The sequence below is a fragment of the Hakea prostrata genome, chromosome 11 (assembly GCF_041222555.1).
Source record: "Hakea prostrata isolate BN-2017 chromosome 11, UWA_Hpros_2, whole genome shotgun sequence".
NCBI lineage: Eukaryota > Viridiplantae > Streptophyta > Magnoliopsida > Proteales > Proteaceae > Hakea > Hakea prostrata.
The window spans coordinates 24,884,332-25,137,986 of NC_142610.1; the positions used below are offsets into that span (position 1 = coordinate 24,884,332).

Consider the following 253,655-nt stretch of genomic DNA (forward strand, 5'->3'; position numbering starts at 1 on the left):
CCCAATACTTTGTTTCATAAATATAATGGGAATTTGATACATTAGACCGTTTGTTGTCTAATTGGAAATTAGGAAATAAGATGAGAGATTGTTTTCATGCTTTTCTGACTAAACAGAACTGGTTAATTTACGAATCGAATTTAGATGTTGCAGGCTTAGTTCGTTGTATCGATCTCCTCTATTCTATCTGCTTTTTTTTTTTTTTTTTCCGTCTCAATTTCCAAACATTTTATAACGTTTGAAAGTGCTTTGAAGAAAGCTCTGATGATGAGATTTTCATTAATCAAAGTGAAAAGCTGATAATCATCGACTAGTAGTCCTTCTTGTTAAGGCATTGGCTGTAGTAGCTCAATCAACGGCATTGAAAGCGGGGATCCCCTCCATGGTGAGCCAAGGGGAAGGAGGGAGAACCCAAACACACATTCCGATGAGGCAAAAAGACAAACAAATGATGGGTGTGAAAACAGAGAGGGTTGGAACCGGTCGTTCTTGTGAAGGGACGTGGGCAATATAACCTGTTAACGACGGAAAGCAAATCTAACCCTTTTTTTCTTTTTGGGATCACCCAAGCTCGCTCAGAGTCACAGGAACAGGTTGCAGATGGGATCTGACTATTGTGAACTTGCTATAAACGACATGAAACAATAAGACCTTGATTCAACTGTTGCCGGAGTTGAAGAGGAAAAAAAGGTAGAGATGGGGCGAAGCGGGGCTGTAGATGGAGACGATGAGGAGATGAGAGAGAATTGGGGACTTAGTGTATTTTTTCATATGGATTTATGTTCATCCGATTGAAATGATCCACGTGTCTAAAATCTAATGGAGGTAAATCTAGTAAACACCCCACTCTTTTGATTTTTACCGTTGGATTTAATTGTGAAGAAAATATGCAAATCTTATGGTAAAATAGATGTGAGGGTATTTTGATCATAAAAACTATAAATTGTCTTTAATTGATCTTATTGAATACCTCAGGGGAGGCAGATGCAAAGTGTCCATTTATTTGGACTAAAAATGACATGAAGCAAACCTCAGGGGGTCCAGATGAAAATTACCCTAAAAATAAATGAAAGGAAAGACAATGACCATAATACCCTCGACTAAAATAAAAATAGGGTAATTTTCATATGGAATTGAGAGTTGATTTTATAAATTAAGAAACTTTAAATATAAAAATAAAAATTAGTTTTTACAAGTGAGGGTATTTTCATCATAAAAATCACACTTTGTCCTTAAATAATATTATTGGATACCTCAGGGGAGGTAGATGCAAAGTGTCCATTTATTTGGACTAAAACTGACATGAACAAAACTTCAAGGGGTCCAGATGAAAATTACCCATAAAAATAAATGAAAAAGTTTTTTCATGTTGTCCACTTAAAAGTTAAAACTCATGTGTATCAACTTAAGTGACAAAGTTACATGTTTTCTTCACTGACCATTTTGAAAATTTACACGCTACCCAATGTTTCTTTAATTTTCACTTTGAAATTAATTATTTTACCCTTTAGGTGAAGAACTGAAGGGGATGAAATCCTCTGCATCGGAAATTTGGGGCCCCTACGCAGGATGGGCTTAACGTGTGCCACCAAAAATCATGACCGTCAGTCAATTATACACATGTTTCCCTATAAATCGGTTATGGTGAACCCAATTTTAACCTAAACCAGTATGGTTTTCCAATCAAAATACAATACCGTGGGGGTGGGAGGGGGAAGAACAAAACCAAAAATGTAGTTTCGGTCGGAGTGATGTGGGGCTCATCTCTACCCGCCAGAGTAGAACTGTAGAACAAGGCATACATACTTTACAAGAGGTGGTTGGGGGGATTGGTGGGGGTCGTGGGGCTAAATTTATCAATAAAAAGCCATAACTGACTAAACATAAGAATGGTATAAGGAAGCAATAATAGAAGGGAAAATGTAGAAGAAACTTATAGTACAGTTTGAGGAAGAAAAAAGCAAGCTTACCCCTTCATAGGAGCTACAGCATATATCACAAAAACTCTTTAGAAGTACCCGCTAGAAACGATAAAGAACAAATAACTTTTAGAAATACTAGTAAGGACACACGTGCATATGCACGTGTGGTTTGTTCACGTGAACACCATGATAATAGCTGGCATGAATATTACAGATGAAAAGACAATCTAAGCACAGCATTCTCGCAATCCTGTAAAACACAGTCTCATTTTAAGTTCTATAAAGCCAGGGCGGACCTACTAAGGGGCCGAGGGGGGCCATGGCCCCCCCGGATTTTTCAAAATTTTGATTAATTCCCTTCAATTTTGAATTTTTTATATTAATCTTCTTCATTTTTCCACTTTTTTCTCTTGTCACATGTGAAATGTCACTATTTGGCCCCCCCAAATATTGAGAACAACTTTAAATGTAAAATAATGGGTATAAAAGTCAATATCTAGTTAAAAACTAATTCCTCAATTCCTATTTATTCTCCCCATTTCTCTCACACATCTTTTCTTCCTATTTATTCTCATCTCTTTCTATAAACGTGGACTAAAGGAAATTTTTGAAAAAAAAAATCTTATTAGATATTTAAAATGTCATTTATAATTAGAAACTAACTCCTCAATTCCTATATTTTCTCATATCTCCTCTCTCCTCTCTCCTCTTTTTTTCCTAATTATTCTCTTATGTTTCTTTCTTCCTATTTATTTTTCCCTTTTTATAAGCGTGGGTCAAAGAAAATTTGGGGAAAAAATCTTCCCCACAATTAGGTACTCTTTTTATTTATCAATTTATTTATTGTTTTTTTTATTTGATTTTATATTCTTTGTTTCTTTATTTTGTCTAAATTTTTGCTATTTGATTTTATATTATAAATAAAATGTCTATAGTTAGTAAGGTAACTAAATACCATTGGTTGCATTTCTTATCTTAAAAAAAATTTGTAGTTTGCATCTGACATTTTAGGGTTGAAGATGTGTATTTTATTTTTTTTGTTTGTACTGATGCTTTAATTTATCTACATCTGGTTGAAAAAAACCATCATTATCACTAATTTATTTATTTTTATCAAATATGTGTGGGCCCCACAAAATATATGTGAATTTATTCCTTAATATAATAAAATAATTCATACGTTGGACCCTCAATGGGTCTTAAGGACCCATACAATATGTGTAGCGAAAAACCATTGGTGCTTTCCCAATCTGGACTTCCATTCTTCGGCCCCCCCCAATATAGAATCCTGGTTCCGCCCCTGTATAAAGCAACGAAGTTGAAGATCGAAGAAACCAAAAGATAAAGAAGAGAGAGGAGGAGAAGAATCAGAGGGATCACATTCAACACAACTACAGAGAAATGTAGACTGCTGCAGTTCGAGGCAAATAGGATTGGCTGAAGTTGAATTACTAATGAGGCTATAAAAGTAGAAGTGTAACATACCAAGTCATAGGCTTGTATCGCCAAGCCAACCTTTTCATCAGCGATCCTGATGTAGTGTTTTTGCTCATCAAGGGCATCATCTGATTAGAATCTTATAAGTGAAGTATCTGGTGTGATATCACCAGACTGAACTCCTCTTTTTATATCTTCTATTTCTTGTTCACAACGTAACTCATTTTGCCGCTGGCTTTCTGTTCATGTTAACAGGAAAACACGTTTGGCCTGGAGAATGAAATACTGTTCCAAAAGAGGGGGGGAAAATAGCAAGCTATAAAAATAGATATCAGGATGGGTATTTCATATATGAAGTATCCGAACTTCAAAAGAATTTATTGGCTTTAACATCTAATGGCAACATGCTTCAACAATTTCTGATTCCCTAGATTGTTTGTGCATCTGAGAGCTTTAAAAATCCTAGAAAAATGACATGAATCCCTTCCAAACTAAATGGGAATAACAAAAAAAAAAAAAAAAAAAAAAAAAAACTCATTTTATACAATAATACCTTGCAAACTTTTATCTAAACCACACATCAACGAATACTTTCTCTGCAATATAGTTGGCAATGATTCCAGACCTGAACAAAGAACAGTTATCAGTCAAAAAGGCCCGTCAGTGCATAGGAATCATAATCTTCAGAAATTCACTGCTAAACAACCATAAGATAAACGAACAAACTCATTTAAAGCTCCAAACCATTTGAAAAAAACGAATTATAGCATAAGAGAATAATCGGCCTGGAAAAAAAAGAAGCAAAAAAGAGGAGGAAGAATTCAAGCGGACAATGGGGGAAGCAGGAGGAAGAAGAGGAAAATTGTCGGATGGATGCCAGTGAAGAGGAGAGAAGGTTTTGTGAGCACACGATTAGTCATTTGGCAAATTTGATTTTTGAATATTTAGCACACGATTTACTGTTTGAAAATTGTTGGCACACGATTAGTTATTTGGCAAATTTGATTTTTGAATATTTAGCACACGATTTAATTAACTGTTTGAAAATGGTCATCACACGATTAGTTATTTGGCAAATTTGATTTTTGAATATTTAATAAAGAATAAATTGTTAATGTTTTATCATTATTACATTTATTAAGCGGTATTCAAATGATGCTTGGTTGATTTTAATTAGTTTCTTCTTCTTCAATTAATATTTCCTAGTTTTTAGGAGAAACTCTTCCTATTCCTTACGCTAGTTGTTGCTAATTATTATTATTTTTTTTAAATGAGCGGTATTCTAACGTTTAGATGCTTGATTTTGACTAATTTTTTCTTCTTCAATTAATATTTCCTAGTTTTTAGGAGAAACTCTTCATATTTCTTAGGCTTCTTGTTGTTAATGATTCAGGAAAAACTATAATTAATATAATAATTAATATTTCCTAGTTTTTAGGAGAAACTCTTCATATTTCTTAGGCTTCTTGTTGTTAATGATTCAGGTAAAACTATAATTAATATAATATTATTGAAAGTATGAAATATGAATACACGATTAGTTATTTGGCAAATTAGATTTTTTAATATTTAGCTCACGATTTAATTAACTGTTTGAAAATTGTCCGCACACGATTAGTTATTTGGCAAATATGATTTTTGAATATTTAGCACACGATTTAATTAACGGTTTGAAAATTGTCCGCACGATTAGTTATTTGGCAAACTTGATTTTTGAATATTTAGCACACGATTTAATTAACGGTTTGAAAATTGTCTGCACGATTAGTTATTTGGCAAATTTGATTTTTGAATATTTAGCACACAATTTAATTAGCTGTTTGAAAATTGTCAGCACACGATTAGTTAATTGGCAAATTTGATTTTTGAATATTTAATAAAGAATAAATTGTTAATGTTTTATCATTATTACATTTATCAAGCGGTATTCAAATGATACTTGGTTGATTTTGATTAGTTTCTTCTTCTTCAATTAATATTTCCTAGTTTTTAAGAGAAATTATTTCTATTCCTTAGGCTTGTTGTTGTTAATGATTCAGGTAAAACTATAATTAATGTAATATTATTGAAAGTATAAAATATGAATTTACAATTTTAGACGTAATTAATTATATCAATGTAGTTAGGGAAGAAGGCTATTTTGGGAAATAAAAATGTAGCCATGAGTTTTGAGTTATTAAATCTCATTTAGTTATTTGAGAAATTACATTTTTGGAATTTTTTTTAATGACTTAAATGTTTAGTAGTTTTAGAAAATAAGGGTATTTTGGGAAGTGAAATGTAGCCATCCTCCCCTCAGTTCGTGCTTTTATAATAGTAGTATGATAGTATGATATGTTGGAAATAGCGATCAATCTAACCAATTCACAAAGAAGTATATCGAACACCTTCGAAAGCACTGTAACCATAAGCGAAATTGCTTCACTCATGTGCATGACAGTCAAGTGATATTTCGATAAGTTGGATCCGAAGTCTCGGTTGAGATTTCGATCTGGACAGACTGAAGTATTTTGCTAGATAGTCCTATGCATTAAATGCACAGGACTGAAGCAAGGTCCGTAATTGAGGTGGTCAGAGAACAATCATCGGAAATTATTTTTTGTCTCTATATTAGGCCATTAGTTGCTAAACCAATGATAAATCTAGTCGGTCAAAATGCTTGAAGTGACTTGATCAACAACTGAATCAAAGCACTGTGTTATTGAGCTTTGAAAGTAGGGAAGTTTTCTCAATGAAATAGATAGCATTGAGAGCTGATGAGCTTAAGAGGAGTGGTGAGAAACCCAATGCAGAAGAGTGAAAAATCATCTTCGTAATCAGTGATGGATGATTTCAATCTTGCCGTTGTTTTGCCATATGGTTTTCTTGTTCAGACAAAACAGAGGACTGGTGGTGAAACCTTGGGCGCCAATGGTGGAAGTATCGAGTCGAGGGTATAGTGATTTTGATGGGTAAACTGTATCAATTTGGTTTTAGAAGCAGTTTATAGAGAAGCATGCGTATAATTAACCAATGGTCATGATTTTTTAAGGCATAAATGGGGCCCATCCAGCATGGCCATTGGATAGCCACCCCAATTTGCGTTGCATAAGATTTTCATTTCAGGTGATAGGAAATATAAGTTTGTATTTTACAAAACCTCACTTAAATAAAAAACTTAAGAAAAGCCCTTAAGAACAAACAGGCGAATGCGAGAGGAGATTGAATTTCGATTAATGTCTCCATGAGATATCTCTCCCATTTTCTCTCTCTGTATTTGATTTCTCTATCTACCCCTTTGTTTGATTCACAAGTTGTTCTCTCTTCACCACCGTTTTTGTCCAGACGAGATTAAAATTCATGTTAAATTCAAATTATGATCAAATTTATCACAACTGAAACACTATTTTCAAAAGACATTAAACTTTATCAGGTGAAGGGAATCCCCTTCACCCATCTTCTTCGTTTATTAAGTCGAGCCACCACTAGAAAACCACCCATCACCACTTCCTATCGATACTAGAGTTCAATGAATAGAAACCCCCATTCTTCAGTGAGGTTCAGCTGGCTTGAAGTGATTTCACTTAATCCATCACCAATGATTGGATTCCCAAACTTATTAATTGTTCAACTCATAATTTCCAAGAAAATCATCTAGAATTTTGTAGGGTTTTAGGTTAACAAACTCGTGAAGGGACAATGCAATTGCAGACCCTACAATTTCAGCACCCACAGTGACTATGTCTTCCTTTTGAAGATTTTGACAAGCCTCAACAAGAGAGGAATAAATATGTCTTATTTTGATTCATGATCGAAACAGATAATTTCTCTACAACTTGGAAGCGAAAAGTTGGAGAAGGAGAAGGAGTGACAGGTCAATGCATAACCATAAGAGTTGAAATGATGACCGCCATGGAAATGCTCTGCTTTGTCGGCTATTTAGTGATCAAATGGGATAAGTGAGGGTGAAACCGTGAGGAATAAATAGAGCAAAAACAACAACAAATTGAACGAAGTGAAATATTAGTTTCACTAACAACAACAAATTGGTGGCCCGTTGACATCGCAGTCAATATCCTCAGTATGTCAATCCCCCTCTTCCCACAAGCTAATTGCTTCATGTGGAAACCCACTTCCTCAGGCAAGTTCATTGTCAGTTTGGCGTACAGGTTAGCCACTTCATCACTCTCTTCCCCCACCCCATTACCACACCTTAATTGGCTTCAGTTTGGCATGTCCCCCTACCTCCTATGATTATCTTTTTCCTATGGAAAGCCATTATAGGCAAATTACCTACGGTTGATCTGTTCCATGCGCGAGGTTGTAATATCTCACTCCACTACAGACTCTGTGGGTACCACACCTTTTCGGCACATCATCTCTTTATATTGTGCCCATTCACATCCCACATTTGGCACACTCTTAACCTTCACCAGTGGGACCTCACATGTCCTTTCAACCTTCAACTTCAAGCCCTTGCCACCCACTATGTTTGCTCTTCCCCTCATAAAAGCAGCTCCTTCACACCCTTATTGCCCTTTGGGCTCTTTGGGGATATTACATCATGGTTACCCACTATTCCAAGCCACCCAAGCTTCAGGATGTCCTGTTGAGTTTACAACATGCGATCCATGAGTTCACCCCTCCCCCCCCCCTTCACCCCCTAGTAACACTACCCCACTTATCAGGTGGGAACCTCCACCTCAGGGCATAATCGAACTAAATGTGGATGGCTCATCTTTTATTAATCCAAAACGTTCGGCCATTGGTCGTCTCGCATGTGACTCTTCTCACCAGGTAGTTTTGCTTTTGGTCAAGGCACGGGCTGTCAGAATTCTCTCACTGTCGAGGTGTCACACCCCACCCGCCGGTCTCGGTTACCAGCTCGACAACCCGTGGGAGCGATTCGTCAAAGGATCCATGGTTCTAGTCTATCAATAATAATAAATGCAAGTAAAGACAATCACGAGCAAGAAAAGGTTCAATAATTAAATGAAATAAATTACAGGAGTCCAAATACTCCAATAAAATAATCAAGGAAATAATAAATAATCAATATGTAAATGAGTTCAGCGGAAGCAATTCAAAAGGTTTAAATAAGTTTATTTCCGGTTTCTTTTTCTAAAGCAAAAACTTAGACTCAATTTTATCAAGATGAGGAGTTCTCCAATTCTCCTCCATACGGTGAGCAAACTGCCTGGCAACTTGTCTTCTTCGCCATCAATGGGTGCGATAAGCGCATTCCATGCATTCACAGGAGCTCCCGCACATGCTATCTCCATTTCCCATTGTCGGTGCCACATCTTCTTCATAAATGAATGAGTTATGGAGAACTCAGTAAGAACAATAACAAATTCCATCCATATGTCCAAGCAAAACATAAATGTATATATGATATGTATGGGTGCAAAGTATTAATGCTGCTAGATCTAACTATGCAAGTCTCTAACAGTTGACATGTTTTAAGATATACAAATAAAATACCTATTCCATCAGAACCACATACTATCAATCAACATACAACAAAGTGCATGTATAAACAATACAAACAGCAGTAATATAACAAGATCAGTAGATGAAACAAGGTTACAGCAATATATAAAATGAAAGATTAATACTAACAGACACTGGACTAGCATGTTCAAGTCAATTCATAAAGACAGGATTGTATGCCCTTACCTGCATATAAGTAATTCGTCCGTAAAAAGTAATCAGTAAACAATTATAAAACTTTATCTTCAAACAGAGGACACCTATACACATGGTTACAATAAGGTATAAGTCGAATGAATCAAATCGGATCAAAACCAAAAGCCAATTGGTCACTAGAAACCAGCCGGTCGCTTAGGTTGAGCGACTGCCACTAGTGACTGCCCCAAAAACAAAGAGTTTCAATTCGAAACTCAGGCTTCTGATCATCCTTTTTCAATCCGAATTTTGAATGATCATAGTCCGAATCTCAAATCTATTACTCCCATAACCAATGGGTGATATGAAACCTAACAATCATCACAAAGGGATTACCCATAAACCTTCCCTTTATCAGATCAGCCCTTTTCACGAAAGCAGGGTTTCGTTTTCGGATCTGATCTAACCAAGATCATCTAAAGGATAGACAATGCAATGGAAGGATCAAGAACAACCAAGATGAACACTGAACTACCTTAATCATAGCAAGTGGTGAAGCATAAGTGAACAGAGAATCACTTACTATTGCTTGTATCTCAAGATATTACGCAAGTATACGTATCACAATCAAGTAATAAATGATAAGTACAAAATCGATCCCACGGAGAATTATATCCTTAACTTTCAATGTAAAAGTAAAATTGATTTAAATGAAATTAACAAGGTTGATTGGTATTTGTCTAACTAATTAACCAAATGACAGGTAAAGAAAACTAAGGAACTAAAATGTAGATTTGAGCAATGGAAGAAACTTAATGAGTGACAAGCGTGTTAGGAATCAAGTTTCCCTTCCCCTGAATTTTAAAACACAAATACTAAAGCAATACTACAACCCCAAGATAAATCAAGAACTTGGAATGAATGGCAATATGGTATTTTCCAATACACATAAGCTAGCATCCTAAATCAACATTAGCATATTCCTATGAAGAATTGAATTAAGAATGCAATTTAAACCCAATCCAATCAATGGTAATGTGAGGTAATTGGGTATTCCTACCCAACCTACTAATTAACACAACCTAATTAAAGACGATGCTAACTCACACAATTCAACAAACACCTAGACTTCATTAATTTTCCAATTAATGAACTCATAACATTCATTCAAGAAAGATCATTCAAGAACTGAAATTAGTCAATATAACATGCTGAATTCATTAACACTAAAGTGGATTGCAATAAAACTAAAGAACACATGATTAGTTACATATCAAAATTCAGGTTTAGGTACTACTCTCATCCCAACACAGTTAAGATTTAGCCCATAACAGAATTCAAATGCATAAAACCAAGTATAGTTGACATGAGACTAGAAAATAAGAAGATAGAGTTATAAAAACAAGAATAAACTAAGGCTTCAATGCTTCCACATGAGCTCCAAGCTTTCTTCTTCAAACAAATCAAGCAACTCCAGCAGCTCCTTGCTTCCACAAGAGCTCCAGCATTCGTTCTCTACCTCCTTCCTCTCAGCCAAGTCTCTCCTCCACCCTTGGTCGAATATTTCCTTCTCTCCTCCTTGCCTCTCTTCTCTTTCTTCCATAAATGTCTTCAATCATTAGGTTAGATTCTGGCCATAGGATTAGAACCTTCCTCCTGAGATCAAAGGCTGAAAACCATCATGTATTTACAAGAATTTAGTCCACTTAAGTTAGCCCTTTTTGGTCAATTCCATTTGAATTGGGTCTGAGAATATTCTGCTCCGTTGTTGTAGCAATGCAGCAACAACTCTATAACAAAGTTAGTGGACATGTTCTTCTATTATGAATCTTCACCTACATGTTCAAGAGAAAGGGAAACAGTCAAATTCATCCATAAAAAGAAGGGAAATTCATGCAATGTGACAAAAAATGAACTAAACAAAATGCAACATGTTGAGACTAAATAAAACAACACCTAATGAATACTATCACTAAAACAAAGACAAAATACTCCTAAATCAAGCCATCTCAAGTATAAAATTTATAAATCTTAACTCTATTTCATAGAACCTTCCGGGACTCCAACAGCACTTCAGATATGCTTTCAACACTTCTCCACAACAGTCTAACCTCCAAAAACGGTAACCACGAATAAAATATTTGTAAAATAGGCGAGGGTTACTATTTATAGAAGTCAGGGGGCAAAATCCCGCAACCAGAACCAGGCGGTCGCTTGGTTCAATCGACCGCCACTAGCAACTGCCCCCATGTATTTTGCTATACAAGGGTGCTTTTGCTAAGGGGTTGATGTCCAAGTACAACCTAGCCCTAAATAATACATAGGGGAGATCTTACCTTCATTCCGGACATCTCCAGACATCACTTGCTTTCTAGAAGTCCAACTACCAAGCAAGGTAGGCTCTTCAATCAGAGAATCCAGATCCATGGGTTTAAGGTATGGATCATGGACTTCTATCCGAACACTCCACAAATTTACCCGACTAGACCTTCGAGTTCTCGAACCTGAAATAAAGATCCTGGGTTATAAATATGGGGGTTGTTACACGAGGCACAAGTGATTCGACGCGGTCTCTGCCTCGCCTTCAACCTCCAGATCTCCCATATCCAAGTGGAGAGTGGCAACTAATCGCTTGTTCTCTCTCTTATGCAACCCTCATCCTATGGAAGCTGTAAAATCTCCCACCTAATTTCCAATATCTTCAGGCTAGTAGAATCCTTTACATAATGTTCCTTCTCCTATATCCCTCGAGAAGCCAATTTTGCTGCCGATGAACTTGCTAAAACCGCGGCCATCTCACAGGATTGGTTAATGTACCACTTTTCCCCTCCCCCTTCTTATCTTGGATTTTAATTTTTGACTATTTAATGTGTAAAATTCCGTGGGGATTTTAGTTACATAAATAAAGTCTTTATTTCTTACCCGAAAAAAAAAAAAAAGATTCCCCATATTGAAAATTTAGATCAACTGGAAACCTTTAATGTCAAAGACCAAAGAATCATAAAAGGAAAACGTAAATGTGAGAAAGAAGAAGAGAGATCAAATCAATAAGGATTTCAAGTTAAAAAAAAAAAAAAAAAGAAGAAGAAGAAGAAGAAAGAAAGAAAGAAAAAGAAATTAACATTTGAAACTTGGATGGAGAGGAAGAGGAGAAAATGATTAAGGATTCCTTAAATAATAAATCATCTACCCTTGACTCTGCAACTTCATTCTTATTCTTCTTCTCTCAACTAGAAAAAGGAAGATGTGTGTTTTTTTTAGTAAGCCTTTTTCCTAAACCCCATTATGGAAGGGTTTGCACAGGGCCGGTGTCAAAGGGCACTTGGCATTTTGTGTGCGTGTATATGGTAAGATGATGATGAGTGATTTCTATCAATGTAAAGGAAGAAAATGGGTGAAAGAGGAATGCTTGACACACCTATACGTCGAGAATAAGCCAGGGAGGTATAATTCATCGGTCTAGACTCTAGATAAAGGTATACTTGTATTTTCATTTGTCAATTTTTACCTTTATTTTTTGTTGTTGTTGTTATTTTACTCAAAGGTATCGTAGTCATTTTGCCTCAGACATTAATACCATTGGAATGTTATTAATTTCGAAGATACAAACGTAATATATGGAACACTAGAGGGGTCATTAACTTGATTTATAGTGAAAAATGAAATAAAGCTCGTGCCCCCATTGCCTCAGAATGGTGTAACGATAACCTGGCTAGGCAACACTCTCTCGAACCTGGCCAACGAGTAGCCAGGTAAGGGTCATAATCAACATAGCTTATTGATATCCTTAGCCGGTTCTAGTTCATTAATTGGGATTTGGGAATTATACCAAGCGAGGGGGGAAAATAAGGGTAATTTTCATCTGACCCCTGAGGTATCCAATAAGATTAATTAAGGACAAATTATATTTTTTATGGCCAAAATACCCTCGTACATATTCTTCCTGTACCACGTTCTTCTACTCTTCATTTCCACTTCTCTGCTATAATACCGTCTGCTTCAGAGGAAATGAAGAAGGGTTTTCACTTCTTTGCTAAAACCCGCAGTTGATAATTACCTAAAATCTTTGCCCACTTACCTAAAATCACGGGAGATATAGACCTGATCGGTGATTTTGAGGTTGATGATCCTCTTTTTATCCAAGATTTTAAGGGCGAAAGCTTGGCTGGAGTCAAGGTGCCTGGCCTATTTGACGTTTCCGAATTCCCCTCCCCTAGAATTCTACTTTCCTAGTGGCATTCACCTTTTCTCCGTCTCTTTCACCATGAAAGTTTCACAACTGATCACCACCACGAGTACCGACCGAGCCACCACCGAGCGAGTAAGGCTGAGGCAACCAATCTGCAAAACTCCCAAACTCAGCCGATCCTCCTCAAATTTCAGGTTTGAGCTTCTATCAGGGCGATCAAACGAAATAGAATCTACGAAATAAACGAGAGAGGAATAATGGAGGAAAACGGAAATGATGGATTCGCACACAACTGTCAAGATTTCTCAAGCGGCCAGAGACAACTCTAAGAGCGAAAGTGCCAACGAGCTGCTCCGTTCACAAATCTGAGTCTGTGTGTGTGTGTGGCAATGGTGATAATGTAAACCTATGATTAAAGTTTAGTAAAACAGCGGTAACTAGATAAATTTGGAAAGAATTTCACCAATTATTCAAATTTTAAAAATGGGTTAGCCACCGCCTAATTGCCCTACCACCAAACTTCTTCTCCAACATCGCTTTCTTTCAGTCTCATCTATCTGAGTCTCTTTACTCCATCTCAATAGCTAAAGCCCCATTAACTTTCTCTTCTTCACACCAGGTTGTAGCGTTCATTTGTTCCAACCCAACCCTTCTTCATTCTTTCACTGATTTTGTGAGAGATGAAGCATAACTGCAACACTCGCCGGAATAACAGCTCCAGAGGAAATGAAGAAGGGTTGGGCTGTCTAGTAAAAATGTTATGCTCCTTAGTATTGAATCTAGGTTTGGATTAGGGTTTGGACTGAAGGGTCTCAAAGGAATTTTTCTAATTGATCACCGGAATAGAAGAACGTGGTAAAGGAAGAATATGTATGAGGGTATTTTGGTCATAAAAATTATAATTTGTCCTTAATTAATTTTAGGGTAATTTTCATCCTGGACCCCCGAGGTTTGGTCCAGGTCACTTTTAGTCCAGTTTAAGTTTCCTTTTGCATATGGCTCCCCTGTAGTTTTAATAAATGATTAAATAAGGACAAGTTAACAGAAACTGTTAATTTAATAAATTTGGTGACAAAAATACCCTCGTTTGGAATTTTTTTATTTTTATTTTTTATTTTTGTTTCGTCCCACAAAGGCTTCGTCTTCAACATCGAATTTGCAAGCGAGAAGGGAAACCCTAGCAGCAATAACTTGCTCTTATCGTTTTGAATTAAGTTCAAATCACAACCTCTCAAACCCTAAAAAACATCAAAATGGAAGTCATGAGGAACAAATTTCAAACTTCAATTCGATTATGATCTGAGATGAAAGATTATTCGTCAGATACCATACCTGTTCTCACCACTGGTTCTTTGAGAAAAAAAATTCAAAACGATGGATCTACAATCCAAAAAAAGCAAAACAAAAGCACAAAAACGAATAAAGAAAGTCAAAAGCCAAAAAGAAAAAACTGATTTTTTCTATCAGAATGTAGAGGAACGTCAACTACGAATCCATTCTAAAATAGAAGAAGAAAAAAATCGGAAAAAAAAAGCCCGTACAGAAGAAAAAAGACTGTCAAACAAAGTTAGAAACCTGAAAAAATTTGAAAATTAGAAATGGGTATATTCATGTATTCAATAATCCCACAGCAAAATAACCCATTGTCATTCTTACCTCTGCGATTCTAAAGAATGAAGCAAAAGATCCACTTCCAAGAAAAATAGCAACTGATCCAAGCTTGAAACATGAGAAAGGTAACACTTTTGAAGAGCTGTTACCCCTGTTGCAGACGCAGACCAGCAGTAGTAGCAGAATAAGAGTAAGTCGTCCTCATTTTCTTTTTTGTGCAGTAGCATGAGGATCACAGGTATGGTTTTGATCTCCAAATGTGGCTCACTCAATCTTCTTCGTCGACGGCGAATGTATTCCGACTCCGACAGATAACTGTTCAAAGGGAATGATGACCTGTTTATTATTTATTTATTTTATAGTATTTATTTTAGTAGATTAAAATAAAAAATTCCAAACGAGGGTATTTTTGTCATCAATTTATTAAATTAACAGTTTTTGTTAAACTTGTCCTTATTTAATCATTTATTAAAACTACAGGGGAGCCATATGCAAAAGGAAACTTAAACTGGACTAAAAGTGACCTGGACCAAACCTCAGGGGTCCAGATGAAAATTACCCTTAATTTTATTGAATACTTCAGGGGGTGGCAGATGCAAAGTGTGATTTATTTAGACTAAAAATGACATAAATCAAACTTCAGGAGTCTAGATGAAAATTACCAAAAAAAAAATGAAAACAGGAGACTTGCAGTAGGGACCCGGAGGTCTCCATCAACCCAAATCATGATTCATGAACCGCTCCATTTTGACCCGACAAACGAGAACTTATTGCCACCTCAACCACGCTTCTTTCCTTCTTTCTCAAAGACTCAATTCCGCCATTAACGTAGTCCCCGAAACTTCGGCCATCCCCTTTCGTAATTAGGCTTGGAAATTTCCGTTAGGGGAGATGAAGTCTTCCTCAGAGGCAGTTGGGTTCAGCATCAATGTCAGAACCCAGAAACTCGAAGTCGATAATCGCATATCTCTGCGTTATTACTATCGGATCGCTGATAATCTCCTCAAACAGGTTTTTTTTTTCCTTCCCTTTTTTCCCACCTAGTAATCTCAACTGACCATGCTTCCCAGTCTGTTTTGGTTCATTTTCACCGTTGCGGTTTGTTATGGCGACTGTTTTTTTTTGGGGGGCTTTTCCTCTCATTTGTTAAATAGTTTGTGACAATTTTGAATCTGGATTGGTTGTAATGCGTATTTCGGTCTGTTGTGGATGTTTAGAACTGCAGTGCTTTACCCTGTTGCGTTCTGTAGGGGTGGACTCGATGTTTGTCTTTAGAGGAGTCGGTTGATCAGTGGAAACCCCCAGGAAACTTGAATCGGACTCCAGGATGTATTTCAGCTGATATCCACCGACCCTTTGAACATGCTAGCTAGTGCGATAGGTTTACCGAGGATATGATTTTGGGGGATCTTTTATATACTGAGCTCTTTGCTTGCTGTATTATTTATATATTTATTTTGGGTACATAATCAGGGCTAACGCCCAAAGGAAAGAGACAAAACTATCCTATAAAATTAGCCAAATCTGCCTGAAGGATCTCCATCAAGTGCTTGCTGTATTATTTACTTCAGATGTTTATCGGTCCGTGTCTATATATTGTGTCCTATATTACTTTATTAACGGTTATAGACATTGGTGCTGCCTCTGTGACGCCTTGACATGCTTTAGAAAACTAGGTTCCTTGGATTGCTCCTGTTCTATTATGGGTATGCTTCTTGTGTCTGTGTTTGGTAACGTGTGTATGCCGGGAGCATAGTTCCTTGCGAACAACAATTTTTGGTGTTTATATGCTTAGAAAATTTAGAACTATTTTGAGCATTTGATAAACACGTTCCAAAAAACTTCTCTTGAACATTTTCAAAACAAGAACAAGCTTGATACACATATTTGAAAATATCTGTTTTCGTGGAATTTCACTTCAAAAGCACTATTATTGAAAATTATAAAAATGATATTATCATCCAAATAATTTACAAGGAATTCAGATTGATCCGTGTATTGGTGCCCTCTATCCTTGTCCTTTGTTTGGTGATTCTTTTGCGTATGTAAACTCTGCGTGATAGTAACTACTGGTAAATAATTTACAAGGTATGACTTGTCATTTCTATCAAAAAATAAAAAATTCTGCATTTCACAGATGCTTAACCCAAAAGTAATCATAATATAATTTAAATTGTAACATAGTAGCAACCAACATTTTATAAGTAGTTTTTCATCATTAAAAACAGATCATAGTTAAAGTCTGTCTCCATCTTTCTTCAATCCTAACTCGATAAGGCCATTAGGATTTCCTTCGATATTTGCAAGTTTCTACTTGTATTTATCCGCCTTCACAATCTAGAGTTCAACCTGTAAAAAGGCACTGAGAGCAACCCCCCCCCCCCCCCCCAAAAAAAAAGAAAAAAAAAGAAGAGAAAAAACATTAATATTGGTTGGAACCAATGGTTTTAGAAATTGCTTCATCTTCTAAGGGCCTGTTTGGTTACTTGAGTTTGGAGATTTAAAAAATCTATAGATTTCAAATCCATGGAGTCATGGTTCATAAAAGAGCAAATTGCACTGGCACCCCAAAATGGAGGCTTTAAAGCATTGACACCCCACTTTATGTTTAAAAAGCACAGAGACTCCAAAATTGGATTTTCACTGGATATATTTGTCAAATTTATCATTGAAAACCTTTCAGACATTGTTTATTATAGGGATATTTTTGAAAATAAGCAGTGATAAATTTGACAAATATATCCATTGAAAACCCAATTTTGGGGTCTCTATGCTTTTTAAACATAAAGTGGGGTGTCAGTGCTTTAAGGCCTCCATTTTGGGGTGCCAGTGCAATTTGCTCTTCATAAAATTAACTGTTTGGTTAGCCTGAATCTTTGGAATGAAATTTGTAAATTTATCCTGAAAAAACATTTATTGAGTCATGATTCAAATGTTTAATGCTTTTATAGTAGGGGTGAAGAGATTTCACCTCATACCCATAAATCTACAAATTCATGTTTTTAGTGTAAAAAGGTGAATCTCTAGATTTCATGAATCCAGGGATTCACACAACCAAACGGGTATAAATCTCCCATTTGTGAATCCAGAGATTTGATTCATGTAACCAAACAGGCCCTAAAGGATTCTAAAAGAAATAGGGAAGCCAACCTATTTTTACATCTCTTGTTAATACTTGTACTTCTTCTGATAAAAGGAGTGGAAAGAAATATCATCAGACTTGCTGAAGGGATTGAGTAAGATTGTTGGCCTATATTTCATTACCTGCCTGTTCTACTTTTGGGCATTGAACCAGCATTGTGAGGCTCCTTTCCTCTGTAAGCCCAACAGGACAGCAAAAAATTAAATACTTGCATGGACTTGGTCACATCCTTTGCAATACTAAACGCACGATATGATCTTTAATGTCATGAAGAGAGTAACATGCTCATATCTGACATATTGAAAGAGAATAATGTCCAGCAAGAACATACAAAGGTACAGCATCTAACAACTGTTACTAGACCCCACCATCTCTACCTCCCCAGGGTAACAAAAGAAGGAATAAGGCTCTCTAAGGGCAACCTATAGCCTACAACCGAAGTCTCTGAATCTTTGTTTTACCCTACAAGAATAGTTCTGGAGCCAGATGGTGTTCAGTTTCACCTCGCATCCCTTGGAGATTCTAATATACCATCTTAAAAGAAGAAAATAAAACATTATGCAATCGCTTATTAAGGTTCATTATGTAGATCCACTCAGATGTGGTCCAAACCAGACCCATATAATGAAAAACCATCCAATTAAGCCCAGACATGGATTAAGGCAGGGTTAGTCCTTGCAATATTACTAGTTGGAGATCAGTGGATGGTTGGTCAGGAGAAAGGTAAAGCTTCCAAGAAATCAGAGATGCAGGAAAAGAGAAGAATGCATAAGAAGAAGGAGAAAAAATAAAGAAGAGGGGGGGGGTTGAAGAGTGCACACATGCACACAACCATACAGGCTACAATACCATAGTTCATGATCTCAAACCCGAAATTTCATCTTAATATTAGCTATTTAAAAGAAAAATAATCCGACTAAGAAAGGAAACCTAATAAATTTAGGCACAAACAACTCTAACACCAGCAATTGTATCCCACTTTCTAATATAAATTATTACTCAAAAATAAATAAATTCCTAATAGCCTACGAAACCTTAAACTCAAGTTGCACCCTTTCATCACTTCTTTTTTCCACTTTTGATATGCCTTCTAACAATTGTATCATGCTCGAACTGTATTATAGAAGTTGATAATATTTCCTCATCTCCTTTAACTCTCAACCTATCATCTTCTTCTTGTCTTGGACATATACCATTATGGCATTAGCCAATAAACCTGCAACTTCATTGACACCTACCTCCTTTTATTTAGTATGGATCAGTTGTCTTTCTGAAGGACTACCCATCTCATTATGACCCAAATCTTCTAGGCAGCAACAGAAGAAAATAGGGATGAAGAATATGGAGTATGCATATATGCTTAAAAAGTAATCTGCTTTCAAGTTTTCTAATAGGATCCAACATTTATTTCTGAATAGGCATTGACTTAGGACAACATGATTCAAAATGTGGCCATCATGATTATGAAACCAAAAATCTAGTCTTAAATAGCATTGCAATGAAAAAAATCCCGAAGGAGTCACAATCTATACGGCAACCTAATCAAATGGATGATCTGCGACAAGAAGCATAGGCTCAGCAGCTAAGACAACATGATTTTGAAGGGGGAAAAATCCAAAACAAGGGATCAATGCAAGAGAAACTTGATTTAGAAATGAAAGTCTCAGATTCAACGATTAAAAACTATCAATACTAGCAAAGGTGACAACTAGGGACCAAAAAGAAATTATATATATCAGAAGCAATTGATACAATCAAACATGCTGAAGGCATTAACAGCGTAGGGTCTAATAAAAACCAGAGTAATAGCATAGTATTGAGATTTTACAAGTACCCAACAGCAGCAGATTAACTGTAGCCACGATTGTGGAAAATCTTAGAATCATATCATAATATTTTGTTAGTATCTTTAATCTAAGTAGATCAGATTGTAATATTCTATTACAAGTATGTATTTTTCTTATGATTGTAATCTTCTATTCTAGGTAGATTTCTCATTGATTGTAATCTTCTATTCTAGGTAGATTTCTTATTTATTCTAATCTTCTAGGTAGGATATTCTTTCCTATTTCATAGATAGCAGTTGTGTATATATTGATTGTAAAGTTCTGAATAAGACACTGAAGAATCAAACATTTCAATTCCTATTTCGTCATGGCATCAGAGCCAACCAATCTTGGGATTGCTGTCCAGCTTTCAGGCCTTCATTGCCTTTAATCTCTGGTGTTTCCGCCACACAGAGATTATTCTTCCTTTGGCCTTTATCGCCATTCTTTATTCAGCTCTGTTCTGTTTATTTTTCCTTACCTGAAAAACAGATTTATTATTTCTCCGCCTTATCTGTCATTCTATTGCATCTTTGGTTACTGTTTCACATACTATTTTTAAGCACCTACAAAGAGTATGTCAGAACCAAGAGAGGTTACTTTCGGGACTGCATTTGATCAGAAAATAAAAAATCTGCAGAATGGAGAATTGCAAAATAGGGACAATCTATGGTGTACCTACTGCAAGAAAGCTCGTCACACACGGGAAAGATGCTGGAAACTTCATGGTAAACCTCCTAGCCGAGAGTGGCGGCACAAATGAGAGCAATCTGGAAATAATGGTCAGGCGCATGTTACATTTGCACAGCAACCTAAAGTCACTAATAAAGAGGTTGCTAGCCTTAATCAGGAGGACATAGAATGTGTAAAAACTCTTTTGAGCAACCTTAACAAAAAACAAGGTACATGTTCTTTGGCATATTCAGGTGAGTTTCCACTTTCTATTGGATTAAATGTCTCTAGTAATTCTCTTCCAAGCCCTTGGATCATAGATTCAGGTGCAACTGACCACATGACACACTCACCAAATCTTTTCACCACATATTCTCCCAGTCCAAGTAGTAGGAAGATAGCTACTGCTGATGGCTCGTTAACTACTGTGGCTGGAATTGGAAATATTGAGCTCAACTCATCCCTCACCTTGAAAAATGTTCTACATGTTCCTAGACTATCTATAAATCTCGTTTCTGTGAAGAAACTCACGCAAGATTTACATTGTAATGTAGTCTTTCACCATAGTCATTGTATATTTCAGGACAAGGATTTGGGGAGGACGATTGGACATACTAGAGAAAGGGATGGACTCTACTACCTTGAGGCACCAAGCCAATCACATGCTACTAATGGTAGTCCTTCTCAAACCAATAAAGAAAAAATCTGGCTTTACCATCACAGACTTGGACATCCTTCCTTTAGGGTAATCAGTCTTTTGTTTCCTTCTTTGTTTCAAGGCATACATGTCGATGAGTTTCATTGTGATGTGTGTGAGCTTGCTAAACACAAGCGTGTACCACTTCCTTTAAGCAAGAAAAGAAGTTCCATCCCCTTTTATCTCGTTCATAGTGATATTTGGGGTCCTTCTAGAATTCCTAATGTGTCTGGGGCTAGGTGGTTCGTGTCATTCATTGATGATTGCACTCGTGTCTCATGGATTTTTCTACTCAAAAACAAATCCGATGTTAGTTGTGTTCTTCCCAACTTCCATTCCATGGTTAAAAACCAATTTGGAGTTAGTATAAAAAGATTTAGATTTGATAATGCCAGAGACTATTTCAATCAAATTCTAACTCCATTCTTTCAAAGGGAGGGAATTATACATGAGTCATCGTGCGTTGATATCCACAACAAAACGGAGTAGCTGAACGGAAAAATGGCCACCTTCTTGATGTAACTAGAGCCTCCCTATTCCAATACAATGTGCCTAAGTCATTTTGGGGGGAAGCAGTCCTCACAGCAACTCATCTTATAAATCGGCTGCCTTCGAGAGTCTTAGGATTCAAGAGTCCCAATGGATGTTCTTTCCCAGTTCTACCCAAACCTAAAAACAACAAATACCCTTGTTCCTCGAATTTTTGGGTGTGTCTCATTTGTTCATATTCATGGACCACATCGGGGTAAATTAGATCCTAGAGCACTCAAATGTTTATTTATAGGATATTCCTCCACTCAAAAGGGCTATAAGTGCTATCACCCTCCTTAAAAAAGGTTCTATGTTTCCATTGATGTCACTTTTCATGAACATAAGTCTTATTTTTCCACACCTCATCTTCAGGGGGAGCATTCAATAATGGAAGATAAGAATGGGAATTCCTTACTTGACTTAGAGTTCACTCCCAAATACTTCACTATGTCACTTGAGTCAAACTGTGAACAACCTAAACTTGTGTCAGACTCACCTGTGTCAAACTGTGAACAACATGAACATATGTCAAACTTTGAAATGAATGAGCCTATTTCTGATATTGAGCGTGTGAGATTTGGCAAAGGAAAGGTGTACTCAAGGAAGAAGAATCTTGTTCCAGAATCAGTGCAAGTTCAAGACTCCAATCCAAATTCTGGAAATGAGGTACAAATGACTAATCCTTCACTACAAACCGAATTCGATGTGCCCACATATAGTAATGAACTAGACCTTCCTATTGCCATTAGGAAAGGCACTAGAGAATGCACAACGAAACCCATGTACCCTCTTGCCCAATTCTTGTCCTTTAAACATTTTTCCCCATCTCATAGAGCCTTTCTGGTAAGTTTAAACACCATTGCCATTCCTAACACCTTATCTGAGGCTTTATCCAATAAGGAGTGGAAGCAAGCTATGAATGTGGAGATGGAAGCATTAGAAAGCAATGGAACATGGGAACTTGTAAGATTACCAGAAGGGAAGAAACCTGTGGGGTGCAAATGGGTATATACATTGAAGTATCGAGCAGATGGATCTTTAGAAAGGTACAAAGCAAGGTTGGTAGCCAAGGGCTACACCCAGACGTACGGGATTGACTACCTTGAAACATTTGCTCCAGTTGCAAAAATGAATACTGTCAGAATCTTACTATCCTTGGCGGCAAATTATGGTTGGGACTTGCAACAGTTTGATGTTAAAAATGCATTCTTGCATGGTGAACTAAAGGAAGAAATTTACATGGAGGTTCCACCGGGTTATGAGAAGGATTTAGCTGCTAATATTGTATGCAAGTTAAAAAAGGCCTTATATGGACTCAAACAGTCACCGCGGGCATGGTTTGGCAGATTTACTAAAGTCATGATTAGTATGGGTTACAAGCAAAGTCAAGGAGACCATACATTGTTCATTAAGCACTCATCATCTGGGGGAGTCACGGCACTACTTGTGTATGTTGATGACATAATAGTGACAGGAAATGAAGAAATAGAGAAACAAAATTTGACTCAATGTTTGGCTAAGGAATTTGAGATCAAGGCTTTAGGAAGATTAAAATACTTCCTTGGCATTGAAGTTGCTCACTCTCAACAAGGCATTTTCATCTCTCAACAAAAGTATATCATTGATCTCCTTGAAGAAACGGGAATGGCTGCGTGTAAACCAGCAAGCACTCCAATAGATCCCAACAGTAAACTTGGGAATGCAGAAGAAGATGTTGTTGTGGACCGAGAGATGTATCAAAGACTAGTAGGAAGACTAATCTACTTGTCTCAGACAAGGCTAGACATAGCATATGCAGTTAGTGTAATCAGCCAATTCATGCACAGTCCAAAGGAAATTCACTTGCATGCAGCTCACCGTGTGCTACAATATTTAAAAGGGACGCCAGGGAGAGACCTTTTATTTAGAAGGAATAAAGGAATGATACTAGAAGCATACACTGATGCTGATTATGCAGGGTCAGTAGTAGATAGAAGGTCGACCACAGGATATTGCACATTTCTTGGTGGCAATCTTGTGACATGGAGGAGCAAGAAGCAGAATGTTGTGGCTTGGTCAAGTGCAGAAGCCGAATTTCGTGCAATGGCTCAAGGAATATGTGAATTACTTTGGTTGAAGATTATCTTAGAAGACCTAAAGGTTGAATGGGGTGGACCAATGAGACTCTACTGTGGCAATAAATCAGCAATCAGTAGAGCACATAACCCTGTTCAACATGACCGAACCAAGCACATTGAGATTGACAGACACTTCATCAAAGAGAAGATGGATAGCGGACTGATTTGTACGCCGTATGTATCTACACATAGTCAACTTGCTGATGTACTTACTAAAGGATTGAGCAGCTCAGCCTTTCAAAAATGCATATCCAAGCTGGGAATGGAGAATGCCTATTCACCAGCTTGAGGGGGAGTGTGGAAAATCTTAGAATCATATCATAATATTTTATTAGTATCTTTAATCTAAGTAGATCAGATTGTAATATTCTATTATAGGTATTTTTCTTATGATTGTAATCTTCTATTCTAGGTAGATTTCTCATTGATTGTAATCTTCTATTCTAGGTAGATTTCTCATTGATTGTAATCTTCTATTATAGGTAGATTTCTCATTGATTGTAATCTTCTATTCTAGGTAGATTTCTCATTGATTGTAATCTTCTATTCTAGGTAGATTTCTTATTTATTCTAATCTTCTAGGTAGGATATTCTTTCCTATTTCATAGATAGCAGTTGTGTATGTATTGATTGTAAAGTTCTGAATAAGACACTGAAGAATCAAACATTTCAATTCCTATTTCGTCAACGATTATTAGGATACAAATTCTAGTATAGAATAGCATTGCAGTGAGAATCATCCCAAATGAGTCACTAGCATCTAATGCTTTACGGTAACCTAATCAAATGGATGATTGGCAAGACCAGATATGGAAGCATAGGCTCCAGTAGCTACAAGCCTACAACAACATGGTTTTGAAGGGGGAAAAAACCAAAACAAGGGATTAAAACCAACAGAAAATTAATTTAAAAGAACAGAAGAAGAATCTTGAATTCAACAATTAAAAGCTCTAAATGCTAGCAAAGATAACCAGGGGCCAAAAAATAATTATATACATATCTGAAACAATTTACACAATCAAACATGCTCAAGGCATTAACAGCCTACAATCTAAGAGGGAGGTCCTAGCTGGAATTGCCAATCATAAATTCACTCAAGCCATTGGATATTCTACTAAATGCCATTCCTCCAAAGGACCATTATCAAGCTTATGAGAGGACGGTTAGGTTCGTGAAATAGAGATAGTGCGAAGGAGAAGAAGAGCCAGAGATGATTGATGAAAGAGATTAGAGAGGACGGTGAGGTATGTAGTCGTAGAGATGTCGACAAGAAAGAACCCTGCTGATGTAAACTCCAAACATCCCCCCCCCCCCCCCCAAAAAAAAAAAAAAAAAAAAGAAAAGAAAAGAAAAGAAAAGCCGCAAGAAGCCATAGCTGCTGCCAAGTTCTTGCGCAAACCTTAGGGGTATTTTGGTCCTTTTCTTAAATTTTATTCCTTCTATTTGATCTATTTGGATTCTCTCTAATTAAAAGAGTCCTAAATGAGTTTTTTTTTCTTCTTTTCTTCAAATTGTAAGTTATGATTAGGGGTTTGAGTCTTAGATCTTTCTAGAAGTAGAATTCCCTAGTTTTGAGTTTTACTTGGAGTCTTATTTGATTGGCTATGAACTCAAGGCCTACTGCTCTAACAGATCAGTTTTTGATGAATAATATTGTTGAGAATTTCTAGCCAAGGAGGCATTGAGTAGGGTTTCATTGAGGGGAACCCTGTGGCATCTAAAGAGCTCTCTTCTCATTGATTCTTGAACACAAACAGTAGCAGCAGCTCATGTTCCCCTTCTCCTTCAAGAAACAGCAAGTCAGTACCAATCCCCAACCCCAAACCCAAATCCTGAGGCCCCCACAGCTCTCATGTCTTCTTCCTTACCGCAGAATTCTGGAAAGTTCTAAACCAGAAAATGCTAAGACCTTGGTGTCCCTTTATTCTAAACTCTGAATTACAGGAGTAACACCTAGACCACCCCTACAACCTTCAGTTACCCCTTCAGCCCTCTTCTACTCTTCTAAACCCTACAATTGACCATACACCTTCCACGAACCCCAAACCCTGAAGTGAAAAAAAGAAAGGTCAAGATTGAAAGAATAGAAAGAAAAGAAAGCAAGATTCAATCAAGAAACTCTAGGACAGCAGTTTGCCTTCAATCCTAGACCCATTTGAAACAGCCTAAACCCTAGCCACAAGCCTCAACCCTAACTCTCACATTGCTGCAAGCCATAAAACCTAATTTTCCCTTTCCGCAAGCCATAGAAACCCTTGAAATTGCTGCTAGTCATTCACAACATTAAAAATAAACTTTCCTCCTTGGATCACATCACCTCCTATAGTTGTAGAGAAGTTGTTTGAGAGACTGTGGAGTCCCTCACGTAGGAAGACTGGTTTGGGTTAGGGGTTTGTATTGGACGCAATTTTGTTAAAACTTGTTTTTGGAACTGAAAAACAAGTCTTGAGTTGTTTCACAAAGCTTTTTTTTTGAGTTAGATTTATAACTGGTTCGTTTTTTCTAGCATAGAAAAACAAACCGGTTTGCCAAACACAAGTTGGCTGTTTTTTGTCCTCACAGCACATGAAAACAAGACAAATGTTTTGTAGGAGTGTTATCTAACGCGTCCTGCTTGTCCGGATGCATGATTAAGTAATTTTGTAAAAGTATCCTTAAGTCTTGCTTTGAAAGATTATTTGCTCTGCTTATTGTAAGCATAGAAGAAAATTTGATCGAAATTGTTGAAATTTCGGTCGAAATGTCTTTGTTTTTCAAAAACGAAACGAAATTCCAATTATTTCAGAAAATTGTCAAATTTCGATCATTTCGAAGGTTTCGACCGAAATTTCGAACATTTCAACATTGCAACTTGTTTTTCCTTAGTTTTTGTTGATTTTTATCCCATTTTCACCTAATTTCCACAACTCCTTTGCCTTCAAACATCTCTTTTGCTCATTTTTTGTCTCCAAACACCTCCTAAGCCACAAAAGCTACAAAGGAAACTCTGGCAGTAGTAGAATGTGAAGCAGAAGCCATACCCAACAGTTCCAAACTTCCCCCTTTTTTATTTTTGTTTTGTTCATGCCTTAAATGATCTTGTATTGCCTTGAAATTAATATATGTTTAGCCTAGGACTGTGATCTATGATTGTGCTTTGTTACTAATCTTTTTATTATTTGTTACAATTTTTTCATTTTCTGATTTTAATAATTATTTTCTAAAATTATGTATTTTTATTTTATATATATATATGATATATAGGCTTCAACTTAATGTATGTGAGACACCGTCACTTGATCTAGTCGGTCATTTTATTTTGTTGATTTGTTGTATATGTAATCATTCTACCAAAGAATTCATGTATGCTGATGATTCTATGCATGTATGCTGATGATTCTATGCATGTATGCAATACAGTTTGCACTTGTCGGAACCAGTCATTTGTTAGTATACTTGAATGCTAAATTTTCAATGGTTTTTTTTTTTGGCAAAATACTAGTTCCATTGTGTTTATTATGGTTGAAATAAGTAGTATGCAAGAATCCAAATCATTTTGAGTCCATATGAGGCCCAAAATTGAAGTTTCAATTTCCAAAAAAAAGTGTCCAGTTTCGACCGAAATTTCGACCGAAACATCGAAATTTTGGCCTTTTGCAAGGTCAAAATTCCTGTTTCGGTCGAATTTTCTTCCTTGCTTGTAAGTCCTGTTTTGAAAGATTATTTCCTCTTCTTATTGTAAGTTCTCTTGTAAGATAGAGATAAGAGCAATGAATGCCCTTGCACCTATCCTTTTTATCCTTACTTCGTGAAGACAAACCCTTTGCATGCCTTTATAGTTGGGTCTTTGCTTCAAGCAAATGAGGCATATCCTTCCCTCAATGGTTGCAGCTTTGAAGGTTTTCTCTGGAGAACAAATCCATCTTTCCCTGGGATAGCCAGGCTGTGATTCCATAATTTTGGAAATTCATTAACCAATAGAATCAAGCCTTGTCACCTTCTTCATCAGTTACATGCAATTTCATTCTTTTATTGTTGAGATGTAGCATACAAATAGAAAGGAATGATAAAAGGCATTACCTGTGTACAATGAAGGACTTTAAGAGAAACATTCTGGTAATGAAAAGTCACTTCTTTATCCATGTCCCAAAATTATAGTTGCATTTCTTTTTGAGTTCTGTTCACCTCTTTCTCTTTCTTTTTATGTTTAAATGAATTGACTGGCATTGTGGTTTCACTACGCTGAATTTGTTTCTTGGCGTGGGTTCCAGGAACTAAAACGATTTACTGATTTGGTGCAGGCTGACATATTTCGAGAAGAAAAGAACATCATAGATCTGTATGTTATGCTTATGAGATTTTCAAGGTTAGAGATGGAAACTAAAGATGGCATAATGTTCTTCTCTTTTGTAGTGACATTTATAGGTTGTAAATGCTTTAATTTTATTTTTTTATTGATTAAGTTTGGAGGATGGGAAAAAAAAATTAATTTTTTGCAATGCTATTTAAACTTTCTCACCATATCCAAACTACGCTTAATGGATTTCTCTCTGCTCCAGTTTGATAACTGAAACTATACCCCTTCATCGGGATTTCAAGGCCGCTCTACAAAGAGATAAACTTTCTTTCAAGAAGGTATGAGAAAAACTTTTTTCCAAGGAGGAGGTAGTCTTATCATGTTCACTGTTAACTGAGGTTAAAGGATTTCTTCTATGCATGTTGCTCTAATGCTTTTTAACCCCTGAAATTTTATTGCAGAAACTATTGAATGCATTGAGTGAGCTGGAGAAATTGAAGCCATTAGTTAATCAGAAGATTGAGGAACTAAACAGAAAACAAACAAATCAAGTAGACATTTGGGGCCACAACCACCAAAATGGTTCTTTTGATTCTTCGCTGGAGTGGCCTGCTATTAGAAAGAAGACTGAAGTTAATTATGAGACCGGAAAGGTACAACTGAAGGATAATTGTATCATTGGAAACTTATTATCCCATAACATCATATTGCTTTTGCTTCTTCTTCTTTTTTTTTTTTGGGGTGGGGGTTGGGGTTTAGTTGAAGACAGATGGTTATTATCTTAGCTGAATAAGTATTTGTTTTTCATTGTAACATGTATTCTTCATTCAGGGATTTTACATTTCTTTCTTGCATGCTCTATTTTTCTCTTGGCCAAGAGGTCCATTTTCCATGGAGGGGAGATTTGGAAATTCATCCCTTTTGCTTTGTGGTGGTGATTGGAAGGAAAAATCATATGAAAATCTATGAGAATTATGTGCTCCCTTTGCAATGGTTGACTTGCTTGTGGGATTGTATGATTAAAGAGAGGGGGGAGGGTGTTCTTTCGTGATCTTTTAGTTCAAGATGCTCTGAGAATGTTATCTGGGGATGGTGTTTCTTTTTAATGTTTGTTACGCCTGTCTTTATAAGGGACTTTCTAGGTTACCTAACAAATAGGATTCAGGAATACCCTAGTGAACCAGCATCACTGGAATATGAGCAGGGAATCAGCAAGCATAAAAATATCAAAAGCCTGATAGCACAATCTGATTATCTGGGAATTGCGGTTGACAGTCTCTTTAGTTTGTAGGAACAAGCTTAGCAAAGTATGATTTAAACCTGATTGTCTATGGTCAAATGCAAAGATATGGAAGAAATAGCAAAGCATTAGGAGATGTGGAAACTCAAACAAATTCCAGAAATCGAATGCAGTTTTTGGCTTTTGACAAGCTCAAACAACAATTAGTTATCAGAATTAATGAATAATGACAATATGAGATCACCGGCAGTAAGTATAATCCCTAGAGAGCTAATTCTAGAAATGAGAATTTTGACAAGACTTGTCTAAGGATTCTTGGAAATCGTTCAGAATCTGAATAATCTGAAGTTCAAAGCAGAATTAACAAAGATATTCAATAATAAAACGGACAGGTATTCTGAACCCAGATGTGATAACAGAGTCTGGAAGAAATCATACTTGCCATTAGACTCTAGAACTTGGTTGAAAAATTGAGTGTAAATCAGGATCTGAATCCAGCAAATTTGCAAGCAATTCAATGGTAAGCTGTAGCAGAGTCTTCATTAATGACAGAAACCAATAAATGTTGTGATGTAACCCCCAAATTGAGGGACACTCTTCAGGATCAGTTCAATTGAACCAACAGTAAAATTAGGGTTCTTCAAACCCTGTGGTTTGGTGTAGGGCTGTTTTGAATGGTTCTAGGGTTTAGAAATGGGATAAAGTGAGTTCGGTTATGGCTTAGAATCTATGATTTGTTGAATTTCATATCTGAACCTTGCTGTGATTTTAAATTTAGAATTGAAATCCAAGTCTAGGGTTTAGGAAAATTAGGGTTTCCTTATTCTAGGGTTTCTAGGGGATGGCTAGGTTCAGGGTTATGGTCGAAGGTAGAGGAGGGGTAGGGGATGATGAATCCAAAAGGAAATTGAATTCAGGTGAAGGGTTTGAGAGATTTAGGTAGACGGCTAGGGTTTCTATGGCTTGGCGAAGAAGATAAAGTGCGGAAGTTTTATGGGTTTTGAGAAGAAACTAGGGATGGGAATGGGGGTTGAAGTTAAGGAAAGGGGAGGGGTGATTGTGCTAAAAGGTATTGGATGGTAGAATGGGAAACCTAGGGGGGCTGATGAGGATGAGTTACTTCGAGCTCCTGAGGGTGAGGAATCCGTTGTTTCGGGATAAACTGGATATGTTAGTTCGGCCTCGGCTTCAGGGCTTGACAGTGCCTCTTTAGCCTTCCTAAAGCATCTAGCATTGGCCTAGTCCCACAGCGACCACCCTTTCGTAGACGAGTAGACAACACACGTTTTGTGCTGAAGCGAAGCGCTCAACCAAGAGGGCACGCGCGACCTAGGATTCTATTTTATCATCAATCCAATCACTGTTCACGTTTTTTCTTTTTCTTATCAATGAATTGATCTCTTTACTTGTACGACTTAGATGTCTCGTATTTCTCGAAAAAGTGATTTGGCTGATGGGATTTGGTTTGATACTTGTGAGATCGATGATATTGATGAGATTGATATTCAAATATTTCTTCTTGGAACGTATTAGGATTTGGGAAGAACTAAGGGCCAGAAATGATATAATACAAACTGAAGGAACTAGAAGAGCTAGGGGCAGACCTAAGATAACCTTGAGAGAAGTTGTGAGACAGGATATGCGTGGCTTAGGCCTTGTATCTAGCATGGTCTCAAACAGAATTGATTGGAGGGCAAGAATCCATGTAGCGGACCCGATTTAGGTGGGACAAGGCTTATTGTTGTTGTTGTTGTTGTTTTATGGCTGCCGCAAGGGAGAAGAAAGAGGGGAGGTGAAGAAAGGGGGCTGTGATGGGGCTGGGGTTTAGGGAATGGAGAAATTTGGGTTAGGGGGAAAGAAGTCTGCGATGATGGTGGGGGTTTTTTTTTTTTTTTTTTTTTGGGGGGGGGGGGGGAGTTGGGGAGTACTTATTAAGGGGGAAGAGAGGTCGAAGAACTTTAGCAAAATCAGACAACACAAGCAGGCACAGGCTTCCTGGTTGGAAACCCTGCGATTCCAACAATTCTCCTTCAAAGACAAGTTTATTCAATCATTCATCAAGCCGTCTTCTTTACAAGCAAAGGGCTATATTTATAGCCTTATGTGAAAGATTCATACTAGGACTCAATTTTAGAAAGGGATCATTTAAATTACATAACATGAGTAGGACTAGTTTGCCAATAGAACTTGGATTACAACGAAAGGAATCCCTCTCTAAGTAGGACTCCTAACTTGACCAAAACAGAAGTAGAGTTGGACTCCTAACATGCTGATTCCAACTAACCCTAATTGGACTGGTTGAGGGCAGCCCGAATTACCAAAATACCCCTTTATGCGATTTACCAACAGGGCTGTAGGGTACAGGGCAGCAACTCTAGGCCCTGTTTCGGTCCTTGGGCAAACAGGGCCTTGGGCTGGCACTAGGTCTGGTTCACATCACATTGTTTAACAGGTTATCAGATTTGAAAAAGGAAAAGAGAAAAACTGACATGTGCTGCTTAAAAGAGAAGTATAGGAACTGACTTATTTTGATGTCTATGATAGAGAGAGAGAAGAACAATCAGGAATCCCCTAGATCCACTTTTGAATCATCATAAGTGCTAGTGTACTGCTACCTGAACTGGTGTATGCCAGAAGATGAGCTTGTGATGGGATTGCAGATGTAGGAATAGAACCAAACTGAACGAGACCTGAGAACTTGATGCGGTAAAACTGATCTCTTCCTTGACGGATCGTTCTTACCAAAACCATCTTGTTACAAATGCGAAGAACCATTAGTTTCCCATCAAATTGTAGCCACAGCATCCCTACACAAATCCCTCCCCTGGTCCATCCTGTACACCAAATCCCCTCTCAAACCCTATGCTTGACTCCCTAAGATCAATTTCACTAGAACTCCAAAAAGTTGATCTCTATTATAGCTCCATAGCCATCAGTTTTCATAATTTGACTACAGCCAGCCTCCACACTGCTTGTCACTCGACGACCATTACAGCCATACGTTCTAATATTCCATCTGATGTTACCAGCCAAGGACAGCCCAAGAAGGGCCGAAAGAGGGCCCAGACCCACCCTCGTTTTGAAGCAAGCCTTGTGGGGGGGGGGGGGGACCAACAAAAGGGTATTTTTGTCATTCTTCCACCCCCGAATCGAGTCTTAAGTTGCTGGAATAAATCCAGTTATTCTTCTAGGGTGCTTTTCTATGTTTTCTTTGTTATTTGGAGTCCCAGTTTGAAAGTTATTTGAGAGTTTTAGTTTGAGTGGAAGTTAGTTGGTGGTGATAAGATTTTTTATCTGAAAGGGTTCTTATCTTTTAGAGTTTGTTTTTATTTGAAAGTTGGTTATTTGAGTCCTTGTTTAGCAAGTAATTGAAGTTAGTTGATTTCTTAGAAGAGTTAAGTAGGAGTCTAGTCCTTTCAATAAATACCAATCGGCAATCCAGCTTGTTTTGATGAATAAAGTTTGAGTTTGAAGAATTGGCTTTGACAGAAAGACGCGGGATCCCGAGTTGGTGACCTGCGGCTGGGTAACAGTGTTTCATTGATTTAATTCATCTTCTTCTTCTTCAAGCATTCAAGCAGCAGTTCTGGCAAGCCTCCTCAGTTTACAAGTAAGTACAGAAGCTCCCCACCCCTTCCTCCCATCCCCTGGGCCATCGCGTCCCTATCCTGGCCCCTTTCCCCCTCTGCCTCACACTTGCAAGCCCCCCAAACCCTCCTGCTACCCCACCGCACCTTTCCAAATTCTGCACGTTGTCTTCTTTAAGAAATTCTGAAGAATTTTTACTTCCATAACCCTAAGTTCTGAAATTCAGTTCTGAACCACCCTCTACAGCAGAGTTTTAGAGCTTCAAGAGTCCCCTAAAACTCTAGGTTAGCCTCCTTACTTTGCTGGAAATCCTGGGCAACCCTAAGCATATAGGGAAATTACCTGACTACCCTAGCCCTGTATCCAGGGTTACATCACCATCGAAGTCCAGATACCCCAAAATTTTAATTTCATTCCAATCCCTAATTCTGAAGAAACCTACTTCCCACTATCGGAACTTGAGCAAATTTGGGTAAAAAACCCTTCCCCTGTCCCTACACTCGATCCATATCCTGACCCTAACAGCCTGCTATAAAACCTAAATTCCCAATTGTCAATGTTTTCTTAAATTCCACCTAATTGTTTTTTCCGGAGCTGGTTCTTTTGGGATCCTGTTTCTTTGGTCTTCCCACCAAAGACCACATCAGAGTGGTTTTAGGGCATGGAAGAATCTTCCTTGGAAGAGTTGATGGAGGCACTCCAAATGATGTCAATAATCACAATGCTGCCATGACTGTACTATAGCTTCATTCAGCTAAGCTAAAGCTGTGGTAAAGGCTATTAGTAATCGAATGCAAGCAGTAGAAAAATCCCATCCATCTAAAGGTAGGAACCTTCCATAGATAGTGATCAATACCAAATACAGTCCCACTTTTCCTTATTTTTAAAACCTGAAAGCCAAGCCCTAATTTGCTGGAAATTCAAATTCAGCATTCATACCATAATCCAACCTTCATTGCTAGATTCCCTGTCACTCACTTGACTAAACCCAACAATCAAACCATAACCCAATCGAACTTGGCTGGTTTATGTCTGGTCCTGGTTTATTGGCCCAAGGTTGATCCCTTTCAATTTATGGCTACATCATATAATAGCACTAAGTTGTAGATGAACTTGCTCCTCAGCTTTGTATTCTTGACACAACTCACGAGGTAGAAACTTTCCTAAATTTCTAAATTGAGAATCAAGAAATCTGATAGAAACATTCTAGGGTATTTCCCCCCTCCTTTTGTGGGTGAATTATAAACTTTCTAGAGTTTCTAAAACCATAGTAAAAAATTCATTTACCAAATGGGAACAATCCAAGTTAGTGACTCAATATGGAGTCATGGACTCAATTTAACCTAAATGTTTTAGAAAACTGAGAATCAAACTTAAATCTTCTAGAAGTCTTAAAATCAAATTTAGAAATTGACACACTTGGACTTAAATTTATGATCTTTGGGCTTATTTTGTTTGCCCGTTATAATAGAATACTCAAGAAGTAGGAACCAAGGTTTTTCAAAGCGACAAAGCGATCAAGGCAATGGTGGGCTTCTAAGGAGCAAAGGCGCCAACAAGGCGATGACTGAGTGGTCAAAGCGTTCTGTTGTTAATTTTTAGGCGGTCAAGGCATTCTAGTGTTAATTTTTTTGATATTTGATCAAAATATCAAAAGTTACATAAAATTCGTAGCGTTTAAGTATGAAACATTTTGTAAACTTAATGAAAAGTTCATTCATATGATTATTATTTAACATTGAAGATGAACATAGTCATTAACTACATCAAAGTCATCAATCAAACTTCAAAGTTTATCAATCAGACATAGACGACATAACCCTAACACTCTTGTTTGATGATTAGCATTGAGATTGAAGAAATTAGTAGTAACCGTACAAGAACCATTCCTATATTTGAGTCTTAACAACTACCGTAAGTTGCAGTTGTTGGAGAAAAAATAAATAAAAATAAACCTCGCTTGAGAAGCTGTGGCTACTGGAGGTGGTTGGCGATGGTAGGGGTGTTCACTGGCTCGCTGTAGAGCAAGGAAGAAATATCGGTTGTAACCTGGATTTTGACCTAAGGAAAGTGCGAGATTTTCAGGTTTCAACCGAAATTTTGGCCGAAACCAGTTATTTTTTCCCTGAAGTTTTGACCTTCTGTTTTGAGCCTTACATGGACTTAAAATGATCTGGATTCTTGAATCCTACCTATTTCAAGCATAATAAACACAATGAATTTACTAGTTTACCGAAAAAACCGTTGAAAATGTATTATTCAAGTATATAGTATATATAAAAAGAACTGAGAATATTACCAAGTACAAGTCTGCCTAATACATGTCTCCATCTTCCATCTACACCCCATATAAATGACAATACACGTCCCATGATGTTTGCTCCATATAGTTGCCAACGTAGTCGACAACTATAGCTCTGCATGTGGCCTCATCCACATGCCTAAGATGTTATGATGGTGGGAAGTTGGGAATCTTTGGATAAGGAACTGGTTCAACCGCAGATGGAAGGGCTGGTGGTGGCTATGGTATAGAGTGGAAGTTCTACTCAACAAATGAAGAAACACCCTGGTTGTTGGCAGGGGCAGGGACACCATAAGCTCCCTAATGATAATAAGGTTCCAGTGGCTGACTTCGATAGGTGATAGTGGGAGGGACACCATAAGGTCCATAACCATAAGCTCCATAAGTGGACCAAGTATAATCAATATTCTTTACAACAGTATTATATAAGGACTTTGCGGGCCTATGCCATCCGGATCCTCTGGAGGTGGAGTCTCTAGAATCATCTATGCTCATTGATCTTATAGAGCCCACTAAGGTGTCGGCATCAACCGGATAGTAAAACCCATATGATGGCGTGTCCTCTAAGCCATATCTGTGCTGTCTTCCCTTCCCCTTCCTTGAATATGTCGACGAAACATTATTGCTTCGAGATGCAACTCCATTATGGTCTGAATCCTATGTCGCTTGAGTGAATTGACTCTCACTTATGAATCTCGATGGTCGTCCTACCCTTCCTTGACTCTCATGTACTGGTGGTGGTGGTTTGTCCCTAGAATCAGTTGATTCCTGATCATGAGGTCCAACACCCTTCTCATCCCCTCCATCATCATCATCATCGTTGTCATCATCCTAGTCGTCATCGGGGGATGCCTGAGTCGCATCATCCTCAGTGTCGGACCAAATAATGAAATCCTCACTTTGGCTAGATGCACTAGGGTGTGTCATGAAGGGACGGGCGGGCGCTGCATGTGCACTCCCCTCCTGGGCAATGAAGTTCGCCACATCAACCCTATCTCCTTTGCAATTTGTTTACTAGGACGACCTCCCTCCTCATCCAGCGAGGGCTCTCCAATATCCTTGATCCAGTCAACTATTGGGTTATCATCATCATCCATCTCAAATATGTTGGCCAACTCAATTCCATTACTCTCTCTGTCCATCCCCTGTCTATTATGAATCCTCCCTCTGTCTCATATTATAGTGTAAGTAGACTAGGTTCTTTAGACGCTTGACACCCAATTGGTTGCGCCTCTTTGAGTGGATGAGGCCGAAGATGCTCCAATTTCACTCACAACCAGTAACAAAACGTCTGGGAGAGCACTTTGCATGCAATCGTATTCAAGTGGGGTGAGTCATGTCCAAATTGTAACCATCATTCAGCTTAAACAAACATAAATTCCAAGTCATTTCAATACTTAAGTAACTAACTTAAAGATAGAATATAATTAATTAAATATATAATGAATTAACTTACCCTCAGGGGTAGATTCCCATCCTGGTATGGCCACAGAACGACCGAAGCTCCAAGTGGCATCCCTAAATTCCTTCATCTAAAATATAAAGAAAAAAAAATAATGACTAGGTTAATACTTAATAACTGATTATAAAACTATGAATTATGAATATCAAATCACAATCTCACCTTCATAAGGATGATTGCTTATTTAGATGGATCCGGTTCTAACCTCTCCACTACAGTTTGGATGGCATCTATCAAATCTTGCCTCATCCCAAGCATGTCTTTGTAATGGTTCTTGGGATTTAGATAGTATGCTTTGTAAGAAAAAACAAAAATAAAAGGGAATAGTCAATGCTTAATAGTGTGATAATATAATGAAAATTAAATTGATTCCTAGACTTAACAACTCACTAGCCTTATGTAGTGGATGCTGCAACATAGACTCTCATCTAATTTGGATAATGTTGAGGATTTTCTTGTTGCCCTGTGGTTAGACATGAACAACTTGTTGCTTCATCTTATTTACCATAGTCCATATATGTGGTAGAGTAGGTCTTCTTTGCTGATCTACCATCTTCACATATGCACCACAGGCTCAAGCATCTTCACCACTGTCCTCAAATTATTCTAGAAACTGTCGTCGAGTATGATCAACTATGCTCTCCTTCCTCTTATGGATGAAGAACCCTCCTGTTAAACCACCTGCTTTGATGCAAACATGCTCCTAAAGCCTGTCTTCCTACTCTTAAAGCTCTGCAGTGCTATCCAATTGGTAGCAAATCTGGTTATGCCTGGCCTCACTAAGTCACCTTAACACTTGTCCCTCATCATCTTTAATGCATAGGTGTGGTTATAGATGAAGGTGCTAACTTGTTGGGCTTGCTCCACAGTCTTCTTCACAAGCTTGTCCTTTCTTTTGTCCTTTAGCATTAGGTCAATGCAGTGAACAACACATGAAGTCCAAAAGAGCCTATATCTGTCCATTAAGGCATCAATATAAAGTCATAAGATGTATATGTAATGTAAGATGTATTTAAAAATTAAATTAGTACTAAAAGTAGAAGCAAGTTTTGATACCGGAGTTCTTGCATCATCTTCATCCTAGCTCTCTTGTAGTTGGAGCCATTATAAGTCACGAATTGGATCACATTCTCCACTGCAACCTCCTTCACCCCTTGCTTCAATAATTTGTAAATGTATTTTTCATCTTTCTTCTCACTGGATGCATCTATTGACTTGAGGAACACTGTCCTCCCATCACAATTCAACATGAAATTGATGATCGATTGTCTAGTGGTACCAGTCCAACCATCACAATCACTACATAATGAGTCCACATGGGCTTTAACCCATTAATGTACTCATTCAAGTGCTCTTTATGCTTAGGCAAATAGAAATTATATATCTCATTTGGGGTGTGCCCCTGTACACCACTCCTAGCTCGGCCTATCTCCTCAATCATATTGCTATGGTAAAGCCCTTGGGTTGTATGTGCTGGAATTCTATGATAGATAACCCATTTGGAGAAAGCTATCCCCCCTTTCTCCTTCACACTTCCCCACAAGTGCTTAAACTTTATTTGCTTTTGCTCAGGTCTCCTAAATAGGGCTAGATCATTACGATGAATCTCAAGTTCCAAATTTGTAGCATGTGCTAATGAAGCTCGACTCCTTGTTGGGGCCCATGGGATAGGAACCTCCTCCCTCGCACTTTGACTCCTCCTCATAGGGACCTGGGAGTTGCGTGTGTCTCCCATACCTGTTGGCTCTCTAGAGGACCCATAACCCATAGCCCTCTGCTGTCTCCTCATGTCGTCAACCCTCGCCTGCTCCCTACTCATCATCATCGCCCTCCTGATATGTGCGGACTCTGGGTCAGGGTCACATCCATACTCTTTTTGCTCCTCTGGATTATAATTCTGCTCTCTTGGCTCTGGAGGGTCATCTAGGCATTCATCCTTGAGGGGCCTCTTATCTGTTTCTTGTAATAATTGTACTCACTCTTCTTCCTATCGGCTGTCAGTGGCTTCCTGTGTTGTCAAGCTATGTTTGACGTCTTTCAAAGAGAGTGCCTAATACAAAAAATACACTAAGTATCTTAAAAAACATTAAAATAAGCTAAAAAATTGACATACATGTTACTATAAATAATCTCCTATTTTTAAATATATAACAGAATTTAATTAGTATTTTTTTAATATTTAAATATTTTTCAAACAATTGAAATTAATAATTAGCAACAAAAAATCTGATTCAGCACCATCACAGCATAGATGAAGTGATGATGTCACACATTCATCAATTTGAAGCTCATACATGAGTGTATACATGTGTATTTTAGGAATATACATATTTTAGAAGATAATTTTTAAATACAGAAAAATAAAAAAGTAGTAGCAATATGCAAAAATTGATTTTTACTTCACATAATCATAGGTCAACACTCTAGACTAAACATATGTTAATTTGAAAGCTATCTAAGTTGATTTGAGTCATAAACAAAACAAAAATAAAGGAGAACTTTGTTAGCTCACCTTATTTGATTCTCAAAACCCAACAATGGAAGAACAACAATTGAGAAGGAATGCAAAGGAGTTGCTAAAATGATGTGAACTAGGGGTAGAATCCAAGAGAAAGGAGATTTTTTTCTCAAATAGTGTCGAAATCTACAATGGCAAAAGGGCTCGAAAATTTCCCAGGTTCCACTAAAAAAAGTTGATTTTTGTAACAGGGAATGTATTGTTTCAGTTGGTACCAAAATTTCGTGTCGTTTCGTACCATTTCGGTCGAAATGATACATTCCAACGATTTTTTTTGCATTTTGTCTCGATTTCAAAATATTCTATAATTTTGCTTGAAATCTCAACAATTTCAAGCGAAAAATTTTCCATGCTATAGAGTTGGTGACCACGTATCTTGAGTCTCATAGCGTGAGAGTTAAAAAAAAAAAAGAGCATCACAACTCACCTTTGGTTGCTGGAGAAGAAGAATGGCACGTGAGAATTGAGAAGAAGAAGCTGCGGCTGTCGGAGGTGGTTGGTATAGGTAGTCGTTGGCTTGCTGTAGAGTCGGGGACCAAGTATTCTGAGTCTTGGAGAGTTAGAGTTTCAAGAGGGAAAAAAGAAAAGAAAAAAAAAAAAAAAAGAGAAAGAAAAAGAAAAGGCATCACAACTCACCTTCGGTTGCCGGAGATGAAGAATGGTGTCGGAGATGAAGGAAACCTGCCGGCGATGAGGGAAAACGATGAAGAAATTCTGTGGACTCCTTTGGTTGAATGTTGTCTTTGTGAGGATGAAAACGATTTGCGAAATAGGAGTTTAGGTTTCTTAAAGTTATTATTTCTTTTTTAAATTTGTGATTCTATGTAGCAATTATAAAGAATTGTAGTATACTTTTGACCAATTGAATCTTACAGATTGGAATCAAATGGACTGAGAAACATCAGCCTTTCGATTGGACTCTTTATATGAAAAAAAAAATAACATTAAAGCTGACGCTTGGCTGCCAAAGGCGTCCGCTTTATTGTATTCTCTTAAAGCGACTAACGCCCAACACTACTGGCACCATCCGGACGCTTAAGCGACACTTTGACAACTATGGTATGAGCTGCGAAGTCCATGATCCTCTATCCTATTGAGAACTTAAATTAAGTCTAACTTGAATTAATCCTGAATAGCTGGTGCTGGTGAACCCAAAAAACTTAACTGAACCCAATACAACTGGTCTCTGTTATTAATTTTTTTGTTTGGGTGAATAGAAAAAATTCCTTAAAGATAAGAAGGGTGGGGGGGGGGGAAGAGAACAACAAGAAACAGAAGGACATTGTCCTAACAAAACTAACAAGGGCAAGTGAACAAACAAGAACAAGGAACTTGGCACTAAGGCCGAGAATGAAGAGCGAAGACAGACTCGAAACTATTTTTCCTTTTCTTCTTCTTCTTTTTCTTGGAAGACTGGAGATCAACAGTGTAGTCTTTGGCTAGGTGATGGCGTCCTTTAGTGGAGTGAATACTTTTCCTGCAACCTGAAGAGGAGCAGAAGGGGTTTCGGATTCCGAAGTACCCCCAAGCTCACTAACACGCGTCAAATGGGGTCAAGGGTAGAGGGGAAGGGTTAAGCTCAGAAGAGGGGAAGCAAAGGATTGGTCTGAGGTCGGGTGGAGGGATGGATCAGGAAGGATAGGGGACATGCTACTATGCTAGAGGTGGGCCCAAAAAGGGCCCCAACAGAAGGGAAAAGAGGGTAGGAAATAGGCTTAGCAGGGTTGCCCAAAAGAAGAGGGTGTGCAGGGAGATAGGTTTTGCCCGGAAGAATCTAAGGGTGGGGGGAGATATGGGTTGAGCCCTGCCCAAGAGAGAGGAGGTCAAGAGAGAGACAAGTTTGAGGATGGTGGTCCACTCAGTTAGAAAGAGAAAAGGAGAGAGAGATTTTGTTGGCTCCGGGTGGTCCACACCAACGGAAGACTGAGGTCAAGGGTGGGCTGAAGATGGAAAGATTGGGAATGGGTGAAAAGATATTGTAGGTTGCAAAAGGGTTAGCATAGCACGTAAGGGGAATGCCTGGGGGTGAGGCGATATCTCACAAAAGTGGTATGAGGAATCTAATAGTCCACAATGCTTCTTCAGTTAGTAAAAAGTCATGGGGGAGTGGCCAAAACCTTTACTTGTGTGAACTTAAAATAAAAAAGACTCAACAAGGAACAAAGCATACCAGCTAATACTCTTCAGCCACTGGCTGCTTTTGGGAAGTCCCTAGGTGAAACTTTAAAAACAAAGACCAAACTGATGAGGGAAACTGCACTGATCGACTAGCCTATTTTGGCGTCCCAAATTATGAAACCGAACTCTAAATCCAAACTGATGGAACTTATGAGTAGTAATCCAGTCTTAAGCGACTAAGCAATCATAAAATAAAGGAATTAATCTTTCTTCTAAAACTAACCCATTATTTGTAGATATCATGGTTGAACTAGAACTGAAACCATAGGTTCAGTTGAAACAGCAGACTGGTTCAGAGTATGAACCAGAGGACCAGAGTACACTGTTGTATGCAAGCTATTGCATGTGCTTCTCTCTCTTCTTTTATAACTTTTGAATACTTTTTCACTTTCAAATATTTTGTTGCTTCCATTTTTGGTGTCTCCTTTTCTTTTTTCTGGAAGCCAAAGCATTACATGTCTGTACCTTTTGTAACAGAAGAAATTTAACTAGAGAATTGTTACATGTTGTTCTTTTTACGTCTGACAGGTGCCACAATCTATTGCACCAGAAGTTGCCCATCAAAGTTCAAGGTGTTATCAATTCTCCCATTCAAGACCATTGGAAGGCCAATTTAGCAAACTGTGAGTGATCAAACTTACATGCTGAACAGGTTCACACTGAGAATTTCCCTCTTATAAACAGTCTTGTAATATCTATTCAACTAATTCATCCATATTGAACTCTGTCCCTCAAATAATGTAATACATGAGGTGGATTTTCACCCCCCACACCAACCCCCTTCCCTTCCCTCCCAACACCCCCTCCCCAAAAAAAAAATAAAAAAAAGGAAAGAAAGAAAGAAAGAAAGAAAAGGACCTAAAATTTACTGTGTTGGCAATAAGAAAAGTTACTCTGCCGTCATCACATCTGTGAAGTCATTGCTGCAAGTGAAAAAACTCAAAAAGTGTGCAAGTGTGTATGACTTCGTGTGTTGACATTAATGCTTATTCTATTTTACATGAGGGCCTTCTTTATGTGGTATGAACAGACTTTGTTTTGCATTCTTCACTCACTCTTGTAGTATAATTTGAACATGGGAAGACTTCATCTTGTCTTTAGTGAGCTAATTTCAGAGTTAGGCCGCTGATCCATGTTAGTTATGTCTTGGCTGCACGTGAATACTTGTGCTATTTAAATCCAAAAGGTAATTCAATCATAGTTGTCAAGGCGTCGCCTTGGCGTCCTGGCGGGTTTCTAAGGCCTGAGGTGATGGTCGCCTCAGGCAAAGTTCATAAGGCGGGTGCCTCAGAGATGAGGCGTCTCTGAGTTGTCACCTCAGACGACTCGGACGCCGTATTGCACTGGGCGATCGCCTTATTGGGGGTTTAGAATTGTAAATTATTTGATTCCAAATCAAAGGTGAAATTTAATTTGAAATGTAGATTCTAATCGGAAAGAATCTAATGGGTGAGTTGTTATATAGGTGTTACGTATTATTACATATTATCATTTGTAACATTAAATTAATTTAAAAAAAAAGAAAAGGAAAAACGAGATTATTGAAATCGATCAAAACTCAATCTCAACCCTAACCTCTCTCTCTCTCTCTCTCTCTCTCTCTCTCTCTCTCTCTCTCAGTCTCTCTCTCGCTCTCTGCTACTCTCCCTCTGCAACTCTCTTCATCTCCGACTCCGACAGCAACCACCGGCGACACCAGTGACATCGGCAACAACTAGCGTCATCACCGGCGATAGCCAGTGTCACCGACGACAGCCTTTGAAGGATTTGGAGTCTTGGACTCGTGCGGCTCTGTTTCTTCTTCTTTCTTCTGCAACTCCACCGTATCTCAGCCTTCTTCTTTCTTCTGCAACTCCTCCGGCGGTTGCAGGCTTGCAGCGAGTCACTTCCGGTCACTCTGGTCTCCATCTCAGGCGACGGTAAGTCGCTGAATACTTTTTTTTTTCTTTCTTACTTCTGGTCACTCTACTCTTACTTCTGCTTCTTTTTTTTCTTCTTTTTCTTCTTTTTCCCTCCCTCATAGGCTCATACGAAGGCCACTGTAGTTGCAGCGATCAAATTGCAGCGGCGTCGGTCACCATCTCAGGCGACGGTATGTCACCGGATTTTTTTTTCTTCCTGCGATAGTAAGATAGTTACAACTTGCTTTTTTTCTTCTTTTTTTTTGGTTTGGTTGTTGCATACTGCTTGGTGTATGACTGTATTAACACTGACTCACTGTATGTTGCTTTTTTTTCCTTTCTTCCTGCGATTTGCTCCCAAGCATGAATTTTTCAGAAGCTTGGTTGATGCACCATGTGCAAACCATTTGTTTTCAGCATCAAACAGTTGAGATTGATGCTTTGTTTCCATCAGCTTTGCTTCGATCAGTAAACCTTCTTCTTTACAGGCTCCCCTGGTTCACCCTTGCATGATTGCTTCTGCTTTACCTGAAACCCAAAACAAAAACACAAATTAACTTCCAGATTAATTCATACCAACATTTCTAAACATATATAATTTGATGATCACATTAGAAACTAACCTCTGCAACAGGCTCCCCTGGTCACTCAATATCCTGTATTCTGAATTTCTGATTTGCTTGTGATGGATCCTTCTATTAACAATTGCATCGGCTGATCAGCTTCATCACCATGTACAGTAATTTTTTTAGTCATCATCTTCATCTTATATTTTCTGATTTTTCAGAATAGAAGCTTGGTATCATTATCAATTTCATTATTTAGGACCTATTATGTGTGGTTTGTAGTATGTTGGATGACTTGAGGTAGGCTAAATGGCTAATATTAGTTTTTTTTTTTTATATATAAGATATGTTTATAATGAATTAGTGTATGAGATGTACACTAAAACGCCTCGACCGCCTCAAAAGCGCCTCGGAGGGCGCCTCATTGACTCATCGCCCCAACTAGCTAAAACCGCCTCGCATCGCCTCGTCGCCGTGACAACTATGAATTTCAATATTTGATTGGAGTTTGATGATCGGGTAAATCATTAGATCCAAAACTGCATTGCTGGTAGGCTACTCTCAATTTCTGGTTGGATAGTCTCGATCAGATTATTTCTCCAGTCTTCCTACATCTGCTGGTGTGGCATCTTTGCCTTTCCTAGTTGCAACATCAAGAGCTTTAGCTGAAAAGGCCATGACTTCCTTAAATTCCTCCACCCTATCAGCTGGGCAACTGAAGAGGGCTTATGTATTTACCAAATTCGTGACTACAATATTGCAGGTCTCCTAAAGCTTATCTAGGAGAGCTCTTCCAAGTACGACTCTTTCAGGGTCAATTGCGTTTATTCCTGCCTTCTCAAACCTGACTCCTTTTAGACTACCCTCCTTCCCTGCAACCCTTCTAGGGTCTGGTGCAAGCTTATTAGCTTTTGCCTCTCACCCTGTCCGCAACATCTGTCATCGCTGATGAATCTGCCACCTCTTGCTGGCTTGGTTCGTCGCAGCCCCTTGGCCTCTTTTATAACCATGGTTCAAGTTTTGGTGAGATTTTTCTGAAACCTGAAACCTTGGTTTCTGAAAATGTGCTTGGAAATTGAATAGTCTTGTGTTTTTGTCTAGATTTCGACATAAACCAACCTGTTTCAAGTGTTTCGACCATTTCTGTCCATTCCATGTGTTATATTCACCAGTTTTGGTCAAGCTTCCAAAGTGGTTTTTTGAATTTAAACCTTCATTTTTCACCCAAACCCCTCCCTAATTTGTGATTCTTCCTCCCATTTGCTGGATTAAGGTGGATTACAGCTCATTTGAAGAAAGGTATGTATGTTCTTCACTTCTTCCCCAAATCTTAAATTTTTGATAGTTTTTTTGGATGAATAAATAATCATATTAAAAGAAAAGGAAGCAAGAGAACAAGGTCTTTAAGGAGAAGACCTGAAAGAGGAACAAAGACCCCAAGAGACAACAATAAGCCTGTTCCTTGGGGTATCATCAACAGGGGGTGGGGAATAGCTACCAGTACATGTTAATTCTTGTTCAAATCAATATATGTTTATTTTAGGGGCCTAATCAATGAAGCCATGTAGTTCAAATTTGATTTTAGAATAGTCCTAGTGTTTGTTTAATTTTCTGGTTTAAAAAGTTGATGCCCATGTAGTTAAAAATAAATAAATACTATTTATGCATGACAGATGACATTGAATCTAATACATGTGAGATACCATCACTCAACATTGAATCCAATATATGTGAGACGCCATCCACCAAGGAACTCATCATGGAACTAAGCGGAGATCTTGGCAAAAGTTTATTTTTCCTTATTTAGTTTGTGGTTATCATGTTGTTGTCATGAAATGTTGATTTTATCACACATTTAAAGTGTGTTGATTAAAATTTACAACTCCTTGTATTTGTCGGAACAGATTGTGTCTGCCAATTAGTAGGATATGACTGCGTACTCTTTGTTGATCTTTTATGCAAGATAGTTCATTCATTGTGTTTAAATAAGGTGTATGCAAAAACCAAGGTCAAAACACAGGCAAATTAAGGCAAGAACCAGGCAAGAATTTTCCCGGGAAAGTTACCTGCTTTCCGCCCATCTCCCCAAGATTTCGGTCGTATCACTGAGATTTTGGACCTTGTCTATAACCACCTTGGGCCTCGTGTGGTGCACACCTCGGGCATTCCCAAGCATACCCGGGTGGCCTCCATCTATGAAGGACAATGGGTTCCTCCTTCCCCACCTCCTTTCTATTACCTTGAGCTTGATAAAAATAAATGACCATTAGGTGGGGATGTTTGGTCAGCTTTCTTTAGGATGTATTTGATAAAATTTAGTTTGGGTTAATCTTTGTTTTCGATTGAAGTGGAGGAAAAAAACCTTTTAGTATAGAACAAAGAACCACCACTGAGACATTCAGTGATTGTGCATGTTGTTCAATGTTTGTTTTTTGACTGGACCTGATTCAAAAGACAGAAGGGGAATCAAAGAAGAAAGCACATGCAAAAGCAAGTTTCCATTGTGCTGTCTGTTGAACAATGTGACAACGCTTTAATGAATTCATTTGTGTTATTTTATTTGCACCGTCTCCTTACACATGCTTTAAAACTGTTTCTTATAGATCTATAAATATGCCGCGCCCAAAGGAGGAAACACTATTAAGGCATTCAATTTTGGGCCCAAATGGGCTCCGTGGGCAGTGGCAACCACCTATTACTAAGCAATTGGTATGGCATATTTCAGATTACATTCCTTATTTTTGGTCAAGAAATGCCACTGATTTTCACATGTGATGTAGGTTCAATATCCAAGCAATTTAGACTTAACTCCGATCGAGATCCCAAGGTTTGATTTCTATCAATATGTTATATGTCTGAATGATTTCCTATGGTTCATGTATTTCTCCGTACATAGATGGCTTTCTATGATTAGTCTTTAGGTCCCTTAGATCTTTGGGTTGGGGTAAGGTTGCTCCAATGATTTGATCAACAGCTTTGTAAAACATTTTGTGATGCAATACTGTGATCAGAATGGATTTAAGCTCTTTGCAACTTCTTTGGACTCTTTACTATGGACTAATGGTACTAGATATTCAATCCCAATATAAAAGGGTAAGTTGGATTGTGGGCACTTTAAGTTCTATAGTTCACAATTCAAGTAGTTTCTGAAGCTATTCTAAAGAAAATCACAGGACATGGTCCTAGTTATCCTACAATTACAAATGTAAATTGCTTTAATAGGAATATAAACATAAACATCTCCAGACATTTGGCCCTCACCAGACTCCTGCTAAACGTTGGGAGCCTTGTGCACTGAGTATTGCCTTTTATAAACAAAAACATCTAACAGTTGAGTCACCATTGGTGATCTACACTGTATCCATTCTCTGGTATGACCTATTCTACACAATGTTTAGTGCCAGATCTCGTAATTGAAGTAAAAGTTTAAAAGCTTTACTCATGTTCATTATAGCATCAATAATAAGACCTCACCAGACATGCTTTCAGGGCCATCCTCCTGCTCTATAGTGGAGGATGCTGTGTGCCTGTACTGACAATTAGGACATGCTCTGGCTCCAGTTCTCTATCTCCTTTCTCTACTCCTAAGTTAAGATGAACTGATGAAATATGCTGAATTTTGTTTATAAAAGGACGGAAGTAATGGAACTTGGCTTGTTGGTCCATGCTTTTCTGGATCCTGCCTTATCACCTTTGATTTTGGAATAATAGTTTCGTTTTATACTAATATTTTAATGGAAAACAGCCTGGAGCATCCTGTGAAAGATGAAGTTATGATCCAAAAAGACAGTAATTCATTGATTAAAAAGTCTACTTTGGGAGCAGTCCTTTTTGATGACCACCAATCAGTTCAGGATGTGGAACCTCCTTCCTTGATTTCCTTGGACACAGTACAAACTCCTGGTCATACTGACATTGTCAGACAGCCTTCTCCTCCACCTGTTCTTGCAGATGTACAAGATCTGATTCCCATCTCATCTCCTCAAATCCCTGAGTTTGGTTGTGCGGTAGAGAACTCCTTACAAGATGAACTGGCTCGCTCCAAATCACCACTCGAGTTGCACATTGTGAGATTCTTGATAACCTTTGTGTTTGTGTGTTGCTGTTCTTATTATGATATTTTTGGCAAGTATGGTGTGGTTGTGAGGAGTATCTTTTGTAAGATGTTTTATTTTTGAGAAATTTCCTTTGCAGATGACTTCTTAATTGCCTATTACATGTTATAAGAAGTGAAATATTGCTCTGATTTCTAAGTTTATTTCTCTTTCCAGTCAACAACGATGATGGAAGACTTCATGAGGTTAGCAAAGTCCAACACTCAAAAGAACTTGGAAACCTGTGGTGTTCTTGCTGGCTCCCTTGTAAGTGTGAAACACTGTGCTGTTTTTGTATTTAGTGAATACTCAAACTGAATGCCTAGAATACCTAAATTACTTTTCTCTTTGCAGAAGAATAGAAAGTTTTATATCACCGCTCTCATAATCCCAAAGCAAGAGTCAACATCAGATTCGGTAACATTTCTGCAAAGCCATTTTTCCTATCCATTTGATAAATGAAATTCTCTAGGTTTTTGTCTTGATGAAAAAGTATTTATTCTTGTCAGTGTCAGACTACAAATGAAGAGGAAATATTTGATGTACAAGATAAGCAGTCCTTGTTCCCCCTGGGGTGGATTCACGTGAGTATCACAGACAAGTGTTGTCTATTTTACATTGGAAAAAATTAAATTAAATTTCTATCTGTACACTTTTCCCATATAACCTCACATTACTACTTGGTTTTGCATTTTTTTTCAAGATCTCCTCTTTGATCTGGTAATAGGATATAGCATTTGATGTTGTTCAGAAGCTTTACATGTGTTTGCCACTAGGTATTTTACGGACACGATAAATAGAACGAATGATGTTGTTATACTGAACAAATTTCCTTGAGCAATTCTTTTTGGTCTGTCCGTTCCACATTCTGCAATTGTAGCTTCCAATTTGGACTCGTTTCTATTGACATATTTTATCTTTTCTCAGATAATCATGTATTATTTCATCTTTTGTGGCTTTCTCACTCACTATATCCTTTTGTTCTCCTTCTTTTTATTCATTTTACCTATTACCAAAGATGTCCCTCTTTTATTTTCTCCTTGTCCTGAATTGGCCCTGCCTTTTGTTATATTCTTAAATTTTCTTTGCTTCCTACTTTACCCTCCCACCAATTCATTGTTTATTTCTAATTCTGCTTTTCCAGAATTACATTATTGCCATTGTATTAGATAGTTCAACTTAATTATAATTCTGCCATTTCCTTTTTAAATTTTCATGAATTTCAAGTTTGTCATTACTTTTATGAAATTTTGTTTTTACTGTTTTGCCATTCTTCCATTTTCACGTGAGTATTCCACTGTTTTCCCTTCACCAAGGTTTAAAGTGTTGCGTATGTAATGTATCGGTCAGGTGATTTTAAGAGACGTTTCATTTTGTATCGTAACATAAATACATATAGACAGGTGCATAATTGGATGGGATAATTAAAATAGGCATCAAAATGGTCTAATTTGAACAATAAACTATATATATAGCTAATAAATAGTCATTCCATCATGCATAGACTGTTGAAACAAACAATTTTATATATTTAACATAATCCCTTTTTTTTTTTTTTTTTTTCCAATTTCAATTTCAAATTCTCAATATTTTGTTTTGCTGGTATGTGTGGGTGTGGGTGTGAGTGTGAGTTTGTCTTTTCCTACCCTACTCCCCCGCTATGTGATAGAGCCTGAGGAAGTGAGGGTAAAGGTATAAGACTGAGGGGGTGAGGGATAGACAAAGGAATGGGATTGGTAATTAGGAGGTTAGTTTTGTCATACCCTGCATTCATTCATTCATGGCTTATATACGTCTATAGGGCTTACAATTTCATCATTCTCTGTAACCTGATTGAGCTCCCAATTTGAGCTTTGCATTTGTCATTCCCTAACAACCTTGTCTCCCAACTAACAATATTCCCCTTTCATAATGCGTAATCCCTTAAAATGGGTGGAGCCTGTATCTTCTTGGTGGTCCTGCGAGTACCCTCTGCTGCTCCCTCATTTCCAGGTGGCATACAAGCTTGAGCCACCTGCATCCTCTGTGGCATTCTCAAGGCCATTAAGTGTTGTATCATTGCCGGCGCCAAAAAGACAAACCTTGTCCTCAAGGTTCAAGTTAGGGAAGCAGTCCTGCATGGCGGCAACGTTGACCCAGGTGCATCCTTGAGGGGCTTATCTTGCCATTGCATGAACACCTGTTCCATCCGTTGCCCTGTTCGAATTAAGTGCCGTTGTTTGAGAATTGCAGCTGGCGGAGGCACGACTGGTAGAGATTCCTGGGGCATGGTTTTAGCACAAGTATTTGAAAAACATGGTGTATATGTGGGGGGTTGGTAGTTCCAGTTTGTATGCGACCTTGCTGATGCCCTGCACTATGTGAAAGGGCCTAAAATACCTCTTCCTCACATTATGGTTTAAGTGCTGTGCTGCGATGGTTTAATGCTAAGGCTGTAGCTTCACCCAGACCAAATTGCCAACAGCATACTCCCTATCCTTCTGATGCTTATGCACCTGGGCTTTTGTACCAGTTTGGGTGCAATGCGAAGTGAGTTTGAGGCTCATGCAGGACAACCAGCTAGGACCAATTCAAACCCACCATTGGATGCCAGTTCAAACCAGCCAACTAGTCAAAATAGAAGGTCCCCTTGCTCCACAATTTTGACTAGTCAACCGGGACTGCCACAATAGGAGAAAACATGAAGAAAGAAGGTCAAAACACTGTTCACATCACTATTCACATGAACAGTGTCACAATCCTTTATTTGGTATATTATGAATGTTCCATAAAAAATTGTGGGGCCCAAAATCAGATTGCATGTAGACTTTTGTTAGAAAACAAACTTTAAACAACCAAAACAGTAGCTGAACTTAAAAGAAAAGAGAGAAGAAGAAGAAAGGGAAGAGAGGTGAAGAACCAGCAGAGAAGACCTGCGATTCTAGCTAGAGTCTAGAATTGCAGGATGCCTATATTTATAGTTTTCAAGAGATCTAATACAGCTTGAGTGGCAAGAAAACTGTCCTCTAGAAAAGGAATTAAAAAATATAGCTTAAAGACAAAACTTACTAATTTTTTAACTCCTAAAATCTGTCCAAAATAGAAAGTTCTGAAAATAGACACTAGCACCAAAATAGAAAGTGATGAAAAAAGGCAGCTGCTGCCAAGGCTTGTGCACCAAGGCAGCAGCCTTGGAGTCTCTGCACAATTCTCAAAAACTTTATTCTTGGGAGATTTAGGACGTTAGTTTAGTTTCTATTTCGGTAGTTTCTATATTAGTTATTTATGCATGTGGCTGAAATGTAAAGCCTGGTAGTTTCTAATTTCAATTAGTTTTTGTTCCCATAAGATTCTATTGTCACTACTTACTAGGATATTAATTTCTATTTTTAGTATACTAAGTTTCTAGTTCTTGAAAAGCTTTAGCCAAGCTATAAATAGGCCTTATATTGCAATAAAAAAGAGGACTTTTGGAGAAAAGAAAAATATGAATTGAAGCTTTAGCACTGAGCGTTTGCAGCCCCCCTTTGGTTCTTATGACCTGTGAGTATTCTTCTCCTTCTTCCTCTTCTTCAAGACTGATTCTTCTAAGATTTCCTCTTCTTCCCCCTATCTTCTTTACCCTTGTTTCTTCTCTATGCTGTCCCCCAATAGAGGCGAGTCACCACCTAATCACGAGTTTGCAATTCGTGAGATGCGGCCTTTAGCATTTGCTCCCTGAAATGTATTTAACATTAGTGGGAGGTGGTCTTCCATATAGGGCCTCAAATGGTGTCATCCTTCTTGTTGAACGATAACTGGTATTATACCAAAGCTCAGCCCACCCAAGATATTTTGTGATTTCGTGTAATGCTGTGGTTTAGACACAACTGAGGACTGAAGGTACCTTTCAAGACTGCGGTTAAGTACCTCGGTTTGGCCATCCATTTGGCGGTGGTACGATGAACTGAGAGCAAGTATAATTTCCTAAACGCGGATCAATTCCTTCCAAAAGTTACTAACAAACAGAGGATCTCTGTCACTGATGATACAACGTGGGAGGCCATGCAAATGAACAATTTTAGCTTCGAAGATCTTGGACACTTTGGAATTGGTGAAGCAATGGAGAAAAACGGAGAAATGGCCATAGTTGGTCAGTCTGTCTACCATCACCCTGATTGCCAATTTGCCATTAAATGTGGGAAGACCTGTGATGGAGGCAATCTAGACTTCTTCAAATGTGGCTTCTGGAGAAGGCTGTCAAGCGTAGTGGTAGTATGCTTCACCTATTGGCAAACTGCACATTGACCTACATACTTCTTCACATCCTTCTTTGTTCCCCGCCAGATATACTAATAGTGACATGTTTATGGGTTTGCAAATAGCCAATGACCTCCAATGGGAGTGTCGTGAAACTCCTTCAGAAACTACTTCTTAAGCACAGAGTTAGAAGGCAACATCAGTCGGTGGTTGTAATAAATAAGTCCATCTCGGTATGAGTAGGTAGGATACTCGTGGAGTTTCTGTATTTTGGTGCACAATTGCTGCATCTCCATAGAAGCTACTCTCTCCTTCTACAACTCATCAAGGAATTCCTGTTGGGGACCTGGGGTGAAGAGACAATATATTAGTGGAGTGAAGTTTTAAGCATGCAAGATAACACATTTGCTGCATTATTGTGCTTCCCTGTTTGGTATTCAATATCAAAACTGTAGGCCAAGAACTTTGTAAGCCAATGATATTTTTTAGGGGTTTGAACCACTTGCTTGGAGAGGTCTCTAAGACTCTTCTGATCCGTTTTAATCATGAACTTCCTCTCAAACAAATATTGCCTCCATTTTGGGTATAGCTTGCGTGATAGCATACATTTCACGCCCATATGTTAAAGAAGCTTGGAGGTGAGGTGATAACTTGTGGCTTTAGTATCCAATGGGGTCTCCTCCTTGGGAGAGCACTACCCTTGTTCCTCTTCCTAAGGCATCTGCTTTAATAGTGAAGGGAAGGTCAAAGTCTGGTGATCCAAGAATAGGGGCTTGGGCTAGTTTTGGAATAGTTATGGAAGCCTATTGGGCTGGTTCGGCCCATTCAAATTCACCCTTGCGTAATAAGTTTGTCAACGATGCAACTATTTTGGCATAACCCTTGATGAAGCGTCTATAATACCTAGTGAGCTCTAGAAAACCCCGTACTTCCCTTTCTTTAGGGGCTTCGGTCATGCAAGCATTGAATTGATTTTACTGGGATCAACCGAAAGGCCATGGGCTAAAACTATATGGCCCTAGTATTCTATAGAGGTTCTGTTGAAGGAACACTTGGACTTCGTGGCATATAAATGATGGACCTGTAAAGTGCTGAAGACCTCCTTCAGATGCTGAATATGAATGGGCCAAGACGGGCTGTAGACTTGCACACAAGGAAAAAATATCGATTGAAATGGAGATTTCGACTTGAAACCAAATACTTTTTATCGACTCTTGAAAAGTCAATTTCGAGCATAAAAAATGCACTCAAATTGATTTGGATTTTTGCATACTACCTATTTCAAGCATAATAAACACTATAGAACTACTAGTTTACTAAAATAGAATAGAATAGATGTTATGACGGTGGGAATAGTCTATTCTATTCAAGCCTCATCCACATGCATAAGATTCCCTGACGGTGGGAAGTTGTGAATCCCCAAAAGAACTGGTGGTGGTGGGCCTTGTGGCTGTGGAATAGTGTGGAAGATCTGCTCAACAAATGAAAGAGCACCCTGGCTCTCAAGAGAAGGATAAGGATACTGATAAGGTCCCAGTGGCTGACTCCGATAATTTATAGTGGGAGGGACACCATAAGCTCTATAGGATGCTCCATAACCATAAGGCTCCACTAGTGGCTGACTGGCTTGACTCGGAATCTGATAGTCAGGAGGGACACCATATGGTCCATAACCATAAGTCGACTCGGTAGAACCAATACTCTCCACATCACTATCATATGAGGACTCTGCAGGCCTATGTCATCCGGATCTTCTGCAGGTGGAGGAGTCTCTAGCATCATCAATGCTCATCGATCTCATAGATCCCATCAAGCTCTCGGCATCGGGTGGACGGACGGTAGGACCCATATGATGGTGTGTCCTCTGTGCTATAGCTGCGTTGTCTCCCCTTCCCCTTCCTCGAATATGTAGAGGAAACATTTTGGCCTCGAGATGCAGTTCCAGTATGGTCTGAAACTTGTGTCGCGTGGGTGAATTGACTCTCGCCTGTGAATCTTGGTGGTCGTCCTCCCCACCCTTGACTCTCACTTGGTGGTGGTGATGGTCTGTTCCTAGGATCAGCTGAATCCTGATCACGAGGTCCCACACCCTTCTCATCCCCTCCATCATCACCGCCATCGCCATCATCACCGCCATCGTCATCATCACCACCATCGTCGTCGCCGGAGGCCTGAGTCACCTCATCCTCAGTATCGGACTAGAGAATCAAATCCTCACTCTGGGTGGATGCACTAGGGTTTGGCACGAAGGGACGGGCGGGCTTTGCATGTGCCCTCCCCTCCTGGGCCATGAAGTCCTCCACATCAGCCCCTATCTCCTTTGCAATCGTCTTACTGGGACAACCTCCCTCCTCATCTAGCAATGCCTCTCCACCGTCCCTGATTCAGTCAACTACTGGGTTATCATCATCATCCATCTCAAATATGTCGGCCAACTCGATATTGGTACTCTCTCTGTCCATCCCCTGTCTAATATGATCCTCTTTCAGTGTCATATTATAGTGTATGTAGACAAGGTCCTCTAGACGCCTCACACCCAATCGGTTGCGCCTCTTCGAGTGAATGAGACTGAAGGTGCTCCAGTTTCGCTCACAACCAGTGGCAGAACATGTTTGGGAGAGCACTTTGCTTGCAATCCTACTCAAGTGGTGTGAATCACGTCCAAATTGCAACCACCACTTAGCTGCAAAAAACATAGACTCCAAGTCATTTTAATACTTAAATAACTAAATTAAAGATAGAATATAATAATTAAATGTATAATGAAATAAATAAATGAATGAACTTAACCACATGGGCGGTTTCTTGTCCCGATACGGCCACAACATGATTGAAGCTCCCAGTGGCATCCCTAAAAGCCTTTATCTAATATATAAAGAGAAAAAACAATAACTAGTTACTAGGTTAATGACTTAGTATAAAACTATAAATTGTGAATATCAAATGATTCAAATCACTATCTCACCTCCATAAGGATGACTGCTTGTTTAGCTGAATTCGGTTCGAACTTCTCCACTACAGTTTTAACAACATCCATCAAATCTTGCTCATCCCAAGATTGTCCTTGTAATGGTACTTGGGATTTAAATAGTATGCTGTGTAAGAAAAAATATGTCATAAAAGGGAATAGTTAATGCTTAATAGTGTGATAACATAATGAAAATTAAATTAAATTAAATACTAGACTTAACAACTCACCAGCCTTATGCAGTGGATGTTGCAACATAGACTCCCATCTAATGTTGATGATTTGAAGGACTTTTTTGTTGCCGTGTGGGTGGACCTGAGCAACTTGCTGCTTCATCCTCTCTACTGCAGCAAATATGTGTGCCTAGAGTAGGTTTTTTCTGCTGATCTACCATCCTCAACACATTCACCACAGGCTCAAGCATCTTCACCACTGTCCTTACATTGTGCCAGAAAGTCTCATCGAATATGGTCAACTGTGCTCTCCTTCCTCCCACTGATGAAGAACCCTCCCAGTTAAACCACTCTTCTGATGCAAACATACTCCTAAGGCCAGTCTTCCTACTCTCAAAGCTCTGCAGTGCTATACTTAGTAGCAAATCTGGTTATGCCTTACCTCACTAACTCACCCTGACACTTGTCCCTTATCATCCTTAATGCATAGGTGTGGTTATATATGATGGTGCTAACATATCGAGCTTGCTCCACGGTCTTCTTCACAAGCTTGACCTTTCCAATGTCCTTCAACATTAAGTCAATGCAATGAGCAGCACAAGGAGTCCAAAAGAGCCTATATCTGTCCATCCATCAAGGCATTAAGCCATCAATACAAAGTTATAAAGTGTACATGTATTTGTGTAATGTAAATATATGTATTTACAAATGAAAATTAATACTATATGTTTAAATACCTGGAGTTCTCCTGCATCTTCAACCCAGCTTTCTTGTAGTTGGAGCCATTATCAGTCACAATTTGAATCACATTTTCCACTCCAACCTGCTTCACCACTTGCTTCAATAACTTATAAATGTATTTTGCATCATTCTTCTCACCGGATGCATCTACCGACTTGAGGAACACTGTCCTTCCATCACAATTCAACATGAAATTGATGATGGACTGTCTAGTGGGACCAGTCCAACCATCAGCCATCACAGCCACTCCATAATGATTCCACATGGGCTTTAATCCCTTAATGTACTCATTTAAGTCCTCTTATGCTTAGGCAAATACATATTATATATCTCATATGGAGTGAGGCCCTGTACACCACTCCTAGCCTTGCCTATCTCCTCAATCATATCTCTATAATAGGGCCTCTGGGCTGTATGTGCTGGAATACTATGGTAATAGGCCCATTTGGACTAAGCCATCCCCACTTTTTCCTTTACACTCCCCCACAAGTGCTTCAAGTTTCTTTGTTTATGCTCAGACCTCACAAATAGGGCCGGATTATTGCGAAGAATCTCAAGATCCGGATCTGTAGGATGTGCTGACGAAGCTCGACCCCTTGTAGGGGCCCATGGGATAGGAGCCTCCTGCCTCACACTCTGAGTCCTCATAGGGACTTGGGAGCCACCTGTGCCTCCCATACCTACCGGCTCTCTAGAGGACCCACAACCCAGACCCCTCTGTTGCCTTCTCATGTCATCAATCCTTTGTTGCTCCTTACTCATCATCATCGCCCTCCTCAACTGATCGGCCTTTGGATCAGGGTCACTCTCTCCTGGCTCATCCCTACCATAATCCTCAAGATTTTGAAGGTCATCTAAGCAGGCATCCTTGAACTCATCCCTCTGTGTTCTCTTCTCTTTCCTCTTTTGCTTTCCACCAATAATATGAGGCCATTGCCCGCTTGACCTCTACGGGCACCTTTGGGCACCCTGTTACATCCTTGTTGCCACCAGCTAGATGCAGCTTCAATCTAGTGGCCCCACCTCCTATTTGTTTCTTACAATAATTACACTCGCTCTTCCTCCTATTAGCTGTCAGTGGCCTCCCATGTTCCTAAGCTATGTCTGACATCTTTAAAAGAGAGTGCCTGATACAAGAAATACACACTAAGTATCTTGGAAAGCTCCACAATATGCTCCTAATAATAACCTCCTATTTTTAAATATAAAAATATATGTATAACTATATAAGTATTTTTTAATAAATAAATAATTTTCAAATATATAAAATACACACAAACTATCTTAAATATATCCACAACATGCTCCAAAAATTGCATATATGCTTCCACTAATACTCTGCTATTTTAAAATTTAAAACATAAATTAAATTTTGTTTTAATATTTAATTTTTTAATTATTTAAATATATATTAAATATAGTAAAATTACATAATTAACAGAAAAAAAATTAATTCAACACCATCACAGCAATATGGTGTCTCAACTCTCATATACATTCATTTGAAGCTTATACATGTACTATACATATACATTTTTAGCAATATACATAATTTAGTAAATAATTTTTAATAACAGAAAAACAAAAAAATAGTAGGAAGAATCAAAATATAATTTTGACACTACAAATTCATAGATCAACACTCTAAAGTAAACATACATAAATTTGGAAGCAATCTAACATGATTTAAGGCACAAATGAAACAAAAATAAAAAAATGAGGAAGTTGGTTACTCACCTTGCAAGATTTGAGAAAATGCACAAATGGAGGAGCAAATCAAGTGTTTGAAGGAAATGGAGTACTAGAAATTAGGTGTAAAAGGGGATGAAAGCAAGAGAAATCATCAAAAATTTCAAAATGAGGTCGAAATGCAGAGGGCGATATCGCTCGAAATGTTGAAATAGCATTGGTAGGTCGAAAACTGGCTCAGTTTGGACACTTTATAAGCTGCGTAGGTATCATTTCGGCCCGATATGGTATTGGGCGGATATTTCGACTTATATCGACCGATATACGAAACGATATCTGACACTTTTTCCTACAACTGTATTTCGTTTCGATTTCATTTTTTGCAGGCATATCGATCGAAATATCGACCATATCGGTCGAATTTTTTTCCATATTTGCACATCACCAAAAATATCAACACAACTACTGGAGGTATCACCGAAACACTGAGTTCATAATTGTCTGGAATGTTGAGGTAGCATTGCTAAGGTTGAAAGGCACTGCCAAAACTTCATAGTGACCCTCATTGCGTCCGAAATAGGGTCTTGGGTATATCCTCTGTTCAAACCCTGATTTGATGTTGTCTTGAATGCAAATTCAATTTGGAGAATACTTGGCCTCCTATAACTCGTCAAATAATTCGTTAATGGTGGGGATGGGAAATCGGCCCTTGACTGTAGTTGCATTTAAAACCCTATACAACAACAACAACAACAACATCAACATCAACAATAACAAGCCTTATCCCAACCAAATGGAGTTGGCTACATGGATTCTTGCGTTCCAATTAGCTCTATTTGAGGCCATACTATGCATATCCTTTCTCACCACTTCTCTGAAGATTATCTTAGGGTCTGCCCCTAGCTCTTTTAATTCCTTCTATCGGGATGTCACTTCTCCATACAGGGGCATTTACAGGCCTTCGTTGATTGTGGCCATGCCACCTCAAATAACTTTCTCGTAGATTATCACTTATTGGAGCTACTCCCGAACCAGCTCTAATATGATCGTTCCTTATCTTATCCTTCTTTGTTTTGCCACTCATTCATCTTAACATCCTCATTTTTACTATACTAAGTTTATCTATATGATGCTTTTTAATAGTCCAACACTCTGCACCATGCATCATAGCTGGTCGAACGACGATCCTATATAATTTTCCTTTTGAGCTTTAAAGGGATACGTTGATCACACAAGACCTTGAATGCGCTTCTCCACTTCATATACCCTCTTTGAATCCTTTGGGAAACATCATCCTCTATATCAAATTTTTTTATTTATGATTGAACCAAGGTACCTAAAGTAATTGCTTTGAGGAATCTCTTTATCATTAGGTTTGACCACCTCCTTGTTCGCGTGATGATACCCAAAGTTACAAACTAGATATTTTGTCTTTGTTCTACATAGTTTAAAACCTTTCGATTCCAAACTTGCTCTTCATGATTGTAACTTGGTATTAATCCCTACTTGTGTCTCATCTATCAGCACAATATCGTTAGCAAAAAGCATATACCGGGGAACCTCATCTTGAATGCCTTTGGTTAATTCATTCATCATAAGTGCAAATAAATATGGGCTTGAAGCTGATCCTTGTTGTAGCCCAACTGTAATTGGGAATTCCCTACTTTGTTTGCCGATTGTTCTTACATTTGTCATTGAACCAACATATATATCCTCAACTATGTTGACTTATTTACTTGCAAGTTGCAACATTTCTTTTCTCTAGTACTTGCCAAATTAACATCTATGATTCTATCATAAGCTTTTTCTAGGTCAATAAAGACCATATGAGGATCTTTCCTATACTCACTGTATACTTCCATAAGTCTCCTAATAAGGTAAACACATTTCATTGTATTTTTTCTTAACATCAAACCAAATTGGTTTGTTGTTGCTGTAGTTACTTGTTTTAAATGGGTTTCAATTATTCTTTCCCATAATTTCATAGTATGACTCATCAGTTTGATGCCTCTATAGTTATTACAACTTTGTATATCTCCTTTAGTTTTGTATGTTGGAACCACGTTGCTTCTCCATTCTTCTAGCATTTTCCTTGTGCTCATAATCTTATTAAACAACTCAGTCAACTAAGCTAGCCTATAGGTTTCTTAGCTCTTCCATACTTTTATTGCGATTTCATTGGACACTTGTGACTTGCCTACGTTTATCCTCCTTAGAGCTTCTTTTACTTCAACATGAAAGCGCTATTTCCATCTTTTAATGATACCTAATTGTAGCATTTCTGAAACATGTCTGTCTTAACTCATTTTTTTTTTAAAATAGGGGTACTAGTAGGGTCGAACATTGACTGGAACCGGCTGACCTCCGGTAATGGACTTGATGGTCTTGGTCTCGTGGGGGAGGCATCCCATGGGGTTCATCAAATACCGTTGAGTATTCTTCCAATAGCTGGGTAAATTTTTGGGCTGTGAATTTCCTTCTCAGTGGACCCTGTATTGGTGTGCTCTAATAAACATTTCAGCATAGAGCTAGGCTTCCACTAATTTGCGCAACCGATAAAGTTGTGATTGGGCCGACACTCTATTTTGGTCACCTATAAAGTAATTCGGTCCTGGTCCTCCTTGAACCCAAGGGTTAACCTTTTGTAATCAAATGGTACCTGATCCAACTCGGCCAACCACTAGACCCCCAAGATTAGGTCTACTCCAATTCGTGGTAAAACATACATGCTTATTGCATTGGAATCTTGTTGAATTGTGGGGGTTGCTTTGTTTTATCGCCTTCACAAGCTAGACGCTCACCATTTTTGACCAAGAAACACTATGTGTGGCTACCATGGCCTACCCCAAGTGCTTTGCAACCTATGAATGCGTAAAGCTATGGGTACTTACCCCTATAACCCTATATGTTTGGTGAGTCTGATTGTCTTTGGATCCAACTTTCCTGTCAGAGAGTGGTAAGAAAGCTCAGGATTATCCATGCTACTGCCATTCACCGGTGAGGCTTCTGTAGTAATCCTTTGTTTGGTGTTAGGTTAGGTGGTGAGTTGTTTGTATTCAAGTAAAAATAACTGGCGAGACTTACACCTGGTACATTTGTTAGTAGCTTGGAGGATTAGAAACATGACTATTGCTTTTCAATTGGCTATTTTTGCATTAATTGCTACTTCATTAATCTTATTGATTCGTGTACCCGTTGTATTTGCTTCTCCGGAAGGTTGGTCAAGTAACAAAAATGTTGTATTTTCTAGTACATCATTATGGATTGGATTAGTTTTTCTGGTTGGTATCCTTAATTCTCTCATCTCTTGAACCTATTCGGTATTTCCCGAATCAAAAAATGAAACGACCCCTCCACCGAATTCCTTGGGGTTGTGAGACACATTCAAATTCAATAAAAGTCTCGAAAATGAAAACAAAGAAAACATTTCGGAGACCTATAAATGCCGCTGTACGGAGAAGTGATATAATCCAGATGAAGGGACTAGAAGGTCTAGGGGTAGACCTAAGATAACCTTAAGAGAAGTGGTGAGAAAGGATATGCATATCTTAGGCCTTGTATCTAGCATGACCTCAAACAGAATTGATTGGAAGGCAAGAATCCATGTAGCCGACCCCATTTAGTTGGGACAAGGCTATTGTTGTTGTTTGTCAGCAGAGGCTGATGATTCATCCATTTGTTAGTTTTCAAAATAATGTTTCCCATGATATCTATTTTAAAAGGCAGTGTTTCTTTTACCTGCCCATCGAATGCCTATGTACCAAAATTATCCAGATATGTCTTAAACCACTGAGAGATATCAGATGTCGTAGACAGATAGACCCCAGGACCCGGATGAATATCTTTCTGTATTGGATTATCTTGAACTTGAGATTTGTTGGGGTTGCTCTGGTCTTCCAACATTTCCTCCCCCGGCTTCTACTCTGCCCATATAGTTGCATCCAGGTATCCAAACTCAAAACGGTTTATCAAGAATATGATCTGCTGCTGGCTCCGATGCCAGTTGAAAAGGCTGGAATAATTGGAGTATTAAATGCGTTCAGTAATTCATTTGCAAGTGATCAAATGGTGTTGATGTATAGTTTTCAGGTATCAACTGACGAGTACTCGCCCTGTTATCTGGGATGCAATTTGGGTGAATCCCCATTCCTTGCAGCGTCATTTGATTAGCTAGTAAAGCTCAAACACGAATCTACAAATAAAAGATTTAAACAGCTGAAACTTTTCTGATGCAAACCTTTGTATTTACCCTCAACAACACATTCTCTCCCTTCACAATGCGACCTTCTGAATGGAGTACCAAGTTGGTACTACCTACCACAAAGCTTCCCCAAAAGACCTATGACTCATTTTCACTCATGCGATCCCATTAGTCATTTCAGAAGATTTTGAAGCAGAATATGAACCCCCATTCAGGCTCGCATCGTGACATTAATTATGATCTCTCAAGCTCCTCTTTTTTTTTGGTTATATGCTCTAAGCTGCAATAAAACCTCCACATGTTGCATGCACAAATGTCTTGGGAAAATCAGCCAAAGTTTATATTGCCAAAGGCAGAAGAGACTAGAAGTGTAAAGAAGAAGACGGAAGACTAAGAATGGTAGCCCAATTTGCGGTTGAGTTTTCTTGTCTTTAAGAAGACAAGAAGGTGCCGGGACAGGACAGCTACCAAAAGAACTAACAGCAGTCTTTCTAAAGAACTCGTCATTCAGCTCTGCAACTTGCAGAGGCAAGAGCTCTTTTCCCCCTCTTTTTAAGCTGTATCGGTATGTATCAACCCGTATGGGTTTGATACAATTGATATGTATCAATGAAAGTTTAAACTTTTCTAAATTTCATAAAGAGATGTATTTGAGTTGTATCGTCCAATATGTATCACATTATTTAAAATTATATTAAATTAATTTTTTAAGTAACATACCAACGATCAAGTCTCGTCTAGGTGTGTATTGGCCAATGAATTGAGAGAAGATGGAAAAGTAAAATCTAGAGACATATCGGTCTGTATCATATCCTAGGCTTGCGATACCAATACGTATCGGCGGATATGATGCGTTACAAGCTGATATTTTAAACTATAGGTCACTGCAGCTGTCAATTACCTCTGGATTATTATGGAATCTATGCAAGCTTCAATGACCGTTTAGAGGCTTCAAATAGAGGAAAGAGCCTCATGTACTCTAGTTTTCTTCTAACTCCACCCTACCACCACCATCTTAGGAATAGGCAAAGCAGAAAGAAGTTGGAAGTCATTGATTTTTATGGAGACCACAACCCAAAAGAATATCTTGAATCTTGATAAGGTTCATAACTTGGAGATTCTTTTTAGATAGTCTATAATCTTCGAGAGCCTAGGAAGTTGATATTTGTAGGAGGAAAATTGAGAGGAAAAGCTTGTGTTTGGTCGATCAAATACCCGTTTTTGTAGCATTGGACAAATTACTACATTGGCTAATACGTGAACTGCAATGGAATGAAGGTTCCAACCTATTAATTATAAGCAGCGTGTACCCCTCAAATGTGTGCAGTTAAGGCAGGAAGGATTGTCATTTGAGGAGAATGTGGCCAAGTTCTATTACACACTCGCTCTAAATTTGAGTGGGATGTGGAAGTCTTGGTGGTGTAGTGTCGCAATGGTTTGCACCCTCAGATTACTGCCACACTTGTAGGTTTGTAGCAAGTAGACTGTATACTCTGGAGGAAGCAGTCTGGGTGGCACATCAAGTTGAGGAAATTTGAAGAAACCATATAAAGGGCGAACCTGGTGCCGGAGGCTTCCTCACAAGCAGAGTCCTTTTTTTTTTTTTTTGGGTGGGGGGGTTAACAACTGTAGTCCACCGACTGTTGTGCCAACGCCTGCCCCTTTTAGAGAATTTTTTGGAAGCATATTTAAGGGATTTTTTGGAAGCATATTTTACAGGTGATAATTTTCGCCTACAGCGGCCTTCACAAGAGAAGGCAAATTCAGTTGGCAAACCACTAGCTGGTGATTCCTCTATGGCATCTTTAAGACCTAACCATCCATCTTCCCTACTTCGACATGATCTTGCTACGTCTTCTGCAAGGCCTAACAGACCATATTCCCCACTTCGGTGGGGTTCTGATCAGCCTTAACGTCTTTGGCATCCACAGCTGCCATTAGGTGTTTTAATGTAAAGGCTATGGACATATTAGTGTTCACTGTCCCTCCCGTTTGGTAGCTTCTCTTGATAAGGATAATTCTATTCCTTATACTCCTCAAGGCCATCTTGGTTTTAAGACAATTGATTGACCAGTAGAACAACCAACAAAGGAAAATGATGAGGACCGATATGCTTGTTATGTCCTTTGTCCCGTTTTGGTCACTCATAAAGGTATTGAACATGGAGATTGGTGCTGTAGCAGTATGCTTCAGACTCGTGTGAAGTGCAATGATCAATTATGCACTATGGTGATTGGCAGTGGTAGTTGCAATAATGTTTTCTGCAAAGAAGCTATCCAAACCCCTAGAAAGTTGCTTGGGCGAACAATGTTAACAGTAAGGTTACTAATAGATGTTTGGTCACTTGACCTGTAGCAGAATTCAGGGACACGTTGTAGTGTGACGTCCTCCCTCTGAAGGTCTGTCATATTCTTCTTGGGCGACCTTAGCTATTTCGACAAGAAAGTCCAACACCGTGGATGTGCAAATATCTACTCTTTCAAGCATGGCAACAAAAGGATGAAGTTTCTTCCTGCTAAGGGTCGTCCTGACATTAAACTAAAGAAAGCAACAGGATTATCCCTCCTACAGCGAGTTGTTTCAGATGGCCTCCTTGGTCCCTTTCCAAACTCGACGGTATCAAGTTCTTTTCAGAAGAGAAGAGCTACTGCAGTAGCCTTGGCCTGGTTGGACCAACATGATCCATTTTGGAAAGCCAGACCAATGGCTAGGCCAAAACCAGATTTTGGTCTGGAAAATGCTGGGTTTTGTAATATTTATTTACTTTATATGGTGTAGATTGCATATGATTTCCTTAGATAATTTCGTCTTTTGAATGTGGGTTCTATTAGTTAGTTCTATTTCAGTTGTTGCTATTCTAGTTAGGTTTCTATTTTTGGGACAAAGCCTCTATTTATTGTGTAACTGCATGAGGATTCTCAAAGTTCGATTATGAAATTAAATATTGCAGTTTAGGAGAGAAATCCAGCATGAGTGCGTGATTATCCCCTTCTCCTTCTCCCTCCTGTTCTCCTAGCTCTCTCTCTCTCAGAGCAGCCCAATGCAGCAGACCTTCTCAGGCTCTGCATTAGTAAGTACGTCTGACTCTGTAGATTGGGTTGGTTAATTGGAAAATTGGGTTAGAGAAGTAACTGACAACAGAAAGACTTCAATTCAATTGTCTATCCCATGAACATTTTTCTCGTGTGGTTCATATTTCATAATCAGTAATCCTATTCCAATTTCTAAGTAGTCGTAATTATTCTGGCTAGTTTCGTTCTTTGACATACAGTCTAGCCCATTAAAGGCCTTTCGTTAGAGTTAGAAAAGTTGCAGAATATCTACAATCGACTTAGAGAACATGATAAATCATTTCAAATGAATTTGCTCATTTGAATCGGCTCTATTGTATGAGTTCAGCTAGGAATCACTTCATATTAGGATTGATAACAGGTTATAGCAGAACATCAACATAGAACCAAAACTCAGAATCAGTAACTTGTCCATGAAATCCATCAACCAACAGGGCAAGTAAACAACTGGGCTAGTGCACTTGGTAGCTTGTCATAGGTAACAGACCCATCACTTACAGGTATTCGGTTGAAACCTCCTGGCTCACACATTCCCTTTGAAATAGGACAGATTAGGTCCTATTCCTCCATTCACAAGCCTACCCTCTGCAGCAACAGGAAGTAGGAACAACGAAAGAGAGGGGGAAAAAGAAAAGTCAACCAACTGGCAGAGTTAGTAAGTGAAGACTGAAGAGGACTGGGATTTGTGCTCAAAATTATGGGCTATTACGACGGCCAATTGCCGAATTATTGAAGTAAAGTGCTGCAAAATTTGGACAGTAAACTTGGGTCACGGGTTTGTAGTAGCTTTCCTGTTGACAGTGTGCTGCAGCAGCAGGCTTGGGTGTTCATTGAGGTTGATTCAGGCCTCCAGAATGTAGTGTTGCAAAGTTTGGTTTTAGCCTCACAGCAAACAGCAGCAGTGGAGGGTTTTATTTATTTATTTTTTAATTTTATTTCAAAATTTGTCAAAGAGCAGCAGTGGAGGTTGAGTGAAGGAAAGAAGATAGAAAGATAGATAAAGGGATAGGAGCCACCTAGGTCTCTCATCAGGACATTCAATTGTATAAAAGCAAGTTTTCATTCATCAATAATTGTCAGGGGAGACCTCTATGGACATTACAGTATAAAGACAAGGGTTGAGTCTGAAATACTTGGCTGCTAGATAGCTTATGACAAAGACAAACTTCCTGTAAAATTTAGCTGCCATCCATCAAAATAGAAACCCTTGCATTAGAGAAGAAAACAGTAACAGTTGAAATGGGAAACTACCTAGGATTTTATTATATTGAAATGAACGTACTGCCTAAAAATGAGAATAGATACTAGACTATGGTAGAATTATGGTAGGATCTTCCTCCAGTTGATGGGCCCACAAGGTCTTCTAAAAAGCACCTCTGCACAAAGTAAATATGTAGGTTTTGACTGCTCATCTGAATGGTATGATGACTACTGTTTTGGTCTTTTTTTCTTCGGTTTTCTGCATACGTTCAGGGTCCTTCCCGTTTCTATTCTTAATTTATGTTGATATACAAAACATGTCTTATTGCCATTCCTTGGACATATGGTTGTGGTCAAAGATACTTTGCACTGAAATAAAGTTCGTTGAAAGGCTGTTGACAGCAAGACTCATGAATTCTCTTCAACCGGTTCCCTTTCGTAACAAATTCAGTGCATATGCCAATGTGATTGCTTCTGATTTCCATTCTGTTTTTATTTGACCAAATCCTAGCGGGTGGGACTTGACACAAAGGCTATGGTTGTGCTAGCAACCTGTTGGCTGCTGGCGTCAAATCAGCCAGTTGGCATACTAGACTTTTGGACAGCCAATCCATCTCGCTGTCTTTCTAGTCAAATTCAAGCAGTGGCCAGTGCAAGTTATCCAATAAATGGTAGGAAACTTGTCTCTACCTACCTACTGGCAGCCACATAATTGGATGCATTGTCTGTCAATAATTAAAGCTCATGCTCCAACCTGGTCAACAATTCCAGACGTAATTTGAAGAAACTTTTTTCTGTCTTGACAATGTCATTTGCATCAATTTATTCCAAGAAAATAATTCCTTAGAACCAATACACCAAGAATTTGTGATGGTTTGATCAGAAATATTTGTCCAACCTCTCACAATAATGGTGCACATGCATCTATGGAGACCCAGTGGGAATGAAAATGGGCAAATAAGATTTTATGGAATTGCCTCTGTAAGGTGTAAATAATCCTGCAGTCATCATGAGAAGCTCCCATTGATGTAAACCGCGAATCTAGGGATTGGGGTAGTTTGGTAATTTCCCTCGCTTCTTAGGGTTGCCCAGAAATTCCTGCAAAAAGGAAAGGATGTTTCAGAGGTTGTAGGGTCTTCTAGGGTTTGCTGTAACTGAGGATCAGATCTGAAAGTCACTGTAGTTGAATTTCCAGATTCTAAATTCAAATTTAAAGTGAATTAGTGGTAAGGGTAGATTTCGGCCAGGGTGGGTTTGGGGTCTGAGTTGCTGGTTCTGTAAATTTAGAACTGGGATTCCACAGTTTAGAGAGTTTAAGGAGTCTAACTCAACTAATTTAGGGTTTCAGAGGTTTTTAAAATTCTGCAGAACTCTTCCAAGGTAGAAAATGAATTGCAGAAATTTTCTTGGTTTGGGAAATAGGATTGATTGGGGAAAAATAAGTTTAGGAATATGTCCGAAGGCCTTGTGCGATCCTAGGGGAGGGGAAAAAGGTTCAAAAGGGGCTGGGGAGGTGGCCCTAACAGAGGGAGAGGTGCTGCTGCTATCGCAGGAAGAGAAGGGAAGGGAGTGGCTATGGTTGACTTGGGGGGGGGGGGTATGGGCTGTACTAATTTGGAAGGCTTTGAGTTCTGTTGCTGCTGAAGCTTGAAGAAGATGATCGTTCAAATTGCAGAAACACAGACACAAATCCAGCCGCAGGTCACCCACCTTGGGATCCCATGACTCCTCTCATGTCTCTTTTCAAATCAAAATTTCAGTCCACAAATCTGAAATTTACATTGCATGAGTAGTTATTTATAGCCTTAAAAAAGAGACTTTGACTTGGGTTGGGATTCCCTAATAGATAAGGATCCCTACTCGAGTCTTGACCAAAACACTCAAAGTACTGCTGAAAGATAAACCCTTGTGGGTAAGTGATAAGCCCCTGATATCAAGAGTCTATATTCGACAAGGAAAGCACTCCCAAGGAAACGATTGACAGTTTGAAGAGTGAAGAGAGTCTTGTCGTTTTCAGCAGAGTCCTAGTGCATTCAGGCGACTGGCAAATTTGAAGCATGAAGAGTCCTTCTGCGTTAAGGTTATTAGAATTAGATTTAGAGAGTCAAGAGTCATAATACATCTAGGTTAGAGTTACATTACAGTTAGGTTTCTTTTGAAGAGTCCTACTCGAAGTAGGCTGATTTTGTTAATTAATTCCAGTTAGGTTTCTTTTGAAGAGTCCTACTCGAAGTAGGCTGATTTTCTTAATTAATTCGATAGGAATGTAATTGCTATAAATAGGGGGGAGGATGAGTAGAAAGGATATAGAGAGAAGTTTATGTGAGAGCCATTGCTCTTGGGTAGCCATAGGAATCACCTACTGCTGGTAGAATGTATTGTTTCTTATTCAACTTTTATTCAAAGTCCCTTTTTTCTTCTTGAGTTATTCCACCTTGTTAAGTAACCTCATTCAGGTACCTAACAGTAAGGAATTTTATCTTATCTAGAACTAATGTATAATAGACTTGGACTCTTCATAAAAAAAAAGAAGAAGATCCATAATCCTTGGGTCTAGGGGATTCAAACTAGACCTATATTGAGCCCTAAAAGGGCAGGGAAAATGACCAAAATACCCCTAGGTTATTCAACCAGCTTTTAGATGGGCTTCTTTGGGTCTGGGTTTTGGGCCCAGTTATGGGGGGGGGGGACCTTGGTTACATCACTCATGAACCTAGGACCAACTGCAGCAGCTACTTTCAACAGTAGATGACAACAAGGATCGCAAGGAGTCACAAAATTGATAATGGAAAACCAGAATTCTAAGTTCTAAAGTGAACAAGGGACCACTAATAACCTGAAGGAACAAGTGAACGAGTCATCACTAACGAAGGAACAAGTGAATGGGTCAGTAAGGTGAAAAAATAAAAGATAGAACTAATTAGTTGAAGAGAAGAATTGGAATGACCTGAATGTGGTGTCTGTGCTATACACTAATAACCTGTAGAATATGAGATCAAAGCAGGCGTGTGCAGGAATAGTCTCGCATTGTTATGAGTACAGGGTAGGTTGTAGGAAGTGGAATTGTAAGCAATAAGAATCAGATAAACATAACAGAAATCAACTCAGAATGCTAATAGAAACTGAAATATCCAATTCAGAAATTTAGAAGAAATTAGCAAAAGCAAGCTTTAAACTGGGTATAAGATAGTGGTACCGCAAGCTTAAGAACAGGGATGGACTGACTTGAGAATGGATAAAATGGAAATAGAATGATGGCAGTAGACAGGAATCCACTTGCAGCCTGCCTTGGAACCAAGTATAACACTGTAATATCTTAAAAAAAATGTAATATATTCCTATGCCTTAATGCCTTATGTTGTGAAAAATAACAATGCAAATGTACGCTGTCGTAACAAGTAATATAATGATAAAAGATTGTTCTCTCAAGGACTATAGATTAAGTACCAAATTAATTATACCAATTTTATTTGAACAAATAATAAGGAAGAAAATTATTCTAGACTATAATGCAAATTGAAATTGAAATTGAGATTTATTAATAGCTAAAAACCTAGGGGTCAGATTTCACCATAACTAAGCATTCCCACCCTTTTATCCCTCTTTATAATTTGACAAATATTTTTCTGATTGATAGTCGAGATTCCCTTCGCTATCTACTAGTCTCTTTTGAGTACCACTAAAAATTCCCTCAATTGCTAACCCACTATATTTCTATGTGGGTTAAAACAACTAAGAAATCATTAAATTCTCTGGATTCCCATGTAACAACTACACAAACCATGTAAGTATATCTCTATGCTACATGTAATTCATGGCTTTTACTCTAATGAACTAAACACATAAATCCCCTCTCAGTTCATTATGATTAACAAATCAGTTGATTTGTGGCCAATTAATCAAAAACATGAAGAATAGAAGTAAAAACTCAATCAAAGGAAACAATATTCAAAATTATATTGATGAATTCAAGAGTGGAAATTCAAAGATAGGCTACATCTGATCCCTAGAAAAATTAAATTAGTTCATACTAGAAATTAAAAACATCACAGAAGAGTTTGAGAACATTGAAAGAAGATGAAGAAAAACTTATTCCCAAGCTTGAGATCTCCAAATCCAACCAACGTCTCCAAAATTCGTCCTCTACACTCCTCCAAAGCTCCAAGAAGGTTCTCTATGCTCTTCCAAAGCTCCCAAAACGTCCTTCCCTCTTCCTGGAGTTTGCTCTCCTTTTATCGATTAATTAAACTCAGAGTTTGAATCAAACTCAGAATTCCTATCTGACTTAACCAAGGAGTGTTTTGACGTATGAATCGGACTAACTTAGAGATCTCCAATGCATAATCCCACCGTTGGATTTGAAGACCAAGAAGTCGTGAAGCTCTCCTCCGAAAATCGGCTCGATCGGACACCAGATGACCATCCGATGAAGGGCTTGATCAAAACTGGACAGAGACCGTCAAAAATGGAATTTTTCTATCTTCCTTCTTTGAATTGGATTCTTTTTCCTCTTTTCCGTTCTTTGATCAAGTCCCAAATAGGAAATAAAATATAGAAGCATGCAAGGACTCATTCTCTTTATGTTTTTGACTTGAGGAAGCTTCTAGAGTGCACTGTAACTTGATGAACAAGACTTTACTTTCTGGAGTGGAATAAAATCCAGTTTGGTTCCATTAGGACTCTCTTTACAGAATTTTTCAATAATACCCTTGCAGATTTGGTTGATAATTTCCTACATGTAGAAGTAATAAATCTTAATTAGAATTTGTTAGGAAATATATAAAATCACCAAAATTATAGAAATTAAAGGAAAGGTGCAACATATTCATTTTTATATCATATTAGGGCGGGCCTAGCGCAATGGTGGAGTCTCTCATTGTGCGCTGGAGGTCGCGGGTTCGAATCAGCCTCTCTGCAAAAAAGAAGAAGCAGGGGTAAGGCTGCCTATAAAGTCCCTTCCCCCAGACCCCACAGTGTGGGAGCTTCGGCACTGGGTACGCCCTTTTTTATTAGGGTAAATTGATATAAACCAATTATAAACAAATGGAAATATAGTAAATTAATCGTCTAAAATAATATGTATGAAATCAACTTATCACCTTATTATAAACTTGATTACAGACAATTAAACAATGGTTACTTGGTTAGGGATTTTTATGTCCAATCATGGAATTGACTTGAAACTGAGACTGGAAACTAGCTGAACAGACCTGCCTCCAGATATAAGCTATCCTATTCCAACTACGACTCTCTGGAAATAAACTGAACATAAAGAAAACATAACTAATTTGCCTAATTCTAGCATTACCATGTTGAAAATAATAGCACACCCATGACCACACTAGGAGCAGATCTTCAAATTGCTAGAGGAATTATATTCACAGGCTAGTTTCTCCTCTCGTTCTTCATACAGCTGCATCAACAAGTGTCCAGAGTTCACTTCATAGCAGACTTTTCTGCTTTAGCTACTTCTTTAGGATTAGTAGCCATACCACTCGTAATGTCTATTTTTCTCGAGGGTGTTTGGTGGAGCAAGATAGGTAGTTTTAGACTGATCAGTTGCATTGAAACCTTCCTGTTGGGCTGGGATTTTAGCTTCAGACATTTTCTTTCCACCATCCCCTTCCCCGATAGAGATGCGAACGTGAGGTTCTCTGAGGATCCCTATCATTCACCATCTCATGAATGATATTCGTCATCATCTCTGCAAGAACAGCATCAAAATACATGTCATTGGAAGTTCCATTTTGATCTTCATCTGCATCTTTGGCTCCGTCCTGTTTCCATATATACTGTTGGAGCTAATAATGAATGTTTTTATTTTTCGGTAAGTGACTCTTGAGTACATTGTCCTACGGTAAATTTCCTTGGATCTCATGTTTCAAAATATAATATTTACGTTACATTGTTGTGTGGGTGGACTTCGTCTGTGTTACTGTGTAATTCCCAATAGCAAAATTGGGTTGGAGAACTGTTGCTTTTTTTTTTGGTTGATTTTTTTATTCTGAATTCTGTGAAGTATTTGCGCATGACAACATACATGCAAGGTGTTGACCCACTTCTGAATCACAAGAACTTCTATGGTTTTATTTTGTGCCTACTGCAATGTGTAGTCTTTCGTGCTAACCTTTTTGTGTTAAATTTTCACCATGATGATTGTGGGCAATGTTCAGACACATCCTTCACAGTCTTGTTTCATGTCGTCAATCGATCTTCATACTCACTACTCGTATCAGGTTTGTCTCTCCCCCAATTGCCTCCAGAATCATTCATTTGTGCGATGCATCTTTTGTTAGCCTTCTTTCCCATGCGCTGCCCCCCCCCCCCCCCAAAAAAAAAAAAAAAAAAAGAACACACACACGACACCCTTTTTCTTCTTCTCAGTCGATGGCTTTCTCCAGATCATGTTGCCTGAAGCAATTGCAATTGTCATGGCTCCAAAAGATGGTTCAAGGTGAGAAATCATCACGGTCTCTGGCTAGAGGAATGCTACGTCTGCTGTAGAAATTGACATTTTCTTCATAATAACTAGTGTTCCTACATGTGCAGAAGACATGGCATTTTCCGGCTAACAACACCAGGTGGTATGTCAGTCATTAGACAATGTCAGCAGCGTGGCTTCCATCCACATGAACAGCCTTCAGATGGTAGACCCATTTATGAGCATTGTACAGATGTCTATATGAACCCCAATCTAAAGTTTGATATCATCGATCTTAGATGATCACTTGATGAATGAAAATTAGGGGTGTTGCTGCTTCTGCCTCCATCGTATTTGCTAATTCTGCGTGTAAAGTATCAATATTTTCTGTTAGTTATTCATTCGGGACCTCCACCCGCACTCCCTCCTCTTCCTCCTCCCACTTTCCACCTCTCTCTTTACGGACCCACAGCCCCCACCCCCACCAAAAGAAAACCCTAAAAAAGCATTGAAAGGTGAAAAGGAAGTGAATAAGTGGGAAAGGATGATTGTTGCCCCATAACTGTAACTCCATGATATCAAGCCAGCTTCCGGAAGCATTCGTGACGAGTCAATTCTTGACAAAAAAAAAAAATTCTCTCACTATTTTGGTTGTCCATTGTACAGTATACCTGTTATGTTGTACTTGTCAATTACTTATCTGTATAGGCTAGTTTGGCTGAAATCTATTAGAAGGGATGCTTTCTATAAACTTATGCTTGCTATCCTCCATCGGATGCTTTCTTTCCAAAAAATCTTTTTTTTTGGGTGAATTCTTTCCATCAATCTCAAACGTGTATAGTTGGTAACTTTTTGTGGAAAAAGGAATGCCCCGTATACTCTTGCAATAGTGTGCGAGCTGATGATCTGATCTCGTCCTTCAGTTCTGATGGCTGTTGGAGATCATCATAGAATTCCAGAAGGTGAAAGGGGTGAAAAATGTCACTGTGCCGAGAGGTGAAAACTCTTTTTCCTTGAGGAGCATGTGGTGTGTCTTGGACCACGTGCCCACTGTTTTCTTTACCTTTACTCATTTGTTAGGTTGTTAAAGCTACACCTATGTGGACTTCATGGTCATTTCAAGTTGAAAGATGGAGAGAGCCTTTTCCATTTGTAAGCATAAAAGCAATACCTGGGGAAAGGGAAGAGAGTGAGACGAAAGACAACACCGAAAGCAGGATGAAAATTGAAACAACACTTTAACCGAATTTTTGAGGATAGGCCATATGGATATGCTTTCACTCTGGTTTTGTTTTTTTCCTATCGATTGGTTTTTGCATTACGTTTGCATCCCCTTTCATACGGTAGGGTAGCCTCACTCGCACCCTGGAAGGGTGTGTCAAGTGACCCTAGCATGGTCGATGCTCTGTTTCTGGAATCTAATTATCGGACGGGAGGAAAGATTGAAATGATCTAAAAGCCAGTGAGAACCAACACAAAGGTAAAAACGCTTTTAACCCTCCGTTTTGGTAGGAAGGCTCTCAGTTAAAACGGATCTCGCTATTAGTGAGAATATGGCTTCCACCTCATTTTCTGCCTCTTTGCCACTTTTTATTTGAAGTTGGTTTTTGCAAAACGACTTCGTTTTCAAGATGTAGCTTTACTGCCCGCCCTTGTGGGATGACTTCTTTCTGCTGCATTGGCGTGTTTTTTGCTCTTTTCCTTCTCTTGTTTCTAGTGTCGCACCATTTGCATTTCAGTTTCAGTTTTTAGACCAATGGTTTTGACCCCAACAGCCGCTCGCTTGTCGGGAGAATTGGCTTCGAAACCACATGGATATGGACGGTGGACAGCTTCCAGCGTTTCCTCCATTGCCACCAAACCGCATTCCCCATCCAGTGATCCAGTGAACCCTGCTGGGACGGGATTTGATGCTCCAGATGAGAATCTGTTGCCGTACCACTGCAGACGAGTGTTAGGGGTCTGTGTTCTTATTTTGGGAGTCCTAGTGAAAATGACCACATTTTTGCCAATATGTATTATGCATCTGTGCCTGTACCTGTACCTGTTTCATACAGATAGGCATCGGTCCGACACTAGTGATACTTCAATCCCTATAGCAGCGCAGGTCTGTGACCAAACCCAAAGGGGCCTTCTTAGTTCTTCCCTTCCTGTCTCCTTTCCTCCCTTCAATTAGTCCTTAGTGGGAGGTACTCTGGCCCAAAAACTAAACGTTTGAGCTCAGGAACACGGTGAGTTAGTTGGGAATTGAGGGTGGTACGGAGTTGCAGTTTTATCTGCGTATCATCATGCCATGGATGGCCTCATAGGCGGGATTTGCACGAGCTTAGCGGTATAGAAGAGGCATGTAGATGCCACAGCCACTGCCACGCTCTAATGGAGGTGGTGGGGATGGGGGTTCGTGTGTCTTATGTCGCGGAGCCGACATCAACGGATGAATTCGAACATCAAGCATCAAACATGAAGCCAAAGCACAGTCTGACGTGTCCACCGCTGATAATTTGTATCTGTTGTTTGTTTGATTGTGGGGTTCGTTGTGTTTTCTGTCCCTTTGGCCTTCTGGCCAGTCCATTCCACCTGGTTTCAGATTCTGTAAATTAAAAGCATAAATCATCATCAAATTAGAGTGGAATCTTAGTGGGGTAGTCGTCACTGTCAGTCAGTCCCTTACTTGTTCCACATCACCAACAGATGGTGAGGCACTGAGGCTTATCCAAGTAAGAAAGGGGAAAGGCTGGCATATGATGGTGGTCCCACGTTTTGGACCTTGTGGTTGCAAGATGAAACTTTTGACTCTCTTTTATATATTTCGTCTTTCATTTCATACGGAATCATACGGTTGGTATTAAGGTCGGTCAATTTCTAGGTAGGAATGAAAAATTTCTAATTTCTAGGTAGGAATGAGACTCAGGAAACATGAAGGGAAGGGAGCTTTTGGAATGAGGTCGGTCACATAGCCAATTGTCCCTAAAATCCCCGATAATTTTTTGCAATAGGAGCTAGGCATCCTCCATCCATTGAGATATAGCATATGAAATTCAATTTATATAGAGTCCGACCTTCCACTGAATTACGGTATGGGATCGTTTAACATGTAACATGACACACTGTATTACATTTTTTTTATTATTAAAAAATAATAAAATTCAGGTACAGAATTGTGTCTGTGAGAGAGCATACAATGCATACAATTGGGGAGATGGATACCCGGGGGCATCAGCATGGCTAGCTGATCCGACTGAGCCAGTCATTTTATTTTTAATTCCCAATTCCTTTGTTTCTTATGGCGTGAAATTCTTTTCCAAAATCTTAATTGCATATATATATAAGCCTGGGATGGGATATTAATATGTTTCAGCGCGAGTCGAACCCACAACCTCTTCACAAAGAAGTGTTGGTTTCAACCACTAGAACAGCTTTGTGTTAGCTCTTCAAGTATGCTTTCCTACTATATTACCCACAATTAATTCATAGTGAAACACTGATACTAGTTATTCATGTAGGTAATTTATCTATGTGTTATAGGTCCAGGCTAGCAACCCAACAAAAAACTAACAAAGAAAAGCCAACGTGGCGTTTCTTGGAGAGGCGCTTGTTAGAAGACAAGTGTCAAATTATTATTTTTGGAATTGGTAGGTATTTGGGATACATACGGACATAGGGAGCTTCTCCCCCATAAACTCGTAAAGCGTCAGATTCCATCTCCCTCTAGCAGGTTGCCTTTCGGTGTTGTGCTTGTTTCGGTCACCTTTCTTCTCTTCTCCTCTTTGAATTTGAATTATAAAGGTCCAAACGAGACGGAGACGGAGACGGTGAAAGAAAGAAAAAAAAAAAAAAAAAGCATCGAATGCTTCGGTTGGCAAGGGAAAAGTGGGAAATAGAGGTAATCTGAACGTCGAATCTCTCTGAGATTTTCAAAGTCGATCATTCATTGAAAGGTTCTCCTTTTTCTTTTCCTTTTGATTCTGTCTTTCCTTTTTCTTGTCCCAATTCCAAACTACTTGAGCAGCAATTTGTTGACTCAAGGGTCTTGGTTATCGATTTATCTCATTTTTTTTTACGGTGTTCAATGCCGGTACTCCTTTCGAAGTTGGAACCTTTTTCGCGGCTTTCTCTTGTTTGTCTGTTCTAAGGGTAAGGGTAAGGGGGTTTTGTGCGATTTCAATCTTGTTCAATAATCAGCAGGGATTGTCCTGCCTGTCTGGCTATTGAATTAATATACAAATAGATTTATTTGAAAGGAAGGAAGAAGATCGATCGAAAGATATGGCCATCGATCTCTGCTCGGCCTCGGAGAGCTGCTCTGGTCTCGGGGTGAGTCCAAGAATTTCGTTTTCTCATGACCTACGCCACTCGGATGTCGTGCCTATGGAAGAAAAATGCCAGAGATCAGATGGGTCGCTCTTGGATTCCAGTTTGGATTTTGAGTTCGGCGTTAGCGCAAGCTTCGAACAAGAACCACCATTTTCTGCTGATGAGCTCTTCTTCGGCGGAAAAATCCTTCCTTCTTGTGAAATTTGGGATGCTCCTCCTCATTCGACACAAACCCATCATCAACCTACTACTAATACTACTAAGCCTCCTCTTCCTTCTCCGCCTCCTCTCCCCCTCCCCATCCTCCCCCTCCCCCTCCCCCTCCCCCGTACTCATAATACTGCCACCACGACGCTACCGAAGCTGAATACAGTAAGTACTGATGATTCCAAGAAAGAAAGCTTGAAGGAAATCATGGCGACGAGTGCCGAATCAGAGGATAAGGCCTCCTCGAAATCTTTCTGGCGCTTCAGTCGAAGCACTAGTCTTAATTCCGGGAACGGACAAAAGCGAAGCTTGGTGTGCTCCCTACCACTTCTGTCACGCAGTAATTCGACGGGTTCATCCACAAATTCCAAACGACAACAACCATTGTTGAGGGATAGTCAAAAACATTCACATAAACCTCCTACGCCCGCGGCACCTGCAAAATCTTGTCATCCTCAGAAGCCTCGACTGAAGAAGAATAGCGGGTCTAATTACGGTAATGGCGGCGGGGTCCGAATTAGTCCTGTTCTCAATATTCCACCTCCCTATATTGCAAAAGGAACTGCAAGCTTGTTTGGTTTGGGCTCGTTATTATGTGGTGGGAGTGGGAGTGGGAGTGGAAAGGATAAGAACAAGAAGAAATGATCCACGTTATCCCCTCTCTATCTCTCTCTAGGGTGAAAAAGCGTTTCCACATTTCCACTTCTTATCTCCTACTCCGGTTTCTATCTTCACTCATGGTTTACTGTGAACTTTTCATTCCTGCATCTTTAGCTAGCTCATGTAACAATCAAATGACGATTATGGTGTGGGATTCTGAAGAGTGGGCTTTGCAGTGAGATAGACTAAACAAAGAAGAAGAAAGAAGGAGAAGATAATTGAATCTATGTTTTTCTTTCCTTCTTTCGTGTTTTTGGGGTAAACTTTATTTTCTTCTTTTGTTACATGGGGATGGTTACTCATCATTACCCATTACAGGGCTCCGTTTTGTTTTTATATATGTATATACTTTTCCCATAAAATACTTGTTTTGAATTGGAATTGGGTCCGCTTGGTGTTGTCCTGTGAGGTTGAAAGACAGAAATCAGTTTCTAATAACAATCCAAAAAGTAGTGGTTATCAATTGTTGGAAGGAAGAAATCAGTGGCGAAGGATGGCCCTCCTTCTTCTCTGATTCTTTGCAAGGAAAGTGTGGTTGTTCGTATTAGTTTAGCTACCCCACTAATCAACATAAAGGGGCTTTCCTTGGATTCTTCACGTCTTTGTTTATAAGATTTTTCTTGTTTAGATTTCTCTTGTATTGGCATGAAACTATCTTTTTTTTTTTTGGTAAAGGCACGAAACTATCATTGAGAGACAAGGAATTGACAGCCAACCATATGCCCTAATCGTGTAAAATAGTACCAAATCATGGCCCAAAATCAAATGGCTCACTGATGACTGTGCATGGAGTTAATCAGAACGGTGATCTTTAGGTGCATGGATGGAATCCAATGAAATCAAATCGAATTTCCTTTGTATATTTTTAATTTATCCATAGTAATTTTATTATTGAATTCAAATCGAATTTCCTTTGTATATTTTTAATTTATCCATAGTAATTTTATTATTATTATTTTGGGAAATAAAAAAATTCATTGAATTTACAAGCATTAGCAACCGAGTCAACAACTGAGGATGTTCCCTCCAACACTAAAAGTCTTTCTTATGCAACTAAGAATTTGAATTTTCGTTTTAGTGGTAAGGTTGGGCTAATTAGTTTGATTGGCAACCAAGATGATTTGATTTTCAAATATAACTGCTACCTTTGAATGAAAACCTCATCGTGTAAGGCAGTCACAGTCTCACAGATCGGCTAGCTTTTCTTTTCTTGATGGTATATCCCAGGGATTGGCACATTATACTATTGATTCCATCGATACTGCGAGTTAAAAATCAACCATGACATCATCACCAACAGCAATTGGTTGAGAGGGAGCGAAATGTCATCCATGAAAATTGATATATATATATATATATATATAATGAAATAGTCGCATTATATTATCAAATTGTTTTTAATGCGAAGTTCTTGGTTGGTTGCACGTTTTGATTTGAAAACATGATGACATCCAATAAAAAAGCTTATGGATTTGTGAGTTTGTGAGTTTTGGTTTCACTTTTGGACGTTTGGATTGGATTCATTCGGAAAGTAAAATATGCCATTCAACGTGAAAGATGGAGTACAACATAGACGCCCTATACACATCCAAGCTTACGGTTCCTCTCAGTCTCGAAGAATAACTAGGACCAATTCAATCACATTTTTATGTTCCAATTGATCAAGCCGAAGAGAGTAATTGGGTAGAAGAGAGAAGGATTGTTAAGTTTCAGAATCATCGATTCTGATTTGAGAAAAACTCAAATCTCAGAGAGGGGTAACCACCCTCAGAAAGCCCCATCTCCTCTCATGCTTAAACTAATAAAAAGAGTAGATTAAGATTGGGCTGGGCCTAACACCAAACCCAGCCCCTCGACATAAGATTATATTATATCCACCAGTTAAAGTAATCTTGTAAATCGAAACCCAAGTTCAAAGTAATCTAATAATTCTCTCATCTTTTCTGGTTTCATTTGTAACTTACTTATATAGGCTTTTGAGACTGCGAAGACCTACCAAATGGGCTTGACTTGCAAGGGATAGCTGGGTCTGATTACTGCCTAGGCTTTCCTAGTGCGAGTGTTATGTGAATCCCATAGAGTCATAGACCACCTTTTGGGCCTAGATCGCAGGTAGTCCTTTCTTCTGAACAAAAAATTCAAAATTCAAAATTATTCAGGGTTATAATATGGGCCGGTGATCTAGTAAGTTCATACAATGTGAACAAACGTATATGCCAGCAATTGATCTGAACACATATGTGCCAGCAGCTACTTTACTTAATGGAAGCCAACTGTGTGAAAACATACAGAAAGAAGTGTGAACCGGTATTAATGAACACAGACATCATCTTATTTCCACAACATTACCCAAATAAATAAGTAAAGGAGACAATCAATGGTGAATTCTTTTCGCTCCAAGTAAAATGAAAGCGCGCAGCAACTTTTGGAGAGGAATTTGACTAAACTGTCGTACATACATGCAGCATTAGGCAGGGTGGTTATCCAGACTAAGCAAATCCACAACTTGAATTCGTGAGAAGAACCAATAAGGGACTAGCGCTTCCGTACCAGTGACTTTCTTGGTCAGATCTTTGGCTGGATGGTGTTGCAGCATGGGCTCGATCGGACATAGGAAGTTGCAGAGGCTTCAGTGGTGGCGACCGACAGCATTACGGAGGGGCTCCACTGCCTCGATCTTTTAGTCTTTTACCAGTTGCAAGCCGCTGCTCTAGAGAAACCCCGGCCCTAAATAAGCACAGAAAAGTTCGATCGCCGCAAGTCGTTAGACTCTAGAGATGGTTGCCAACTTCTGCATCATATCATAGATACACCTACCTAGCTAGCTAGCTATACAAATCATCAACATTCAGTAGTAGAGTATTACTTTTATTTTATTTATTTTGCAACTTTTTTTCGGATCGAATTAATGTTTTTTTGGGACCATCAGCCATCAGATCCATCAGATCCATCAGGGGATAGGGGGAGATTGGGGAACCTGCTGCTTTTGAGGAAGGGTTGGTCTTCTTGGAAGCTGTTACAGATTCTTCTGGAGTGCATGGGAAACAAAATAAATCTACTTGGTTTGGTTCGAGAGCTTAATTTCTATAAAGACTTGGTAACTATAGACATTGAAAGCTTAACATATCACATGGTAACAAAGGAAAAAAGAAAGGCTAGCTACTCTCTCTCTCTCTCTCTCTCTCTACGTACGTACTACTCGTGTGGCACTTTTTCAGATTCCTTAAAAGGATTGTCTGTAAAAGCAATTAAAAGGAAAAGTAACCGTCTCCTATATAGCTAGTTTGCTTATACGTCTGTTTTTATTTGCCAAAACAAAATAAGCTAGCTTATACGTTCAGTTCCACACATCGCATATCATATCGCATGAATAATGTCACACACACCGGACCCGTTCGATGTCGCTGCCATTGCTGTGCTTCACTTTTTGTCAGTTTGGGACCTCCCAATTCCCATGCCCACGCCCACGCAACGTATGTATTCTTTTATTTCTTCCTCTCGGGAGTCGACTGAAGGTAGGTAGGTACGTACGTACGTACGTACTTCCGTGAAAGACTCTTACCTCGAGATCTACACAAAAGAAGAAGAAGAAAGAAAAGAAAGAAAGAAAGAAAGAAAAAACCCTATTTTTGAAAGCCAGTTGTAGTTCAAAGTTCAAACAAGTTGATGAATTCGTAGATCGATGAAGTACTGCTCAAGTCGTGGATCAGCTCAGGTCCCTATATCATGATAAGAGCTACCGATCAGAATGATATAATTGAAAAACCAAACTGGGCAAGAGTGAAGAGTCCAAACGCAGTCCTACTTCAGACCTACAGTATGAACGCAAAACCTGCATTCTGGAGTGTGAGTGTGAGTGTGCGTGTGCGTGTGTGTATACAACGCACACACCTTTATTACCCCATATGAAAATAGGAAGAAAAAAAAACCAGTGTCTCCCAAGTGATGATGCCCTAACAGTAATTGAAACTTTGAAACACGATGGGTGGGTGTTGTTAGTTGTTACTGAGGGAAGAATAATTCGAATTGACTTTGTGGCTTCTTTTGAAGTTCCAAACAAAAACATGCAGTGGTTAACCATGTTAATTAGCTAGAGAGAGAGAGAGAGAGAGAGAGAGAAAAAAAGAGAGAGGACATTAGGTTCCTCAAAACCGAAATGGGATTTGTTTGATTGGGCTAGAGAAAGTGGCTGTCCCCATCAGTGTGATGCACCACTTAAGAAGGAAGAGATTGGGACCCAACCACAGCTAGGATTGTTTTGGCAAGATAGTGATCAGGGGATAGAGATGATGATTTGCCATTTTGCCTGCCTAACCAATCAAGTTTTATTATAAGACAAACTTGATGATGATAATTATTATTAGAATTTTTTTTCTTTTCTTCTTCCATTATTATTTATACATGTCAAACCTCCAACGAAGAAGAAACTTAGATTTCAAGTGCATGATTATTGTGCTTAGAAACACTTCACTTTCCCTTCCTTTTAGAGTTGATAGTTGAAACCAAACCGTCAAATTTCAAAAAAAAGGAGGAAACACAAGCATCCAATCCAATCCAATCGAATCTAATCTTCTAATCTTGTTGTGTGTTCCCTCGCACAATCCAAATGCTATTCGTCCCCACCACACCCGGCCCATAGCTAGGAACTACAGCTTGTACGTGCTTCAGCTATGTATCGTTACATATAATAAATTAAACATATATGCTGCTTAGTTATCAGATGCTACTTTATTAATTGCATATAATTACATTACATTTCCACCGAAATTAAGGCGCCATTTACATTTGCCCTTCTAGTCTCTTTCATTTTAATATTGTTGTGGCCGGGAGACCCTAGAATTAATGATATGCATTAGTTGCTCGACATACATTATCTTGTTTTCGTGCTTACACGTAAGCCTTATTTTAGACCATGGCTTTAGTACTCTTTAGTTACTGATATGTGGATGTCCTGTGTGCACCACAATCTCCTTAGGCTTATTTTTCTGAATGTCTGCAGTTTGAATCTAAAATACATATCATTAATTGAGAGCCAAAAAAAATAAATAAATAAATAAATAAATGAGAACCAAGGAACTAAAACGTGCTACTTAGGAAAGATTCAACTTAGATCAAGAATCTCCTCATCTATCGTACTTCTAATTAACTTGTTATGTGTCTTCTATTCCAATACCAAGTGGGCTTATGATTATGATTTTGGTGATATTGTAAAAACACAAAGCAAGTCAGTCCCAATAAAGAAAGCTAATGTTATTAATTACAGTGTTGCTTATCGAGAAACAATTCATGATCATTTTCAAATAGCAATATCGCGGGTAGTAATTAGAAACAAGCAATTCTGTCTTACATATAAATAATTTTGCAATATCCATCCGCTTTAGTGCAATCAGTGGCGGAGTGGAATTTTGCAAAACCCTAATTAACATAATAAATAATTAATACTCATAAAATAACTAAATTCTGTCTTTGTTTTATACATATACGTGTATATATATATATAGGTATAATGTAAGTATAGCCATCACATTAATGTAATATCTGTAACGTGGACGGGAAAGGAAAAACGGGAAACTTTGCAAAAATGTTAAATCACAATTCATGTTAATGCAATTGGTATGTAAGGAAGCAAAGCTTTAATTCCTTTAAAAAAAAAAATGGGAAATGTACATGATGACGATGATCCAATATTTCGATCCAGCTGATAGGCAAAAATGAACATCGATCAGGAAGGCTTGAAGAGCTGCGGTGTAGCTAGCTTTGGCTGATTGATATGTAAACCCTAGCTAGCTACCTTGCTGTTTGCTTTCTCGTCATATTTGAAAGGAGGATCAAGAGGAAACCAATTAAAGCTGATCGAGTGAGCAATGGAGCACTCGGTGATTCAAGGCGCAGCCGGTGCAAGGCTGAGATGCAAATCCAAGCCAAAAGGATCATGATCGTAATTGGACCCATCGCCACCTGATGTGGAGAACCTACTCAACGAAGGGACAACTGCAGCAGCAGTAGCAGCAGCGGCCTCATCATGATGATGATGATGATGACGATGATGATGATGATGATGATGATGATGAGGAGGAGGTGGAACCTGCAGATCAGAATGAGAATATGAATGCTGATCACACCCTGTCATCGACGACGTCATCATCATCATCATCGGCGTTGCCCTTGACTCTCCAAAACTCACCACGTCTCCTCCTGCGTACGTTAGTGTTGCCGGTGCCCTCCCGGCACCAGTACTTGAAGGGAAGGCACAGCCGTGCGACACCTGGAAAGGCGGTGCAGCCCTGGATACATAGACCCAGCTGCTGGGATGTGATTGGGGCGCCGCTGCCGGAACCACCAGGGGAGTCGCGGGAGCGAGGAGGTGAGGAGGAGGAGGAGGAGGAGGAGGAGCGAAAGCTGATATCATTGGATTTCTAACGTAAGAAGAAGCACCAGAGTTTCTACCTGCTGCTGCTGCTGCTGCTTGCATTTGGGCTCTCTTGAGTTGTTGCCTTTCCTTCTTGTGGGCGTTTTGATGGCCACCCAATGCTTGCGAGTTGGCGAATTCGCGACAGCAGTACTGGCACTCGTATTTCCGGCCGTCACTGCTGGCTGGGAAAACGCCTGATTCAGGCGACTCTGATCTTGTCTTACTTGAATCTACCTCTACCTCTACCTCTACCTCTACCTCTACCTCTACCTCCTCTTCTTCGGGAACGTTGAAGCCAAACAGCTTTAAACGTACGCTGTTGTTCGCCGTTGCGGGTGTGATCGTGGTTGCACTATTTGGCTTTCTTTGGTAATCCACTTCAGCCATTCCTTTAAAGGGCAAACCCAGTGCAGCTCTACAAAGCTTGCAGGTGCGAGGAGAAACGATTGCACGGTTTGTTACAAAAGCAGCATGAGCTAGATTGATAGGTTCCCTTTGTGTTTGGAAGGGCAAGCAGGAACTGATCAGAGACACCACAGATACAGAACCAACAACAAGGAGAAGAAGAAGGAAAGAATGGCGATCGATCGATCGATCGATCGATCTAACTTGGTGCGTCCGTGTTAGCGGAGTGGGAACATGTGTCGGGTATTTATATATGATTAAAAGGTAAGCTTTATTTTATGCTTCTTTCTTTTTTTTCTTTTTTCGTTTTTTCTGTAAGAGGTTTATTTTTGTACAATGGAAAATAGAGCACGAGAGAGAGAGTCCTGAGTTTAGGTTGCGGACAATCCAAGGAGTGGAAAGCGTCGTCAATTTCTTTTATTAAAAAAAAAAAAGAAAAAGGAAAGCGTCGTTTGTTGGGAACATAATCCAGAAACAGTCGGAGACTTTAGATTGCGTTTGTCTCTCCATTTCTTCCTTCCTGATTGGTTCCTATTTCTAAACTACCACTTATATCACTTTATTTACTTACTGCACCAAAGCGCACTATTCAATCGATATCAACAATTCCAAGGAAAATAACAGGGTGATACCGTATCGGTAGTTCCTATACCAAAATACGTTCAATAACACCTGTTGTACTAGGATTCTTGGTGGAGAGGTTGTAGGTTAGACTTTTGCTGATATGTAATATCTCATTTTCTATATATATAAAACTGTTTTTTTTACATAAAGAATACATTCAATAAGTGATAATTAAATATTTCCTCTTCCTCTAGTTGTTTTTTTTTTTTTTGGTTTCTTTCTTTCTAATAATATATAAATTGATTGATACGGTCTGATGTAGCCAAAGCATAAAGAGAGAAAATATTGGGGCCACTGTTTTTGAGGTACAAATCAGTCCCAATTTTAATTATCCAAATGCATGCTGGTGGGCCTCTTGGACTCAAGAATTTGGAACATGAGCCTCACCATTCCAATGGAAAAGTAAAGTACATGGTTTCTCTTCCAAAGAAAAGGTGTTAATTTATGTAACATAAATCTTTAATTTCTGTTCCAACCTGGAACCTGGAACCTGGAACCTGGAAGCGTAAGTTATATGATATGATCGACTCGCATGCAGACAGTAGACCCTCCTCCCTCAGGGAGTCAGTCAGCTGGGGGCATTGTATGCGAATCTGCACTAGCAAATTTGGATATTTTAAAGGCCGGCCGGGGTCCCTCTACTCTGTCTTTTGAAATTTCAGAATCCAAAGCTATAGTTATTAGACAGAGCTTGTATTTGTATGTGGAGGACCTTTGAGATTCGACGGGTTACACGAAGCTCATGCCACTGTTTGTTGGCTCTCTTCTTTTCTGCTTGAACAAATTAACCAGTTTCAACTCAATTCCCACTACTAACTAGATCTGTTTCAATTCATACCCAACAAGCTTCTTTTCTGTGTTTTTCTCTCTCTCTCTCCCTCTCCGTCCGTCTAGAAGTTTTAATCGCGCGAAGTGAACTAATTAAGATTTAACAGGTCTCTGCGCTGGTCTCTCTAGCTAGCTAGCGTTGTCGTGGCTTGATCTCAAGAGCCGACACTCACCCACTTGTATCGCCCTCAATCTGATCCGTCGCCTCAAGTGTCGTTTCAAAAGTCAAGGACATGCATAATATCTATCCATCCATGCATGCAAATAGGAAAGTCCTGACTCCTGGTCCTGGTCACCCAAAACAAAACAAACATCGAAACATCACATCTCTTCTATTATACTACTACTACTACTACAGTACTACTAAATGGGTCCAGCTAGGACTCCAGGTCCAGGCCCCAGGGCAACCCAACCCTAATATGACCAAAAACCCCATCCTCATCCAATGATTGCCAATATTTGCAAGCAACCCAATCACTGTTATCCCTTGCTTTTTTAATCATAACCGTCCACGCGTCCCTCCTTAAACCTTGACTTGCATATGCCAAAATCAATTAAGCCCTTCTCTTCTTCTTGCGAAGGCTCTCCCTCGATCCGTTCTGGATATCGATTTTCAGGCCGATCTCAGGAGCGGGGGACTGGACGGACGGGCCGGGTCTCCAATCTCCGTGACTTGGGGACGATATATATGGGGATAATTAAGCGTTTTAATTACTAATAAGATGGATATATGTTTTGCGTGATTGACGTTGAGTGAGTGAGTGTGGCGGTGGGGTTGGGTTGGGTTGGGTGGGCCCTATTCGTTTTTGTTTATATAGTTCACAACCCTAGGTTAGTATGTTTGGTTCCCTTTTGTTTTCTTTTTCCTCACTGGGAGATCTTCCCGAATCTTACTAACTACGACGAAAAGGGGTCTCAGTCTTTTCATTTACATTAAAGAGAGAAAGAGATCCAGAAAGCACCAGAAAGCAAGTGTGTGTGTGTGAGCGAGAGAGAGAGAGAGAGACTAAAGAAAGAGGGAAGAAATCCTAGCTTTTGTAGTCCCACTTGAAATATACAAAAGCAAATATCATTCCAAAGCTTCTCCAAAGTCTTCACCACAACTCTAAAGCTGACCCACCACTGTCGCCCCTTTCTCATGTGTGTTCTGTTCTTATTTATTTATTTTTTTTTTTGGGTAGGATCATGTGTGTTCTGTTCAGTTCAGAGAGTACCCCTGCTCCAGACTTGCACTTAGTCAAATTTCCTTCTTTATTTAAGAACCAATTATTTCATTATACTTGGGATTAAAAAAAAAAAAAAAATCTTTTTACGAATTCAAAGATAGATAATAGGATAATTGCAGAGTTAAATCAGATACTGATGATGGATATGTATCCGGACATGAGCTAGCTCCAAATCATGAGCTTGTAAAGTGTTATTGTCAAATTGCAAATACAATATATATATATAAATATATATATATATATATACTCTGTATGAAATGAAGTCAGTCATGTACGTCCTGCTTAATTAATTCATCCAGTGATGGGATTGGCAATGCATCATGCATGGTATATATATATATATATATATATATATATATATATATATATATATATATATATATTCTTATCAACACGGCCGGGTTACTACATTATCATGCATCCATGCATGTTGCACAAATTAAGACAATAGTAGTAATTGATAAATCATATATATCGTTATATAATATCAATAAGATGTCTCTGTCCGGTGTCATTCCCATTCTTGGGTTAGAAACTAGGTAGGGCCGGACAGTAGTATATATCTTTATCAAATTAATTAAGAGACCGATGAGAAATCCATCTACCTGAAAAAAGTGGGATAGCTAGCTAGGTCACCTCCCTCCTTGAAGCCTTGTATGACAATATATTGTTGTTGACTAAGTGCTTTTTCGGATTAGCTAGAGTTCACATAAGGCTGATCGATCGATGGATCGTCGATCACCGAGGATTAGGAGTTGGTGACTCTTTAAATTATTATTATTATTATTTGTCCTTTCATGTGTCTTGGAACTTCTCTTTCCATTCAAGAGCCTTCCATAATTGAATAACAAGTTAAATTTAATTTGTGGAGTGGGTGTGGGTTCCCACAACCCAACAAACGGTTAGACATGAATGATGAAGAATGCATGCATGCATGCATGGTCAGCATATACATATATATACATATATACATATATGATATATATATTAGAGAGAGAGAAAAGAAGAAGGAGGATAAGCAGGTTAATTACAGGACATCATCAATCGATGGGGGGTAGCTGATGGGGAATGAAGTATGGATTAATGCATGTTTAATTAGGGGCCGGGAAATTAATTAAGGAAGCACATGCATGGCTTCTCCCTTTGATGTAGGGAAACTCATGTGGTTATGAACTTATGATGATGCATCTAATTGGTCTCTCAGTCTTCCAACAAACATCAGTGGGTTGGGACGTGCTTCCACCTGGGCCGGCCACTGTACATGTGTATAAATTAAACTCTACTTATCTATATATCTAGCTCTCTACGTACCTAGCTAGCTTCTCTCTCTCTCTCTCTCTCTCTCTCTCTCTCTCTCTCTCTCTCACATTGAGCTAGACTTCAGTTCAGGTATTTCTATGGAATTAGGTGGCTAGCTAGCTTGTTAATAAATCAACACGACTGTCTTCTTCTTAATTAAACATAATTAATCAGCTTTTCTTCTTGTAATGGTTTCCACCCATCAGGGAGGAGAAGCTAGCCCAATTAATCATGCTTAATTGTGTGTTTGATTCTTCAAGTGATGCATGCAGATGTTAACATTTCAGATTGCCCGAATCCCACGTATGGCCCACCAAGTTGTGTGTATCAAGGGAAAATTATCTATGGACATTATTTATTCATTTAATTAAGACATGATTATATATCTCAGACATCATGATAGTACTATTATATATATTGCAACGTTAACTTACCCCTATTAAATTTCCAACCATATATCTTTGTTTCTTCTTGCAGCTATCACTTTGCTTTGGAAGGGCCCAAAAGTAAGCTTGTTTTCCTCTCTCTCTCTCTCTCTCTCTCTCTCACATTCATTGACTTGATTCTTAAGTTGCATGATAATTAACCCTTTTATGGATATGTTCAAAGCATGTTAAGCAATCCAAGCAATGTGGGAGCTAGTGTGACTACTTAATTGATAAATCCCATTCCATGTATTCCAAGTGACATTACCTACTTCCATTAGAATAATGAGTGGGAATTAATTAGTTGGGTGGAGTTAGCTTTAAGTCATGTGAAGTACTGGCTGGCTCCATTAGCATAACATTAATTGACATGGAACTAATTAAGCCTAGATTACAGTCTAGAATGCATGTCTAGATATTATAAGCTTAATTAATTTCATCAATGAAATATTCTCTCATGTATGTGATCAGCTTTTTTTAATATTTTTTATTTGTTGTAAATTAATTAAAGAAGGATTAATTCATAAATATATTAGCCCTCCTTGAATTCGGATTCGGTCAATCTGCAGTAAATTAAGTAAGAGAAAAACTAATTAAACTGTACGTACATGTAACCTGCAAAGTGATCAGACACTCGGACGGCTACATATGCATAGACAACATGGCCTGGACCAATGCTGTGTTGAGAGAAAATTAATTAATGCTGGGATTCCCATGCATGCAATTGTGGACTTTAATTTGTTAAAGAAGAATAAAATATATATATATATATATATATATATATATAGATCACACGGCTCCGCTCCGCTAGCTCCTTCTCTACATGCATGACGTGACTGTCTTAGCAATGAGACTTTGAATTGGATCGATAAACTATCTTTGAATTTTGGTAGCTAGCATTTGTCTCCTGGAGATTAGTTGCAATTAACTTGCAAGCAGAAGCAAAGCTCTAAGTCTCTAACATACTTAGAATAAGAAATTAAAAACAAACAACACAAATGTTTCCGTCGACTGAAACCTTAGGTCAAGAGACTCGAGAGAGACCAGAATTTGGTCAAAAAATTGTAGTCCAAGTATGAGCATTAATTAATTAGGTCATCTGCTTCTTTGCTTCTTGTTCGGAATTTGAATTTAATTTGTGCTAGGCTGCTAGCTAGCTAGCTAGCTAGAAGAAGGAGGGAACCTTCCGGCCTTCCGGGTAATAAAATTAAGAATTACATAATGTTGAAGTTAGGTCCGGACAGTTGTTACATCTTTAAATAGCAAATTTTGTTTGCCCAAGTAGATATATAGATGTTCTAATTGGCCTGGTCTAGCTAGAGATAACCACTTACTTGCAAGAAAGTTTAATTATAATTCTAATTATCATCAGGAATTCCAAGTGTGGTTCAATATATGTCATCAGTATTTTACAATTTAATCGCTTGCGTGATTTCAGTGCTAATCAATCGATTATATGGAATTAAATTGTTAAACCACTAACCTGACATCGATCCACAAGGGGGAAGAAATCACAGAAATAAGGGGACCAGCTGTAGTTGTCCTATATATATATATGAAGCCATCTTTAATTTTGTGGGGAGAAGGGTGGGGGTGGATTTCCAAGGGGGACCAGTTATTACTTCCTAATTAATGGGGCTTAACAAAAATTAAGCAAATTAAGCAAAGTTATCAGCTGGCTGCTCTTTCACACCATAGGTCTCAAAGTTTGTTAATTAGAGCAAGTAAGATTGAAAAAAAAAACATAATTCTAGCCTTTGCTAGATCTGCTCTCCATCAGTGGCTTGCAAGGAAAGAGCCAAGAGGGTATTGATTTGGGCCTTTTTCGCCACTACTTGGTTCTTCTTTACTTTCTAGCTCCTACAATTCCTTTTAGAGTTTTTTATGCTTTGGTCCCTTTAATAGAGTATAAATTAATGTTGGGTCTCCTTAATGCAATATATTATGTTCAAGCCCCAACCAAACTAAAATTGCCTTTGGCATGATTTTCATTTTTTTCTTTTAGCCAAATAAATAGAAATGATCGTGTTTGGTACAATTTATGTAGCCTATATGGATGAAAAAAACCAAAAGTCAAAAACAGGTTTCTAACCATAAAAAAATAATAATAATAATTATAATAAATTAAATTAAAAAAAAAACATTTCAATGAAATTGCCTAAATTTCAGCTTGTTCGGCTTTAGGCAAATTTTTTTTTGACAGCAAAATCGAAACCGCCACAAAATCACCAAATTTTCGCAAAATATCGATATTTTCAGTGATATAAATTGGACGAATTATCCACCTATTTTTCTTGAATATTTCTCTCTTCTCTAGAGCTCCCCAGATCTTCTCTCCTACTTCTTGTATTCTTGCCATATTTTCCTTCGATCTTCGATATGTAGCAGTAGATCTCGCTTCATTCTTGACGGTGCACAGCACAGGCGACGGTCGCATTTGATGACTTCTAGAAGAATATGACTATTATGCTGGAGACCTTGGAGCCTATAATCAAGGTCTTGTGTGGTTGACTCCTCCCTAAGAGGGGCCACTATGCCCCACATTTATGCAACCCTTGAGCGCATGAAGATAGCCATAGAAAGAGCAAACCCAATAAATTACACTATGCATAGGGCAGGTAAGTAATTAGTGTGGGTTATTAATTTGTATTGTATTAAATATTAGTAATTCATTCAGTCATAGCTCTAAGTCTTTAACTATGAGTTTGTGAATTGTGCACTCTATTGTCTCAATCCCAAATATTAGTATAGCAAAAATTTGGGGTTGAGGTCAAACTTGCTCAATGTTGTCATGCAGGTTATTATGAAATTGGAGCCGAACCCAGTGGTCCAATCAAATTGCCACATGGAGGTGAGATATCAAGGATTTGGAACTTTGTACTTGCTTTTTATTTTTGAAACCTTAGTTAACCATCAATACAAATGATTATAGATAAAGATGTTTAGGGATGCACTTGGAGCCTTTGGTTCAGATGCTGCTATATAAAGTTGACAAAGTTATGATCCAGGTTAGATGCATGATTATTATTACATTTTACATATGAGTATAATTTTTTATTTAGCATTGAAGTACTAACTTAATGTAGCTGAGTGGTGGGTTTTGTATGGGGCGATGCAGAGAACCTCCAGAGAGTAGTAGTGAAGCTCCTAGACTTGCTCTACCTCTGGGTGCGAGAGGAACTGAAGTACATATGGCATGATTCACTCCAAGAGGAGGAACAAATTGGGGAGTCAATGCCTGAATGACCTCGTGTATTTGCCACTACAATATGAGGTTGAAGATAGAATATGCTATAATACATGCTAATCATGGTTGGCACAAGAGAGACATCCAACTAGACGATATCTTCGAGGTCAATGTAGATGAGCACCATCCCCTCACTGATTGGTTGTTGGACAGGGGTGAGCCAATGTTAGATCAATCTGGAGGTAGGTCAGACCCATATATTGCTCAAGTTGCATGAGTTGATATAGATGAGTACACGACATCTTGAGAGGGGCAGGCACATGCACAAGAGGATGTTGCCACTGCGGATGAGGGTTGGATGGTGGAGCCTGGCATGTGCGATGACGATCCGGATAACACCCTTGCTCCTAGTCCCAATCAGACTCGGAGGGATGATGATGACGGTAGTTTTGGTTGTGGTGGAGGAATACGAGAGTACGAGAACAAATCTGGTAGCGATTACATGAAAGGTAGATCCGATATCACTGACAAACTCCATAGCAAATCCAATGGCAGCATTACTTTCGCCAGTAGCTTTCAACGACGGCAGGTGTTGTCGGTTAGTCAAAGTTAATCTCGTCAGAGATGGAGGTGATAGTAATGGAACTATAAATAATATAATAATAACTAAAAATACATGATTTAGGTTTAAGTGTTAATTAAGATCTTTTTTATATATATATATATATAGTCAATGATCAAAGGGTATTTTAGGCGTGGGGGCTATTTTAGCCCCTTTAGGCTTGAAAACTTAATGGTGGGTGATGGTGTTAGTCTGGTTGGGACCCGACCGTAATATATTGCACTAAAGAGACCCAACATTAGTTTACATTTTACTAAGATGATCACACATAAAAAGTTCATTCCTTTATTATATGTATACTACTCCTTGTGGAGGAATCCAAGTAGTGTAGGTAAGGAATAATTAATGCATGGCTTGGTAGTATGGGTAAAGATGTGTGTTGGACTTTGGATCCTCACCACTATTATGCCCAAACAATTATGCATCCACACTCATATGAGTATGGGTCCAACCAACACTATCCTGCCTTGATACAAATAAACCCTGTGAATGTGATGGGTGTATGATTGAAAGGACAAGCTAAGTGAAGAGGATCTGAGCTCCATGTTCGACACAGCTACTACAAGGAATGAATCTATACGCGCTCAATAGTCGTACTGCCTAGCTAGGGTGATGGGTCGACGCCCATCAGCCCAAGTCAGTTGTGTGGATGATGATTAAAATTTAAAACAATGGTCTTGATATCTCACTTGCTGAGTAATTAATTACTGCTAACACATGTATTTAAAATGGAGATAGCCATACCGTCCTTTATAAGAAGACAAAAATGGGTCACGTTTGTCCAAGCTTCGAATCTACAATTGGATGGGTCGGCTTCTGTCGAATCCTAAAATCTTTAGTGGAACTGTGGAAGTGGTATTAACAGAATTGTGATCGCTAATTAGCAGGTAGACTTCACTTGAGGATTCAGACCAAACTCAACTCATTCGTTCGTACTTGTTTACTTTGCCAACACATTCTTCTACTGCAACTCAAGAACATCAGATACATCTACTCAAGTAGGTAAATAAATAAATAAATAAATATATATATATATATATATATATTTGCCACGAGTCAATGAGTCATTTGTTTCCTTGAGATTATTTCTTACATCGACCCGGAGTCACATCCTCGAATTTTATCACCGCAAGAGTCAAGACCAATGCTCCTTAAAAGCCCAAAAGGTACCATCCGGCATCCGGTGCTTCTTTTCGGTGCAGGACTTGAGAGGATAAGGATCCTTCTACACAGAATTGTCGTCACATCCATATTAGTCTGTATGAAGGAAAAAAAAAAAAAAAAAAGTGGAGATAGTGAGAGGAGAAGAGAGGAGAGGAGAAATATAACCTTTTTAAAGTGAATACGTATAGACGATGCCCCATGATAGTCTCTTATATCCAATATCGTATCCACCTATTCTGTTAAAAGAAAAGTCCATTAATAATTAAAGATGCACTTCCTTCGACAACACTGCCAAAGGACAGCCAAGACCAGAATAATAATTATGTATATATATATTTATTTTTTGGAAACATAATATGTATATTTTATTACAACAGAAACAAATGTCGCTACTGTTTCACAGCTTTCTCAAATCTTCCTGTATTGAAACATCTTGCACAACAAATTTGTGATGGACTTAAAAGTGGGGAGAAAGAAAAAATGAAAAAATGAAAAAATGAAAGGAATGAAATGTTAAAATTTTGCTGGAAACAAACAAATAACCTTCCATCTAAGAATGCAATGACAGAATTTGATACTATTCCAACAATATAATAGACACCTTGAAATCCTACCAATCACATTGACCGCATCTGGAAAATAACTCATTTTTAACCAAGCTTTTTATCTGAACCTCTCAGACCGAGATTAAACCATTTCTTTTTAAATGATTTATCCTTCCCATCTGCTCCATCATCTCCTGGACCGTCAGCCTTTGACTCCTCTCTGGGTACTTGGCTACAGCTACTACTACTCCCACTAACTGTAGTGACTGTCCTGGCTATGGTAAATGCAGAATGGATAGTATCTCTCTGTTTAAGTAGTTCATCAACCTGTGGTCCACAGTCAAAATAATGAGATTCCGCCCCAAAATGGAGGACATGGATATTAAGACAGGGTCCAACATAAGAACTGACTGAGGTTAATTATCAATAGACCAGGCCTAGCATCACAAACAAAATACAATTCTTCATGTCCAGTTGTTGCAGTTGTTCAGAAAAACTAGAAGCAATACTGATTTTCAGTAGCAATAGAAAGTACTGTGTGAGAGAGGACCGTGCAAATTACTATCCACTTCTTCCTGTCAGACAATTTATTATCTGTTCCCCTTACCTCCGTTGCCTTTCATTTTTGTTTCTTCTCTATGAGAAATTATAGATGTACTGGGATAAGTAGGATACATGATATGGTAAGGTCATCAATGGTTAACAATGCAGTGAAATTATTCCAGACATGCACAGAGGCTCATGACATAGTTAAGAATTTCCTTCAATTGGTATATTAAATATTTTCACTGACCTAAATGGAATAACCAGGATAAAAGAAACAGATGCTTGCATTTTACATCATGTAAATATGGTAACAGTGCAAGCCAAACGAACTGAACATGCAAGGTGCAAACACTAATGAGGACTTCCAAACTAGATGGTGTCCATATCCCTCCCTAACAATTCAAATCCACATTACATAACTGGATAAAGATCATCAGTCAAACATAAACTTAGAGCACAACAGCAGTCATATTGGATTTGGACAGATTCTAGTAGAAGATATCGTTAATGTGTACAGATGGGTACATGACCCTAGTGTACCACGGGGGTACGCCTGGGCATGCCCACAATAATATATTGCATTCCCATTTTATCCTTAGTCTTTAAGTTAGTCAATGTAGGTATATTGGGTCACTCATTTGTTTATTTCCTGTTGAGTTATTCCAGTTTAGGAAACTTTTTCCTAAACTGAGATATAGTTATTCTATTTATATGGTATACATAAGGGGGAGAGTTTAACTTCCACAAAACTCTCCCTCCTCTCCATTTTTTTTCCTTCGTCTACCCTCATCCTCTTTCTTTCATTTTCTGGATTGCTGAATCTGGCAGATATGATTCTAACTGAAAGATAGGATGTTACGATCACTTTGTTCAGCATTGAAAGCATACTGACTATAACTGTGCACAAAGTAGAACATACAGATTGCTTTTCTTGGCCATATCTGTTGGTGACTTCTTGAAATCGTGCTAATGCCTACAAATACCAGGAGAAAGAATAAGCCAAAGAATAACCAATATTGAAACAGCTATCAGGTTATTATATACAACTGTTAAATCATGCCTTTCTGTACTCTGTCTCAAATTGGCGAAGCTCGTTTCTCTTCCTTAAAATTTGAGCTTCAATATCTTTAAGCTTCTCAGTGGTATCCTCGTATGATTTTGCACAGATAGCCTCAATAGTATAAGAAGCAGGCTTAAAGAAGTTATCCCCTAAACAAATTTAAATAGATCATCATGTTGCTCAACTCATATTATAGCCCAAGAAACCAAAAAATAAATGTAACCAATTCAGACCATAAACAGCAAAAATGTGAGTTCCAGCTTTTAATTCAGTGACTTCACAAGGTTGAAGGCCCTCTAATCTTTTGAAGAAGGCAGCTTCAGGGTCCTTAGCAATAGCCAACTGCACCAACACCACCGTAAACCATTTGCCAAAAATAATGAAATTTATTTAGCATATATTTGAAAGATGATGGAACTAGCATACCATGTTTATGGTCGAACCCATTCGATATACTTGGAAATGTAAGAAATACATCCCCACAGATGTTACCTTACCTGTCTTCTCACTATCCTCCTGTCACAAAGAGTCACCGGTAACCAGTACACCAAGTCAAATAAGTTCTGGTAAACAAGTATACTATTCACGCAGCAGCCAATGCAATAGATACACATGAGATGTCAACATGGAGCATTTGATCAAAACAGATACTATTCTACAGCTTCCTTTCCACCAGTGATATGGTAGAAAACAGCAATAATTAGAAATAGCTAAAAATCCAGTTTCCAAAAGGTCAGAAAAACTAAAGAACTTTTTTGAGTGCAATGTAAAATAATACAGAATACTTGCAAATTGGTCCATGATTTAACTCAGCAAATCACATATCAACTATGGTGCAGCTAACTTCAGTCTATTCTGCTATACAACTTGCAGCTCATGTAATTTTTGGCTTCTTGTCCTTTAAATATTTTCTGTTTTAGGTAACTTGGTTAGGTCATAAATAAAAAAAGTGATATAGAGGATGACGTTTCCACAAGGAATTGAAATAAGGTTGGATGAAGTGGAGAGGCGTGTCTAAGGTTCTGTTGATCGACGTATTCCTCTAAAGCTCAAAGGAAAATTCTATAGGACCATTATTCGACTAGCTATGATGTATGATGCAAGGTGTCAAGCAATTAAAAAAATATCATATCAATAAACTCAATGTGGCAGAAATGATGATGCTAAGATGGATGAGTGGCAAAACTAAGAAGGATAAGATAAGGAATGATCATATTAGAGCTAGTCTAGGAGTAGCTCCAATAAGTGATAAGCTATGAGAAAGTTGTTTGAGGTGACACGGCCACATTCAACAGAGGCTTATAAATGCCACTGTACGGGGAAGTCATATAGTCCCTTCCTTGAAAACAACATACCTTTTTCTCATTGAACAAACCCTTTCAAGCCACACCTATGCAATATTCGTTGAATCACGCCACCAATGAAACGTCCCACCTATCCTTAACAAGTTCTCAAGAGGTACACCTCTTCAACTAACACCGCCTTACCTCAGACCTTATGTTTCTTCACCCACCTCCCTTATTTCTTATAAATTTTATTGACAACCAATAAAATTCTCACTGTATTTCATCCCACCCAAAAAATTAGGGCCAATCTTTTTTCTTTTTTTTTTTTTTTTTTTTTTAAACTTTGAAAATCCATATCATGCTATTATATATCATACTATCATATCATATCATACTACTATATAAAGGTAAAATCACAAATCAATTATGGTAGATATTTCGTTGGACCAATATACCCTTTGCCAAAACAACATACCTTTTCCTAATTTAACAAACCTTTCAAGCCACCCCCATGTAATATTCATTGAATCACACCACGAACGAAACATCCCACCTATCCTTAACAGGGTCCCTCAAGAGGTACCCCTCTTCAACTAACACCACCTTACCTCAAACCTTACGTCTCCCAACCATGGTTATCAAAGCGTCCGCCTAGGCGGCAAAGCGGTTTTTGAACCTCTTAACTAACGGGCTGATTTCTTGCTGCTTTTTTGTTTATCCATTACCGGTTTGCCATCTTTTGCGCCTTATTGCCGCCTAGATGCTAAAGCAGCCGCTTTTTTTTACATTTTGTAATTTGTGCATATTATTATTATTATTTTTAATCATAGTTTATCCTATAATGCCGAATATAAATTTAAATATGTGAGCCATTTTGGAATTGAGGCCCAAATTGCCTGTCGGCAACAAAATGTGAAGCATGAGCCATATTCAATGATTACTGATATAGTACATACTACTTTTCTTTCATTTTTAGTTTTCACATTGATTATTGATATAGTACATGCTACATAATTATTGTTATGAATCTATGATGCTTGATGAGATAAAGTTATGTTTTTATTCTTTTTTTGGATAATTTTTCATAACTGTGATTCTTGAATGTTTTTTTATTTTTATTTTTATGAATGTGATTGTTGAATGTTTGTTTAGTACTTTAGTTTATTATAAAAAGTATTTGTATTAAAAAGTAGTTATATTAAAAATATTGACTAAACCGCTTTGGTCGCTTTATTGCCGCCTAAGCGCGCTTAGTCGCCTAATCGCCAAGATGGAGCCCCAATCGCTTTGGTCGCTTTGCCGCTTTAATAAGCATGCTCCCAACTCCAAAAATCCATTGAATATTTTATTTAAAAAATAAAAAAAATAAAAAACTTTAAGGAAGAAAGAAAGGTAATTCCTGAATACTTACCACATCAATCAAAATTAATAACTCATAAATTGTTTAAAAATTTTAAAATCATAAAAGAAAAAGTGATAATTTAGCCTTGACCCTTAATTTTTTCTTCTATATTTAAATTATTTCAGGAAATAACAAAAACCACTTGTGAATGCATTTGAAAATTTTCTAGTATTAGACAAATATAATAAGAACTTGACCAGTTATTTGTAGCTCACACATGTGGAGTTAGGATTATATTGTCTCCATAACAGGACGGGAGAAAAGCTATCAGATAGCAGAAATAAGAGAGGAAGTCCAGATACTTTGAAAATGTTACATATGTATTAAAAACGAGGATGGTGGAGTACATAAAAGGATGAGGACATTAAAATAAGGCGGTCAAAGTATTTTTACAACCTACTTAATGAAGACTTTTTAAGTAATACAACCACAAGAGACTGCATTATTCACTTTGACGCCATAAGATGGAAAATTGCAAAGTTAGGCTGTCTAAACTCTGAAGCAAAAGAAGCATTATGAAAGATGGAAAGTAGGCAAAGAGCCCAAGTCAGGACAAGATACCAACAGAATTGAGGAAAAGCACAAATTGTGTGGTTTATTTTGGTTAACCAAGTTGTTCAACAAGATTATGGCAGGTATATAAAGAAAATGTGATGTGAACACAAGGACCTCCTTCGCCTAAAGCTCAAGTGGGGGCCCCAAGATGGATTTAAGAAGCCTTCATAGCTTGGCCAAACCCCTAGTTGGGGAGTATTATGGGCATTTTAGCCCTTATTTTATTTTTTACTTTCATTTTAGTTTTTACAGAATTTTGTGGGGTCCAGTTTAAGTTAGAATTGCTTTATGTTTCAGTTGGAGTCAAAGTCTTTTATTTGAGTTTCAGTTGTTTTTTGAAAGATTCCTATTTGGTAATTAGATAAGATAAGATTCCTTATATTATCTATCAGTTAAGATTGGAGTCAGAGTCTTTTATTTTCAGGCTATAAATAGCCTCTTCATGTAATGTTATTTTCAGCTTGGTTGATTGACGAATTGAGTATTTGCCAAGAAGTGGTAGGGTTCCTAAGAGGGGGACCCTGCAGTTGTTTTTTGAGCTTCTAGTTTTCAAGCGTTCAAGTCTTCAATCAATTTCCAGCAAGCATTCATCTTCCAACAGTCAAGCATTCAATCTCTAAGCAATCATGTAAGTATAGTAGCCCATCCCTGCCTTCCCCCCTTGTCCACAACCCCTTCTGTAATAACCCCCGTGATCCTAACCCGAAACCTAAATTACAAGTCCAAAGACCCGAAACTCTAGTCGAAAGAAGTTGTGGGCCATCCGAATTGAAGCCTATGTTTTAGCCCCAGAACCTATGGATTTAGCTGAAGATGGTGAATAAATTGCCTTATTTGGAACTAGAAGAAGATCCACTCGGAACTCAAATGGTTTGGGCAGGTGGATATCCAGTGCAAGAGAGTCAAAGTTAGAAAATGTCAATGAGCAAGGTAAGAGCCTTCTTTATGATGTTTAAGCTTGTAACAGTCTTAGAGATCAAGCGGGAGTGCAAAATGCCCAAGTACTAAAAAGTACTAGAGATAGTTGCTTGGGTCGATTTCTTGGGGCGGTCGATTGACCAAGCAACCACCACCCTTGGCTGCTGATTGGATTTGTAAAGCCAGAAATGCCTGTTTTGCCCTTAGTACCCTATTTAAAGCCCCTTAAACCCTATTTTTGCATTATTTTAATGCTTTTGATTGTTGGGGACGACTGCAAGGTCAGAGCACGTGTTGGAGAGGAAGACCCCTTTTCACGGAGAATCTCGAGGAAGCTTTGTTGACTTTTGGATTCTAAAAGGATGTAACTAACTACTTTCTTATTCTATTAATTTTCTTCTCTTTAGAGAGTGGTTTTTCTTACAAATCTCTACTAGAAGAAGATTGGAGGTGGGAAATAATTATTTTCTTTCGTTTTCGATCAAATCACGTGGGAGAATAAATCACATATCTATTTTAACGGCGGATACTTTCAATAAGATATATAAATTTCTAGATCCATGTTGTGGTTAGTTTTTTGTTTCCTCGTGGTTGAAGAGGCTTGTGTAGTGTCTCAGGAATGTGATTTAGGCCTAGGATCATCCCAAAAATCTATCAAAGATGGGTGATCAGATGTCTGAATTTCGGACTTGGAATTCCATCAGAAGACCTGGCGGTTGCTTAAGGAAGTCGCTTGAACCAGCCAGCTCAAACAACCGGCCCAAGTGATCGGTTGGTTCACAGAATTTGTTTCGATGTTAATTGTGCTCCGTTTAATTCCTAAACCTAAATGTAACTTCATGAACATAACTTTAGGTTTTATTAGGATCTATTAGAATGTTTGACTATGAAGATCTAGGAAGTTTATCCGTATTTTTCCGCTAACTCAGGTAAGGACACAATTACATATTATGTTGGATTGCTTGATGTGCTCATCTGTTGATTATTCTAAGCATGTTTATAATCCTTTATTATGTTGTAATTATTTTTCATGCATGATTAATTATTTATTGTGACTCATGAATGATAATTATTGTGTTATACTTTAGTGTAAGATGTGAGATGATGATTGGTGTGATTATGACTTAGGGAATACCTGAATCAGTATCCTTATCCTTGAACATCAGGGACTGTGGTATGGACCATTGTCCTTGGTGCTTATTACACTTTCCTTAGTTGTTGTCTTTCATGACTAGGAAGTCTAGATGCATGGTTAGATTACCCATTATATGATACTACCCTTTTGGCAGGGGTATTGAAGCCGAGTGACCCGTGATGGCAGTGGTTGGGTCCTGTGGGCGTCCAGCAGAGGTAACCAATTCGTGAGGAGACAAGCCCACTGTTATCATGCAGTGGTAGGATTGCATATGTTGAGGGTTGGGCTAATGGGCGTCCAAAAGACAGCTTAGGTGTCGTGATGAGACATAAGAGGCATCCGCCCTAACATATGTGGATGATCATAGGGTTAGGGAATGTTGTCCAACAAAAGCAACCAATCCTTGAGGATTAGCATTCCTAGGTGGAAAAGGATATTGGACCAACAGGGCACTACATATGAGGATAGGTATTTGGTCCACATGTAATGTGTTGTTGTATGACATTGCATTGGGTTTTAGAATCCGCGACATGTGCCAATACTCAGACCCATGGTTGTGGTGAGAGAGTGTGGACCTATACCCCAGCCATGGTGGCTGATGTGGACCATACCCCTTACCCGATATCCTAACAGAGGTAGCCAATCTGTGAGGGATCAAAGTGACGAGACCTACCGAGAGGAGGGCTGGTGTATATCTTAATACATGTTTGTCTAGATAGAGACTTGCATAGTTAGATTCATTAGATGCATACTTAGCATGTCATTGCATCATTTCATTCCCTTATATTTATGTTAATATGGTACGTATGTGATTGTTGTCTTATTAAGTTATTTATAACTCATTCCTTGTGGATTTTTCCTTCTTTTTCCTCAAATGGTTATGTAGGTACAGAAGAAGCCCCGTATCTATGGGAGAACCCCATTGAAGATTTACTAGAGACGCTAGTGTGAACTGGTTACGATGAGCATGAAGCTTCATGTGGATGTCTGGAGTGTTCTTACGGCACCCATTAACAATAATAGGACCTTGGTTGTTCGTCGTTGGGATAAATGGATGAAAGAGGGATTTATGACTCCTTTCATAGAACAACTGGAAGAGAAAACCCATAAAATGCTTAAAGAGGGTTTTAAACAATAATGAGACCATTTTTATTTTGCTTCCGCTCGCATATTCTTATTTCAGATATTCTTGGTATTCATTTTGAGATTTTGAAACCTTTTTATTATTATTAATTAGTTCTTTTTCTTGTTCTTGATTATAGGATTGTGCTTCATTTATTAATCATTAGTTATTACTGATAGTGAAACTTGATCTTGTGGCTGTGGATCACACCCACGGGTTGTCAAGGAGGGCCCAATACCGTTGGATGGGGTGTGACACCTTCCGACCCCTCTTCTTGGTCCACACAACCCTAGTAAACCCTCCCCTGCCTTGCGCAACCTCCCCAAGCCCCCTGCCTTGCTGCTGCAACAAATCAGTAAGCATCCCCTAGGCCCCAGTCCCACAACTCCCTTAACTCCTCCGCCTCACCTCATGGCATTCCCAAAACCCCTCCCTAGCTTCCCCCAGCCACCAGCAATCTTCCCTTCCCCTCCTTCCCCACAGCACCCATATCCCATTTCCATTAGGAAGCCCCAACCCCCGCTCTGTTTAATTCCTTTCTCCCTCCTTTAGGATCGCATAACCCTCTAGGCATCATCCCTACCGTTAGTTCTTTAAAACAACCCTGTTTTTTGGATTTTAAAAATTCCTGCACTTCATCTTCTTCAAGTGAATCTGCAGAATTTTGAAAATTTTCAGAAAACCCTAAGACACCTATACCACAGCCCCTACTTCTTTGAAACAACTTCTGAATTGCAGATGAGTGTCAACATCAAGTCTGAACTGCAGGGCAGCATGTCTACCCCCCCTCCCAATGCTAACCAGAACCCTAATTGACCTTTGAATTCAAATTTCAAATCTGGAATTCATATTACAATAGGATTCAGATTCAGCAGGCTCTAAATCATCTGAGGGCTAAGAAACCCTAAAACCTTCCCCCTGTTTGCTGGAATTTCCTGGACAAACCCTAAGTCTAGGAAAATTACCAAATTACGTTTTAGTCCTAGACCTGGTTTATATTTTGATGTCAAACGAATGGAAGAGAAACAACGGGTCAAGATCTACAAAGAGCTACAATAACTCTAGAGGCATAAAACTAATTAATCATATGGTGAACTTATTGGAGAAGGTGTTTTAAACCCATCTAAGAAAGGAAACTACTATTTCAGAGAACTAGGTTGGTTCATGTCAGGAAAATTCCCATAGAGTGGAAGCTATTTTCTTGCTTACTAGATTGATGTGAAGATATAGAGAAGGCAAGAGGTACCTCAAAATGATCTTTATTGACCAGAATAAGAAAAAAACCTATGACAGAGTCCCTACTCCTAGAGAGTTAAGCTGGAATATTTGAGAAAAGAAGGGTGTCCTGTAAATATGAGGGCATTATCAAAAATATCTATGCTGGCAATGGTAGCTAGAGTAAGATTCTATGGGTCCATGGAGCGAACCCACAAGTTTGGTTTTGTCAAGAATCAGCCTAAAAGTTGTTGTTGTTCATGCTTATCATGGATGACTTAACCAGAGATGCATACAAGATAAGGCAGCTGCTTTGTGGTTTTTGTAGGTAATACAGTTTTGTTGAATGATATAAAAGCAAGAATTAATGCCAAGTTGGAGCATAGAGGTCAACATTGGAATCAAAAGGTCTTGAGATAAGTAGAATTAAGACAAAGCATATGTTGTGCAACTTAAGTCACATTAGGATGGATGAGGAGGTGAAAATCAATGAGAGGATATTTCTCGAAGTAATTAATTTAGATATTTGGTCTCTGTCATAAATAAAGAGATGCCATAGAGGATGGCATTACTCAGAAGATCAACTTAGAATGGCTGAAATGAAGAGCTGTATCTGGTGCATTGCGTGATCCATGTATTTATCAGACTCTCATACTACCAGTTATGATGTGTGGCGAGCAATATGAGGCAGTTAAGAAGAGTTGCATAAATAAACCGAGTGCTGCAGAGACGAGGATGTTCCAGGAAGGATAAAGTAGTGCATTAGAGCTGACTTGGGAGTGATTCTGATCCAGTATAAAATCCACAAAGAGTCATTTGAGGGGTTATGGCCCTGTTAAACCAAGGACCTTGGGTGCCACAGGATATGGGAGTGATTTGGTTCAGATTTAGCAAATCAAAAGAACTAGGGACCGCAACTGGGACCTAACATTTATGATCCAACTGAACAGCACCACGAACAAATGATCTGGTTTTGATTTCATAGGTTCTCTTCCCCAATCGGTTTTGCACCACAAAACCTGTGCTTCTAAACCAATTAAAAACTGGTACCTCTCACTCATATACTACCCCCTGCATCAATCAGGTAAATTAATAAAATGATGATTCATTTATAAGAAAAAGTTGTTGCACTACACTTGAATTATAAATAAATAAGATGCTTCTATATTATACATAAGTTAGAAATGGATTGAAAATGGTAGGATGTTAAAATGATTCACAAAACCCTACCTGAAATCTAACAAATGGTTTGTTTATCAAGTGAGAGTGGAGAAGGGGGAAAATGGGAGACAAATGTCAGAAAAGGAAAAGGATAGGTGAAAATATGATGGCAATGCAGGACAACCAAGTGAACCATCAAGGGACCAGGCCAGCTCAAGCCAGGCTATTCAGTTCAGATGGTCTTTTGGAAGGCAAAAATACTGTTCACGTGAACAGTATCACAGCCCATTATTTGGCATATTGGGAACATTTATAAAGGATTTTGTGGGGCCTAAGATCAGATTTTATTCTTGGGAGATTTAGGACCTTAGTTTAGTTTCTATTTTAGTTATTTAAGCATGTGGCTGAAATATAAACCTAGTAGTTTCTAATTTTAATTTGTTTCTATATTTATAAGATTCTATTATCACTAGCTAGTAGCTACTAGGATATTAGTTTCTATTTTTAGTCTAGTAAGTTCCTATTTTTTATAAAAAGATTTAGCCAAGCTATAAATGGGCCCTTACATTGCAATAAAAAGAAGACTTTAGAAGAAAAAGAAAAGGACACTTTAAGGTTTAGCATTGGGCATTTGCAGCCCCCTCTTCTCTTCTTCGTCATATGAGTCTTCTTCTCCTTCCTCCCCTTCTTCAAGACTGATTCTTCTGAGATTTCCCCTTCTTCCCCATATCTTCTTAATCCGTCTCTCTACTCTGTCCCCCATTAGATGGTTTTTCATTGAAGGAAAAGATTGTTGCCCTGCCTTCGTAGAGATTCCTTTATGCCCTCCTCACATGATAAACAGTGGGAACCACACTAACATTTTTCTCTCCAATTGTGATCAATTGAGCACCATATGGGCCCCCATATTAATGATTAATATTTTCCGAACCCTTGTTGGTACTAGTGCACATATAGTTCTTCTTGTGCTGCCCTTGTAGGAAGCCTTATCCTATTTTTCATCAAACATGGGAGACATGATGAGTGGGGAAGACAAAGAAACAATGAGGAAGCACAGGAATACATAGGACCTGAAAAGCTGAGTTTGTCTTCATTATCTATTCCACTAGTAGCACTATAAGCTGCATGTAAACTGGTTGTCAACTCAACCAAATAGAAACTAGTAAACCCATATTTCGGTTGATTACTATCTGGTTCAGTTTTTCACTTTTCAAAATTTAAACTGCCTAAACCATACAGATTCATATTCTCACAGTAGAGAGAAATTTCCAGGCAAGTTTTCCATATTCTGGGTATATCTTATTCGTGTTCTGGGTTCGAACAAATTTGATACATAAAGCAACTGGTCACCTTTGGCATTAAACCCCACTTGTCACCTACGTCAAAATTTAAGAACTATGTCACCCTGACTGAGTTACCATAATAAGAAACGAAATTCAGTAAATTTGTGTTTAGGGAATCTTAAAAACTAAATCCCCCAGAGTCTGTACAACTGAGTCAATATAAGAAAAGACACTCCACAAGCCAAAGCATTACCTTAATAAACAAAACAAGCATTTCTTTTATCTGACACGTTATAGGTGAACAAATATCCAAATGAAAACCCATGCATGCTACAGAATAAGTAATATCTATAGGGATCAAGGAGGTATATCCTGCTTATACAGGGAATTTACCGCATCAAGCAAGAAAAAAAAATTAACTTAAACACACCTGTAAAGCCAACCCATAACCACCATTGGAATCTTGCTCAAAATACAGTAGCTGCAGCAATAAAATACTTCAGTTCTAAGTTGTTGAAAGAAAAGTTCTGTCAATAAAATCATTAGAGAAAAAGAAGGCAGATCACGGATTCACAATATTAGGTAAACAGGGGACAATCAACAAAAGTCAAGCACACCTTAAATTTACTTTGAGCAGCTGATGTAACTCTAATTACTATCCCTGCCTGAGCTTGTTGCTCATTGATTGTTACACCAAAGAAGTGAGCACATTGTTTTTCAACCTGCATTGAAAAATGAACAAGAAAAAGAGAAGAACCCTGAAATGCAACTAGATGTGTTTCAAGTAAGGAAGATAAGCACCTTTCCACTCACTGACGTTCCAACAGGAAGCGGTCTGACTGTAACCGTGCCATTTAAAGCCTCTTCTAGAACATTAGCAGATATTGTGGTCTTAATTGGGACACCCAACTTGCTGAAAACACAAAGAGAGCATCAGTGTAAACAAAGAAGCAGAACTAGATCTAAAATCCAATGCAGGGTAGGTGGTTCCAGTGTTCAACTAAATGTCACCTAAACAGTGCTGCAAACATTGTATTGACAGTTCCCAGGTTGGATAAATCAATCTCCATATCCGTTCCATCAGCTTCAAGAGCCTAGATAGATCAGGAACCAAAAACATTAGAAGCTTCAAACTCTTAAAATGAAATTACAGAACTAAAAGAGGAAGGGGGGGGGGAGAAGAAACTTATAGAACAACTATCCAGGAAAGGGGCTGGGCAGAATAAATTCTCATCTTTGTTTCCTCAAACTTTTGCTCATTTGTGGGTGCTGCCTAAAGTTTTAGACATGTATCTTTTCCAGGCAAGAATGAATCTGAAATTTGGTATTGATTTATGTGAAATCCCCCGGATTTCTACCCCTTTAACCCGTGGTTTCAAGACCGAGAACCCGGGCCTCGAGTCGGCGACTACTGTGGGCCATTCAAGTCGAGCCCAAAAGATTGGAAATGGAACCAATGTTGGTGGATGACCCTTGTGATGACTCAAAAACTTTCCTAGAGTTTAAGTGAAGAGATAAGATTAATCACGATGGTGTAAAAATGGTGATTTTGAAACATCCGTAGATCGGTGATGGAGAATCCGATTGACGCGAATAATATATCAAATCGAAGACCATCAAAAAACCTTTCCAACGAGCCAAAAATCACCGAATTCGGAGTCCGTTTGGGGGTCCAACCATGGACGGTAAGTTGGGCCAGTTGGGTGAACCAACCCCCCACTCCATTTTCTGTTTAGGGGCAAAATTGGAATTTTGGGTTTTTAAGCCCTATTTTAAGTTATAACTCATTCGTAAACACATTTTTGGAGGCTAGCACGAGGCGGAGGCTTTGGGAAGAGGAGAAAGGAAGGAGAAGAGTATTTCTCATCCAATCAAAGGTGCTCTGCGACTCTAATCATTGCGGGAACGTTGAAGGAAGTGAGAATTCTTAAACCCTTCTCTTCAATTATAGTTGGTGGGAGTTTTATCTTCTCTTCTTTCGTGGAGATCTTGAAAGGGAAGCATGTTAGGTTCTTTGGATGCCTTTATTTTCTTGTATTAATGTTTCCCTTGAGTATGAGAGCAATGATGCGATCCCTTGCTAAGGTTGACTCATTTTGACTCTCCGGGTCACCCACGAGTGATTTAGGAGAGCCAAATTTGGGGTTTTTTTATCTGGGTCAAATTAGATCAAATTGAAGGTAACCATAGGATCCTTTTGCTGCCACTTAGACTTTCCCAATGTTTTGTTTCGACATAGACTTCGAATTGGTGGCGAATTAGAAACCATTCACTAGTAAGGTTGAGAACTACCCTTTTGAAAAGTAGTGGTAAGGATTTGGATTTTCGTGGGAAGATTTTCGGATATCCTTTTAAACCCAAAAATCAACTCCTATTTTTATTTTGTTAAAGCTCTTGCATGAATAGCTTTATATATCTTTAGTTACCAACTTGTGGGAAGGAATTACTAAACTTTGGAGAAAGGATCAAAGTAAAAGGTGAGGAATATACTTAACCTTATCTTGCATGTTTGATTATGTTAATTAGTTTTTATTATTGATATCTTGACTTGCTTTGGTATTATCTTATGATTATGTCTTCTATTTTTCAATATCTTTAAATGGTGATATGAGAATGTATGAGATGGATGAGATTGAATGGATTGAGTTTTTCTTGTTGAATCCTAAATTATTGATATGAAAATATATGGATGATGTCGAATTAAATTACTCCTTTTATTTTATGTTGCTTACTAGGGTTGTGGATTCGCCCATTGCTCAGTGACTTTATGTGATTGTTTAGGTTGTGATTGGGAAATGGGGAATGCCCCTTTGGCATTTCTGCCATAGGATACCAGAGGATGTGGTATGGGACGCATTCATATGGTGCCCTTGGCGCTTTCCTTGGTTACTGATTGACATACCTAGGGCATGTCTAGAAGTGTTTGGTTAGATGATCTCATGAGTGCTACTACCCTTTCAGCAAGGGTATTGAAGCCGGTTAACCTGTGATGTTAGTGGCTAGGTCATGTGTGCTAAGCAAGCCCACTATCATCATAGAGAGGTAGGGTTGCATATAATAGATAAGGGCTCGTGGGTGCTCAAGACCGGTAACCAACCCGTGAGAGGACATGGAGATCATCATGTCAATTATATGTAGATGACCACTGGGTTAAGGAATGGGATCCAACAGATGCCTCCCGTTGAGGATTCTATTCATAGGTGGGAAGATATTGAACCAACAGAGCACTAGGCGTGAGGGGAAGTATTCGGACCATATGTAGTACGAGACCGTATGACTTTGCATTGGGCTTAGGATTATCCTTGACACACGCCAGATCTTATACCAATGGTGATGTGAGAGAGTGGTGACCTAATACCCAACCATGGCTTGGCAGGACTTTACACAACAACCGCGGAGAACCCAACAGACGTGCTTGAGTGCCGTGAGGAAAGAGTGACTGAGACCACCCAAAGAAGACTGGTGTATGACTTAATGTGTGTCTACTAGAGAGACTTCATGATAGAGTTAGGAGCATAATATCATAATCATTCATATATCATATCATTATCATTAATTACATTATCGATATTCATGTTATATGTGTAGTGTGGAATCTTGTGAATGAATGTATGATATGATGTTGAGTTGACCTCACTGAGTTCTGTGGAACTCGTTCCTTTTTATGTCTTACTCTTTGAATTAGGAGCATAATATCATAATCATTCATACATCATATCATTATCATTAATTACATTATCGATATTCATGTTATTGTGTAGTATGGAATCTTGTGAATGAATGTATGATATGATGTTGAGTTGACCTCACTGAGTTCTGTGGAACTCATTCCTTTTTATATGTCTTACTCTAGTAGATTATACTATAGGTTATGAGGACCCTTTCCAAATGGAGGATTCGGTGCCGACATATCTTCTTGAAGGAGCGACTGAAGAAGAAGTGGACGCACATAGAGCTTAATCTCAGTGTGGATTCCATTAGAGAACTAGTCTAGTTTAGTTTTCCGCTGCGATGAAAATTACTCTCTTTTCTTTTCAAAACTCTGATGTTATACTCTTTTGATTTGAAGTAATGGATGATTGTAATCATTATTTCAGATTTGATAATTTATTACTTGAACTTGATTTATTCTTGTCCATTTAATTATGCTATATCATGTTTTGTATGGATTTGTCACTGAACCTAGATCTTGTTGTGTATCACCCCCACGCGTATTCGGATATGACCGGATCCGACTGGGTGGGGTGTGACAATTTATATTTCAATTTTGGATTGATTTCATGGAATAGTGAATAGACAGATTTTTATCAAGAAATTGAAATTGTTTACCTTATTTCTACTATTGTCTTAGCCTATCTTGGATCCATGTCCCTTTTTTTCTTCTTTTTTTTGGGGTAGTAACCTCAAAGTTCTGGATAAATGGTTTATTCAGTTGAGCAAAAGATAATTTAGAGAGATGGAGATTCGTTATTGAAAATTTGAAGTAGAAAGATGAAATTTCAAGAGAAATAGTCATGTGTAGCGTGACCAAATGTAGGTAAGAATGTCACCTTCCCCATTTAAATTAGATTGATTTACACTTCATATACTAACTTTCCAAGTGAAAAGCAGAGTGGAAATCTAAGAGCATTTGTAACCTTCGTTTGTAGGGCATGCCGCAAGAGCGTAGGTGAGTGGTAAGCATAGGAGGCGGTGTGCTAGGGGTGGAAGTTTGTATTTACAACTTGCTAATGCTGGAGAGCTGATTTCTTTCCGATGGACCAAGGTGACTAACACCTTCCTAATCTCATGGTCTGACTGGCACAATTTAGAGTAAACCCAAAACAAAGACCATTAAAGCCAGAAAATGAAAACCTACATACAGGGTTCTAGATTCCCAAATTCTAGGTTGTGAATCCAAGTTATAGGAGCTGTATCCCAACACATATCTACACCCATGTAGATCTATTGGTCCTTAGATGTACTTTATAACTACTCTAACATTCAACCATAAGGTCCTTGTTCATTCTGAACCAAGTCTCATATGTGGACCATAGAATATTCTTTGGTGGATAGAGGAAAGGAAAGAAGATCAGAAGGTACAATATATCCACCTCGAACCCAGCACTATCATACTGCCTTCTCTTTTCTGGATCTGACAAGATACTGTAGGAATATGCAACCTCCTTGAAAAGTTCTGAAGCCTCTGGATTGCTGCCATTTTTGTCAGGATGATACCTGCTCAGGATTTCAAGAAAGCAATCACATTCTCGTATGTTTCTCATAAGACATGAAAAAAAAAATTGAAACTACAAAAGATGGGATCAGAAACATGAAAAAACACCCTTTAGAAAGGATTGTAGCATTTTGTAAAACTGTCAAGTGTCAATAACACCATCTCATGCAAAAGCTGTTAGGGGGCATTATCCTGTGATTGTACATTTTCTTAGGCCACGAAGATTCTTTTTCCGGTTATACCCTATGCCACTAAGTGATCAGATGAGTACAATTACCTCGTAAATGTCCACAAATTGTTCATTTGCTGACTGCAGATTACATCTGTTCTTAATTCCAAATGTGCTGACTGCAGAGCTTACACTGTTTCTTAATTATAAAGGAAAACTCGTTGCAATCAATAGTTGAGCAGTAAACATGTTAGTGGTACCAATCTGTGCATACCAGTTACAAGGTTTCCCAGCATGCATGAGTTAAAAACCTAGTCCTAAAGAGCAGGACTAGATTAGCTTTTTGGAATGTCGAATCTCAAGGGCAAAGAGTCTAGTGTTGATGGATATTATGAGAAGAAGAAGGATCAACATAGCCACAAGATGGAAAAGTTAATGGAGCTAAGGTCATGTATGACTTTTAACTTTGGTATTCCAGAGAAGCAAGTAATAGAGGCAAAGTGGATACAGGAAGCACTCAAAGATCTTAAGGATCATGTGGTGGTTCAATAGAGTTGAACATAGGATTATATCCACCTTGTGTTAGAGAAAGCGCTGGTCAATATAATTAGCGCAACAGAGCCTACACGCTCCAAGGAGGGTTGGATGAGAGTAGTAAGGTACAATTTTGGGAACACATGAATGGATAAGTGAGAGGCACTGGTCTGGAAGAAAGATTATTATAGGGATGATTTGAAGGGTCATGTTGGAGAGATCAGAGATCATAGAGGCTATGGGTTCGGAGACAGAAATGAGGAGCGAGTATCAAATAGACTTCACAAGATATTGATCAATCCATTGGGAACTCCTTTATGAAAAGGAGAGAGGAGCATCCGTTACCTATAAAAGTGGACATCTCACCAACCAAATAGATTTCTTCTTAACTAGAAGGTCCAACAGACTGTTCTGCAAGAACTCTAAGGTTATTCCTGGGGAGTGCTAACGACTTGACATGGAATGTTGGTCTTCAAGATGTGCCCCACTAAGAAGAAGTGTAGGATAGATAAGCTTATTTTCCCCAAGATAAGGTGGTGGAGATCAAAAGAAGACTCCCTGATTCCATTTACTGATAGATGTGAAGTGATCAAACAAGAGAAGTGGGATCTTCAATGGGACTCCAATATGACATGGGACAACATGATGGTTCGTATAAAGAAGGTTGCTTAGAGGTTCTCAGGGAAACAACAGGTGCATGACATATTGCTAGGGATGGCTGGTTGTGAGTTGATGAATTCCAAGCAGCCTTAGGACCAAGAAAGATTGCCATAAGACATGGCAAAATGTCTAGAGAGGTAAGTAATCTAAAAGGATATAAACTCACCATAAATGAAACTAAGAAGCTAATTCAAAAGCTTAGCTTCTAAACATTTTCTAATCCATGTTTTGTAAAAAGAGATGATTTTGTATCTAGCTGTTCGTCAACTGGATGAACTCGCCTGACCTTCAGTAACTCCCATGGCTACCCCTATTACCTCCGACACCCTCTCCACTGACAACTCTCCTCACCCCCTTACCCACCAACCCCCCTCTACTTACTCCTCCGGCCCTGCCACCTCCTCTTCCCCTGAAAAACCTTGGAAATCTCTCTTCGCCTCCCAGCATTCTAACCTTTCAGATCTAGACCTCACTTTCATACCTTCCACCTCTGATAGCCCCAACCCCTCTGTTCACTGCCCATCTGCTTCAACTGCCTGTGGGATTCGCTGTTGGAACTCAGCTATCCCCAGCCAATTCCTTGGCCCTACTTCTCCCTTTGGTATCCTTAAATCCTCCCTCACTAAGCAATGGAAAGCTTAAGGAATTCTGGGTAATAACCTTATCGATTCAGGCATTTTCTTGCTCAATTTTGCCTCCCCTGACTGCAGATCCCGTGCTCTTGAGGGCTCCCCTTGGTTTGTGGGAATATCCCCATTATTCCTCAAACCCTGGACCCCTTCGCTGCCTCTCCGCAAGGTCGACTTCAGCACTCTTCCCCTGTGGATAAATCTTCCGGGTTTCCCGTTGGAGTTTTGAAATTCTGATTCTCTAAGTCGAATAGGCTCTGCAATTGGCAAACCTCTCCGCACTTATGCAAAAACACTCAACATGTCTCGCCTCTCATACGCGAGAATTTGCGTGGATTTTCCTACCTCCAAGGCTCTCCCTTTGTTCCTCACCATCTCCGATGACAACGGTCTAAAATACAATTAAGTAATCGTTTACGATTGGATCCCCTCTTGGTGTGATCTCTGTTCCATTTTTGGCCACGATTCAAATGGCTGCTCTCTCGCCTCACTTCGCCACACAAGCTCTACAGTTTCTGCAAGCCTTTCTCTCCCTGAAGATCAAAGAAATTCCGCCCGAAACCAGCACCAACCGACCCCCGGCAGAGGAGGCCAAAGACCCGAAGGGGGAGGAGGGACAGGGCCCCGGGAAACGAAGCGGGACCGGAGGACAGAGATGCGCCCCCGAGCACAACCGGGAAGAGAACGCGACCGAGAAGAGCGAGACAGGAAAAGCAAACGGACTCCGGCAAACCGAAGGACCCCGAAACAGACCCGAGGAACGAGGAGAAAACCCCAGCAAGACCGAAGCCCCCAAGCCGCACCAAAGGGACACGAAACGAGAGGGGCGAACGGCGAACCACGACCAAAGGAGCCCGAAGACAGAAACAAACCGAGGCGGAGCCCACCGCGCAACAAGGGAACGGAGAGAGCCCCCAAGAACCCCCGGAGGGGAAGCACCACAACAGCCAACCACACCACCCGCCACAAAGGAGACCCCCCAACACCCACCACCACGGGGACCAGGCAGGGGAACCGCAACACCGCCAGAACCCAAACCCCAACAAGAGCACCGAAGACAGAGACACCCAGACAGACACACACCAGAAGCACCAACGCAACCAAACGAGAGAAGCGGAACAACAACCGCAAGGCCCAGACCAAAGACCCACCAACCCCCAGCCCCAAGCAGAGAAGCCAAGAGACACAACCAACAAAGCAAGGGGACAAAGGACAGGAAGAAAGGAAAAGGCAGGGAGAACAAGCAGCAACGAGACGAAGACCAAGGCAAGAACGAAAAGAGCGGGGAAGAGGGAACGGGAACAGACCAAAGAGACCAAAGAGGGAAACGGGAGGACCGAGCGACCAACAAAGCGAGGACAAAACAGGGGCGGACGGACCACCCCCGACAAGGAAGGAAGACGAGAAACCAGGAAGGAAAGAGGACACCAGAAAAAGAAACCAAGAGAGCACAAGCAACGAGCGGACAAAACCAAGGACAGACAACAAAAGAGACAGAGCAGAACGAAGAAGCGGACGGAACGAAGAGAACGGGCAGGAGCAAGAAAGGGAGAGGGACGGGGCGGACACGGAGGGAAAGAGGGAGCCGAAGGGCAGCGGGAGAAGACAGAAGGAGCAGAGAGGAGGAGCCACAACGACGAGGAAGGGCAGAGACCGAACAACCGGGAGAGGGGAGGGGGAAGAGGACCACCGGAGAGGACAAAAGCAACGGACCCGAAAGGAGCCAAGGAGGGACAAAGGCGACGCACGGGCACAGACGAAAGAGGAGAGGGACGGAGAGCCACAGGGAGACCAAGGGGAGAGCCGGGAGAAACGGACAGGAAGGAACGGAAGGACCCGGAGGGGAGGAAGGAAGAGGGGCAGAAGAAAGAGAGACGCAGGGCAGGCAACCCGACAGCGCAAACGACCAAACGGGAGAGAGAGCGGGCGAAACCCCAACCAGGGCGAGAGGGAGCGGACCCAAGGGAGAGGGAGACACCAAAGAAGAGGGAGACAAAGCAGCACCAAGAGAAGAACAGAAAAAGAGCAAAGAAGAAAGAAGGGAGGGGGGGAACGAGAACCGGAAAGAGGCACGGGACGAGGACCGAGGGACGGAAACCGGAGGCAGCGAAGAGGGACAACGAAGAAGAAGGGGGAGGGGAGGGAGGAGGGAGGCCACGGGAGGACAACCAGGGAGGAGAGAGAGAGAAACGAAGAAGAAAAAACCAAAGAGAGACAAACCACGGGGAAGGGGGGGAGAGAGAATACGACGAGGAAAAAAGAATCAGAGAGACGGAGAAGGAGGGTAGGGCCCGAAAGGGGGGGGTCCATCCGGGAGCGATGGGCGGCGGGGGGTGCACCGCCGGTGCTCCCATAAAAATGAATACGATCGATGTTCTAGAAAAAATTACAGTTCCCGTTACATCTATCAAGAAGTTCCCGCAGTAGCCAATACTTACTGGCAAAGAAGAGGAAGAAATAAGATCAAAACAGTACCTGATTTTCTGCATCCCGTCTCAACCTTTGTCAGACCATCTGATAGGTGACCACTCTATGAAGCCAGTGGATACAGGCTACTCTGATGTTGAAGCCGTTGAAGAAGCTACGAATATCGCTCCTACTCTCGTTGCTACTGGTTCTGAAGTTTTCGACCGGTCCATACAGGTATTTTGGTACTCACCCCCTTGACCACAGGACATTACCCCCGAATGGTGATAACCTGAGCATTGAAAGCCCTGACCCTCTGCTGCCCAGCACCTCCTATAACCTCTCTGTTATCCTCTTGAAACCCCAACACCCATCTCCTCCTCCCTTAACGCTAATACTTATCCCCTATTACCCACTCCCTCTCTCCAACAGCTGGGACCCACCATCAACATTTCAAACCGACATCATCTACCCATTTCTCCTTAACAAACAAATCCCTTCTAGATCCCTTGACCAATCATTATATTGACCCACCACTTCAACCTTTCTGGACCCCAACCCAGTTCACCTCACTGTAACAGCCCCTCTACATCCTCAGTACCTACTAAAAGCAAAACCACTAGCCCAGTTCAACCCTTGAACAACTCGGTCCACATTTGTCTAGATCCCTTAACCTATCATCATATTGACCCGCCACTCACCACCCAACTCGGTATCCACCATCGACCCAAATATATTTGAAACCCCTTCCCCTTGGGATTCCCCCTTGTGTGAGACTTCCTCTCCTTGCTCAACTCAATTAAATGCCTCCCCTCCCGCTCCCGCTCCCGCCCCCGCCCCCATTGGTCCCAACACTAGTTTCTAGTTTGTTGCCCCCCCCGTTAATTATTATGTCTGATTTTATTTTTTGGAATGTTAGAGGAATAAACTCCATTGCTAAACAAGGGGATGTTAGAAATTTCCTTAAAGATTCTTAAGCTCCCCTTTGTGCTCTTTTTGAAACCCATGTCCAAATTGAAAATTCCCATCAAATTGCTCGGTCCATAGCCCCCTGATAGAGCCCTGGGATCACATTATTATGCTATACTGGGAGAGGAATGATTTGCTGAATATCTGGCAAACAACAGTTAGTGAAGAAATCAGATCTGGTCCTAAAAAAGAGGTTGCAGAATATTGTGAATGATTTGCAGAATATTTACTACTAAATAAGAGAGATTTGGGGACAGGCAAGATATTGTGAATGATTTGCAGAATATTGCAAAATATTTACTACTGAATAAGAGGGATTTGGGGACAAGCAGAATATTTACTACTGAATGAGAAAGATTTTGGGAGATTAAGGTTGATTAGGGGTTATAAATAGGGGTAAGACGTGAGTAGTAAAAAAGGATTTTTTTTTATGTGAGTGTTTGGGCAGTCCTAGGTTGAAGGGCAGCAATGTATTGTGGGGGTGATGGCACTATTGTAACCCAGTTTATCATTGTTCTTCGCTATTCTATCAATTAAATAATATTAGTTTTGCATTCGATTCGTGGGTTCTTATCAAATTGGTATCAGAGCACGTTTTGATCCACTGGAAGCAATGGAAACTGGATTATCCATGTTTTTCGGGGAAGGGGATGTGCAGGAATGGCTTCTTGAAGTTTTGTTATTCTGTTGGGAACACCAGATCGATGATGAACATAGATTGATAGTGGCACTACAACATTTAGAAGGAGAGGCGTTAGCATGGCTTTACCAGAAGAACTAGTCGAACTTCAATTGGTCAACCTTCAAGGAAGCCCTGAAATTGGATTTTAGTGTTGAGCAAGTGACTGAAGGGGCGAGAGAAGCAGAAAATACCAGGTTTGAGTAAGTTAATGGCATCACAATGTATGAACCATTAATAAAGGAACAAAGAAAAGTAGCAAAGGCTGAAATCACAGAGAATGCTTTGAAAAATTTCGGAGCCATCCAAACAAGGGGTGACAGATTTGCAAATAGTAACCATAATGATGAAGCATTGGTAGAGATTTTAAAAGAGGGTGAAAAAGAGGCCAAAGGGGAAATTGCTGCAAATGACAGTATGGCAACCAGTGCTGCTAATCCGCTGCAAGTCCTTAATTCATATATTGACACGAAACTCAAGGGAGCAGGAGTTGTGCTTTATATGGGTCCATATGTTATTGTTGTTCCGCTGAAGTCAATTCCAATGGCTATTCCTAGTGTACTCTTTAATTCAGCTGAAATTTCCAAGGTTTTTCTTCATTTGGGTTGCTTGGAGTTATGTGGTTATTGGTTCTCAAGGAGGTATGTTGTGCAGAATGTCGAACTAGCATGGTTGTGTGGCAAACATGTAAAGACCAAGCTTCCAATTTTCCATCACCTTAAGGACAAGGTGATTTCCGAGGGGCCGGTAGTGATAGAGCCCTGGGATCACATTATTATGCTATATTGGGAGAGGAATGATTTACTAAATATCTGACGAACAACAATTAGTGAAAGAAATCAGATCTGGTCCTAAGAAGGAAGTTGCAGAATATTGTGAATGATTTGCAGAATATTTACTACTAAGTAAGAGGGATTTAGGGACAGGCAGGATATTGTGAATGATTTGCAGAATATTGCAAAATATTTACTACTAAATAAGAGGGATTTGTGGACAAGCCAGAATATTGCAGAATATTTACTACTGAATGAGAGAGATTTTAGGAGATTAAGGTTGATTAGAGGCAAGGTAAAAAATTCGATCGAAATGAACATTTCGACCTTGGAAAATGTCGAAATTTTGAGGTTTCGGTCGAAATTTTGAGGTTTCGGTCGAAATTTCGACCGAAACTGGATACTTTTTTCCTGATTCTTGAAAACTCAATTTCGAGCCTCAAATGCACTCAAATTGATTTGGATTTTTGCATACTATCTATTTCAAGCATAATAAACACTATAAAATTACTAGTTTACTAAAAAACTACTGAAAATGTAACATCCAACATTCCAAGTATATAGTACATTAATCAGAGAAGAAGCTGGAATGTTATTACTTACAAGTCTATTCTATTCAAGCCTCAAGGTCTCCCTCTTCCGTCTGCACCCCATACAAATGACAATACAACTCCCATGATGTTTGCCCCCACCCCATATAGTTTTGGACATAGTCAAGAACTGCACCTTTGTATGTGGCCTCATCCACATGCATAAGATTCCCTAATGGTGGGAAGTTGTGAATCTCCAAAGGAACTGGTGGTGGTGGGCCTTGTGGCTGTGGAATAGTGTGGAAGATCTGCTCAACAAATGAAAGAGCACTTTGGCTCTCAGGACTAGGAGAAGGATAAGGATACTGATAAGGCCCCAGTGGCTAACTCCGATAATCGACAGTGGGAGGGACACCGTAAGCTCCATAGGCCGCTCCATAACCATAAGGCTCCAGTCGTGGCTGACTAGCCTGACCCTGAATCTGATAGCCAGGAGGGACACCATATGGTCCATAAGGACCATAACCATAAGTCGACTCGGTAGAATCAATACTCTCCACAGCAGTATCATATGAGGACTCTGCAGGCCTATGCCATCCCGATCCTCTGGAGGTGGAGGAGTCTCTAGCATCATCAATGCTCATCGATCTCATAAATCCCACCAAGCTCTTGGCATCGGATGGACGGTAGGACCCATATGATGGCGTGTCCTCTATGCTCCAGCCGTGCTGTCTCCCATTCCCCTTCCTCGAATATGTAGAGGAAACATTTTTGCCTCGAGATGCAGCTCCAGTATGGTCTAAATCCTGTGTCGCGTGGGTGAACTGACTCTCTCCTGTGAATCTTGGTGGTCGTCCCTCCCCCCCCCCTTAACTCTCACGTAGTGCTGGTGGTGGTGGTGGTGGTGGTGGTCTGTCCCTAGGATGTGCTAAGGAAGCTTGACCCCTTGTAGGGACCCGTGGGATAGGAGCCTCCTGCCTCACACTCGGAGACCTCCTCATAGGGACTTGGGAGCCATCTGTGCCTCCCATACCCCTACGGCTCTCTAAAGGACCCACAACCCAGACCCCTCTGTTGCCTCCTGATGTCATCAATCCTCTGTTGCTCCTACTCATCATCATCGCCCTCCTCAGCTGATCGGCCTCTGGATCAGGGTCACTGTCTCCTGGCTCATCCCTACCATAACCCTCAGGATCTGGAAGGTCATCTAAGCAGGCATCCTCGAACTCATCCCTCCGTGTTCTCTTCTCTTTCCTCTTTTGGTTTCCACCACTAATATATGAGGCCATTGCCCTCTTGACCTCTACGGGCACCTTTGGGCACCATGTTACATCCCTGTTGCCACCAGCTAGATGCACCTTCAATCTAGTGGCCCCACCTCCTCCTATTTGTTTCTTGCAGTAATTACACGCGCTCTTCCTCTTATCAGCTGTTAGTGGCCTCCCATGATCCCAAGCTATGTCTGACATCTTTAAAATAGAGTGCCTGATACAAGAAACACACACTAAGTATCTTGAAAAGCTCCACAATATGCTCCAAAAATGGCATACATGCTTCTAATAATAACCTCCTATTTTTAAATTAAAAAATATATATATTTATAACTATATAAGTATTTTTTAATATATAAATAATTTTAAAATATATAAAATACACACTAACTATCTTAAAAATATCCACAACATGCTCAAAAAATTGCATACATGCTTCCACTAATACTCTCTTATTTTTAAATTTAAAACATAAATTAATTATTTTTTTTAATATTTAAATATATTTTTTTAATTATTTAAATATATATATTAAATACAGTAAAATTACATAATTAACAAAAGAAAAAAATTAATTCAACACCATCACAGCAATATGGTGTTTCAACTCTCACATACATTCATTTGAAGCTTATACATGTACTATACATATACATTTTTAACAATATACATAATTTAGTAAATAATTTTTAATAACAGAAAAATAAAAAAATAGTAGGAAGAATCAAAAAATGATTTTGACACTACCAATTCATAGATCAACACTCTAAAGTAAACATATATAAATTTGGAAGCAATCTAACATGATTTAAGGCACAAATAAAACAAAAATCAAAAAATGAGGAAGTTGGTTACTCACCTTGCAAGATTTGAGAAAATGCACAAATGGAGAAGCAAATCAAGTGTTTGAAGGAAATGGAATACTAGAAATTAGGTGTAGAATGGGATGAAAGCAAGAGAAATCAGAAAATATTTCAAAATGAGGTCGAAATGCAGAGGGCATTATCGCTCGAAATGTCGAAACAGCGTCGAAATGTCGAAAATGACTCGATTTTGGTATTTTATAACCTGTAGAAGTATCGTTTCGGCCCGATATGGTATCGGCCGAAATATCGACTCTTATCGACTCGTATGGATACATTTCGTGCCTACTACTACATTTCATTTCGATTTGAATTTTTGCAGGCATTTTGATGGAAATTTCTACCATTTCGATCGAATTTTCTTCCATGATTAGGGGTTATAAATAGGGGTAAAATGTGAGTAGTAAAAAAGGATTTTTTATGTGAGTATTTGGGCAGCCGTAGGTTGAGGGGCAGCAATGTGCTGTGGGGGTGACTGGCACCATTGTAACTAGTTTATCATTGTTCTTCGCTATTCTATCAATTAAATAATATTAGTTTTGCATTCAATTCGTGGGTTCTTATCACCCCCTCTTGGTCTTTCCTTTCCAACTCTTCCCATACCCCTAATGGCCGCATCTGGGTTCTTTGGGACCCTTCAAATCTCAATGTCTCTCTCCTTGATTCTTCCCCCCAATTCATGCATCTCATCATCTCCCCTACCAATTCCTCTACCACTTTCTTTCTTACTATTGTTTATCGTTTTAATCGGGCTTCTGAGCGTGCCCCATTGTGGGAGTCTCTTTGATCTATCTCTTCTTCCATTGAGGACCAACCTTGGGGAGTTGGTGGTGATTTTAATATTGCCTGCTACTCTCACAAGTGAGTTGGTGGTAGCTCCCTTAATCTTGTTGATGATTTCAATTCTTGTATTGATGACTCTAGTCTTACTGATCTCTGGTGGTCGGGCCACCTACTTTCGTAGCATAACCTTCGAATTGGTAAGGCTAGAATTGCCTCAAAACTTGACCAATTCCTTGTCAACCACTCTTGGCTCTCTCCTTTTCCCGCCTCCCATGCCTCTTTCTCTCATGCTAGTCTCTCTGATCACTCTCCTTGTCTAGTTCATCTTTTCCCCCTTCTCTTCCTTTGGTCCAAAGCCCTTCAAATTCTTTGATGTGTGGACCTTTAATCCCTCCTTCCTCTCCACTATCAAAGAGACGTGGGAGAAGCATGTTTATCGCCACTCCCTTCCTCTCATTACTTTTGCCCGCCGGCTTAGGAACACTAAGGATGCTCTCCGTCTTTGGAATTCTTCCACTTTCAGGAACATTTCCTCCAGAGTCTCTAATAGCCGCTCCAACCTTCAGAGGATCCAATCCCTCCTCTAAAATGATCCCCTCAACCCCTCTCTTGCAGAAAGTGCGAAGTCTCTCTCCTCAGAGCCCTCTTCTCTCATCTCCCTTGAAGAAAATTTCCTTCGCTAGAAAGCCAAAATCAAATGGCTTCAGCTTGGCGACTCCAATTCTACCTTCTTTCACCGATCCCTTAAAGCTCACCACAATCACAACTCCATCCATGTTCTTCTTTCTAGTAATGGTTCTTGGATCTCTGTTCTGGCATTAAAGCTGAAGTTGTTTCCTATTTCTCAAATCTTCTCTCCCCTCCATCTCTCCCGGTTCATCCCCCTCTCCCTCTTAATCTCCTCAATAAATTCATTAATCCCCAATCCCTAGCCCCTCCGCATTCCATTCCTTCTCCTGAGGAGATCCTTTTGGCCATTCGTTCCCATAAATCCAATCGTGCTCCAAGCCCATATGGGTTTAGTATGGGTTTATTCTCTAGTGCTTGGGATCTTATTGAGGATGACCTTGTGCGTGTTATTCGCAGTTTCTTCCTCAATCCTTCCCAGCTTTCTTCCGACAATCAAACCTTTCTTTGTCTCATCCCTAAAAACCCCGGAGCTTCCTCCTCTAAGATTTTCGTTCCATCTCCCTTTGCAACCTCCTCTACAAATTCATTTCCAAAATCCTAGCGAATCGTCTCAAGAAGGTCAAGCCCAATCTGGTCAATGCTAAGCAAACCGCTTTCATCTCGGGTCAAAGTATTATGGGTAATATTCTTCTTTGTGCAGAGATTGTCAGGGGGTTAAGAGGTCTTCCCACTCCCATGCCGCTCTCCTCAAAGTTGATCTCCACAAAGCCTTCAACTCCATTCGCTGAGATTTTATCAATTATGTTTTTTCTGCCATGAGGTTCCCTCCATCTTTTATTCATTGGATTGAAGTTTGTATCTCCACTCCATACTTCTCCATTATCACCAATGGTTCCTCTACTGAATTCTTCCCCTCCGGTGTCTGCATCCATCAAGGTTGCCCCCTCTCCCCTTACTTATTCTCCTAGGCTCTTGAGGTTCTCTCTCGTCTCCTCCAATCCAAAACTAATCAGCTCCTAATTTCCCCCATCCCTAAGTGCAAATCCCTCAATCTCACCCATCTCGCTTTTGCTAATGATCTCATAATCTTCTCTAAAGCTAACCATAGTTCTATCTCCTCCATCCTCTCAACCCTCTCCTTTGATTCCCTCTTTGGTCTCAAGGTTAATCTTAACAAATCTACTCTTTTCCTTATGGGGTGTCTAACCCTCTGCGCTCCAACCTCTTGAACCTCTCTTGGTTTAAGCCTGACTCCTTTCCTGTTGTCTACCTCGGTCTTCCGCTCATCCTTGGTAGGCTTTCTCGTCACCATTGCTCCCTTATGCTTGATCACATTCGTAAGAATCTTCATTTATGGAAAAGCAAGGTCCTCTCCTTTGCTGGTAGGGTGGAGCTCATCCGGTTTGTCCTCCAATCCTCCTACCTCTATTGGTATGGCATTTTCCCGATTCCCAAGTCTGTTTCTTCAGCAATGGAATCTCTCTTCTGAGCCTTTCATTGGAAGGGCCAAGAATCCTCGTGCTTTCTTCGCCCCATCAGTTGGTCTAACATTTGTCGGCCCAAATCTGAGGGGGGCCTAGGAATCCGTTGGATCCAAGAAGTCAACTCTGCCGCCCTTCTCAAACTCATCTGGAAAATTGTTTCAAAATAAAACTCCATTTGGGTCAACTAGGACCACTCTTCCCTTCTCAAATCTGATTCTTTATGGACAATACCCATCCCTTCTAACCCTTCCTGGATCTAGAGGAAACTTCTCCTCCATAGACCGCGAGCTCTCCCTACCATTACCACCCATGTTTCTTCAGGTTCCTCTACTTCCTTTTGGCTCGATCTATGGCATCCAATGGGTATTCTCCTTACCCTCTTCTCCCCCCGCACTATCTTTGAAACCCACATTACCCAAAACTACCCCCTCTCTGCCTTCATTAATAACGGTTCCTAAGGCCCTCTCCCCCACCTTAGTCTCACACAAGTATGGAACTCTTTCCCCCCCCCCCCCCATTTTATCTTTACCTCATAATGCCTCAGTCTGACTCCCGTTTACCACCAAATCCTTCACCAACTCTTCTGCATGGAACCTTTTCCACTCCCCTTCTCCCCATCCCCTTTGGCCCTCCCTAGTTTGGTTTAAGGGTCATATTCCCTGCCACTCCCTCACCCTCTAGAGAGCCCTAAACTTAGCTCTTCTCACCCAGACTTTCCTTATTAGTCACCACATCCCTGCCAACCCCAACTGTATCCTTTGTTGGAATGGTACTGAGGACCTAGAGCCTCTGTTCTTCTCTTGCCCTTTCTCTAGCTCTCTCTGAAGAAAAGCCATTGCTTATATTTGGCCCCGCTCCCATCGCTCATTTGGGTTTGATCGTGATTGGTCTTGGGTTTTGAGTAACTTTTTAGGTACCTCTATTTGTGACCGGATTGGTAAGCTTGTCTTTTGTACCATGTTCCACCATTTGTGGTGGGTGCATAATCTCAGGCATTGGACTCCCAAATCCCGCTCTCTAGACTCTATTTGGAACACTATCCACTTTGATGTTTCTTCTAGGCTTATCTCTATTCCCCACCCCTTGGTTGTTTTTTTTTTTGGATGAATAAATAATCTATTAAAGAGACAAAACAATACAAAAGCACAAGCTAGAGTCAACTAGCGGTGGAGATTTGGGAGTTGATCCCCCAGGAGACAACAATAAGCCTGTTCCTTGGGGAATCAACAACCGAGGGGAGGGGAGAGGAAGAAATCCTAGCTGAAACATCAAAATAAATAGCATTCCAAATGGCATCAATAGAGCGGGATTTGGAGTTCCAGCGCCTGAGATTACGCTCCCACCATAGATGGTGGACTGTAGCACCAAAGACGAGCTTGCCAATACGATCACAAATAGAGGAACCTGCGAAATTGCTCAGAATCCAAGACCAGTCTTTGGTAAACCCAAATGAGTGACGAGAACGGAGCCAAATATAACTCAGGGCTTTCCTCCACAGGGCACTAGATAAAGGGCAAGAAAAGAACAGATGCTCAGTGTCCTCAATACCATTCCAACAAAGGATACACTTTGGGTTCACAGGGATGTGGCGGGAAATAAGGAAAGACTGAGTTGGTAGGGCTAGGTTTAAGGCTCTCCAAAGAGTTAGAGAATGTCTAGGAATGTGGCCTTTAAACCATACTAGGGGAGGCCATGGGGGGGCAGGGGAGGGTGAGCGAAGGAGGTTCCAGGCCGAAGCTGAGGTAAATGATTTGGTAGTGGGGGACCAAGTGATAGTATCATGAAGGAGGGGGTAAATGGGGGGAGGGAACTCCAAACTTGTGTGAGACTACGATGCGGGGACGCAACCCAAGAACCATTGGAGATAAACTCCGAGACCAAGGTGGATTTGGGAATTCGGGTTTCATAGACTGTGCGGGGGGGAAAGATCGAGAGGAGAACACCCATCGGATGCCATGGATCTTGCCAGAAAGAGGTGGAGGAGCCAGAGGAGATGTGGGTGGTGATGGCGGAAAGAGCCCGAGGACGAAGAAGGAGGAGCTTCCTCCAAGTCCAAGTAGGATAGGAGGGGCTAGAGACAGTCCAGAAAGAGTTGGATTTGAGAAGGTATGAGTGAACCCAATTGACCCAAATAGAATTATCCTTGGTGATGATTTTCCAAATGAGTTTAAGTAAAGCAGCAGCATTAACATCTTGAATCCTACGAATACCTAGGCCCCCTTCAGATTTGGGCCGACAAACCTTGGACCAGCTTATGGGGCGAAGGAAGCGAGATGAATCCTGGCCCTTCCAGAGGAAAGCACAGAAGAGAGATTCCATAGCAGATGAGATGGCTTTAGGGATCGGGAAAATGCCGCACCAGTAAAGGTAAGAAGATTGGAGCACAGATCGGATGAGCTCAACCCTACCAGCAAAGGAGAGAAGCCGGCTTTTCCAAAGTTGGAGACTTTTGCGGATGTTATCCAACATAGGGGAGCAGTGATGAAGAGTAAGCCTACCCGGGATGAGAGGGAGACCAAGGTAGATAACAGGGAAGGAACCTGGCTTAAACCCAAAGATATTCAGGAGGGTCAAACGAAGGGGCTCAGAGACTCCTGACAGAAAGAGAGAAGATTTATCAATGTTAACTTTAAGGCCAAATAAAGACTCAAAGGAGAGAGTAGAGGCGATAGTGGAGATGGATGTGGGGTCAGCTTTAGAGAAAATCATGAGATCAACGGCGAAAGCAAGATGAGTCAAATTGATGGCTTTACACTTAGGAATGGGAGAAATCAGGAGTTGATCAGTCTTGGCTTGAAGAAGACGGGATAGAACCTCCAAAGCCAGGGAGAAGAGAAAGGGAGAGAGGGGACAGCCTTGGCGGATACCAACACTAGAGGGAAAAAATCCCGCCGGCGAGCCATTAGTAATGATAGAAAAGAATGGGGTGGAAATGCAAACATCGATCCAGTGGATAAAAGAAGGGGGGAATCTCATGGCTAACAGAACATCACTAATAAAATCCCAGCGAATAGAGTCAAAAGCTTTGTGGAGATCAACTTTGAGGAGAGCTGCAGGGGAGTGGGATGCTCTGTCAAACCCCCTGACAATCTCAGCACAAAGAAGGATATTGTCCGCGGTGCTACGACCGGAAATGAAAGCAGACTGGTTTGAGATAACCAGGTTAGGCATAATCTTTTTGAGCCAATTCGCTAGGATTTTAGAGATGAACTTGTATAAGAGATTACAGAGGGAGATGGGGCGAAAATCAGAAAGGGATGAGGCACCTGCCTTTTTGGGGATGAGAAAAAGAAAAGTTTGGTTGACAGCAGAGAGCTGAGAGGGATTGAGGAAGAAACTGTGGATTGCCATAATAAGATCATCCTCAATGATGTTCCAAGCACTAGAGTAAAACCCCATACTAAAACCATCGGGGCCAGGGGCACAATTTGGTTTGTGGGAACGAATAGCCAAAAGAATTTCATCATGGGATGGAATGGAGAAGAGAGAGGGGAGATCTTGATGGCTAACAAATTTGTTAATCAAACCAGGGGGCAGAGGGGGACGCGAAGGGAGGGAAGAGCGAGGGGGAGAAAGGAGATTGGAGAAAAAGGAGACTACCTCAGCTTTGATCTCCGGAGGGTCGAGAATCCAAGATCCATTGCTGGAGAGGAGAGCTAGATCAGAATTGTAGTTATTTCTTGCTTTGAGGGAACGGTGGAAGAAAGCCGAATTGGAGTCTCCGAGTTGGAGCCATTTAATCCTAGCCTTTTGGCGGAGAAAGTTCTCTTCAATGGAGACCAATGAGGAAAGTTCAGAAGAGAGAAGTCTCTCACAATCCGCAAGCGAAGGATTGAGGGGGTCAGATTGGAGATTGGCCTGGATTTGCAAGAGATGAGAGCGGCAATCGAAAACCCCAGAGGGGATGTTTCCAAACGTGGAGAGGTTCAAACGACGGAGAGCATCCTTGGTGTTCCTAAGCCGACGAGCAAAGCTAATGAGGGGAAGGGAGTAGCAATGAACGGGCTTCTCCCAAGCTTCCTTAACCGTGTCGAGGTAAGACGGGTTGGAGGTCCACATATCAAAAAATTTGAATGGTTTGGGACCGAAGGAAGAGAGGGAGAAGATATGGACTAGACAGGGAGAATGATCTGAAAGGCCCGCAGGGGAGAAGGAAGCGTGGGAGTCAGGAAAGGAGGAGAGCCATTGATGGTTGACAAGGAAGCGATCGAGTTTCGAAGCAATCCTATCCAAACCAATCCTATGGTTATGCCAAGAAAGAGAGTGGCCCGACCAACGGAGATCAGTAATACAAGAATCATCAAGACAGGAATTAAAATCCTCAACCGCTAAAGGGTTAGGCCGGCGACCACCCACTCGCTCATGAGAGTAACGAACAATATTAAAATCCCCTCCCACACCCCAAGAGTGATTTACGAGAGCGGAGGAAAGAGCACGAATGGAGTCCCAAAGTGGGGCTCGCTCCGCAGCCCGATTGAACCCATAGACAATGGTGACGAAGAGATTGGAATTAGAATTAGGATGGGACATGGAGAGATGCATGAATTGGGGAGAAGAGTCGATGAGGGTTATATTGAGGAAGGAGGGGTTCCAGAGAATCCAGATTCTGCCATTGGAGCAGTGGGAATAGTTGGAAAGAAAGGACCAGGAAGGGGCTAAGAAATTGGCAATCCGATGGGAGTTCTCAACTTGGACATGTGTCTCAAGAAGGGCACAAAAATTAGCTTTCGAATCCAAAAGAAATTTCTTGACTTCACTCTGCTTAGCAATATTATTTAAACCTCTAACATTCCACACAATGCAATCAGACATAATAACATAAAAAAGTTCAAGAAGCAAGCTAATGGGGCGAGCTAGACATAGTCTCACATAAGAGAGGGTCCCCTTGGTTGTTGACTCCCCATGGAACAGGCTAATTGTTGTCTCTTGGGGTCTCAACTCCCAATTCCAATCTTCTCATTGATCATTCCCCTCCCCCTTCTCTTGGCTCTTCCTAGTAGTTCAGTATTTCGTTTCTAAATTAATTATTTATTCATCCCAAAAAAATAAAGAAGGTTGTGGAAAAGCAAGGGCAAAGTAATAAGAAGATCTTTTTGATAATCTGAATTCAAAGGGTGGGGGAGAACTATTATGACAGTAGACCAAAATGAGAGACAAGATGACCAGAAACTTAGACCATCTTAAATGTTATAATATGAAGATGGCAGAATACTAGTAAGAGATGAGGCCAATTAAGAGAGGAGATCCACAAGCTTTTTAATGAAGATTTCATAATTAATGAGGCTGTGAAGAAAGACCACTCATACGAACACCACTTCAAATAGAACTATATACAAAATTAGGATGTCTGAACTCTGAAGTGAAAGTTGCTATAAGAAAGATGAAAGGGGGGAGAATCAGATGAGCCACCCATTTGAGGAATGGAAGAATGCAGGTTGTGTGCTTTACTAACCAAGCTGTTTAAACAGATTGACATTGGAAAAATGCTAGATGAATTAAGAAGAAATATTGTGGTCCCAATCTACAAAAATAAATGTGATATTCAGGACTGTCAGAATTACAGAGGCATAAAACTGAGTCATCCAATGAAGTTATTGAAAAGAATTCAAAACTCACCTGAGAAAGGATACTACTATTTCAAAAAACCAATTGGTTTATGCTTGGAAGATCCTTGATGGAGGCAATCTTTGTACTTAAGAAACCCATGGAAAAGATAGAGCGGGCAAGAAGGACGTCCATACAGTCTTTATAGACCTACAAAAGCCCTATGATAAGAGTCCCTAGGGGGCTAATCGAGAATATTCTAGAGAAGCGAAGGGTGTCATGTAAATATGTAGACATCATTATAGTATCGTGATGGGGTAACTAACATTAGAACCAAGGCAGTGAGTTCCCAATTTCAAACAGATTACACCTAGGATCAGCCCTTTTTTTTGGATGAATAAAATATTCATTAACCAAAAGGAGAAAAGAGAAGGGGGGAGAGAAATACAAGAAGCAAAGGGCAGAGCCCTAACAAAGCGAACAAGGCCTAAGCAAAACAAGCAAAAGAAAAAACACAAGGTGATGTGAACACAGAGAACCCCCTTGGCTGAACCCCAAAGTGGTCCCCAAGAACCACCCAAACATGCTGGCCGAACCCCATTCCAGGGGTATTTTCCAGCCCTTTTAGTGCTTCAGATGCATCTGACTGGAACCCCCTCAATCCAAGGGTTAAGGAACTATTCTTTATTTTTTTATTATTTTTTTTTAAACTTGGTTTAGTATTCTGTGAGTTATGAAAGAGTCTCAGTCCACTTTAATTCTTATTTGTGTGGGTTTCCACTAGTTAAGTTGTGGATAAGATAAGACTCTTTTATGAGAAGGGTTCTTATCTTTTAGGAGTTTGCCTTTAATTAAGTTGCCGTGGTCTATTAGGCAGGAAGTCTTTTCCTAAAGAGGACTCTTATAGATAAGTCAATATTTTATTTCAAGAAGTCTATTTAGGTGGTAGTTGAGTTTGAGTCAAGTTCTTCTCTCTTTGTAAAGGCTATAAATAGGCCTCATTGTAATTCTTCAGTTTTGATGATTAATAAAGTGATTAAGTGTGAGGATCAGGTTTCCTAGTTGAGGCAGCCCTGGTTGAGTAAAGTTGTTCAAGTTCAGCTTCTTCTTCATCCCAGCAAGCTTGAAAGCATTCCACAAGCAGCCAAATTTCATTCCAGCATCAGCCAAGTAAGTAGAGAAGCCCCCACCCCCATTCCTTGCCTCCTCTCACTCCCGCAGCTCTCCCCCACCCTTCCTCTTCCTTGTGTGGCCCTAGGAGCCTTCCCCCCTTCCATCGTAGACCCTTCCAGCCCCTTCCCCAACCCCAACAGCTTCCTATTCCCCGATATCCTGCGACAGCCCCTGGGAAAAAAAATCATCTACTGTGCACATCTCTCTGTTGTGCACAGCCGTGCAATTTTATACCAAATAGAAGGCGGTGGTTAAAGGCTTGATTTTAAATTAAAAAAAATCTTCAATAGTTTTTTAGTTTTTTTATTTTCTCAGTCACTTATTTGGCATATTAGTGCACTGCTGTGCACAGCAGAGGATGTTTTCCCCAGCCCCTGCCCCTCCCCCAACTCTTCCTTAAACCCACTAACTCCCCAACCCCTCCCTCCTTCCCTTGGCAGCCCTAGGATCCCTGCCTCTGAAACTTCCAAACTCCCATCCCCTAACTCTCCTTTCTTCTCTCCATAGGATCACACCTTCTGTTGGGGACAGGTGCACAAGCAAAACACACTCGCAAAAAATAAGGAATTTAACATGGTTCAACAAAATTGCTTACATCCACCAAAGAGAAAACAGAAATTTTAGTAATCCTAACAACCTCACCACTCTCACACCTTCAAAGTGTCACCCTTTGCTTGCCTCCCCCCCCCCCCCATCCCTCCAGGGATGGATACTTCCTAGGTTATACCACAAAGACTATTTATAGGAAAACCTAAAACCCTAATCCCCATATAATTACAATTTTACCCATATAAGAATAATTGACCCAATACCCTGTTTCAATTACAAATACAACCAAACTATAATTATATAGAGCAGCAGAATACAAAACATTCAAACCCAACACCTTCCCCAGACCCTAGTCCTACTTTTAATTCCCCAATTAAACCCAGTTTCCTTAGTTTAGAAAATTTATGCTTATCATCTTCTTCCCTACCCTAATCCCCCTATAATTACAATTTTACCCTTGTACAAATAATAGAACCCAAAATCCTATTTCAATTACAAATACAACCAAACTATAATTATATGGAGCAGCAGAATACAAAACATCCAAACCCAACACCTTCCCCAAACCTTAGTCCTCCTTTTCATTCCCCAATTAAACCCAGTTTCCTTAGTCTAGAAAATTTCTGCTTATCATCTTCTTCCCCAGAAAATTCTGCAGATTTAAACTTCTGAAATCTGAACCTGCTTCAACTTCTGGCTGCACCCTACAGACCAGAGCAATAAAAATCAGTTCTGAAATTATAAAAACAGCAGTGCAGGCCTTCTCCTACCCTAGCCGAAACCCCATCCAAGGCGTAGTTTTTTATTTCGCTACAATTTTCAGATCTTGAATTCTTAACACATTAAAATTCAGATCCGGCTTGGTCATTACAGCAGGGTTTTCAGAGCTATAAAACACCCTACATATCCTTGAATACCCTATATCTTTGCTGAAATTCTTAGGAAGCCCTTAGATTTAGGGAAATTCCCAAAATACTATTAACCCTAAATCAGGGTTTTCATCACAAGGCACAAATCTGTTTGCACTTATCATAGACAACCTAAACTAAAGGAATATAAGATGATATTCCATGGGTGTATGATCTTTATGGATGATATTGTTTGGTGGACGAGACAAAAGCAGTGATTAAAGCCAAAGTGGAACTATGGACATTGGAGCTCAACCTTGGAATCAAAACATAGTTGGAACAAAGACTGAAAATACAGCATGTAACTTTAGCAACACTATGAAGGATAATGAAATGGTGACTATTGGTAAGAGGGAATCCTGCAAACTGATTAATTTAAATATCTGGGAACAATCATAAATTAAGAGCGCACAATGGAAGACAGTATTGCGTAGAAGATTAAAAAAGGTGGATGCAGTGAAATGGCACTTGATAAGAGCATTCCTTTAAAATTAGGACAGTTTTGTAGGAATGTCATCAAACCAGCGAACGTATGGTGCAAAATGTTGGGCTGTTAAAAGTGTCACGTAAGTGAATTGCTTATGGGAAATGTAGCGGAGAAGACATGCATAGCTTACACCTTGCATCAAGTATGACCTCAAACAGAGCTGACTGGAGGGCAAGGATCATGTAGCCCCATTTAGTTGGGAAACGGTTGAGTTACTGTTGTTGTTGTTGTTGATGTGCAGTGGGGATGAGGAGTTGAAATAGATAACTGGGAAAACTTGAGGATAATGGATATGCAGGAAAACTCAAGAGGAAAAATAAAGTAATGACCATATTAGAGCTGGGCCAGGTGTACCTCTTATCCATGACAGAATTGGAGAGATTTGTTTGAGGTAGCATGACTGCATGACTATGTTAAACACGGGCCTTCGGATGCCCAACTTGGAGGACTGACTTGATTCTGACCGAGAAAAACAAAAAATCCAGGGCGGCAGGCCCAAGATACGCATATGAGAAATGGTGAGGAAAGACATGCTTAGGTAAAGCCTTGTACCATGAATGACTTCAAATAAACTGATTGAAAAGCAAAGATCCATATTACTGAACCATTAATGGAGCTATAATGTTGTCATGTTCTTGTGCATTATACTCCACTCACGCGATATGGACCAGAATGTTGGGCAATCATGAAGGAATACGTAGTATAGAAGGATCAATCCTAGAATTGTTTTGCTGTGTTTCTTGATGTTTCGTGATCCTTCCTTTTACAATAATTGTTGATATTGAGTCCCTTTGTAGCCAAACCCCATGTAGTTGAGATAAGGGTTAGCATTTGTAGTAGTTGTTGAAAAACCATATATAAGGCTGTGGAGGACAAAATGTCTTGAACACTCGCGGTAAATTTGCCAATATGAACAATCATATTTTCCATAACAAGAAAAACATGTTGGGGTAATCTGGTAATCTTGTATTATTAGTGTTGAACCGAACCGGTTTCTTTTGGTTCATATGGTTCAAGCCTTATTATATTAGGGCTGGGGTTTTGGTTCGCACGAGTTATGCAACTCGTTTTTCTGATTTTGGTTTGCCCCCCCACGGGTTGAGGAGGGAGGGAAAGGAGGGGGGAGAGGAAAGAAGGAGAGAGAAGGAGATGGAGAGAAGAGAAGGAAAGAAGGAGGAAAAAAAAGGGAGAAAGAGGAGAGAGGAAAGAGGGGAGAGAGAGAAGGGAGAGAAGAGAAGAGAGAGAAAAGGGGAGGGAAAAAAAAAAAAGGAAGAGAAGGAAGGGAGATATAAATAAGAAGAAGAAGAGAGGGATAACAAAGGAAAGAAAGAGAAAGAAATAGTGGAGGAAGACGAGGGAATAAAGAAAAAAGGGGAAGGAAAGAAGGAAAAGAGAAGATATATGACAAATGGGGAAAAATAAGAATAAACATAGAAGGAGTAGACAAACGGAGAGATGGGGAAAGATTATAGGGGATAATTTGTATAAAGAGATACTGGATTAATTAATATGATTATTAACACTGTAGAATAATCTCATAGAAGATTAAGGATGGAAGGATCAATAAGATAGTGGGACCGGGTAAAGGGAGGAAAGGGTTAAGACGGGGAGGAACACCTCCAGGGGTAGTGTTATAACCAGGCAGAGAGGAGGACTAGGGAGGGACCTAGTTACCTAAGTGGATACTCCAGGGGAGTCAGGGAGAAGAGAAGTCGAGGAGGGACGGGATTGGAAGAGGAAGGGAGCCAATGGAAGAAGCTCCAAGATCAAGATGACCCGATGCTCGAAAGAGATCAGGAGGAGAAGTGATGGAGAATGAATGGATGCAGGAACATCAGAGATGGGGTATAGTGTCGAGAGAAGACAACAATAAAAGGGAAAAGCGAGGAATAGAAGAAGAATCTAGGTAACAAAATTTATTTGAAGGAGAGGTGTAGGGTAAGATGGACCCTAAACTACCCGACAAGAACCAGATATATAAGAAGCTATCAAGACTAGCCAAACAGGTGAAAAGACTAAATTGGAAAATCGGACTTGCATTATCCTATTGAATTCATTACATAATGATTACCTTGTTGTGAAGAACTAATCAAATATGCATGTCAAAACATTTCAGAACAATGATGATGCCAAAGAATAGGAGTGAACTATGGCCGGAAAACTAAGGGGGGGAAAACGTGTAAAGGGCAAGGGCTCACAAACAAGGGAGACCAAAAGGAAAAGGGAAAGTTATTGAAAGCAGAGTCAACAATAAGAATAATAATGGGAACAACAAGGATACAAACCTCAGAGATGCTCTTGAAGAAAGTAGGACATTTAAGAAAAACTGTTTGCTTATAAGAGAAAAATGAAGGAATTGGAGAATACCAGAAGGGACCCAAGAATGGAAGCCAATGAGAAGACATCAGGAGGTGCACCATTTCGAGGTTAGTAGGCAAGAAGGATGGATTTTAGATTCAGGTTGTACATATCACAGTGTCCACACACACGGTAACACTTGTGAGGAATAATGCCAAAGTTATGATGGGTAATGATGATTTATGTGATGTAGTTGGTATTGGTGTGAATTGTTAAATCACAATAAATCTGTTTTACATACATGATGTTAGATACATACGACTACAGAGAAACGATTTCAAAGTAGCCTGACAAGCGGATTTGTAACTTGATCGGGGTAGTCCGATCTAAGGGATCTCATGTATGTTTAAAGGGCATTCTCGACGGTTTGTATGTTTTTGATGGTAGTACATTCCTTAATAATATCTCCAATACTTGTTGTCGTAAGTGAATCAAATATCACTAGTGTGTGGCATGCAGGCTAGGACACATAAGCAATAAAGGAATGCAAGCTCTAAGTAAACAAGGCCGTTTGGCAAGGATGTCATTGATAACTAGAGTTTTGTGAGTCATGTGTCTAGGTAAGCAGACGGTTAAGCTTTGGAGCGGGTCTCACTTATCCGGGGATATATTAGAGTATGTACATGCTGATTTGTGGGGACGCTAGTCTTGTCTTATGGTAGAAATTCTTATTTCTTATCCCTGTTGATGACTACTCAAGGAAAGTGTGGATCTTCTTATTGAAGACCAAGGATGAAACTTTTGAAAAGTTCAAGTATTGGGTTGCTTTGGTAGAAAACTTGAGTGATAGGAAAGTCAAAACATTAAGGACTCGACAATGGATTAGAATTTGTTAATGAAATGTTTAATGGATTTTGTAATGATAAAGGGATTCAAAGGCATAGGATGAAATACACCCCTCAAAAAATGGTATTGCGAAAGAATGAATAGGACAATTTTAAACAAGACTAGATGTATGCTCATCAGGGGGGTACCTAAGGGTTTCGGGGTGAAGGACAACATGTCATCTAATCAATAGGAGTCCCTCGTTACCTTAGGGTTTAAAACCCCGAGGAAATGTGGTGGGGCAAACCTCCCAGTCTTAGTTACCTCGGGGTATTTGGGTGTGAATCCTTTGCTCATGAGTATTGGAAAATTAGAACCCGGGAGTAAAAGAGCATTTTCTAGGTTATCCCGAGGGGGTGAAAGGATACAAGCATGGGATAGGACGTGCCGGTGTTAAGACCTTTATTAGTAGGGATGTTCTCTTAGGGAGAGTGTGTTCCTTGTCTTTCCATTGACAATACCAACTGAATCCACTGATCAAAGAATGACAGACTTCAATCAATTTGATTTAGGGCAGCTGATGTTTTCTTAAGTCCTTCTCGGACTCTGATTCTAGTACACCAAAAGTACCCTGACTCCCCTCAACCTAGCTCGGTAATAAAGAGTCCGAGGTTGTAGTTTCGAGAGTGAGAGTGGGCCATTGCCCTCTCCCGAGTCTTCTTGGTAAGGTGGAAGAAGTTCCCGATCCGAGTAGTTACCAATTGGCGGGGGATAGAGTTAGGAGAATGATTAGGCCACCTAGAAGGTTTGTAGCCAACTTTGCACATGAGACTCGATATTGCCTCTCGATATTGGGTTAGAAGAACCTAATTCCTATGAAGAAGCTTTGGGTTCCAAAGATAAAGATTTATGGGTTCAAGCCATTAATGATGAATTAGATTCATTAAATAAGAACCAGGTTTGGGAATTAGTTGAAGCCCAAGGATCAAAGGTTATTACCTTGTAAGTGGATATTTAAAATCAAAGATGATGGAATTGATAATTCCAAAAGATATAAGGCCAAACTTGTTGCAAAAGGTTTTGTTCAAAGAGAAGGGGTGGATTATGATGAAATATTCTCTCCGGTTGCCAAGTATAAGACTATAAGGTTGTTGTTGTCCCTTGTTGCTCGAACAAAATGACAATAGAGCAATTGGACGTGAAAACCGCCTTTCTTCATGGCAATTTAGAAGAAAGGATATATATGCAACTACCTTTAGGCATCTCGGCAGCTGGAGATGAATCACAAGCTTGCTTGTTGAAGAAATCTCTCTATGGACTTAAACAGGCTCCTAGGCAATGGAATAAACGTTTTGATTCATTTGTGTTGAGTGTAGGGTTTAAGAAAAGTGTTTATGACAGTTGCCTATATTTTCTCATTTCAGATTCTGTTGTGTTATATCTTATACTTTATGTTGATGATATATTGATTGCTTGTGTTGATTCTAGTCTTATTCAAGATGTTAAGAACAAGCTGAAATCTGAATTTGAGATGAAGGAACTTGGGACAGCCAAGAAAATTTTAGGGATTGAGATTCATAGGGATAAGGGGGAGGATACTATGTTCATTGGTCAGAGGTTATATTTATTGAAAGTGCTTGATAAGTTTAACATGCTTGATTGTAAACATGTAAATGTTCCTTTAGCTTCACATTTTAAACTCTCAAATGATCATTGTCCTAAGAATAATTTTGAAAAAGATGAAATGTTAAAGATCCCTTATTCTAGTCTTTTAGGTTCTCTTATGTATCTTATGATATGTACTAGACCGATATTGCTCATCTTGTTAGTGTATTGAGTAGGTTTATGTCTAACCCGGTAAAGAACATTGGCTTGCTCTTAAGTGGCTTTTAAGGTATTTGAAAGGTACTGTTCATAAAGGTCTAGTGTTCAAGTCCACACCTGGTGATCTTATTCTTGAAGGATATACTGACTCAGATTATGCTAGTAATATAGATAACAGGAAATCATTATCTTCTTATTTCTTTCTGTTATCTGGTAATTGCATCAGTTGGAAGGTGCAACAACAGCCTATAGTTGCTCGTCACCACGAGAGGCCGAGCTTGTCGCATCTGAATGTGTTAAAGAAAGTATATGGTTGAATGGTTTGTTATGTGAACTTGGTATTTTGAAGATTAAACTGTTGTCTTTGTTGATAACGAGTGCTATCTTCTTATGTAAGAATCCGTTATCATGATAGAACCAAACATATAGATATTAAATACTCTTTCTCGGGATAAAATAACCGATGGTTCACTTTTAGTTGAAAAGGTAAAGCGAGCATAATCCGAGATGTGGTACTAAGTCATTGCCTCTTCTAATTTTTACATTGTCTTGATTTGTTGGGAATTGGTAATGTTGTTTAGTACATATGTTCGTAAGTTTTGAGTTGTATATTACTTGTTTAGATTGTGGTGTGTGTCTTGTGGTTATTGTTTGTTTATCGAGTTTGCATTTGTTGCGGAGGGAGATGCTGCCCAAATTTTTATAACTCTATCGTATCTCGGGGGATATATGCCGGTGTGTGCATGTTTGCTCTCATTGTTGTATGAGTGAGTTATGAGTTATGAGTTATGTTTAGGGTTTTTCACGGTGCGACGTTGCATGGTATATCTGCATGGAGTCATTAGTGTTGCATGGTTAGTGTGTCTAGGTATTTTGCATATTTATTTGTTTTGTACTATGTTTTTTTGTCTTGTGTGTGGGATACGTGGAGATGACGGGCATCAATTCACTATAGTTAGTTCTTTGGGGATCGATAAGGGGAGAATGTTGGGGTAATCGGTAATCTTGTATTATTAGTGTTGAACCGAACCGGCTTTGGTTCATATGGTTCAAGCCTATTATATTAGGGCTGGGGTTTTGGTTCGCACGAGTTATGCAACTCGTTTCTGATTTGGTTTGCCTCCACGGGTTCTGAAGCCGAGGTTTGTCATGGCGTTCGCTGATCTTCGACCTATGGCAGGTGGTTGTTGATGATGGAAAGATAGGGCCGATCGATGAGCAAGGCGATCGTCGATGGTCTTATGAGAACCAGAGACGGTGTATTACAGGTTATATGTTCCTTGCGTTTTCTTCTTTAGTTTGAATCACCCAAACCATAGTGGATTGGATTCACACCGAGTCCCGGAGAGTAGGCTCGCCGAACTCCGCATCGTTGATTGTCTTCTCTGTTTTGTTTCGTTTTTACCCTTGTATGATCGGTCCGAAACGATTAGGGCATGAGGAATTTTGACCTTGCGATCACAAAACACCAACTGGAACTCACACCGGAGCTCTAATTTCATAGTTTTGGTTTTTCTTATACGACCTCACGGTCATTCAGTTTGTAAGTTCCAAAAAAAAAAAGCAAAAAATTCTCAAAGGGTAAAAAAATAATACATTGTAATTCTCGAAGACCGAGGAGGTTATGTGAACTCACTTGAGAGCAAGCTTTCTATACGCTGTCTTGATCTCCTGGTCGGAAGAATCCTTGGATACGCTCAATACCTCATATGGATCTCTACGAACGGCAGGTACCGCCACCGAAGGACCTTCCGCCTTCGAGCCCATTATCCCGCTCGCCCCCCCCCCTTCCTCCTTATCTCTAACACCTCCCAATGTCTTCCATCAAAGCAAATTAACGTCCAGATTTCTCAAGACCTTTCGTCTCAAATCTATCAAGTCATTCAAAACCAGAACCCAGAGCTCAGATAAGAAAATTCAAAAAAGGGCCAACAGCCCACAAATATCCAAGGGAAATGAGATGACATCAAAATCAAGGATTCAGAGAAGATGGAGTTTTGTAATCTCCTGCATTTGGGTTTTGGGGAGAAGGGACAAGAAACGAAAAACAGAGGAGAAGGCACTTGCGTTAATTCTTGCTGAGTGCTATACTCAACTTTCGTTCATTCACCTGTAAATTGAAGTAGCTTTCTGATCTTTTTTTTTTTTTTGGTAGAAGCTTTCTGATCTTATTTATTTCAAAGGAAAAGGTTAAGTGACCTTTTAGTTGAACAGAATGGATTGGGTAGCAAATGGACACCGATCCATGAAGCTGGATGAACGTGAGTGGGACAATACTTAAAAAGTTTTATTATTTTAATGTTGATCGTCCTAAAAATACACAAAAGTCTCATCTGGTTGACTTGGTCCAATGCCGCAGATCCGTAGATAGGAGGTGCGAACTCGAGGTTTGGCGGTTTGGTAGTTTGGCAGTTTGGCTTGCACTCAAGCGAGCTCGGGTGTGACTCAGGTGCATCATCATTTCCAGACTTCTTCACTGCATCTCTTTTTCATCTCTGTTTCCTGGTTCTGGTATTCGTCTCAGTGTCTTTCCATCTGGATCCACCTGCCATACCAACATCAATCTTAATTATCCGTCATCACATGATACTTCAATCATTTGAAGTCTCCATGTTATTTATATCATCATTGATAAAAAATAAAAAAAACTTGTGTAAATTGAAATTTATTCTTACACTCATGGCATATAATTATATGCCACCTATCTTGATTCCAATGCTTCATTTTTTGTGTCCGAAGTTCATCCGCGTCAGCTTGTGCGCACCTCGATTACATTCTTAGGGAGTTTTGTCGTTCGCAAGGGTTGAATCCATTACCTTTTTACTGAGAAGTATTGATCTTACCACTCTACTAACCTTGCATTGATATGGATCTTACCATTCTACCAACCTTGCATTGACAAGTTCCAATGCTTCATTCCACCACCATTAACGCATTCGCCATTCCCTCCTCATCAATAGGAATACTTAGAAAACTTATACTAGCTATACTAAAACAATAGAAAGAATTCTTAACTTTATGTGTGATTTTATTCTTAATTATTTTAGCCCACTCCCTAGCTGCAACCAAGATAATTTGGCCTATTTCGTCCTCGTGGATCCTTGACCCTTGTGATCAGGACCTCATGTTTTTGTCTTGCTTTTCTGAGTAAATGCAGTTTACCAAAAAAAAAACATTTAAATATAATTTTATTGAGGGTTTCAACCAGCATAGGAAATAGATGAAAAAAATAAAACTTAATGTACCTAACTAGGAATACAAAAGCCGAAGAGGATAGGAGAAGAACTTTCAATAAACAGAGCAAACTCAATTAAATTTTTTACAACTGCATGGGAAAATCTTCAACCCCTCCCTTAAAAAAAAAGTCAGGTATAATTACTGTTGTCTCTTATATTACAACTTAATGACTAAAATTATCATATTTTTTATGAAATTACTATTGCCCTCATCACTTATAATGGTAATTAGTGACAATTATAGTTAGATGTTTAATGTCTATTATGTCAATATAAAATTAATAAACCAAAAAAACAATTTATCCTCATAAAGAAAAAAATCAAACAACCTATTGCATCATTATTGCTCAAGGGATTTGATCATTGCTTGATCCCAACTGTTGTCTTAATTGGTTTCTAGCCGTTCATCCCCTGGTTAGTAAGTTTCTCTTTCTTGTCTTTTTCAATTCATTTTCTTAGCTGTTCAATTTTCCTTTGATGGATAGATATAGGAAGGGCAAGGGCAAGGGCAAGGGGAAGACCACCAGAGCTATATGATACGGAAGTTTCCTACCCGACTGGGTCAGACCCGGCCGGGGCTCCGCATGCCATATAGTCGGAACAATAACCGACCAGCTTGATCAAGGCGTAGCGTGCGCTGGACTAATATGGCAACCATTCTCAATTGGAAAGGTCAACTTCAGTCACCGATCGAGTAGGACCAACAACAATGAGGCATAATCTCAGGAGAAACAACAGCATTTTTCGAGTAAACTTACCAAGTACATAAAAGGTAATACTTACAGTACAAATACCAAGACACTTACCTCCGGTAAGCATCCAATACATTATGAGCATAGTTTTGTGAAATCCTTGCACGGGACCTTAATCTGTTCACTGTCTGATTAAGCCATTAGAGGTTGTTGTCCGATATTCTAGCCGGCCCGCGTCTAACCCTTTTTGCAGGACTCATCGTCTTCGGCACGAAATGAGGTTTAGTCGGGAGCAACATCAATATAACTGTAATGCATCACCATGATAAAAAATTCGAGGGAAGCTTAAGTTTCGAAATAGAGTTAAAATGGGAAACTTAGGTGGAAACTTGGGAAATATTGAGGAAACCGAAGATTTTTCCGTACAAGTTTCGACATCAAGTTTCAACAGGTTTTATAGAGTATTTTGGGGTGGGATTCTGTATTTAAGCTAATTAGAGTATAAATAACACATTGGTTGTATTTTGTTAAAAAAATCAATATTGATATGTCATTCAATGTACATAACATCAATGTAGAGTTGTCCAAAAAGTACATTATATACTTAACTACTTAAGCATATAACATTCAATATATAATTTATAGCTTCAAAATAGTTGATAATAAAAGGAAAAAAAAAAGGAAAATACAACTTAGTGCTAAGAGGAGTGCCAAGAGTGGATTCATCCTGTGAGCTGAGTAGTACTATGCCCGTAACATCCTCTCCTCCAACCAATGAACATAAACATCCCATGACATTTTATGCCTATGGTTGTCAAGGTAATCAACAACTGTAACTTTATGAGTCTGGTCATCAACATGCTTAAGATAACCAGCTTGAGAGAATACGCACTTTGGATAGGGAAGTCCTGATGGAGAGGGTATTTGGAGAAACATGAAATAAACAAAAAAATTGAAAATTTCGAAAAGCTACAAAATTTATAGGAAAAAATACCAAGTTTCCATAAAATTTCCCAGGTTTCCACAAAATTTCCCAAGTTTTCCACAAAATTTCCCAAGTTTCCCACGAAATTTGGGAATTTTTTTTCTCATGAACCAGCTGGTCCAACTGGGTTGAACCAAGTTTCGATGAAATTTCGACAGTTTCAATCAAAACTGATAACTTTTTTTTCGGTCCTCATGAGTTTCGTTTCGCATTTATTTCGCACATTTCGACCGAATTTTGTACCATGCGCATCACTATAACTCGAGAGGATACATCAGTGAGGGGGATAGTGGCCAGACCGAGAAGGGTGTCCTTGTAGATCTAGATGTCAATGAATTCCACGAACAATCTACTCCCAAACAATCTTCCCAAACACACTCAGACTCTTTTTGAAGTAGATGATGATTTGGACAACTTTAAGGAGGTCCTAAACGTGGTTAGAGTAGCAGCCAACCCGACCAAGAGCCCCTGCTTTCTGACCTCAGTCCCAAACTCATTGCCCTTGGTCTTGGGCTGACCAATCAACCTTCTCCTCCCCACAAATTGGGTGAGGATGTGACCAATCAACTCTCTCCTACTAGTCCTTCCTGAACCATGCCTCGTCGATCATCGTTTCCTCATCCTACTCTCTCCTGGTCTGTTGGATCTAAAACTCCTCGATTAATTAAGCTTGACAAGAACAAGCTGTTCGAGCATGCATTAACTGAGGAGAGGAACAGACCTAAAACTCATTGGAACATTGAATTTGAGAAGAAAACTTCTAACTCGGGTTTTCTTCACCTGTGATCTCAAATAGTCTAACCTTGATCATCTAAGGAGTGCTTGTGAGTATCTATTATTCTCTCAATCTGTATTATTCATAGAGAGATCAAATAACCTCTTCGTAGATAGTCCTATGTTGATTAATGAAATAAGGCACTTCCACTTTTAGGGATTAAGGATAGGGACAGTCTTGTCAAAAAACCCAACCACCCGATGAGTCAGTCATATAGATCTCTTAGGGCTTGTTTGGTTACATGAATCCAGAGATTTGAAATCTTTGGATTCACAAATGGAAGATTTATACCCATTTGATTGTGTGAATCTCTAGATTCATGAAATATAGGGATTCATCTTTTTACAATGAAAATGTGAATCTGTAGATTTATGGGTATGAGGTAAAATCTTTGTGAATCTGTAGATTTATGGGTATGAGGTGAATCTAGAGATTTCACCCCTATTATAAAAACTCTAAACATTTGAACCATGACTCTATAGATGTTTTTTCAAGATGAATTTACATATTTCATTTCAAATATTCAGGCTAAACAAACAGTTAATTTTATGAACCATGACTCCATAAATTTGAAATATTTAGATTTTTAATATCTCCAGACTCAAGTAACCAAACAGGCCTTTAATGCATGGATCTAATATGATGTATGGATAAAAAAAAAAAAAAAATTGATATATGGATTAGAAAATCTTGGACCTCCATTGTTTGAACTTTGAACTTGTTAACTATATATAAAAAATATGGATTTTTTTAATCTTACACGAAAACAGAAAATACTCTACAAAAAGTTCATTTGAATCGCCATGTCTGTGTCTTTCAATGTTTGGTTGCCCATATGGATAGACCACTATTTGGATAAAGATATTCGCTCCATTCTATATTTATGATGAAGTCGTAGTGGATTTGAGCCTCAAGACCGGGTGCATTTGTGCTTTCATTTATCCCTACTGGCAGGAGAGATTTTCGATGGCCAAGCCGAGAGAGCTCCTGTCAGGGGAGAATGGAGATGATCCAGATGATCCACATTCCCAAGAGAGGGCTCAAGAAGCCAAGAAGTCCAAGTCGCACATTTGACAATCAAGTGTTTGAAAAAAAAAGAAAAAAAAAAAAAAAAACAAATTGCATTGTCATCCTAAGGCGAATTGAAAAAAAAGTTTATTTTGAAATTTCTATATTTTTTAAATATAAAATAAGGGGTTAGTGCTTTAAAAATTCGCTCAGCAAACCGAGTTAGACTCGCTCAGCCGAGTGACTTCGGATATTGAAAACTTTTGGTTTTGGTACAGGGTCTCAAAATTATATAAAGACGATTTAGTTACTTTGCGAATTGTTAAAAAGCACATTTACAGAGAGCATCCTCGGCATCAGATCCGAGATCTGCGTCGTGACCGGTAAGCACAGCAAAGAATAAGAGAGTACATATTTAGGGAGAAGAGGAAGCACTGAGGGAGATAGTGTGAGAGTGAGTATAAGTGTATAGCCTATTACCATCTGGCTTGAGTTCTCCGCTACCCTGTTACCCCCTCTGCATTGTTTCACTGCTAATCTTTATTTGTAAACACGTGTTGTCATCGAAGACTCCTAGTTTCATACAATTACTAGTCCCTTTTGATTCTCTGCAGTTCACCTTCACACAGTCGGAAGAACTACAGAGAGAAAGAGAGAGTTTTGAGCTTCGTGATATTGTAGTTACCTTTTGAGGTTTCCCTTCTTCTCTTGATCCTCGGCAGTTCTGGTTTCATTTCACCGTTGGTTTTTTTCCCGATCTACTGATTTAAGTCTCTTAATTTTTACAATATGTTTATCAGTATGATCGTCTATGCCAACAAAATTCTCTGTATGATTCACGTCCTCCATTTTTTATGTTCCTTTGATCCTTGGAACTTGGAAGTCGCTTTCGGATCTCAATCGACTTTTTATTTCACATTTTCTTTTTCCTTTTGTCGGATCTATTCGAGTTGTGGTTTTCCGGTTTGGACATATTTGGTTTTCCGGTTTGTACATATTTTCATTTCAGTGTTTCTACCAAGTCCGTTTCTTTTTGACGAAGTACCCCTTTTTTTTCTCTTTTTTTTCTCTTTTTTTTCTTTCTTTCTTCTTCTATATTACTTATTAAATTAGACTACTTCGCAGGTTAAGCAACATGCAAGCGTCAAGTTATACTTTAAAGGGAAGTGTAGGTTCTGAGCTTCAGAACCGTAGGGTCTTTTATAGTTTCGGTGGACTTGGAAATAGAAGTTCAAGTCTGAGGAATCTTTCCCTGACAGATAGAGCTTCTGGCTGTGGGTCACGCGTTGCTTCATTGGTTATGGGAGCACAACTTGCTCCTGCAAGGATGAGAGTGGATTCAATCTTCAGGCCATCTCTGAAGGCTAGACCAGTCAAGGCTCAAGCTTCAGGTTTGTCTGCCACGCCTCATATAGAATCCCATTATGACTAGTACACTTTATTTTAAACCGGTGGTGCTAATCCATTGTGACTTCATTGTCTCCGTCTAGATTTGGGATAAATAAAGTTATTAACCAACAAAAAAAAAAGAAAAAATTGTGTCTTTTGATCCCCTCCTTTTTTTCCCCCTGTCCTTTGCTTGTTTCATGTCGTACTTTCTGGCAAAATTTTCATGGGCTTACATTGCTTTCAATGGTAAATTCGGCAACAATCTTGATATCAGGGGTTTCGAGACTATTACTAGATTCGAGTCCGGTAAATTTTTTCAATATGAGCAAGTAAATGACTTTGTGACCACCGTATTTTTTCTAGTGCATTTCTTCTATCTGCAATTTCATTGCCCATGATAGCCCTGGGTTATTTCCAAAAAGGCTAGTATTGACTCAATCATTACTCTATGTTTTCTGGGTACTTCAAATTTAGAGCCATTTTTTTTGCGTCTTTGGTAACTTTTGTAGACCAAAGAGGATGCAATACTTTTGTTTGTGTCTGTGGTGTCTGTAAAAGACAAGCATTCTTGCGGCTAATTGCAGATCTATAAATGTTATTCTTGTGCTTGGGATGCAGGCTGGGGTTTTCCTATCCTTTATTAATATGGCAGGCAATCTAATATTTTAATTAACAAGGCCATCTCTTAGTAAGTCTGGCTTGTATTGCTTAGTTGATAGTTCTTTTCGATCTCCTTTCAAAGAGTTATGGTCCATTGATCAAGCTTGATTTCCCAACGGGAATTGGAAGCAATAATTGATATAAATATTGTCAAGACATTGTACGATGTGAGCATGCATATCTCCTCTATATAGGAAGTCAAAATACCTCCCTTTTTTTGGCTTTGGATTGTATTTCCCTCGTATTGCATCTGAAGAATATTAATACTGAATTGTTGATGTGGATGAATCCAAGTTTGATTGTGCCTTGTTATGTTGGCAGTTTCTTTACTTTCTTTGCTTCCCCTCTCTCTTCCTGGTTGACAGCGTGTGAACTCTTTCATTCTAACCATTTAAAAACCTGTAATAAAGATTTGGCTAATTCTTCATGGAAATGTTCATACACTTATAGGAACTTCCAGAATTTGTTTGACTTTTGCACTTTTCAAGCATATGATGTCACGTTTTCTGTATTGCAGGTGAAGATCAGGGTATTGGCTTAACCAAGCCTCAAGGGAAATCATCTGGAACAGTTTTGCCCTATGTTGGCGTTGCTTGTCTTGGTGCAATTTTGTTTGGATATCATCTAGGGTGCGTTAATAGTTTATAGAAAATAGTGTCCTGCTTTTATTACTGGTACTTGAAATTATATTTCTCCAAAACGTACATTGTGTTGCATTTTCTTTAATATTATATTCAGGAAGGTTGAATAAAGGCATGAATAGCAGTGCCGCTTATCATATACTCGTCCGTCTGCTGCAGTGTGGTCAATGGGGCTCTCGAGTACCTAGCTAAAGATCTGGGAATTGCTGAGAACACTGCGTTAAAAGGCAAGTACTCTTTCTTTTTCTTTCTATATCTAAAGGGGGACCTGGATCACGTGCGTGGTCCTTAAGCTTCATTTCTATTTGATGAAATTCAAATGTTTCCTATTCTATTTGTCCTACATGCTCCTTTTTTTGGTTCTCTTTTCTATCCAATAACGTAACTCCACTAAATCAAACCATATTTATGAATCCTGTACTGTCTTTCCAATTTAAGACATATCTACTGTTAGCAGACAACCTTCATGCCTTCCTCACCTATTTCACCCATATTATTTTCTCTTTGTAATATGTTTCTTAGTAATCAGAAAAGGGATCCTGTCGCTTCTGTATTCATTCCCTCGGATCTTGTTAAATTACATTTGTGTAATTGCTTTGGACTTCTACTCTTCTACCTTCGAGAGTTCGAGTCCTCTTCAGTTCATGATTATGTCTTGCGATGTTAAAAGCTTATCCTTTGCCTTCGTGCTACCTAATATGAATGTGATTTGCTGGAGCCTTTGCAGAATAAAGGCGCCAGGATTTTTGAGCTGGCACCTCTTTGGCAGACCATGTCTTTCAAAGGGTGCTTGAGCTGTTGCATCCATGGTGTCTGAGTTGACTGATTTTAAGGGAGTATCTTATTAGGATTGTATAGTAGGTTTTATGCCTTCTTATGTGAGTAAATGTTCTACTTGAGGGGAAATGGTGTATGGTAGGGGTAAAATCCTCTTTGTATTACCCCCTACCTAATCCCAAAAAATAGGCCAAATAGAATGAGAGCAACCCTTTATGGTGTTCAAAATTTTAGTCTTTCCTTTTTATATCGTAAGAATCTATTTAATTTCCTGCTTTACTGTTGTCATCTGGATTATGTCTTTACAGATTTTAGTTATGCTTTGCACCATTGGAATTTCAGTGTTTTGTGTTCATGTACTGGAATTAAGTGCTTATGCAGTTCAATGTTTTGGTTAGGATGGGTTGTTAGCTCAACCTTAGCTGGTGCCACCATTGGTTCGTTTACTGGAGGATCATTGGCCGATCAGTTTGGTCGAACTAAGACTTTTCAACTTGATGCAATCCCGCTTGCAGTTGGGGCATTTCTATGGTTTGTCCTTTGTATTAATATTTAAGTTTTTGGAGTTCTGTTGGTAGTGTATGCTGTATCTGACCTGGTCTGAAATACTGTTCCAGTGCTACAGCACAGAGTGTACAGACAATGATAGTAGGCCGCTTACTTGCTGGAATTGGAATTGGTATCTCATCTGCTATTGTGCCACTTTACATATCTGAGGTACTATACCAGTGCATGCGAAATTGCCAATATGCTCATTAGGATTATATCTTTGTATCTTTTTAATATTTGGGTAATTACCATCCCTTATGTCCAGATATCACCCACGGAAATTCGTGGTGCCCTTGGATCTGTCAATCAGCTTTTCATTTGCATTGGAATTCTGGCAGCACTGGTAGCTGGGTTACCGTTGGCGGGAAATCCTCTATGGTATTTCTATTATCATTTATAGATCACAGAGAGAAAGTATCATGTTTCATCCAGATCTATTTTACACTAGATTCAAAAGCAGTTGATATTATAATAAATAATAATAATTATTAATTGATCAAGTACTACTAGTTTACTACCCTTCTTCTTACATTCTTACTATTATTGCTGTTGTGAGAAAAATTGGTGCAATTACCCATCCCAACAATAAATGCTATCCCAGGACACATTGTTAAATGTGGGCTGAAGGCATACGACAGTGAAAAACCGAATGTGAAAATTTACTAAGGTAGCATAACTATGAAATTTTGTCAAGTCGGTCTACATATAGTTTTCATTCCTTAAGTCTCAGATCACATAATTTAAGCTTATTATATAAAAAAAGGCAGAGAAGAACTTAGAGATTAATGTGAACTTAAGCCAAGGAGATGCCATCCAGAGCATTTGAACTATCAATAATTTGGCTAATCTTTACGAATAATGGGATTGATTTAATTGTGAATGTCTGATTCTACACATGATAAAACTACAAAAAAGGTCTTTCAAGAGAAACAAATGGTGACTAAAATGTATTATCTAAAGAGTTTCAAATGTCTGCCTCACAACTGCATAAAGCTGGTGAAGTATTGGACACATTTCAGCCTATATATATTGGAAATATTTGCAGATTCAGATTATTATATGTGTAGAGGTTACTGAGTATGAGAAACCAGATGTAGAATCATTTTAGAGCAAAACTTAATAATGAAACCTTTGGTAGCTGCTATAATACGCTTGGATTGCTTCTGAAAACTTCAATTACTAAAGCTAGGATTAGGGAAGAGAACTAAGGAAAGAAATGAGGAATACTGCAGGAATCTAACCACTTAGACAGTTAGAGTAAGGAATTTGGAATTTATCTTAGTTGACAAGTGTCTGGGTTATACCCCATAAATGGGGTCAACTGCAGGGCTCATTTCCTCCAATCAGCTCTATGCAATGCCATACTTGATATAAGAGGCTCAAACTATGCATATTTTTCCTCACAACTTCTCCTAGGGTCATGTAGGTCATCCTCTACCCCTTTAAACCCTTCAATTGGAACCTGATTACTACTTGGTATTGATGTCTCCCAAGGCCTCAGTTGAACAAGACCATACCAACTCAAACAACTTTCCCGTAGCTTCACATGAATAGAGGCAACTTCAACTCAGCTCTAGTCTGATTGTACCTTTTTGAATCTTTTTTAGACTTGCCACACATCAATGTCACCATCCCCATCTCTGGCTCTTTGCAATACCTAATTTTTCTACTTGCCGTTTCTTAACAGTCCAACGTTTTTCATCATACATCATCATGGCCAGTAGCATGGGCACTCCAGTAAATTTTCTTTTTGAGTTTTAAAGGGATATGCCTGTCACATGGTATGCAGGTCTTGGTTATGTTCATTGGAATCCTTATTTTGTGGGAATGTTATGCTATCCTCTTGCAACCTAAGCTCTCCTACAATACTTGTCCACTTGGAGTTTCTTAAGGGGATAGTCTTGAATTTTTCATGCATTATTTGACCCCTTAGCAAGCTCTATCCGGGTTGTAACGTGACATGTGAGCAGTAGACCTTGGCTTTACCTGTATACAAAATTCCAACCATATCCAACATGCCAAATGGCTTAAGTTGGTACTAGTTTCGGGATATCCTCTACGTTTGCTGGATTAAAGAACTTGTCCCCGGTTAATTCTTGCTAGTTTTTCTGTACATGGTGCTCTAAATCTGAAATCTTGTATCTGTTATACCAGCTTTTGTATTTCCTTATCAAAATTCTTCTTTTCTTTAATTAGGTGGAGGACAATGTTTGGGATTGCAGTTGTCCCTTCTGTTCTATTGGCACTGGGAGCGGGCTTTTCCCCTGAAAGTCCTCGATGGCTATTTCAGGTTTCCTTTATATGACCATTAAGCCACTATGGTGTTTTCATCCGTATACTTGTGTTGTATGGTGTTGTCATGATTTATGAAGTTATTGTTAGGAATCGGGTTCTAACTTCTTTTTTCTACAGCAAGGGAAAACTTCTGAAACAGAGATAGCCATAAAGACGCTCTACGGAAAAGAAAGAGTTGCTGAAGTTATGCATGATCTAAGAGCAAGTGCTCAGGGCTCCACAGAGCAAGAAGCTGGATGGTCTGATCTTTTCAGCAGTCGCTATTGGAAAAGTACTCTCATAATTCCGGTGCTCTTTTGATTTTATTTCTATTATAATTCTCCATATGGGTGATTGAGTTTCCTCTGTTGAACTTGATGGTTGGTGTTGAAATTATGCAGATTTGCTTTTATTTCTCTCTGTTGTGTTGTTTGCGACCAGTGGTGCCTATCTTTCCTTTTGCCTAGAATACCCGCTGTCTGAAATCTATGTAGTTTTATGTTTTCTATCTTCTTATGGTCACATATCTCTTTCTCTCTCTCTCCCTTAAGTGAGAAGAGCATTCATCTCTTACCCGAGATCAGCTAGAGACCGTTTGTTTGCAGGAGAAAAAGGGTTGGGATGTTAAAAGTGTGGAAACCATGTGAAGTGGGGTTAGGGGACAGAAAAATAAAGGAAGGAAATGTTAGGGAAAGTTAAACCATGTGGGGCTCCACAAGTTCACTTTAAATTTTCCACAAAGTCCCTCCTAAAATGGTGAGACTTTTTAAAGCATAGGTTGGGATAAAATGGGTGCCATGCCAGCAGACAAGCTGCTTAAATTGAATAAAGTTTCTCTGTTCATTCTCCCATCCCAGTGAACCAAACAAACTCGAGTTCTAGGATTTCATTGGAAATAGTATAGTTTACCTTCCCCTTTTGTTCACCCCATTTTATTCCATAAAAAAACATGTCTGCTACTGGTAGACCTGCATGCTTCCCCCCCCCCGGGCCCAAAAAAAAAAAAGAAAAAGAAAAGAAGAGGAAGAAGAATTGCACCATACTAATAGATACCCTTGTTTCTGAAAGCAGTCAGTTGAGTGATTGAAGGAAAGCTTTTGTCTGAACAATTAGCAAATGAACATTGTCAATACAAACAGAGTATTCCACAGGTTTACAATTTTCCGATGACCATTAACCCACATGAATGCCACCCAAAGTTAGAGGGCTCCTTTTGTGTCAGAGGGAAGTTTGATGTGCTATACTACATGATGCAGTTAATCAATTGGTTTTTTAAGGGTCAAGGGTCATCTGAACAATCCATTTGACATCTTAAAACAACAACACAAACAAAAGTAATAGCTATGATTTAAGTGATAAAACATGGAAAGGTTTAGAAACTGAACAGATATTGTGCAACTGCCTGGGAACTTACTAAAACAGTTTTGGAGGGTTCAACGGGGTGCCATTGAATGCACCCGTAAGAGCTGATGTGGTGGATATTGGAAGAGAAGTGTTATTACAGAAAAGGAGGGAAAATAAGAAGATAAAATAGAGGCTTAAAAAATGATCAGGATGCAGGTGGTGAGAAGAGATATGGATTGCCCTTTGTTTATAAGTGTGACTTTAACTAGAGTAGAATGACAAAACAGGATTCATATCGCCAGCTTGTTTAGTTTTGACAAAGGCTTTTTTCTTTGAATGCATGAGATAGAGCATTAATCCATCATGATTTTTTCATAGGTTAACATTAACATTTAAGAAAATTTATTTTATTAAGAATTCCGGATAAACTTGGAGAGAATTGTGATGGTATGTCCATGTTCAACTTTAACAGAGGCCTTCATGGGCCCCAGTTGAAAGGAGTAATATGATCCCAACTGAGGGTAACAACAGAAATAGGGGCAGGCCTAAGATAATCTCAAGTGAAGTGGTAAAGAAAGACATGTTTAGCTTAGACCTTATCCCTGGTATGACCTGAAATAGAGCTGATTGGAGATTTAAGATCTATGCAGTCGACCCCATTTATTGGACTTTGTTGTTGTGATGCTGTCGTTGATTGCACAACCCTTTAAGGCTTAGAGCAGAATGGTGGACAGTTAAAGCGATTTGTAGCTAATAAGGGTCTATCTCTAGAGTTTGTGTTGATGGTCTACTTGTCATGGACCATGGTTCAAGATCTCACTCTCGATTCCCATCTTGCCCACTCGAAAAAGAGATCTTGCTAAAGTTGGTGAGATCTTGAGCGAGATCTTGCATTTTTTGATGGCCCATCTTGATAGAACTCAGGGCCCATCTCGGGGGATTTAAGGCCCAGTTAGGCTCAAGCTTGGTAGTTAGCTTTTAGGGCTTTTGAACGCACTATTTGTGATAAAACAACCCTAAGTATGAGTTCTAACTTGACCCTAAGTTTGAAATCAAGATGTTGCAGGAATGAACATGCAATGTTATAAAACATGAAATATAGTACCTCTAAGATATATAAATGAAAAACAAGTGTATTAGATACTCCAGATAACTTAAATAGCAATAGAATTCCATCCATATCTGTACAATACATCACATTCTTGACTCTTGAGAGTGCAATAATACAGCCATCATAAGTTCAACATTAATCATATGTTCATAGCAGAAGTGTTGGGTATGGCTTATGCTTCATGTTTTGTTGCTGATGACCTTCCCTTGATGCACACAGGGGTCCTGCTCGAGATTTACTTTGCAAATCACCTTCCTTGACGACCTTCCCCTGACCTTCACATTCTGTAGAGGCCTTATATCATATTAGGCCTCGGGATTTACTTTTTAGGTTGGGCTTATGTCAATGAAAGTTGTTGTGGCCTTGGTTGAAGAACTCCTTCAAATGGCCTTGTTTGATTTTCCTTTCTTGATGTAGATATGCTAAACCTTGCTGTAGGTGATGATCTGGGGTGAATCTGCAAAAAAGGGGGCAAAAAAGGGCTTTGGAGTGGTTTTGACGAGTTCAGAGGCGGGAGATGGCGAGAGAGAGTGACACAGGCAGGTCGAGATCTCGACTTGTCTCGCTTGAGAGGGTGGATTTTAAGTGGCTGGGTGGACCGAGATCTCGGTCGAGTTTTACAATTCTTGAGATCTCTAAAAAGCGAGATTCATACCATGCTACTTGTCCCCCCTGCCCCCCTTCCTTTTTTTAATTTTTCTAAGAGTTGCATATATTTGTTTGTGAGTGTCTATTCTATTGTCTCTCTTTTGGATCCATGTAGCCACCCTCGTTAAGTTGGGTTAAGGCTTGGATGTTGATGTTGTCCTGCTACAGTTCTGATGCTTTACATGGTCAGTATAAAGATTGTATTCCACTGAAGCATGTTTTATGCAAACTAACGTAACCCATTACCACCTGTAATATTACTTGTGATGTGGTCTTTGTTTTTCCTTTTTTGGTTTTCAATTGGGTACAACAACTCAGCTTTATACCAACTAAATGGGGTTAGCTACCTGGATCCTTTTTTGTCAATCTTCTTTATTCAGAACTGCACTATCTACTAATCCCAGATTGTCCATGTCTTTTCTTAATTCTCCTAGCATCATCTTAGGCCTCCCTTAACTCTTTTAACTCCTTTAGTTTGATTCAAATCCTCCCTCGATACTGTAGTGTTGAAAAGCCTCTGTTCTGTTGGACATGTCAGTGCCACCTCAACATTATTAGAATCATGTATCAAAGCTACTCCAAATTAGCTCTGATTTTTATTCAATATTTCATCATTTCCTTTTACCACTCATCCATCTCAATGTCTTCATTTTAGCTGTCACTAAGTTTGCTTATATGTTATTTTCTCACTGCACAATATCAGACTCGTCTGTGCTGATTTTATAGCTCTCCTATAAAATTTTACTTCAACTAAAGGTATATGTTAATCACATTGTCTACCTTTCTACGTCATATTTTGCATGCTACTATGTTAGTGCAAGTGCAGCTCAAAAATTGAAGTATTAACATAGGCTACTATTTTTAGTCTCATATTATTTTTTTTTATCAGTTTTCCCAGTGAAGATTATCGTTACTGATCATGAACTATAATAACCAAAATAAGGGGCAAAACTGACGTCATACATATGTGGTTGCTACTGGTATCCTTTTTGCTCTTTTGTTTGACAAATGATACACGATTCTTTTAAATTTCTGAACTGATTTTCCCTTACGCCAATTGTTTTTTAGTTCCTAAGCACTGAAGCAGAGCATTAAAGAATGAATTCCCTTTTTATATGATGCTTTTGCCTTAGTATTTGTCTGATAATTTTAAAGGTGTCTCTATTCATTGAGAGGGGTAAAAAATCTCTCCTCTATTAATATTGTCTTTTGCATAGACATTTCCCTCCTCTTTTTCTTATGTGCATATATTTGGCAATTGCTGTTTTGTGCTGGAACATGATAAAACATATGAAGTTCCTTGATGTTTTCTAACATATGCTCCTTTGCAGTTGTTAGTGTAGGTGCAGCACTTTTCCTGTTTCAGCAGTTAGCTGGAATAAATGCAGTGGTATACTATTCTACATCAGTGTTCCGTACTGCTGGAATTACATCTGATGTTGCAGCAAGTGCTCTTGTTGGGGCATCAAATGTCTTTGGTTAGTCATTTGTCATGCATAACATCCTTGAATCCAATGCAAAAGCTAGAATACATGATTTTTATTCATCCAGAGCAAACTGACTGTGTTATTGGGTTATATCTCGCTACAGGCACGGCCATTGCATCTTCCTTGATGGACAGGCAAGGAAGGAAAAGCCTCCTAATGACAAGCTTTTTTGGAATGGTAGAACTTCTTCTAGCTACTGTATATTCCATGATTTTATTTGTATTTATTCAAACAGTTAACTGGGTGCTTATTTATTTTATTTTGAAAACTATACCCATTTAAGTTTGTAAGGTCCAAACATTGAAACATGGTCTCAATCATTATATTTAGTCCTATGAATCTTCTTACTCTCTTGATCAGTTAACTAAAGTTCCACCTCAGTTTTATTCTAATTTCATCTTCCCTCCTTTATCTTCAGTTCCAAGTTTCCAACCAGAATTGAAGTAACAAATTACTGGTTGGATCTATCAGCTGGATTTGTAGGGCCTTGCTAGGATACAAATGTCACTAACTGGATAATATTTAGTTTTTCCCTGTTTATCAATGGACATGAATGGAACTATACAAAAGTTAAAGCATGTGATGTTACTCAACATGGTACTGGCTCTATAGATTTCATCTTATTCTTGATTTATTGAGGAGAGAAACTAAATATACCTTTCTTTAATCATGTGGTCGGTGAAGAATATCAGATATTGAGAACTGTCCAAAATATCTTTCCTATTTGGGCTTCGGATTGTAAATAGAATCCACTTACAGAATCCTGTTGACCCTACATCCCCATCCCTCCCTCCAAGCACACACACACAAATAAAAAAAAAGGGGGGGGGGAATAAAGAATGAAAAGAGAAGCTGATATTCATGTATTATGGTAGCACCACTTTAGTGCCACAAGGGGTTTTCAAGTTGGATATTTCTGTTCATGGTTTTTGATTTGCCACGTAAGATGTTAATAGTCTTGTGTGTAAGAGTTGCTGGAGAACATCAATTTATTTTATTTATATAGATGGTTTCCGGATATACCTATGCAACATTGCAATCTAATTTTTGGAATGTTTGAGGATGACCACCTTTTTAAAGTTTCTAACTTCCTGTTTACGAGGGCAAGAAGTCCTATACTGATCACTGCTTCCATTTGTTTGATGTGGCATTTTCTCTCAAGGCTTCTTCAATGTTGCTACTCTCCTTGTCCTTCACTTGGAAAGCTCTTGCCCCATATTCTGGAACACTTGCTGTTCTTGGTACAGTCCTGTAAGTTAATGCTCCTACCCATTTCCCTAGTGTTTCTGCAAAGTGAAATTTATTTTGTTTTCACTACATGATCAGACATTTTTAATTTTACTTTGATTCAACTGAAAATGGCTCATATTTAATTTTACTTTGATTCAACTGAAAACAGCTATGTATTGTCATTTTCATTGGGGGCGGGACCTGTACCAGCGCTTCTACTTCCAGAAATATTTGCTTCCAGAATCAGAGCCAAAGCAGTTGCCTTGAGCATGGGCATGCATTGGGTAAGTTTAGAATAACCAGATCTTACAGATTTGCTCTAGTGTTTATTGTTGACGTTTTCTAAAGTGAGAAATTACTTTTGTTCCTCACCTTTGAGGATCTGTTTACTGCTTCAGTAAGCTGATTTGTTTCAAGGTGGAGTTAGCCTTTTAATTTTGTTTTAATATATTATTCTCTTTTGGAGAAGGGGTGGGGTGAGAATATTTGATTTAGCTTTACAAATTTGGTTTGGAAAATGTTAATGATTTTCAAATCTCGTCTACCTCTAGAAATGAACTAATTTTATTTGCTGAGAAGTTGATAGGAGTGCCGATTGTCTTGCCGCCACGATTGGTTTCTGGTTTGTACTGTATCAACTCTAGCTTATGGAAAAAAGTTGAATATGGTTTGTGCCCACCCTTGGTATGCTTACTGCCAACAATGCTCACCATTTTCTTATGTCAAATACCATTCAATCTGGGAACTAAACATGTGTTCTCTTCTCAAGAAAGTGTCTTTGATACTCTCCACACCCCCAAGAGGATCTTCAAAGAACCACTGTTCGATTATCATGATTTTCTGTGGAGCCTATCCTTGTTATCTTGTTAGAGGATGTTTCAAAGCACTGCTTAATGTTCGGGTCTGCTAATTTAGTGGACGACCCATTGAATCTGCACACCAAAAGCATGGAAGATTTTGCAGGCTTGCATAAAGGCTATAATGAGATCTTTTTCCTAGAAAATTAACAATGATGGAGATATTTGGAAAAATGTTAAGACATGCTTTTTGAGGAAGGAAAATATGAAAAATCCTTCTTGATGGAGAATGGAGATGAGTGGGTCCAGTTTTGGTCTCGTTCTAGTAGGGCTGTAGGAATTTATTTTAGAAGTTAACAATGTAGGATTTTTTGTTTTTCTAGTTCTTTTTAGTTTCCTTGTTTGAGTTAGTGTCATACCTAGAGAGTTAAATCATAAATTAGGAGTTATTTAATTTTCTTTGTCTATATGTTGTCAATTCCCATTGTGAGAGAGACGGGGTAATGAATGGAGTTATGGTCAGAGAAGCATATGTTGCATTGTTGCAACATGTGCATGCACCGTTCCTTGGTCTAAAAACTGTATTTGATCTCCTGTGGCACCTATCCCTGAAAAATGTTATAATTATTTTTCTTTATAAGCATCTGCTATTGTTGCTTTATATTTCTTGTATTCTATTTTCTTTACTAGTAACGGATATGATGACTACCCATGGAACAGGTGTCCAACTTTGTCATTGGTCTCTACTTTTTGAGCATGGTAACTAAATTTGGAATCAGTACGGTTTACTTGGGATTTGCAACAATCTGCCTTCTCGCAGTTTTGTACATAGCTGGTAATGTAGTTGAAACAAAGGGACGGTCCCTGGAGGAAATAGAACTTGCTCTTAACCCTGCAGTTTGACTGTTGTCCCAGAGGTACAGGTAATAATGACTCCAATAATGCTCAGGGGAATTTGCTTGGTGGGGGTGGTGGATCGGAAATTGTTGGTATGTGTGCTCAAATGATGTTTGGACCTGGCAGCTTCAAGTGTTCACGTTTCAATGTTGTTACCTGAGCAACTGATGTTAGTTCCAATAAATTTGTTGTGACGTCTGTATGGACGTCTGGAGGCCAGTATCTGTGAATCATGTTGCCTTTTGGTTATTTATTAGTGAGAACTTGGCATTTTCTGCAAATCATCTCTGTCCCCCAGCCTAAATTCTGTTTCCTGTTTTAGATTCAATACTTAATATGGTTCAGAATTTTGCCCATTTCTTGAAGCATCGTGCACTTTTTAGCTTCGTCTTGCCATTTGACGATCTCAAAAAAATCTACAATTTGGCTGTGTCCAACTCATTGGATCCAGGAGGCTGGATATCAAACACACCGAGCTAGACAGCATGGAATTAGCTCAGAGCCGTAGGACATGGTGAAGCTAATGTGTGATTGTTCAAGACCATCAGATTCTTGGTTAGCGTTACCTAATCAGTGACTAGTGCAATTCATCTGTGGAAACGAAAGATTCCCAGGGGACATGTCTACATGGTAGCAGTTGACAATCGGGGTTAGAGTCCCCCGTCCCCGTGTTTGTTCGACTCCGTAAGACATCAATTCTTCGATCTTTTTTCACCTACTATGTTCTCAGTTTTCTAATTCGATATACTCTTGAGAAATGAGACATCTCGTTTTGGCTACTCGACACTGTCAAATTTAGAATGATATTTGCATGGTGTTTCATACCTGAAACCTTTGCAAGAAAAAGGTTCGTGTTCAATCACTTTGCCGAATTACGTGGGACGTGTGGGAACTGGGAACGATAGCTTTCATGCTTACCGGTGCAGCCAAAGAAAAAAAACCAAAAGCTGATCGCATGACAAATTTTCCTGTAAAAGTATTGTTACATTTCTAGCCAATTTTTGCCTAGAGAAATGATGGTGTCGACCGTTCAGTGGGCAAAGGATAATCTGTCAGCACCAGGACGGCTAAATTTCGTTCTTTTAGACAAAAAATGATTTATCTTTTCAATGTTATTTATTGAATTGAATTGAATTTATTTTTTGGTAACCAGTTTCAATTTTTTATTAAGGTGTAATGCTGACTGGTGATTTCAAGATCCAACCGGTTAAGTTTTTTTTACTTTCTAAAGCCAAAGGAGTTGGGAGATAAAATTGATGCGGGGAGAGGCCTAAAACGTTTGGAATTATAGTCTTCTTCTTTTTAACAAATGCAAATTAGGAATGAAGATATTACATAGTTTTAAGAAAATTAGGGATAAAAATATTATATATATATCGCTGACAAGGGTTGAATACACACCCTCGAAAAAGCAAGTTTGGAAGTATAGTACCGGACCTCATTTTTTTTTGGTTTTCTCAAGCGTATGATTTGGTATAAAAGAACACTGGTATAAAAGTAGACTGCTGTAAATAGCAGGGGATGTTTTTCCCTTGTGAGAAAAATGAAACTGCACGGGCGTCCAACGCCAGCCGATTCATTAAGACTGATGTGATATTTTAAGATGAGCTGATTCTGCAGAACGGTTGGATTGATAGCGCCGCTGTTAGGTGCAACTGCAACTGATCAAAGGCTATTTAAACAACTATTGCATTGCAACTACTTGCCACTTCAGTCATCGTAGACATCGCCCGGGGGTTTTGCGCGTTCTGGTTACTGTTGGATTTCCATGGCTGCTCACAGACTTGCTGTGATCATCAAGAACCTTCTGAACGAGGAGGAATTTCTCCTTGTAAGACAGGAACGGCCGCAGAAATTTAGGGACGACGAGTACGACTCCTATGTTGATTCCGATCTCTGGGATTTGCCTTGGGCTTCATTGACTCCTTTGGATGGAGAAGATTATCAATCTAAAACTGTTGTGAAAGGAGCAGAGTCTTGTTCTGATAAGCTGAATTTGCTTAAGTTCAATGTCGATTCGGCTCTCGAACAGGTATTAGCCATCTCTGAAAACTAGTTTCTCTGGCGTTACTACCTCCTCTACGTAGTTCAATTGTGCTGCAACTGTCAACATTTGTTTCATGAGTCGAGGACAAGAAAGAAGCTGATTTGCTTCTTTTGTCCTGTTAGTATATCTTGTTCATCTCATTTATACTAGTTTTCTCGAGTTTCTTGGTAGATCTATTTACAATTGGGTTTCGAAGGAACGACTAGTGCCCAATGGGAGCTCTGTAAGTATGTAGAAGAAGCTGATTTTGGCCCAGCGCCTCAGCTTAATACAGTCTTCATTCTTGGGAAGTTGACATTTGAAGCTGAAAATACGCAAGGTTTGTACTTTGGAAAACAATCTGTTGTATCTTTGCAGCTAGTTGACGTAGTGTTGAAAATTTGAAAATCTTTTCACTTTTGATTAAATACTTTCTCTCTGAATGCAATATTGACTAAGTCTCTAATGACCCCCCCCAAAAAAAAAAAACACAGAGCAAACCAAGCAGGACAAAACGTTTGCAAGTTTATAGGGGAGAGGCTTAGAAACCAAATCTCAGACATTTGTTGGGATAAGGCTTCGGATATGTTTTATTGTAAAGGGATTCAAACAATTATAGGTTCTATTCCACCTTAGGATGCTTTTGTTATTACCCCTTCGGATCTCTAGCTTTTTGTAGAACCTAACGTACAATCTGCACAGTAATCTAGGCACGACTTACAAATGAGCTCAACAATAGTTACATCATGGAAGATATTCGGCTTGAAAATAAAAAATGTGCTTTATAACATTTTGATTTACAATTTCCTTTTCCTATTTACCCATTGTTTAGTATAAGAAGAGTCTTCTGATTTTTCTTTTCTAGTCCATCTGCCCCGCTTGCCATGTGTATTTATTTTGATAGGAATTTGCAAAATAGACAAGGATGGACCTTGGTGTAATAGTAAGGTTGTTCATTGAGACCTAGTGCGTGTAGGTTCTAGTGGGGAAATATCCTCTTCATGAAGCTGGGGTAATACTGAGTACCTTCCCTCCCAAGGGGAGCCTCATGCCCTTGCCATGCCATTTTTTTGGAGAAATCAGACAATGTGCTCTACAAGTTTGAAACTAGAGTTTTTAAACAGAATGCATAGGCGGATTACATCTTCAGTTTTAGAAAGTTTTTTTTCCCTGTCTTTTCACGGGGAGTTTGCTGACTTGCTGTTAATGCTTCCCCACAATTGGATATGCTAATTACCTTTTCATTTTTTATTCTAATCTCAAGATGTTCTCTATCTTGTTGCCCCACATTTTGCTGCCTTTTTGCTCATTCTAGAAACTTGGAAGCTGTAGCTAATGTTGCAAAGGTGTCTGCAGGGGTATTTAGGTGGATATCTATTCCTAGTAGCATCAAGTTTCTTTTGGAAGTGAAGCCAAATAATGATCGTGTGGGACCTCTTGTAGTTGTTGGGCTTCTAACTAAGTTTCCAGGATCCAGAATGTTAAAAGTTCCACCAGCCTTACGCTTTCAGGTTAGGTTTTCAACTGAGTATGTTTTGGTGGGTGAAGTTAATGCATCAGTGGGATTATTGTGGGCGTATGCCAAAAAAATAAATATTAAGATTTTAAGCCTTTATCTCTGGAACTTTTTACAACACCATTTTCAAATTCAGGCCTACAATGATGACTTTGCAACCAAAAGTGTACCCAAAGACTAAAAGTGCATTGTGCTTTTTCATGTACTAACAGAACTGTGTATGCACTTGCTACAGGTTTATTATCCATTGTAATTCTCAATACATGCTCATCTTTTCAGGAGTACCCACCTGGAATCAAACTTGTACCTATTGAAAGTAGAACAGGGAAGCCTTTTTGTACTACAAATTTGGTTGTGGTTGAGCCTGATATTGTTAGTAATGGCAGTGTGGATTCAAATTTTGCTGCTTATGGAGATGCCTTAATAATGGATCCAGGATGTCACTCAAAATTTCATGCAGAGGTATGAAACAGAAACTCAGTTTAGTTTTTCTGTATATGAGTTGTGTGCTGGATACACTTTGATGTATGTTATTAGGCATATCGAAGCAAGGAAAAGTGCTTACCTCTGTATCACCTTAATTTTCTGTTTGAGGGTGGGGGGGTGTTTAAAATAACTGAATCTTGCCTGGAAAAATGCTGACCGTTTATCATGTTAATTTTGGAAGTAACATAACTAGGTTGTGTGCTTGATACACTTTGATGCACGCCGTTGTCGTTCAGGTGGTTCCTTCAACATCAACATCAGCGATTTCAGGTTCTCGATCGCTGCCGGTAGCCAGCACTTACCGGAGATGTTGAAGTAGATCAAAACTTGTTCAGACAACGACAATTCCTTGCACAGCTCCCCAAATTGAGAAGCCCTTCAAGGATTTTTGTCAGTTCACTGCAGTCGAAGCCTCTGCTTCCTCTGTCGAAGCCTCTGCTTCCTCTGTCGAAGCTTGGATTTCTGTTAATTCCACAACTACTGAAGGTCCTCCTTCCTTTAACCGGCCCCTACAAGAGTCGTCGCATCTCACTCCTGGCCCTCGAGCACTACCCACCCTCTTCCGTGAAACCCTCACCTTTTGAGGTCTCTGTTAACCCCTCACCGCCTATCCAATCCTCCTATTTGGTTAACGAAATAAACAATCCAACCACCTCCACTTCATTCTCCTTTCATACCCACGATCAATTTGGCCTTCTCATTTTACCCTCCCCTAAGTGTTCCATATTGGGCCCTACGCCCCATGGGCCTAATCTTATTAACCCTACTTCTCTCCTCATTCTCCCCCACCCCTGTTCTTAACCCCTTGGCCCATTCCTCTAATCCCCTCCCTCACTCTACCTCTCACCCCTCCTCTTCCAGCCCCTCTTTCTTGTCATCAACCATTGCTTGCTCGCCAAACCTCTTGGCTTGTGATTTAAACCTTATAGAGCATGCTACTGATTCTCCTATCTCCCTTCGTGCGCACTATCTTGACCGTGCCGGGTGTAGAAGGAGCAGTTGTCCTATTAAAGGTCACAACCCATTCGGCGACGACTTCTTGGTTGATTTTAAGTCCTCCAAGAGAAAGAAGGAAAAGAAAAAATCCGCAAAATAGCTTCTTTTGGGTCTTGGACTCTTTGTTTGGCCCTCTTTCTTTGGGATCTGCCATAGTTGCTTTGTCTGTGTGCTTAAGCTTCGCTACACATACTGTTGGGTTCTTTTTAATGCATTTATTTATTCATAAAAAAAGCGTCCGCCTAGGCGGCACGACGGTTGTTGTTTGAACCGCTTAATTGATGCCCAAACTGCAAAGGAACTCCGAGGCCCAAAGTGACATACTCATGTCTGTTGGCAACAGAATGTGAAGCATGAGCCATACTCAACATCAAGAATCAAGGAATCAGTGAATGCCTAGGTGGATGCTTTGACAACCATGGTTTGATGAGATGAACATATTTTTGTGTTCTCTTTTGAATAATTTTTCATAATTATGATTCTTTAATGCTTTTTTTTTTTGGATGAATGTGACTATTGAATATGTGTTTAGCTTATTATAGAAAGTAGTTGTATTGGAAAATTTTGACCCAACCATCTTGGTCTCCTTATTGCCGCCTAGGCATCGCTTTGTCGCTTAATCGCCTAGGTGAAGCCCTAATCACTTTGGTCGCCTTGCCGCCTTGCCAACCTTGCTCTAAAGGCATTGTTTGTTTGCTAGATAAAAAGGGGTAGGAAAAATAAACATGTGAGACCTATATGTAGTAGGGTGGGGGAGCAAAAAAGAAAGAAAAGGAATTTGTAAAAAGTTGCAGTCCCACATTAGTCATAATCCCTCACTTTCCCACAAAATCCCACTAATTTAGTGGGACTTTAAAAGGGAGAGGGGTGGAAAAGTAGGGTGCCATGTTAGCAGACATGGTTCCTTAAATCAAAGAAACTTGTCTTTTTACTTTTTCCACCCCTCTTTGTCCCACCCCACTTCAAATTCTTTCAAACAAATGGATATGTAAAAGATAGGATCCCCTTTGGGTAAGGAATCTTGTTAGCAGACATGGTTCCTTAAATCAAAGAAACTTGTCTTTTTACTTTTTCCACCCCTCTTTGTCCCACCCCACTTCAAATTCTTTCAAACAAATGGATATGTAAAAGATAGGATCCCCTTTGGGTAAGGAATCTTGTCTTATCCACAAGTAACTCAACACAACTTAAAAAGGACTATAACTTTCAAACTATTGACTCAAAAAAAAAAAACCAAAAGTAGATCCATGACCCTCGGCTTGAGGAGATTCTTTCAAGACCCATATTGAGCCTTAAAAGGGGCTGAAAATTACCAAAATACCCCTAGGATAATTCGGCCAGCTTTTGGAAGCTTCTTTGGGTCTGAATTTTTTTGCCCAAATTTGGGGGGTCCGACCTAGGTTACATGACCTTCACTAGATGAGAAGTTGCCCTTGCCTGAGTCACTTTGTGAAACTGGTAAGCATTTGCATGCTTAGGGAGTTCAGTGAAGAACTTGGCTATCCCTGTATCCAAAAATTTGTTGCATGAATTAATTCTTTATCTATTAGTTTAATTCTTCGGTGCTCTTCTCATGCACAGAGATTTTTATTTATGTTGCCAGCTCATGGAAATCGTTGCTGCTTTACCAAGAAAATTGGTGGTCTTTGTTACTCATCACCATCCTGATCATGTTGATGGTAAGTTCCTCTAGAAACCGAGAGAAATTTAGGTTAGCGTATTTGATGGCATCTCTTTTTATTTGCTTCTCACGTACATGATGGATTTTTCTCATTCATTGATAAGTGGATAGGCATTCTCTGTATTTGTTTGAACTTGTATATAATTAGTTCCTCACTGATAAGATCAAAGACCTCTGAAGGTTCAGTACCTATCCAAATTTCTCATTTTCTTTTTTATCCCAATCTCTTCATGGTGGTTCTCCTTACGAATAAAAGATGGCTGAAAAATACTTTCTATCTGTTGCTTCCTCGTGCTATGTGTGAAAATGAGGATGTAGTTTGTGGAAGCATATTATGAGGAATTGCAGCACCATTAGCACATACCAATATTGCATTATACTTTCATAATATGCATGGGCATTTTGTTTTTGTATCATATCCTGCATTCCTGTTACTTCTTGTGTAAGGCTGATTTATTTATTATAACCTTTTTTCTTTACTAACAATAATTGGATGCTGGATGGATTGTTTTCAGGTCTTTCAGTTATCCAAAAATGCAACCCTGATGCAACTCTATTGGCACATGAAAATACCATGCGTCGCATTGGAAAAGGTTTATTATCTTTTTACATTTACATACTGCATATAACAGTCTGATGTGGCATCAAAATATGCTTGTTTTCAACTTTTCATGAACTGCAAAGCAGTACCTTTTCCTTACATTTGAAACTTGTTAAGAGATGTGATGTAACATGATAGAGGAGTCCCCCTGTCATGGTTTGCTTAATGTCTTTAGTATTTAGTTTCTAGTCTAAGTAAGTTTTCTGATTAGGCTTTGGGCTTAATTGAGTGAGAATTTTATTCCTTTTGTTACTCTGTTTTGACTTTATATAAATGTGCGTTGGCTAGTAAGTATAAATGTATAATACAGATTTTATCACACAGCCCTTCTCTCCCATTAGTCTCTCTTTTCTACTCTTTACCAAGCATTGGTTACAAGGATTTGGTTTGTATACAAAATTTATATCTTTAAACCATGCTTTGACAATATTTCAGCCAGAATTTTTCTATGGTTTGCTACCTGTCCTTCAGGTGCTATAAAGTTTTATGATGCAAAAGGGATCTTTAAGCTGAAATCAAAACATCGAGTAATAATGACAATGTTGTTATGCATTAAACAATCATGAAGCTGAATACAATGGTTTACTATGGTTGATCTAAGTATTCCAATTTATTCAGATAAGCAAATGGACAATTTGTTATTTAACTAAAACTTATGATATTCTAGTAGTCTAGTTGGTTCTTCCAGAGTAAATCTTCTTCAAATCATACAATATTCTTTGTTTACGCCTCCTTCCTATGCAAAACTATTAACACCACAAAAGGGTTTGAAGAAGCATATATATAATGGTAATACAAGGAACAGTAAGAATTCAGCTTTATCCCAATTACATGGGTTCGGCTGCATGGATCCTTGCCCTCCAATCAGTTCTCTTTGAAGTCATACTTGATACAAAACCTAAGATATGCATGCCTGTCCTCAGTCCTCACCACTTCTTTTAAGGTCATTTTAGGCCTGCCCTGATTATTTTAGTTTCTTCAATCTGAATCAGATCTCTCCTCCATATTGGAGCAAAAAGGCCTTCCTTGAATATGGCCATGCCACCTGAAACTGTTTTCTCGTAGCTTATCATGTCTTGGAGATACTCCTAAATCAGCTTTAATTTGCTCATTCTTTACTTTGTCTTTCCTAGTTGTTAGGAAGGGCAAAGTTGGAATAAATAGAACCATGATGTGTTAGCAACTGGCACTAACTTATGATGGGAAAAGGGGAAAATGTGAGAGCCCTAGATTGAATTAAATTAGGAGTTCTATTTCTACTTAAGTTATAGGATGATTCCTATTGGGAATACTATTTGTAAATAGCTTATAAATAAGAGTTTTGTTAAGAGGGGTTCTCACAATTTCCATAGAGCCTCCACAACAAAATCAAGTTCTCTTCTTCTTCTCTCCTTTGTTCCTCTCCTGACTTTCTTCTCAAAATTACATGATATCAGAGTATAGGTCTTCTTTTAATTTTTGATTCTAAGCATCATTCTATCAAAGAGCTATTTCTAGAGTTAGGGAAGATATAGCATTTGGTAGGAGGGTTGGCGTCCAGACATTGGGGGGGGGGGGGAGCAACACCTTACGCTACACACTTGTTGGTGTTTTTGTCACATCCACACAAGTGATATCCATCTACCTAAATACCTGAGGGAGTGATCCACAGCCTAATGATTAGGTTTTAGGCAAATCGACACACCATTACACAATAGTACAATCATGAGCAAGAATAAATCAAAGTCAAATATTTACTAAAGAAAGTTATCATAAAATAACGGATCTCAGAAGGATCTCAAACCAAAACCAATGCGGAAGCGAAGTTAGATCGTAATAATCAAAGTGGAAAGAGGGTTAAGTCAAAACTCCTTATGGTTACATCAGGTAGGTCTCCTTAATCAAATGATAAATGACTATTTCAAAGGTCTTTGTGTTGCGCAAAATTTCAATCTTCTCATGTGTCGGACTAACTTTGGTACACACAGTCATGACACGTTGTCACACGCACTTTCGTCACTGTGTACGTTGTTATCCCCGTAATCTTGTACGTCGTACTAATCAGACGTTTGCGCTTCGTAACCTTGATACGCGACATCGGGATTTGCAACAAAATTTAAAGAAAACTATATCCACGAGGAATGAGTTCAAAAGAACTCAACAAGTAGTTCGCTTACATTTATCTGTTATTCAATTCATAATCTGTATTAAATTATCATGATATCGTATACAATGCAATGCAGGGATGGTCTTATACTCTAATTGATGCAAGCATGGTAAAAAATTCGAGGGAAACTCAAGTTTCGACCAGGTGAAAATGGGAAACTTAGGTGGAAACTTGGGAAATTTTGAGGAAACCGAGGACTTTTCCGTACAAGTTTCGACATCAAGTTTCGACAGGTTTTAGAGAGTATTTTGGGGTGGGATCCTGTATTTAAGCTAATTAGAGTATAAAGAATACATTTGTTGTATTTTTCTAAAAAATCAATGTAGATATGTCATTCAATGTACATAACATCAATGTAGAGTTGTCCAAAAAGTACATTATAAATTTAACTACTTAAGCACATAACATTCAATATATAATTTTTAACTTCAAAATAGTTGACAATAAAAGGAAAATACAATTTAGTGTTAAGAGGAGTGCCAAGAGTGGATTCATCTTGTGAGCTGAGTAGTACTATGCCTGTAACATCCTCTCCTCCAACCAACGAACATAGACATCCCATGACATTTTATGCCTATGGTTGTCAAGTAAATCGACAACTATAACTTTATGAGTCTGGTCATCAATATGCTTAAGATAACCAACTTGAGGGAATACGCATTTTGGATAGGGAAGTCCTGATGGAGGGGGTATTTGTCGTGGTATTTGGGGAAACATGAAATAAACAAGAAAATTGAAAATTTGGGAAAGCTACAAAATTTACAGGAAAAAGTCCCAAGTTTTCACGAAATTTCCTAAGTTTCCCATGAAATTTGGGAATTTTTTTCCTTATGAACCAGCTGGTCCAACTGGGTTGAACCAAGTTTCGATAGGTTTCGAGGTTTCGACAAGTTTCAATGAAATTTCGACAGTTTCGATCGAAATTGAGGACTTTTTTTCAGTCCTCATGAGTTTCGTTTCGCATTTTCCAAAATGGGAAATTTTGGTGGAAATTGCGCAACTTTCGATGGAATTTTGTTCTATGGATGCAAGTCTCTATAAGGTGGACATGCTTTAAGATAAGACACCAGCCTTTGGGTAAGTCTCGTCACTTTGATCTCTCACGGGTTGGTTACCGGTTTTGAGATCCCGGGTAAAGGGTAAGGTCATCCCTCTCGGATTATCACCATGGTTGGGGTTTAGGTCACCCCTCTCACTACACCATTGGTCTGAGTATTGGCGTGTATCAGGATATTGCCTAACCCAATGCATAGTCATCTACTTTAACATATTACTCAAAGTCGAGATACTTTCCCTCATGCCTCTCGCCTTCTTGGTTTAGTATCCTCCCAAGTCTAGGGCAATCGTATCCTATGGCACCAACCAACTCGGACTACGCTCCTGTAACCCTATTAATTTTCCACATATATGGGCGGGAAGCTCTCGTGTCCCCTTATGCCTCTAGCAATCTTGGGCGCCCATGAGCTTAAGCCTATTATATGCATTCCTACCAATGAATGGTCCCCACAACAATGTTGCTTGTCCCATTATGCCTCTCGCAATCTTGGGCACCCACCAACCATATACCGTTGCCATGGGTCACATGGCTTCAATTTCTATGCCGTTAGGGTTGTAACATGTTAAGGGTAATCCTAAGCATGCAAATAGATGTCCTAACATGTAAATAAAGTTTTTATGTTCAATTCTAAAATTCCTAAGGTAATGGTAGAGCCACAACCCCAGTTCAAGTCCAAATTCATGTAAGACTATCCATCTCATGCGTATCATAATCAAACATTAACATTCTGTAATTTCAAAGTATTTAATAAATATAAAGTCCTTAAACAACAACATACAAATCCATATGCAAGTTCTACATTATTCAAGAATTTAACGACAATTATATGCATGTGAACATCCTTACCTTATAATTAAGTTCACACCTTCCAAAGAGAATCGTAGGATGATTTCATACTTCCCAAAATAGTCTTATTTAAATGTTGGCGAAAAGTTAGAAATAACCCTAAAAGTCCCATTTCGGATTTAGGATAAAAAACTAACATTGTTGGAGACAGGTTAATTGAATAGTAACTAAGTGGGTTGGTTGGGGAGATCAGTCCAATTGACCCAAGGGTGGTTGGTTAAACAATGTCAAGCATGGGTCGCCCTAGAAGACCAAGCCAATCAACCCATGCTCGAGTACAGATAGAATCACTTCCGATCATCAAACAACTATGGGATTGGGTTCTAAACTACTTCTAAAGCATATAGAAAATTCTAAAATCAACAAAGAACATGACCTAACATTAATAGGCATTCAAAAATCTCAAGAGGAACAAGAAACCTAATAAGTCGATAATAGGTCTTTTCTGAAATCGATCTGGAAGGAAAATGGATGACACAAAGTGAGTGGGGATTCACTAAAAAATACAAGGAACAACGGAATAAGGTTTTCTAGTACTAGAAAACCCTCAAAAAGGTCTAACAGTAGCAAAGAAAACATGCACGGGGAATGATTAGGTCAACGGAGAAGAGTATTAACTTTAGAATAACGCAAACACTGTACGAAAAGCCTCCTGGATGATCTCAACGTTGTCCTTCACCTTCGCAAAGCACTCCCTGACTCGTACTGACGTCCTTTGACGGCTACAGAGCATAATGACACGTTTAGGTTCGAAATACATATTTAAAGGAGTCCAAAAATCAATATACCAAAAATGCCTTTTCTTCGCAGCGCCAGGTGGGTCCCGTAGGGCGACTAGGCCAATCGACCCACCCCTGGAAACTTCATTTCAGGAGCATTTTCAAGGGGTTTTAGCCCCTTGGCTCTGCTCTAGATCCTAATACTCATTCCAGTAGGGTCTTACCTGATCTTTGAACATTCCAAACATGTTGTCAACGAACTCTTGATCCAACTTCCAAATCCGTCAACTTCCGAGTCAGATCTCCTTCTAAATTTCAACAACACTCCAATTCCCTTGTCACTACTATCCACTTCCATTGGTTTAGACTCCGACCCAATGGTCTTTATCTGGATAGTTCACAGTTGCCTTCTAATAGCACTCCGGGTTCTCGGACCTACAACACAGACTTTCGGGTTAGGATTCTAGGGGATTTCACAATTTCAGTCTAAGATTTGAAGCAGTACCTCACCCTGCAACTTTATGGGAAATTCTGGTTGAAGATATGATGTATACAGAGCCCTGAGTTCGATCATTGGTGATGAGGCACAACTTCTGGCAAGGCCTCAGTTGAGGTTAGTACCTAGTTTGATTACCTTTTGCCTTGCTTGTTGCTGTAGTTTTTCCATTTTCTGAGGAGAGTTCTTTGCGATTTGGTGGAGAGCTCTCTGCAATTTGATGAAGAGATTGTTTTAGAGCTGGGTGTTTCGATTACTTTATTGTGGTGCACTTGAGTTGTTTAAACCTGCTGGTTTGGTTTGGTTTGATTGGTTCTGAGGTAGTATAATGTGCTGGTTCATATTTCCGGGATTAATTCTGATTCTGATTCTTCATATTTTGTGGATTGATCTGATTTTGATTCTGATTCTTCACATTTTTGGGCTTAATCTGATTCTGATTCTGATTCTTCATATTTTTGGGCTTGATCTGATTCTGATTCTTTATATTTCTGGGATTGATTCTAGATCTGATTTTGATTCTTTTTTGTCTTAATTGTGATTACAAAGTGTTCCTAATTCTATTTCTGGGGAAAAAGGGAACTATTTTAATCCTTGCTTGTGGGTAATTTGTTCTTTGTGAAAGATTTGTTTGGATATGGGAGAAACCTTGCCAAGTAAGGCTGATAATAAGAATGCGATGACTGAAATTGTTTCTTCATACTCTCATCTATTGACTGATAGTACAGGACAAGTCAGGCCTTGTCATCATTGTGGTCATCAGCATGGTGGGAGATCCCGCTCTCGAGCAAGATCTCGCCACTCAGAATACCGAGATCTCGACCGAGATGGCGAGATCTCGGTCGAGATATGCCAAAAAATTGGCGGTAGTCTCGGTAGCCCATCTCGGTGAGTTTTAGGGCTCTGGTTGGGCTGAAACTTGGTATTTAGCCTATTTAAGGCATTTTGAACACATTGGTGGCCTTAGATTTGTGAGAAAACAACCCTAACTATGTCTCCTACGTCGACCCTATGTGTAAAATCGAAATTCTATGAAATGCAAGGTTAGAGTCTTAGAGAATAAAGATTATAGATATAGAGTTAGAGTCTTAAAGAGTTAGAGTCAACATGTAATGTAATTATGTAAAGATATCAAGTAATTCAAGACTTCAAGTTAATGAGTTATCATTTATCAACCATCAAGTATCAAATACAAATATACAAATACAAATATACAATAACATTACACATCAAGTATTCAAGTCAACAAGTGATCAAAGTTCAAAGTTCAAACTATCAAAGATTCAAAGTAATAAATTGTTAAATGTCATCAAAATTTTACAACCATAAGAATTAAGAAGATTACAACTTACAACTTACAACTTACAAGACTAAGAGTATCACTCAACATTCCGCATCAATTGATTTTGAACGGTGGCTACATATGACTCCCAAGTCAATTGATCATTGAAGTATGTCACATATCGGTTTATATGATCATTATATGTTTGCATGTCAGAATACTGGAGGAATAGCAGTTGGGGATAACCGTCAATCGTGGGTGGGTGAAAGAGCCATTGTTGTTGTTGTTGTTCATATAGTTGTTGAGTATTTGGGTACGGGTTTTTAAACCACTCATTTAACAACCCACCTTCACTCCCATATGCATACTCTCCAGGTGAAGGGTCTTGAGGAATAGTATGACCTCCATAAGAAGAATACCCATTGTAATCTGACCCGGTGCTGTGATCCCCGTATTGGTACCCCGATGACAGGCTCTACTGTTGTGAATCACTCTGATCTAGGCTCATGCTTCCCATGTTCAATTCAAGATCATGCATGCTTGCATCATCATTCGGTTGCCCCTGCCCCTGCTTTGATCTGCTCTTCCTACTCCTACTATAAGTCCGAGAGATAGGGGAACTGTGGCTCATATGTGTCGGATGACTCGGACCTGGTGGAGGTGAGTCAGGTGACTTCCTTTGTTGACGCTGACTTCCATCAGAAACACGACCAGCCTGACTGCCTCCATGACTCGAACTTGATGTCTACTTTGGGCCACTTGGCCGTCTGGTATCATCGGCATCATCATCTGAATCCCCATTACTAGTTGTCACCTCAGTTGTTTGAAGTCGACCAGGTGGCTCCACAAATGGTACAGCTGATCCTTCTGATGTCGCTACAGCAGCCTGACCCTCATTAGAAGATAAGTGCTCAGCCACAGCATCAGGGCCCATAGCAGCAGCAATGGTAGGATCAGGCTGCCCTTCTGGCCCATCCAGCACTGGGCCACCTCGATCCCTAACCCACTGATATATGACATCATCTTCCTCATCTTTTGCGGGGGCCTCGTGGAATATATCAGTCAACTCAATCGGTTCACAATTGTCGTCATCTATATTATCTTGTATGTGCCCTACTCTCAATCTCATGTTGTAATGCACATACACCAAGTTCTTGAGCCTTTTACTCCCCAATCTGTTCCGTACCTTACTATGGATGAGTGAGAAGGTGCTCCAGTTCCTCTCGCAACCGAGGATGAGCAAGTCTGTGAGAGTACTTTAACTGCTATGTCCCTGAGATTTGGCGCACTAGTTCCATATAGAAACCACCAGTCAGCTGCATAACCAAAAATAAGAATGCATTAGGCAAGTAAATCTTTATATTTATATAACTTATCAGTTATCATTTATAGAGTTATAGTCTATAGACTTATAGACTTAATGACTTATAGAGTAGTGAACTATTTACCAGGATCAGTTTTTTTCCTAGTTGCAACTGCAGAAGGCTTTCCAAAACTCCCAGAGGCATCCCTGAACTCCCTGATCTGTACACCAATTCTTCAATTATTGTATTATGTATATGCTTAATGCACTAATGCAAGAAGTTGAAGAAACAATTGAATAAGTTCTCACCTCTCCATTAATTGTCCCTTGCATGACGGGATTTGACACAAGCTTCTCCACCACCTCTTGCACCGCAATCATCAACTTTACATCAAGCCCCATATCATTCTTGTAATGGTACTTTGGGTTGAGGTAGTAAGCTTGCATTGTGGAAATAAAAAATTTGGTTAGTGACTTAGTGATTTGGTTGTTTACTAACTTACTTGTTTATAAATTATAAGCTATAAGTTATAACAAATAAAGAATTTAAATTAAAGTATACAACAAAAACTTAAAGACTTAAAAGTGACTCAGCAGCCAAGTGCAAAGGATGCATCAAGTGCATCTCCCATCTATTATCGATGATCCTCTCATAGGATTTGAAGGTGCTAGGGGCAGCAGCTCTAACCAACTCTTTCATTTGCTGGAGGGCAGCATATATGTGGGGCATTGTGGGCTTCTTCTCCGAATCCACCATCCTTAAAACAAACACAATAGGCTCTATAATGCCCAGTGTCCTATTCAGCTGCCTCCAAAAGGAATCATCAGCAATGGTTTGTTGGGCTAGTACTGCATCAGGATGGCTAGATCCACGCCAACCAAACCACTCCTCACTTGCAAACATGTGCCGAAGACCCACCACTTTCTTCTGGAAGCTTTTCAGAGCTACATAGTTGGTGGCGAATCTAGTCAATCTAGGTTTGACTAGATCACCCTTACAGTGGTTCCTCATCATCTTCAGCACATAACGATGGTTATAAATAAAATTACTTACCCTTCTAGCCCTCTCAACCACAATATTGATTGACTTTCTTTTCCCCAAGTCCTTCAACATAAGATCAATCGAATGAGCAGCACATGGTCTCCAAAAGAGGTGGATCCTGTTGCTCTTCTTCCTCATCAACATTTCACCAGCTTTTTTGAAGTTTGCACCATTATCTGTGACAATTTGGACAACGTTCTTTGGCCCTACCTCGAGGACCACCTCCCTAAGAAGCTTGTAAAGGTAGTTAGCATCTTTGATCTTATCTGAGGCATCCACTGACTTGAGGAAGGATGTCTTTCCATTGCAGCTCACCATGAAATTAATGATGGACTGTCTAGTAGGACCAGTCCATCCATCAGCCATCACAGTAACACCATATGTACTCCATTTTTCTTTTAATGAACTAATGTATTCATCCACCTCCTGCTTTACCTTGGGTAAATATTTATTCATTACTTCTCAAGCTGTTGGGCCTTTAACCCCTACACTTGCCCTAGCAACTGCATTGATCATCCCCTGATAGTATGGTGTTTTGGCTACATTGGGTGCAATGTTGTTATAGAGCATGAATTTGCTGATTGATAACCTAGCTTCCTCCTCCCTACTGCCTTCTCTACCTCCAGCAAACATATAGGGAATGCTTCTTTGATAGATGTCTTGTTGGTTGAAGAGGGAGGGGTCTTGGTCAAATGTGGAATCATAATGTGTAGTCTTCCTCCTCCTCCTTTCGGTCCTCTCAGTCTCAGTTCCCTGAAAACTATGTCTAGGTGGCATGGATGCACCTGACCCTGAACCACCTGCTTCCCTTGTTTGTTCATATTGCCTCACACTATCAGCATGTAAGGACTGTCTGCTAGCTTCCATTGCGGCCTTCATCTGTCTCCATTCGGCTCGTGACTCAACACCCATAACCCTCCTCCTCTCTTCATCATCGCTTGACTCCTCATTAACATCAAGAGTAGGTCTAGATAGCACTGTATCCTCAAATTCCCTTTGCTTTTGTGCCATCTCTTCCTTTTTTTGTTTCCCTCCCCTTAAAGTTGCTGCAATTGCTTTTTGCACTTTATAAGGAACCCTGGGACACTTGGCAACATCTTTATAACCACCAGCCAAATGTTGCTTTAATCTGGTTGAACCACCAGAATTCAAAGTCTTGAGGCAATACTTGCATCGGGATTTCTTCTTGTCAGCAGTCAGTGGATCCCCATGTTGCCAAGCAATGTCCTGAGTCCCACTACCAGTGCCGCCACTCCCACTAGTTTCCATTTAAGATTCAAATGTATAGCACTGAAAGTCTGAAATACATACATGAATCATGAATATTCCTAAATAATCGTTAGAATAATTTTTAGATACATAAAAACATGTAGAAACAATTTATAAAACAACAAAACACACACTTTGTTCTAAGATAACATATATACACTGCTCAAACAAACATGTTAGTATTTTTAAAATAAACTACATAATATGAGCATCATTTAAAAAAAAAAAAGATAAATTTTTAATAACATATTATTTTTTATAATTATTTTATGTAAAAATAATTTATAAAACAACAAAACACACACTTTGTTCTAAGATAACATATATACAATGCTCAATAAGACATGTTTGTATTTTTAAAATAAACTACATAATATAAGCATCATTTAAAAAAAAAAAAAAGATAATTTTTTAATAAAATATTATTTTTCATAATTATTTTATTTAATTATTTAAATAAAAAAATAAAAAAATACAGCAAGCATGATAATCAAAATATTAATACATGAGATTGTAGCCCTCTAAATGTAGTTTAACATAAATAATAATCACATTCATATCATAAGTATTTATTTATAATTTTTAATTTTAATTTTTTAGATAATATATTTTTTGAATACGAAAATTCAACAAAAAAAAATTAATAACAGAAAATTAAATTTTTTTCCATGAAAGTGTAGATCAAAGCTTGAATATCAACATATATTTATATCACACTCATACAATCATTGTAGAACCTTGTATTTGAAAAAAATCAAATTTGGGGGAAAATCTTACATTTCTTGAAGATCCCTTGAAATATGCTTGAATCACTACAAATATGCTTCAATTTGTTGTTGTAGATGAGTTGATGATGTTGCTATGTTGAATCCCCAACAAATTCCGGCCAAAAATGGAGTTTTTCGGCCAATTTTGGTGATCAAGCAAGATAGAGGAGGGAGAGAGGCTCGATATGCCTCTCTCGAGCGAGACAAGGCCTTTAAAAAGGCTCTAAAGAAGAAAAAATCCCACCGTTAGCGAGATCTCGCCGAGATATTGGCGAGATCTCGCGAGATGGGCGAGATCTGCGATATTGCGAGATCTCGCCAGAGATCTCGTCTCGCCTCTCTAAAAAGGCGAGATATCTCACGAGATCTCCCACCATGGTCATCAGGACATATTCAACTGTTTTGTTGGAAACTTCTTAGGAAGCCCTCACACATTGCTAATGCAGCCACCACTTCTGAACCAGCCTCTTAGCCACTAAAGTTCATCTTGAGGGTAAGATTGTAAAGATGATTGACGAAGACTATATTTGTTTCTCTCAGTTCCAAGCCACTCAACCACAATCCACCACTGCCACCCTAGTTCATATAGTTAATTGATGTAGGAGAAACCCTAGAAACTAGGGGACCTACAAAGTGGGCTACTAGACTCTTAGAATTAAACACCTATTCTTAATAGATAGTAAAGAAAGGAATTTGCAGCACTTGAATTCTGATTAATCATGCATTTAAGACAGCTAAAGTAGAGAAATAAACACAATAAGTCCTACTGGTAAGCACAACTAAACAAGAATCAATAGGGAAACAAGGGGATGGGGATCTTGGCACCATAACACTAAATTGAATGAAAATGTATTAAGAAATTAAAGAAAATAGAGCTGTCCTAATCAATATCAGATTTCTAACAAGGAATTCAACAATTAACAATGTAAAGGGAGTCTTAGGAAGTTTTTGTTTTAAACAAAACTACTGCCAAAGAATAAATGAGAAATATTTAGGGAGAGATAATGTTACCTGCTGATCCTGGCTGCAAAACAGGGGTTGGAAAGCATTTAGGAATAGAAATAAGAGAAAGAAAAAATATTTTGAAGTAGTGGTGAATCCTAGGAAAGGAGAAAAAAATATTTTGAAGTAATGGTGTATCCTAGGAAGGAGAGTAGGGATAGAATGGAGAACCACAACATGACTGCTGTACTAGATGTGATAAAAGAGAGGGAGAGAAAAAAAGAAATAAAAAGAAGGGAAGGGAGACTAACGAAAGAAAGAACAAAGATTTTTCTGCAAGAAAACAGAACAACTGTGGGGTTTGGGGAAGAAGAAGAAGATTTCCAGGAAAGAAATTAGGTCTTTTTTCGAGAAAAAAAAGAGAGTAGATCTTTGTAGAGGAGAGCAAGGGGAATTTTTCTAGTGGGAAACAAGGGTGAAAGGAGGAAAGAGAGGTTACCTGGAGAGAGAGAGGGAAGAGGGAGAGAGCGGGAGAGAGAGAGAGAGAGAGAGAGAGAGAGAGAGAGAGAGAGAGAGAGAGAGCAGCGTTTCTTTTCTAATTCTTTCATTGATTCATTGATTGCCAAAAACGAATTCCGTACAAGGTTTAAATAAAAAAATTGATCCCTCCCAACCCTACATGTTTAATTCCCAAAATAACTTAAGTTGTAAATATAACCCAAAGACAAAATAATTCAAAATTGGGCCAAAATAGACTCTAGGCCCAGCCCATAAAGACTCAAGCATGAATTAAAATATTTCAATAGTAAACTACTACCCAACCCACTAAGACTAGGGAAAATAACATGACAAACTGCCTATAAGCAGTGTTTCTCATTGAACCATAGGATCCTAGCAATCCGATAACCTCCGAACTCATCATCCATCCACATAGATGCTGTCGTGGGATGACCTCTACGTCGATGTTGCCGGTAAACTCGGAACTGCTCACTGATGTCCTCATCAGTAATGCTACCCGCTTGCCTTTTGACCACATCTCGCCCTTGTTCAATAAAGCTTTAGGGAGTCCAAGGGTTGATTATATTTATAACGAGCTAGGCTTGAGTAATGTATATGCTCTTGCTTGAGGGAAGTGTTAGGAAGGAAAAAGTTGGATTAAAATAGAACCATTATGATGGGAGAAGGGACAAATTTGAGAGTCCTAGGTTAAGTTAAATTAGGAGTTCTATTTCTACTTAAGTTTCTATGATGATTCCTATTGGGAATACTATTGTAAATTGCTTATAAATAAGAGCTTTTATTAAGAGGAGTGCTCACAATGTCCATTAGAGCCTCCTCAGAAAAATCAAGATCTCTTCTTCTTCTCTCCTTCGTTCCTCGCTACTTTCTTCTCAAAATTACACTAGTATTGATACTCATCCATCTCAACATTGTCATGTCTGCTACATTAAGTTTACCTATATGATGTTTCTTAATTATCGCTTTGTGTAATCTCCCTCTTGTCAATTTTTACCACTTCATTCCATATACTTTGTCATTGTTCTACTTATCTTAAAACCTTTGGATTTTGAGGTTGATCGCCATAAGTCCAAGTCAGCATTAATTCCTTCTTATATCTGATGCATCGGAAGTGTATCATTGGCAAAAAGCAGACTACAAAGGAACCTCATCTAGTCATCTTAATTATCTCTAGTTAAATTATCGATGACAAGCGCATACAAATATGGACTTAAAGCTGATCCTTAATGCAACGAATTGTAATTGTGATTGCTAATGTGACACTAAATTGCCATGATCTACAGATGTTTTTCCCTACCTTACGATGTTCTTACATTGAAGGTTCAACTTGATTTTGTTCTTCTTTGAACTAAGATTTTATAGGTTTTGCGTAAGATCAAAACTTGATATTTTTTTTCTGCTAAAACCAAGACCAAGGTTCGGAGAGCCAAAAAGTGTTTCCCTTGTTTTGTGTGTTGCTCTACGTAGGCCCTGCAGTGGAGGGAGCCTTATGCATCTGGTACGCCCCATTTTTGTGTTCCCTAATTTTAACATCTTACACCTATTCCTTGAATCAGTTTCAAGAAAACCACCCAAAATGGCTACATGTAGCTTCAGCTGAAGTTTGCTAGGTTATGCTGAATGTTCTGTATACACTAGTCCTGTTATCATTTAGTCTACATACAATTGATCTATAAGAAATGTAAGTTATTGAAAAACCCATATTAGAGTGGAAAAACAAGCATATAATGCTCACCAATCAATTCCACATGGAGTTTCTTGGGAGACCCATTCTATGAGATGTTTATGATTGAATAAATTATAAATGCTCCTTGGAATAATCACTTGTATCATGAATTTTTAAACAAATTTGTTAAGTAATTGTAAAGAATCTAAAAGTTAAAAAAGCAAACTGATTCCGACTACATAAAGCCATAGATCGGCCAACGGTATTTAACATTGTATTAATTTGAAATCGATCAATCACATATTACCTCTATTTTATTTGCAAAAGATTGTTATGCAAAAATAATGTTTTGAAACAGAAATTGCAATAAATAATTCAAAAACCTAAAAAAAACTGACTCGGTGAAGTTAAAGATGGGTAACTATATCTTTGCACATAATGCATTGAATATGAGTCAGTGTCGTCAAAGCGTCCGCTTAGGCGGTTTTTCAACTGCCTTGTTTTGAATCGCTTATTGACTTGCTATTTTTTTGCCACTTTGTCCCCTTGTGCGCTTTATTGCCGCTTAGACACTAAAGCAACCGCTTTTTGACATTTTGTACATAATAATATTTTTTTCTTAATTTTTTTTAAAATCAAATTTATTATACAAAAGCCGTGTATAAATTTAATAGCTTACTCATTTCGGAATCGATGCCTAAATTGCAAAGGAACTCTGAGGCCCAAATTGACATAGGACCTCTACAAGTTCCAGGTGAGTTGCCTCCACACCCCCGCTGGGGCAGCCTCCCGGACCCATGTGCATTGGCAACATAATGTGAAGCATGAGCCATAATTAACATCGAGAATCAATGAATCATTAAGGCTGCGTTTGTTTGCTGGAATAAAGGTGGGGTGGGAAAAAAGGGGTGGGAAAATTCTTGAAAAATGTGTAAATTTCTTACTTTTCCTTTAAATCCTAAAATGGTAGAGTGTTTGGTTGCTTGGGGTGGGAAAGTGGGAGACAAGGTTCCTTGAATCAAGGAACCTTGTCTGCTGATGTGGCAGTTCAACTTTCCCACCCCATGCTATTTTAAAACCCCACATATTTGATGGGATTTTGTGGGAAAGTTGGGAAAAGTAAAAAGTGGGACCCACCCAATCACTTTTCCACAAAACCCTTTCCTTACCTTTTCTTCTCCCTCACCCCACTACATGTAGGACCCACATGTTTTTTTTTCCCACCCCTTTTTTCCCACCCCACCTTTGCAAACAAACGCAGCCTAAATGGACAATAACTTGGAAATCGGAATAATGAGATCTATTAATTTATCGTGTTGACCCTATTAGTACATAGTCATTGGTATGATGTTTGATGAGATGAACTTAACTTATGTTTATGTTTTTTATTTATTATTTTTAAAAATTTTCATAATTATGATTCTTGAATGCTTTTTTTTGGGCTGAATGTGACTATTGAATGTTTGTTTATCTTATTATAGAAAGTAGTTGTATTGACAATTTTTGACCCAACAACTTTAGTTGCCTCATTGCTACTTAGGCCCCACTCTGTCCCCTAATCCCCTAGGTGGAGCCCCAATTGCTTAGGTCGCCTTGCCATTGACAACCTTGATTTGGGGAATAAAGGCATTACCTTTAGGCGCCAATCAACAATCACTGTCTAGAAGGATTGAATGCATATAAGAAGGAAGAAAGAGGTGATTAATGGAGTATTATGGGCAAAAGATAAAAACTTTTGACAACACTCGACACTTAAGGTCAACAACAACAACAACAAGAAGTTGCTTTGTCCCAACTAAATGGGATCTATTACATGGATTATTGCCTTCCAATCAATTCTGTTTGAGGCCACGCTAGATACAAGGGTTAATTTATGCATATCCTTTCTCACCACTTCTCTTAAAGTTATCTTAGATCTGCCCCTAGCTCTTTTAGTTCCTTCTACCTGGATTATATCACTTCTTTGTATAAGGGCATTTATAGGCCTCCGTTGAACCTAGCCGTGCCACCTTGAACGACTTTCTCATAGCTTTGCACTTATTGGAGCATCTCCCGGACCAACTCTATTACGATCCTTCCTTATCTTATCCTTCCTAGTTTTGCCACTCATCCATCTTAGCATCCTCATTTCTGCTACACTGAGTTTATCTATATGATTCTTTTTAATAGCTCAACACTCTGCACCATACATCATATCCGGTCGAATGAAAGTCTTATAGAATTTTCCTTTAAGCTTTATAGGAATACATCGATCACATAAGACCCTAGACGCATTTTTCCACTTCATCCACCCTATTTTAATTCTTTGGAAAACATCATCTTCTATATCACCTCTTTTATTTATGATTGAACCAAGAGGTACCTAAAACAATCACTTTGAGGAATCTCCTTATCGTCAAGTTTGACCACCTCATTGTCTGCCTGATCATGACTAAAGTTACAAACTAGATATTTTGTTTTTGTTCTACGTAGTTTAAAGCCTCTTCATTCTAGAGATGCTCTCCGTGATTCTAACTTGGTATTAATCCCTACTTGAGTCTCATCTTTTAACATAATATCATCAGTGAAAAACATACACTAAGGAACCTTGTCTTGAGTGTCTTTGGTTAATTCATCCATTATAAGTGCAAATATATATGGGCTTAAAGTTGATCCTTGATGTAGCCCAACTGTAATTGGGAATTCATTACTTTGTACCCCCACTGTTCATACATTTGTCATTGAATCATCATACATATCATTAACTATGTCCACATATTTACTTGTAACACTTCTTTTCTCTAATACTTGCCAAATTAATGCTATAGGAACTTTATCATAAGTTTTTTCTAGGTCAATAAATATCATATGAAGGTTTTTCCTACATTCTCTATACTTTTTCATAAGTCTCCTAATTAGATAAATAGCCTTCGTCGTAAGTCTTCCTGGCATAAACCCAAATTGGTTCTCCGTAATTGTGGTTAAGTGTCTCAAACGGGTTTCAACTACTCTCTCCCATAATTTCATAGTATGGCTCATCAATTCAATGCCTCTATAGTTATTACAACTTTAAATATCTCCATTGTTTTTGTAAATTGGAGCCACCATGCTTCTCTTCCATTTATCTAGTATTTTCCCTATGCTCATAATCTTATTAAACAATTTAGTCAACCACGCTAGCCCGTGGGTTCCTAAGCTCTTCTATACTTCTATTTGGGATTTCATCAGGACCTTCTATCTTGCTTAGTTTCATACTCCTTAGTGCTTCTTTTACTTTAGACATTAAAATTCTCCGTATATATGTTTGAAAATTGGTGCCTTGGTGAATGGTGTAGTTGTCTGAATCACAGATGCTTGAAGTAGTTTTAGTCATACTTGCAAAACCTGAAAACTCACTGTTGAAGCCTGTTGAAACAAACAAGTTTCGTTCAATATTTGACCTTTATACATGTGGTTCAACTAGTTTTAGTAAACTTGTCAAACCTTGTAATAAACCCATTGAAACCTTAGATGATACAATTTCAACCCATGGTTTTGTCTTGGATCTCTTGAAAGCTGGGATATCTTGATCAAAATTGCAAGTTTCAACTGAGATTCGAACCAGTATAAGACCTAGCCTTGGCATGCATGGCTCAGCTGGACAAATTGTCACCCAGAACTCACAAGCCGCTTCTACTCAACCCATTGACTTAGTCAACATACCATCCAACCTAGTTAGTCAAACCACTGACCTGGAATTTTGGACTGTCAAATTGACTGAGCCTAAACAGGCCTCCCCCCGCCCCCCGCCCCCAAAGTGAGTCTAGGGAAATTTTTGTGCCCAGGGGTGAAGCCTCTTCTCTGCTCCCTATTGGTTGAATTGATGGAGGAGCTTCCATAGGCTCTTACCCTGCCTCCATAGCTACAATACTTGGCAGGAAACACCTCCCTTTTTGTGAATTATAACAGAAATTAGTTTACTGTCATTTTACTGGAGTTGAATGCTTGGAAGCTTCCTTGAAACACATCCAACGAGCTAGCTACCAGTTCAGTTGTGTCATATGATGATGTTTTGTGATTTACACCAAAGCTTTATAAGCTTTGAGTGTATATCAGACTCACTCCACTGAGGTAGTCAACCCAATGACCTCTTGATCTTGCATCGTTTATAGGTCATTGAGTGGGTCAGGTTTCATGGTTGCTTTAAACAAGTCTGTACAGGATTAAGGCACAAATGTAGGGGGCCATAGGATCAACTTTAGGGATGGCGATGAGGACAGCCTAACCAGGCCCCTTACTTGCTCTGCAGCTCTGCGCCTAATGGTAAGGGTTTGTACGGACCAATAGGGATCTCAACTCTTGGATGCTACTATATTCCTCTGACATTGATTCAGTTGCATTATAATTATAATAAATCTCATTCATTCTTTAGAGTAAGAGCCAGTACTAGCTGTATAACTGCTATACCTTTATATATATAATTTGTTTTCCGGTGGTAACTGTTATACTTGAATTTAAAGTATGCATTTTGTGTCACAGATGATTGGTCTCTTGGTTGTACCCCAATATCAGGAGGTGAGGAGATTTGCATTGGTGGTGAAAGACTAAAAACAATTTTTGCTCCGGTATCACATTTCCCCTAAATGTTTCATATTTGATGTTGCAGATATTCTCTCTCTCTCTCTCTCACTCTCTCTGCTATTAGATTTTATATGTTAAAAGGAGAAAGAAAAACAAAAAAAATAGGGTAACCTGTCTTGAAAATAGAATTCTATTGGGATTTTTGGTGCTATTCTTTGCCTTTAGAGTTTTGATCATACAATGAGTTTCTTTGTAGAACCAGTTGCTACATTCATATCTTTGTCCGCTATCCAATTTGGTGAGATGTGTATAATATAATCCTTTGAAGATGGTGTCATTTACCTTGTTGCAGAATCACAGAATTTCTTATGAAAGAAACATAAATTGTTGTAATGTATATGTAGAAATATTTCCCCTCTCTTTAGGATTTATGCTTCGATTTTGAGAGAAGTTAGAGAAGTCATCTGATTGCATGTTTGATTTGGATTGGTAGTTTCATATTAAATTGACAATTACATTACAAAACCTTGCTATGAATTCTCGTAAAATTTCTTCCTCTTTTTGTTGTTGCAGTTTTGTATAACATCCATACAATAATTTGTTCTTGGAACCTAGGGTTGGGTTATAGGGACTTTGGCTGAGATGGTTCAGTTGCATACTCTTAGAGGTCACTAACCAATTGAAAAAAAATTATGGTGCAAAGGATGGGGGAAGGCAGAAAAATATACCTAGGTTGAGGTCAAGAAGGGGATGCTAGGCATCATTGTACAGGTGGGCCAGCCCAAGCCTGAGCTTTGTATGCTCTTTGGGAAATGGGGCACATCGCAATAGCTTGTATTGTGAAGTTCAAATAGTCTTTCCTATTTCCTAGGTAGTGTCCTTTCATGTTTCTTGGTAAAAGTCTATACCTAGGAAATATGAAAAGACTCTAAAAATTTAATACTTGTACCAAGTGCATAACGTTCTCACATTTGGCAGGGTTCTAGAAGGATGATAACCAAGGGTTGAAATCTTAGTTTCGAAACCGGCCTTGAAACCGAGATGGTACTGAAATTTTGGAAATCTCAGTCGAAACCTGGGAATTTTCCCAGGCATTTTTGACACTAGGTTTTGCGGGTTCTTACGGGCCTTTTTGTTTGATTTCTTGCATACTACCTGTTTAAAGCATAAATAACACAATCACATAGGTATTTTGCTGAAAAAGCCAATGAAGAGTTATCATTGTTTTTGTTGATTAAAGTTTATTTTCTAACAAGAGTGAATAACAGAAAAATGAACATTGCTACGATTAGATAGAGCCCCCCTTGCTGTTTAAAAAATCATCGGTTCTTTGTCTTCCTTCACCTTGTTTCTTGCTTGCTCAATAGTTATAGTCCTTATGGAGTATATGTTGGAGTTGTTGGATATTGAGTACACCAAAACTTTATTCAAAGTAATGCGCTCAAGGGATGGATTCGCCGAGCCACTCGATTGGGAACCGAAGCGTGGGAGTTTCTCCTTGGTTATTGTATTTGTAATTTTGTATCAAACATTTAATGTATGCAATTCAATTTGTTTAATTGTACAAAGTTTGTATTCTTGAGACCTCTCATATAGACTAACACTTGAAGAAATCAAAATACAATAACAAGAAGAACTAAGAAGAAGAAAAAAGAAGAAGAGAAGAGAAGAAGAAAGAAGAAGAATTGATAGGAATCACATAAGTTTGCAATTCTAGCTTAGCACTCCTAGAATCAAAACAGTGCAATAACATGAAGAACTAAGAAGAAAAAAGAAGAAGAGAAAAGAAGAAGAAAGAAGAAGAATTGATAGGAATCACATAAGCCTGCGGTTCTAGCTTAGCACTCCTGGAATCACAACCTCTTATTTATAGATATTAATAGTCTAGATTACAACTTGAGAAGCAAGCCATCCTGCCCTCTAAAAATGGAAATAAAGGTATAACTTATGGAAAGAATTTTCTAGTAAAACTAACTCCTAAAATCTGTCCAAAATAGAAAGTACTGAAAAAGGAAAGTTCTGAAATTAGTAACTAACAAAAAATAGAAACTATGCTTTCTAGAAACTCCCAAAACTTGTGTAGCAAGATTACTACATTAGAAATAGAAAGTAAAGTAACATATCTAAAAAAGGAAACAAGCATCATTGTTCACGTTACTGTTCACGTGAACAGTAGCAACCCAAACTTCAACACTCCCCCTCAAGCTAGAGTATACACAAAGAAAACTTCAGCTTGCACAATAAGAATGAACTTGAAAGGTAGCACCAATCTTGAATCGTCTAGCAATAGCAGACGTCGATAAACACTGAGAAAACTTCACCTAGGAGATAATCAACACCAACTTTAAAAAACTTTAATTCTTTATGTTGAAAGAACCATCCAATAATGAGAACGATTGACGACGTTGAAGACAAACAAAGTCCATAAGTATAGCATGATTAAAGGCATTATCCCCATAATGCCGGTAGTAGGGAGAAGTCTCCACACTAAATCTTCAAAATTGTAATTCCAAAGTCCATATAAATGCTTCGCAAGAAGGCAAGTAGTAGGTAAAGTATGGGTAGGCAAAAGACACTATCCACATAATGCCGGTAGTAGGGAGAAATATCCACACTAAATCTTTAAAATTGCAACTCCAATATCCATATAAATGCTTTTCAAGAAGGCAAGTAATAGGTAAAGTATGGGTAGGTAAAAGGTAATATTGATTACTGTGGACCAAGTAGGTAGGTAAAAGACAGTATAGGTTATTGTGGACCAAGTAGGTAAGGTAGTATGGGTTACTACGGACCAAGTAGGTAGGTAGAAGATAGTATAGGTTACTGTGGACCATGTGGGTAAGGTAAAAGACAATATGGGTTACTGCGGACCAAGTAGGTAAGGTAAAAGATAGTATAGGTTACTGCGGACCAAGTAGGTAAGATAGTATGGGTTACTACGGACCAAATAGTTTGGTAAAAAACAATATAGGTAAAGGTAGGTAATGATATTGTTGTAGAATGCCATAAGTTGATGACAAGATCTTTTCACAAATAATATCCATCAACACATCTTGAATAGATATAGAATAAGGTACCATTCTCCCTCTCACTTGGACAATTAATGATGACCAGTTATAAGCATCTTAAAGTATGAAACCCAAGAAGGAAAAGTAGCAGTCACAGAGCAGTGTATTATTCACCAATAAAGCTGATCAAGCAGCAGTAAATCGTCTCACAAGACAAGTCATGTTCACCAGGGAAAAAAAAAATTTCTGGACCACCACTGACCGGCGGGAGCAAATTAAACCAGGAGAAAATTACTGAACCAGCTTGGAATCTCAGAATTGAAGTAGTCGCTACAGCAATCCACTATATATTCAGCAATGGCATCGACTATAATACTTAGAAACCGAGTAGAATTAGACCAACAAGGCAGAAAGTACCTTAAAAGAAGTGCAATAACAGTTGTTGCAGTAGCAGATAATATCAGATATGTTTACCCAAAAAAAAAAAATAGCCACTGTAAGTGAAAATTGGATTAAATTCATAGTTAGTAAAAACAAATCCCAGAGGTCCTCGCCAATGCAATCTGATCTTTAGAAGAAAGTAGACATCTTGCGCCGTACCTCGGACCATAGCAACAAACTTCCGCTAGATTTGAAACTCTAACAGATCTTGATATGAAGGAAAAGTAGTCCTCTAGGTCTTTATAGAAGTATTAGCTAAAGAGAAGGCTAAACTTGATTCTGAAATAAACAACGGAAGTAGTAGTAAAGCAAGACAGTAGCAGCATAATTTTTTGGAACAGAGTAATTCAATGAAATAGGGGTACTAGTATACGACTTGCAACAGAACTTATAGCACAAATAATGGAAGACAATACTTGGGTCTTGTAATCCGAATTATGGGCATATCTTCGCAAGAATCAAGAGGAATTCCTAGGACGTCAGTATAGTGCAGATCGAACTTCAGATTTGCGCAAAAAGCAGGGTGGTAGCAGCCTCAGTTGAATCAAATAGGTAGACATCTCCAGAAAGCCTGGGCCTTTTGTAGTATTAATACATATATACTTGGTGCTTCAAAATTCAAAGAAAAAGGGCAGGCATTCACAATTACTGCAGCGAAGGTTGGGGCTGCCCTAGATAAGAAAAAGGAAAAAAAACTGGGCAGCCAAGCGAGAGAAAATAGTCCCTAGGCTGATTAAACTTGGTTTGATGCCATGTTAGAAAATAAACTTAAATCAACCAAAACAATGCAATAACAAGAAGAACTAAGAAGAAGAAAAAAGAAGAAGAGAAGAGAAGAAGAAAGAAGAAGAATTGATAGGAATCACATAAGCTTGCGATTCTAGCTTAGCACTCTTTAGAATCACAACCGCTTATTTATAGATATCAATAGTCTAGATTACAACTTAAGAAGCAAGCCATCTTACCCTCTAAAAAAGGAAATAAAGAGTACAACTTATGGACAGAATTTTCTAGTAAAACTAACTCCTAAAATCTGTCCAAAATATAAAGTATTGAAAAAGGAAAGTTCTGAAATTAGTAACTAACAGAAAATAAAAATTGTGCTTTCTAGAAACTCCCAAAACTTGTGTAGCTAGATTACTACATTAGAATAGAAAGTAGAGTAGCATATCTAAAAAAAGGAAACAGCCTCATCACTTTTCACGTTACTATTCACGTGAACAGTAACAACCCAAACCTCAACAACTCTGATGTGTGGGCTCCATCTCGGACTGTTTCTATTTGTGGCCATGGGTGGTTTGTTACCTTTATTGATTGTTGCACTGGAACCATGTGGGTCTAATTCACAAAAAAAGTGATATTTTTTCGTGATTCCAAATTTTTCATAAAATGGTTAGTACACAGTTTGGGGCCACAATAAAAATCTTACATATAGATAATGGGATTGAGTATTGGGGGGGCATTCCCCAAATACTTAGTTGACCATGGCACTGTCCATCAGACTAGTTGTGTCGACACCCTCCTCTCAACAGGGTTTGTCGGACGCAAGAATAGAGACCTTCTTGAGGTAGCACGTTCCCTGATGTTTACTACGAATATATCTCCTCAATTTTGGGGGAATGCAATCCTTGCTGTAGCCTATTTGATCAACCGAATGCCGTCCTAAGTTTCGCAACAATGCTCCCCCTTTGAAGTTCTTTTAGCGATAGCCGCCTTTACTGTACCACCTAAGGTTTTTTGTTGTGTTGCCTTTGCTCGAAATCACCATTTTCATGGTAAGTTGGATCCAAGTGGGTTACAGTGTAATTTCTTTGGTTAATTATAAGTGTTATCTCTCTGCTTCTCATCGTTTCTTTTTCTCTATGGATGTTTTGTTTCAGGAGAAAGTTCCTTTCTTTACCCCTACACCTCTTCAGGGGAAGAGTATAGTGAAGAGGTTCCGGTCCTTGTTTTCTCCTTTATATATTTCTCCTAAGATTCCTATTGATGATCCTCCCTTGGAAGATAGAGTGACTAGATAGAAGCAGCTAGTGGATCAAAATACTGATTTGCAGGAGAAGCATCGACCTCTAAAGACTTATCACCGACGATCTGTCAAAGAAGATCCCCATTCTGTATCGAGCTAGTTGGACGCTCTTGCTTCTAGTCCTAAGGTAACAGTTTCTAGTGAATCTATTTCTGAACCATCTCTTGATTCCATTTTGGGCTTGTCAATTGCATCAAAAAAACAGCCACACACATGCACCAAACACCCTATTTCCAATCGTGTTCCATATTAGTCCCTCTCCCTTGTATTTCAAAGCTTTGTTTCTTCTTTGTCCTCTAAATCTGTTCTTAACGCGTGACAAGGAGCATTGTCTCACTCAAACTGGAAGGAAGCAATGGATGAGAAAATGCGAGCTCTGAAAAAAAAAAAAGGACATGGGAATTGGTGTCTTTGCCTTCAAGAAAGTGGATTGTTGGGTGCAAAAGGGTTTTTGTTATCAACCACATGGCAGATGGGACAATGGAAAGATAAAAGGCAAGATTGGTGGCCGAGGCTTCACTCAAACTTGTGGGATAGACTATCATGAAACATTTGCCCCAGTTGCCAAGATGAATACAATTCGGGTTGTTCTCTTATGTGCTACAAATAATTGATGGAGCTTTTAGCAGCTAGATGTGAATAATGCTTTCCTCAACGGAGAAATTCATGAGGAGGTATACATGGATGTGCCACCTGGATATGCTACCACTGAGACTCATGGGGAAGTGTGCAAGTTAAAAAGAGTATTGTATGAGTTGAAGCAATCTCCAAGGGCATGGTTTGAAAGATCTCATAAAGCCTTGATTTCCGTTGGCTACAAGCGAAGTAATGCAGATCATACCCTGTTCGTCAAGAGAGAAAATTCATGTACCATTATACTTCTAGTATGTGTGGATGACATTGTGATTATAGGTAGTAGTGAGGGAGATTTCAGCTTTGAAGACCTTTCTGGGAACTAAATATCAGATTAAGTACATGGGGAAGCTTATATACTTCTTAGGATTAGAATTGGCATATTCAGCTAGTGGTGTTTCCCTTTTTGGAAAGGAAGTATACTTTGGATCTATTGAAAGAAGTTGGAATATTAGGGTATAAGCTAGTAGAGACTCTCATTAAGCCCAACCTACACTTGAAGGCAAAAGAAGAAGAACCGGTTGACAAAACAAGCTATTATTTTTTTTTGGATGATTAAATGATTAAATTAAAAACAACTAGCAATATACAAGCACAAAAGGAGCAAGGAGCTAAAGAGCAAAGAACAAAGACCCCAGAGACTAACAGTTAACCTATATCTGGGGTGGAAAAGGTAGAGCTGAGACCCCAGAAGCTAACAATAAACCTATTTCTGGGAGAGTCAAACACCGGGGGATGGGGGATGGACATCACTCTAGATGATACATCAAAGTAGATGGCACTCCAAATCAAGTCAATAGAGCGAGATTTGGAAGTCCATCTTCTAATGTTTCGCTCCCACCAGAGATGATGGATGGTGGCACTGAAAACTAACTTGCCAATGCGATCGCAAATAGTTTGACCAGCAAAATTTCTCAAGAACCATGACCAATCCCGAGCAAAACCATGAGAACGTCTCGAGCGGGGCCAGATGGAAGCAATGGCTCTGATCCAGAGGGATCGGGAAAGGGGGCAGGAGAAAAAAAGGTGGTCAATGTCCTCTGAAGCGTTCCAACAAAGAGAACAGTTTGGGGTGACTTGGATATGGCGGCTAATAAGGAATGATTGGGTAGGAAGGGCGAGGTTAAGGGCTCTCCATAGGGTAAGGGAATGGCGGGGAATGTTACCTTTGAACCAAACCAACCGGGACCAAGGGACAGGGTCGTGGTGTGGGCGAAGCAGGTTCCAGGCAGAAGCTGTGGTAAAAGACTTAGTGGTGGAAGGGGACCAAATGGTGGCGTCACACGACTGACTAAGGATGGGGGGGAGGGCATTCCAAACAGGAGCTAGACTGGGGTGGGGAAGAGGGGACCATGACCCATTGGAAATGAAGGCATCAAGGGTGGCCGATTTGGGGATACGAGTCTCATAGACAGCGCGAGGGCCGAGGAGAGAATAGAGAACGCCCAACGGATGCCAGGGGTCGAGCCAAAAAAGGATGGAATTTCCAAGCGAGATTTGGACTGAAATTGCTGTGAGAGCTTGGGGACGGAGGAGAAGGAGCTTCCTCCAAATCCAGGACGGATTGGAGGGACATGAAACTGTCCAAAAGGAGTCCTGCTTGAGAAGGTAAGAGTATACCCACGAGACCCAAATAGAGTCCTGCTTAGATACAATCTTCCAAATGAGTTTCAAAAGACAGGCCATATTAACATCGAGAATACGGTGGATCCCGAGGCCTCCCTCAGATTTGGGACGACAAACAGAGTCCCAAGCGATGGGGTGAAGGAATCGGGAAGATTCTTGGCCTTTCCAAAGGAATGCACAGAAGAGGGATTCCATGGAATGGATAATGGATTTTGGGATAGAGAAAATACCGCTCCAGTACAAGTATGAAGATTGGAGAACGGATTGGATGAGCACGACTCGACCCGCAAAGGATAAAAGCTTTCCTTTCCAAAGTTGAAGCTTTTTCCTAATATGGTCAAGCATAGGAGCACAGTGGTGGCGGGTGAGCCTACCAGGGATGAGGGGGAGGCCAAGATAGGTCACCGGGAGGGAGCCAGGGCTAAATCCAGAGAGCTGAAGGAGGGAAGCCCGAGTGGAGTCCGAGACTCCAGAGAGGAAAATAGTAGATTTGCTGAGATTGACACGGAGGCCAGAGAGAGATTCGAAGGAGGAAAGAGAGGAGACAATGGTGGAGATAGATTGGTGGTCAGCCTTGGAGAATATCATAAGGTCGTCCGCAAAGGCAAGATGAGTAAGATTTGAGGATTTGCACTTAGGGATGGGAGAGATTAGGTGCAGGTCCGTGTTAGATTGAAGGGTGCGGGAGAGAACCTCAAGGGCAAGGGAGAAAAGATAGGGGGAGAGAGGGCAACCTTGGCGGATTCCCACTCTAGAAGGGAAATAGCCAGCAGGGGAACCATTGGTGATGATGGAGAAAAGGGGGGAAGAGATGCAAATCTCAATCCAATGGACAAAAGTCGGAGGGAATCTCATAGCAGAAAGGACCTCGCTAATGAAATCCCAACGGATAAAATCGAAGGCCTTATGGAGATCAACTTTCAGGAGAGCGGCCGGAGAGTGGGACGACCTATCGAAGCCCCGGACAATTTCAGCACAGAGGAGAATATTATCCGAGATACTACGACCTGAAATGAATGCAGATTGGTTAGAACTCACCAGAGACGGGATGACCTTCTTAATTCGGTTAGCAAGAATCTTTGAGATGAATTTGTAAATGACATTGCAGAGAGAGATGGGGCGAAAATCAGTGAGGGAGGAAGCCCCAGGCTTGTTGGGAATGAGACAAATAAAAGTTTGGTTAATGGAGGAAAGTTGATCTATCTTTCTCATACTAGACTAGATATCACATTGCACTCAGTTTTGTTAGCCACTTCTGCAGTGTACTGGATCTTGAGATACTTGAAGGCTACTCTAGGAAAGGAATTCTGATTTTAGCTCATGCACACTTTAAAATTGAGGCATACACATATGCAGATGGGGCAGGGTAGCCTGATGATAGGAGATCTACCTTTGGTCACTATATGTATGCAGGAGGCAAATTGGTGGCTTTGAGGAGCAAAAAGTAGGCATTGGTTGCGAGGTCCAGTGCAAAAGCTGAATTTAGGGCAATTGCTCAAGGAACTTGTGAAGTGCTATGGCTAAAGGGGCTGCTTTAAGAGCTTGGGTCAGAGTTAGAAACACCTATACAATTGTACTCAAATAGCAAATCAGCAATCAACAAGCTCATAACCCTGTACAACATGACATGACCAAGCATGTGGAGATTGACAGACACTTCATCAAAGAAAAGATTGAGGTTGGCCTTATTCGTATTACTTTTGTTACCTTTGACAATCAAAGCACTGATGTTCTTACAAAAGCTTGAGTACTAAGGCATTTAGTAATATTATTGGTGAGTTGGGCATGATAAATATCTATGCTCCAGCTTGAGGGGGATTGTTGTAAGGCAGTAGTAGTAGTTAATTTATTACTAAGGGTAAAGTTGTCTTGTTAGGTTATTTTTATTTTTCTTGTTGTAATAATCCCACAGTGGGAAGATCTGTTCCTATTTTGGTAAGTTTCAAACATAAATAAAGGCCCTGCTATGTCACCCAAACATAAGTCAGGATTTTCTCAAATCTTACAACTCTTTGCTCCACATCATTCAGGTTGACTATTGAGCCAAGCTTCAAGTGGATAAAACTTTGGTCTGTTTTCTTTTGTTCATTTTATATTTTTTGGCTGTTTGCTAAAAATCTTTCACATGTCTATTAAGTGCATCTTGATTTTTATTACACGATATTTATTCGGTCAGAAATTGGACATAATATTCTATTTGTAATGTAGGGACATACGGATGGTCACATGGCTCTGCTTCATGTTAGTACTCACTCCCTGGTCGTTGGGGATCATTGTGTTGGGTAAGTTTTGCCTAAGGAAAAATAGAAAATCAATGAATGAACCTTCCTAATTAATGGAATTGCCAAAACTTTTTAGTACACGACAGACATATGTATTAGGATTTATTTTGTTAGTTTCAGTTTTCTCTGTTCTCATATTTTCCCCCTTGTTTATTTCCCGGTGATCTTTGTTATTCAACCTGCAATCGTGGAACTCATAAGTTATTCAGAAAAAGATATAATGATTTGTAATATAGATGCAAAATTCATTGAGCAACAACTGGAATTAAATTCCGGCTTCTGTATGCAGACAGCTGTTACAGGCTGAGGCTGATATTGTCCATTTTAAAAAAGCATTTGATTTTTAACGTATCTCAAGTGAACAAAAAACCAGCAGTAACCTGGAACAACCGTACAAGTTTTGCTAATATGATTCAACATTAAATATAACTTCTAGTTGGGAATTACTATTTTTTTTTGTTCATACATATGTTCTATTAAAATGGGGAGCATTTGAATGACTCCTCCATAGGTGTGTTTAGAAATTGAGTATTGCTATTGATGCCCCTTTTCATATTTCCAGAAGTCCTATAGAAGGGTAAAAAGGAATATTCTTTTAAAGTAAGTTGAAAGCTATATATCATTGTCATTATCAAAATGTCTCATTGTCATATGCCCAAATTTTATGAACACATGAAATGACATCGGTTCTCTAGTCATCATCAAATTTTGTGAAATAAGGGTAAAACCTTTAGGGTGGCAATAAGAAAAGTCCTATTGTAAATTATGTACCTTTATTCTTCATCTGTTTATCATGGTGTGATCAATAGTTTATATAAAATGATGTAACCTAGTGCATAAGGTTCCTGCCACTCTGGGGTCTAGGAAGGAACGTGGAGGTAATTAAGGTTAACTTAGCCCTAGAATACCCGTAAAACAAAATTAAAGACTAGAGAGTAAATAATAAGTTAGAAGGTTAGGGTATATGACCAAACCAGGCTGAAAATTTGATCAGGCAGTATAAATATTGCTACTACCAATAAATAGAAGAACACTTGATGAGGACATCAGTGAGCAGTTTCGATTTTACCGGTGACGCCGACGTAGAGATCATCCCACGACAGCATCTATGTGGATGGATGATGAGTTCGGAGGTTATCGGATTGCTAGGATCCTATGGTTCGATGAGAAACATTGCTCACAAGCAGTTTGTAATGTTATTTTCCTTAGTCTTAGTGGGTTGGGTAGTAATTTACTATTGAAATATTTTAATTTTATGTTTGAGTCTTTATGGGCTGGGCCTAGAGTCTATTTTGGCCCAATTTTAAATTATTTTGAGTTTGGGTTATATATACAACTTTTTTTTTTTTTGGATGATTAAATAATTCACTACCAAAGATAATAAAAGAAAATACAATAGCACAAGGGACAGAGCCTAGACAAAGCGAGAGAAAGGCCTCAACTAACAAGCAACCTAAGAGGCAATGAGCTTAGCAACTACCTAAGAGCAACAATTAAAGCGAACTAGTTACACAAGCACAAGTGGCCCAAAGCCAAACAAAGAAGCAAACTCGTACTTGTACTCTTTTTTTTTTTTTTTTGGAAGAATAAATAAATGTATAAAAGGCAAGGGCACACATAGGGGTAGTGGGAGAGAGAGGAGCAGAGCAAGGTATAAAAGGATTAGGCCCATGGGCCATGGGCCCTAAAATGGAGCACTAGGAGAGGGCAAAATGGGCATATTAAGTTGATCGTGGGAGGAAGGAGAGAGAAGGGTTAAAAAAGATTTCAGTTGAGACGCTGGCATTATTGACTGAAATGGGAGGGGTGGAGAGGCAAAGACGAGGAGACAGTGGAGGACTCTGAGAAGGTTTCACAGAAGAGGAAAGGCTTAGCGCGAGGTGTAGGGGAGAGATGCGATGGCTCTAGATGAGAAAGGAAAGTAGAAGGAGAGCCTTCGGTGACAATGGGAGGAGCAGAGTTCCAGGCTTTGACAGGGGAAGCAATGGCGTTGACTGCCGTGAAATGGCAGAGATCCACAGAGGGCATCTCAAACAGGGGAGCAGAGCAAGGAGAGGTCACAATCTGAGCAGGCATTAGCCTGGTTTTGCATCTCCGGTACGTGCTAGCTACCGGCGGCGACTGAGAGCTTGATGGCGCAAAAGTTGAAGTAGAAGGAGCAGGGAGATCGGCGATGGCAGAAAGTTCAGAGAGCTTGACGTGGGAGGATTCTCTAGTTGGAGCAGAGGAGGAATCCTTAAAACCACCAGATGGTAAATAGCCTTGAACAGCAGCGGTGATAGCGTCGTCAGCTAGATTTACAGCAGCAGCGGCAACAGAGGAGTATACATGGCCTTGAGCAGCAACGGTGGTGACGGCCTCTAATAGGACAGCAGGATCGATGTGCTCAGGCCAAGCTTGACTGAGCTAAACCTATAAGCCACACTATTCTTTTCTTCTAGATTCGGCAAGGATTGCAGGAGGTAGAGCAACAAAATTAGAAGGATATCTTTGACCTAGATGCTTCCGTAGTGCCTAGGCAGCATCATAGGAATAAAAAAGTTGCAATAGCACGGCTGGGTAGGGTTGTTTCAGTTGTTGCAGAGCTGGCGAAGGATTTAGAGGCATTGACATTAGCAATCTCAAAACCAGAGGATGAAGAGGTTGCATCGATGCAGAATCTTCATGCCAAGCAGGGTCTTCAACAGAGAAAACAGCGGCAGCAGCAGTAGCAAGGAGACCAAGACAAAGCATAGCAGAGGAGGCCGGGCAAAAAAGGACGACTTGGGATGGCTCTCATCATGGCCTATATACAACTTAAGTTGGGGTTATTTTGGGAATTAAACATGTAGGGTTGTGAGGGATCAACTTTTTTATTTAGACCTTGTATGGAATTCGTTTTTGGCAATCAATGAATGAAAAAAAGAATTAGAAAAGAAGCTCACGCTGCTCTCTCTCTCTCTCTCTCTCTCTCTCCTGGAGGTACTACTTCTTCCCCCTCTCTCCAGGTAAGCTCTCTTTCCTCCTTTCACCCTTGTTTCCCACTAGAAAAATTCCCCTTGCTCTCTTCTACAAAGATCATCTATTTTTTTTTATTTTTTTTCAAAATAAGACCTAGTTTCTTTCTTGGAAATCTTCTTCTTCTTCCCCAAACCCCACAGTTGTTATAATTTTCTTGCAGAAAAAAACTTTTGTTTTTTTTCTTCCCTCTTTCCCTTATACAGCAGTCTAGTTTTCTTTTGTTAGTCTCCCTTCCCTTCTCTTTGTTTCTTTTCTTTCCCTCCCTCTGTCTTATCACCTACTCTCGTTCCTCAAATACACCACTACTTCAAAATATTTTTTCTTTCTCTTATTTCTGTTCCTAGATGCTTTCTAACCTCTGTTTTGCAGCCAGGATCAGCAGGTAACATTATCTCTCCCAAAATATTTCTCATTTATTATTTGGCTGTAGTTTTGTTTAAAACAAAAACTACCCAAGACTCCTTTTACATTGTTAATTGTTGAATTCCTTGTTAGAAATCTGATATTGATTAGGACAGCTCTATTTTTCTTTAAGTTTCTTAATACCCTTGCATTCAATTTAGTGTTATGATGCCAAGATCCCCATCCCCTTGTTTCCCTATTGATTATTGTTTAGTTGTGCTTTACCAGTAAGACTTATTGTGTTTATTTTTCTACTTTAGCTGTCTTACATGCATGATTAATCAGATTTCAAGTGCTGCAAATTCCTTTCTTTACTATCTGTCAAAAATGGGTGTTTAATTCTAAGAGTCTTAGTAGCCCACTTTGTAGGTCCCCTAGTTTCTAGGGTTTCTCCTACATCAACACTGCTGCAAATTTGATTCAATTCCAATGGCTGGGCTGCAAGATATACTACCAAACAACAAAATACTAACAAGGTTTCTGTAGACTGAAATAGCCAATGGAATGGTTTCAAATTAAGATCAAGCGGAGATCTGTTGGTAATGAGTTTTTTTTTTTTTTGGGGGGGGGGGGGGAATAAAAATTTGGTGGAGAGTTAATGCAGCAAGTTTGCTTGAAATTCTGAAATTTTGAAATCCGAGTTATTGAAGTGCTTCCAAAATAAGTAAAAGGTGTCTCAACACTTCAACAGTGGAGTGAATGGATGGATGGAGGATTGAAGTAGAGATGAGATGGAGTGGGAGTTCTAGAAAGCCAGCAGGGGTGTCGGATGGAAGGAATAGAACAAGCTCTTAATGATGCAGCATTCTCACAAATCCTGGGCAGCAACAAACCTGCTTTAATGAATAGCAGCAGTAGCATTCAACCAGCAAGTTGAAGTTCTGGGAGGATCACCAACAGCCTTCAAGGATCTTCTTCAATAGTGGGAGTAGTAATCAATTCCCAGTAGGCCAGCACAAGTTAGGTCAAGAAAGAGGAGGAGAAAAGAGTAAAGAATATAGGAAGCATGGGGATAGATGGATTTAGCACCCAACAGCGAGGCTCCTCCAACCCTAGGCGTTTAGCTCTCACAGCAAGACCCCCAGCCCTTCTCATCATGCACCATGGACAAGAGGATAGCATCAATAAAGCAAGGTTCTGTTAAATTCATAGAATTGCGGGGAGGGTTCTTACAACCTATTTCATATTGATGGAGCACAAGGGCTAGCTCAAAAATTTGAACATTTTATTTGCGAAGAAAATGAACATCAGTCTAGAGTCAATACTAGGACTAACAGAAAATTGAAGTTACAAAATTCTTCAAGTCTTCATGAGGGTCTTCGATAACTCCAGCTGATGGTTGTGTCTTGTTGACCCACCCTGACTGTGGTACTTGAAGATCCTCTAGTTGGTGACCCTGAGTTTTTTTATAAGGCTCCATATATTTTATCCAGCAGTCTCTTATATTATGATTCTGAATGACAAAACTAACCTTCTAATACTTGAAGATACTAATAACTAAAAGACTACTAAGCCCCAACATGTTGGGTGTCGGAGAACCAGCGACATCCCACCTTGTTAGGCAGCCGACCGTGGTTGGTTGTCCCTATGGCTCAAGTGTTTGGTTCACCAGCTGAGGAAGTGAACAGCCTTAGCTTTTTTAGCTCTTCTCATACTTATTTCCAAACAGCTTAGCATCTGCATCACATAATGTGCACAGCCTTACCCCCGCTTCACGGAGAGGCTTTTTCCTGCCTTGAACCACAAGTGCTGGGTCGCAATTGAGCATGCTACATCATTATTGCACTGATGCCACACAACTATAGCTTCTACACCCCATTTATATTAATTAGGAAAAATTACAGGAAAACTACTGCCAAGCCGACAGATGGGTCCAAACTCCAACACTCCCTTGGTGATGCTTTGATATAACTTTACTGAAAAACAGTGTATCTAAAGTCTGAATGACTTCATGGCTTGATTTTGAGACTGAATTTTGTCGAAGAATTTATTTCCTGTCATCTATTTTATTGACTTTCAAATTTATAATTTTGTATTCTGGGTGAGTTTTACTTGTACGATATCCTTTTATTTGCATGCATTAGCTAATTTTTTAGGGAATTGTTGTTTGTCTTTTCTAACATGTTATTGATTTTTTTTTTTTTGAAATTTATCTGCTAATATCATTTTACTGGGGTTTGTTTCAGTCAGGGAAGCGCTATCCTGGACTTCAATGGTGGTGGGAACATGAAGGCATGTTATTACTTATTTATTATCATATTCAGTGAAATGCCAGAATTTGCACAATATAAGTTTATATTAATGATTATTATAGGTTATTGAGTAGCAGGATTTCAGAGCGAAATGGAATTTGTAAACAAAATAAAATTTGTTAGAAGTTTCATGTTAGCTTGATCCTAGAATGCATTGGCGGTGGTTTGGCCTGTAAAGTAAAAAAGTAAAATTAATTTCCAGAATTCAAATCCATCAGGCAATGTTAGGTCTATGAATGGGGTTCTGATTTGTGAAGCAAGGACAATTGTAACTCAAAAATTCAAATCCACTTAGTGGGCAAAGCGAGAACAAAGGGGATGTTTTAGATTGGTTTGTGAAGGAAAGGAAATGTAGCAAGATTGTAACTCCTTTCTTTCTCTCCTTTTCTTATTTTACAAACTTTCTGATTTGAAAGGACACTCTTGGAAATGGGAAGTTACAAGACACTATGGAGACATTTGGTACAAGGGTGTGAGAAACAATGGATTCAACCAAAACTGTCTTAACCTTTTTTCAGTTATCTTTCTCTCTAAGCTTGAGATCAAGAATGGTGTCCCCCTTTTACAGGTGGAGGAGGGAAGCTTGTAGGTGCCATATCGTTTGTGCTTCTTGTAATTGTTTGTCAGCAGACACCACTATTTGTCATTGGAGAGTGTAGTTGGTAACCATGTGGCCTTAATTAGTTAGAGACAGTAGGTGTCAGCCGCTACGTCAGCAGGTGACCTTTGGCCACTTAACTGATCAATTGATGCCGTTGCTAATATCATCTATATGTAGAAGTGTCACTAAAACTAGTTGTTGCTGTGGAAATATAATATGCTTTCTGCAACCAGAGTTTGGAGAATGCATTGCTCATCTAATAAATTCTGCACTCTGGTCAAATTTTCTTTTTTCCCTTCTCCAAAACAGTTCTCAATTTTATCTGTGCAAACTGTGAACCTTGTCACATGCTCAGCTCTTTTTCATGAGTTGGTAGCTGGTTGAAGCACTGCTTTTGTGGCCTTATATTGACTCAAGTAACTGGAATATATTTTATTTTCTAATGTTGGATAATTAGTGTTGGATAATTAGTATGCATTTAGTTCCTTAAGAAACAAAGAATAGAAATTTTCTTTGTTAAAGAACAGTATTATGATCTTCCTTGTTAACTCTAATCAGCAGTCTATTTGTTTGAATCTGCTTAGTGAATTCTAAGTATGTCTTTTGCAAGTCTTTCTTTGAATGAACTAGTACTTTATGCTTCCATCAATATAATGATTATCAAATGCAATTGTGCGTCCAGGAGTACTTCCAAACAACCTACAACTTTTTGGAGCTTTCACCACATGTCATAATTCCAATGCATGGGAGAGTCAATCTGTGGCCAAAGCACATGCTCTGTGGTTATCTCAAGTATCATATGCCACTCATACTCTATTTCCTGCTTCAATGTTGCATGTTTTTGAAAGTAGATAATTTCCACGAACCTTTAATTAAGAATATTATTATTGAAGACTGATGGTTTATCCATCGTTTACGTGCTTGTGGTTTGTCCATAGTATATTCAGCCTCAAAATTGAGGACTAGAGGACGGAGCTTAGCACAATGGTAAGGTTGCTCCACTGCGACCTAGTGGTTGCAGGTGTAAGGCTGCATGCATTATGACCCTAGATCAGGCAGTGGTGGGATCCTTTTGCACTAGGTACACCCATTATTTGTGGTGTGTGCTGCTTCAGTTTGAGAGGTTGTTCATGAGCTGTGTTTAAGTAAAATGACGATAAATACAGTTAACACTTCTATATGTAGACACATACACAGGTAACTTCACATTAAAGTACAATCCTTTGGGGTTTCAGTTACATTAGATGAAGGTACATTCAGTTGTTGGAAATAAGTTATAAGAATTATGGTGGTGAAGTTTTGGCTGCAGAAAGTGGTTTTATTTGAAAATAGGATATTGGAAATGACAAAAATGTTTAATAAAACAGAAGGTAAAAGTATAAACTTCAATTCACTGTCCAGGTTCGATAATGAAGATGGACTTAGTAGGATATTGAAGAGGGATGAATTGAGAAGGTTGTCTGAAAAGAGTTGTAACTTTTTTTTTTTTCTTTTCAAATTGATAACTCAGTAAACTTTAAAGATGCATACTACACTTTGCAAGGCTTCAAGCTAGACAGGTCTGGTAGTTGGAGAGGCTGACTTCAAAAAGTTATCATGAAGGGATCTTCAACATAAAAATTGAAGTCTCCCAAATTCAAGCTTCAGTGTATATGACTTCGAGGTTTTTGGGTGGTATTGGAAGAATCAAATGGAAGAGCTGAAATGTTTGGTTCATTTGATGAAAAAGGTGCATCCACATTTCACTGTCTGGTGAAGCTGAAGCTTAATGCTTCATGAGCATTCGTGCCATATGGCAGTACATAGTTAGTCCATGTGGTAGAGGACCGCACTTCTTGCTCAGTGGTTAAACTTCAGGTACAAATGAACACAGAAAGTGGTTCAGGCCATTTTTGTATTCTTAAGTCCATCTCTTGGGTGGCAAATTTCCTATAATTTTTTGGAAGTTCAGTTTAAAAACTTTATAGCCACTTGGTTTATCCATTTTTAACTGAAAATTTATCTGTGAGATGGGTGTGGGTCCTCTGTTTTGTGAAAATACCTATTAAATATGACTTGGTAGGTCATAAATCTCCACTATGCAGAGGGCAATATAGGTATTACCCTTTCCCATTAAATCAAAATTGTTTGGTATCTATGATAAGGCTATATGAAGCTCATACTATTCCTTAGTGATTTAACTTCCATCGATCGATCAAAACCATGTTGAAAAGTCCATTTTAGAGGGAAGACTGTCTGTTCTTGTCATGCTTCTGAGCAGGGTTTTTAATTTTGAACACATATCAGTATCAGAATCATAATGATATGTACCATACAGTACTGGGTTCTATTTTCCCTTCAAGTCTATCTTAGATGATCTTGTGTTCTTAAGTTTATGTATGTATATATATATATATATATAAACACATTTACCTAAATCCTTGCTTCCAAGAACACTTGGTCATTAATCTCTGTAACTGTCTGGCATTATTCTTCCCAAAATAAGGGTATATTCTACCTCTAGTATTGTAGTCTTAGCAGTGAAATCGCTTTGTCTGGGACCCTGGGTATGTTTATCCCGTACTCTTGTTACAATCTTACTTGATACGGAATCATCTAAAAAATGATGCAAGGGTCACCTAAGAAGGAAAAAACATAGAATATAACTCTAGTTTTAATTCCTGATTGCTGAAATCTTCTTCCATATCAGACCCATGTTGACTTAAATGGGAAGTGTGTTTAACATAATTACATAGTACTTGAGTTGCTCTTTTTTTTTTCCTCTGGTAAGTATCCCCTGCTCTCTTTTACGAATGTTACAGAATTTCTTGTATTCATTACACTGGTTCTTATGAGCCCAAAAGTTGATTTTGTACATATTTCTCACACCAAGCCACAAAAAATTGAAGGCTGCTGGCTGTCACTTTAGTTTTGCAACTGTGACATCTAGCATTGTAGCTCAGTCTACATGCTTGAACTTACAAGGTTTCTTTCTGGATTTACTTTGTTAAACTGAAATCATGATAATAATGTAGTTTAATCTAATGGTAAAATCAATAATGTCCTTGTTTACAGGAACCGCAGAAATAGGGAATCATCCATCTTGAAAGCTATAGAAAGTGGTGCTGAAACGTTATTTGATATTGTGGCAAAGACATATGCGGATGTTGATCCCAGTGTTTGGTTTTATGCTTCGTCAAATGTGAGGCTTCATGTGGATCATCTTGCAGTTCAAGACAAACTCCCAGTGGTAAAATTTATGCTTGGACTTGCTTCCATGTGCTTCTTACACGCTTGAAGAACTGATCTAACTATTGAGAAGGGAGACACATGTTTTCCTTTTCAGTTGAAATCGGGGTTTTTTCTGTTGAATTTTGTTGCGTCCTAGGACAAAAACTAACTGGTTCTTTTCATTATACCAACTAGACCACAGGAAAATAGGCATGCACATGACCGAAATAGATGGTAAAAGCATACTGCCATCCCAACTCATGAGTAAATGATAGTAGATAGGAAACATAAATATTGTATTTCAGATATATGCATTGTACAAATTAGTGTCAGTAATTCATGACTCCAAGAGATGCTAGAACTTGTGAAGTATCCAGGAGTGATGGTCGTTCGGTTAGTTGCTGGACTATGGAGAACTCTAAGTCTGAACAGTGCAGGGTCAATGTTGAATACACATAACATCAGTCTTATTGGACCAGATTAGAAGGATGGTAGGGAGAGCTTTAGATATATCATAGTTGAGGAAGATTGGACCCCATCCGAATTTGGGAGTATTCTAATAGGTCCCGTAAACTCAGATATGCAAGAAGACTTTTAGTTTCTGCAGATATAGGACTAAAACTAAGAGCTGATATAGGAAGAAAGAAGAGAATTGGAAGGAATCGGAAGAAAATTAGAGGGAAATACCAAATGTGAGAATAACACAAAAGAAGAATGAGGAAAGACCACTTCTGTTATTATTATAGAAGAGGAAGAAGAAATAAATCAGCTTTGGAATCATAGTTGTCAAGGTTTCACCTAGGCATCCAGGTTCCTTAGGCACCTTGCTATTTGTTGATGTGACCTTTATTTTTGGACCCTCTCCAACACCTTTATACCTATTTTGGGGATGCCAATCCTGGCTGCACTGCTAACAGCTTTTGAACACTTGAATAGACTCAAAATATGTCCCACTGATGGATATATTTTTTTAGTGTTTATTCTCTGCCACAGTGACCTATTTGGGTCACAACTGTTGGATCTGTTGATTGATCTGTGCCATTGCTGGTCTTAACTGGTGGAACTATTTAGTGATTGTTGTGTCATTGCTCTCTCTATCGGTATTCCCCAAGGAATGCGTTATTCTTTCCTCCACCTCCTTCTATAGTGTCAGGGCTTTTGGCCATACCTGTAATGTTGGTGTAGCTGATGATGTTCTGCAGCAAGTTTTTGGCATGATTTTGACCTATTGAATATAGTTAAAGGGGGGGGGGGGGGTCCTGCCAGTTTATATTGGATTTTACCACCCTGACTGGCAAATTTCAGACTCAGTGACCATGCTGTTTGGTTGCACTTGGATCTTTAAGCAGAGACTCCACCTGTGTTATCTGGAGGAGGGACGGGACAATAATTGAATAAAACTGACATTTGAATGGACTATGATATCATAGTCAGTTCTTTTTCCCCCCCCTCCCTGTTAAGGTAAAAGCACAGTATCAGGAAGTACTGTTGGTGGAATAATCTCAATATCCACAAGCTGAATCCACTCAAAAATGGGTACCATTACGGGCAGTTTGATATTTTTGTTCAGTCTCCAATAAGCTTCAAATTCAGCATTCAGGAAGTGCCGCTTGTGAAACAATCTCAATACCCACAGGCTGAAAATTTGTTGCTAATGAAGTTGAAAGGTATTTTTTGCTCTTATTTTTTGTGGGTTGGGGTGTTGTAAGCGCATTTTTGTCTTTAATATACTTATTTATTCATCCAAAAAAAAAAAAAATTAGGCTCCTAAGGAGGTTTTTTTTTTTTTGGGTAGTAAGCTCCTAAGGAGTTGGTATCGATGTAGTTATTATTTCTTTACTCAAAAGTAAATCCACTAATAACATATTCCATGTTGGAGCCATGACGCTCGACCATTCTCTGAGAGTGTGCAGGGCTTCTCTTTGGAAAAGTTCAACAGCAGTTGTGTTGCATTTGCTGCCAAGATGGGTAAGCAGGAAGCCAAGTGACGCAGCTGTACTCTTTGAACCACCCGTGTACACTCCTATTTAGGTTGGGGCCATTCCCTACATTCTCTCCTGAAACTTTCAGTCCTATACGCAATTATTTTATTTTAATAATTTGTCCATTGGAGACTTAGATGATGACAACTTCATCTTTCGGTTCTTGAAAATTTTATTTCTGGGATCGAGGGTTGATGACTGTCGGGTTTGGATCCTACCATAGCTTAACCTGTTTTTCATGGAGTTGCATTTTTTTTGTGCAGGATTTTTCCATCCAAAAATTTCAGAAGACTTCTGGAATATGTTTTCTGTCCCGATGGATGTGGGTGTACCTGAGAAGCAATCTAGTGCTGAAGGATCAGGCCTGGAGAAGAATAAAGCTGCTAACGGCCACTGCGGTGGTTGGCTTTGCCGTATTTTATGCTGTTAAACATAGGACTTAGATTCCAAAAGATAAATTGAACTTTCCTTTTCTTTCTTTAGGAGGTGATGGGGTGGTTGTATGCGTTTAATAATTCTGAATTGAATTATCAATGTAATCATATTCTTATATTATTAATACTTAAATCTCTCTTCCTTTCTTATTTGGCTACATATCTTCGACCAGCATTTGGCTCGAAGTTTCAAGGTGTTTATCAGTGTGGTCAACGTTCCAATAGGACCAATAGGACCTAAAACAGACTTGGGTGTTTTTTCCCCTCCTTGGATGAATAAATTAGACATGGCATGTTACTGAATAAAAATTGCTGTTTTGAGACGATAATTGCAATTTGTTCAAAATCTTATTATAAAAAAAAGAAAGAAAGGAGATCCAAAGTTGATCTAATTTAAAGTAAGGGTTAACCCATGTCAATTCTAATTAGGGATGTCTTATAGTCATGGTAGGAAGTTTCGGCAAAATTCGCCGAGTTTTCCAAGGACTGAAACAAAAAGCGGGTGAAACCGATATTGATTGAAAATCGCTGAAAAATCGTCGATTCTCCAATTAACTAGTGAAGTCACTCGAAACTTCATGATATTTCTTTATTTCGTTCGAAAACAAATTGTTGGAGGTAGAAATCGATTATTGAAAGGAATTGCAGAAAAGAGCTCTGAATTGGATGAACTGTCTGATAGCCAAAATGAGCAGATTATGTTTCTCCTTCTTAGTTTGTTTTTATGCAACTCTGTTGAGTTCTCACTTCTCACGGTGCTTCAATGATTTGATTTCGCTTCACCTCGCTTGTTATTTGGAGTTCTTTAAGCCTTTTTTTCAAACTTGAACTCCGGCGACCTCCAGATGAGGCAGAACGGCTTCTAGAATAGCCGAATAAGGCATTAGGGCATGGGCATGGGTTTTATGGAAACCCATGAAAGTTGAAACTCTTTACTCTCTCTCCTTTTTTTGTCTTTATATCATACATTATTTAAAGCCGTAAACTACTTGTCACTCTTATGTTTTACATCACACGTCAATTAAAGTTAAACCATTTTTAGCATACGATACATCATGCACTAGTAAAATAATCAAGATTAATAAATGAAAACTTGTGGTGGAAGCCTAGACAAATCAGAGATTAATTAATTTTGGCGATTCGCTGGTTTTGGCAACCTAAGGAGAGGCGAAATCTCAACCTTGCTTATAGTAGGAGATCAATAATTTAATTTTTAAAGATTACAATAAACTTTTATCTTATATTTATTATAATTGAAGTACTGACGGTCAAGTCTTAATTCAAAAAAATAAAATAAAAATTTTAAAAGTGGACGCGGCTTCCTTGGGTTATACGGTTATTATTCATAAAAAGAAAAATCAATGAGTTCTTTTTTGGTCAGCAATGTCAAATCAATGGTTTCCTAGGGAAAAACTGTTGAGCTTCTAAAAAAAAAAAAAAAAAAAAAAAAAAAAAAAGAAGAAAGGAAAGGGAAATTCAACAATGGTTGACGGGGAAGGCGTTAAACTTCGTCAGATGGGCAGGACACATGGAAGGAAGGGCTAGACCTAGACGTACGTTGGGTGGCCGCCCTGATTGGTCAAATATGACGATGCTTCTATTTTGATCGAGGTAAAGGTCAATTTTGATTGGCGAAGGGATAAGGTGAAACGTCACGACCACGACCTGGATCCGGATTCCGGACCCATCACCACCGTAATCTCATTCTCCGTAGGACAAATGTAACGCCCTGACCTGATTTGGTGCGTATTCAGCAAAATAATTAATTAATTAAGAATATAAACTAGTACCGTATCATTCTCGATTCTCGATTCTCGATTGAAGGCGGCATGGCACGGCACAGTCAGCAGTCAGCAGTCAGCAGTCAGAATCAGAGCACCTTCCGTTAGGCTACGTGTTGCTGTCGTCGGATCTTAATTCTAGAAGGTCCACGAGATGGATTGAATAATGAACAATTAATACAAAATAATTCACCAAAAGAAACTTGTTTACTTTCGTCCTTAGTCGTCACTCGTCAAGTTCAGATTGGTCCAGAACTTCACCGTCCAGATGGCTTCGCGCGCTCCGGGGCTCCTCCTCTCTTAGCAGTCAGCAGACTCAGCACACTCTATCACATCACGAATCCGGATCTTACATCTTGGTTCGTCTGTGCATACGATACGATACGATACGATACGATACGTAGCTTACGTTCTTGCCACAAGTGACTGACTCTTAAGTTGGATGAATGGAATTTTACGGCGTGAGAGGGAGACTGGGGAAAGCAAGTAAGAGACACGCAAGATTCATCAAAAGCCGCCACTCGTCAACGCCAATCTGTTTCAGTCGACTCGATCGCCTGCAGTCGCCACCATCATGTATTCATGTTTATGTTTATGCTTATGTTCATTTCAGGAGAGTTTCCTAGCTTCCGATTGCGATTGAGTTACTTTCCCTTTCTTCTCGTTTGCCTTGGCTCTGTCGACTCTAGACATATCTATTTCCTATTCAAGAATAATTGCCCTCTTCTATATATCTATCCTAGCTAGGACTGACTTTGGGATATATAGATAGATAGTTTTATCTCCCCATGCCAACACTTTCCATCTTTACTTTAGGAAGCTGCAGATAGAAAATAGAGATCGATCGAAAGAAAGCCCCAAACTTCTCTGCTACAGCCAAATTCTATCTTCTAATAATTACGTACTTCATACATACCAGGCCTCAAATTCTCTCCTCGATCCAGCTGCTTTCATCGGCGACTTGTGGTCGATCACCTCGATCATCAAAACAATGAAACAGGAAGCAGAGCAAAGAACACCAATATCCGCGCTGAATCTCTTTTTCAAAGACCAATTGCGTCTTGGTGGGCTTCTCTCCAATCCCCTCGTCATTAGCTTTGGTTTCGCCCTTGGGATTGGGATCATCGTTACTTGTTTTCTCATGAACGACCACATGCCATTCAAATCCCAACTCTCCCAATTCCCTGTGTCTCCAATCAATCCATCTCAGGCACGGCTGCTGCCCCAGTACTCAACAACCAATCCAGCACCGGTACAAGTACAAGTAGAAGTAGAAGTAGAAGTAGAACCATCGGAACAAGAACAGCCACTACTATTGTCCATACCATCTACTTCTAGTTCTACTGCCGCCGTTAAAGAAAATAGTACGGTCGAACAAGTCAAGGGCATTAATATTGGATCAACGGAAGACTACGCTGATGATCATATGGACGACAAGCAGTTGCTGTGGAGAGCATCATCCATGGTTCCTCCTAATTACAAGGGCGTTCCCAAGGTTGCTTTCATGTTCCTGACAAGAGGACCCTTGCCATTAGCTCCTCTGTGGGAGAAGTTTTTCCAAGGACAGGATCATCGGCTCTACTCCATTTACGTGCACTCTGATCCATCCTTTAAAGACTCGGTGGCTCAAGGTTCGGTTTTCTATGGTCGAAGGATCCCCAGTAAGGTCAGTCCTCCTGTCTTATCGTTCGTTCATTCATTCATTCATTCATTCATTCATGCATGTTTAAATTCCATTGTTTCTTCATAATTGAAAAGACCGGTGCTTCGATAATTTTCAGGTAAAGGTAAAATCTAGGTTTTTCGACCCTAGCCTATAGTATCAATCCATCTCATACCCTTGTTTTGGATGGATCCTGGTATAAAACGGCAACCCAATCCATGCCCGGCCAGGCGGTACGTCGACTACTCTAAGATCAAATCTATCCCAATTTTGTATCTTTGTTGTCATTCAATTCTAGATGTGGCTTTTACCCCAAAAAAAAAAAAAAAAAAAAAAAAAAAAAAAAAGAGAGAAAGAAAGCGCAGTCCAGATGTGGCTAATTAAGTAGGGAGAGGAACAAGTAGGACACGCAAAAGTCAGTCAAGCTAACGTCTGACTTGGTCCAAGTTGGATCAGATCAAGGATGATTGATTGGTGAGCTAGCCAATAGCTTTTACTATTCCTCCACTTCCATCGTATGTTATCGATGCCACCTTCAGCTTCAAGGCTAAGAAGCATAAGGTTGACCATTATTATATATAGATATGCTTAGGATTTCAGCTTCTGATAAAAAAAGGTTTCCCAGTCAATACGCCAACATCGCCAAAACTTAATGCTTTCCCATGTTGTTGCATGTGAAGAAATTAGAAAGGCTTAAGTTTCCACTACTTACGTACGGACAAGGGAATCCCATTACTTTTTGCTGGGTTTAGGGTTAATTACCAGTGGATATATATATATCTATAACACCCACCCCGGCCATCGCTGGCGAATTGATGTTGAATTACCCAATTGGGCTATGCTATATATATGTTTTTATTTTGCTATATATATGGATGGATCATGGATGGATGACTCGGATATTATTGGACCGTACGTGAGGTGACAGATGAGGTGAGGTGAGGTGAGGCTCATCATGGTACGTACGTACGTACGTACCTACCTTAATTAATTTAGTCGATCTTGCATGTTCTAATAATGCATATTCATGCATGGATGCAGGGAGTGCGGTGGGGAGGGTTTAGCATGATGGAGGCAGAACGGCGACTACTGGCAAATGCACTTGTTGACTCGTCCAACCAAAGATTTGTTCTGTTATCAGAGTCGTGCATTCCCCTATTCAACTTCTCCACCATCTACTCATACATCGTCAATTCTAGTAAGACCTTCGTGGGAGCCAAGGACGTACCAGGTCCCTTTGGTCGTGGACGTTACAACCGTCGAATGAAGCCTCTCATCGATCCCAATCAATGGAGGAAGGGATCTCAATGGTTTGAGATGGATAGGCAACTGGCCATGGACATAGTCTCTGATGGGACATTTTTCCCACTCTTCAGAAGATATTGCAGCTGGGGCTCATCATGTATTGCAGATGAGCACTACCTACCAACAGTTGTGAGCATGAGATACCCTCAAAGGAATTCAAACAGGAGTTTGACATGGGTTGAGTGGTCAAGAGGAGGAGGAGCACACCCGACTAGATTTACCAGAACAGACATAACCATTCACCTCCTGAAAAGCTTGAGGAGTGGAACCAAATGTGAGTACAATGGTAATACCACTAACATGTGCCATTTGTTCGCAAGGAAGTTCTCGCCCAACACTCTGGACAGATTGCTTAGATTTGCTCCCAAGCTCATGAGTTTTCATCAATAACCTAACCGCCTGCAGAAATATTTTATGTTATTGATCTCAATTTTTACAATTTGGCCAAAAGGCCAAATTTGGGAGAATCTGTACAGCATATATACCATTATATGGCCAAAAGGCGAAATTTCAATATTGGTGCATGTGGTGATGTAGATAATGAAATCATTTTTTTTGTTTTTGTTTTTGTTTTTACTGATAGAAGATGATATTGAAATCATTTGCATGGACGACCGAGCTAGTCCAGGTTCATACCGTGGTAATTAAGGTAGGAGGAATTAAGCCAGCCTTGCATGGTAAGGACTAAGGAGTACGTCATGCTGGCTGTGTTGAGTGAGTATCAAAAGTCAGGAACAGAACGCTTCGAATACCACCTACTATTCCAATGACAACATCTGTCTGGGAACAAGCAATTAAACCGGCCCATAACCAAATGATGTTTTCAAGATTTATTTATTTATTTATTTATTTATTTATTATGATCTTAAAAGTGAGAAATAAGCTGAGATTTGATCCCACACGGCCCACATATATACAAACAAAATGTGGGATTGAACTCTGAAATCTATGTTGACATAATAACCAACGTGAAGTCACTTACAGAAAGCAACAAGTGAGATTGAACTGTTAAATTAAAGCAATCTCTCAACAAGGGATTGCGCTTGAGATTGCTTGAGTTGTAAAACCAACATCTGGGTCAAGAATTTGAATCTCTCTTTTATTTAAATATAAAAGTTATTGTCCCTCCTGGATACCTAATGTACGAAGTTATCTCCTTGAGAATAATTACAGTCGATGTTATACCAAATTCTGGCTTTATTATTGATACCGATCCCAAGGCTGTTGGAGCCGAAGATGGAAAAGAATCGAAGATGAAGGAAACAAGCAGATTCTCAGTAAGGAGAGAGGTGAATTAGAGAGACAACCGAGGTTACAGACTTACAGCCTTACAGGTGGGTTACTTTTTGTTGAATTGATTAAAATATTAAACGTGGAGAAAAATCTAACGATCCACATTCCACGGGATCAAACTGAACCATGTCAGAACAGGATCGAAATCCAGGAAGCATCGTGTATTTAGCAAATAGCAACCGGGTAACTATACTACACTAGACCACACGAGCAGTGTCAGCAGAGTGCGAAGGTCTCTCTTGTTTTCTTCTCCTACAAAAATCTTCAGAGCTCCGATGTCCAGTGCCATTTTTCTCTCTGCTTCCTCCCTTCCAAACGCACCATATTTCTTTAATTGCTCAAATGCGAGTCTTTTTTCTACTGCTGCTAACATTACCATCTCTGCAACTTCCAATACCCAATCCCGAAATCCTACGAGAAACATCAAATCCAATTATCCTTCCAAATCTCTCGTTGTTCTTCCAGATGAAGCACAAACCCTTTCAACCAGCATTAGCAGCAGCAACAACAGCAACAAAAACAACAACAACAACAACAACAACAACAACAACAACAACAACAACAACGGTGATAGTCAATCCCCAAATCCCGAATTTTCGCTTCTATCAGAGCCCGTGTCCCGTGCCAATGGCGCTGTTAAGATGCCCGCAGCCCCTTGGATGAAAGGCCCTTTGCTCCTTCCCCCCTCTGAAATCCTAGACTTCTCTAAAGGCAAGAAGAAGAAGAGTAGCTCCAAAGGTGGAGATGATGAAAGGAGGGATTGGGATTCGTGGTTGACCGAGAAGGTTAAAGGAGGAAGAGGGAGGCGGGCAATGCGCGATATAGTTCGAAGCGTTACCAAGCTTAAAGCTATCCGCGACTCAGAGATAGCACATAATCGACCAGAGGATGCCAAATTTGAATTTCGGGTTCCGCTCGAACGATTTGGCGGAGATGGGAATCATGAATTGGATGACAACATGCCATGGACCAGGGGTGAGAGGATTGTCATTCCGAGGCCAAAGAAGGATAAGGTGGTCACCGCTGCTAAATTGATTCTTCCTCGACAACTTCTCAAAAGGTTGAGATTTGATGCTTCAAGACTGACGAAATGGGTGAAGGTTAAGAAACTAGGGGTGACTCAAGATGTGGTGGATGAGATTAAGATGATTTGGAGGAACAATGAACTTGCCATGCTCAAATTCGATGTTCCGTTGTGCCTTAATATGGATAGGGCCCGTGAGATTGTCGAGGTCTGTGTCTATTTGATTCTCAATTACTTCTTGATTTCCTATACTGAATTTGTTCTTTATTCACCTGCTATTTCTTCTCTCTCAATTAAAGCTCTATATTTAATTGTGTACTTACACACCGGACCTAATGCTCCTTTGTTCTCTGGGAGGATAATTTCCAGCTTTTTCTTTAGCATAGATTGGCATCAGCGATTGAGTAAAATAACCCGATTTGATGTGCTTGGTGTCCTCTATACTGGCAATTGTATAATTTTCCAAGATAACGTTCACGTTTCCTCATCTTTCTTGAAAATGAACTCCCTAAAATATAACTGGAAATTGTTTTACCAAAATTAACTTGTTCATTTTATTTCAACTCCCCTGTGCTTTTGTAACGAGAGGATAAATTTGTACTGATGTCTATAATGCAAAGTCCGAAAGCCTGTATTTTCTTGGAAATGCAAAAGAAAGCAGTTGAATTTACCGTGTAATATATCTTTTCAATTGACTAAGATTTCCTGTTAATACCAGTACTAAAGGTTATTTCTTGAATTTCCCATTTGCATGTTGATATTTATTGTTACAACTCTGATGCGGATGTAAGTGTTTACCCATATTATTGTTTAAAACAGAGTAAGACTAAGGGCTTGGTTGTTTGGTGTAAGAAAGATGCTCTTGTTGTTTATAGAGGATGCGATCATCAATCGTCGTCAACAGATTTTCAGATGGCATATTCAGGTTTTCCAAGCAGTGAAGAAACATCCACCATGAAAATCACTCCTAGGAAGTCAAAAGAGCAGATGACTATATCCCAACTGAGATCTGTTGAGGTGGCAAAAGTTGAAAATACGGCTTTGAAGGGCAGAGCACTTGATTCTCCTCCCCTTTCTGTGCAAGGAAATGAAGTTATGCAATCAATAAGTGGGACTTTATATGAAAGGGAAGCTGATAGACTTCTGGAAGGCTTAGGGCCTCGTTTTATTGATTGGTGGAGACCAAAACCACTGCCTATTGATGCAGACTTGCTTCCAGAGGTGATTACTAAATTCAAACCTCCATTTAGGCTGTCGGCTCCTAATGAGAGACCAAAGCTCACTGATGATGAGTTGACATACTTGAGGAAGCTTGCTCGACCTTTACCTACGCATTTTGCTCTTGGTAATTATCTTTTCTTACTATAGCTTTGTATAATTGCAATGAGAATTTTGTTTCTGTGCTTTCTGCAAGTATTCTACTTGTTTTGGACTTCAAATTTGTATCTCAGATAATTGGATTGTCTAAAGGATACATCTAGTGTTTGCTCATTGAATTTTACATCTCCTTTTGATTGTATATGACTACAAATGTTGGGTGACAGGGTTTACCCTCATTGAAAAAGAAGCCTAATGTACTAAAAAGTGAAAAAGATAAATTTTCTAGGAGTTAACGCAGGGGTGTCAACAAGAAAAATCCCTGATGTAATTTACAAAGTTGACTAGTTCAGGATATTCTCTTACTTCTCTACCTTTATGTGTAAAAATGTGTGCGTGTCTCATCTCTTGGTTCGGCTCTTATTCTCTCTTACTTTCCTGAAGGAAGAAATAAGAATCTTCAAGGCTTGGCTGCTGCCATCTTAAAGTTGTGGGAGAAGTGTCTTATTGCGAAGATTGCAGTGAAATGGGGAGTTCCAAACGTGAACAATGAAAAAATGGCATGGGAGCTTAAGGTGAGTTTGGTAACACTGAACTTTTCTATTATGTGATATTTATGTAACATATAACTCAGATATCTCCCTTAGGCATATATTTCTTAATCCCTCCTTGTTATACAGATTGACACCATTTTTTTATTACTCTATACTAGAGAGCAGGTTCTATAAGTTATTATTAGAGAAACATGGAAAATACTTGTGTGCTATGAGTTCATACTACTGCAATATGATTACTGTTGCTTTACTTTTGGAACTAATAGCAGCCATCAAAGGATGACCTAACATGAAATCAGGGGATGACAGAGGAATGAAGAAATAAAGCTGATCTGGAATATAAATAGTAAATTTCCAGGCACAGTAAATATGGTGTAGGTACATCAAGATATAGTTTAGTAAGGGCATAAAGTGTATGTCGAAATATTTGGTATGGTATAGGGTAAAAGATATGATTAATGTCATGTTGTTTGTGCAATTAAGATTTTCTACATGTAATTCTATGGCAAACTTAAAGAGATCTGTATAACTGAAGACTTTCCGCAGATATTTGGCATTATAGTACCATATTATTTATTTTTTAGTGTGAGCTTATGGCGAGTTTGGTAACACACTCTCCTAGTTGAGAACCATGGTATGGTCTTTATGTCAATGGATGCCAAAAAAAGTTCTGAAGTTGGCCTCAGTTTACAAAGCTTTTCATACTATTTATCTTAAAACATTCATTAGTTATTAACATGCCTATAAATATTACACTTCTTGATCAATAGTCAATGTGTTAGAAAATTTTATAGTATAATCTGCAAGGAGAATATATTTGAGAAGTTGGTGATCCATCTGCCCTGTGAAAGTTTGCATCTGTCTTAGCCATGTTTCCAGTTTGAGAAGTTCAGAGCTTGCTAAGCTTATAAAAGAGTTTTGGGTGTCTACAGGTTTTACCTGGGCTTGAACTTTGTCCTCATTCTTTGCCTAATTACCAAGTTCTATGCTTGATTACCCCACAACCAATGCTGCCTCGCTTCTTCTGAAGAGGGTGTAAAATTTGGAATATTTGGAATATTTGGTTCTACTCTTGAGTAGCAACCACTTCCTCTTAAGATTGGTCCTTTCTTCTGAAACCAAACTCATCTTCTTCATCAATCATTTCCTGTATCCAACTTGTGCTCATATTATCAGGGAATTATCCTGAAGTAATTGATAAATCATTATCTTCTTAAAGAGTGTATTTGTTTCCCACCTTTAATGATGCAAATGAGGTTATTGCTTATGAAACTGTCATGATCTTTCCCTTCTATAATTTTTTCAACATCAATGCCTTTTCATTTGTGTATGTGTGCGAGCACACACTGGGTGAAGGGGGGGGGGTTTGGTTTGATTCTTAGCCCTGTTTGGTTTGCTTTACGTTTGTGAAGTCGTAGTTGTTGATAAACAAGTTCTATTTTGACAGCGTCTTACAGGAGGAATTCTGATCTTAAGGAATAAATTCTTTATCATAATTTATAGAGGCAAGGACTTCCTTCCTTGCAGAGTAGCAAATCTGATTTTGGGCAGAGAGGCAGAACTGAAACGATTCCAGCTGCAGGAAGAAGATGCACGTCAGAAAGCATTTGAATCTTTTTATGTTACCAAAGATGCACCATCAAATGGTAGCACAGCAGGAACATTTTCAGAATTTCTAAATATGCAAACAAAATGTGTGCATCTGGCCGTTGGGAGTGGGGTTCTTGAAGTCCAAATTGAAGTTGAAAAAGAAAAACTAAAAAAGGAGATTAGAAACCAAGAGCGCAAGCTTTATATAGTAAGATTCATCTTTTTTGTTTTGTTTGATTGTGAGTTTCTGTCTCTCTGAGATTTGAAAATGAATCTGCCTAATATACTTTGGTCTTTATGATTTTATGCAGCTTAAATCAAAGATAGGGACATCAGAGAGGCGTTTAACTAAACTAAATTTAGCATGGAAACCTTCTGAACTGGTTGCAGACAGGGAAATGCTAACTGAAGAAGAGAGGCAATGCTTCCGAAAGATAGGCCGGAAAATGAATAGATACTTGGTACTTGGTAAGTGATTTCTATTTGCTATAGCCCTTTGTTTCTTTCCCTCCTCCCCCTTCTGCCTCATATGAAAGATTCAATTATTCACTCTAGGTTTTCAAGCTCATAGGTAACTTAGTTAGTTACCTCTCACCAAGGTTTATCTTCTCGTCCCATAACAGACCTCGGTCTCCCTTAGCTGTCCACTTTGGCTTGGCATACTGCAAAACCAAATATGGGAATTATGGAGAAAGGAATCTTTGGGCTAATTCATAGTTTTAGCCTATAGATTCTGAATCTGGAAGCAAACACCTCCTGTGTGTTTTGATAATGAACTAGGGTGTGTTTCTTTAAGTATAAGCTACTTCAGGCCACTTTATCACATTAAAGAAGAGCATAACCCATGTAGAGGGTTCCCACCACTTTTGGGTCTTGGAAGGGTCATAATGTACCCAACGTTACCCTGCTTTTGCAGAGAGTTTGTTTCCAGACTCAAACCCATGACCCTTGGTCTGAGGTTCTTTGATCACTTTGTTCGACTAAATATTAAAATAATAATACAAAATTATAAAGTCTTGATAAATTTTATTCCCCTTGTTGGTGTTCTACTGGGTCCTCTGTAGTTTTTCTTAGTTTAGATGAATTCTGATTCTTCCTGTTTGTAGATGCTATTACTAATTAACGTTTTTTTGTTGATGAAATAACTTGTTCTTTTAATAGTAAGGAGAAAGTTCACCTCTAGAAAGACATACAAGATGTAGATAAACATAAGTAACTACACTGCTCCACTTGAGGGAGAGGACTCTGCACATCATTTAAATTTTTAATGGATAGTCCAAATGTAAATTGAATGCTTTGAAGGCCTGCCTTCGCAAGGTCATCCACTATTTGAATGCCTGATGTAGGTATCCAGATGAATAATTTTGTCAAGTATGTGAATGCATCCTATCAAGTGCAGCAAACACGGATTCACATCCTCTGTAATTCCTTTCCTTGTAATTCCCTGGAATTCCCTCATAGGATTGTGCCATGTGGCGTTTAAGTAATCCAAAGGTTATCCAATTTAAACTAAATTTGAATTTTATTTAAACCCACCCATAAATTTGAATTTTATTTAAGCTCTAGTTTGTTGGGTAACCTTTGGATTACTTAAATGCCACATGGCACAATCCTATGAGGGAATTGCAGGGAATTACAGGGAAAGGAATTACAGAGGATGTGGATCCAGCAAACACCTGCCTCCTTTTCTAATAATCTGCATCTAGCTCAGAATCACGATTGACTCTATCGTTTCTCAAATGATCTTATGTAGATAGGCTCTTAGACAAACAGTTATGCTGTTAGAACAAAAAGAACCTGGCCAATGCCTCGTATAATTTACCACAGTTCACTTAAGTTATTCATGGCGAATCAGCTAAAAAAGGTTATGCATAACCTGGTTAGTCCCAACCAATCGGCTTTCATCGCGGGTCGTAGTATTGCGGATAATATCCTCCTTTGTGCTGAAGTTGTCAGGGGATTCGACAGATCCTCTCATTCCCCTGCAGCTCTCCTCAAAGTTGATCTCCACAAAGCTTTCGACTCTATTTGTTGGGACTTTATTAGTGAGGTTCTCGCTGCCATGGGTTTTCCTCCTTCCTTCATCCATTGGATTGAGGTTTGCATCTCTACTCCCTTCTTCTCCATTCTAACTAATGGCTCTCCGGCTGGATTTTTTCCCTCTCGTATTGGTATTCGCCAAGCCTGTCCCCTTTCTCCCTTCCTTTTTTCTCTTGCTCTGGAGGTGTTCTCTCGGATCCTCCAAGCCAAGACGGATCAGCTCCTAATTTCTCCCATCCCTAAATGCAAAGCCCTTAATCTCACCCATCTTGCCTTTGCTGATGATCTCATGATATTTGCCAAGGCGGACCATCGCTCCATCTCCTCCATCATCTCAGACCTTACCTTCTTTGAATCCATCTCAGGTCTTTGGGTCAATCTTGATACATCTACCCTCTTCCTCTCTGGAGTGTCTGAGCCTCTTCGATCAAATCTATTGAATCTTTCGAGGTTCAAGTCTGGCTCCTTCCCTGTGGTTTACCTTGGTCTCCCACTCATCCCAGGTAGACTCTCTCGACATCACTATTCTCCCATGTTAGATCACATCCGTAAGAGTCTCCAACTCTGGAAAAGCCGGCTTTTACCCTTTGCCGGTAGGGTGGAGCTCATTTGGTCTGTGCTCCAATCATCCTACCTTTATTGGTGTGGCATTTTCCCGATTCCCAAGGCTATTTCTTTTGCAATGGAATCTCTCTTCTGTGCTTTTCTTTGGAAGGGTCAAGAATCTACTCGATTCCTCCGGCGTATTAGTTGGTCCAACATTTGTCAGCCCAAATCTGAAGGGGGCCTTGGTATTCATCGTATCCAAGATGTCAATTCCGCTGCTTTACTCAAAACTCATTTGGGAAATTGTCACCAACCAAGATTCCATCTGGGTTAAATGGGTCCACTCTTATCTTCTCAAATCTGACTCCTTCTGGTTTGTCCCTATCCCTTCTAATCCTTCCTGGACCTGGAGGAATCTTCTTCTCCTGAGACACCATGCTCTCCCTGCCATCCGTTGGGTATTCTCATCAATCTTTTCACTCCCCGCTCTGTCTATGAGACCCGCATTCCCAAATCTACCCGCCTCTCGCATTTCATCTCTAATGGTTCTTGGGTCCCTTCTCCTCACCATAGTCTCACGCAAGTCTGGAACTCTCTCCCCCCTATCCTCTCCCTTCCCCATGATAGAATTATTTGGCTCCCCTCCTCTTCCAAAGTTTACACTACTCCCTCAGCTTGGAGCCTTTTCCGTTCTCCCCCCCCCCCCCCACTTGGCCCCCCTTGGTTTGGTTCAAAGGTCATATCCCCCGCCATTCTCTTACCCTTTGGAGAGCCCTAAACATTGCCCTCCCAACCCAATCCTTCCACGTTTCGCGCCATATACCTGTGAACACAAATTGCATTCTTTGCTGGAATAGCACTGAGGATATTGAACATTTGTTCTTTTCTTGCCCCTTCTCTAGTGCTCTTTGGAGAAAAGCCCTTACCTTCATCTGGCCCCGCTCTTGTCGCTCTTTTGAGTTTGCCCGGGACTGGTCTTGGGTTTTGAGTAACTTTTCAGGTACCTCTATATGTGACCGAATCGGCAGGCTTGTCTTTGGTGCTTCAGTCCATCATCTATGGTGGGAACGAAATCTCCGGCGCTGGATTTCTAAATCTCGCTCTATAGATACTATTTGGAATGCTATTTACTTTGATGATTCCTCAAAAATCTCAGCTAATCCCTCCCCCCCGGTAGTTGACTCCCCAAGAAACAGACTCATTGTTGTTGCCTGGGGGCTCAACTCCCAACTCCATTCTTCTCCTTGATCCTTGTCCTTAGGATCCTTCTTTGTATTTGTTTCTTCGTCTTTAATTGATTATTTATTCATCCAAAAAAAAAAAAAGTTATTCACTAGCCTAGCAAGCTATTGGGCTGGCTCTTTTCTGGTTCACTGAGAAACCAGATACAGTGGGATTCTTTTTTAGCTTATTTAGTTTTCATTGTAATCTTAGGCTATTTGGAAGTTTCTATTTTTGGTTTAATAGCTTAGATTTTTATGTAACTTCCTGTACAAGTAATTCTTTCTTTGTGAAGGACTTCTATTTATTTATTTGGTTTCTAGGTGTTGGCAATAGCCATTACATATGTAAGGGACCTTAAGAGCCTTCCCCTATGATTCTGAAGATGTATATAACTTGGGTTATATGCCACATTTCTGTGTGAAACAGTGGAATGAGATGAGATTACTTAGGTTAATTGGAGACTGAGGAAGACCATAGACAGGAGGCCTTGGTCATATTCCTTCCCCTACTGACACCCTTCTTTCTTCAATATTGTTTTACTATAGTTTCTAATTCTTTTCCTTTGTAATTGAATTGTTTGCTGTTACTACAGCTACTGTAGAGATGACTGATTACAGCTGAATGTTCCCTATACATTCTGTGGCATACAGAAGATTGGAAGACAAAATCATTCCCTGCATGTTCTGGATTTTTCTGGGTGGCAACAGTCGGTGGTGATTGTACTGATTTGCTTCCCATCTAAGCAGTAACTTGGGTTCAAAACTTAAATCCTTTGCGACCAATTAATCTGTGGCCCTTTCAACAAAATATTGGGCCAATGAAATCTTTCCATTTGGCTGAATGAAGTAGGACACCATACTATAAGAAAACCAATAATGTTTAGTCAGAACACATTGACTATACCCGTATACTGAGTAGGTCATGAAAGTAAAGACCATAACTATCACTCGCAGACAGATAATCAATGAAAAATATGCCATTGATGCTTCACTAGCAAGCACATTTGGCACACTGTGTTGCAAAGCCTTTTTCTGGGAAACTGGAAGGGGGGGGGGTGATGCAGGTCTGCACCATTTTTTGGTGGCTGAACTGAATCATTGATGCTATTGTTATGTAACTACTCTGTTTTGTTTTCTTTTACATTTTCGTGTCTTGTACATACCTGGTATTTCTTGATAGCCTTTTGTGGATAATACTGACTTTTTCAGGGAGGCGTGGGGTCTTTGATGGTGTAATAGGGGGCCTGCATCAGCACTGGAAGCACAGAGAAATTGTCAAAGTAATTACATTGCAAAGAAAGCTATCTCAGGTTATCGATACTGCAAGACTGCTTGAGATTGAGAGTGATGGAATATTCGTTTCAGTTGAGAAGCTGACTAAGGGCCATGCTATAATTCTTTATCGTGGGAAGAATTATAGGCGTCCATTGAAGTTAGAGCCAGAAAATCTCCTGACAAAAAAAGCTGCATTAGATAGATCACTGGAAATGCAGCGAATGGGTGTAAGTAAAATCCTCTAGTTTTCTCACTTGCCTACTCACATCTTCCAATCTTTTTTTTATTGGCTAATTATATTTTCCTCCTCTGAAGTAGAGATTTGGTTGTTAGAACCATAAATCCTTCTTTCTGCCCCTTCTTTTGGTTGCAGTCCCTGAAGTTTTTTGCATATCAGAGACAAAGGACAATATCAGATTTGAAACTTAAACTGGTAATCCTCTTGGACTTTGCCTTCTACATAAATTTGAAGAAAGATAAACTCAGGCGTGAATATGATGCAAAAATGCAATATCCGTTCTAGCTTCCATCTGTATATGCAGATGCATGATCTTTTTGCCTCTCACAAAGATTCTGCTAGTGTGAGCCACTATCATTCTCAACACCTGCATACCTCTCACTGAAGTTCATAAAATGTTGTGTCTTTTTGGAATTGGGTTGGGGGGAAGGATGTCGAGGGGTCAGGATAGAAGCAAATGAAAAAACTTAATCAGTTAGGCACACATGGTAACTGTGTAACACATAAGGTTATGATATCTTTTTCATCCCATATGTGTAGACCATAATCAAACATCAAATACTGCTGCATTCTTTGTCTATGCTGGAATAGGTACTGCATGTGGTACCATTTATTTAACATGCTTGAGATTTTTATAGATTTATTGAACAAAATCATTTACTCTGTCATTTTTCTCCCCAAACCCCCTAACACACCCCCCCCCCCCCCCCACAAAAAAAAAAAAAAAAAAATTGCAGAAGGATTTACAAAAAGGAGGGGAGGAGATAGCTCGATGTAAACCTATAAATCATGATTTCTAGACAGTGTATGTTATCACTCCATCAGTCTTCTTCATGTTGATTCCTTCATCTGATGAAAGGCATGTGGATGTATGAAGAGTAGGACATTTAACGTAATCATGTTTGTTTCACCTAATGTGCTCCGCAGGCAGTTTAACATTCTTCAAGTTCAAAGACAAATAGGAGGCTGATGAGCGATGACCCAAATTTTCTGTTCTGTTGGAAAACTGGAGGTATGTATATTTTTTACAGTAAGGCCCATGAAATAGATACAGGATATGTGACAAGATACCCTTTAGACTCTTGTACCTCTATTAACAAGGTTGAGTTCCTAAACCATATGGAGTTTGAGAAATTGTTGTCAGAAAAGGATTGCAATGGATGCCAGACTGGATGTGCTTTTACAGTGGAAAGTTGATTTTGTTCTTTTTCAGTTAGGAGTATTTATGAGGACTCTGTAACTGCTGTAATCAGCCTTATCCCAGCTGAATGGGTAGGCTACATGGTTGTCTTTCCTCACAAATTCTCCTAGGGTTATTTTAGCCATGCCCTTTCGTCTTTTAATTCCTTTGACCAAAGTCATATCACTTTTCCATACAAGTCCATCCCAAAGGCCTCTGTTGAACATGGCCTTGCCACATCAAGCAACTCTGCATAAATTTCATGTATCTGAGATACTCCCAGATCGGCTTTGATTTGATCATTTCGTAGTTTACCATATCAACATCCTAGTCGCGATTATGCAAACATGATGATTCTTGGCTGCTTGCTGGTCATATGGAAGAGTACCCAAAACACAACTTCTGCCAGTCTTATAATCGTACACAAAAATTAAACAATACTCTAGACATCATGGATCACACATCGCTCCTATTCTGCCGTACAATCTATTTGAATCTTCTCATATGAAAATTGGTTTTCTCCATATTTATTCAAACCAACAAATTCCATCATCTGTGAATCCTTTCCTTTATCCTGTGTTTAGGTTCTGATATTTGTACAGTTTATTTTATTAATTTCATATATCTCGTTCTGCAGATGAATCGTCGACATGGATTTCTATGAAAGGAGTTGGTAATTATTTTGAGCATCTTGGTTGTGTTAATTGGTGTAAAATATATATATATATATATATATATATAGGAAGAGGGACGGGGTATGGGAAAGTCCATCACATTTGTTTACCTCAGATGTGCTATTATATTAGTTCATAGAGTTGCTGCCTTCTTAAGCATGTTTCCAGGCATTTGAATTTGAGTGTTGCATGTTCTTACCCTCAAAATGTAAATCTGAGAACAGTATATCGCTAGGGTAGGGGTTGCTAGGTTAAATCCAGCTTAAAGCATATAGCTGCCCCCCTTGTATTCAAAGTCTTATTTCCATAACCGAGCATTTATAACCAATTATGAAAATTCAGATGTATCTTTAGCTTTAAATAGATCTTATATCAAAATCATTGATTGATATGCACAAAAGAGAGGTAAAGTTGCTGCGTTAGAGCATGTAGACACTACTACTCGATCAATTTTTGTTCTTGTGGCCTTACCATGGCATGGAATTTGTGACTTTGGTGAAGCAATTTTGAACGAGTAGGTAGGTAATGTTTTGGTGGGATGTAGAGGGAAGTTATGCTTCTTTATGACGTTTCTATGGTCCCTATGCTGGGATTCGAGGGTGCGACCCCAATCTGTCTCGAACATTGCGAGTCTGTTGGAAACAACCAGATTCGAATACAAGTGGCACAACAATTTTTAATTTCTTGACCAACTGTAGGGGGCCAGGGCTAGCATGAGAATTGAGAAGCAGTACATTTTGTAGTTTAGTCACACACTCACATAACCCCTCTTTGGTCCTAATTATTTATTATCAAAACGCGCAAGAATATTGATTATATACTGACCTTCATAGAGGCAGATATGATAAATAAAGGAAGCTTGAACAACATGTCGAAGTCCTGTTCTTGATCCAAGTAAAGAGTTGGAAGTTTTAGGGTGGACATGCCCTAGAAGAGGATAGTTTAAGTGCAACACGGATGCTGCTGTGAAAGTGAAATAATGCTACGCTCAATTAGCTGGGGTGATCCAGGATTAAGAAGGCTTGTTCAGAGGAGGATTTGCTATCAAGATTCCTCTATGCCATGTAGTAGAGGCGGAAATGCGCGCAATCAAAGAAGGGGTAAAAATAGCGTTGGATATGGGAGCATGGCCACTCCAAATAGAATCAGACTCGCTAAAGGCCATAAGGTTACTGGACCCAGAAGTTAACGAGCAAGGATCGATGGGAAGATTAGTTGCTGAAATTCGAAGCTTGTATGCTTCTCGAGGCCATGTTAGATTTAGTCATGTGAGGCGTCAAAATAACAAGGCTGCTGATTGGTTGTCTAAGAGGCGGCTAATTGGAAGAGATGATATGGTCTTTTTCAATGATCCCCCGCAGGAAATGACAGACATCCTTAGAGAGGATTGTCTCAAGAGTTGTGCTTTAGTTTGATTTGTTTTTGTTTTTGTTTTTTGAGTCTTTGACCCCGTTTTGTTAAAAAAAAATAAAAATAAAAATAAAAATAAAAAATTTCCTAGTTATTAGTTATCTAACTGAAGATGAATTACTATTGTAACCTCTAGAATTGCTACCCAAAAAAAAAAACCGCAACAACACCTGGATAAACCTGTAAGTTGTACTCATTTGGTTTTTCGTTGGAAATATTAACCGGATTGGTCACAATGGAACCGGTCTTGGCTGATTTTGATTCTAATTCAATGCATGAGATTCAGATTGACCAGTGGGACTACCATTTCTGTATGCTATTATATTTGAAAGGGATTCGGTTTATCAGCTTTTGGGTTGGATAGTTCTTTAACAAAGATTCTCCTAGAATAGGCATGATTGTCGCTATAATAGCACAGGTTTTCAACTTCACAAATTTTATTGGTGAAGATTATGGCTAACATTTGAGAATTTAGCAATTTTTTTTTTGTCTTATACTCTTCTTAGCCTTTAATATTTCTCACTATTGATTTTCCTTTGTATTTATTTTAGTAAAAATTTGAGAAAAACAGTCACAAGAAATAAATTTAACAAGATTATTTATTAATCTCCAAAGGAGGTGCTACCATTTATGCATCTTATTAATAACTGGATAGACTCGAATTCTTGGAATTGATATGAATGTACACTACTAGAAAATACAAAGACATGCAATAGATCCAAAACTTGGCCTAACATTAAAAGCTCCAATTATGTGGACTACTAAAAAATACAAATGCATGCAAACTTAATAATCTCCATCTTTACTTAGATTTTATAAGCCATTCTAAAGATTAGTGTGAAGTCAATTTTTCAGAATCCATTATTCTATTTAGTGTTTTGCCATTCATGACCAAAATCTGTTTATAAACTATTTCATGAAACAAGTTCACTATTAAAATCCAAATCATATACATCAGCCTTAAAGAAATAGAAAGCCCTATGCCTTGAGTACACATTCTTGTGTTAAATTAACTACGAATGTCATAAATAATAACTTGACATAACACAATTAGGATGTTGATCTGCTAAAAGATTCAGCTAATTGTCCTCATGGAGAAGAAAAGAAAGGTTTGGGAGGCATTGGCAAAGATTCAAGGTTTCCTTCTAACATCTCTACCACTTTGCGGATTGATGGTCAATCTTTTGGATCCATCTGTATGCACCATAAACCCACCAATATCATCTTCTTAACTATAAGTTCTTCCTCTTCCCTCATAACTATATCTAAATTTAGATCTTCATTTTGTCTAACATGCTCATAGATCCAATCTGGGAAATAATTTTCACTTGTACGACCTACTTCCATGTCAAAGTTTTTTCGTCCTCCAACCATTTCTAGTATCATCATTCCATAGCTATAGATGTCTGATTTGGACGAAACTCCTCCAAAGTATCGAGAGAACACTTCGGGGCCAATATATCCTATAGTCCCTCTAAGCTCTACCATCGATATGATGGTATCTTTTGGAGGGCACAATTTAGCAAGACCAAAGTCAGATATCTTTGGACAAAAATCTTCAGCTAAAAGAATGTTATGAGGCTTTATGTCAAAATGCACAATCCGAGTATTACAACCGCCATGTAAATACTCTATTCCCCTAGCAATGCCAACTGCAATTTGATATAATCTGTCCCAACCGAGATGAGTGTTGGTCTTTGCTGATTTTTTGTTGTAGATGAACTTCTCAAGAGATCCGTTGGACATGAACTCATAAATAAGTGCTTTTTTGGAGCCATCCAAACAAAAACCTAGAAAAGTGACTATATGCATATGGGAAGTCCTACCAATGGTTGCAACTTCATTCATGAACTCTTCTCCATTACCCTTAGAGTAGTCTTTAAGAATTTTTACAGCAACCAAACGGCCATCTGCTAATTTTCCTTTGAACACGCTACCATAACCACCTTGGCCCAATTTTTCTTTAAATGAATTTGTCATTTTCTTGATGTCTGCATAATTATACCTTTTGGGAGCTAGGGATCCGTAATTCCTTAGGAAGGCCTCTACATTTTGGTTGCCACTTTTTCTTTTCTTCCAAAACGCTATCACCAATCGATCTTGTGATGATTTTCTTCTCAAATACCAGACAGCAATTGCCACTATTGTCAATGTTAGTGTAAATATTGATCCAATAGCTGAAAAATGAAAAGAAAAAAAAAAGGAGAGAAAATGTTAGAGACGGTACAAATAATCCCACGCCCATATGAAAACTGAAACTAAAGCATGTTGCCTGCCACAACAGAACATACGCTCCAATCTGTTACGACGCATAATTGGGGAAAATAAGTTCATCGTTCAAGGTGCATATCGCGTATGCATTTGGAAGTAACTTATTATTTGTATTCTTGATTGGAATTGAGGTTGGAATAAAGAATGGAGACAAGTTTTCAATATGCAGAGACGCTCATCAATAGTAAATAAGAAAGAAAATTAAGCAAATAAGGAGATGCCCCCAGGCCCCAACCAACCGCTGAGGCGACCCTGTAATGGAAAGAGGGGAGAGCTATTTTTCTACTGACACCAAGAGAAATTCCAACGTCATAAAATTTGAAGAGAAGGAAAATTAAGAGTTTCCAATGCTTTAGGAAATTTAATTGATCAAACAATTCAGATGAATCCAAATGGTACCTATTATTATGATTCTCTTCACCTCGGCCTTGTTGCTGTCTCCAACAATTCCTAACAAAAAAAATTAGCCATAACATTAGTTAAAGAGTTAGGAGGTATCATTGATAGATATCGCAATGGACAAGAATCAAAGAAGCATCAAAAGGGCCTTGGATGTTGAAGAACCAAGGAGATAGATTTCAGATGGAATTGAAGGAAGACATTATTATTATTATTATTATTATTATTTCGGAAGCAAAAATTTTAATTTTGGCAATTACCATGTCAATTTTGTGCATCGTTTTCGATTATTACCTTGATTTGCAACCGCACAAAGGGTTATCTTTCCTTAAACAAACAGAGAGTCTTGTTTTGATCACACTGTTGGTTGGGAAGCTGTGGGAAGCTGCCACTGAAGACGGAATCCTTTATACAACCGATCGAAAAGGTCTTCCGCCTCCCCGAACAAATCCACTGGAAACTGGACCAATTGGCAGCCGCTCAGATTGAGATCATCTATATATATATATATATATATATATATATATATATATGTATGGGGGTAAGCCGATCGAAGTAGTGCAGAACATGATTCTCTCCACAGATTTTGACACCCGTCAGGCCTTAGATCGTAGTCGTGTTCGTGTGCTTCGCTGGAAAGGTAATATTCTCATGCTGCATCAATTGGAAGGAAATTGGAACGGAAGAGGATGATGGCCGTGGGAGAGGGAGAGAGAAATTGTAAAGGGCATCGCATTTGTTCTGTCTTATTAATGTCGTGAAATCTCGGTCATGAACTACAATCCTTTTGACCTCAAACCAGTGTGGATGATTAATTATCCTCAGAAGAAATATTAAGTAAAGCCGACCGAGTTGTCGCCTTGTCCACACAATCAATGATGCCTAGCCCACATTCCTCCCTTCCGGGATCAGAGAACGGGTAGCGGATGGACACGTCCCCACAGTTGCAGTTGGAGTTGTAGTCAGCACAGCTCCGGTGCTGGTAATCTGCAGCTGATCGGACTGAGAGCTGCGACGCAATCAATAAGAAGAAGAAGAAGAAGAAGAAGAAGTAGAAAGATTGAGGGAAATGAAGAACAAACCAGGGATGCGAACACAATGAGGGAGAAACCATAAATAAGAATTTGCACCACAAAAGGTTTATGTTCTTTTACCAAAAACTAAAGATAAGTTTAATTTAAAAATAAAACGCTGTGATTAAAAATTTAATTTTCAATTAAAAAAATTCATCCAATACAGCTTCTACCAGGTGCTATACCCCTCCTCACCTTTCTCCTTGTATTTACACCATCCTCCATTAAGGATTAAATAAAAAAAATAAAAAAGTTAAAATAATATAAAATAAAATAAAAAAACCACATCTCCATTGTTCTACTAGGCTAGATTGGATACCTGCAACAATTAGTGTTGGATCAGTAACCAAATGCCAATTAGTAAAGTGATTAGGAGGAGAAGCCACTATAGGCAAGTCCTGAAAAACACTGCAACTTTCATCGTTCGTCAAGGGTGGAGACGGTGATAGTTTAGTAAACCAAAAATCAATTGTGGCTAATATGCACGTTACCTAGATCAAGCTTTCTGTTATGTTTTAACTGAAACATTCATTGCCTTCCATATGTAGTAGAGGGATATATATAGTTAAAAATGGAAAGAAAAAAAAACCAGTTGAGCATTGGTTTGTCCCACGCAAGGAGAGAGCACCAACCTATACATAGATCCAACAATGAATCTGCCTTGCAACATTCAATATGTAGCCCCAATTTTCTTGCGAATAGCAGCACTCTTTTTTTGCTAATGGATAGACAATAAAAATAAATGCCACATGCTTTCAGATGTCTCCCTGCATAGTGGGCACAAATCATCAAAATCACAATACCATTTCCCAATCACAACGGAACCCACAGAAGCACCCTCCAGAAAAAGGACTCGAATCTCGGAAGAAGAGTTAATTGTTTAAAAAAACTTCCACCATTTTAAATACTTAAAACTCCTCCAAGAGCAAAATTAGGAGCAAGGTGTGGAGCAACCATCCTAGTATAAAATTTCCCCGACTAAGAAAGAGAACACTGCTAACAACATTCTTCAACAATGGACAACCTGATAGACAAAATTTCAGATATAAAATGAGAGGGAGCAACGACGAATAGTCCATCCACACCCACACATGCAGAGCGAGCAACCCACCTAATTAAGGCCATTAGAAGTAGGGGGTAAGAAGGGAAGAGATCTTGTGGGAATTGAGGGGATCCAAGGGTCAAACCAAAAGTGAGTGCTGCCCCCATTCCCAAGCTCCGTAGGACCATAGATTTCAAGAGTGGTAGAATGGAAGCAACATTGTGCCACACCCTTGATCTTTTTTTCCTCCATACCTTTGGGTCAAAGGGTAGGTAGTTGAGAATTACTTACCTTTAAATACCCTTGCTCATAAAGAAGAGAGTTCGAAAATCAGGCGCCAAGAAAGCTTGATTTATGAATATGTGCAGATCTAAAACTAAGTCCTCCCAACCATATTGGTTTAAAAACACATCTAGTAAAGAACCCCGAGATATGAAGCCAACCAAAACTATAGCAATGGAGTCAAGCTATAACCAAAGATTGGATACGAAATCAATCCACAAGAAAAGAAAGAAAGTTGAAAGATAGATGGAAACCCCGGATTCTACCCCAACCGCGGCTCAAAAGAGAAAATTGGGCCGAGGACGGAAAGTGGGCATAAGGGAGCCGAAGGGTTGGAAATGGAACCAATGTTGGTGGATGACCATTGTGATAACCATCAGCCTCCTAAAGTTTAAGTGAAGAAAAGATTAATCGATGGTGTAAAAGGGGATTTTGGAACGCGAGATTGGCGATGGAGAACCGAAACGAAATAAGGTACAAAGAAGATGGAAAGACCTCAACAAGCCAAAAATAACAAAATTGGAGTCCATTTGAGGGGCAACGGGACGGGAATGGGGGAGAACCCAGCATTCAGCGGGGCAAAAGGGTTTTTCATGTTTAAAACCCTATTTTGAGTTTCAACCCTCATACTCTCATTTTAGAAGGCTAATACAAAGCTGAGGCTAAAGGAGGAAGAGAAACCAAGGGAAGTAAGGTTTCTAACCAGGACGCGGCAACACGGATCATTGGGAAATGTTAGGAAAGGAAGAACACAAACCCCTCAAGCTAGTTTTGAAGAGTCTGAAAAATGATAGATTTGAGAGTGGTGATAGATGTTTTGAATGCTTGCAAATAGTCATTTATGTTTCCCTTGGTTTGTAAGTGATTGGCGAGTCGTGCAAACGATGCATTGGCCGGCCCAGGAGAGCACCACGAGAGCCCAAAAGTGGGGCGATTGAGATGGAATTAGATCAAATTGAAGGTATACTTAGGACCCATGCGAATAGACATAAGGGAGAGAACGATGGGAAGATTTGCGAAACAGGTTGAGAAAGGTGGGGACTAGTTGGAGATTAGGCTGTTGGGTTATTTTGGGAACTTATTAAAACCCAATTGACTTAATATGTCTAATGATCCTCTTACATGATTAAGTTATTGATTATAATCACCAACGTAAGTGTGACTTGTGGAACCTTAGAGAGCTATGCTAATTAAAAGGTGAGGAATATACCAACCACGCATGTTAATTATGTAATTAAATTCATATTGATAATATTGCCTTGTTTTAATATTTGTTATCTTGTGATTATGTGTGGGACTTTACGAATGAAAGGTAAGCAAGTATATTTGCTTCTATTTCAATATTCTTTGAAAACAATATGAGAATGTATGGGATGGATGAGATTGACTGGATTGAGTGTTCTTTACTCAAATCTAAATCATTGATATGAAGATATATGGATGATGTTGAATTAAATACTCTATATGTTTCAAACTAGGGATGTGGGTTGCCATTACCCTAGTGAACTTACATGAGTATGCATCTAGACTTAAGTACAGAATGCTAAGTGTCTAGAAGTGTTTGGCTAGGTAACCTCACGAATACTACTACCCTCGGCAGAGGTAGAAGCGGTTAACCCGTGATGTTAGTGGTGGGTCATGAGCGAAGCATGCCCACTATCATCATAGAGAGGTAGGGGCATATAATAGATAAGGGCTCCAGGCGCCAAGACCGGGAAATGATCCGTGAGAGGACATGGAGAGCACGTCATATATGAGACGACAGGTAAGGAATGGAATAAAGATGCCTGGAGGATTCCATTCAAGGTGGAAAGGTATGAACCAAAAGGGCACTAGGCATGAGGGGAGATATCGGACCATATGTAGTACGAGACGATGACTTTGCAGGGCAAGATTATCCGACACACGCAACCATACCAAACGGTGATGTGAGAGAGTGGTGACCTATACCCCAACCATGGCGGCAGGACTTACCCAACAACGCGGAGAACCCAATAGACGCTCTGTTGAGGGAGAGTGACTAAGATCACCCAAAGGAGATTGATGTACAAACTAAGCGTGTCTACCATAGAGACTTCATGATAGAGTTAGGAGCATAATATCATAATCATCAACATCATATCACTATCATTAATTACATTATCAATACCAAACATATGTGTGGTGTGGGATCTTGTGTACGAATGCACGATATGATGTGGAATCTTGTGGACGAATGTATGATAAGATGTTGAGTTGACCTCAGAGTTCGTGAACTCATTCCTTTTGTATGTTTGTTTCTATTAGAATATTCGCAGGTCATGAGAACTCCTTCAAATGGAGGATTCGCGGCGGCTTCTGAAGGAGTGACTGAAGAAGATATAGACTTGCATGGAGCTTCATGCCTGTGCAAAGACTATTCTTATGAGGTTGGATTCCATTAAGGAATCAGTTTAGTTTAATTTCCGCTGCAACAAACTATGTTCCATTCAAACTCTGATGTCCATTTTGAATAACTTTAGATATATGGATGACTGTAACCTTTTGATCAATCAAGTTTGATAACTTTATACTTGAACTTGATTTATTCTTGTCCTTTTAATTATGATATATCTTGTGTTGTATGGAATTGTCACTGAACCTAGGTCCTGCGGTGTATCACCCCCACGGGTATTCGAGTATGGCCGGATCTGGCTGGGTGGGGTGTGAGAGAGGTGGTATCAGGGCCTTGGTTCATACAAGTCCTAACTTCATGTGATATAGTAGGGGCATTCTTGAATCATAGATCCAGAAGTGACTTAAATCTTTCTTAGAAGTGAATAATAGAAACTTGGATTAGAAACTTGAATAAATGAAGCATAAAATACCAAGTTTGAATAATGCACAATAATTAAAGTTTATGACTTGTAGTTGGGTTGTAGTCATGGTTAAAGTTAAGTTGTCAGTTTTATGTTATTGTGTATGTGTGTTGAGTTGTGAGTTGAGTCTTGAGTTGAAAGTTGTCGTTGTGAGTCGTCTTTGTGAGTGAGTCTTTGTTGTGAGGTATTGTCGAGAGTAAGCTCTCATGAGTCTGAGTCGTCTTGTCATCGTGTGTTATCGTATGAGTCTAAGTCAAGAGTCGTTGTTGGGAGTAATGGTTGTGAGTGGTCATTATGAGTTATAAGTCATGACTAAACATTTACAATTACTAATACAACAAAAGAAATGCATAATGTACAATAACATAAGTGAGACAAACTGAATTTCATTAATCATATAAGAGCTTTTTACAAGTCTGAAAGAAAATACATCTGTTAAAACATAAAAGGAAATTCCTAGCACTATCTATTTAGGTGATTGACCCTGGTGATCTGTCTGGTCCGTCTTGGATCTGAACTTCTTCTCTAGTCGTGCAAATCTTTCTCCCAAGGTATACATATAAGACCATATCCTCTCTTGTCAAGCATTTATCCTCTTAAGCATGGAAGAAATCGATGACTGATGAGAAGCCACACCTGGAGTCTCAGAAGTCGTATGGAATGGGGAGCATCCAGCCGAATTGTGTCGAAATCTCACAAATGGTGTGTCGAGAGAGCCTACCTTTGGTTCCATGGGAGAGATGCCCGTACCCAAGGTTGCATACCTCGGAGTGCTGCACGTAGAATGGTATATATGAGATCAATGAAATACCCCGTATATAAAGCGAAGATTGTGTGTAGAGAAAGTTACATTTGATTTTGCGAAGAAGATGTCGTCAAATCCCACGTTAGAGCGTTGCACGTGGTTAGATTTGAGTTAAAAGTGTAGAAGAACCACCCCAAGATAAGAGAGAAGGTGAAAAGATAGAAAAATGGGTGAAAAACATGTTTTTTGGGGCTGTAGGCGCACTGCGCGCGCAGCAGGCGCAGACGGCCGTGCCAGAAGCGCGCGCGCCGCGCAGGATGGCAGAGCAGCGCGCGCCGCGCAGGATGGCAGCGCCGCGCCGCGCAGGATGGCAGCGCAGCGCCCGCCCGCAGGAGGCACCCGCGCGCCCCCCAGGAGCAGCGCAGCGCCGCGCGGGTTGGCTTGTGTCGCCCTTGTTTCTGGTAAACAAAATTGTTTACCAGATACCGGGAACCCCGGTCAGACGGGCGGTCTGACGTGCGACCGGCCCGACCCCCCTTCCCCAGGTTTTTAAAAAAAAAAAAAAAAAAATCCCTTTTTTTCTTTCCTTTCTTTTCTTTTCCTTTTGGGCCCCTGATTTCATAGACCCTCCTGGTCTCTTTTAAAAAAAAAAAAAAATTGAAAATTTCTTCTTTTGGGCATCTAATTTCAAAAACCCCCAAGTCCCCTAAAAAAAAAAAATTTGAAATTTCCTTTTCCTTGGCCCCTAATTCCAAAGACCCCTTGAAGTAGAAAAAAATAAATAAATAAATAATAATAATATTAATAATACAAATACAAATAAAAATAAAAATAAAGTTTGGGGGGGACCTTTTAAGCACTTCAATTGGTATTTATGTTTGCCTTAAGCTCAAATGGATGGTTGGCTTGAGGTTAAATACAAGAGATGGATGTATTGGGCTCATGCACTTGTGAAGTTGGATATGAAAAATTTTAGTGCAATCTTTGGTATGGATTGGCTGGCAGCTCACAAAGTAGCCATCTCATGTCTTGATGGGGAAAGTTCGATTTCATTCCATTGATGGCCTTGTTTTCGAGTTCCTGGTGGTGTGGGAAAACATCGTGGAGAAGACTATAGTGGTGGCACTCCAAACAAAGGAACTAGTGGGGGTGCTAAACTATGGGCTTCCATAAGAGAAGAAGGAAGTGAAGTCCATTGAAGACATTGAAGTGGTGAAGAACTTCAAGGATGTTTTCCTGGCAAATTACCTGGAATATCCCAAGAAGGGAGTTAGAGGTTGTCATTGAACTAGTACTCGGAGCTGCACATGTATCCAAAGCACCATACAGGATGGCACTGATGGAGTTGAAAGAACTTTAAGGCCAACTAAAAGAGTTACTAGGGGGAGATTTCATCCAACCTAGTATATCTCCTAGAGGAGCTTCGGTGTTGTTCGTGAAGAAGAAGGATAGAAGTATGAGGATGTGTTTCGACTACAGAGAGTTGAACAAGCTTACTATCTAGAATTGATATCATCTACCGAGGATTGATGATTTGTTTGACGGGTTGAAGGGAGCCTCGATATTCTCTAAAATTGATTTGCGGCAGGGATTTGTAAGGTCGAATGGCATCACCTGGACAACTGGCTAATGCATTAGCTGCTTTCATAGATTTGATGAATAGGATATTTCATGATGTCTTAGACAAATTTATAATAGTTTAGTGACGACACCCTGAATTATTCTAAGGATGAGAAGGAGCAGGTTGAACACTTGAGGTTTGCTTTGCGAAGGTTGAGAGAGAAGAAGCTGTATGCGAAGTTTTCCAAGAGTAAATTTTGATTTTCACAAGAAATGTTCTTGGGTTATGTTATAACTACGGATGGACTCAAAGTGGATCAGATAAGGTCAAGGCAATGGCGGATTGGGATCAACCTAAGTCGGTTACCTAAATTAGAGGTTTCTTGGGACTTGCCGGATACTATAGGAGGTTACGGGAAACTTCTCTAGGTTATTCGCCCTGGTGACAAGGTTGACGAAGAAAGGTATGAAGTTCGTGTGGAGTGAATCATATGAAAAGAACTTCCAAGAGTTGAAGAAGAAATTGACCAATGCATCGAAGATCGGCCTTGGTTGTGTTTTGATGCAACACGGGAAAGTGATAGCTTATGCATCACAACAACCCAAGGTTTATGAACACAATTATCCCATTCATGATCTTGGGTTGGTTGCGGTGGTCGTTGCTTTGAAATTGTGGAGCCACTATCTTTTTGGAGAAAAGATATCCATTGTTCACCGAGCATAAGAGCCGGAAATTCAGAAGGAGTTGAATGTGAGACAATGCCGGTGGTTGAAGCTAGTAACAGGCTACTATTGCGATATCTAGTACCATCCGGGTAAAGTAAATGTAGTGGCTAATGCCTTGAGTAGGAAGAGCACTCGCGGAGTGATTGATCTTAAAGTTATTAGTAGCTTTTGCTGAACTCTATTATGAAGTTGGAGTTGGAGATTGTGCCGGAAGGTTCTGAGGTAATCTTTGCCACTTTGACAGTAAGGCTTACCCTAAGAGATGGTGTATCACCCCCACGGGTATTCGGGTATGGCCGGATCTGGCTGGGTGGGGTGTGACAGATTTAACCAAAACCTGCATACAAGAGGAACTTAGATTTCCAAGATGCTAGACGAGAAGCCACCTTGTCTATCAAGAACTGAAAGTCCTTGATACGGGAGAGGGATTGAAAGAGATAAGTTCCCAAATATTTGCTTGTAAAGTCCATTTTAGGGATTCCTAAAGTCTGACAACAAGAAATACGTTCATGAGAAGGTACATTAGGACTAAAAACAGCACCCACTCTTGTCAAGAGGGATAATGCAGAAAATAAATCTAATACAACTTTTATTGCTTCCAAATCTGGAGAGATTATAGTTCTACATAAAATAAAAGCATCATTAGCAAAAAATAAATGGGCGATCTCAGGGGTAGTCCTTCCAATTTTAATGCCTCTAAAATACTCCAACTCCCTAATTGCAAGAAGAAGTCATGACAACCATTCCATGACACATAAAAAGAGGTAAAGGCTAAGAGGACACCCTTGACAAAGACCTTTAGTTAGGCAGAACCGATTAAAAGGGGAACCTTGAAACTTAACTGAGAAAGAAGACGACTTAACAAGTCTCTCTAAAAGAGCTATCCAACTATAATCAAAACCAACAAAAGTTAGCATAGACAACAGAAAACTACATTCAACACGATCATAAGCTTTCGACAAAGCCAGTTTTTCCTGATTTTTTGTGTTGAAGAAGATAAAACATCTCATGTGCTATAGATATTAATAAATAAAAAATTGCCTACATGGCACAAAAGTCCCCTGGAAAGATGAAATAAACCGATTAAGAAATGGTTTCTTCGATTGGCCATCAATTTTGCCACAATTTTATTATTGAGAAGCCTTATCTGCATCAGTCGTCTTGTGAATCAAAGGTATCAGAGAATGATTTAAGCCAAAGGGCAAAGCACCAGTTAAGAAAAAAAGATTTAATCAGATAACAAATATCACTCCCCACAACATCCCAAAAGTCCTTAAGAAAAAACAGGCTTGAAAGCCATCAAAGCTTAGCGCCTTATATGGGTTAAGGGCATAAACGACTTTAAAAATCTCACTTTCAATACCGACAGTTTTTTGGCCAAAGCACAGTTCTCTTCAGACGAAATAATAGGCTCAAAAAGTCCTTCAACACAGAGGCATCAAGAAGGGCAGAGGATGTAAAAAGGTTGCAAAAAAGATGTGCAAAAGCAAAAGCTAACAACTTGTTTCATTAGATAAAATAGCAGAACTTTTCTCATTTATAAAGCTGTCACAGCAGGAGAATTTCATTTCATGAATAAAATTAACTACCAAAAATCGCTCCCGCCTCCACTAATCCACTTCCGTGTCTGTTCACAGTTCGCTTGCACCGATGATTTTGATAAAATACTCATCCCTCGTTGAATCGTACAGTTACATGACTTGTTGAGTCATCAGTGTAATTCCGTTTGGGATTTGCGATTCACCTTGACAAAGTTGCATTTCAATTTTCAACCGTGTAATTGTATGTATGAGTGTTAATACAATCACCAACAAATCACGAATAAGGATACAAATTAATAAATAAAAGAAAATACAAACATTTAATTTAATTCACAAACCACATCTACAACAAGCCAAATCTTTTAACCAATTGTCAAAACCACATCACAAAAACTCTCACCTACATTTCTAATACAAAAATCTCAAAATCTGACAAAAACTCCATAAGAGAATATAGAATACAAGTTTAATCAAGTTAAAAAAAAAATAAAAAAAAATTAACAAATCAGAAAAATTGCACCATATGGCCCAAGTCTTCTGCTTCCATCACAGATTTCACAAATTAGGTTAATTTTCAAAGTCAGCGTACATAAACTCAGCTCACAGATAACAATGAGCATGAAACATGAGAGACGAGAGGGTGCCATGCATATGTTAATCTTATTTGGATGGCAATCTTACGTTCCTCAGGCACCCCTTATGTCTAGGATGGTCTTCATAATCTTTAGGGAAACCATTTTGTTGGTAAAAAAAAAAAAGAAAAGAAAAGAAAAGAAAAACCCATTCTCACTGATTAATAGAATGGACCTGGACCACCAAGGTGATATTCTAATGATCCCAAGCTCGCTTCCATTTGGTTTGGTATCTCCGCTCAGTCATGTCCCCTTTAACCTGGGTATTTATTGGGTTACCACGCTGAGAGGGCTAAGTGGCGCCACTACCACATCCCTTCGTGATTAGGAAAGCAAAAAACAAACCATAATGCGGTACTTATGAGTTACGATAAAGTAGCACAAACGAAGGCCATCATCCAAGAGAGCCCACAGAATACTCTAACCACCCCCCAATAGTTCTTAACAATTGGGCTAAAACAGACAGTGCAATTAGCAAACTAGTGTGTCCTACAACTAGATATAACCACCACTACTCCCACATTTACTCATTTGAAATGCAACGAGCACCAATCATTAACATATGGCACACGTCAATTTTCTGCTAACACCTTTGATGGATTCGAACGTTACTCTAGTAGATGTCATAATTATGCTCCGTGTATATCTCACACTTCTCATTAATTATTAATGAATTTGCAAAATCTAGAGCAGAATCATACTCGGAGATTTCTTGGTTTTCTTGGCAGTCTCTATATTTTAACAGAATCACAAGGAAACAAGGAATACTTCCACACAACGCTCGTCTCATAAATCATTAGAGATGCACTGACTCCGGCCTCTTATCACCAGACCAAGCCCTTTCTTCTCCTATACCTCTCTACATTGTCTGTGCTCATCCGCGATTTTTCAGGCTTATTGGTCTTTTTTGACTTCTCAAGTCTACTATCTAAACTGTTTCTTGAGGCCTCAGGACGGTCAGATTCCATCTCGGATGCACCTGAAGTTCCACTCTCTGATTGTTTACCCTGATTCTTGTTGTTCACCATTGCTTTAGAATCATTGGTTGCACTCTTTGACTTACCAACATGGACCACAAATTTCTTCAAGTGTTTAATGTACTCCGGATAAAGTTCAAGATTGCAATGGCCACCACCCTTTATCCAAAGGGGTTCATATTTTTCCTTGCTCAGTTCCCAGAGTTGCTTCCCATGGGAATAATCTACAACTTCATCTGTCGTTCCCTAAAGAACAGAAAATTGACAACTTATTATTGCATTTCTTCAACAAACTATACAATAAAATTCTACACAACAACTACATGTAATGATGCATAATCCACTTCTCATTGTTGATGTGGAAACTCTTTCAAAGAGTCTCCCCATAAAAGAGCACTACATTCCTCTAATTAAGCCCAAGTATTTCAATGGTTCTCACACAAAGAGATCTCAATGTATGGAGGCCTATCAACCATCCTGTGTATATGTTGAGATCAATCAGTAGCAATAATGGAATGCAGGAAATTAGAAATGAATGCATCAGCAACAATCTGGACAAGCATCCAAGGGTAGGAAACAAAAGAAAGGCGGCTCAGATCTCTTGGTCAAATAAAAGAAGATTAACAAGGCATTTATAAGTAACTTTCTTCTTGTTGTATGTTGATATACATTGCTCTGCCCTTTACTTGACAGGTTGAGCTTTTGGGATTAGCAATTGCAACATGGTACCAGAACCAAGAGGTCAATCCTTGGCAAGCACAAGGGGTCAGTGTTGTGTGGTTTTTTTTTTGGATGAACAATTTGGACCATTTCTCGATTTGTGCATGTCATCCTTGCGTAGGGACCATACTAATCTTCTGTATCTTTCCAATTTTATCGGTTGTCTCCGAAGAGACATCTGTGTTGTGTGCTGTTGTGCCCCTTGGTGTCACATTCAGAACTGTTTGTTCGATGGTATTTCTCGGAGGGGACGAGGGGTTGAGAGAGGGTAGGATTCACATGGGGTGGGTATTGTGTGTTGTCTACATTGCTGTCGACCTTACTTAATAGCTTGAACTTTTGAGATAGTTATAACAATGTGACAAGTTCAAGGTGTTAAAATGAAAATGGGGATGGGTTCAAAGACTATGGCAGGGAAGGAGCACTAGAGAAGATTACCAGTAATTCTTTCAATAGAATACCTATCCCTAGAATTACACTGAGACAAGACTCTTATAGTCTAGAGATAAATCAATCTATAAATTAGTGCAAAATAGCCTACAAATCCAAGTAACTCTACCATCCCAAAGTCAATGAGAAATTAGACTTTTAACAACAGATATTCATCTTGTAATGATCTCTTTTTTGGCAAGGAAAAAACATTTGATTTGAGTATGATTATTTCCTTGTTTTTGTTTGAAGAAATAGAATGTCTCTCATCATAATGTAGTTTTCTCCTCAACACTCTCTTTCCTACAATTTATAGTTAGGAGGGTTGTTATTGTTATTGTTGTTATTATTATTATTATTATTATTATTATTTGGATGAATGAAATAATCATTAACCAAAGCCCAAGAAGGGGAGAGGGAGGGGGGGTTACATCCTACTAGATGGCAAAAGCTGAGACCCCAGGAGACAACAATATTCTTGTTCCTTTGAGATATCCAAAACTGGGGGATGGGAGAGACACTGTCATCGAACTGAAACATCAAAGCAAATGGCTCTCCAAATCACATCTAGGGATCTAGATTTGGACGTCCATCTTTTGAGATTCCGCTATCACTAGGAGGATTATTATTCATCCTATTTTTTCACGTATTACTGATGTGAACACAAATTGACCCCCCCTGCCTGAACCCTAAAGTGGGCCCCAAGACCCACCCAAGCAAGCTGACCAAACCCTAGTACAAGGTATTTTGGGCATTTAAGCTCTTATTTCACTGCTGGAATCTAATTCAAAATTCTCGTAGAGTCTTAGTCTATTTTAGATTTCTAAATTGAGTTGTGATTGAGTTGGTTTCATTAGCTAAGTTGTAGATAAGATAAAGACTCTTTTCACAAGAAGAGTTTCTGTCTTTTATGAGTTCATTTTTTGCTGTGAATTACTTAGGTAAGGAGTCTTTTTCTAAAGAGGACTCTTATAGATAATGTCTTTTATTCCAAGAAGAATTCTTTTTATTTAGGTGGTTCTTAATTTAATTACAAAAGGGTATCCTAACTTATAAAGGAAACCTAGTTGAGTTGGTCTCTAAGTCTAGTTAAGTCAAGATAAAGTCTCCCAATTTGAGTTAAGTTGTTTCATTTTGATGTAAGGCTATAAATAAGCCAACCTATGATTGTAAATTTTGGTCTGCATTGAATAAAGATTGAATATTGCTTGTGGGAAACAAGTCGGGGTTCTCTTTGGGAAGGCCTTGTTGGATTTATAGCTTCTTGATTCAATTGAAGCAACCTCTCTTCAACATATTAGCAGCTCTCTTCATCTCCAGCAGTTAAACAAGTACCAGCACCCCCTTCTCCCACCTCTGCTCCCCATAGCAGCCCCTCCCAACCCAGTTTTCCCTTTTGCGCACCTAGGAAACCCCACCCCCCCCTGCATTGCAGCCCTCTATCCCCTCTTTCCCCTACTTGACAGCACCATAGATCCCCATCCCTTCCCCTCCCCTGTTCTGCGCAAGGCAGAACCGCCCATCCTAACCCCACAGACCTTACAGCCCCCTCCCCCCAGCTAATTCAGACCCTTAACCACCTAACCCCCCCCCTCCTGTGAGTCCATTAGGCCCTTCCCCAACATCCCCAGCCCCCACGGTTCGCTCAAAACCCTCCCTCTCTCTCTCGGGTATCCTGTTCTGTTGGCAGAACAGAACAGAAGGAAAAATCAGAAAAAAAAAAAAAAAAAAAAAAAAAAAAAGAGAAGAAGAAGAAGAGGAAGAGGAAAGAACAAGAAGATGGAAAAGATTCTATCAAGATCCAATCCATTTTTTGTTACATCCCACAAAGAATTGGAAAACCCTAATTTTATCTTTCTTCCCAATTACCACTACCCATATAGATTTTGGGTAAAAAACCTAACAAACCTCAGGATCTCAATTTTTGTTTCCTGGTCTTTCCTTCCAATTTCCATCTACGCATAGGTTCCCAAAAGATTGTTGGGTCCTAAATTCTAGGTAAATTCTTTTAGAAACCCTAACCCTAGAATTGGGTTCACCTCAATTACCAAACAAACTCACAAAGTGTTGGCATGTCCAGACAGTCTGAATAGATACAAACACAAATCTGGTTATATGGAGGAGAGGACCCGTCACTTTTTGCTTAAGCTCAGTTATATCAATGGTCTATAATAGAAAAGCACATAAAAAAGCATTCACTTGATGAAGATGGTTAAAGAAAGAAAAAAAAAAAAGGAAGTTTTACCAACCACAGAGGGGAAAGAAAAAAGAAAGACAAGCTTTGAAGACTGAGGTGAAGAAAACTACTCACATGAATTACCAGAACTGGGCAAGTCACCATGGCAATTTTGTCAATATTCTGATGAGGAGAAAGAAAAAAAGAAGGGAGAAATAAGTTTCCATTTGCCACATAAAACTTCAAATTGGGAAGTGGCAGGTTATACCTGTGATAAACCCAAACCCTATTAATGCTGAAAAACTATATCCCCATTACATGAAGCATGTACTTAGCATAATAAACCATAGTTAACATACTAGTTCTAGTTTTGGGTTTTATTTATTTTATTTTATTTTGGGGGGGGGGGGAGTGTGGGGGAGGCTGAGGATTTTTTCAGAAATGGCGAAGGGTAAGACAACCCAGTGCTTTGGCATACAAAAGTTGACCTAACCCAGAAGCGTCAAACCAGACCTAAACACTAGGTGCGTGGCCTGATTTGACCCAACACATTATCATCCTTGTATAAAATGATCATGAAAAATAATACTATAGGTGCAGCATTACCTTGTAAATATCAAACCAGTATGTTCGTTTGACAGGGTACAATACTCTAATCCCAGAAAGGATGGGGCTATGAAGAACCACGGCTCTCAAGTTTGTTAGACGAGAAGCTAGATCAAGAGTTGGGCCACTTCCGACAGACTGACCATATAAAATTAAATCCTCGTCCTTTACCCGATATTGCTCCTTGAGGCATTTATGCGCCGCCTCAATGTCTGCATATGTATTAGATTCAGAGGGCTGTTTCAAGAGAAAGATGAAAGTTATAGCATGTAAACAGGTATATGATAGCAACTAAGGATACAAATCTGCCAAGTATTAAATATGCATTATCTGGCAATAAGTTACAGTAAAGCTATAGGGGGAAGTTCAATTATTATTTTCTTGCTATTAGGAAATCTGTTACCCATATACAATTGGACATTTTCTAGGCATACAGTTCACATGAAGGCATAGAGATTTAAGAGGTAGATCTCTGACTATGTACAGTTTAGTCATTGTTTTGAATTTTTCTAGTGTGTTCCTAATATTACCAATAGTCCTCATTCTCTTTCCTGGAGACATTAATTGGTGAACTTCAATCCAGGGACATAAATTAGGTGCTTCCAATTTTCTTTCTTGTCCCCTTTCTAATTAATGGAACTAGAATGGATCCATTTGTGCACTTAAGAAAACACAGTGCCAAATGGGAGAAGTACTTCGACTGATCGTAGACAAATTCAGAAAGAACATTAACAAAGGTCATTATGGGTAAATAGAAAGGTATATACAATAAACTATTAAAAAGAACACAAAGTTGTCAAGGCTCTTTCTTGGGTCCACTGTGACAACACTCCTATACGACACTTCTTGATTTTATATAAAATTATGCTTATTGCTTTCTTTTTTCTTTCGCTGAATATGGTTATATTATATCCTATTATCCTATATGCCGTTTACTATATCATGACTTTCTCTTCTTTTTTCCTTCCTATTACTGTAATCGATGTTCACACTTTACCAAAATTTCATGATAATATTCCATCTTGAACAATATTCTAAAAGAACATAAATTTTCAATTGATATTTAGGCTAATGTATCATTTTGACACATATCATTGGTATGAAAAGTAAAGTTTCAAATGAAAAGGGCTGAAATGATGATTTCAAGACAGACATAACTTCTAAACTTTTGCTTCCCTCAACCAGCTGATCTTACTTCGTTTGTAACCTTTCTCTTCCACATTGGCGAGTTAACCCATTAAGTTCACTTAACAGGCTTAGGCTCCAGCAAACCTGGTTTTTTGTATTTTTTGCCAAATCACTCTCATACGAGTGGGGAACTAAGTTGTTTTGTAGTTGAACGCATTGAAAACGAAGATTTGCTGCACTTGTGAACAACTTCCACAAGATTCAAAGTTAAAGGTATATCATTTTTTCCAGAAATGAGAATTTACATACACACATACATGCACACACACACACAAAAAAAAAAAACTCGGGTTTAATCAAACTTTTCTTAAGTTATAAAAGAAATTTATTTTCTTGAATTTAATTTTAAAAATTAAGGTTATGGAGCTCAATTTAATATATATTAGATACTGGCTGGCTTCATCCATTCTATAGGGGTGGTGAGTTTTATCTTCTAAATTTCAAGGTAGCTAGGTCAATTTTACATTCCATTAACATCTTCATAAGCATTAATCACAACAGTTCTTTATATCATTCACAGCATACCCCAAGTAACATTGACTTGGGATATATAGTGGAATATCTGGTGGCTACATTGAAATCAAATCCAACAATATTACCACAACAGCTACACGTTGAATCACCACAACCAAAAGGTAAAGCCCAACTTTATTCATCGAATTCATGTGCAAGTAGTCCCCAAACAAACTTATATAGATTACTCAAAAACAGAGTTAAATAGTTAAAAGGAAAGTTCTAGCCCAATTCCTAACTGTCAAGATAACTATGTTGCCTACAAATTAAAAAAAAAAAAAAAAATAACTGACTTAAAATAGGACAGGACTGATAAAATCCTACTCCAGCCTAGTTATAAAAAAATAATAATAAATAAATAAAATAAAATAAAATAAACTATATAATAAAGACACAACTAATTGATCCCCTAAGCTCTACCCATATTATAGGCCCATCAAAGTGGCCCACTACGAGGAAAACTCATTAGATCAAAGGACCACCACATACATAACCAAACCCAAAGCTTAATTCCACTAAAGCAAGCCAAAATATGTGATTTATCTACTTCACAAAGCTTCCTACAATTTAAGAATCCTATAACCTCCTGCATGAAAATCTCTTAATGTGCAAGTTAAAAGAAGGGTTGAAATTGGGTACAATATCCCAACCTTCTTGACAAGTAGAATAATAATGATGATAGGAAATTAAGGATCCTAGATGATCCCATAATTGTGGTTTTAAGAAACCAGAAAATTCCACACACAGAAACTGGCTTGGGTCCAAAATCTGATTAAGCAGAACCTAACCCAAGTTAAAACACACCAACCATGCTCCAGGACTACCAAGCATACCACTTGTGGCACAATAATTTTGGCACATCAATAAGAAAATTCATAGTATTCATTAAAATACAGAACCCTAGGTACATAAAATGTGATCTAGTCTCTTGGCAAAAATAGCTTCGGAGAAACTAGTTTATAGCAGGAGAAATTCTATTGCGCAGACAGAAATATCAGAACAATTCATGGTTGTCAAGGTGGTCATCCAGGCTCTTTCTTGGATCACAGCAACAGAAAACCTCACTGAAAATTCATTAGTTTATGTAGATTTATGTTTATGGCTTTGCTGTTTGAGGAGTATTCTTATAATGTATCCTATACAACATAACCTTTTTCCAATTAATGGGGTCAACTACATGGATCTGAAATAGCCACTGTGCAAAAATAAAAATAAATCCTATAGGGGATTCGTGACGCCCACACGAGGGGGCGCCAGGTGGCCGCCTCAACTCCGCGGAGGGCACAAAGAAGTGCTCATACAACCATAGTCATAGCAAGTTGGACAGCCTTCAGAAAGTGGAGGTAAGGCTGCATGCATAACAGCCTTCCCCAAAGTCTACACTACAGTTGCAGGAGCCTCGTGCACTAGGTACAACCTTCTATTACACAGTCGTATAGTGCACAATCACGGATTCTTGTCTCCTAGGCGCCCCTCCCAACACCTAGGGTTGACTAGTTGCCTTGACAACTGTGCTTTCAACAGTCAGGTTCAATTTTGGGCTGCTCGACTAGTGGTCCTTAGAAATTCTCAAACTTCGGAGTTTAAAAAGTACTTGCTTTTGTATTAGCCTTATCAGAAGTTATGTTTTTTCATTTCATTGGTTTCAATAGACACCTCCCCTAAAAAGTGAGACAAGTGAATTGTCATGATCACCCAAGAGAGGACTCTCAAGTTGTAAGAAGGATCAGGATAGGTAATGCCTATGACAAGACTAGTTATATAAAATGTTTATCCTATGAGGCTTAACACTAGCAGCCTTGCCTGCAGAGAGTGTACTTATTGAAAGTGGGTTAATAACAGAGATATATATATATATATATATATATATATATATATATATATATATATATATATATAAAACAAGGGGAAAAAAGGCTCTCAAGGTATATTAGGAATCAGAATCCAAAGCATCCAACCTTGCCAGTTGATTGTCCATAGCCAGAGTAGTCATACCTGAGAAAACCATGAAACAAATTGTGAGACGGTGCGACTCTGCAGCATCATATACTTCGCATAAAAATTGCCATATTTTAAAGAGAAAAAAAAGGTTTGGGAAAGTATAATCCAAATAAAATTAAGGATTCTCTGATAACACAGCATACTACGAAATACAGTTAGTAGCATATCATTGTGTAAGAAGAAGAACAGGGCAAAAGAAAACCTACACATATGCACAACATTAGCCCCAAAACTTTTGAAGACATCAACAATTAATGGTTTAACTAAAAATAGACCTACAACATCAGCTAAGGGAACTCTAGATAACACCAGCAATCTAGAGAACTAGTAAATAAACAAAATGGCAGTTGCAGATAATTCAATACAACCTGCTTTTTTGTGAGTAATAATATTCGCAGCATGACTACCACAAATTAGGCCATCTCACAACTCAACATGACCAGAAGAAATAGGAACAACTTAAAAAAACCCCAATCAGTAAACCTCAGAAAAAAAAATATTTGCTTAACTATGCTTTCATCTCTGTGGCAGCTACCAAATGATAGTTACGGCATTCAAATTCATCAAATGGACCTACATAAGGAGAATGCCATCTCATTGCTTTTTTTACCACAAACTTGCACAGAGCATAATCCTTGATGCCAATTCTTGATGAATCGGTAGAAGAAAATTTTCAGCAATAACTTTTGTTTCTTTCCCTCTTCTCTGACATTGTAACAACTGCACAGATGCCATTTTGTCTTTCAAAAGAAGCAAACTCATTAATTAATCAAGAAATATTAGATGATTTGAAGATCTCAATGTCCAAAACAGTGTCTCCTCAAAATCAAGTTAAATTTACTTAAAGGCTCCCAATACAGACATAAAGAATCCACCACTCAACTCTGAGCTCAAAACAAATTCCTGTAAGGATGCAGAAAATGTATGGAAGCTGTAAACAAACAATCACACAACAATGAATCACATGGTTAGGCAGGATTGCCTACTCCCACAGTGAGATAAAATACGTATGGAGAATAAGATTACAGCCACTTGTCCCATGCCTCTCTCAGATTACAAAGAATAAACTAGCTAGAAAATCATAGCAGCATTATGCTCACATAATTTACTGAAATACACATATAAACATAAAAAGTTCATTGAAGATTAGGCCCGAGCCTCAACCCTGATGGATCCCATCAGCCCTTTGGAATCAGCCCACAATCCTAGGCAATGGAATACAAGATACTGTACCTTCAACACCCCTTAACTCAAAACAAGGGCAAAGGATATCATAGAGTATGAAACCTTCAATGCCAAAATCTTGAAAGGAACTCCACCACATCATATTTCTTTACTCTTTTATCAGAATAAACAATAAGAATTCTCCCTATGATGGAATAGACTGCCAGATAGGGCCCAGCATTGGAACTAGTAATAGCATCCACAAAAAAGAAATTGAATCCACTCGTCAACTTCTGTTTCAATACACTTCTACTAATTGCTTATTCCAGTATCAGCAATTGAGCTTCACTTTCAGTGAAACTATTTGAAAGGGGGTGTCAAAACATAATACGTGAGGAGAATGATTGAGATCTTTGTAGCCTGATACTAGGCTTATGACTATATATGCGAGGAGAATGACTGAGATATTTGCAGCCTGACACCAGGTTTAGGACTATATACACGAGGAGAGTTCTTCTTTCTTACAATTCCCCCAATCAATTTTTCAGAAATTATATTCAAACCTTGCCCTCCAGCTTTTTATTGTCTTTATTTTTTTTGTCAGCAACATGATAAAGGAAACAGAAACGTCATCTTTGTCTTTATAAAGTCTCTCCCAAAAAAAAAAAAGAGTGAAGAAGAAAGAAAGAGAAGTTACAGTAATCAAATTAATGACAGGTGAAGCAATCTTAAACTCACTTTCACCAAAACAAAAGCAAAATGCAAAATTTTTCCCTGTTGACAATCGGGAACCTAATTAGGCAAGCAACAATCGAATTTCCAGAATCCGAATAAAATTTCAGTTTAAACAGGATGCAACGTCCCAACCATTGAATAGAAATTAAAAATGGAAGCATTACTAACTAGTATAAGAAAAACATTGCATTCGAAACATAAATAACTAAATAAATAAATCAATTAAATGAGACGGGAAAAAAGGGAAAGGAAAGGGCATATATAAGTAGAGTTACCCCATGAGGTTGATACGGAGACGAATACTCAATTCAACGAAGAGCTCCAACATCTGACCCAAATCGGCAGCATTACCATGAGAATAGAGGAGGGTGGCGTTGGCCCTGGGATGCTTCACATGAACAGCCACGATGTCGTTGCCTCTCCTGGTTCGGAGCTTCAACACATCGACATCATCGCGTCTTGGAGCCTCAGGAATATACAATCTGCCGCCGCGAGAGTCATCGGGGATCAGCTGGTAAGAGGGGGGGTTGGGAGGGAAGAAAGCGAATTTTGCGGCAATCGACGAGGTGACTCCGCCCATCTTCTTCTCATGAGAAATCTTGGATTCATAAAGGCAGAAGTACACTGGTCGCGTTTGCTGTTCAGATCTCAGCTCAGTTCTTCTTCGTCCCTTGGACTAAACTAGTGAGCGGTAACACAAGCAGCAGCAGCAGAAGAGGAGAAGACAGATTCGCAATTTCGAAATCCGGCGTGTCGGATTAAAGGGAAGCTCCGTGTCAACAGCTCTACCAGGAATCTCTCAACCCTCAGAACGCTAAATCGTTCTGGCTTGAAAAACAAAGACTAAAAACAGACGACGTTGGTCAATCAAAAACCTTTTATTTAATTATGTTTTTCCTCCACATCCTAATTTCCGAGCGCGTATGTGTGAGTAAGAGAGTGTGTAGCTTCTTTACTCCCTTTTCGCACACTTGTTTCTAGTCATCTCTTTTTGCTCGGAATTCTTTCTAATCAACAGCCGAAGAAGCAAGTACCTTTTTCTTTTCTTCCGGGTTTTCAGAGAAAAAACAAACACATATATCAAATCAACCGAATTAGGTACCCAAGATGAGAACTAAGGCAGCCGACCATGATATGCATTTCATCCAGCTTGTACTTTGGTTCATGATTTTTCGGTTCAGACTCTCCTCTACCCATTCAGATCCTCCTTCCCAAATGTCCCGAAACCTTCAAAATTTTCGCTCGCAACTCACCTGAAATAAAAATCAATTCAGATCTTCTGCCTCCGAAATTGTCTTTCATAGCCACACTTCTTGACACAGACTACTCGGGTCTTCCTATGTCAATGAAAAATTTTGAGGGTACCTCCCATGAGGTGAAGCAACATTTTTTTTTTTCTTTTTTTTTATCTTCTTTATTATTAGAATATAGTTTTTTTTTTTTTTTTCAAGAAACATTTGATTAACCGGAACGAGAAACAACAACGGGTAAGGAACAAGCTCCTTCAGCCACTGAGTGGATAATGGCCAATCCAACGGATTCTCACACGTCAGGGCCTCCTGTGCCAAGGAATGGGCTACAGTTGCCTCCTTTGGAACAAAATGAAACTCACAAGAAATGAGGGCGTAGCCAGGCCTCCGAATATCAGCAACTACATTCATCAGCCTAGTTGGGACTGGCAGAACTGAATGTAAAAGCAAATTGATCACAGCCAAGACAGTTTGATTCAATGGTGATATGAAGCCAACCTTCCCCAATGGCAGTCCATAAGCTTTGCTTGATACTCAGCGCCTCGCCAACATTAGCTTCTCCAAAAACCATAGGAATTGATCTTGCCATTAGAAGATCACCGCGCCAGTCCCTTACAACAAATCCAACTCCACTAGCCTTTTTATCTTTTCTCAATGCTGCATCAGAGTTTATTTTGAGTATTCCTATTCCAGGGGGATTCCAGGCTAGAAACTCACCTTGATAACTCTAAAGATGAGACTGGTTTCTCAGAGATTGGCCATGAACCAAGCTGAAACGATTTGTTGCTGTGTTGTTGATAATATTCTGTGCCTCGATGAACTCTACTGCAGCCTTTGAAGTCAGCTGAATCACTTCTTGAGGATATAGTCGCATATTCGCTTACGTCTATGTATGTATATGTGTAATTTATGTCAAAACCTCTATGTAATATCTTTAAGACAAACTTGAAGCTATCCGCTCCATTAATTCAGGAAAGACTCCCATCGAAATAAATAAAAAATAAAGAACACTTGGAATAAACTAGTCTCTAACTTCTAACAAGTGTCACTTCCTAAATTATACACCCTCTAAAGAATGAGTATAAATTCGTATATCAAATTTTATTCGTAATTATATTATATATACTAAATATGAAAAGATCATTTATCTACAAAATTATAGATAAGCTTTAGGTAGGCTGGATAGAGCACTGATAGAAAAGAAACATGAAGACAGATTTTGAACAACACTGAGGATGTCAAGAGAGGCCAAGTCTAAGGAGTTTCGGTGGTTGTCAAGACTGACCGAAGAGCAAAAGTAAGACTTGAGCAATATGAGAAGATTATACAATAAGAAATTAGGGTATACGCATGATTTTTTGCGATAAATACGTAGTAAGAATGATTCCCTTTCTGTAGCATGTAATCCAAATATATAACTCTAATCTCTATTAATGGTATACTATACTATATATATACACAATCTCACCGGATCACATTAATTAATCTTGTATCCACTGGAACTGGATGGTTGACGTATGCAATATTCATCCTTTTCCGCATCATGCATCTTGCCATTAATTCGGTCTTCTACTCTTCTAGAAGGAAGATTAGGATCTGCATGCAATATTAATCTCTTTTATTAATTGTTTCAGTATATTGTTTTACATTCATTCTAATAATTAAATAGCTACAACATCCTCTACTTCATGAAAGCCCCTTTGACTTTTAATGTATTTATTTCAAATTTCTCACTTTCAAACTTCATTTAAAATTGAAGGTTGTTATAAACAAAATAAAAATATTTCAAACATTGAAAGCACTATATATATATATATCCATTTTATGGCGCAGGACTGAAGGAAGGCCCCTACTGGTGGGGCTGAGAAATAATGAGCAGCGTAGTGCCCCGTCGTTATACAAAGGGCCACAATCCCCTCATCCCCTCATACTTTATTGATTGATAATTCCAACACGACTGTTGAGCTTTGTGAAGACGATCGAAGCGTTTTAAGTTCATATTAAATACTTTTCCATAATCAAACTAGACTTGTAAATGGATAGTCGAAATCTGCCTCCGAATTTGCATTCGTATTCGTTTAAGGGTGTCCGTATCAAAAAAAAAATTTACCGGAAAATATCCGTATACATCCGTTAAACAACCGGATTTAGATTCACATAATTGCTTATCGGATCGGATAACATCCGGATAGAGTAAACTATTCAACATTTTTTCCTCTAAAAATGGATGATAGTCGGATTAAAAAAATCGGTAATTTGATAATCAGAAATAAAAAATTTATCCGATTAGAGTAAAGTATTAAACATTTTTTCCGGTAGGTAACTAGAATTTATAAATCAAAAATAAAGAAAATAAAAGAATGATAATTACCAATCAATAATCTGATAGTTTATCGGATCGGATTGTTATCTGTTAAAGTAATCTTCAGAGTAATTAATCTGAAGAGTCAATCGTGTTATTTATAGTATTTGAGATTACAAATATAAGTGCCACATGGCTTACATTAGGAAGTTTCCTTAACACCCCCCTGCAAACTCAAGCCACCATCAACAAGATTGAGTTTGGAACATAAGAATTTAAAACGAGGAGTAGATAAGGCCTTTGTAAGGATGTCAGCCAATTGATCGGATGTAGAAGTGAACCGAACAAGAAGATCTCCTTGAGCAACCTTATCTCGAACAAAATGGAAATCAATTTCAACGTGTTTAGTGCGAGCATGAAACACGGGATTAGATGATAAGTAAGCCGCACCTATGTTATCACACCATAATAAAGGAGGTGAAGATAAGGTAAGATGTAATTCTTGTAATAGAGATTGGATCCAAGTAACTCAGCAGTGGCCAAAGCAAGAGCGCGAAATTCGCTCGGTGCTAGAACGAGCAACAACAGATTGCTTGCGAGATTGCCAAGAAACAAGATTGGTACCCAAGTAAATGAGATAGCCACCAGAGATTTGCGATCATCAAGACATCCAGCCCAATCCGCATCGAATATGCATTAAGCTCCATAGAAGAAGTCCGACGAAGTTGAAGCCCATGACCTATAGTCCCTTTGAGATAGCGTAAATACGCTAACTCACGACCAATGGACACCGAGGACAAGCCATAAATTGACAAAGCTTGTTAACGAGAAAAAGCAATGTCGGGCGTGTAAGAGTTGCATATTGTAAAGCACCAACAATACTACGGTATTCGGTTGGGTCAGCAAGAGGATGCCCATCACAGCGAGAAAGAGTAGAGGACGAAAGCATAGGAGACCCAATGGGCTACAGTCCACCATATTAGTGCGTTGAAGTAAACTCAACAAATACTCTTTTGGGTAAGTAATAGCCCACTACTATTAGGAGTCAGATCAATACCCAAAAATAACGGGCTGGGCCCAAATCCTTAATGGCAAATTCTTTGGCAAGAGAACCCAATAATGTGTGAATAGTAGTTGCATCAGGTCCAAGCACTAAAATATCATCAACATAGATTAAAAGGTATATGGGTCCCATAGAATCTATGCGATAAAATAATGAAGAATCTGTGTTGGAGCCACAAAATCCCAAAGACACAAGAAACATGTTGAGCCGAGTAAACCAAGCCTGTGGTGCCTGTTGAGACCGTATAAAGATTTGCGAAGTTTGCATACATAATCCGGAAATTGAGAATTAACATATCCCAATGGTTGAGTCATATAAATTTCCTCACTAATGGTCCCATGCAAAAAGGCATTGGTGACATCTAATTGATGAATATGCCATTGATGGGTGACAGCCAAGGATAATAGCAAACGAATGGTTGTAGTCTTAACAACAGGACTAAAAGTTTCGGAGTAATCTATCCCATATTCTTGAGAAAAACCTTTGGCAACCAAACGTGCTTTATAACGCTCAATACTACCATCCGAGTGACGTTTAATGCGGTATACCCATTTACATCCTATGGGATGACGATCATGTGGAAGTGGGGTTAGAACCCATGTATCATTTGCAAGAAGAGCATTAAATTCTAAGTCCATCGCACATCTCCAT

At 39.1% G+C, this 253,655-nt stretch overlaps 10 protein-coding genes and 1 non-coding gene across 22 annotated transcripts; 6 read left to right on the forward strand and 5 right to left on the reverse strand.

The window, feature by feature from the left end:
• The first annotated feature begins 15,547 nt into the window (after nucleotides 1–15,547).
• Nucleotides 15,548–72,982, forward strand: AMSH1 (associated molecule with the SH3 domain of STAM 1). 2 transcript variants are annotated; one of them, XM_089139444.1, is made up of 14 exons: nucleotides 15,548–15,777; nucleotides 28,032–28,096; nucleotides 28,290–28,365; nucleotides 28,489–28,680; nucleotides 41,844–41,938; nucleotides 46,386–46,491; nucleotides 46,563–46,609; nucleotides 47,528–47,849; nucleotides 48,054–48,143; nucleotides 48,231–48,293; nucleotides 48,386–48,460; nucleotides 72,311–72,373; nucleotides 72,539–72,591; nucleotides 72,687–72,982. In XM_089139444.1, exons 1-14 carry the CDS (start codon nucleotides 15,658–15,660, stop codon nucleotides 72,859–72,861), a joined length of 1,542 nt encoding a protein of 513 aa, XP_088995570.1. In that variant the 5' UTR covers nucleotides 15,548–15,657; the 3' UTR covers nucleotides 72,862–72,982. The 2 variants fall into 2 exon arrangements, with proteins under 2 accessions (XP_088995570.1, XP_088995571.1); XM_089139445.1 differs by having other exon boundaries at nucleotides 72,690–72,982.
• A 3,260-nt stretch (nucleotides 72,983–76,242) lies between these two features.
• On the forward strand, nucleotides 76,243–78,507 carry LOC149001070 (uncharacterized). The gene has a single exon (XM_089140044.1). It carries the CDS (start codon nucleotides 76,825–76,827, stop codon nucleotides 77,722–77,724), a length of 900 nt encoding a protein of 299 aa, XP_088996170.1. The 5' UTR covers nucleotides 76,243–76,824; the 3' UTR covers nucleotides 77,725–78,507.
• A 4,814-nt stretch (nucleotides 78,508–83,321) lies between these two features.
• LOC149001071 (zinc finger protein GIS3-like) lies at nucleotides 83,322–84,760 on the reverse strand. The gene has a single exon (XM_089140395.1). The coding sequence runs from the start codon at nucleotides 84,536–84,538 to the stop codon at nucleotides 83,621–83,623; it is 918 nt and encodes a 305-aa protein (XP_088996521.1). The 5' UTR covers nucleotides 84,539–84,760; the 3' UTR covers nucleotides 83,322–83,620.
• An 8,652-nt stretch (nucleotides 84,761–93,412) lies between these two features.
• LOC149001072 (chaperone protein dnaJ 15-like) lies at nucleotides 93,413–139,143 on the reverse strand. Of its 6 annotated transcripts, XR_016170755.1 has the most exons (14): nucleotides 139,000–139,143; nucleotides 111,254–111,377; nucleotides 107,172–107,254; nucleotides 106,962–107,073; nucleotides 106,778–106,882; nucleotides 106,591–106,641; nucleotides 96,509–96,598; nucleotides 96,316–96,424; nucleotides 96,083–96,231; nucleotides 95,942–95,995; nucleotides 94,546–94,803; nucleotides 94,097–94,167; nucleotides 93,861–93,992; nucleotides 93,413–93,731 (listed from the first exon to the last, which is right to left on the reverse strand). XR_016170755.1 is itself a non-coding variant. In XM_089140266.1 (11 exons), the coding sequence occupies exons 1-11, from the start codon at nucleotides 139,128–139,130 to the stop codon at nucleotides 94,582–94,584; spliced, it is 1,230 nt and encodes a 409-aa protein (XP_088996392.1). In that variant the 5' UTR covers nucleotides 139,131–139,143; the 3' UTR covers nucleotides 94,197–94,581. The 6 variants fall into 6 exon arrangements, 1 of the variants encoding a protein (XP_088996392.1); XR_016170757.1 differs by having other exon boundaries at nucleotides 93,413–93,992; nucleotides 94,097–94,162; XR_016170754.1 differs by having other exon boundaries at nucleotides 93,413–93,989.
• A 5,199-nt stretch (nucleotides 139,144–144,342) lies between these two features.
• On the forward strand, nucleotides 144,343–158,344 carry PGLCT (plastidic GLC translocator). Of its 4 annotated transcripts, XM_089140263.1 has the most exons (15): nucleotides 144,378–144,513; nucleotides 144,674–144,752; nucleotides 145,185–145,450; nucleotides 146,626–146,737; nucleotides 146,909–146,976; nucleotides 147,925–148,057; nucleotides 148,144–148,243; nucleotides 148,341–148,453; nucleotides 150,272–150,365; nucleotides 150,488–150,641; nucleotides 154,784–154,930; nucleotides 155,043–155,116; nucleotides 156,102–156,190; nucleotides 156,339–156,453; nucleotides 157,687–158,343. In XM_089140263.1, the coding sequence occupies exons 3-15, from the start codon at nucleotides 145,195–145,197 to the stop codon at nucleotides 157,867–157,869; spliced, it is 1,638 nt and encodes a 545-aa protein (XP_088996389.1). In that variant the 5' UTR covers nucleotides 144,378–144,513; nucleotides 144,674–144,752; nucleotides 145,185–145,194; the 3' UTR covers nucleotides 157,870–158,343. The 4 variants fall into 4 exon arrangements, with proteins under 4 accessions (XP_088996390.1, XP_088996389.1, XP_088996391.1 ...); XM_089140264.1 differs by lacking the exon at nucleotides 144,674–144,752 and having other exon boundaries at nucleotides 144,343–144,442; nucleotides 157,687–158,344; XM_089140265.1 differs by lacking the exon at nucleotides 144,674–144,752 and having other exon boundaries at nucleotides 157,687–158,344.
• A 1,038-nt stretch (nucleotides 158,345–159,382) lies between these two features.
• On the forward strand, nucleotides 159,383–205,807 carry LOC149001074 (Metallo-hydrolase/oxidoreductase superfamily protein). 2 transcript variants are annotated; one of them, XM_089139056.1, is made up of 13 exons: nucleotides 159,384–159,895; nucleotides 160,082–160,229; nucleotides 161,246–161,400; nucleotides 161,685–161,867; nucleotides 164,491–164,566; nucleotides 165,084–165,161; nucleotides 183,721–183,806; nucleotides 193,705–193,778; nucleotides 199,367–199,412; nucleotides 200,716–200,825; nucleotides 203,088–203,262; nucleotides 205,157–205,274; nucleotides 205,489–205,576. In XM_089139056.1, the coding sequence occupies exons 1-12, from the start codon at nucleotides 159,632–159,634 to the stop codon at nucleotides 205,229–205,231; spliced, it is 1,470 nt and encodes a 489-aa protein (XP_088995182.1). In that variant the 5' UTR covers nucleotides 159,384–159,631; the 3' UTR covers nucleotides 205,232–205,274; nucleotides 205,489–205,576. The 2 variants fall into 2 exon arrangements, with proteins under 2 accessions (XP_088995181.1, XP_088995182.1); XM_089139055.1 differs by lacking the exon at nucleotides 205,157–205,274 and having other exon boundaries at nucleotides 159,383–159,895; nucleotides 205,489–205,807.
• Nucleotides 205,808–207,898: 2,091 nt separating this feature from the next.
• Nucleotides 207,899–211,002, forward strand: LOC149001075 (glycosyltransferase BC10-like). Its single transcript, XM_089139947.1, has 2 exons — nucleotides 207,899–209,106; nucleotides 210,145–211,002. The coding sequence occupies exons 1-2, from the start codon at nucleotides 208,432–208,434 to the stop codon at nucleotides 210,796–210,798; spliced, it is 1,329 nt and encodes a 442-aa protein (XP_088996073.1). The 5' UTR covers nucleotides 207,899–208,431; the 3' UTR covers nucleotides 210,799–211,002.
• Nucleotides 211,003–211,901: 899 nt separating this feature from the next.
• Nucleotides 211,902–224,575, forward strand: CRS1 (maize chloroplast splicing factor-like protein). Of its 2 annotated transcripts, XM_089140366.1 has the most exons (10): nucleotides 211,902–212,933; nucleotides 213,545–214,070; nucleotides 214,487–214,617; nucleotides 216,044–216,394; nucleotides 216,498–216,654; nucleotides 221,205–221,497; nucleotides 221,644–221,703; nucleotides 222,246–222,313; nucleotides 222,436–222,520; nucleotides 223,326–224,573. In XM_089140366.1, the coding sequence occupies exons 1-8, from the start codon at nucleotides 211,977–211,979 to the stop codon at nucleotides 222,306–222,308; spliced, it is 2,538 nt and encodes an 845-aa protein (XP_088996492.1). In that variant the 5' UTR covers nucleotides 211,902–211,976; the 3' UTR covers nucleotides 222,309–222,313; nucleotides 222,436–222,520; nucleotides 223,326–224,573. The 2 variants fall into 2 exon arrangements, with proteins under 2 accessions (XP_088996492.1, XP_088996493.1); XM_089140367.1 differs by lacking the exon at nucleotides 222,246–222,313 and having other exon boundaries at nucleotides 223,326–224,575.
• Nucleotides 224,576–225,948: 1,373 nt separating this feature from the next.
• On the reverse strand, nucleotides 225,949–227,085 carry LOC149001077 (LEAF RUST 10 DISEASE-RESISTANCE LOCUS RECEPTOR-LIKE PROTEIN KINASE-like 2.4). Its single transcript, XM_089139258.1, has 2 exons — nucleotides 227,064–227,085; nucleotides 225,949–226,949 (listed from the first exon to the last, which is right to left on the reverse strand). The coding sequence occupies exons 1-2, from the start codon at nucleotides 227,083–227,085 to the stop codon at nucleotides 225,949–225,951; spliced, it is 1,023 nt and encodes a 340-aa protein (XP_088995384.1).
• Nucleotides 227,086–238,019: 10,934 nt separating this feature from the next.
• On the reverse strand, nucleotides 238,020–249,733 carry LOC149001078 (uncharacterized). Its single transcript, XM_089140748.1, has 5 exons — nucleotides 248,665–249,733; nucleotides 246,448–246,484; nucleotides 242,789–243,025; nucleotides 242,318–242,365; nucleotides 238,020–239,103 (listed from the first exon to the last, which is right to left on the reverse strand). The coding sequence occupies exons 1-5, from the start codon at nucleotides 248,967–248,969 to the stop codon at nucleotides 238,705–238,707; spliced, it is 1,026 nt and encodes a 341-aa protein (XP_088996874.1). The 5' UTR covers nucleotides 248,970–249,733; the 3' UTR covers nucleotides 238,020–238,704.
• Nucleotides 239,653–239,753, reverse strand: LOC149001079 (U6 spliceosomal RNA). Its single transcript, XR_016170899.1, has one exon. It is a non-coding gene; the product is annotated as a U6 spliceosomal RNA (small nuclear RNA).
• Nucleotides 249,734–253,655: the final 3,922 nt, after the last annotated feature.

Excerpts from the sequence above, each read along its gene's own strand:
- AMSH1 (XM_089139444.1), top strand. The coding sequence starts at position 15,658 with ATGAAGTCTTCCTCAGAGGCAGTTGGGTTCAGCATCAATGTCAGAACC. Across the intron at positions 28,366-28,488 it reads ATAAACTTTCTTTCAAGAAG|AAACTATTGAATGCATTGAG; the intron begins GTATGAGAAAAA and ends ATTTTATTGCAG. Across the intron at positions 72,374-72,538 it reads ATACTCACTACTCGTATCAG|ATCATGTTGCCTGAAGCAAT; the intron begins GTTTGTCTCTCC and ends GGCTTTCTCCAG.
- LOC149001070 (XM_089140044.1), top strand. The coding sequence starts at position 76,825 with ATGGCCATCGATCTCTGCTCGGCCTCGGAGAGCTGCTCTGGTCTCGGG.
- LOC149001071 (XM_089140395.1), bottom strand. The coding sequence starts at position 84,538 with ATGGCTGAAGTGGATTACCAAAGAAAGCCAAATAGTGCAACCACGATC.
- LOC149001072 (XM_089140266.1), bottom strand. The coding sequence starts at position 139,130 with ATGGGCTCGAAGGCGGAAGGTCCTTCGGTGGCGGTACCTGCCGTTCGT. Across the intron at positions 111,378-138,999 it reads TATAGAAAGCTTGCTCTCAA|GTATCATCCTGACAAAAATG; the intron begins GTGAGTTCACAT and ends AATCCTGAGCAG. Across the intron at positions 107,255-111,253 it reads ATGATAGTGCTGGGTTCGAG|GCTCTTGAAGCTGATGGAAC; the intron begins GTGGATATATTG and ends TGATCTATCTAG.
- PGLCT (XM_089140264.1), top strand. The coding sequence starts at position 145,195 with ATGCAAGCGTCAAGTTATACTTTAAAGGGAAGTGTAGGTTCTGAGCTT. Across the intron at positions 148,244-148,340 it reads TGCCACTTTACATATCTGAG|ATATCACCCACGGAAATTCG; the intron begins GTACTATACCAG and ends CCTTATGTCCAG. Across the intron at positions 156,191-156,338 it reads GCTGTTCTTGGTACAGTCCT|CTATGTATTGTCATTTTCAT; the intron begins GTAAGTTAATGC and ends AACTGAAAACAG.
- LOC149001074 (XM_089139055.1), top strand. The coding sequence starts at position 159,632 with ATGGCTGCTCACAGACTTGCTGTGATCATCAAGAACCTTCTGAACGAG. Across the intron at positions 165,162-183,720 it reads CATGCGTCGCATTGGAAAAG|ATGATTGGTCTCTTGGTTGT; the intron begins GTTTATTATCTT and ends TTTGTGTCACAG. Across the intron at positions 199,413-200,715 it reads ATGGTGGTGGGAACATGAAG|GAGTACTTCCAAACAACCTA; the intron begins GCATGTTATTAC and ends TTGTGCGTCCAG.
- LOC149001075 (XM_089139947.1), top strand. The coding sequence starts at position 208,432 with ATGAAACAGGAAGCAGAGCAAAGAACACCAATATCCGCGCTGAATCTC. Across the intron at positions 209,107-210,144 it reads GTCGAAGGATCCCCAGTAAG|GGAGTGCGGTGGGGAGGGTT; the intron begins GTCAGTCCTCCT and ends GCATGGATGCAG.
- CRS1 (XM_089140366.1), top strand. The coding sequence starts at position 211,977 with ATGTCCAGTGCCATTTTTCTCTCTGCTTCCTCCCTTCCAAACGCACCA. Across the intron at positions 214,618-216,043 it reads AAATGGCATGGGAGCTTAAG|CGTCTTACAGGAGGAATTCT; the intron begins GTGAGTTTGGTA and ends CTATTTTGACAG. Across the intron at positions 221,498-221,643 it reads TGGAAATGCAGCGAATGGGT|TCCCTGAAGTTTTTTGCATA; the intron begins GTAAGTAAAATC and ends TTTTGGTTGCAG.
- LOC149001077 (XM_089139258.1), bottom strand. The coding sequence starts at position 227,085 with ATGCGTCGTAACAGATTGGAGC. Across the intron at positions 226,950-227,063 it reads GCGTCGTAACAGATTGGAGC|CTATTGGATCAATATTTACA; the intron begins GTATGTTCTGTT and ends TTCATTTTTCAG.
- LOC149001078 (XM_089140748.1), bottom strand. The coding sequence starts at position 248,969 with ATGGGCGGAGTCACCTCGTCGATTGCCGCAAAATTCGCTTTCTTCCCT. Across the intron at positions 243,026-246,447 it reads ATGGACAATCAACTGGCAAG|CCCTCTGAATCTAATACATA; the intron begins GTTGGATGCTTT and ends CTCTTGAAACAG. Across the intron at positions 242,366-242,788 it reads ACTGGTTTGATATTTACAAG|AATATTGACAAAATTGCCAT; the intron begins GTAATGCTGCAC and ends TCTCCTCATCAG.